The sequence below is a fragment of the Hetaerina americana genome, unplaced genomic scaffold, assembly GCF_022747635.1.
Source record: "Hetaerina americana unplaced genomic scaffold, ioHetAmer1.1.p SCAF_36, whole genome shotgun sequence".
Lineage (NCBI taxonomy): Eukaryota > Metazoa > Arthropoda > Insecta > Odonata > Calopterygidae > Hetaerina > Hetaerina americana.
In genome coordinates, this window is record NW_027286941.1 from 332,917 (window position 1) to 621,274 (window position 288,358).

Genomic DNA, 288,358 nt, shown 5'->3' on the forward strand with positions numbered 1-288,358 from the left:
GGAAGGGGGGGAGGGCCCTAGCGTGGGGCGGGGGCGTTCGCGGGGAGGTGGGAGGGGCGGGCGGAGGGTCCTTCCACGAGTATTTCATTCAGATCTATCAGGCATCTCATTCCCCGGCCCATCCACGGAGCCAGCGGGTGGTCGAAACGTGCGTCGCATACATGTTCGGCTTGTTGCCGGTATTCTGGGAGATCTGAAAGCGACCCCGCGCCACGGGTCGAGCGCCCACTCTCCCGAAACACTCTTCCCCTCGCCACCGGACCCCTCCCACACCTTATCCGCACCTTTCCATGCGGTCCCGGGTTTGTCACACTACCACATGCGGATAAAGTTAAACGGGCTAGGAGATATACACTTGCATACTTCTCCTGAAGGCTAAATTGCTATTCGTGGGGAAATCCTAGTTATCCTAGATACTGTACAATTTAATGCTCAAATGCAATGATTATCTCACGATTTAAAGATGGAAGAAAACATCATACATTAATTGGAATACTAAATCGATTTTTATCATCCACTACTGTACATATTGTGCGAAATTTAAATACCAACGAGGTAGGTATTCCGAATGATAGGACTCGTGGGTTTTAAACGTTAGGAGATAGATTTGGCAGAAAAATGTTTAAAATGCTTAGCAATGCACGTTCGATATTTTGATAAACTGTAATGGAACAAACCAAATATACTTTAAATCATTTTAAAACTCTTGGCCCTAAGTGAACAACGTATGATTTCCTTCGTCAGACGATTATGAAATAGTATTCCCAGATTCGGACATTGATAATGTTCCACTTGTGATATGAAACTGTTGGTAAGAATCTATATTTTTAAAGCAAGCATCCTATTTTCCTTACAAAGGCTTTTAGGATTAAGGGGCTAAATTTATTAAGGGCCTAAGCAGTTAAATAAGTAATTTAATTTCATTAAAAACTGGAAAATACTCGTACGTGCGCAATAATAATTAGCCGAACCAAACTAATTGTGAAAATGTCAATAAATGCAACAAGATGAAATGATTTTTGCGCATATACGTACACCTTGCAAGCATCCGCGAGGGCGTGTGGCAGGCGGTGACCGGCCAGCCCAAAAAGTACTTGTAAATCAAAGATTCTGAGGTCCTATTGTGTCCCCAATTTTCCGCCTCTCCTTCAATTGGCTTGAACTTGTTTCCCATCAAAAATGTGCACTAAACAGAATTTAAAAGTTGCAGGAAATAAAAGTTCCCATTTGAAGAAGATGTGTGGTGCTTAAAGGCGACTCACATAAAATGATTCACCCTTTAAACATGCAAACAGTGTAAAATCACAATGGGTAGATTTATATCACAATATAATTAACTCATAGGTAAAAGTTAGTGCCTATTGCGTCGTAACCATAATAATTTTTTCCTTTAAAATTGATTTCAAATTATAATTTTTAAAAACTTTTGCAAATTTTCGGATTTCTAGCATTGACGGACATCAGGCTGAGAAGTCGTGCTTTGGCAAGCTCTTTGGATTATTCATTACAGATCACAAGTTAAAAGTAAATTTTTCCAAAATTGTCCATTTTAAATAAATTTGAATACTTTCTAAATTGATATCGATCGATTGTTTCATACCACATACTATTTCCGACGAACTGCCATTAGACAGTTCATTCGAATCAATCAAGAAAACCTTGTAAAACTGCTCAATTTCTTCATTCTGTACTGGAATAACTGCAGCAATAAATGCCGATGGTGGTATCCACTACTAAAGAAATATTTATTAATACGATTCCTCTTTCATTTAGAATCACGCTATCATTGAGATATTTAACGATGAAATCTCTGTGGCTAGATCTCGCAAATGTATATGGATAAATTCCACGAAGAACTACCCTGCATTGTCCAGTGAGCGAAGATATAAAGCTACGATTCAGCAGTCTTATCCGTTCCTCACCTTGAACTCAAGCTAACTACAACAATTGCACCCAATAAATAAATCCCAAAACGCAATTTATCTTACGGCTAAAAATTTCAATCGGTGACTCCTCTCTTACAGCTACGAAAAGTTCTCAACTAGTTTAAAAGTCTGCAGGCATTCTTTAAAGGGAACAGTTCGCTGGAGTGAAGCTTAGAGCTTATCGCAGGGGACTACTACAATTCTGACAACTCCATTCCAATATAATCTGATCAAAGATCGCTGGCTGACTCAGCCGATCTAACGAACCAAACTCATGCATAATGCATGTGACCCACATTTTCAATAGAATCATGCTCGAAGCTTGATCCTCAGCGATGACTCTGCCTCGCAGCGGTCGGATCGCGTGCCGAGAATGTTTCATTTGAGGAAGGAACATCGGCGGTATAAGTATGGCGCACCACAAATGAAGTGAAATGCAAAGCGCCCGCGAGTGATCAACGGCACGCCAAAATGATGCTATCCACGGAAGATACGAATATTCCCTTCAGAATAGAGACCACCTTCCCCCCAATGTTACACCCGAAATGCCATCCCTGTGAAGCTTTGGGGGATTTTTTCACTTCAGGGTGTTTTCCAAAAGAGATCGTGGACAGACTCGCACGAAAAGAAAGAAAACCGTATATTTTATTCCTATAAGAAAAATTCTGACAGAGTGATATGAAAGGGAGAGACGAGAATAGATGCTAAATGTGATCAATAGTCCATAGAACGGCGGAGGCATAGCACTTGTGGATCTGTGGCCAGCACCAAATAACCTAAAAATAACTAAATATAAAGACATAATTGGCTACTCATTATGAGAGGTGATGATGCAAAATACTTTTTGTCCGATTGAGACGGTATATAAAAGAGTTTTCCCCGAAGAGTAGATCAAATCCCATTAATTTTCTCACAGGCAAAATATAAAAGTACATCTCAATAAATATGAGTTGGAGAAGACATAGTCTGCCGGAAAAAGATCAACCAAGTTTTAAAGTAATACAAAATAAATATTGGTAGATAATACAAGGGGAGGTAGGAGTTCTAAGCCTAGTAGAGGATACAGCTATTCTGGACAGGAAATCTGTCAAAAATTTCACAATTGAATATCATACTCATAGCACTAGTACCAGGTTATATTTTATTCTCTGGCATAGAGCCTGATTCGCATTTTTTTAACAATTCTATCACACCCGATGTATATGAAAACTGGATCAATCATTTTCATTCAATTGTGTACGTTTCTAGAGAATAGAATATTCATAAATGCATATATTTCATTTTTATATAGAATTAAAGAAGGAAATTTGGGTGTAAATATTGGTTTAATATCTCTAGAAACCACAAACCCTATCAAATAATGAAAAATATAGCTTCCGCATAATATGAATAACATTCCTTCTCTGAAGAGGACTGCCTAGCAATCGAAACACAGTGTGAAACAGTGTCGTTTCTGGGCACCTCCCTTACCTTTCCCAAAGTGTGATTAACAGGACTAACGTCGGAAGAGATTCCACAGAAGAACTGTTTGGGTGAGTGAGATTTGCAAGGGTTAAGGCGTTTACACATTCCCAAGCAAATGAGTGATTGACGGGCCACTGGTGCAGGGAGAAATCTCTCGTGATCCTGGGTGTGTGAGTGCTTGAGACTAGCAAGGATCAATGCTATTTAGTACATCCAAGCTAGAGAGTACGTCATTAATTTTCATTTATTTTATTACGTGTGGTGCTGGCGCAGGGAGAAAATTCTCGCAAGCCCTGTCTGGGCGAGTGCTTGATAAGGGCGAGGGTCAATTCTACCTAGTACACCTTAGCCAGAGCTTTTTTGTTATCATATTTTGGTTTAATCGTTTGTTCTGTTCTAAACCCCTGAATCATTTTTTTATTAATTAATATTGATTTATTTATTTATTTTTCTTTCTAGCTGTAGCTTCCATCAGAAAGTGCCATTTTGGTTCTCAGACAAAAAATAACATTCCTCTAAAATCAAACCTCTAAGAATTAATTAGTCGCGACATTTATAAAGGTTGAACACCGGTGTGGAATGTGACTTAGAATGGAGCGAAAATTCGGTTTTGTAAAAAGAAGATTAGCAAACGATGCACCTTTAATGCATTTGATACGCGGTATTGGACATGGATGGAGAAATAACATTGTATATCGAAGAGTACAAATAAATTCTATAAGAAAATCGGGATGAAATAAACTAGAGAAAGATAACGTAGGAAAACTAAAGGAATCAAAATGAGAGAAAACTTAGGGAAGCACCGAAGTAGGGACAAAGAAAAGTGGATGAAATAAGACAGATAAGGATGGAAATAAAGTGGAGTAAAAAATGTTCTCGATCTGCGGAAGCGCAATTTTATATTGTATTAAAATTGATAGCTTCACTAAATATACCCTCAGCGTTCATATCAAATTTATTTTTGGTTTCCCTCAATTGAAATACCTGAAAGAAAACGAAGGCTATCGCATACTTGCATTAAAAAGAGACATTTTGTATCAATGAAATATAGGATATGTAGAGAAAGAGCAAGTATGATTTATAAGGTTCTCATATTGGTTCTAAAAATTCACATACTTCTATAATTATCCTGCACAAAAATGTATTCAAAATGTTGTATTGCTTTCAGCAACATATTTCATGCATACATTAATTTGACGACGACAGATCAGAATCTTCACGCACTCTGTCATGCACCGGGATTTGTATGATTGAAAGTTTTCTTCAAACAAAGATCCCCTTCAACTCCACCGTTTTACATATGATGGCATTACAATGTTAAGCAATAATTGAGGAGACGTCAGTGACAGCCATGGATAGTAATTAAAAGTTCTCAGGGAAACCAAAGAAAAAATAAGTCAATAAATTTCACAGTATTGTAAATCATTGCATACACATTTTTCTCAAATTTGATTGCAAAGATTCCTGACTTGAGAATAACGTAGATCTGGCAAGTAATTAAGAGGTGGTGGTTTATAAACGAGATAAAACATGGAGAAAAAATCAAAGCAAAAACTCACAATAGAACTTTTAAAGGAAAAGAAAAAAGAGATAAATGTATCCAAGTTAAGTTTAACGAGAAGTAACGAGAGACACAAAGAGGGCTGAGAGGATAGTGCAATGTATTTGCGGAAAGAGCAGGTGAACTATTTCATTCCGTGTTCTTTCAACTGGCAATGCATTATGGATGCATTAAATGTAATATTTTCAAATCGAAACAAAAAGAAACGTGAAAAAAATACAAAAAAATAATTCACGGTATCTTTTCCTCAATCACCATATTCCTGGATGATTTAAGATCTAGCTCGAAATAACATTTATTTCAATTTCGAATCAACAGAAATGTCATACCTTATATAATTTTGCAGTACTTAAAGAAACAATTCACATATACTAACCAAATTTTCGTTTCCTTGCAGTGAATGGAAGATATCAAAATAATCTCTTTTACAAATATTTGAGTAATGTGTACCAATTAATACTAGTTGATATTCGACTGCGTACCTTTTGGGACAACATTTTCAAATTATAAGACTGTTCGTTGGATAATCGTCGACATGATAAAATTTTCACCGGGGTGAATTGCAAAAAAACAGTTTAGGTTTCCCGAGGTGATACTTCTATTTTTTGTTTTGAAACGTTTTTCAGAGAGGAACCACCTTAACATACGTATTCAGGCATGTTAAGGTCAGGGAGTTGGCCAAGGCGGTTAAGCGTGGAATTACGAGACGAGGGAAGAGTAGTCGAAGGTGGCGAAAACATCCGAACTCAGAGCCGTACCTGACATCGCCAACGTCAGCACCGTTTGTACCATTATCCGCCAAGCGGCCCGCGACTCCGGCCCACCACTCATCGCATCGAGGGAGGGAACAGGCCGGAGGAGAGGACGGAGAACAGGAGAAGAAAGAGAAGCCGTAACTCATCTAGGTGGGCCCATCTTTTATGCATTACATAAATAAAGACGGTGGTGGTACTGCTATCCTCTCTCCTCTCTCTCCCCTTCTCCTTCCCTTCTTCTCAACTCCAAATATCTTTCTCAGCACCTCCCCTCCCATATCTTCTTCCTTCCCTTTCCTAAACCTCCCCGTTCGTCCATACTCCACACCCCCCCCTCCCGGTGAATAATGCCCCGAGGCTGGCTGGCAGCCACAAATTCGACTCATAACTCATGCTGGGAATTAACGACCGGGGCGCGTGTGTTTGTGCACTGCGAGGGCGTGTGAGGCAAGGGATGGGGGGGGGGCGGCCGGTGGGCGGAGGAAGGACGGGGTTGAGAAGGGGTGGCGGCGGTGGTGTTCCGGCGGGTTGCGTCGGCGTATGTAATGCGGGGTGCGCGGGGAGGTGCTCTGCCCTTCGGCCGCGGGGGTGGTGAGCTGCACGGGGTCTGAGAGAGAGTGGAGTGTTGGGGGGGAGGGTGTTGTGCGCACTCTGGATGGTGGGGGAGGGATCCGGGGGCGGTTGCACCGCATCTGCAAGGCAAAGCCGCCGCCGCCCCCGGGGAGGGGAAGCGCGGAAGTGGCGGGAGGCTAGCCGCTGTGGCGCCCACTTTGAAGCGAAGGTTGCTCATGTTATCATCAGAAGTCATAATTTATCACTGCGAGTACTATTTGCCGATGAGGAATTTATTCAGAACGCTAATGAACAAAGAAGTGCATTAGTAACGAACAATGATAAAACATGAGCATCAATCGAAGGGAAAATGTATACATACGTGGGGGTATTGTTTTTAAGTAATTATAACTACTAAATAGCCGAGACATGTGGATTTAATTAATTTTACGTATTAATTGACGCCGATGTTTACTTAATTAAAATTCAACTATAACTTTGGATTTGTTTTGTTTCAGTAAGCCTTGGATTGAAGTAAAACGCAATATTGAGAAAAAAAAGGCTCGTGGGGTGATCACGTTTCTTCATTTAAAATGTTACAGTTCTGGACAATCCACGATGAAATGATGGCTGTTAATGGAAATGATAGTCCGTTATATGACACAGTTGTGAGGAGGAAAAGGAATTTTAAAACTGCCAGCATGTCCCCCACAGACGGTCCAAGAATTGGAAGACCATAACTCACGCGAGATGCTGTTACCGTGAAGAAAGTGGAGGACTTTATCCTAATAGACCGAAGAGCAACCATCCAAATGATCATGAGAGAGACTGATCTTAATTACGGCAGGGTTAGAAAAAATATTCACGAAGAGCACGACATGTCAAATGTGTCCTGGGATCCACGACGACTGCCTCCTTTTCACTAGCAAACACGGCGCGACCGGTAGTCAAAACGATTTAGCTTTGAAATGTTGGCGCATCCATCCTAATCGCCCGATATCGCGCAAAAAGACTTTATTATTCCCCGAATTCAAAAAACGATTGCAGGAACCTAAATTGGACAATTCAAATGACGTCACTCGAGAGAAGAAACAATGGTTTTCAACGAAATTTACTGAGTTTTACAGTCACGGCCAACGAAAGGTTAAGAAACGATGTGAGAAATGTAAACCTCTGGATAGTGACCAGGTAGAGAAGTCTTAAGAATATCAAATTAAAATTAAGTTTCTATCTCGACTATCCTTAGGAATAATGAAAGGTTTACGACTTCATCGTACCTACATGAATCCCAATCAGGCATTCATCAGGACACGTTATGCATAGTACTGCAGAGTTGCGAGTTGTTTGAGTGTGCTTTTAAAGTATTATCTTTCTATGTAACTAAACGGGATTTTTTTAACATTTATATTTTGTCAGATTACCAAAACAGAATGAGCATTTAGTTACCACCAACTCTTTATCCATAGTAATCGGATCCAATCGTTGGAATAGAACACAACCACAGATAAGAAAAATTTAGATCTTGACGAAAAGTGAACGCACGATTATGATTTTTCAGTTGATGTCGTAGTAACAACGTTATGCTAAAAATAACTATGGAACAATAATTTTGTCGTGCGTTTAATGGGTTATTAGCGTATAAATACATCTGGACTACTACCGCATTACGACCATCTTGCCGAGAGCGAGGGAGTGAATTTGGTGGGAGTACCCCTTCCCACCCCCGGCCTCGATCTCTCGCTAGCTTCATTTCAAACTCTTTTCCCGTCCGCTGTCAGAGCGGGGAGTTGGGAGCCGTCTGAGGGGGAGAGGGAGGTGAGCGGGAGGATAGAGTCAGAATTTATACGGCGTGAGTGCCTCCCCGCCCCGCATAATGCCCGGCAATGACTTCCACGGGGCGAAGGGAGTCGGGGAGAGAAGTCAGCGGAGGGAAACTCCATAGGACGGGGTGGGTTGGGTGGTGGGGATGGGGAGGGAGCGTGGGATGTTCAAGCGAAGGGTTGCGCGGGTGGGAGAAGGAGGGATATCGTCGGGTTGGTGCTGCTGAGGGAGATGCTCCGAAGTGCTAAGTCCCTCCGTGATCCCGCGACTCCGACGATCAGCGGTCCCCTCTCGCAAAATTGCGAGAGGGGACCGCTCCTAAATGATTAATTATTCAAGACATCTCTTTCTAATTTTTTTCCGTAAACAATCAGAAATAGTAACAGCGGATACTCATTCCCACTGGGGATGAAATAGAATCATCCATCATTACTGATACGTGTGTGTGTGTGTATATATATATATATATATATATATATATATATATATATATATATATATATATATATATATATATATATATATATATATATATATAGATGTGCAGATTTGGCTGGTTTTCGTGTTTGAATGTGTGTGCGTATGCAAGTGTACTTGTATACATGCATGCCTTGGTATATTTGCATATACATATTATACTATATTAACATGCATTTTTGCATCGGTGTGTGCGTGTGTTTTTCTATGCGTACGTATATTTAAAGTGGCCATAACAATACTTAGCAACACACACATCGCACTATTTGAATGATTTTACTGGAAATGGTGGGGATACCATGCACATTCCTCTTCAGTCCGATGAGTGATTAATAGTTAATTGTGTGTCGAAATTTTAGTTGTGTGATTAACAATATGTCTCTTGTATGGTGCGTGACTTTGTCTGTTCGTGTGCTCTGCATGACTGGTGTGGATATTGTTTCACTATACACTTATTCAAAACATATGTATGTTCATTTTTTGTACGTTGATATGTGTATTTATTAATGTAGATTTATTGCAGCTGCTTCATTTAACGTATTATTTCCTTTGAAATTCCGTATTGTCGTTACACTATATATTAGCTACTTTTTTATGATCAAATAACACACTTCACCATACATTGATTATTACATACTGCATCTGCATGGGTGATCTCTCCCATAACTAACTTTCACGAGAGATTTTAATTACACGAAGGCATTTAAGTTGTTTGTAAGGGGTGTAAATAGATCACCACAAAAACCTGATATCAATTCTGTGTTCAAACCTCCTATTTCAGGTAAACTCAAGCTTAGCCTAGCCTGAGATACCGCGATCCTCCCAAATAATCAAGATGGAAGAAAGAGAAAGAAATATTTCAAACGCATGCTAATTGCAGATATTCAACGAGAACCAATTGAAATTACCGAGAATGAAGGTGAGAGGTTTTAAGAACGACATGATAACCATAAAAAGACTCCATATAAGGCTTCAAGGAGCAAAGTCGAGCCTAGTATGTAATTCATCGCTTCCTGCAGGGAACCCCCGCTCCATATTACCCCATATCTTCCTCTTGCTCACTGCGGGGAAACGACCCTTGGGGAGGATGGAATGAAGATATCGCGATGGCGAAGCATTTTGCAGGGGGAGAGAAAGAGAGAGTACCCCACTACTATTCTTCCTCCGGAGAGCAGAAGCAGATGGGTGTGCTGTGCCGTGAAATCACCACGGAAGGCGAAGCGGAAGGGTCGGGAGTGAGGGAAGAAGTGGAGAGGGGGGAGAGAAGGGAGCGGGGGGGGGAGAGGATATAAGAAGTCGGCGCGTGCTATTTGAGGGGTGAGGGAGAGGGGGTGCGGGGCCGCATGATAGGAGGGGGTATGGGGAAGGAGTGTTGCGGGGAGGGGTGGAGAAAGGACAGCGCCGGGGGCCGCGAAGGTGGCATTTGATTGGATCGAGGAGATTGGTGGTCAAGGTGCGAGAGACAAAAGGAGGCCGAGAGGAGGCGGAAGGGTGGGATATGATGAAGGGAGTGAGAGAGAAAACAGTGGGGAGGGCGGAGGGAGGGAGGGGTGGCTATTAAAGCACGGTCTCGGGGTGCGTCCGCGCGTGCGCCCAGAGCGCGAAATGTCTCCTCGGGAAATTGGAATAATTCACTCGGGATCGGCCGGGGGAAGGTGTGGAAGGGGTAGGGTGGAGTGGGGGGGACGGGGAATGAGGAGGAGGGCGCGAGTTATAGCTGCGGGATGAAACAATTTGCGGCTCGAGTTGTAAATCGTGGACGGTGTGAAGTGAATTCGATCGAGAGCGTGCCCCCGAGTGGCGAGTGCTGTGGAGCGGGAGAAGAGGCTTGACTACGCAATGGGCAGCGTTGGTCGATGGTTTTGGGTCATCAATTCCCTCCGGCGGGTGGATAAATTAGAATCAAGAGAAACACACTTGACCAAATTTAACTTTACGATAACGTTAATGCATTTTTAATGCAGCCGTAAAATGAACGAAACTATGGCTGTCTGGCTTTTTCCTCTGAAAAATTATTTTAAAAAATCAAGCCCAGCCATAGTTGGTTCACACTATAATCTTTTCTTATATTTTTCTGAGTTATCCACACTAATGACTCTCTATTTATCTATCGATAAATATTCAATGCCAGCAGACCTAAGCAATAGGTCAACTCCCTATACCTGGCAATTGCAGTCTTTTGACTCAAAATATAATTATGCCCACCTGATTAAGCAGGCGATAATAATAACTTGAAATATTTATGAAACAATGCTGTGTTATCTGTTTTCAGAGAAAATTTGATCGCTCAAATTAGACAGCAGGTCGAAAATGACAACTAACTTTCATTTCAGCTATGATACATACTCTTATCATTCCACTTTGCGTTTCCCGCGCTCACCTCGACAGTGTTCCGGCTTAGCCAACATTTCGCCGGAGGAAAATGATAATAGATACTTATTACAGGCTTATTAGGGATCATGATACACATTTTCAAAGAGGAAGCTGCGCCTAGGAGACATTTTCACCTGAAATTTATCGATAGAGCGACTCTTTCAGTTATCCAGACCTGTTAGACGGTGCAACGATTACATTTGCCATATTAGCAACGATAACTAAAACAAAAACAACCAGCCACTTTTGGTTTTTAAAATGAAAGAAAATCACCTCCGACATTTTTTCAATTCCAGACTTTAACGCACCATTAATTTTAGGAATGAAATTCCTTTACCTCTCTCAGAGATGGTTAAACGTGACTTCACCTTGGAAAAATTTTAGAAGAGACTAATTCATATGTAACATCCATGTAAACAATTAATTGTATTACCGAACATTTAGCAAGACAGCTCTAAAATGATACTATTGAGTATAAGTATTTCGGAAATTGTGAAGAACAATGAAGCCCAACGTGTCTTGAATGCACGAAAAATATAATTCCAACCGTTCCAATTTCACAAAGAGAGACAGAAGCATCTGAAGATTGAGATAACGGGAAAGTCCGTAGAGAATGCAGGGGTTCTCGAGAGCGGAGTTCCTAGTCACCCCGAGTCACTTCGCCTCCCAATGCAAGAATCAATATGGCGGCACTTCCAGTGTATCCCGGGGGAGGATGACCAAGGAGAGGGGGGAATTGGGATTATAGGGGGAGAGGGAGCTGGCTTGAGGAGATGTATGTGATTAAGAATTCAATTCGGGGACTCAAGAAATGACCGCACTCTCCCGCTGAGTTGAGAGATTGCTTAGCCAGTCCCACGGTTTTCTTTCTTTTAATGAATTCGAACACGAAGAAAACTTGATTTAGTGTGCGAGGATATGACAATGCACGGGGTTTTGGATGAGAATGATTCTTCGGTGAGAATCCAATTTTGCGTTTGGGGGTGAGTCGTAGTGTTTAAAACGCCCGCCAGGCTAGCAGATCTACTGCATTCTGCGCATACTTTCCTTTTGCAAAAGAGGGCAAGACGAGTGTCGCGGTTCTACACAGCCGAATTTAAAACTCGCATCGAGCGAGGATCCTGACTGCTGAGAAATAATGATAAAACAATTATACGCAATTTATAATGCCAGCAACGCAAAATATAGGTACCTTGAAAATATCTGAGCGATCCTTAAAAAAAATGAGCTTTCTATTAAAAGATAGTATCAGTGACGTATGAAAAATATTTTAACATCGATTTCCAGATTAAATAATCTAAATTCAAAGTAGTCAACTTAGAGTATCCTCCCTGAAACATCATTTATAATTAAAACATCGAAAATATCAATAATTATCAAAGAAATAAATATTGAAAATTATACATTTTCGTAATGAACTGATGGGTCCTACCAGCGTCGAACTTCGGAATTAAAGACCAAAAACCTCCAAGGAATTACATTTTGACGAATTTGTTCAAGCAAAAAGCCCTTCGCCGACAGCAATTATCCACGTAAGACAGTCACAGTGAATCCTTTAGGTCAATCAGCCAAAAATAAATTCGAATGGGACCTCAGTGTATGGCCAAACCAAAATTAAAATGGTAGAAAGCAGTTGCCGTGTGAGTTTCAAAGTTATTGCTCCACCGCAGAACGGGATACTTCATTTATGAGGCTAATCCAGGAACAGTAAAAGTAAATTGATTACCGAGAAATGGCAATGAAATAAGTCTCTAAAACGACCACGCGGAAATAATTGTGGGTAAACAATCAAAGAAAATGCAAATGCTCATTTGCATAATCACAACGAAGGGTTACGCAATTTCATGGCGATATTTTTCGAGGGGATGGAAGCGACTGGGGGGGCGGGAAGGGTGAAAGGCCGAGGGCGGGGGGAGGTCGGAGGGGCTGGGTGCATTGCGGAATATGGAGGATGCCCCGAGGGAAGGAGGGAGGAGGATCGACACTGGGGGGGGGGGTCGGCAGTGGGTGGGGTTATAGGGAAGCGGGAAGGGGGGGGAGTGGATGGGAGGAAGGGGAAGGCGGCCATTGCGCGCGCATTGGGAAAGTGAGCTGCGAGTGTATTCGTGGGTGTGTGAGCCGATGGAATATCTTGGGGCGGAGGAGAATGGGGGAGGGTGCGGGGAGGGAGGTTGCGGAGCGGGAGGAAGGAGTGTGTCGACCTGGCACAGCGTGGGACCGATGGGTTGAACCCTTGGGGTGGGGAGGTATGGTCGGGGAGGAAGGAGGCTCGCCGTGGTTTCCATTTCTTCTTGTCTCTTCTCTCTCCCCTCCCTCGCCACTCTCGAGAACGGGAAAAATAAGTGAAGTTGGGGAACTTCGGGGAAATGAACGACTGAGAGGGACGAAAATGAAGGGAATGTGAAACCATTTAGTATGCGAACCAAGAAACTTACGAATGATTGGACATCTCCGTATGAAAAATTTGAGTTACGTCAGAAATGAATGAGAACGCGACGTTATACTGCCGACTTTGGATCGATAGGTTTGAATTCATCGAGTAGGAGGGCATAAAGCTTTAGATTTATCTCATACAATCCTACATTGGTTCCATTCAATGGTCACGACGAAATATTAGTCCGATATTATTCCACGATGGGGAAAGCCCACCCAATCAAATGGCTCATCGTTTTAATTTGTGCGCAGTGAATGAAGTACTTTTTCCATGATTTGATTTATCACTCAAAAACATTCTACAAAAATATTACAAAGGTTAGAGATATCGCTGCAATTGCAACCACTTAGAAAGAATATCATTTTTTTATGTAGAAAATTCTGTATGCATAGTAATGTATACAGGTTTATTCTTTTAATACTGGGGTGCTAAACGCGCCATAGTTGAGGAAAAACCCCAAAAAAAACATGTGGCCTGATTAAAAAACGACAAATTTACCAAATGCTATCTTATTCTCGGATGGGTAATGCGGCTGACATCTTCAATCCGAACTTGATATCCTCCATTAATTGTGAGAGGAACTAGCTCGCTAAGGATTCAGAAGACAGAGGAAAAATAACACGAAGAGAGCCACGGGAGGCGGATATGTAGAGAACTATGAAGGAATGGAGAGACTTGCAGAGCATGGGAGAGCTTGAAGACCTTCTGAAAGTCAATATAAGGAATGAATGACGGTACTGATTTGAAGTACACTTTATTCGTCTGGAAAGAGGAACTTGAGATATGGATGGACAGATTTTCAAAGACAACCTTCAAGGTATTTCTTTGCAGAATCTTTTTTCACGGTTGTTTATTATGAGATATCAAACTATGCCCCCGCAAAGAATGCAAATACTTGGGAGTGAAACGCCCCTAATGGCGACGCATCTGGTCCATCTTTGCTAATCTCCATACCTACGATCATCTTTGCTCGAAATGCTTACACTACATATCTAGGTTTATTTGAAAGCTAGTTTCTATTTCACACATAATAGAAAATTACACAGTTATTCCTAATTTTTATTGGATATACATTTTTATTTGGAATACTATCGCACAAAACCAACGGCAGTTTCTCCTTCCCAATTGATTTTAGGTTGAGATGAGCCTATTTGGAAGTTCTGATGAGAATGCTACACACTAATAGAACAGGCATGAGGAAAACACCAGACAACAGTTTTATGAAGAAAAATTGTTAAGTGTATTGACTTAATTTCATGATTCCAACCATAAAAAAAGCTGCCGTTCATTTAATAGCAACCGGTTTAAGTATGTAGGCGTCGCGTGATCGTGATGTTTTCGTGATTTTGGCGAAATGAAGGGAGGGGTGTGGACTGTGTGGACGTTGCTGGAAGAAATCAAATTAAAATGGAAATATGGAGACAGCAGTGGGAGTGGAAGAGGCAGGTGGTGAGGGAGTAAGGGATGCAAATGGGAGCCACGAAGGGCGGATGGAGAACCCACAGCCATTGTTTCGATCGTGATACTGCAGTCACTCACCCCGCAAACTGTATTTTCATAATAACATTTCCATAGCTGATGTTTACTTAAAGAGACTCTTGTTTTAATAGACTAGAGCCAACGAAAAAGAATGATACTTTAGCATGTATAATCAAACGGAGGGAAAAGATCATTTAATAAGTTAATGATTACATACGTAGCGATTTCAATAACCTTTTTATCATTACCACATAAAAATTATGTAACAAGTCGTATTTACGAATTTAAGTGTTGAGGTAAATGGACTGTTCCATTGGATCGTCGAGCCCGACTCTGTTGTTTTGTAACTTTGCTGGGCGATAAGCGGTAAAATTTTATTTCCTTTAAATAGCTTGAAAATTGTAGCTTGGATGTATCTAGGTAGTAAAAATAGTGATCAACAAGAATGGCAATAGGAATGCAATGTTTAACTTCTCCGTAAATAAAATAATTCTTCCATAGACTCCATTCACTTGAGTTCCATGGTGAAAACCACAAAATGTGCATTTTTATGAAGGATTTCTTCTGTAAACAGGTGGAAGTAAAATATAACAAAAATGGTAGGGTGGCACCCTCTGTAATCGGCTGGAAGCACAAACCCCATTTTGCCGTTACAAAATCTGTTAACCAGTGACATCAAGACCGACAAATAGATGAGCCAAATATTTAAGAGCCTGTTTTTTTTAAGCAATACCCTGCGCTAACAAATCAAACAGTCGGAAACGGCCATCACATACGGCTATGTATCAAGTCTACGTCAAGAGGTCATCAATCATCAGATTACTGGTCCGATTGCCCTTGAAAAAACATAATTGCGAGCTTCAATATAGTTCACACAGCGGCAATGTTATTCGTCCCATGCCTGGTGACTTATCTGAAAGTAAATCCAATTTTCATTTCAATTCATATTACAAAATGCAGTATTTTAACCTCTGAACTTAACATCTCACAGGTGATATATTAAATAGGATTAAAATGTCTTGAATGTTCTGATTTCACACAGCAAACACGACGAAGCTATTTTGATACCGCTTTAAAACAAAACAGGCACTCCATGGGCTATTGGCAAAACAATAAAAAGCAGTGTACTCATTGAAAGATTAAAACGGCAAATGAAATTACCTAAATCGCCTGCTCAAAATCAATGGACCCATAAGAAAGACATACGTGTATACTATTTGCAAGTGTGTTGAGGAAAAAAATTGTCCAGTCCTGGATCACCAAACTGCCAAATATTTCCGAAATTAGCCTCATAATTGCATATTGGAAAATGGCTTTGAAGGTAGTGTCCAGATAATGCGACCTGTGTTAATTTTCAAGCGAGTTAACATCATGGGATTAGTCATATGTAGTCACTACAGTAATTTCATATTGCTTTCTGAACGTATCAATTAATAGAAACCGCCTTCATTTTCATTTTAAACTATGAAGTTGTCTTATTTAAGCTTAATTTCCTATGTGAATAATTAACAGGATTATAAAACATGAAAGGCTTACAAAAGTATATACATTATATAACAAAACCACAAGTAAGTCACACCATTACAAGAATAAGAAAATAAATGAAAAAATGTTGGTAATTTTTTTATCCCTCAAAAACCATCATAAACAGTAAATAGAAATCATTTTGATAAGAACACAAAGTGAGTGAAGTGTTGTCAATTAACCGAGGAGAACTAAAGCTATAAGAGAACTGATGATGCCATATCAACAACCTTCGATGTCAACCCGGCCGTATTTTTGTGATGTGAAATTCGACCGAGTTATAGCATTGGGTTGATAGAAAAAGAGTTGAGGTCACATAATGTGAACCTGATACCGATCGTTTGCACAGGATCATCGTGATATTATGCTGAGAGTAGTGTATAAGTATAAGATATATTTGTAATCGTCTTAATTAACGGTGACATTGGAATTTAAACATTGCTTTAAATGCACCATACTTGTATTTTCAGAAGAATCCTCAAATGTATCCTAGGTTTCCAGATGAATACCCTCAATACTCAGCGCTCAGATATGATTAATCGTGGTTTCAAGGAATGAACCATAGTTGACGCTTTCTCCTGTCACTTGCATATTGAGTAATTCAACTAAACAAAAAATATTGACAAAACATTCATTAAATTCTCATTAAATTACGCGTAAGTAGCGCAAAATCATGTCAAACGTAAATGTAACCTACAAGTGCTTAGATGATTTTTTTCATGGATATACGTCGCACTAATTTAAGACAAACTGCTCGAATTGTGCAAAGAAACGTATTTCACGGACTCCCACAAACACAAAATTACTGCAATGAAATCCAGCTGGTAACGAGCACCACGTATCTTTGCGAAACACTTCGTGACCATCTAGAACACAAGTTTTGCACAATCCCCTAAGCCAAATAGTGCCTCCAAGCTTTGATGTAAAAAATTTTGGAAACTCAAGAAAAATAAATGACAAAGATAGTCGTGTTTTTAAAACTGCAGCGCACACGGTTCGGAGTCCAGAGTTTGAAAAAAATGTAAATGCTAGTCACACTTCTCGGAAGGGTTCCGATCTTAGAGGAACGGACACATTCGCGGCGACGAGGGAAGCTCAGAAGATAGCCCCGGGAACTGGAGGAGAAGGGACGCGTGGGACGGAGATGAATCGGAGGCAGCAGGAGGAAGGATGATGAGGCGGCGGAGGGCGGCAGGCAGCCGCTTGGGGTGGCGGCGGGCGCGGCGCCGTGCGACGGCCGCAACCCCGAGCGACGACGGCCGAACTCCTTCTGTTCTAGTTGGCCGATCCGAAAAAAAGACTCCCTCCCGTCCATCGAATGGAGGAAGAGGGAGCGGGGGAGGGCAGGAAAGAGAGAGAGAGAGACGATGAAAAGAGAGAGTGAACGAAGATGTGTGTGTGTGTGTTCCGAGAGGCAGGGAGATAAAAAGAGTTCGAAAGGGATCTTGCACGGAAGGTTCGCGTGCCCGCGGCTCGCCTTCCGTGACCCGCCCGTGTGCAGTCCACGCCAAACCGCGAGTCCTCCGACAACGGCTCCGTGGGCTAAAGCTCCTTCTCCCATTTCTCAGCTCCTTGCTCCTCCCCCCTTCCCCCTCTCACACTCTCGCAACCTTCTCATCTCCTCGGAAGAAAACAAACATGCCGCCAAAGCGGATACAGCTCGCTCCAACACGAGAAAAATAAAACCAAGATTCTCTCTCTTTGGCTTCCTCTATTTTTCCTCTCCCTCGTCCACACCTCTTCCCTCACCTTACCCCCGCCCCCAAGTATCACGGCCCTCTACGCCCCCTCTTGTAGAAAAGGTGTTCCAGTCGACGCCCCGGCCCCTTCTCGCCGATCACAGCGGGAAGGGGGTATCAATCACTCCCGCGTGCAACCCGCGGACAATGGCCGAGTAATGACCTCCTGCCATCTGCCAAACGCTTCAAAGCCGAAGTCACACCCTCCTCACGCTCCGCCACGAAACGCATGGGTGTATTATAAGGAAATTTCATAATTTATATCCACTTATTTCCCATCATAAGGAGAGAAAATTTCGGTTTCGCTGCGAGAAAATTTTAATGCTCTACATTTACGCAGTACCCTGATAGCCGCTCAAGAGGCGTGTGGCAGGCGGTGTAATGTCACCAGCTTTTATAAACTGAATGGATAAGTGTTTAAGGTTAGTGCTTCCCATCTAGTTTCGTAGATCGACGTCATTTCGTCGTTTGGTTCTATTTTTTTATTGATCACAAATCGTAAGATGAAAGAAAAAGTCCAAGAATCTATTGGTGCAGCAGTCTTGATGTAATGAGGGGCATCAGGAATTTTTTCGGTTTCATAAGTTAAATCAAGGGTCAGGTACCTTTCTTATAACCTTAGGGTTGCCTTTTCTCCCTTCGTGCTTGGCGGGAATTCTATCGTAGTTCCCCTATTAACGGTTCTACGCTCACATTCTTATCGTCAATTTTTTTCACAAACCTTTCTTTGCATTTTCCCTCATCTGCTTAATCAACTGCTTCGCCGGCGGGTCTCAAATACTGGCCCAATAATTCTTCGAATAAAGCTACGTTTCTTTAAGGGGGCTTTGTTAATCTTTCGCGAAAGATTAACAGAGCCCCGAACAAAGCTCTGCTTCGCAAAAGGAAGAAAGTTAAAATTGTATTAACCTTTGCGGATGATATAACGACGTCGATAATATGACACCCGTGGTAATTACATTTGAGGAACCATTGAATTGCCAATGGCACGTGTCATTTTCATCGTCAAAAATGTGATAAAACAGTGAAGATTTAGAGTTAATGCCTGAGAGATCAACAGGATTTTGCCATGTTATAATCAAGCTCTACCATCATATTTGCCAGTGGGCGGAAACATGTAGTTTACCATGCCAGCTGAGGCGGAACTAGGGCTCGGTGACTTCTGCCCGGCCAGTTTGAAGGTGAAGTGAAAGGGTTGGGTGGTCGAGCAGAGAACAGGCGACCGCAGATGCAGTTTACTAAGGGGCCTTCTGGCATCGGGTATCGAGTGAACAGAATACAGCAATTAAACACAGCTTTGCCCAAAACGGATTTGATAAAAACGGGGAAATATTCACGAATCCCTAAATTTAAAATATTTTCTTTTATTCACTCGGACCTGTAACGGCTAAACTACTCTAAAAACGACCACCATGTGAGAGATGGCGATTCCACTAATACGGTGGTGCATCTAATGCCAATCATTCTCCTTGTTAAGCCAACAAAACACTGTTTTACTAACGCTGGATATCATTCAGTAACAAGTTTGGTTTTAGACATGTGGACACAGGTACTTATCCTTTCAAAGAGAAATCAAGTCCAAGGTAATTAAATAATACGAAGATGACTCGATAGTTTTTGCTTTGCCTCAGTTGGGCTCACCCAAAAACCTTGGAGACATCCTTATATACAACCGCCCCAGCTGTTGTGTGAACCTAATGAATATACTATTCCCTAAGGGGAAAGCATCACTCTACACGCATTGATCATGTAAGTAAATTATGTATTAATAATACGACAAATGTTTCTATATATTTTTATTTTGCCTCTCGATTGCCTAATCTAAAATTAGACGTCGAGTGGTATTGTGAGTGCCTCGTTCCAAGTTACCATGGTCTTGAAATTCAGAGAACGAAGGGTATGAAGATGATTCATGATGTTGGGTATATGTTATATGTGTTGATTCATTACTACAACTGAATAAATACTATGGAAGTGGAATTCTAAAAATGTTTCTGCTCCACGCAGGTAACAGGGAATAGATTTATTCGAGAATATGGGAAATGTTGGAGGGGGGGGGGAAACGAAACAAATGTGCCTATATTTGGAGTGGATGTTTTCATCCCAATCGATACTGTTACGATTTTAAAAAAATTGTGCGTGCTATTCGTGCTCCATGTTCAATGTCTCGGACGAAGCAAAGGACTTTAACAGAAATGAGTCAATATTAATGCCAATGAAGAAGGTAATGAATTTTAAATGAACATTGAATTTCAGTGCGAACTATATCGTACAGCGCATTTTTATTTTTATATTAAAAATGAAGCCGGCATTAAATGTAAAAACACGTTTGACGGTGGCAAGAAAACGTACAATTCTCAGTCATGGCTCGCTGAGACCAATGTAATATAAAATGAAGTTTTCTCTTTTCCCTTTTAAGTAACTTGCTCTTAATGTACTCGTCGACGTTGATGATACTCTCCTTCATCAGGCCATCTTTCAATTCAAAACGATGCACTACTGCAAACAAAACAAGTTACGCTAATAAATTATTAATCCTATTTACAGTTCATTAAGTAATATACATATATATATATATATATATATATATATATATATATATATAAACAAATACGCTTATATATGAGTCACGCTAGTCCAGGGGTAGAGCGTTGGACTGCTGATCGGAGGGCCTGGGTTCGATTCCCGGGAAAGCCTCTCTAGGCACCTGCAACTCCACCAAAGCTATGTGATCATTCGTGTAACAAATCTTCCTGGGAAACCATAAGCTGCACAGGGGGAGGAAGTAGATCCCCTACCATGATGTGTGAATTTCGCACACCATCGGGCTTAGTACTGGGTAAACTCTACCATCACCGACCAAACCGATCTTCGGGTTGATTATGATGTTGAAAGTGTATGTGTGTGTGTATATATATATGTATATATATATATATGTATATGTCTATATATATATATATATATATGTATATGTATATATATATATATATATATATATATATATATATATATATATATATATATATATATATATATATATATATATATATATACATACGAGGGTCATCCGGAAAGTAGTACCCGTTCGTGCCGCATGAAGTGCTGACGACGCGAGTAGCCGCTGGACGAGGTCAGATAGCTTCAGTGGCTTGTCTGCCTTCTCTGAGCCAAGTTGCGTGACGCTAGCATTGCCTGTGTTGTTTCTGTGATTGTTTACAATGTTTAAAAAAATTGAGAACGCCGCCAGTTGTGAAGTGAGGGCAGTGATTAAATTCCTCAATGCAAGAAACGTTCGCCCATGTGATATTCATCGCCAATTAAAGGAGGTGTATGGAGACAATGTAATGGACGAGTCGTCTGTTCGGCGGTGGTGTCGCAACTTCAACATGGGGAGGGGGAACACCCACGACGATGAGCGTTCGGGGAGACCGTCTGTCATTACAGACCAACTGGTGAGCTCAGTTGACGAATTCGTGAGGAACGATCGGCGCGTCACAATTGATGACATCTGTGAGCATTTTCCCAATGTTTCTCGAACAATTGTTCATGAAATTGTTAAACACCATCTGCATTATGCAAAAATTTGTGCAAGATGGGTCCCTCGCGTATCTCAATGAGCTGGCGGCGAAGGACTATGCAGCAGGAATACAGAAACTTGTCACACGTTATGACAAATGCCTTAATTTGCTTGGAGATTATGTTGAGAAGTAGTTTAAAGTATCCTCTTTCAAATAAAATTTTTTATGTTTGTTAATATTTACTTTTGTGTCTTTATTTCACGAACGGGTACTACTTTCCGGATGACCCTCGTAAAATTTTCCGTGCAAGGAAAAGTATGACATTGCAGATTCCTGTGACCGGCTAATGCGGCGAGAGATAATCCAAAGCCTTCCGCAGGCGTCGGCTCGCATAAAACTCCATGCCTGTTAATTTTCAACGACCAGCTCCCCTTAAGATAAAATTTCAGGAATAATTCAAGCGATATGAATAATATATATATATATATATATATATATATATATATATATATATATATTCATATATACACACACACACACATCTGAGCCCCTTTTCGTAAGAGGACACAGAATCTGCAAACATCCCGACTCCCTTGATAAATTCCTCTCAAATCTACACCATTCCCTCCTCTACCGAGGTTATCCTGAATCCCTCATAAACAAAAGAATCTGAAGACATGCTTACACCCCCAAATCTTCCTCCACTGAAGAAACCCACCCTCTTCCAATTTGTACCACTTACTTCCCTGGCCTAGAATCTCTGAGATTAATCCTAACAAACCTCTACCATATCCCCAAAAACCATAATTCCACCACCAACCTTTTTCCCAAATGCCCCTCCGTTTCTTTGAAACGCCATGCCAACTTATCACATCTCCTCAAATCTATCAATCCACTCCTTAAATTCCTACCCCGTCCAAAAGCCACTCCCATGCCCTGCAATAAACCTAGATGCAAAACATGTCCTCTTTTAAAAACACGAACCCCATCCCTCTCCCACACATTTTTTAACTCTCTCCCACCAATGTCCTACTCCTCATGTACTTCCAGCGATACAGTTAACCTTGTGTTTTACCAGCCATGCCCTGCCTTTTATATTGGACAGTGTACCACACTCCTAAATATTAGAATCAATACCCACCGGGCCTCATGCAAGAATTTTTCCCTAATTGGGATGCTCCCAGTACCAAAACATGCCCCCGAACACAACACTCCCTTTGATAAATGCTAGAGTGTCTCCATTTGAGCATCCCTTTCACCATGCACGAAAAATGAAAACAATAAAGCAGGCATTTATCTGGCTCCTTAACTCCTGGAATGAGCCAGTATTTAATATTAGACATTAATCGGGCCGATATTCACATATTTTTATCCCCCCTCGGCTACCAAAACCTTTCAAATTATTCCCACACTTCTAAAATTCCCCTCCAAACTCTTCCCCTTGCAAACCTTTCTCCACCCTCCCCTTCCATCCAGCGTCTCCGGCCCCATCTACTAAAACCTACTCCTCAGTTCCTTCCTTCTCTACCTTGAGAAAGGTGGCTTGATCACGGAATATTCGAAAACGTGTTTCTTTTATTTTCTGTGTGTTTGTATGTCTTTGTTCGCTAGTGCTAACACCATATATATTATTATTCAAGTTCGTGAGACTTTCACATTAGTTATATATATATATATATATATATATATATATATATATATATATATATATATATATATATACATGTATACACATATATATATATATACATATATATATATATATATATATATATATATATATATATATATATATATATATATATATATATCTATAGAGAGAGTAATACTCAACGTGAGATGCATTGCTCATATGGGATGCGCAGCTGTAACGTGAATGATTTGAGCGAGTTGAAATATAGAACTATAGGAGCCTACAAGCATACCATGAACCGTCTGATTAGAATATTCCCAATTTGCGCCAGAAGTAAGGACAACACCCACATATGGGTATTCTTCCTTTAACGAATGTAATTGAAAAAATATCCCAAAATCCAGGCCCATAAAACTAGAGTTTAATATAAGGAGTGTTCTCTGGCCGGTGGGGGATGATTCGCTGTTTTCGGTGGAACAAAATATTAGAAATGGCATTCCGACGTTGGACTCATATGGGAAACTTTGAAACCACCCCCGGAAAAAAAACTTTGAAACTACACCCGGAGAAGTGGAATGTTGATCAAGGCGGATAGTCGAAGCCCAAGTCCTTGGTATTAGGGCCCATGGTATTCCCTGCCCTTGATGCCAGCCACTCGCTCAATCGACACCGAACTGGACTGAAAAAGGGATGAGATCTTCGTGTGTTATTTCCTCTCCTCGAGAACAAAAGTATTTAGACCCTTCGCGGCACGCGAGACGCGTTTGTTGTTGTTTTCGTTGCCTTCGACCTTCCGAGGCCGGGCTGGAGGGGGGGTCGGGAGGAGGAGGCGGGGAAGGGAGGTCGAGAGAGGGCAGGAGGACGAGGATCTTACGTGAGAGCAAACCTTTTCTATCTTTTCCCCGATTCGCGGCGCGTGCGGACGTCGGGGCAGAGGCCGAGAGGATTGGGGGGGGGACGATCGCTGGGGGGGGGGCGCCCGGGTGCGTGTCCCGGGTCGTAAATCCCTCGCGGCGGCCGCGGAAAGGGGGGCGGGGTGGGCAGAGCGGCCGGCCGGCCGAGGGCCACTCCTCCCACGGGGCATGACTCGATATACGGGGAAGACGACCTGGTCCCCACTTTGGCGGGCTTACGGACATTACCACCGTTTGGAATCCTGAAACTCCCGGGATATTCAAATTCCCGAGTTGGCGCAAAGAATATTGACCATATACTAACAGCGACAGAGATATGAACAGGGACTTCATGGAGATATGTATCTCTGTGACACCTTTCCTTTTGTTTTGACACGTTAGTTGTTTTCGGTACTAACGGATATAAAAATCCCGAAACGTTTGTTCCCATTATGAAATGTTAAGTTACAATTTTTGTTCCGGAAAATTTTAAGCAACTTCATAAGTACAATGCTGAGTCCGAATATGACATCAAGGCCAAATTACTACGAGTCTCTTTTACCGTAATGTAATCTAAGTTGCAATTTTTAAAGAAAAACAAATTGAACGGATGGGGGATATTAATGCAATACAGTGATATTTAAATTAATCTGATTTTTTCAGGGAAAAATGAAATTTTGGGCAAATACTTTTTTTATGGACGTGCTGTCAATGGTTGAGGACAACAAATTGTTTGGAATAAAGCCATTGGGTCGCATTAATTCGTGATAGCAGGTATAGTATGAATTCAGGACCAAATCAGTTGTATCTATAATTTGAAATAATAATATCGAATACAGAAAATAGCAGCTTTAGATAATTTATCAGAAAATTCCAAGGAGAAATTATTTTCTTTTTAAGTAAAGATGTTTGAGACATTAGATGGAAGGAAGGCAGTATCAGGCAATATTAATTATCTAAGGAAGATTATGTACGTGTGTGTGTATATATATATATATATATATATATATATATATACATATATATGCATATATACATATATATACATATATATATATATATATATATATATATATATACATACATACATATGTACGGGATATATACCAAAATAATAGATAATATCATAGGCCAAATGCATTTCTACAAAAACTTTTATAAAAAACCTTAAAAAGGTGTAAAGGAAAAGGAATTGAAATTAGTATAAAGTATAAGTGAGAAAATATCACACTAGAGTGAATTAAGTAAATAAATACCCTGGACCTACTCTACTCATTTATTTATGCATTAATATATTTAATCTTACAAATTGAAAAAAATCGCCTGCTGTTTTTATTATTTTTTAGAAGTGTACTCACAATAAGCCAATAATTACATTCGACTAGCATAGGTGGTGTCTGCATATTCATGATTAAGGAAATTTATCTAGAATACATACTGAGGAATTGAAACGAATGATATTTTTACCGGTGGAATCCAAAGTGGAACCACGCATATTTGAACCAAACGTCATGTATTTAAAATAAATTTACTTGTCACAATTTAGAATATAAAATTCGCTTCAAGTTACTTAATTTCTGCGGAAGCACCCTTGATATGGCAACGCTCTCTCTTGTTCAATAAAAGAATAGCAAACATTCAAATGAAATGCTTTTCCCTCGCATAAAACGAAGTGCGAAGTCCTGACAATGCAAAGAAGAATTCATAATGTCCCAGGCATGGCAACATTTCCTTGCTTGATAACTAGGAATAGAATGAATAATAGCAGGCAAACCCGCATGTGCAAAAGGGCGAAACAGGAGCAACCTAATTACACATGATATCCAAGGCACAGCTATATAATTAAACGTGGTAACCATATGTTTTCAGTCCTCTCACATCTAGTTAGGTGCCATGTGGCCTTCTTCCCTACCTGTGGTCCCTGGAGCGTGAAAAGGAGGGGCATTGGGTCTCGTGTCGATGTGTTTGTGCTATACTAATTTACCGGTTATTGTACCTCAATGCGTAAGGCAATAATGTATGCTTAACATTTGTGTCAGACGTTTACTATATGTCGGAGGGATGCTATGTGGGACTTTCGTGAAATAACATTTGTTCACAAATAAGAATCTGTCAAATAAATTATATAGAATACAAGATTTTAATTCGTCAGTAATAGTTATATCTCAAGTTTAAATATTATATTTAAACATGAAACATTCCTTCGGAGTTTTGGAGATACCCACAAATACGAATTAAACCGGACATGATCCATTTTCCATCTTCGGGGCGTTTTTGCTTTATCATAACACTGTTTCGAAAACATTCCAAATTTTACGTAGATATGCATTTACATATTAAAACAAAACTTTTAACATTTATTCAAAACTAAATTCGTAAAAGTATACGGTTTGCTGTAAAAGGAAGTGAAAACAAAACAAGGGTACGAGACATTATTTTCCACCATAATTATCATTCTATTATCATATAATCATCTGCTGATACCCAAACTATTGAAGAAAAAGCAATTATAAACTCAAATTGTGGAGTTCAAACGATGTCGATGATTAGCACCCCTTTGGATTTTAGGAAACGCTGAAGTACTCAGGGAAGAAAACACAGTAGATTTGCGTCATGGGAGCCCTGGGCAGTTATGACGATCCTTCACCCAAAAATCTTTGCTTAACAGTCGATGAAATTGCCAACCAGACACAATTTGCATGCCAGAATTCTTTGGGTGAGCTCTGCCTGGGCATATGAACTGTAATGATTCCCAGCATTTAGTACTCAGTAGTGAGAACTGTATTCCTGGTGGTATTAAAGATATTGATCGGTGATATTGCAATTTCCCTGTTAACAGATAGACATAGATTTTAGGAGTACCATACTTCTGGCTCGGAACATTTTTTTCGTGATTCGTTCCCATCGTTAATCCTCTCTGTTATTTCTTGCGTGAGTGAGGGCACTGTTGCCGCGTGTCGTTGATGACACGTTGAAATAACGCCATGAACAGCCTACGCCTTATCCTTCGCAGATAATCCTATAGAATGAAGGACCTCAAATAATCAAATTAATTACTTGAAAGTATTTTTACAGCTGTTCATAATGAATGAGGAAGTGGTAGTCCAGTGGGCGCTGGCGCTGGGCTACCTATTGGGAGGCTCGGATTCTATTGCCAGATGTGTCCCTGGATACCTTCAGTTTTATCCAAATTGTGTGATGTTTTGGGTACTAGATCGTACTGGGAAACCATGGGGGGCATAGAGAAAGGAACTGGCCCCCCTTCCCCAATGTATTCATTCCACACTCCAATTGGATTAGTACTAGGTGAACTCTACCCTCAACTATCAATCCAACCTTCGGGTTGATGACTGAAAATGTCACAGTGAATGACCACTCTATGGCTACTAATCTAAGCTATGTCACGATAAATGCCACTAAGAGTGCGCTATTTTATATAGCTAATAAATCTTGTAAACCATTCACGTTACAATATTTGTTGTGTCATAAAGTGAAAGATTAATCAAGAATGAATACTGAAGAATCGATGACTGTTTGAAGGATCGATGACTCTTTCTAAGCCTATTTCATTTCCATAGAATTACGGTCTTGAAAGTAGATAAGGCTAGCCGATCACTTTATCTCCTAGTTTTTCTAGAAAATTAGGAAAGTTACAAAATTTATTTGGCAAGTAAAACATCATAAATAATTCTGTCGATAAAAACTTTCCTATCAATGGGATCAAAGCAGATGGGCTCCTTTCCTTGCTTCGTATAGGGCTTATTCCCGAGAGGTATATTTCGTAAAATGTATGCGATTATCAGTTGGCTACATCTCTATTGCTCCCAGAAAAGCGTATGACCAGGTTAAATGCAAAATGATTGAGATGTGATATCGCCAACAGCGGACGAATCAAAATGATTCCCTGAATCTTCAAAGCCCAACACATTCGGGTGGAGGAACAAAGAACTTGTTGGTCAATAAAGGGACGTGAGTCGAGGTATCAAAGCGTGATAATGGATGGCACAGAGGATGTCCTCGGTTTCCCCCCGAACCTCCCCTACATCCTCTTTCACACCCCCGGGAGCGGCTGTAGTCCACCCACGCACCCCCATCGACACGATTCGCAAAGGCAAACTCATGAACGGGGGGCGTGATATTAATCGGGTGCGTTTGTTAGCCGCGAGTGAATCACCCGATAGCGGTCTGTTTTCATGTTCCGAAACCTCCGCCGACCCTCTTCCCCCCCCCCCCCCACGCTTTCGTCTCCCATCCGACTGTCCACTCAGAGCCCAGTCCGGGGGAGGTGAGGGATAAGGATAATTCGTTCGGCGCCACCTTAACTTCTCTCCCTCATAATCGCACCCATTAGAGACTCCATTAAATAAAAATAACCTTTCGGGGAAAATACTCCGCTCGTCGGAGAGTGTGGGGAACGGGAGTGTCCAACGGGAGTGACAATGAAAAGACTGATAGTTTATTAAGAGAGAAAACTCTAGCAACACTAACAAACATTTCATTCCTGTAGCCTAGCGCACCACGAAAGTCGAATCACTACTACAATGACACAGAAGTTGGAGTACTCTATCAACGCGACAGTATAGTTTCGATAAAAATGAAAAATATATGCTAATCATTTTCCCCACAATACCCATGCCTAGTACGGTATATAACGGTTGTAGTTATAGTTAACAAGTAAAAGCATTTTCTATAAATTTGCGAAAGTAGCTACTCGAAGGTTTTGGCTACGACATAGTTTTTCCAACAACTCTGAACATTACTTCCGTAAAAAAGTTGCAGCTACTGACGTGCTCTTTGGGGTTTCAATTAGGTTACGAAGTCGACCAAACGCGCCCGTGTACAATTTGTAGAACGATTCCATGATCACGGTTGGTAAACGAGTTTAGGAAGTGAAAATAGTTCCACATTAAATGTGTAGTAATCAACCTTTTCTGGGTTTTAAAAATGATACATCTTGAGGCAAGTGTGAGGAAAATCTCCAGCGAAATAATGTTGGTATATGCATGATAACATTCGGGCCTTGTGCATTGTGGGAAATAGGCACTTTTGAGTGGCCTCGATAAGTACCTTCCACCAAAAGAGCCATTTCGTGAGACCATTGGTCGCTGGAGTAAAAAAAAACCAGGTGAGCCATTATTTCCATTACCCAGTCCTATGACAATGTATCTTGCACAGACATAAATATTGTGTTTTATACTTAATTGAAGTGGCAATGGGAAGAAATCTGAGCTCATCAAATTTATAACTAAATGTTGAAAACATTTTCATACTAAGCATATGCGCCTAATGAATGGAGTTACTGACTCTATGGTGCTCTATGGAACTATGGTGACAATCCCCTCCTCTTTCAAATGCGTACCACGTAAATAAATATCAACCACACTATTCTTACTGATTTATATCTAAATTTTATGAAATATTTAAATAATTTTTTTTATCTTCCTTACCCTCTTGCAACACCTTCCAGTGACCCTATGTTAACCCGAAAATCAAGTTGACTATAAAATAATTGGATTTGCCGTAGTGAATATTGCCATCGATACGTAGCACTTCAGCTTTTCAAGATAATTTTTTGTAGCTTTCAGAATAATAAGGATGAAATATTTTAAATTTTTACAGCTGACGATGGAAAATTTAGCTCGTCCTGGAAGGCGGCGCGTGCTTTCCGTGTGCTCTCTACCATCCTACTGGTCGTAGTGAAAAGGGCGTTGGTACCTTACGGTCGTACTCTATTTGTATATAAATGATCTATGATTAGGAAATATGGATTTACGTTTTATTCTATGATAATTCAATTGAATTTGCCGTAACTTTGGCAAAGAGTATCGAATGCTTCATTAAAATTTCTCATTTTTGAAAACTCCATAATGAAAAACATTCTCAGAGATCTCGTTTTTTTGTCTTTAATACTAAAAGAAAAAGCCACAAAAACAAAGAATGAAACCTCATCCAGAGTAAAAATACGGAATTACCCCAGGCTATCCTATTATTTTTTCATCTTAAGGCAACCTCACAGGGTGCCTCCGCAGATCGTGTAGCCGGCGTTTTACGGTTACCGGCTTCACAGCATGAAATCTGTTTGGATCTAAGGATTTTCTACAGAAAGCACTAATGTTTAGTCATTGACTACGGATGGCTTTAACGTTGCGGTGGGAGGTTTCGCGTCGCTCTTCATGCCCTTCCGTGGCGGCCGACTCGGGTTTGGGGGTACTTCAAATGAAAAGCCATCCGTAGTCTATGACTGAACATTAGTGCTTTCTGTAGAAAACTCTTAGATCCAAACAGATTCCATGCTCACCCCTTCGGGTGAGATCCCAACCCCTCCCCCCCGCCCTGGCGTCTATCGCTGAGATGGGACTGCTGCCCACGCCGCCGAAGATTCCTCCCTGATCCGATCGAAGCATCGCCTCGGAAGATGTAGGCACACCGCGGCTACCAGTTCAAACGCGCTGTTCATAGAACTTCAGGGAAAATACGCACACAGGTGAGTCCTATGTGCCATTTTCCGCATCAAATTCCTCTCTTAACATATAAATGACATTTTTTCAATCACCTAGCCGAGAGGTGAATGGAGTTCCACGTTCCATCTTCCGAAGGACTGAGCAGAGGGAATCGCCGAAGGAACCAAAGAGAATAAACCGCTTCGCAAGTCGAACCCACGCCAATTCCTTAGGGCAGGTAAGGGGTACAAAAACACCCCAACATATTGGACTCTGACCATTTTCTTTCTGGGTTAAGGTTCTAAGTGATGGACCGGAGAAGACAGTGACCATGAAAACGCAAAACTGGTGCGCATTTTGCGAATGTAAATGAAATATTCCGGTCGACGCACAACATATCCCCCTCCCCCGGCAGACCCTCTTCTCCCCTCCATCTACCTCCTCCCCCTCGACCCACGCCCAGGTAGAGCTGTCATAACACCGGCGGCCGACCCTCCCCACCCTCCCACAAGCCTCCGGCGGTCTCTCACCTTACCCCGGCGCGGCGGCGAGGGCGAAGCACAAATACACAAGACGTGGCAACAACGTCTCGCTTTAATTGCCACCGGACAACAGCTGTGGACGACGAATGCTCCGAGGGAGGATGTGAGAGAACTTTGGGGGTGCTTGGGGTGTCGGGGGCGGGGGGTAGGCAAGTGGGCGGGAGGTGGGTCTGGGACCGCCGCGGAGTGAGAGGCCCTGAGGGGGGAGGGGTCGGGCGGCGGGAAGAGCAAAGGGTTTTTCCGACATGGGAGTGTGTCGGTGGGTGAACGAAAAAACAATTCCGAAAGGGTGGCGGAAACATAGACGGGGCCTCGACTTTTTTTTTACGCTCTCATTTAGGATCTTTGCTTTTGAGTCGCGTGGAAGTGGCCTCGCTCTTAGCCTCCCGGAGGAGCCAATCTTCCCGCCGAGAGGTCCTGGCGCCCGCCCGGGGTGAGCTGCGGACGCGCAATTTAGATCCAAGGCTATTATTGCATTGACATATTTTGTTCTTCCTTTTGTGTTATCTCATGAATATGTGCAACACCAAGAGGAAGCATTTGTTTATTCAAGGCAGCCATTATCGGCACGAAGCCACTGGAGCTTCAACGAAATTTAATGTAATGCAACAATTTCAAAGTGTAATGCGCATTAGCGGATGATTCCTTTAAAAGTTATTGTCGTGATATTTCCCGCTGTTTCTTTGAATTTGTGAAATTTAATGACATATATTTGTCCACTCCTGTGGAAAACAATTACGACTAAAAAAGGAGCTTCTCTTAACCTAATACACGGTCTCAAATACGGTTATAAAACGCTCTAAATATGTCGTCTTTATTTAGGTATTAACAAAGTACCGACCTGCTGTGAATCATAGAACTAAATTTAACGGAAAACGGTATCACAGACGAAAATAAAAACTAGTGGATAAGTTATGGCAATACTCTGATCTGAAGAGTAAACAAGTTTAACAAGACGGAATAGGAATTATTTTATGACTTTAATAAAAAGTTTCCAATAGTTTTACACAGGTATTGGAAAATGTCAAAACAGAAAATTAAAAATGCAATGAAGTTTTGCCATGAGTTATTTGATTGGGATTGAGCTAAACCTGAGTGATACTAATAAAAAGTGATATTAATAAAGTGTTACTAACACTTGTGAAGAAAGGGCACAAAAGCGAAAATAAATCTTAAATGAAATGCAACCATTTGAGTCATAGACAATTTTAGGAAAGAATTTTGTGCAGAAATGGCATGGTTAAGCAATAATGCTGAAGTGTAATTTATTTATATTTCCTCGAAATCGTACTCCTCAATAATTCCAATGTACAATAAATATAAATAAAAGTTCATATGCCATTTCGATTTCTGAATTATACTAGTATAACAACGACATTACTAAGCTGCTAGTAATTTACAATTGAAACCTTTCTTTACTTAAAACAGATAACTAATTGCAGGATATAGGAAGAAAGCGTTTATACTCCTGCGAGAAAATCGTTAACAAATTGCATTATTAAAGCCCAAACTTTGACTAAATCAAAGTATATGAAGTCACTTAGTTATATTTTAAATCTCCTGAGTCTGTAGTTAGGGTTAATTGTTACTAATCGCATCCGAGTTGAAAAAAGTAATGGTTTCTAATGCATAAGGTATATTTAACGCATAACATGGTGGTTCTTTACGAAGCTTTGCGCATTAATTAGAGCGTTTATGTCACGGCGATGAAAAAAACACAAACGTTTTAGGATCCCCACAACATGGGACACATAATTGATTGTACAATGAACGTAATTCCATCCTTGAAAAACAATATCCTCGGGACCTTATAATTGTAACCGTCAGGCTCTAGCCATTGTGCGGCACACGACTAAGCGCCTTAAAACTTTGGTGTGAGATTTATAGCGTCACTATATCATTTTGACGCGTTCAGTTAGACGCCCATTGAGAACCAGGTGCTGAGAAGAAATTCGATTAAGCAAGTTGATTATATTCAAACTTCCTCACATTTTAAAACACATAGACGAGGTATTGTGTAGTCCTCTTTTTGGATAGAGGACTGGTTGCTCTTTCCCGTTATAGCAGTAGTTTGTCAGTTGAATGAAGTACGATAATATAGCTTGAATGTGGATAAGATATGTTATAATTTAGGTTTCGTCCTATTCCAATATCCAATTAACTTTGTCAACATAGCTAGTTCGATTCTCACATCTCAGTAATGTACAATCTACTCTTGGGTATGCTACTTAACTATATTGCTTAGTTGCAGACCACCCAAGATCATCTGACAAAGGAAGAAATAAAAACTAGAAACATGTTTCCACCAAAGGTATTGGCATTCCTACGGATTTTAGGCATCGTGGGCCCTTTATCTTTCACCATGGCTTTGAATACCATTGCGTGGAAAATAAAATGGGAGTTAAATAACAATTCTGGAATATCATAACAATAAATTACTTTCATTTTCACTAATTAGACAACAAGTAAGTCCAAGGACACTGCCATAATACGCCACTGCTCGGTTATTGATGGAATAATGTAGAATTTACGTTTTGAGAATACCTGCACATTATTAACATTATTGAAAATAGCAATCAGAGTTTAATATCTTTGGTCTACAAATATAGATAGCCTTTTATGGCTCAAAACCCGATACACCGAGCAACAGCTAAAGAGTAGCACAGCGTTTTACTTATTAATGCGCGATAGACTGAATGACTATAGACTTTTTAGAGGAAGAGTCCACATGCGGTTGACGTTTAATTGAACTGTGGCCCAATCCTTTGCTCTAGAGCTAGACAATTAAGTTCTTCAGACTTCACCCTCAGGAATTCAAACCTACAATTTGCGAGCGAATTTTCTTTTCACAATCCATTCAAAATCTTCTTCCAATAACAAAATCTTGACAGTCAACGATGCGGGATTACCTATTCATCGCGGGCGAGTCGACTGCCAAGACTAATATAGTTCATTCTACGCACATCACTGCGGTTTCTCCTTATCCCTTGAGACCATCTCCGCTAACTTAACGCTTAGAAATTCCAACCGGGCACAACAGGGCACAAGGGGTCATCACAGTGGAAGTCTTCGGTCCAGATTAATCCCTCAAGACTTCAGATCTTCCGTCAAGCGTGAAAGGAGCAAGCGGTGAGGGATAGGGATGTGTGGAGGGGTGAATGGCGACGTGGGGGTGGGACTGGGGGGAGAGGGCTGGGAGGAGAAGGGGTTGGTCGACAATGCCAGCCTCACCGTGTCATCCAGGGGTAGGGGACAAAGGCGGCACCTACCCCCGCGGGAGCGCGGATCCTTACACATGCACCTCCTCCCCTCCCCGCACCGCGACCAACCCATTCCCCCGCGCATTCGCCCTCTTATTCACTTACCTGGAGGAACATGTCTCCGTCAAGGAGGCTGTGGTCGTAGGCAGTGGTTAAATCCCGGTTGCGGAAGTGGGGCTCGTGGTGCACTAAGTTCCCAGGACCGCCGGAGACTCCGCCGCCTCCTGCCTCCTCCTTCTCCTTGTGCATCACCACTGCGGGGGAAAGAGAGAGAGGGGGAGCTGAAGAATGCCCGCCATCGGCGACGATGCAACGGACTTCCTCCCGCGCCACCCGCGGGCTGGGAACGACCGGATCGAAAGGCGTTCACGTCCCGCATTAATATGCACATAAACTTCAAGCGCGGCTCGAAGCTTAACTGAAACCTTTTCGCGAGACGCTCGCCGGCTATCGGTATTAATATGTGTTGGACAATCGAATAAAACTCATTCTCTTCCGAGCAATACTTAGCAGAGTATATCATCCGCGAGGTTTTTATGTTTTGCTGTCGTTTGATTGGCGGCATGCAAAATATTTCCAAAAGCTATTATTCAGGAATGTAATGTATTTTAATTGGAGATACTCGAGAAAAGAAAATAGGTTAAAACATTATCGCACATTCCGTATCAAAATCTTAAGTGGATTCAGTGAATTACACTCTATGACCACACATTCAATTAAAATATGCCCATGTCTGTACATAGCCGACGAGAGTTCGTATGAGAAATGCTGTTGGTCACAATCCTTGTTCTTAAGTGCACAGATATCCGTGAGAGAAATTTTTGGAAAGAAAACGACTAGTTAATGAATATTAGACTGGAATCCCTGTAAAACACCCAGCTATGTTGAAAGAAAAAATCTTCCTTTCCAATTGGAGGATAATGAGAAGGTTTTGGAAAATCTTTAACCTTGAGAGCATACTCGTATCAGGAAGCTCGAAAGTGAAGGTCCACTACGAAGAATTAGTAACATAAGATTAGGATTTTTTTATTTTCGATACAATAATATTGTATCTCACAAGAAATAAATCAAAAAATTAAAAAACACTTTTTGTTGCCGAGTAATCTTCTCATTATTGGTTTTTTTTCAGAAAATTCAACATCCGTGGCCATGTGGTTTGGTTTTTCACTGATATAGTTTCAGTGCTGTTAAAAAAAGAATGCAACAAAATGGCAGTTTTAACCCTCAGAAAAATTATTTTACAAAAACAACAATAAATTGATTTATAATTCTTAATATGATTTTTGACTTCTTAAAATCTTCCCTCAAATGTTTGACAATTACTGGCAAGCAACTCTTTCTTATTTCTTCATTTTCATTCCAAGACACATACTGCCGAAATGAAAGAGATAATACCCATCAAGGTGGAAAAAAATTGTACGAGAAATATTGCAACAGATGAGAGGTAATGTTATATGAAAACCAATGTGTGATTGGGTGTATTTTTCATCAATTCTTCCCATAATTGTCGAAAGAAAAATAAATTTCTCAGAGATGAAATGGCAATCCGAGGCCTAGTGGATATCCCCGCTCGAGGTCTCCATAATGCTTCGTGATTGCTTCCTCGACGAAGATTGTGCGTGACACGTGAGCTACGGGAAATGGATGATTCAAAAATGAAGTATTAGATCGCCTACGGATCTTACATTTATGATTTATTTAAAACTCAAGATCTGATTAGACTTTATTCTTAAGGTAGCTCTAGACGCCAAGGCTCGTATTTTTCAGTTATCTTCTAATAGTCTTAATTATACTAAATGTTCCCTTTTACAGTAGCGTGGAGTGATAAAAAATGTGATATACCGGTGAATCTCTGTGAAAAATAAATAATAATTTCTAAATTATCAAATACGGATCATGCCACTATAATTTCATGAATTTTGACTAGTAATAGCACTTAACCACCACGTTTATAGCTACACGATTCCATCAATTGATACTAAATAAATGAATTGGTACTAAAGATTATGCTTATCAGTGTAATCACAGGTGAAATCACAGGTTTCATGACTGTGCTGACACAAAAAATCTCTTTCCACGAGTATCTAAGTAAATGTATCTCACTTAATCAAAAGTAATACATAGAGACATGCCTAATAAGCAGTTGAAATAATTTCTTGAACTTAGCCTTTGATAATAATGTAAGAAAAAGGTTATTTTATGACCGATTGATGCATTTAAACGATTTTGTCATAGGAAAAAGCGACATTCTGATTGATGGACGTTTTTAATTGTACGATTTAAGGTAATTGCAGTTGAATGGAAAGTAATTAGTCCAACGTAATTCCATTGATTATCACGCCCCATTTACAAATAATAAACCTTAAGTTAGAGAATAATATAGCTTAATTTTTTAAAAAGATATTCAAACCCATTATAAACAAATTGCGGTGAAAATATTCTTCCGACAATTCAATTTTATTATGCTGTCAAAATGTCTTCAGCAACATGGCCGAATCAAATTGTTGAATGCCATACTTCGAGCTGTCATAACCCCCCTCTTCGCAATATCATCCAACCACTCACCAAAACCCGGCAGGTGATAAATTAAACAAAGAAAATGTGGTGGCTCGATAAATATTAAGAAGGGTGATAGACTACGTTCCCGCTCATGCGGAGAGCATAAACAGCTTCCTGCACTTTTGACCCTTTTATCGCTGCTCCGCGAAGGGGGCGTGAATGCGTGTGTGTCCGCCTTTTCCCTGCTCCCCACCCCACCGCGTCCGTTTTGGGTGTGGCGCTAAGTAGCCGGGGCGGGGCGGGGAGGAAGGGGGGGGCGCCGGCGGCAGCGATTAGCAAGCTGGCGTTGACGCCGTCCCTAGACAAACAATGAGTAGTTGCACCTGCCAATCAGAGCGACTCGACCCGGTCCCCATATTTGGCCCTCCAAGCCAAGGCACTGTGACTCTCGTTAACTCCTTCCCCATGAGCACACACGCCTGTCATCGATCCCGGCTAACGGCTCAATCCTTTTAGCAGTCCTAATGGCCCGATTAGGCGCAAAAATGGTGACCCTTGCCTGCCCTCCCCCCACTCCCCCATCCCTGCCTCCCAACCTCCCCGGAACTTCTCAACTTCCGACATTTTTGCAGAATCATGGCCACGCTTTATTAAAAAAAATAAAGGGTCGGGACTCAACACACACCCTTCCGTATGTGTAGTCCAAAGACCTTCCTTCAAAGCAAACCCGAAACTTCCCTCGCCTAGGCGCACACACTGGTTTATACTCGTTCCAATCCGCCTCTCCTGAATTCACTTCCTCGTTTCTTTCCACGAGGGGATTCGCCGAGGCGAAGGTGGGAGGGGGACAGAGAGGGGGAGGGATCGTTGGTGCCGAGGGTCTATTTGTGGACTACTACGCACCCCCGTTCGAACCAAACCCCCCCTTGTTAACTCACATCTCCACATCCCAGGGCAACCGAGTCTTATCTGATCCTTCCCATTTCCCTTCCTCGCCGTTGTTGCGTAGCAAATTAATTCTTCAATGTGATTCATTCGGAGGCAGAGCATGTGGTCTCCCATAAGAGGAGGCGGGACCGAAAGGCTAGGCTCATTCAACAATAGAAACCTTTTGTGGCGCATTATGAAGAAGTAAATTTTGGGAAGTAAGGGAGCTTCCATTATCGGGAGAACGCTTTGAAAAAAAAACAATCGGTGATCTTCCTCAAATTATCGTGAAATTATGTAAGCTCAACCGGCTCCTCTCCTTATCACAGGCCGTCGGGAATTCATACGGGAGTGAAACAATGGGAATGCACAATTCATTATCTGGAATTTTGATGGCAAAGTTATCGAAAGGTTAGTTTAAGCGTATTTTTACTTCTATTACTTTTCATAAAATCGCTTCGAAATTACGGTTTTTAAGACACGCGATATACTTTCCGAAACTTCAAAAGGCTAGGCGGGAGTGTTCGCTATACAAGAAGGACATACTATTTCATAAATTAAAAGGTGATAATAAGGGGGGGAGGAATAATTAAAATTCTCATCAAAATGTATATCTGACGCTCCAGATGATATATGTAGATTTATAATAGTCGGCATGATGAACCAAATATCTCAATGACAATGCTTCACTTGCATTTTGCGGTACCTCTAATGATGAAATCGGAAAACTTCACAATTTTTTCCTTGAAACATTCCGTAGTTACTATTTTTTAAGATATCTAAACATTACCAATAAAATGTTTCTCCAATAAGTGAAATTCCAAATTTGATCAAATTTGGGCTGCATCAATCGGGTAAAAAGCAAATTTTCTCTTTAAACATCATGAAATTAGCAGAGATTCAATAGAGAAAAAGATTAATACAAAATAATAAATAGCTCTAAATATAGAAAACCACACTCACCAGGCACAGAATCTGCTGATTCCAAAATTTATGTTACTGTCTATACAATGAAAGAAGTCAAACACCATCAAAAATTTACGAAGGTTCCTCACGCTCTGGAAGTCAATTGACGTGATTCATTTTTGCAAGTGCTAGGGCGAAATCCACTTACCCTTAATATTCTTCGTTATTTTTAACTGTGTTGAAATATTGATGGAATTTAAAGATACGGCTATTTTTTTCCTTTTTAAGGTGAAAAAGTATTTTGAAATGAAATGAAATTATTGACTTTGTAATGCCACACACCTTATTTAAAAACACGACTCCGGTTTCGATGTTGAACGTTATCATCAGGTTCAATGTCGAAACCAGGTCGCGTTTTTAAATAAAGTGTGTGGAATTACAAAGTCAATAATTTCGCTTCGGTATGTTATGCAAATTCTATAAAGTTACGCCGGAGACAACAAATTTTAAAAATTATTTTAGTAAGTGCTGATCATAGCATATTGAGATTTCCTGAAAATTGGAAAGGAACAACACATTGAAAAGCCCTTTTTTATTTACATGTTTTACAGAATAATTTGAAAACTACATGTCATTTAGAATACAAAAATATGCAAAAATATAGCCAACGTCAATAACAAAAGATACAATATGCAATAATAATACACTCCCGGGAAATAATATGTTATTTTTCTCCACCAAATAGCCGTGATAACATTCAAGTCCACATATGTTTGCTGGAAAAGCGAAAAGCAATTACATCATTTGTGCATTAATTACATCATTACCCATTTAGCTTATAGCAATATCGTTTGCATGATACTTTAGATAGAATCTTAGATATTAACGAGGGTTTTACGAAAAAACATTTGACCAAATATTGACAGGACTCTAATTCTCTCACCCGGATGTGAACTCGTGACTTCACCGTTGCACTAAGATTTGAACTAGGTTAACCTGACCAGCAATTGTACATTGTGTCATCATCAACCCTACGCAATAATTTCAATAGAGTCTACAATTATTGAATGATCTAAGTTTCTCATACAAAACTCCGACAGCAGCGATTTCAATGCATTCTAACGCTGCTCACTCTTCTCATGCTCCCTTGACATATGATAGTTCCAACTGGTTTATCATCAAATCAATAGCCACAGTTTATAAAGAGATGCTAAAGAATGAAGTGTAAACATTTGTTTAGACGTGACACTATGTTTGAAGCTCTTCAACTCCATAGTTGTCCAGGAAAACCGATTATATCCCTCGAAATTTGGAATAACCATCTATTTCGTAAGTTCTATCCGTTTGAGTTCTCATGAAATCCTTACCTACCCATGGAATCTGAATATCACATTAGAAAGCTGAGAACGAGGAAGTTGTCATATATGAAGACGAAGAAAGATTGGCACAAGGGTTGAGCAGATTTCGTCGAAAGGTATCAGAGAAAAAGTACCTTGGTCCGTTCCTTGAGTTTAAAGTGAATACTTACTAATAAATTTTTTAATTCAACAAAGGTTAAAGCTTAGGCCATCACGTATGAGGATAAAGAACAGCATTACTTGGACTTCAGAAGAGGACTAATATACAGGAACTTCAACTAATAATGAGTGGAAGAGATCATGGAAGTAGAAAATTTGTGGGATAAAGCCAGAATCCATTGAATAAGTTGCAGCTAATGTGATCAGAACTACCGTTAGTATTTTTATTTTGAGAGTGTTGCAGGAAATTTTTGACTAAGTTACTTTTTGTGGTGAAAATTCATGCTACATGCATGAAAAAAATTGCATGTTAAACGTTACCACCTTTGAGTCATGGGAATGTCGAGGCTGATACTGATTCTAAAAAGGTGACGGATAGAATAATGAAGTGTCGTTTCGCAGGCATCGTCGCGTAAAAAACTCACGGACGCGATATTTTGTCCATCAATCATTTGGCCACATTGTGTCTATATGCGTAGAGAAAAAAAATCATACCGAAGACAATGAGAAGATGTGAGATATTAGAAGATATCAGTATATTGTCCCGGATAGTATGTATAGTTCGTCTTCCGGGTAAGTATTTCTTCAAGACATTTAGCCATTTTGATCCTCACACGGTTTATTAATATCTCCAGTTTCAAAAAACTAAGAGAACGGTTTGTTGCAGACCGCTTCACTTCAGATATCTACGGCCGTAATCATGAACCATTTATTCTACATTGATGTAACCGCTACGCATGAAGAATGCATTCTGGAACACGATTTTGCGATCACGGATGCTGTGAGCAACGCAAATGATTCGTGTTAGCACCAAGATTCCCTCCCTGTTGGGTAACCTTAGTTCAAAACGTGAAAAACGGCGAAGGCGTTTTCTCGGCAAATATAACGCCCACAGGTCATGAAGATTCCTAATCTCCCGTCCCATATGAGACAGACATCATTAGGCACAACCTTCTCGACCCACCAACCCACCGACTGGCGCATTTTCCTCTCCATTCCTACGACTCCTCGCTGGCCGGCGTTGGCGACCACACCTTCCCCATCCATCCACACCGCACCTTCCATCTCCGCCATCCACCCCTGCCCTCCCTCCTCTAATAACTCCCCATACCACTCGAGCCACTCGCTCTACGACCCCACCCACCTAACCGTCACTCTCTTTGGGAAAAAACGTAGTGACGGATGGCAACTGCTGCCTGGCGACTTCCGACAGGAGAGCGCGAGGGAAAGAGACAGAGCGAGGGAGAGATTGGGGCGGGGGTGGGGGTAGGGGGTCGTGAACTGGAGAATACGGGGGGGAGAGAGGAATGAGAATGAAAATGAGGACGGATGGGGAGGGGGTTTCCCCTACTTTCATTCCACCCGGAGGGAATGAAGGGGGGGAAATGGATTGGCACGGGGAGGAGTCGGGAGGGCCGAGGGCGGGTGAGCACACAGGGGAGGGTTAAAGGGAATGAGTGGGGAGAAGGGAACGGGGGGGAAAGGGGTGAAACATAGAAACCAGTATAATAAACCCTTATTCCGAGAATAACTACCCCATAAATTCGTTAAAAACCATCACTGTCTATGCTTAGAGAATAAAATTCCTCGGAAACACCAGAGCGCGTTCCCTGATGAAGTCTCCGGCACCAGAATCGGAGTCCAAAAGAAACATTCAAAACAACACTGGTATGAAACGGAAAAAAACACGAAGAAACTACGCACATTTATGTGCATTAAACTTGAAATTATATCTGAAGTAAATTTAAACAAAAAACAACGCAGCACAGATACGAGCCAGCACAGTGATTTCTTTAAAATATAATCTAGGCAATGATTTCATGATACTGTGTACTTAACAAACTCCATTATTTGTAATGTTTGAATATGAGCCTCTCCTGATATACAAGTGCAATGACTCTGGGATATTTGAGGGGTGGACTACTTTCATACAGGCTTGTATGGCGAAAAAAATAATCCCGAACTTCATATCTGAAGTTATTATTGCAGTTCAGTAACAATATCGAACTAATTAGGTTTTGTGCGCCGTCTGAAAATGTTCCCCACTCCTTTGTGAAATTTTCAAGCGCTTATATCATAATTATAAGAGGTTCTATATTCTTTTTCAACACTTTATGCTTTCAAGCGACACTGATGACGCTCAAAGTACGCATTATTTCCGTATCCCTTGACCGATTTTTATATTTCCTACACATTCGACAACTTTCAACGCTCCAGCACCTCGCCATATCTCTTTCATCAACTTCCTCTTTAACCCTGCTATAAACAGCTCGTCTTAGTTTGTCTCCAAGCAGCTCATTTTCTCCATTCTTTTCTCCAACCTCTAAAGTCCCCTATCAGGCTCATCAGCCTTTCCCAAAGACCAAGGGGTGCGATCACGTATCTTGCGGGCGATCTCCAATGATTCGTGATACTACCAAGAGTCGCATTATGTTGGACTTCGTAGCGTTAAATTTGAATAACGGTTTCTTTAACCGTCATGTGGATGATGATGATGACGCGTGTGAGTTGTGAATATCCACGATCTCTCGCTTCTGTTTACGAAATAATAAGCGTTTTGAAGTAGTTACCATTCTTTGTGTTTATTCTTAAGACCATGGGTTATCAATCCGAGAGTTGGTTTGCAACAGTACTCCTGGAAAGCATGTTCCCTGGCAATCTCTTCGTTCCACCAAACCTTCCTGCGCATACATATTATGTTACCTCATTCATGTAATCCATTCGTTATTTAAGTACTCATCAATGACCATCCCCTTCCAGTGAATACTTCTTTCGTTTACGCAAATTCTTCTTCAAACCTCCTCACCACTACGACCACCTCCCCCAAAACAATGCCTAAATGTATTCACTGCTCCACCGGATACCAATTTTCATTTTTGAATCTGGCGTAAAGATGTATAATCAATTTATTTATGTTTTCTAACACTTATTTCTAAACCATTCGTATGTTCGTATGTACTTTTTAAAATCTCATTCTCTAACATATTCCACATTGCATAGTATAATGTCTTATCGGACTGGCTAACGAAAGCTTCACCAACAACCAGTGTAACTCACTGAATCAGTTTCCCATTTACCTGGGATATCTTACTCGTGCAATTCATAATGGCGAACTCCATGCTAAAAATACTTATGAATGAATTATATTCCATCTCCACGGCATTTGCCTGTATTTGAGTGAGGTGTGTTTAAAAAGATTATAATGTTATCAAATACAACATGGTAACGCTTATAGAGTACGATTATGATATATTTGGCATGGAAGCTGTACAGCAAGGCAATTTTTGCAAGTGTTACCGTTTCAATAAGAAGTAGTATGTTCACCTGGTAAGGTGTTGAACCTCAAGGATTTTTCACACGCATGCAAATGCCTACAGTGCACTTTTAATACTATTATTTAAAATGTGTATGTTCAGACATTGTTAGGTGGGACATAAGCCCCCAGAATCGTGACTGATTTTTCACAGAACAATAAGAAAAACTATCGTTAAGAAATCAAGCATTCACTCAATTATTTAAATAATCAAACCGAAACCCCTAAATGGGTAATCGAAGAAATACCACGCGTGGCCGAGCGTTACACCACGTCCATAATCACGCACTACCCAACATGACACCCCGTCCAAAATCACCAATCGTCAAACATGGCCCACTATATGTAACATTCCAATTTCTCAATCCGTCCACATCACTTACTCACCGACATGGATGCACGCGTCTACTTTCTTCAGGGGAAAACTTATGGTACGCTTTAATGTAAACAAAACTTGCTCCTCAAAACTTCATTGTAAATGCGCTAATATCTGTCGTGGATGCATTAAATAAAGATCTTTACTTGTACAGCGACCCCCACACAAAAAACCCCACCCAACGCACTCGTTTTTCCTACGCTAGTCCAACATAGCTAGGACCTCTATCATCATATATTTTTGGCCGATTTATGTACATTCAGAGAGGGTAGAAAATTAAAACTGACTATATTTATATCCTATTCTTGTCACATAGCGTGGGAATAAGATTTTGATAAGGAACTAATTAGAGCGTATACAATATAGATGAGGGGTAATCGGCGAGGAAAACTAGCAATAAGCTGAGGAATTCACCAGATATGTATTATCCGCTTTGTTATTACTAAAATATTTATTTCCGAGAGTTTACGACTGGGTTTCATTGTTTACGGAACGATTACTCCGAAACCTTACATTTACTTGAATAGTTATTAATTTTCTTAGATATTTTCCAATGTGACAAGTGTTCATCCGCGAAGAATCACAAATATATCAAGATGTGTCCACCTACTGACGGGGTAACTGGACGAATTATAAAATACGTCGGTGGCATAACTACCTCATTCAGCTAATGGAATAATCACTACATGAAAAGGTTGTAACATAAGGCCACCGAAATATTCTAAACTACGTGCGTCATTTGTCTACTCTTTAATTCAATATCACGCCCGTTATTACTTTTCTTTATTTCACTTATTACGAACTTTCAAGGAAGAAAATTATAAATACCTAAGCAAGCTTAGACTGCATTAATGAGTTCCATTGACTGTTAACTGTAGTTCCAACCGCACTTAGAGAAATAAACTGAGACACCGCCGGGCGTGTGATGAGGTATTTGATCTTGACCTCCCCTCACCTCGAAAAGGGAGAAAACTCGATAATAAAATAGGTCACGCACGTTTTTCGCCTCGATTTATCGGGATTCCTTCGCGTCGCCCATTCATTCTCGGATTTCCACGCCTCATTGTGTCCGGGCGCGTGCCGGAGCTCATGCAGTGTGGAGTGCAAAACCTTACGGGCATGAGTGGGTGAATGATCGTCTGTGTGCGTGAGCGCGAGTCGAATGGGGAGGCAGGGGGGAGGTCAACGTGGAGAGGAGGCTCACCTTTCCCACGTTTCATTCATACGTCCGACAATCTGGGGGGGGGAGGAGGGGAGAGGAGTGGAGAGGTGAGGGAAGGAAGGCTTCGACTGATGGGGCAAATGTGGTGGCCTTTGGCCGCCTTCTCTCTCTTCCTCGGCCTCCGGGGCCTTCCGTGCCGCCGTAGGACGCGGTTGCGTGCCGGGCGCCACCGGGGACACGCGTGCCGCTTCGCCCCCCAGACGAAAGACGCCACGAACGCCTTCCGTGCCGGGGTGGTTGTCTCAACGGGAAGTCGATGGGGCCGAAAAAATCGACATTCGCTCGGCATTTTTGTTCGGGGCAAAAAATCAAAATACTTAGCCTTGAAATTGCGCTCTTCAGCGTCTCGAAGACGGCGGAATGGAAGGAAGGATGGCCAGAGAGCGGAGGGAGGGGAAAGGGGCGGTTTTAGTTCCATTTCCAGTCTTCCCAACCTCTCCATAGCTTTCTTTTAGCTGTAGTATTCCTTTTCTTCGATCCAGGAATCGTTCCCACGTCCGTAATAAACACGATATCGGCATTCTCAGGACGTTGGGCAACTGAGAAATTTTTATTGCGAAACAATTGATGTGATGAAAAGGAAACCTTTTCCACAACATTTGCTATTTTAGGGTTCTCAGGGTATTTAGAAACTTTTCTGTGACCTTTTTGTGGGAGTCGCAACTTTATTTTCGGAAAGACAGCGGTTGGAGTTTTTGGGAAACAAAAAGACAATTTCCAGGGATTCATTCGCCATATAATCTGGAACCATGACAGTAAGTCAGATCAGAAAACGTAGTGCTCGAATGAAAAAGCATGGCTATTAAATGGGCACATACCAAAAATCCATTATATTTTCTAACAGGATCTAATTCATTTTCTACACGGGGAAAAGTACGTCAACAAGAAACACAAACAAATAAGCTATGAAAAAACTTGCTTGAAATTCTATGACGTACTAAATAGAGCAATGCGTCATTTCGGCACATATAGAAACAGTTTCATTCGTAATCAATTGAGAAATACGATGTTTTTATCGAGTTTCATCAATTATCAATGTAAATTGTGAAATCTTAGGACCTGTCGGAGCATTCTTCCAATTTTAATGCTTAATATAATACAAAATCAATTTTAAGGGCACGCATGATCAGGTATGACAACCGACCTTAAAATAAAAATAACATTTCCAAACGTTTCTTACAAAAGCCAAAAATCGAGATTAAATTTCAAAGAGAACTATCTTGATTCTCTACCAATTAATGAAGATAACTGATTGTTTCCGAGATTTTGACACTTCTATGTAGATATTTTTGAAATTGAACAATCAAATAAAGATAGAGGAATACCGGCCACGTAATGGTCAGGATTTCCAACAGATGCTGTCATTTTAACTTAAGATCCCCTTCTCCAAAATTGCAAAGGAAAATGAAATACGTGTCCACCAAAGTTCCTCACACATACATTTAATATGCGGAAAAAATTTACGCACACCATTAAATAAAATCACTCTTTGGAATTACTGGACATTGCCTAACAATTTATTCACTTTATCACTCGTTGAACCCCATGAATCAAAAAATCAGCAATGCTTTCACGATGGAAAATGAATGTTCCGTGAAGGTTCGCTAGCACCACCGGTCAACATTTAAAACAAATATCGATCAGGTTCATACAATAATTGAAATATTCTGCGATGCACCTAATCTAAGTCAACCGTTGAAAAGATGACATTAAAGACGTTTTGAAAGGTAAACTTTTGAATGAAGAATGCAGTAAAACCAGTTAAAGTCGACAAATTCTAGTAATAAATAAAATAACATATAAATATCACGTAAGTGGATGGATATTGTGTACTTCGCACCACAAAGTACCCTTCACTCACGATGAAGCGGCATAGTATATGCTAAAACATAAAAGCTTATGGTGAAATATGGTTTTGGTATTAGGTATGTTTCGCCCAAGTCCTCCTGGCATTGGTCACATATGACAGAGAACCTAAATAGTTGAGGGATCGTAGACTTTAACACTGTATGTTTTCCTCACAAGAAGAAAAAAGCTATTTACGAGGTCAGAATTACGTTAATTACAAGAGTTTCACCATCAAATTACTGTACAAATTGAAAAAGTAAGGAAGAGGCGTAACATTTCCAGGGAAATATATGGTATGCGGATACTGGGAGGAAACTCTTTGAATATATTTTGCTTTACTGGCCAAGAGCACTCCATACACCCTTTTTCATAATTAAATTCTTCGGTGTGACAGCATTAATTAATAGGTACGACCTCCCGAGAACCACCCCTGTTTCCCCCGGAATAATATACCCGGACTCCATCAAGCCATTCGTTCACCAAACAATGTTGATGGCGTGCAGGTCTCTAATTTGTCAATCACGTCTTTATGTTTTCATTCATACGGCCTAATTATTAATAAAATGTACTCGAGGCTTAACCTGCAATCGGCTTCCATTTAAAGAACAAAATCTTTCTTCCCCTTTCTAGGTAAATAATTTACTCAGTATTTTGTCCAACTGCGATGCCTTTCGGCTGCCAAGAAAGCAATGTGTATTTCAAGCTGTTGGTTATCGTGGATAAACTCTCACCCCAAAGTTGCTCTAGACACATTTTCATTTAGATAATTGAAAGTTCTTTTAGCAACAAAACAATTATATTTCTAAATAATTATCCTTTATGATTATTTTATAGAATGTAACGAAGTGACCTGAGTGTACAAAGTATAGCAGTAAAAGTATGATTCACTTACTTACCGCAATTATCGATTATTTGAACAATACAAGATTTGTTTTAGCCGTCGAAAGTAAAAGATAAGATTCGTGTAAAATCTATGCCCAAGAGAGTAACTTTTATAAAGTGTCAAATAATCGTATAATTAATTGTAATAGGCACACGAAGATCAAATTAGGATGCTAACAGAGACGTCCAGCAAAATACGCATATGCTTATAACCATCTAGAATTTGCTTGAATGAAATACTTGCAGTACAGAGTTTATGACAAGAGACAAGGATTCAAAATGCACGCATTGAAAGGGCGTACATACTTTTCAATGAGTGATGTAACATCAGGGGCCCCAGTTAGGGCTCCAGGTTATAAATTAACACTTCTCAAGGATCTCCAACTCTGAAGAGAATAGTTCAAGGTTCCGTGATTCCAACGCATATCGATATTTCACTCGAAACGCTCGTTCATTCAGAAACGTTCTAATATCTGAAAAAAATTCTTTTTTAATTTGAATAATTATTGAGCCAATTAAAGTAACTAAAGACGCTACACCGTTAATACCATCAATCTCATTGGGCCAGTGACTAATTGCGACCGGGATAAGACAAGTAACTCCTGCTGAAACCCTCAATTCCCATTTAATGAACCGTTCCAGAGGTAGATAGGCAAATGCCTCCAAAAAGCCACACTTTTTCCATAACGTCTGGTACTTACGTACTTCCGTAGGGATTACAATAATAGTTCCAGCAGACGTGGGAATGCAGGGAATGGACATAAAAAAGAACAGAAAACTATAATCACACTATTCTGGAAAGAATACATCTTTGCACCGAAATTAAGAATTCGGTTCGCGTGTCCTAGCGCAATGAAATTGTTTCATGACTAATAACGTTTGAAGGGGTGAAAAATAACGATAAAAATCTAAAATTTATTATTAATTACTCCACTTAAATACGTCAATATATACTGCGAATGCTATGAGGTTTCATTGGCTGATATTACTGGAATAATTATTACAGGCTGATTTAAAGATGAACCTATAGCGAATTATATAGAAATACATGGTTATATATACGTATATATATGTATATATATATACATATATATACATATATATATATATATATATATATATATATATATATATATATATATATACGATTTAAATTACCACTACAGAAAGGATATATAACAAAACTCCCACTAAAAAAAGAGTTTACTTTGAAGCTCCACATCATTTACATTATTCAAAACTCAAACAGTGTTCCTATTTTTGAATTTGGAAAATTCAGCTTACAAGGATAATTGTGACCCCCACAGTGTTCAGGATACTTAAGACTGTGTAGGAAGACATACACATTTCTAGTTGGTATAATTTGAACAACATGTCTGCTATTATTAATGTATATTTACTTTAAATAATATATATATATATATAAATATATATATATATATAAATATATATATATATATATATATATATATATATATATATATATATATATATATATATATATATATATTTATAATAAAAATATATAAAATTTGAACGGAGAAACGGGATGGCGCCTAGCGAACAACTACACAGACAAGTGAAACTCACATGTATTTCGAATTTTTGGTGGGCAAATCACCCTCCTTTGAGGAAGGAAGGTCCTTCTTAAAAATGTATATGTATATATATATACATACAAACATATATGTATATATATACATACAAACATATATGTATATATATATATACATATATGTACATATATATACATATATATATATATATATATATATATATATATATATATGTGTGTGTGTGTGTGTGTGTGTGTGTGTGTGTGTCTGTGTGTCTGTGTGTGTGTGTGTGTAAAATAAACTAGATGACTTATATATATATAATATAAATATAAGTCATCTAGTTTTATAATATAAAGGCTGGATTAGTTGGATTACATTAACTGCTTGGCATCAAAAAAACATAAAATGACTCTCTAAACCTGGGTATATTTGCAGATGCATGACAAAAGGTGAGACGCACAACGCACAATTAATGTTTCACCATGCATTGCTTAACAAGACTCGATTGATTAAATTTAGTCTAAAATAAAAATAATACTGAGACTTTTAGTTACTAAGTCTTATTCAAGTTTCAGAAAAAAGCGTCGCATAATTTATCTACCAGAGAGTGTGGCAATAACATAACGTGGTGAAAATGAGAAGACATTAATGAATTAAACGTTCAACCAGAGGCAGGTAACGAGATATTTGCTGTATATCCTTATGCTTTGAGACCTCATTCGATGAATCCGACGCGCAAATTATGTGAAAACATGATGGAGTTTAAACCGGAAACTTTATATTAGCAAACGATGTATTCCCCACATCGCTCGGGTCGCAGAATGAAGAAAAATAACTTCAATAACGAATGCCAAACACCAGCTCAATAATTTAAGCTATACTCCAAGAAATTAAAAAGGTAATTTCAATAGGCGATCATCCGGTGAATTCTATCGACCTTTCTTCCTCACACACATACTCAAAATACTGTAGCGAGAGAGAGAGGAAGTGAACAGAATTTATTTCAACCGAAATGGGCGAGAAAAACCTTGGAAGGATGAACACAGCGTAAGGATGTTGGGGAGGAGGGCAAAAGAGACTGTGCCTCCGGTGTTACAGTGCGTACATTTGAGGCGCCCAGCTCACGAGGAGGCGGGGGAGGAGGGGAGGGCGCCTCGCCCACCCTAGACGCCCACTCTCACCTAGGCCTCCTCCATTTGTACATACATACTTAAAGAACACACGCAGAGTCACATACATACGACTCCCACAAGCAACCTCCCCCTTCAAGGCGCCTCCCCCGCCCCGAGGGAGGGTGACGTCACTCTCTCCCTCCACTCGATCCAAACCACCTCCCCCTCCTAAACCCTCTATCCCTCTCTATCCATTTTCCCAAGTCTTTTCCGCATTGCGTGACCGGAATGGTACGCAACAATGAGAGGACAACAATGGCGGACGATGAGGAGTTGGGAATCGGGGAGGAAGGAGATATAAAAGGCTATGAATGGGTCGGGAGGGTAGAGGAGGTGGGGGATCTCGAAGGGGGGAGGGAGCAGGGGAAGGGCAGAGAGAAGGAGGAAGAGAGGCAAGAGATTTACTGCCCGCAATGACCCCCTTTTTCGGGGATACCTCCCCCTTAAGACCGCACTCTCCAACTCACCCAGCTCCTCCCCCACCCATCCACCCTCTCCCAGTGCCGCTCATCCGCTCCCAGCACTCCCGAAAACTCCGAAATTTTGTTCAACCACCCCCCCGGCCGGCCCGCCCGCCCGCCCGCTCCTTCCCGCTCCACGAAAAACTCCCCCGTCCTCCCATCCACCACCTTCGCCTCACCCGAGTTTACACGCCCACGCCGTCCGAAAACAACCACCCCCTCCCCGGGGGTGTGCGGGAGGGGTGGGGACGTGGAGGTGCGGGGGGCGGGGATGGGAAGGCGAGCGGCAGAGACCCTTCATTCGCATACTCTTATCACTTCCTCTCTCGCCTCCCTCTTTATCCCGGACGCCCTCCAACCCCCTCCCCCCTCGCCAACATCACCGGCCCACTTAATTTCTATCTTGATGGCCGTGCTTTTCCTACCTATCTGCCCCCTTCCCCCCTCCCTGCTGACCGCACCACCTTTCCTCGGGGAAAAAATATATAAATCGCCCTCCCACCCTCCGCCGCGCCACTCCCGCGCACCATACACCACGCGCCCACTAATCCTCTCTCTCCCTTGACCCCCCCACCCACCCATCCCCCTTCTCCGGGCCCCACCCACGGCCTCGCAATTTAAACCCTGTCCCATTATTTCTTCTCCTCCCGACCACCCTCGCTTCTCCCCTGTATAATTCACGCCGGCAAAGGGAAAGGGAAGAGAGCGCGTGGTGTCCGCCCCAGTCCTTCCCCGCCCCCTTCGCCCTCCGACCCCCCCGCCCTCACCCGCTCGCCCCTCTGCCCCGGCCCCTCCCACCCATTGCTCAGCAGCCTCACCACTATCACCTCCCCTCCCGCTTCTCTTCTCCCTCGGATCGTTTCCTTGATTACGGAAGAGAGAGTGAAGGGGGTTGTGAGTGGAGAGTACAGCGGGCCGGGAGGTAGGAGGGGGAGAGGGTGGAATTTGGAAAGGGACGGAGCGGGAGGGTTGCGGGGGCTGGAAAAGAGGAGAGCGTTCTTCGACCTCCAACCTCTCCTTCTCTCTCTCTCTCTCTCACACACACACACAAACCCCCTCACCGCTCTACGCACCCTATCTACCGTGGAGATAGCTGCTTACAATCGAGAGGGCAGTTAGCGCGCGGTCTCGTTGCCAAGTGGGAGAAAATATTGCGTAACATTACGCCTACCAATGGTTTTGGAGAGAGAGAGAGAGGGAAAGAGTGCTTATCCGGTTACCTGAACAGACCCTCCCTCATTGAACCAAATAAGGAATGTACATTAGCAAATAGACCCACGTTTTAAGACCTTAACAAACCGCATCTGGACTTCAATGGGCTGAATACAGGCATGCGAAGTAATTAGCTTACACATATGTCGAACAGGTTCAACTGTTCAACCATAATTGACCTGATGAAAAATTTAACATGTACTATTACTTAAAGTTTTATTAAAAATATGAATAATAAACCTACCGATTATCTCATGAGATAGACCAACATGAGCAGCAATAAAACGTATAAAAGAACAAAATTCCCCATAGGTAAGCAGAATTAAAATATTTACAAGCGAGCTTAAGAAAATCAAAAGAGTTCAGGAGGTTGAAAGTTTTTATTTTTAATTTAATATTGTGTTTAGTTTAAAGTTTTGAATAAAGTGTAAGGTAGGGACATTTTTCTTACTGGTATGCCTCTTGATGTAAATAGCGAACGACTGATAATAAAGATAATTTTAGTATCAATATAGAATCAATAAATTAGAAGTCCAGCCATTAATACAATTATTATTTTTTGCAGTATTATATTGTAGGTACGTTTTGTAAGGGCGCAAGCTCAACACACCTTCACATCTTAACCTCGCCAAACAAGACAAACTGAAAATGCATTCTACGTTAAACTGTTCTTCAATTAATTATACGTCCTTCCTCCCTTCATTCTGCCCTAAATGGTATCCTTTTCTTCGCCCTATCCTGTTTTCCTAACGCATAGTCTGCAATATTCTATCGCCGATAAAAATGCTCTGCGTACACCCTCCGTGCCTTCTTTGGATTTTCCCAACAATCCCATCTCCTTCCCACCCCATCATTCACTTTGGTCTCTTTTCCACCATTTTTAGTTTCTGCAACGAAGAACACCCAAGTTCCACATGGGAGTTTTTTTTTAGATTTTCTATAAGTACATCCTAACTCAACGTCTCTGTCAAAAATTTCATGATATTTTTTTTCCTTACATTAAATTTTATCCTATACCATTCACACTGATGTGCCCGATGTGCACTGGGGAAGCATAGGAGGATGGAGAGTGTCTGACATGCTAGAAACGCTGGGCTGGGAACCTCTACAAACTAGAAGGAAATTAAGCAGACTTTGTGGAATGTTCCGCATTATGAAGGGGGAGAAAGCTTGGGCAGATCTTAGGAAAGAGGTGGGGAACCCAAATTTTATAGGGAGAAATGACCACAAATTTAAGATAAAATGCCGGGCACAGAGAACAAATAAAAAAAAAATTCTTTCCTAAATAAAACTATTGTTGATTGGAACACCTTACCTGCAAAAATATTCGAGCCCTTTCCTAACAGAGTGTATACTTTTAAGAATAGATGTAAGGAATATATGTAATAATTTGATTGATGTGTGGTGTATTGTATTATATGTAATAGGTTAATTTTTTTTTTAATTTATCTTTTTTTCTTGCTGATTGACGGAAGTAAATGAGATGGGGATTCGCTTGTTTTGCTAAAGAAATTTGTGTTTTGAAGTCTGATTTTATCTATTATCTTTTGGGATTATTTGGGACTTGTGTGCCACCTGACACTGTCTATCAGCACATGTGCATTTTTAATTAAGAAATAAATAAATAAATCTTATATTGCGCTCACTTATGATTGTAACATCTTAGCTGAATATCTAACACGTCATTATATATTATATTATATTGATACATTATTAAATAATGATAAATTTGTTCGAGAGGTTTGGAGATGCACCATACGAGTACACTGTCCTTCAGATGAGTATTTTAGAGCATAAGATTGATAATAACCTTTAGAACCATCGGTTGGAGTAGATGGGGAGGTGTGATTGGACACATGATTTAAAGTTAATTGCTGGGACAGTTATTTATAACTGCAAATCAAAACCAGATTTTTCAAAAGGATATTTAATGATAAAATTCCTAATATGCACTACCAGTATCTCGTCCGATAAAATATAATAACTTGTCATAATGCTGCATGAAGGATAAAACAAATTTAGTCCAGAGGACCCTGACCAACCTCCATAGAGGCAACTGATCAAAGCCAAGGAGCCGTGGCCCTAATTCATGAAAGGAGCATTTGAATTACATTAAAATAGCCACCTGGGTGGAAGTTTCAGACACAGGTATGTTGGCAGCATATACACTATATTCCTCCAACATGAGTAATATGCAAGCTGGTCATTGTAATCCAAGTCTATTTCCTCTTAGCTACAGCATATCGCATAATATTGCAAATGATGACATATTGTTGATACTTTCTTGCTACTAGTATTCAGCTTTTGGTCTCACGTTCGATTATTCATCCTCGTAGATAAAATTTCTTGCGGGTGTAATAAATTTCCTTTGCAAAGCGGAAGTTCTGCCACCAAATTATTATCAACATTTACTCCGTCTTTGATATTATTTAGATTTAGGCGCAAATGGTGTAATTTAGTGAGTTATTTATCACTTAGGATATCCCGTGCATATTGGAAACTGCTTAATATAATTATGAAAGAAAAATACATTTATACGTTTAGGAAGAAATATCTTGCGAAACAATTCTGCGAGTTAGGTAGTATAATATATATATATATATATATATATATATATATATATATATATATATATATATATATAAGAGTATGTACCTTATATTTATAATATAGTAATATCTCTTACAATGATAAATATTCAATTTCCAAGACATGAAGTCATGCTATCATGTAATCTCTAAGAATGGGATTCGAACCCCTATTGTCCCCGCTAGAAATCCAAACCGATGCTTTTAAAAGTAAGGCTTATAATCCTACCGCTTGTTATTCATTTGAGGGGGAGGTTTTCGGCGCACTTGGATTCTCGTTCGAAGAGAAAGAGTGAGAAGTCTTTGGCGAGTTTATCGCTGTCCGCAGTGCGGTTCTCCCCCTCCATTCCCCGTCTTGGTGAAGGAGAGAGAAAGGGTATTACCCCTAGCTGTTTGTTACCTTCACCTTTCTATGCTCAATTCCCTCCCTCTCTCTCTCGCTTTTAGTACCCCCGTGTAGGTAGGAGTGTGAGTTAGAGATTGGAGAAGTTCTGGATCTATCTGGAACATTAATCCGTTCCGTCGTGAAATGCGCGGGATTTTAAGGGACTTTTCACATTTAGGGATTTTATGAGAGTTGGGAGTTCCTTTGTACAAAATGTGGGAGAGGGCACTATATTTGATAAGCAGAATATTTTATCCACATCCGAGGAACGATAAAATATTAAATTTGAATAAACGATACACTTGGTAAAACTACCAGTCAATGAATTTATTTTATTCCCAAGGTAATTTCGGAAAATCAAAATTTAATGGCGAGAATTTATTATCATAGCGAAAATACACACGAGTTGAAATTTATGTCCTGTCTGGGTGCGAGGGAGTTAGGTGCTAATGTCCAGTCCAAACGTCAAGTTAAATCCATGAAAAATTGAAGAGATGAGATATTGCAATATGAATACAAAAACGATGATAAAAGAGAGCAGAATATATGACGGCCACGGAATCCTCACTTAATCGATGCCAGCGATGTCATTCAGCCAACATGGACATGATACAGGCTGAGTAAAACGAAAAATTAAACTTGTACGTTTGATGGTGGCAATGACATCTGGACCCGTTGGCAATGAAACTGAACCCTTACGCCCTCCAAAAGAATTCAGGGAAAAATTGGGCTTGATTAAGATCCTCATGAATCCAACACAAGTCCTTTTAATTGATACATTTTCGGGCTGACACGACAAGAACTTTTGAGTGGACGAGGAAGGGGAGATTCAGGAGGCGATGGAAGTTCAAGATGGAAGTCTGCGGGGGGGTTGGGGAGAGGAGAATTGGGGAGAGGGTGTGGAAAGTGGAAAGGGAGAGAGGGAGGGAGTGGGGGAAGGGAGAAACACGAATGAAATCACGTCGCAGTGAATTCACGCGAGAGGGTTGTATGTGCCGTGCCCTCCTCCACATGAGAGGCGATAATAAATTAATAATACGAGAACAACAAACGTCTCCTGACGGAGGCAAACGCGGTCGCACGACTACGCTCAGGGAGCACGCGTCTCTTTCAATCTTCTCACCGGAGAGTCCGAAGGAGAAGGGAAACAGAAAAAAAAATATATGACGGAGCGAAAGTAGCGAGGCCCTTAACGGAGGAAGGGTTGGAGGAGGAGTAGAAGGAAGAAGAGGGAGGGTTAGGGAGCCGGAGTTTCTCAACCCTCCCCCCATTCCCCGCCTCAACCTTCCCGCGGAGTGGATTCGTCTTGAAAAATTGAAAATTTCCGATTGTTGCGCGATTAGTCGCACGTGAGCGCGTCGCCCCCGGCCGCCTGAATAACTCGCCGGCGACAGATGACGACGCCTTAGACTGACTCCTTCTCGGGGAGGTTACCGTGTTCATTATCGAAATCCCTCGCAGTCCGTGTCCTTCCACAACAGTCGAGAACGGTCCGCTCATGAGTTGCGTGCGTTTGTCTGTGTGTGGAAATGGGGGTGAGAGAGAGCGTGAACACGGGAAGGGACGGGGAGAACAACAAGAGCGACCGACCCACAGAAGAACTCTCCCTCTCGACTCCTTGGAGAACTGGACTTGAACTGAACGGGAGGGGGGAGAGGGCCGCTGGGTGGTGATGGTGGGAGGAGGGTGTCCTTACTTGGCAACGGTAAAAGGTTCGTCAAATGCGAGCAACAGCTGACGACAACTCAAGTCACTCACTCTTCCGGCTTTAACTCGAATCGTAATGTTGTTCTTATGAAGAGTCACTATCTTCCTTAGCAAAACTGACGATAGGTGGAAATGGAAACAATGACTTAAGATTCAATACTCTGCGGATAAGGAAAAACGAATCGCACTTATTCGAAGTTGTTGAAAAATGATGCTGGATGAAGGATTAGATCTGCATTTATAATCATCTCTCAGGGTCTTCTGGTAATGAGAATACTTAGACCCTTATTATGATCACTTGAGCTCGATGATTATTGTGAGACGATAATTGAAATGGGTAAAAGTGCTGATATAGTTAATATCAAGAGGGTCAATTATTTCAAATTGTCATAATTATAAGCATTTTGCAAAAGTTTTTAGAAAATATTGATGATTAAATGTTTATTATTCATTTGTTCACCTGAAATTATAATGTTTGTAAGTCCAAATTTCTCTGGCAACTCGGTATTGAGGGCAACAATTGTTTTAATAATAAAATTTAATGATGCCGCGTCATTCCTCGTTGATGGTGGTTCCGCGAGGAATTCTCTCTAGTTGTTTGAAAAATGTAGATAACACTCCATAACGCTAAATGTCTGATATTTCATAAACAATTTATTTACCATATGCAGACTTATAAAGTTCAATGAAAAAGAACGGATAACTATACAATTAATGTAAAATATTGGAATAGTTTTATAAGAATATGTTCAAGTGTACTTACTTATGGTTATTGTACAATGGTTTAAAGACCCAGATACCACGTGAAATGACACCAAATCTTGATTTTCATGCAAATACGCCCGCGTCATGTGACAAATGGTGACGTTTCGCCAAAATTATATTTAATATTATCAGATGGAAAGGGATTACAAAATGCCAACTGAAATGCATAACCCCTTGGATATCTTATACTTTCATATCTCAAAGGAATGCCAACAGGTTATGTCCATCAAAGATACTATCTTAAGGTAAATAATATATCTATTCCGTGAAGAAGTCTTACTAAAATAAGTATTTTACGTTCATGAAATTTTAAGAGAAGGTATCCTATCCACCGTGCTCTCTATACGTAAGCTTTGCGTACCCATTAGCACGATTACGTCACCCGCGTTAGTGAAGCTAAAGGTTCTTCCGTGCTCTCTACAATCTCTTGAGAGATGAAAGTTTCGCAACTATTGGCTACTACTGGGTGTAAATGAAGCTTAAAGAGCAACAGTCGACCAAGATGATCCGGTAGGTTGAATGTTTTGTCAACAAACAGAGCTGATGGGCTTAAATCCCGCCCGGTTAATAGGTGTTGCGGTCGTGTAGCTGTCATTGGATTTGCGATTATTTAAGGTTGTAAGAAATGAGAAATGACTATAGGCTGTCTTAGAGAACAATCAAAAATGAAATTATTGAAGAGCAAGTGGTTCTGCGATTCTTTGATCATATTAAAATATTAATGATTTAAAATTTCTTCATAGGCATGGAAAAAACTACGTGTACATTCATTTAAAAGCAATGCCACTAAGAATAAGTATTCGGGATTTTAATTTAATCTGAAACTATGCGGTATGTCGGAAAATTCATTTCCTGAAGTATGAGTTCTCCTATTGGCTGTTTTTGAAGTTTAATATTTGAACTTTGGAAATAATTACTTACTCAATGACACTGACATTCCACATAACGACCAGTGGCTCTTCCCAAGGAATCATTTGAGCTGCTGAATGCTAAGGAAATGGTAAACTCCTAAATTTGCTCTATTGAGTGAATATAATCTAATTTTTAATTGACATCTCGATGATTTTAATGACTTTTCACATTTTTGTGGTTGTGTTAAAATAAAAATAAATAGGTATACGAAAATTAGGCAATATTCTCCTAGTTTTTGTCCCAATTTTGCGTTAAAATGTTCCAACATTTTAATGACACTTCCTAAATATCCTTTAGGGAAGTTTATCTTGAAATGCTCTTACGTTTATTTCCATAATTCTGATAAACTGTTTTTTTTTAAACACACCGATCGAGAGGGTGAATTCAAACTGTACTCAAGAAAAATATAATACTCTTCTCCGTCACCTTAAGCTAGGTAAACTACTTTACCTGGAGGAAACCTTGATCAAAAGTGTTTATCACGCCAAAATTAAGAACGTAAAATACGCAAATTGCGTGAATTATAAGTATAGTTAATTCTACACGAAGGATTTACATAATATTGAAGTTGCTAAAGGACGATGGAACATGTTCTTCAGTGATTATGCCCTGCAATGTAATTTTAATGACGCGGTCTTACGGTCACTTTAACATTTTGTCCACCAGTTCGGGAACAGAGCGACGTTTTTATCAATTTTAATAAAAGCGAAAAATGGTTCATTTTCCCCAAAAAAGGCGTTTCGGAAGGAGGACCACCCCTAATAAATCCAGGAAAAAATATCGTGAAAGCCCTTCCAATCTGAATACGTAATATTTTTCCCAGGGCTACAAACACTCTGGGGGGAAAAATAGTGGAAATTGGAGCAGATAGGATCGTTAAGAGCCTTTTTTTTATTGTTATTATTATTCTCGCGACGTATCCCAAGTAAATCGCGGCCACGTACGGCAGGCAGAGAGACCTTAAAACTAAATAATGACGAAAAAGGAGAAATAAAGCCAGCGATGTGGAAAAAGGACGAGGGAAGGAGAGAGGGAGAGAGAGAGAGTGGTAGGGAGGGAGGCCCTTCTTCCCGCTGGGCTCCCTCTTACTTCTCTCACTCCAGCCCGAAAACTTCCTCCTCCTCCCCCTTCCAACTAAGTCACATGTCCAACTTTTTATCTAACTCCCCAATCTCCCGCTACCCCCGCCCCCATTTCTGGCCACCCGTCGGCTCCCGGCACCCATCCCCCCAATGCCCCTTCCCCTCCGCCATTACTCTCTCACATCAAAATCCCTCCGACCCCTCCGCCAGTAACCCTTACCACCCTATCTTCTCCCTCCTCCCCCCCTGGAACCCCTGGCCACCCCCTAAACCACCGCGTGCCCCCCCTCCCATCCACATCCGAGCCGCAGTCTTCACCCAAAGGGGGGGGGGAGGAGCGGGGAGACCTCTTACCCCGAAGGATACGCCTCATTCGCTGGGCGAGGGCGCATGCCCAGTTAGTTGCGATGCCGCTTGATATCCGACGGGTCCATTATCGACTGGGGGTGGGTGCGTGCGTGGGTGCGTGCCTGCGTGGTGCGGTGGCGCGGCTTGAGGTTGGATCAGAGGCAGGAATAAGCTTTTCGGTCCCACCCCAGTTCCCCCCGTCCTCCTCCGGGCGCCGCGGCTTTGAAGTGCGGGGGCGCCCCTCCCCCAATGGAGAGCCGACGCTTCGGCCCTCCCGGCGGGAGAACGACGATATTTGCGTGCAGAGGGACCCGCGATTGCCACCAGCGGGACGAAACTCGGAGAGTACGCACGGGGAGGGAGGAGGCTGTTAAACCGACTCAAGGAAGCAGTCGAAACCTCCCTCCACGCGGACAATCCACATCGGTATGAAATTTCAAAATGAACTAAGAGCGCAAAGAAGAAAACTGTAACATCCTATGGGATAACTGAAGATCTGAGATACTGACCAGAAGAAATCTGTAAAATAATAATGAAAGCAAATAGCAGTTATATACCCAAAAAAACACAGCCATTTAAAATGGCGGAATACAATACGAGGTAGATGACCAATACTATCAATCCTACGATTCCAAAAATATACGTGAGCCCTTGGTATCATCAATGTTATCCATATCCCAGAGGTAAGGGAAAGAGATAATTAATAGTGTGTCGGAATTGGAAAGAGACCAATTACGTACAACGATGCCAGAATTTAAAAGGAATTATTGGAACCCTTTGAGTTAGTCATGCGAAAAAATTCAAAACTTGCTTGTTTCGCATGGCTATTACATCTACTCACTAGAAACCACCTCAAAAGTATATTTATTCAAACGTATGCATTTTTAAACGTTCTTTCGTTTTCATAATTATATATTCTTTAGAGTCCGATACTTGTTTTCCTTTACTTGTTAAGTAGTTTGCTTGGGAGAGACGCTGAAAACTTATATTTTTGAGGTCATAAGTCGACAATCACAAATCTTCGGGGACCCTTGCATTAGCATATCTGCTACAGTTGAGAGATTATAACGAGCCAGTTTGGGGGCGTGGTCTCCAGTCATTCAGCGATCAACTTCAACGGCGGAGGGCAAGACGTGTAACGTGACATCATGGTAGTTTTGGCTTACATTAGCTGTGGCTTTTTTCACGAAAATCATTGAAAATAGGAAACTTTTACAGTCGCAAGACTAAATGTACTGGTGCATTAAAGTACTAGTGCACTACATAACGATAGGATTTTGATATTTAAACGATTTTCTTCTACTTATTTGAGACGTACGAAAAATGTTCTTTCAAAATCTCTTTCCACTTTTCATTTACGTCCGTTTCATACAATTTCAACAAACGACTAACCACTTCTTACAGATGTGAGGAGAGGTATTCTGCGAAAACTAAAAGTAGCAAAAAATCGTAATAATATATTGCATTGTATTATTAGCGATTTTGGTATCCCCTTCTTAACATTTCCATGCTATCTAAGTTCCGTGGATTCAACGCCAATATAATATAATTTCATCACTCAGATTTTTCTCATCAATTTATTCAATTTCGACTATATTTTCTGAAGTTGGAATTCACCGCAGACATTGATGTTTTGATAGAACTAGCGGGCATAATAGAAGATAAAGGTACATGAGTGTTACATTACAGCCAGACTTAAAAGGAATTATAATTCAGCGATTGATTGCATAAAAATATATCTCAAAGAAATCATGAAAGTGTGTCATTAAGGCTGTACACAGTACTTGTGTAGCTGAATTCGTTGTTAACACTACGCCGACGTCCAATATATATATATATATATATATATATATATATATATATATATATATATATATATATTTCCGGCACCCTCTTCGCACTCTCAGCTCCAACCTAGCTATATGATTTTTCGTTTACCAGATCTTATTGGGAAGCAATAACCGGCACAGCCCCCCCTACCCTGATATGTGAATTTCACACGCCGTATAGAGCTTAGTACTAGGCGAACTCTACCATCATTTACCAAAATGACCTTTGAGTTGATTACTGTCCTTATATTAATACGAAATGTGTGTGTGTATATATATATATATATATATATATATATATATATATATATATATATATATATATATATATATATATATATACTTCTATATCTTCAGAGGAAGACGGATTGTTTCCGTCGAAATATCAAGAAATAACGTGTGAGTGTTCTTCTTTTTTTGTGTTTCTACATTGTGTGTTACTGTGTATTGTACAACTTGCGTTTGATTAAAGTCAGCGCGCAAAATGTACAACTTTCTGCAACGTCTGATATTATGAAGAATCTCCTCATTATTCAGATATTTACTCATGGAGATTAGAACCAGAAAAACATTTAGGGCTTCGGTCGAAGTGATTAAAATATTCCATTAGTACAAATAACATTTAGTATATTTATGACTTATTAATGTAGAAATTGCTGCAATTCAAAAATAGTCTAATAATGGTTCTTTTACCGTCTAATTCCCGTGCAAAAAGTTTGCTGTATTGACGTATATATTCACATCGAGCGGAAGTATAACTAAAGAACTAAACGCCGCGGAGTTCCTCTGGCGAATAATTAGACCTGTTATTTACTTGTATTTTTCAAGTTACATAGCAAAGAGAGAAATAAAACTCTTCGATGGCAAGCTATGATGGACTCAGTGACGTCATTGCCATTTTGATTTGATCAAATGGGAATGAAGAATTTAACGAAATACGACAGAAGCTTGGTATTGATATCATAACCAGCTGAATTACTCCATTAAAAAGGGAAAACTTTGGAAGAAAAGAAACTTGATTGAGGAAAGAACTCTACCCGTTCGTTAATTAGCAAAATGATTTTTAGATTCATTAATAAATTTCAGTACCATACCAACTTTCTGTATCTGTAGCGAAGGATATTTCACATTAAAATAATTCTCCTTCAATTATCCACTTCATCAATTATCTTTTCGATTTTTTACTCATTAATTTTTTAACTGGTATTTCATTCATTTTCCTCCATGAAGTTTTATTTCCATAATTACGGTAAGATGCCAGAGACATCAGAATCCACTACTTCTTTCAGATACGAGTTTGAGTGCTTTCATTCATTTATTTTCTACAAAGTATGATTGATATTAATGAAACAATTATGTTTTGAGTGAAGGAAAACATAAAAATGTATTTACTATACTTTTAATGCCCAATTATTATGAATATTCAGAATTGAACTTTTCTCTGGGGAAAAAGACCGAAAATAATGTATAAGCTTGGCCAAAATCAAACTTAAATATCGTTCTCAATATCTTACACCAAAAAATACGAAACGAAAAATATAAGGGAACTATCAATGGTAAATCCGAGTTCCTAAATTATCTACACGTACATAATACATGGTTTTCCTCACCTGATATCGATTAAAAGGAAATTATCTTCCATAAATAAACGCGATTCGAGTCACAACCGAACCGGAGTTAAAGGAACTGAACGCATTGGCATTTTGGCTGCGCAATTTACGCATCTGGAAAGGAAACGGAATAATGGACTCCTTTCCAAAACTTCGGTTCTTAACGGGATTGAAGGTTCGGCAAGATAACGTTTCAAGCTACATGTATTGACAAAGATTTATCTTAACACCTCATTCTTTTTCGCCGTCCTCTGCGCTATTTTAAGCAAAACATATTTCTATATAACCAAGCTTTCTCCGTCAAACAAATAATATTTCTCGAGACTTTTTATAATGGCTAAATTTTACGATGGAATTTTGAATGCTCAAAGATCGAATGACTTTTTTGGTTGCGTGCTTGGCCAAGAGCTATCTTCTAAAGCAGTGAAAACAACCGCATAGCAATCTAAACCAAACGAATAAATGCAAATAAACTACAAAAAATGAAAGCCTTTCTGCAAAGCCAGTACAAAAAAGCAGATAATATTTTAATCATAATATACGCAGAGCAGGACAACACACTAATTTCAGAGACTGAAAAATTCTTAAAATATTACATTTCAATTAAAAATCAAGAACTGGATTAAGTGGACATTTTTTAATCAGGTAACGTTTATGGGCATTGAAGAAAATCGTAAGTAACGTCGCGACATCTTTTTCATCATACAGCTTTTGCCCCTTAATTCCTTCTCATTGTACATTGTAATGACGTTTTCATTTTTTCGCTTTACAAATCATGACAACGGGGATTGAAACTTTCCTAATCAATCTTTACATGTAGAGTTACAATTAAGCAACATAAGTCCTGGGAAGATCCCATTTTGATAACGATAGTTCCAAGTTTGCCTGAAATGCTAACAAATAATAGGTTACGAACAATGAGTAACGGGTCTTTCCGCACAAGAACGGATTCGCTTTTTCTCTTTTTTTCCACATACACACATTTCATATGGGGACGCTTGGGAAATTATTGCAATTAAGCATAAACTAGTTCCATTTAATGTAACATGCAAAGAAAGCGATCTGAGAGAGGGACTTAGTCACTACATCCCAGCACCCACGTCACAAATATTCGTCGGAAACAAAAATGCCTTGAACCACATGTTAAATTTTGCTACGTTTTGTAACGAACAAAAATCAATATAGGAAACAAATATATATATATATATATATATATCCGTTCGATTCCGCCTTCCCCACCTCTATTGTGTTCGTCCTTTATACGTGTTCCTATCCCTTTTCCTTATATATGTTTCTGTATATACGAGTATTTATTCGCCGTTTGGCGGGATTTCGTGTTTGAATGTGTGTGTATATATATATATATATATATATATATATATATATATATATATATATATATATATATATATATATATATATATATATATATTGCATTCGGAAACATTATGAACACTGACGGCGAAAGCTTTAAATAGCCCTTCACTTTCATTGTTTAGGTATTGCGGTAGCTATTTCCAGCATCGTTTAACCCGTGTGGATGCATGACGCCTGACCTTTGTCCCCCACAAAAGTAGGGGAGCTAGGGGAACGCCATTTGCCAGAGACTGTTTACTTTGAACGCCAAAGTGTCCGCCATTATCCTTCAATACGAAAACATCCCCGAGAGCCTCCGGCACTGCGTGCGCTAACGATCGCTTGAATGGCGGCGCAAATTGTTGCCATTGGGAACTTTCCCCCGTTGTGGGTGCAATTCGCCGCACGATTGGCAGCTCCGAACGAAGACTGGAGCGCAGGTGAGCGGATACATACAAGCCCACACGCCGCCGCCGGTCGACCGGCGGATACGCTCTGCCCCTGGAGGTCAGTGGGCGGTCAGAGGGCGAGAAGGGAGGAAGGGTGTCCGTGGCGGTGGTGTTAGGGGGGGGGGGGGAAGGGAAGGGGAAAGAGGTCCGTCGCTCCGGAAGGGCGGCGCGGCACTGGGTGTAGTGGTATCATCGACCTCACCCGGGAGCAGGCACCCGATTGATCGATGGGCGAGAAATGGAGACGGGCGGAGAGGGCGCACGCGATGCAGGGACGCCACCCTGAGGCGCGTAAATAAATCAGCGCCCTCCATCTCCATCCGCAGTAAACCTCCTCCCTCCCTCGCTCCCCCCCCCACTCCTGCTCGCTTTATACGACTCGGGATCCACTCCCGGACGGAGTGATATCCATGCCATTTTATTGCTCCGCGTTTTCCTCCCTCGGGAGTAAAAGCGAGGGGGAAGGATTAGGGGTGAAAATCTGGATGGCTTGGAACCCGTTCGTCGACGGGCAAGGGGGAACGGCGAAATCCTTCAGGCACGGCGTCTCCAGCGTACAGTTTGGCTTCTACGAGCTGAAACGTAGTCTTCACCGCACGCTCAGAACTTATTTCCTTTAAACTACGGTAAGTCATGCGAGTCATCGTGAAGGAGCGTTTGAGACAAAGTTTCCGAATATCGTACGCAGTTCATGGGAGGCACCGCCTCGCTTCCGTCTGGACGGTGACATCTCACTATTCGTAGGCGAGCACCACTTCATCCCCCTTGGTGAGAACTTGCAGTAGCATCGCCTACATGGCGAAAAGGACAACAAATGGCCTTCCTTGAGAATGAAATTTAACATATTCCATGAAAATAAATACCCGCTTAAGTGTTTAAAAAACTTAATTAAAAATTAAACTCCCTAAACCACTGTAAAACATCAGAATCAATGTGATGATGTCGTCGCTTATTTCTGCCAATTACGATATTTGTATTTATTTACTGTCTGGAAAAACTCTCATTAGAGGCCGCTAGAGATATCTTGGCGTTTGATGCAGTAAACGAAATGAAAAGTATTTAACGTAAGGAAAGTCTCAGCATCATTTCTCATGATTAGAATAAGGAGGTAGGTAAGGACAATCTTAAATTCAGGTTTAATATTTGATTATAATTTGTTTTAGACATTTTTCCATAATGTCACGCTTGGCCAAGCCTGTAAAACCTATCAGAGAGCATGCTTAAAAGCATGAGCTTCCAACACATTCTATTGAAATTTCCAAGGTAAATACATTTTCTCAGATACCATATTCATTTAGTTTGCGAACATCAAATCATAAAAAAGCACTCGTTGGTTGACTATACAAAGTATAGTCAGCCAACGAGTACAATATTTCTTCCACAGCATCTTAAATTTTATTCGCAATTACATGTAAGGATAACCTAATATTAGACTGTGAAATAAATATTAATTACGAGGAAATTCTATTTAAAAGGCCCGATTTTCAATAAGTGGTAGATGATTTATCTAAGAACCTACATCACCTCAAATATATGCTCCATCATTCTATTAGTTACATTCCCAATTCCATAACGATATAAAAATTTTAATAGGAGATTTTTCAGCATTAAAGAACCCACTGGCTCTCAACCTCTCCTCTATCTATTCATTTCTACTCCTACGAATTTCCCAAACGAGATTTTCTCCTCCCCTAATCGCATCTAACCCTCCCTTACCATTCCTCCCCGGAAATTTTCTTCGACTTCCTCCAAACCCATCTTTCCTCATCCTGCAAAACTAGATTACCATATTGCAATTTTAAGTCGTTAGTAATAATTTTTTGTCTTTACCATGGGACACAATCCTTAGTGTCATCCTCTAAAACACGGTCTTTTACTACAGTTACATAAGAAATTTGCACAGAAAGAGAGCGGGGGGGGGGGCTGCGAATAAATTCGTATTAGCCCTTTATGTGTGCTCAGTAAAATTGCACTAATAAAATCACCCAACTTGGTAATGTTCTAAATCACTAGGACGGTGAAGCCCCGCTTAGTAGCAGAACGATCCAACGACTATTTTCTCACAACCCTCTATGCACGAATATATCACCTGAATTAATATTGATACATTAAAGAATAAAACAATCGAAAAATATTTTAATGGTAGTAACAAATAGAGCATTCAATCGCTTTAGAATAAAATTAACAAAGAATTAACCGGGAAAATGATCACTAAAATCTTGTAAAAATGAAAAACTAACGCCTAATCCACATCAAATTATCATCTGTTCTTTAGCATAAAAAACGGGAAAAACTCTCTCTACCTTAGAAAGCAAATTTTAATTAGATAGTTCTATAAGAGTAGCTTTTGAAGCCCTATTTTTTTCAGTATGGAAAAAATTAAACACTTCCTATGTGTCACCTTTGAAAGGGGGTTTTAGAATCATATTCCGCATGAAGATCAAATAAAAGACATTTCTTTTATTCACAAAACTTTCAACCAAACGCCGTGCATCATATATTCGGGAAGCGCCGTGTTGCAGTACCTAATATACACATTGAAGGCAAAAAAAATAAATACGGAGAAAATAATTTCTATGGCCTTTTGGAGTTGGCTTCTGGCTTTATTTCGCCAGCGAAATGACGATGAAAAAAACCCGAGGAAAGCATTAGCGGCGACGTACGGGACCGCATAAATCATTCGAAATGCAGAAAAACAAAGGGCGAAAAAAATTGAACGAGCCTTCAGCGCGCGTTGTCTGGGGACGGAGGAGGGGGAAGAGAGCCGAGGGGAGGAGAGTGAAGGGGGACAGAGACGGATGAAAGACTTGCCAACGAGGCACAGAACCCAGCGAGGGAGGAAATGAGCGACACGGAGGGAAAAGAATAAACAAAGGAGAAGAAAAACAAGGAAGAAGAAACGGTAGCGGAGGCACCACCCACAAAACCGGGGGACTCGTGTATGTGATCGTGTGTACACCAGCGAGTTGCAGTGCGGGGGGTGAGGGAGGGATGAGGTTGTGTGTGTGCGGAGTGGGAATATCTTCTCCGTAGAAGTCGGATTCAAATGCTGCATTGTGGGAGGGTGGGGGGAACGGAAGGGGTGCGAGGGAGGGAGCAGGCAGGATATGGAGGTCAGGGTGGGGAGGGGACCCAAGGGTACCGAGAGAAGGGGAAGGCGGATCCTTCTATGCGCTCCGCCGTCGTTTGGTGCAAGGTAGGAGGACGGTGAGCCGTCGTGGGTGGGGGAAGGTTGGCTTGCTACGTGGCGGAGGAAGGGGTGGGGGTTGAAAGCATTATTGCCAGGATGTGGAGGGCGGGAAGAGGGTATAGGAGAGGGGAATAGGTAAGGGAGGGGCAGGCGGGGTGGACGCAGCGAAGAGAGAGCAGATGTTTCCCATTCCAGGTGGAAATAGGAACGCGTGTATCGCACACATATGGAGAATTCATTAGGAGGCGAGCGAGTGGCTGGCGGGTAAGGGGGGTGGGGGGACTCTGTGGTGAGTCAGCCTGCCCGGGGCCCGGAGGGTGGGGCGGGTCGGTCGCATATACCATTCCGCAGACAGATATATACCTATCTGCCCCCCCACACCCCATTCGTCCACCCTTCTTCGTCTTCTTCTCCGGCAATCCCTTTCGGCGGACTCTCTTCCCCCAATTTACCCCGACCAGGGGGGAGTGGAGGAAGAGGGTTCCACGGCGATGGCCTGCGCACCGCATAGCGCCCCCCTTCTCCCCCTCCATTTCCCGGGGCACGCCATCGAGTTCGATTGACTCCCGGCATCGTTCGCAGGGGGCCGGGAGGGGGGGATGGAAACGCGCCGCCCCGCGCGCCGCGGTGCGTGCTCCACCCGCGGCGAGGAGCGCGCACGACGGGAGACGGGGCAAGTTTGGCTGAATGGAGGAGCATTGAATGCCAAAACAGTTTCCTGTCACGCAGAACGTAAACGGGCTGAAAGCTCCATTCACCACGTTTAGAGTTTATTTCCAAGCAGACTGCGCGGAAAGTTACACGGAGTAGTCCGGAGAAGGGAAAATTTATTCATTCAAACTTTCCCAAAACTTCGCCACCATCCGGATCGAATATTCGACAAAATCTTCTCAAAAACCCCGAGATACCATTTCAAATTGTCCCGAGAAACCATTTCGGCTCGGCCCGAAGGGATATGATCATTACTAGATCACACTTTTTGCAGAGAGGATGACTTTCTCAAGAATTGTATTCCATTTAATTAGGAATCATTTACGGTTTTCAACGAATTGGACTTTTTAAATTTTAGTGCCAATGGATCCGCTCTATAATAAAATACCAATTAGAAGATGCGGATCACGGAAACGCACGTATAAGAACGTTTACGCAGCGGTTCAACAAAGAGAGTTCAAACGCCAAAGTTGGACGTTGCCAATCAAAAGCCTAGTTTGGGTTTTGAGCGCCAGGTATGAGTAACCGGTTTATTTAAAACGTGACGCAGTTAGGCGAAAGAGAAATAATTATGAGCAAAATTTGTTCCCAAGGTGCGAGTTTCTACATACACTCTTTTAAACTCCCAGTCGACCCCTCCCCCCCCATGTCCAACTCTTCCATCCCCCTTCCCCCTGCGGCACGCCGCTCCCCACCTGGTTTTTTTCGGACGACTGATGACTAGATTGGGGAACTGGAGTCAACGGCGGTGGCGGCTGGGGAGCGGGGGGGGGGGAGGCAGGGGTTGGAAGTCAAGTCTGTCGGTGGGCCGCCAGGCGCGACAACCCTCCCCATCCCCCCGCCGACCCAACTCCTCAATACACATATGTATATACATTTGCACCTGCGATACTATCGCTTATCCCCCACGTGATCTGATGCGGTCACAATAATACGGGACGGGAGCTGTCATTATCGATGTAAATTGCCGCTATCGATGACGTACGAGCCCCATACCCATCCCCACTCCACCCCTACGGAGACGCCAACACCGCCAATATTAACTTTTCCGCGGCGACAATCAAAATGCGCTCTATCGCTTCAACTCCACTCCCTCGCTCGGCTGCCCCCCCCCGTTCCCCCGGAGATGTCCCCTCCCCAACCTTGATAAGCTTGCACACTCCCGCCCTCACGAAAGACTCACTATTAATTTGATGTAACTACCTTCGGAATAGCATTCAATGCAAAAAGAGCGCCGTTCATTCAACCGTCCATTCATTCCATTCAATCGTCGGAGGGCCTTGGAATCCGTATTCCATTTCAGTCTTCCTTTCATAGAAGATATTTCTCAATTCTCAGAAAAGCCGTGCATACTACGAACTTCTGGGGAAATAAAATGTACGATTCGATTTGAAAAGAGGCAACAAATTTTGAAGATGCTAATTTTATACACTCCTTAATTGGTCATTTATGCGATATTTAACGAAGGACTCGCCTATTTTCCGAAGCAAATAATTCGTCCCTTATGAGAAAGAAACGAGTTATACAATGATACGGCAAAGATAACCATCGTTTAGGGAAAGAAAGCCAATGATTACGAAAGAGTATCGGCGGCAGCTGCATCTCCTTCATATATTTACAACCACTGCAAGAAATACGTGACCGCGGCGAGGAATGACAGAGTTGGGTGAAACTAACGCAGTTGGGTGAAAAAGACGATCTGTTGAAAACCACTGTGATGTTCTCATTCGTTAAAACCAGTGAGATCTCTTACGTAAATTGGTGCTGATGCATTCATGTAATGGCTGAACTTCATTAGACATCCTCACCGTTTCGAAAGAACGTAGAGTTGTGTGGATATTGTTCTTAAATAAACATTTATTCTTTTGGGCCTTTGTTTTCTTAACAGTGGCTCCTCTCCGATATGCAGCAAACATAGTTCAATAATAGCGTAGAGCTGTATATTTGATATTGTTTAGAGTCATTGTTAAGGAATCATTGTTCAAATTCATTACGACTCCAATCAAATATGTCAAAGGTATACTATTTATAGGTAGTAAGTATATAAAATGTTATACTTATTACGAAAATTGCGTTCAATACGCAAATAATTGGATGGTGGGCATATACATTGCAAATCTTTAGAGAAAGTATATAAAATAAAAAAACGAAGAAATAGGAAAAAGTTGTTTTATAATTAATTTATTGAAATTTATTTCCCAATGTTTTAAGAGGGATCAAACACGTCTGAAATACTCTTAAATAAGCATTTAATGAGGTTAAACTTAAGCTGACAGGTGCTATGATAGCCATCAGGCTATCATAGCACCTTTCAGATGGATATGATAGCTAGAGGGGAAAGAAGTGAATTTAGTGACACTAGATATGTGCGATTGAAGTTATAAATGAATGATCTGCGGTTTAGTGACAGTCATTGGTAACGTGAAGACTTATAGTGAGCTACAATACGATTACATAATAAAAATAAACGTGAATGAGTGAAATCGGACCATATTTATAAAGAAAAAGTTTGGAGGTCCAAGAAAGTTATGAGAATTCTGGTGCAGTAGATTAAAGGTTCGTTTTCTGACTGCAAGTTCTTTTTGATGAAAATAATGTAACACACTATGGTACGGTTTAAAATGTTTAGTTTAACTGAAGGTTAACTTTAACATCCAGTTAAGACCAACACTCAGTGTTATGACCGCTATTTAAGTTCAAAACCGACCATTGAGCAGCTTAATAACTGACAGACAATATTAATACGGAAACAACGTTCAAATTTAATAATGAGTAATCTTATTTGCATATAAAATTTTAATTTTTTGGCAATCTCCAAATTAAGTTAACATTCACATTTACTAACGACGGGATTAAGGATACATTATAAAACCGGGGCTAAGGGACCCATTGCGACCTTAAAGATTCCACAACATTCATGATATGTACCTGACCTTTCTGATTATTGTAAAGAGCTTAGGAATTATAACTTTTTTACCCATTCAACCTGTACGTGTGTTTATAACCTGGCTCTAAGCTCGCATACACTAACCTTATAGTTGAACACAAGTATTACCAAAGTTGATTTCTCCTATTAAAAAATGGCATAGCTCGAAGTTAAAAACGAGCGCGGGCGAGGAATACTGTTTGCAATAGTTTTAACCATTCATTCCCGATTTAGGAAAATATATTTCAAAACCCTTCCTTACATTAAAACTGAATTTTATACGCCCCTATGTAATACTTTGGGAATTATGAAATCACATGCTCGTCACAGTAACCGGCCATTCGGCATTCAACTCGAAAACATAAGGCTTTGACAATGGAAAAACGACACGAGGAATTTCATTGGAATTGATGGGATGTCCGGCCTCCTATTCTTCGTAAAATTACAGAGAAAACAACGTAACCTGATTCGAGAATAGACTCCATTTTTTATGCGCCCATTGAACAAAGTTACGAAAGCGGAAAGATGAAAGAGCGGGGAATATTTCAAAGTCTATATGGCTAAATATTTCCATTAATTCTGAGCTCAAATACTCTATAATTACGTATAAGCTCAACACCAAAATTATTATTTACCCAACTCTTTCCTAAATTTTCATATATAAACGAATAAAATTAATGAAATAGTAACCTTAAATACCTACAAAAGGGGAAAACTGTAACGGCAATGAGCTTCATTGAATCTCTCGGAAATAATGTAGATATAAGGGAAATAATGAGTGGAGTCCTCGTTTGTTGGAAGGAGTCAACTAATGGCTACGCGAGAGTTTGTTTCTCAAACAACGGCGTTAAGTCAGCAGTTTTATTTTACTGCGCAAATTTCTAGTGATAACGGGCAATGATTGACGCGATGAAGTTTTCGCGAGGAAGGAAGGAAGGAAAGAGAAAAGGGGAAGAAGAGTTGAAAAGAGCCTTCCCTCTTATTTGCCATTCCGATCACTCACATCAGTCCCATTTCATCTGAATCACAGTCTCGAGGGAAACAATGAATAGGGAGGCTTGAGTGACCGTCGTCACAATATCCTCGGCTGCACGCGCCCTCTACGACTGCAGCAACCACGAGGGCTCACACCGGAAAATGCTGTCCTGCTGCGGATGTGACATGCCTCCATCTAACCGCGAACGACCGCCCGCAGCGCCACAATGCGGAGCGACGCCCTTGATTGGAAACCCCGACTTTTGCATTACTACAGCTGCCTCTCTTAAGCTGCCGAAATGCCCATTAGACAGACCATCGTGCTATATACATTATCATCCGAAAATAAATTCGCACCTCATCGAAAGAAACTAGGGATGAAACGATCACTGTTATCAGAAGAGGAGATGAGACGAGGTAACACAACTTAAATGAAATATCTAAACTGGAAGATGTGAAATTTCAAATTAAGATACTTTTTGAAATTCTATATTCTTTGACCACCGCTATTAATGAAAGAAAGAGAAGAATCCAGCACGGTCGAGGTAATAGCCGTGTTGGTGCCCCATAGGCGAGCCATTTAGAGAGAAAAGTTTATCACGTACAAACTGCAATGTATCATCAACTCTCCTTCCACCTCAAAGATAGTCTCCTTTCAGGAAGAATAATATACATGTAGAACTGGTAAAACACACAAACATATACATACATGTGCTCATGCACGTGTACGTTTTCATGTACAGAATAAATAGCATACATTTAAGAAGTGAATTGACGAAAATTGCATTTGCAACTAGAATAGAATTTAAGAAAGCTGCGACATGTCAATACGTGTACATAATAAAAATATTAGTAAATATTTAATTATGGACGGAGCACAGTCTACCAGCGCAATATCTTAAAAAGCTGGGCTTTGACGTAAAAGGGTATGAATAGCCTAAACTTGAGTGATGGGTATGGAGAAGCATTGGTTAAAATAATTTGGACGGAGAGAAAGACCTAAGATGAGGAAATAAGTATGATAGAATGGACAAGGAAGTTCCTAGGTAGAATATGATCAAGGTTGGAAAAGAGGGTGCAGGAAATATTGATAGAGAAACGATGTTGAAGACAGAGAAAAGAAGGAAGATGTTAGATAAATACCCTAGTCTTTTTGAAGAATGAGGGAAATGGGCATTATGGAAGAGATGAAGGTAAGAAAGAAGTTAGAGGAATTTATGAAGAACTGAACATAAAATATTACAAAACATGTATTTCATAAAAGTTGTGTTTAACTGCAAAACCCTGTCTTTGATTACCCCTGTGTCTATGATTGACCCTGTGACAATGATACTTAAATGTATACTCGTATGCAGACGTATATATTGAATTAGGTCTGAAAATCTTACTGTTATATTAATAATTGATGACATTTGAAGCAGCTTATGAGAAACTTAATATATTATTTTGCACATTTTTAAGAACATCAAACACTACTCGCGAGGACCAGTAAATGATTAAACACAACTCAACGTACTACCAGTTTGCCAAGGGGGATTTGAAACCGATTTATCGAGTTAATTGAATGTTTTAAGGCCTCAAATTAATTTAATTTTCACATTTTGCGCAAAGATATCATGGAGATAACAATTGAAGAAGAAACAGCAAATGGCAGAAAGAAAATTTGCTTCCTGTTTACGTTTTTCTTAGGATATACCATTTGACTTTTGGTCTATGAATCAGCTTCCTTATGTTTCACATAAAATAAAAAAATCATACTTTCAAGCATTCTATAATAAATAAGCTATCAACATATTTACCTCAGTTCAAGGATCTTTGTGAGATGACATGTATCGGCGAAATTATAATTAAAAAATTTTGGTCGACGTGCACATACTACTTTAGCACGAGAAAATTGATTAATGTTATCTCGAATTTATATTACGACGTTTTTAGATATTTTTAGAAAAATATTTATGGCCAGGCACCGACAAATATCATTTCATCAAATGTAAAAATGTAGTCACACATGGAATTTGACTTGACAATACCGTTTACTTATTTAACAAGAAATACACTCTCATTTATGCAGTTATTTCATGGAAAAAATCCATATGAAAATGTGAACTAAAAACTTACGTTGGACGTATTCTTGGCAGAAAGCATTGGTGTTGGAAAAGAAGCCTGAGGAATTAAAAGAGATAGGCATTTAAGTATTGGTAATGCATCGGGAAAATATTTTTCTATGCTTATGCAAATCAATAAATAAAAAACTCTAATGCATATCAAATCCAAAGGAGTTAAAATAGGTAATAACGCACAAAATATTAATTCTATTCCATGCAACATGTCACAAATTTCGGAATCACTAAGATTTTATTTTAGGGCAACGTAAATGTCAACGGCTTATGCTACATGCATTTTACAAATTCGCCATTGCGTATGCAATACAACCTAATTCAACAGTAGGAAACCTTAAGCATTTCATTCATTCAATCACGTAAACCAATATTATTTTTCACATTCCGAAATCTATGTTGTACAAGAAAAGGCCTTTCGCGAATCAATCTTTCGAACCTTTTCAAGTTCCTTCCCGTGAAATCGTATTGAGTTTCCCGCCACAGAAAATCGCGTGATGTTCTAGTAATAAATCCGTGAATTCCGTGCGAATTTATGAAGGGGCGTTCTTTTTTAACGACGGCTTTCTTGTTCACACTCACACACACACACCCGCCGACAGTGTATCAACCGGCGCTCTGCTTGATGAAGGTTTCACACCATTTCGGCGGACGAATTCAATTGTCCACGGTTCAGGGAGCCATTGTGCTCAAGTCGGGGAGGTGTGGAGTGAGCGAGGGAGAGTCAGACATTTCGGAGATAACGTCTTCATGGTCTGCACGCCCGAAGGTGGAGGACAGAGGGGAGGAGGGGGAGAAGGAGTATAGGGGCGCTCAGAGAGGGGATGCCGGGAGGGTTGAGCGGGTAAACGTACGAAAACGGGAAAGCGATGATGAGACGACGATACGACGATTTTGGGTGAATTTATGGAGAACAGGAGGGAAGGTGTGAGGACGAGAGACGGGGTGGGGGAAGGAAGGAGTGTTAACGAGGGTGGGACGATGGTGGGAGGAGGCTTGACGGAAGTGAGGAAAGGAGAAGAATATGCCACTTTGAGCGTTGGCCATTGAGTGATGGGGTTAACACACTCTGCAGAGCCAACCGAGTGGGAATGGGAAGGGAGAAGAGAAGGTTGGGGAAAGAAAGAGATGGATCGTCAAGTTTGGCATGCGCATTATTAAAATGAAAATATTTCGCATCAAAAACAATTTCTAGCGATTCTTTTCGTATTAATATGAGTTAAGGTTGGAGAAAAATTTAGGTAAACGAATAAAAAAAATATTCCCTCCTTAATGAGAAAGGTGGTGTGTGCTTGCGCTCGGCACAGGCTAGGGGAGGGAATTACTCAAATTAAAAGTTGACGATTTAGCTCACGAAAATAAGAATAAACGATAGCGGCTATACCGCTATACCACCCTTCAACTTATAAGGACATTAATTCCGTAAAGGAGCTATGACGAGCATTTTTTTCGATTTGTTCTATCTCGGAAGCGATATAGAAATTACCCAAAGATGAGGCCTCCAGTTATATTCTACCGTCGCGAATAGTTTCCACAGGCTCTCTTTCATTCAAATAATGCGACACTATTTTCTTAAAAAGAAGAAGAATTAGGCACTAATAATTCATGATTCAAATTAATGCCTTCATTAATTTGTTCATAAGTAATTTGAACTTTCTGTAGAAAAGGATGGAGTAATCTAAATAGGGTAATCTAAAATGGACGTTAATAATACATAAATAAAAGGAAGAAAAGTAAGCTTTCACCAAATATAACTTAAAGGGACCGAAAAATTAAGAGTCATGTCTATGGCATGGTCGCCGTAATTTTTGTTTACAGATTTTTTCCTTCTCCCGATATCAATTACATTTTTACCATCGACAGTAGATATATACATATAATTTCCTTTGCGTAAAGGAATTACTCGTGTCAATTGCATTCATGTTTATCAGGAATTATCATGTTCTCAAAGGGAAAATGTTGGGCAAAAAAAGAGTTATCACAAAGTGTGTATTTCTTCTGGCCGTTCCGAAACCTGAAACAATCATCCTTCTACTTTCTCCCTGCAATTTATAATAGATGTCAAATATTAGGGGTGTTATGCCCTAATAGGTTCAACTATTAGGACGTAACACTTCTTTTTCTGTGCATAGACGTTCCTTTGAAAGACGCATTAGGAATAAAACATGTATACCATTTCCTTTGAAAGACGCATCCTTAATAAAACATGGCTATAAACATTGTCTTGAAAACCCCCTTGAGCATTGTTGGTAATCGTTGCTTAATGGTATCCCTTACACGTTTTCGACGCATTGGTATTCTGCTGCAGCTCTTTGATATCTATCCTGACTGCTTACTGTTTACACATAAACTTAAAGAAGACGATCCTTCTTTAGCAATACCTAATCACCCTACGAGAAAATGATTACAACCCTCTACGCAGAAGCAAGCGGTATAGGGCAAGTACGTAATCTCAAGAACGAAATTATCGAGTCCAACAGCGGCGCTCACACACTTGGCGCATGGAGGGAAGGGAGGAGAGGCGGCGTGGGAAAGACAAACGCCTTCATTAAGGTGAAATAGAGACCATCGGCTTACCCCTCTCACGTTCATCTCACTTGACAGACAAATGGTGCGGTAGAATTCATAGAGCAAAGGGTAGAGCGGCCAGCATGATATAGATTCGGATCGGGAGGAAGAAGGGGAATGAGAAGGGAAACGCCGGCAGTGGCTCAGGCGTCGGACGGGTAGAACAGATAGATAATGGGTATTGGAGAGGGAGTGAAAGGAGGGAGGGAGAGAGTGACGAGGCAAGGGGGAGCGTGAGAGGGCAGATGGGGAGTGGGCGGAGAAGAAGAGCGGTAATTTGAGGTGACAGGGCCGAGGAGGAAGGATTTGAAGAGAGAGGACGGGCGAGGGAGGGGGGGGGGTTGTAGGAAGTAGACAGTGGGGGGGGGGTTGAGTGGGGGAATTCGGAAACGGAAGGGAATTGACGGGGGCATCTTCTGCATATGGTCCACTCGAAAGTGGGGGGAAAACTATTCGGAGGGCTCGGAGGGAATCTGAAAAGTGTAGAAATTAATGGCTATCCTTGGAACTTCGTCCGTTTCTTTGGAACTCCTTTCCGTTAAATGTGTCAGAGAGATTGATACACCGCGCCGGACTTGTGTGACGTTGGCGTCAGGACGCACCCCTCTTGCCGGTCGCGGGCTTAGGAGCGATGCTTCTTGACAGGGAAGAAAGTACGTACTTCCCAAAGGATCATGGAACATTTATTCAAATAACTGACGACTCATAAAGTTTCAGGCTTTCTGATTGTACGCCAAATTTCATTTCCTTATTGAATAAACATGTATGGATAAAAATTATTGTCGAGATGCTGGTCCCTGGCTATAGAAGAAATGGCTAAAAATGAGTATATTCCTAAATCACGTATAATACACTGGTGTTCTACGTTTCTTCACGTGAAAATAACTCGGGGTAAAAAGCAGAAAGAACGTTCGTGACTATTGGCCTGAACACAGATCTGAGTTAGAGATTGTCAAAATATATGGCTGCATTGGCATTGCGGTATTCCTTCCATGAAATTCTCGTCAATTCTAGGCATGGTAAGCTTATATGAACTAACGTATCTAAGTTGCAAATGAAAAGCTCCGCATGCAAGACAGGCTACTAGATCTATCACGTTTAATAACTACTCATTCAATTTCTTTGATAATTGATATACTTAAGCATAAAGTGCGGCAAACTAATCTCAGGATTATTTCCCTTAATGATGAATATTTCAATAGTTCATCAACCGTATGACCTACATTAGGACTTGGGAAAGCGCTGTAGTCAAAGGAAAATAATAGACATTTCCATGGAATTCAGGTGGGTGCAAAATATGCAAAACTAAAGAACGAGTTATTTTAATATTTAAAATGGGGTTTGAAGACATATTAGGCCGTGTCATTCAAGTCTTAGAAATGGAGAATTAAGTTATTTCCTGTTTTATCAAAAACCTACCCTAATCCGATAACATCTGCCGTCAACAATAAAATAAATTTTGATGCTTTGAGCATAAAAAAGATGGAGTGGAATTTATGGCAAATTTTTAAAAAATGGAAATTATTGTACAGCACTGCTGTTCGCAAAGCTACCGTATCTCACAGCTGCAATGGAGTTTTACATAAGAATGAATTCATCACTGGCAAATTAGCCAGCGGAATTTTCAGATTTGTTTTCACGGATAATTTTATTCTATATTTTGACGTGGCTCCTTCCTTAAACACGCATATCCTACAATTACAATTTTTTTTAGTTGGGCGCTCTCCTCAAGCTACCCAAATATTTCCAATCTGCATCATAATTCATCTAAATTTGCTAGGTTCTGACTGAAATGTGACAACCAGTCCTGAATAACCAGCTTAATTTTCTTATATTTTGCAACTGTTCCGACTGTATTTTAGGTCCTTCCCGTACATGCCAAGCGCCCGTTGACACGAGCGATCGCCCATTCCTCCGTTGTTCATAGCCTATGCACACGGCTAGACAAGGCAACGGTGGTAGTTGCAAAACTTGAATCATAAAATTTTATCACTTCGGCACTATTTTCATTTCAAATGAAGCTCTTTCTCACCGATGATCTCTATCATCTTTTCCTGTCTAATTTCCTTTCGCAATTTCGCCTTGAAACACCGAAATAGCATTCATTAGCAATTTCGCTGCAAAATTACCCAAAAATATTAAAGACCTCAAGGCATACATTAGGCCAATGTGCCATTATATGTGCATGCATGAATCCACCGATTTGTAAGACTCCTTTTTACATAAAAATTAATTTTCTTAGTAAATAAAACGATTTTAAACGGTAGATAGCTACATTGTTGATAATTCTGGAGCGCTTTTCGTGTGCAATGTCTATATAACTTTAAGTCGAAGGCGATCTTTGACCTCTTAGCATGGTAATTTCAAAATTAATACTCTCCCGACCTTGAAGTTTGTTTCGTCGCGAACATTTATTATAATCATGGTGGAAAGCACGACATACTCGCTGCTAAGTTTGGCGATACAGGTACCTATTTTGAATTATGATAATGTTCCAATAATCCCATTCAATCTTTGAAAAGTCGTATTACCCATCTCAATAGGATCAAACATGCCTCTGGAAACCATTATACAGGGTCCGCACAATAAGTATCTTGACTGGTTCGCTGTAGCCTCAACGGAGTGGTGGATGGGGATCCGACCAGTCGGCTCGGTGGAGATGTCCCCCACCACTCAGGCGCACTTTAGTGCAGTCGCCTCCGGGCATACCCTGAGTCATGAGGTGAATTTTTGGGACGTGTGATTGTTTGTGGTGTCGTCGCGCCAGCATGGAGCGCACCGTTGAGCAACGCTACGCTGTAAAATTTTTCATTAAACTCGGGAAATCCCTGTCAGAGACCCTTGGACTCATTAAACAGGCTGAATTCATTAACAGGGGATGATGTCTTAAGCCGCACAAGAGTTTTTGAGTGGCACAAAATGTTTAAGGAAGGCCGGGAACTCGTCGAAGATGAGCACCGCGTCGGACGCCCGACGACCGCTTGAACCGATGCTCAGGTGGCCAAAGCGAAACAGTTTTGGACTCTGACGGGCGTTTAACCATCGCCCTCATTAGTGAGGAGGCCGGCCTTTCAGTCGGAACCGTCCACACCATTGTAACAGAGGATCTTGCGATGAGGAAAGTGTGCGTAAAGCTGGTGTCGAAAGTTTTGAGCAAGGAACAAAAACTGTCGCGGGTGGAAATTTCGCAACAAATTTTGGACTGCGTCCAGGAAGATGAAGATTTTCTCGACAACGTTATTACCTCAAAGAATAGCTTAAAAGGAGCTCATAGGATATCGGTTCGACTCCATCGAGGCGGTTCAAGCGGTGACGACAAAGGCTCTCAACAGCATTCCGAAAACCGACTTCCAGCGAGCTTTTGACGAGTGGCAGACGTGCCGAACTAAGTGTATCAATGCAGGACAAACTTTATTTTGAAGATTATTAAGTAATTGTAATGATAACTGCAATACATTTTGATTTTTGGATCCAGCCCCAATACTTATTGCACGGACACTGTAATTGCAGCTGTCTAAATGGAAGAAATAAAATTAGTCCAAATCTTGTTTGTTTCATGGAATGAAGTGAGATAGGTAAACGTTTAAAATTGTAAAAATCTTAAAACATTTAGTCAAATTTTAGTTCCCGTTCGAAGTAGAAGATGCTAAACAGAAATGCTTGTGGGTGATATGGCTCAGTAGTCCAGGAGGTAGAATATTCAGCTACTAACCCGGAGGGTTCTGGAGTCAAATACAGAGCTCTTTTACCAAAATTCATGGTTTCTTGAGTTCTCAACCTACCAGGGAAAACGTAAAGACAAAAGGCAGCCCTACCCTGAATTAACAATTTCGTATTCCGTATGTCTTATCAAGAGATGAGCTAAACACTCACCAATAGATCCACCCTTCGGGTTGGTTATTGTGGTCATTGAAGTCATACCAGCCAATGAAGACATAGAGTTAACGACTAGAGTTATACGCCTAGTTAATAACCGTTATTCAACGATCAAATACATTTTATAACGATCATTACAAAAGTAGCTTTCTCGCTATATAGTGATATTTTTCAGAAGAGACGTAATGGAGAGCAATAGTTCTTAAAAGCAATATCTGCCATTAATTTAATTATTTTTCACTCCATAGCAGAGTAAAACTGTCGCTAACTCTCATGATATACCGGCAGGTAATTTTAAGCGCGAAGAGAGAATAGCTGGGCATTTCCCTCTTGCAAATATCCCTTGAGTGGTTGACGTGACCCGGAAATAAAGGATAGTTGTGAGGAGAAAAGAAGCGGGTTATGCAATAGGAAAAATTATATTTTCACCGCATTCATGATAAGTCGTATTTAATGCATTTTACAACTTCTTAGCCGATGACTTTATGATTAGCCCACATGACCACTCATTTGTCGAACTCATTTGACTCTGCCGAATGCAGCAAGGGGCGGCTAATAAATTCCGACTTTATAGCCTTTTCGTATGTTCCTAACACTTTTGAAACGTAATTACGTGATACTGACAGAATTATATCTGAGAAACCTATTGAGAGACATATCGTAGAGCATTATCTGATTCGCTGGCTCTAAATACGAGCCCCAAATACTCTCGTGCACCACAGAAGTAAATGATGCATTCTTATGAGTTTAATATAAATAGTCAAACGGGTGGGCACTGCGTCTTTTAAGAGAGTGTTATCAACCGGGTGCTCATCAAATCATAAGAGAAAATCAATGATTCTATAAATAACTTTTTAGGTCAAAACTTCTACTTCAAAGCCTCAATTTCGCCACCGCCTTTGGTCGCTTAAGTCACTCCATATGCATTTGTCCTCAAATAGACGGGGAATATGAGCATAATCTATTCCAAATGTCTGCAATCCAAAATAGCTCTCAAGGCCTAACTCCCCAAGTCATTACAATTGATGCATCATAACAATATTTACAGGAAGATGCGGACAGTTTTCCGTTATGGTTTCTGCTCTCAAAACTTTTTTCTCCACATTTCCCCAGCAGTAATCAAAATCATTCGAACGACGGCGCTCAGCTTGAGTCATTATCTTGCGTCATTATCACCGTCTACTATTACGAGATGAATCTTCCTTAGCGAGACTGCATGCACTTCTAAGATAAAAAGAATGCGCTTGGTAGCACTGCGGCAGGAATATAGGACTCTTGCGAATTCTTATATATGATCGCCATTGTTTTGATTTTCCAAGCTCTTTCCAAACATCCACGGAAGCCCTTGGTCATGACGTCTATGATGAAGTCGCGAGATAAAAGTGTCGATATCCAAGGAGTTGAAGGCCCAAGGGGGAGGGGATTACTGAAGGAGAGGCGGGGGGTCGGAAAGGAAGGACAGACTGCGGAGACGGTGCGACGGGAGCTTGCATAATTTGAATTGGCAAGAGGTGACAGCGCGAGGTGAGGAAAGATAGGGAAGAAAATAAATTCTGCCCAAACATCTGAAACCAATGAATTCCCACGCTCTCTCCGGAGGACTTTAGTTATTGAAATAACATTTTTACGGTTTCGTTTTTTCACGCCCAACTTTCCTTTGCTAAAATATTCACCATCTAAAATTATCCACAACGTATCCTGGCAGAATTCAGGCTTGAAATCATTCAAATCTGAAGTAATGTACCATTTGGTTTACTTACTACGAGGGTCATCCGGAAAGTAGTACCCGTTCGTGCCGCATGAAGTGCTGACGACGCGAGTAGCCGCTGGACGAGGTCAGATAGCTTCAGTGGCTTGTCTGCCTTCTCTGAGCCAAGTTGCGTGACGCTAGCATTGCCTGTGTTGTTTCTGTGATTGTTTACAATGTTTAAAAAAATTGAGAACGCCGCCAGTTGTGAAGTGAGGGCAGTGATTAAATTCCTCAATGCAAGAAACGTTCGCCCATGTGATATTCATCGCCAATTAAAGGAGGTGTATGGAGACAATGTAATGGACGAGTCGTCTGTTCGGCGGTGGTGTCGCAACTTCAACATGGGGAGGGGGAACACACACGACGATGAGCGTTCGGAGAGACCGTCTGTCATTACAGACCAACTGGTGAGCTCAGTTGACGAATTCGTGAGGAACGATCGGCGCGTCACAATTGATGACATCTGTGAGCATTTTCCCAATGTTTCTCGAACAATTGTTCATGAAATTGTTAAACACCATCTGCATTATGCAGAAATTTGTGCAAGATGGGTCCCTCGCGTATCTCAATGAGCTGGCGGCGAAGGACTATGCAGCAGGAATACAGAAACTTGTCACACGTTATGACAAATGCCTTAATTTGCTTGGAGATTATGTTGAGAAGTAGTTTAAAGTATCCTCTTTCAAATAAAATTTTTTATGTTTGTTAATATTTACTTTTGTGTCTTTATTTCACGAACGGGTACTACTTTCCGGATGACCCTCGTAGATATGTCCTATATCTTTAGGCTCGAGAGCTGACTTTTTGGAAGGGACTACTCACGAAGGAAGCTTACAGTAACGGTGCTGGAAAATAAATGGCTTGTACCACTCTATCATGGAATATCTGTAAGTACACGAAGACAGTTTCCAGCAAAAAAGTAATAATGATAAAACCTTTACTTTTTCCTTCTAAGCTTGTAGTGAAAGTAGGTGGTAGAGTATTCTTGAAATCAGTTTGATATGAAGATATTAAAATGCTGGTTAACAAATCAGCCAAAAAGTTGCAATCATTAATTAGTAAGTCAGCCAAAAAGTTACAATTATTACTTAGCAAATTGCACATTCAATGTGATAGGTATGGGATAAAATTTTATTACAATAAAACGTCGGTATTTTTCAAAAATATTTGTAGCTAAGACAGATAGAGAGAGTATTCAAAGCTAAAGAAGGAGTTTTTGCAACATGTAAGGGGTGAGAATATATTGTGAATAATATATAAATTATAACTTAGAATACACCAGTGTGTAGTGAGTGCTAGGGTAATCACAAGCCTAACCTAACCGGGTACGCTACTGCCAAAAATAACTTATTTGTTCAATGCAGGCAAATTCATAAGCCCTTCTAGTCATTGAAGTCAAAGGAGAGTCTAAAACATTCATTCCAATTTAATATAACGAAATAAGAATTTATTTTAAATATGTGTGATTTAATAATAGAATCAAATATGTACTCTGCCCTCGATGATGAAAACTTCTAGTGCTCTTATTTTTCCCTCATGAGGGAGGACGAGGAGAATTCAATCGTTCGAATCACACATGCAATTGGCAGAACGCATCAAATCAGAACTGATTTCTTCGTGCAACGAGCGGTATATGCAGTTGAAGAGTGCGTGATTATGGATGGAGTGAAGCGATGGAGGATGCGTTGTGCGATACGTATGGTGTGAACCTAGCCCATGTGTGATGGTAAAGGTGCGGTTGGTAATCTCTAAGTGTCATTGTATACAGGGTTCGTCCGGAAAATAAGTGTACTGATTTTTTCCCGCCGCTCCAGGCGCGCCCAGCACCGCTATGATGGGCTGCGATTGGAGGGGGGTATGTTGGCAAGCGACGCTGAAAAAGGGAGTCGGCTCTGAGCTGTGGTGTAGTGAGGAGCTCTGTTAACGCGAACCTCCACGCTCGACCCACGTCACGGAACGCGATGCCGAAGCAGCGTTATTCCATCAAATTTGCGGTAAAGCTTGGGAAATCGTCTACCGAAACTGTCGGTATGATTAACCAGGCTTACGTGGAGTCAGCCATGTCCAGAAACATGATCTTTCGGTGGCACAAGATGTTCGTGGAGGGCAGAGAAGAGGTCGACGACGAACCACGGCCTGGACGCCCATCAACGACACTCACCGACGAAAATGTGCGAAAAGTTCACGATGTACTGAACTCTGATCGTCGTCTTAGTGTTCAGATGATAGCAGAGCAGTGTAATGTGCCAAAAACAATAGTGCACGAGATTATTAGGGAGCAATTACAGATGCGAAAAATTTGTGCAAAGTTGGTGCCGAAAGTGCTCAGTGATGATCAAAGACTCAATCGTTTGGAAATCGTGACACAACTTGCGGATCACTGCGAAAATGATCCACATTTTTTAGAGAACTGTTCTGTTCCCGAAGATAAAGAGGAGTTTGAAAGGAACGCGATACGGGACTTTGGACGCCGTCAAACAGGCCGTGACGACGTGTCTTCGAGAGGTTCCCGATGATGCCTTCGCGGGAGCGTTCCAGGAATGGGAACGCCGCTGGAACAAGTGTATCGACTCACAAGGGTCCTATTTTGAGGAATATTAGCTTAAGATATGTAAAAGTGTAATAAATGTTTTTCCTGAGCTCAGTACACTTATTTTCCGGACGAACCCTGTATAAGAGCCTTTTGTTTCATACCTGTTCTTCTTGTGTATGTATGTATGTACACTGTAAGAGTGACTGTTGACCAGACTTGACCGTTGTCACCAGGACACTTGCTGATTGCAGCGAGATTTATATAATAATAATAATTTGTCAAAGGATGGAGGTCGGAAAATTACAGTGTTGAGTACAGGGTTGAGTACAGGGTTGACTAAGTACAGGGTTGCGTAGGAGAGGATATTATGAAAAGGTTTTGGACGATTTTAGGGTAACTATAGCCTTATGGGCGTTTTGTTAATCACACAAAAGCAGAATTTAACTGGCATTCATAATTGGGAGGAAAATATAACAATTTGAAACATCACAGCTAAAAATATACGAGTTTATTTTTTTCCAAGAGAGTGCAACTTCGAACTTTTTCTCTCAAAGCACACAGTAATACTTCGACGATTCGAGCTTAAATTGCGTAATTATCTTGGTTTACGCAAAGGTATCAGGAACTTCAAGGCATTCACAGTGATTGCACATGGCTAATCACCAAATGTGAAAGATGATATCAAACAATAAGCCCATGTGCACATCCATGACAATAAGATAAGATTCAAAGAAATTATGACACATTAATTGTATTCTTCCTTGCTCCATCAAAAAGGAGTTAATATAATAAACATCGAAGAGAAATCTAGATTTTTTTTGCCGACATCTTGATGTGAGTCCATTTCTCACATCAACCAACAGATCTAAGCAATCTTTGGCATCGGGAAAATCCTGTGTGTGTTTTCATTATTTATAAAAAAATTATCCCGACGGCAAGAAATCACCATTTTCCTTGGAATATATGTCGTAATTTTCTAGAGTCTAAGAACTAAAACTGATGAAGATGGGAGAGATAACTTGACGAAAGAACTTGACCAATATTTTTTTAACAACCATTCTCCAGAATAAACAAAGCATGCAACTATCTTCATGAGACGAAGATTCCACTTCGTCCACATTTTTATCATCATTAGGTGAATTTTAATTATTTTAGGAAATATGCACAGAAAAGTACTCGCATATTAGCAACTTAAAATGTAAAACTGTTAAACGGTGTCAACAAAACTGTTCACCGCTACACCTCAAACTTTTCGCGGATATGATAAACATATAGTATAACTGTATAAGTCTAAACTACTTCCCAAAATGTTAGAAATTACTACGATTCTAGAACTTGTAGCGCTATTGTCTCATTTTATTTATTTAAAAGGAAAGAATTTCAAATGAACTCGATACCCACAAGGCATCCACTTCGTCTTTTAATTCATTAAGGAACAAACAACGCGGAGCCATTGGAAAAATGTTTCACCTTTCAGAAAATTTCGTCCAGCAACTAACAGAGCTTGGTAATGTTTTCGGAAGATTTTCCATTTGACCAGACCATCGTTCGAAACCCAAAATTTAGCATTAAGGAATTTCTGTCATGTCACGCTAGCGTGACATGGCAAAAATGTTACCCCTATGGAAGTCATAAATGTAATAATGTCATAAAAATCTTGACATTTGCTCATATAGAAGATTCTGACCGTGAGCTTTACTTCGTTTAAGTTGTTAATCATGACAAGTCATTTGGGAAGTGTGGACTCTCCTTTCAATAGGCGATCAACAGGCTTTGAGCCGTCCTTAAAGACGGGCATAAGATGTTCCAAAGGAAAGTGAAAGTTGATTGTCGGATTGCTACGCTCCATTAACTGGCAAAATATCGATGAATATGAGGAAATGTAAAAGAATTAGAAGAGAATTGGAGTAAGAAAGCAATTTAAAAACATCATTTTCTTAATTTAAATCTAGCTAGATATTGCAACCATTATTGTCCCCCAAAGAAAAATTTTGGAATGAACGTACAACCACAAATAAAAGCATGTTTCGAATTCATATTTTCCTAAATAATCACTCCCTCAGCATTTGGCCGAGAATGGTATATTTGTCCATTAAAAAATAGGTTCAAAAATATCCGATTTAATACGATCATGGCTCTAGTTACGGTGGGGTTCGAAAAATTTTCCGCAACACTAAGCGCATGCCTGAAATTAGGGATTGAGGGTAATGAAGGGCAGAGAGAAATCGGATGCGTCAGCATTATCCTCCCCTCAACGAGCCGAGACATGGGATCACTCCATTTAACATCTCATCACCCGAATCAGTTATGAAGCACTACAATCATTGAACAAGTAAATGCAAGGATAACCACGGAAAAGTTTGCTGATGCCAAGAATTAAACCCAGGACGCCTGGAGCATGGGAGGCCCTAGCAACTGAGAACGCTTGGCCCTTCTCTTAGGGAAGGAAGAGAAGAGGAGAAATGATGGAGCTTGCTGGGAGGGGGAGAGGGAGGGAGGGGGCGTAGTGAGGTAGTATGGGGAGGGGGGTTGGGGGGGAGGGGTACCGGAGAGCGGAGAATGGGCGGAGGCGAGCGACCTAGAATGCATTCAGGGTGGCAATGCCACCGGGGAGGGGGGGGGAGAGCGGTGGGGGGTGCCGGGGCAGCTAAGGAGAGAATGGCGCGGGCGACGGAGGGAGCGAACGGGCGCAAAGGAGGCCGGGAGCGACCGCGTGAAACACTACGCCGAGTTCTCACCTGTGTCACACCTCCCTGATTCCCAGGAAACCTCCCCCCCCCCCCCGGCCCCGTCTCCAAGGCTTGTGGATCGCCCACCTCTTGGCCCGCTCGCCCGCCCTCCCCCTCTCCTTTCTGCAACGTCCCTCTCTGCCCATCTTTTCACATGTTAAATTTATCCCCCCCAACCTCCTCCTCTTTCCATCCCTCCACAGAATTTTATCACATTTCAAAGTATCTGAAGATTGATGCGGCGAAGCTCTACCGTTCTGTTTGCTTATCAAGATGTTCTAATATTTTTCAATTTATTATAAGTCAAAATTTACGAGTAACTCATTTAACTAAGATAAATGAAAAGTTCACGCACTGTATCTTTTCGCTATATAGAGGTAAATTTATGGAAATACGCGTTGCAGATAAACGGCAAAAATAAAGGTATTTGATGAAGTGATGCCTCCACATTTGACTGTTTTAATTTGTTAAATATATAATGGATATAGTGGTGGGAGGAAAAAATAATAAAGAAAAAATAAACGTTCAAGCTCAAGGATGCGCTCTTAACGAAATGGCACTTCAAATAAGTCACTGATAAATGTTATCCAGCAGTGATGAGTTTCGAAATTATCGCTGTCAAAGCTACAACTTTTAATACTCAAATTTCATCGTTCGGTAGCATGCACAGGAGAATATTCTTTTATCAAGAGGAAGCCAATATTTAATAGTTTACACATTCTACAGAAAACTGAATACTTTTTAAAGTTGAATAACTTGAAGGGTGAGGGGCTATGGACCCAAATAGTGACTTCTAGTATTCAATCATGTCCATGTTCAACCATGACCATGTTTCGACCTTTTTCCGCCTGGTAAATAAGAGTGCAGAATGAGGAACTCGTGCGTCATTGACGTTAATAAATGGAAAATTACGTTCTCACTGATGGATGATTATATTCACCCTCATATATTTGTTTTTAAGCACAAAAAACTATAATGTTTTGTTCATGCCGTATATTAGTTACGGTAAAACTCTGGCCAGGACTCCGACTTTATGCATGCCTCACTTATTTCCAAATTTCAAGGATTTCTCTCCTGCTGGAAATTACATTTCCCTTCATGAGCAAAGCATCGGTTTTTCTCCGCCACATTCCATTCTCAAGGCTCTCCTTCACCAAAAGCTATCTATTCCACCGGAGTGCTCCCTCCTCACTGTCTCAAACAATCTTTCTACTCTTCCCGAAAACAATTTCTCATGCAGACTATCTGCAATTTATACCCCTCAAGTACTGTAAACTTACCCCTCATTATGTATGATATTTTTTTGTTGATTATTATAAATATGTACGCTATTATTCAACGTTTATTCAGTTCTTTACTATTAGCTCGCGGGTAAAGTTTCATGTCCTGCAATTCTATGAAGATGTCTTTCTGGGGTTGGCTTGCTCATATTAATACCTACCAGAGAAAAGATGATGCCACCGTACCGATGTTGATTAGCTGGTCACCCCGGCCGCTCGGCAGGACTCGGGTAATGGAAATAAGTGGTACTGCTCATGATCTCATGAGATATCCTAAAACTCCACAGATCGAGGACAATGACCCAGAGTCATTCTGCAAGTCACCAAGGTGAAATGTCTTCATTAGGCGTTCATGTACCGTCGAATATTTAAGTGCACGGAGAAAAAAATGGCCACTTAGTAACAATAGGTTGCGGCATGTAATTTGTTAATTAAATCCAGCTGTGTGGTACAATTAGACGTCTATGGCGGGATTAAGTAGAGCATACGCTTTTAAATATAATTATCAGTAATTCAGCACCACTGGTATAGTGCATTCATTCATTACGAAGTGTAAGAGAAAAGTCATGCGTTAAATCTACTCAAAATAAGGGTGAATAGAATATTACCGATTGAAAATTCTTCTTAATTAGAAAAATTCATTAAAGACACCGGTTCTCGCCAATTGCTGCAAACTAACAAGGGGTAACACGTCTTATTTTTAAGTGCACATACAGATACAGGTCCGTATGTGACTGATGTCCACTAACACGTGAAATGGTCATCCAGTGGCAAATTGACATCACCACCAGAATATAAATGCAATTTTGAATTAATGACTTTGGGCAATCAATAGATGTATACATTCATTATTTGCTGTTTTCTCTCTATAACTCGTATGCCAAGGAACGAAAAATGAGCAGTGAAGATAAAGAAGCAAATCATTCAAAAATTACTCTTTCCTTCAAAAATATTTCAACAGAATATTGAATACATACCTGCCCAAATTATTGAGAGATTTAAAAAATGAATTTGCCGCTGTTTTTTGCGCGAATAATGCCTAGTTTATAAGTGCTAAGTCACAAGGGGTCTAGTTTCCTTGTCCTTTCAGCGATTGTGTTCTTTTCCCAGCGACGCTTATCTTTTCATAGAACTTATTAGTTTCCCGATAGTTGACATATTTTTTATTTTTATCATATAGAACATGATTATCATTTCGGAAGTAAAAAAACTTGAATACATCCAGCGTGGTGAAATATAGTATACCAATCGGAACCAAGATGGCTTGAAATAATGTCTAGTTAAACAAGTATTCCGTAATTAGGGTTATACATAATTTAACTCTAAAATATTCTGTGTCTATCATATTAACTCAATATTGGATCGAGATAGTGAGGGGGCTAACGTACTGGCTTCCCACCCTGAGGGCGCGGGTTCAAATCCCGGCGGTGTTGAATATTTTTCAGAGGTATCTCGATCCCTACTTGAGGTGCTTTGTGGAGGGCACTTTGAGTGAGTACGCCGTCCGTCGGATGGGACGTTAAACTGCGGACCCCTTGGCACCTTTCGTAAAGAGCAGGCTAATGCCGACGCTGGGTTTCTCTCCACCCTTCATCCTTTCCTGTCCATCCCCTATGGCGCAAATGACCTTAGCTGCCGGTCGCCTCCCCTTAAAACTACTGCTCAATAATTACTCGAATGTGCTCTCCTCAGTGTCCAACTTTTACTTCAGTACCTAATGCGCGGCCGGTTATTTCGATTAGTTTTTTCGCAGTCCGTAAATCAGTAGTTGGATGGAATCCAAGATTAAGTAATAGGAGTAAAGATTTGCAATCGGCCAAATTAAATCGGGACACACCATTTAATATGGCACAAGTATTGATGCCACTGCTGCTGTTGATGATGCATTAGTATTGGTTTTGATTGGATAAAATTATCAAGATAACATGCGGTTATACTAACGCTCCGACTAATCAATGTTGAAACTCGTTTGGTTTCCCTGAAACCTTAAAGCGCCTGGCGACCCTTTGGCTAGACGGATGAGTTGACTCTTCCAGTTCGTCCTCTCGAAGGCCTCTGGGCGAGGAACACTCTTCGGCGGAGCCCTCGGTCGCCTCTCAATGGCGGCGGTCTGCCGCATCCACACCCTCCTCCCAACATGCCTCTGCCGCCCTCCCATTCCTGGACCGCGACGCCGCCTAACCCTCCTCCCTCCCCTTTCCCTTCCACCCCATACCCCGACCCGTGCATATTTACCGCTCCGCGAAGGAGTGCTTGATGCTCCCCGAGATGAAAAACGTTAGCTCGGGAGACGGGCGCCTCTGGAGGATCGAGTGTTGCGGCTTACGTTTTGCTCGCGGCGGTGGGTGTGGGTGGGTGGGTGTATGGGGGGGGAGGGGCAGCACAGGGAGCGGCCAAGGCAAGAAGGAGGGGAGGGCTGGGACGGGGGAGACGAGGAAGGGAAGGGGGTGGGAGGAGCAGCTTCAGGAGCGCGAGTTTACGGGGTAGGATGAAGAGCGAGGCTGGGGGCGAGAGAGAGAGAGAAAGAGGGGGTGGAAGCAAGAGGGGAGTGTCGGCGAGGGGAAAATTTGAGCGCCGTGACCGTGTGGGGTTACAAGAGCATGAAAGGGGGTGTGGAGTGAAAAGGTAGCATTTTATCCCGAGATGAGGAAGTTTCTGAATGAAACCGCCCGTCACAAAGTTTCTCCACAGTGAAATAACTGCTAGCTGTTCTACTCGAATGCGCAGGCCAAAATCTGAACTCCAGGTTTTAAGAAAAGGGCTTGGACTTGTACGATAAAAAGGTTTTTGTTAACACTGCGACCTTCAATTGAGTTCCGTGTGGGGAACTCTTAAAGTGCTGGATGACGTACTTCGGATAGGACGGTTAACTGAAGTTCCGTTGAAACTCTCGTGAGGAATACACTGAATGAAGTGCATGATCTCAGCAGTCGGTTATCTTACCTTCTATCTAATGCAATTTCTAATTTCAACAAACCTGTGACAGTTTTCATTTGCGATCATGAGGTATCTTGATTTAAATCAAATGAACATAATCGCTTGAGGCTGCGATGAAGAAAGAGAGCTACCGAGAGTGTTGCCATCATGACTGATCTATTACTGTGGAAAGACAAATGGGAAATCTTAGTCCCAAGTCCATCCTGTTGAATGACTTTCTACACGGCAAGTGTACCAGGAGCATAATAATTAAATGAGAATAATTATGTCGCTAAAAATCCAGAAATCCGGAAATCGTGCCCGGGATCTAGGCATGCGAAGTTAAGCACATCGACCATTATCGCAACCGCAGTCCCAACAGCAGTGGAAGCACAAATTTCAACTTCCTTTAAAAGAATAAGGCGAGCAATAAAAATTGTTTGAATAAACGAATAATTTGAAAAGAGTAAATTTTCCTTTTAGGTAAATCATTGGCATTAACGTAGGGAAATGGAACTCTATGCTAACGTGTAATCCGAAAGAAAATGATTTTTAAATCCTCAACCTCAAGCATGAAATGTTTCCTTGCTCCGGAAGAATTTTCGGGACAAATACCATATCGCAACCTGCTTTGCAAAAAAAATGGCGTGTAAGCATTAGACATTATGCGTTAGAATGAACCCATGGCACAGTCAGCCTCGAATCGAGAGGGAGATCGAGATAGGAGACGAAGTGGAAGGATTTTGATGAAATGAGAAAAACGCGAGTGCCGCCTTGGGTCGCCTGCACACCCGGGGGAGCAAGCCGCGGGGGGAGGGCAGAGGGTGGAGAGAGAGAGAGAGTCGGAAGGATAGGATTTGAGTGAAGAGATGGAAGAGATTGTATTTTATGCCTGGTTTTTACGTCCCTTTGACGATGTCATCAGGAATACAATCGGAGCGCGGAGGTGGGGAGGAAGGCGTAGGAGGGAGAAAAAGAGTTTAGGGGGAATCGCGGGGGGGGGGGATTGGGGTAGAAAGAGAGAGAGAGATAAGAGTAACAACAAGCTCACGGACGGGAAATGAAACGAAGGGGTTATAAAATACGAAACGATATATCTTGACCGTAAGAACGCCGCCATTTCTTAAGAATGAAGTTATTGCGCTGATATAAATATGCCTTTTCGCAATATGCTACATGTGTTAATAATGCGAACAGTTATAATTCTATTTTACGTGCAGTTTTATGCTGCCCGACATTTTAAATTCGCTTAGTTTGGTGCACTATAAAAAAACACCATTGTCAGAAGGGTTCTCTTATTTCACCCATTGCACCAACATCAATCTGTAATACGGAATGACACAACTTTAGCATCATTTTTGATAAAATCTTAGGCAAAAATTTACTTGCGAAATCTCACGCAGACATTAAATCCGAAATTAGAGTACTTTGCTTGACTGACAATAAGCAAGGAATAATAAATAGGCAATAAAAAATACTGCAAAGAGTTTTGAAAAGTTTAAGTTGAATAGCATATCTGTGGCCAAGCGTCATTATTTACCTCTTTACAAATGAGTGGTAAATACGCAATCTTATTTCATAACCTGATTTTTCTAATCGGAGTTCCAACAAAACACCACATTTGACGGTAGAAATAATTTTGGATCTGAATTGAAAAAGTTGAAGGATAGTGAGTGGTAAAATACATCCAGCAAATTTGAAATCATCGAAAACAATTATTGAAACGACTTCTTGAACCTTAGACAGTTACTAAGCCATGAGACGTTACTTGGTGAAAGTCTTTCATAGTAAATGAATGAAGACTAACTTTGCAATTTCCATTGGACTTGTTAATTTTCACCACAAAACTTCGTTGCAATACAAAATCATCAGGAGTTGATGATTATGCATCACAATGAAACGATGGCGTGAAAAATAAAGCCCAATGGAAATTGCAAAGTTAGTCTTCATTCATTTACAGCTAGTGAGCTAACTCAAAAGTTGGCTGTTGTACATGACATTTATAAATAGCTGCCAACTGGCGTGATATCAAGGCACGTATATCGTCAGCATAATTTATATTAGCCTTTGAATTGCGGCGCACTGATATGATAATGACCTGGATACATTATCTGAAGAGACTATTGACAAGAGTGAATTCACCAGTGTAGACAGGGAAGGATGGGGTTCTTGGGACTTCACTCCATCTATTCTTTATCATTTTTAACCCATTGGTGTACAAGACACATAATGCCTAAATTATTTTAATGAAATATCCAGTAAAGAAATGAAGAGCGTAAGAATAAAGGCATTGTAGTATTGTAAAGGATTACAATACATTTCCAAATGGTTAATTGCAGGTCGACTGTTTGAATAATTAGACAACTTATCGACGGCCGTTCAATGGGCAGTTCAGAAAAAATAATGCCCCTTAGATCGTACCCTTTGGCGGCAAAAAAGAGAGGTCGAGACCAGTTTGATTTTTTCACGAAAACGGAAATAAAAATCAATCAATTGGTACACTCAGTCACGTTTTGTAAAAGAGAAGATTTCCCCGAGGACTAAATGATTAATATCACTTGGACGAAAACATAGGTAGACTCAAGCCTTACCTCAAGGAACGTTCGAACGCCTAGAGTTAGGACTGTTTGAAGTAATCTCCTAGGTTTCGAGTTCTAAGGCGCTAAAATAAAAAACTAAACAAGGGATCGATTGTTTAAGGGCTCAGCAGAAACATCTGACACGATGAACTAATCCCAGAACTAACAAAGCTCATGTCCGAGGAATGATTCCAATCCGTCATCGCCAGAAAGGAGCGTCACCGACTGGCATCATTCAAATAAGGATTGTAAATTGGAGGTCACATCATGTTATCGCGCATAAATTATGTAATTAAAACAAGAGGAGAGTAACGGTGGGAAGATGAGGATTATTTGGATGCGAATTGGGGTTTTTTCCAATAAAAATGTAATCGTTCGACCTGCGGCTCTCAGTTGTGGCTGGGAGAGGTGAACAATGTACTTCGAGGACATTTTTATTTCGCATTTTCAATTAGAACAAAGAATTGTCGAAGAGAGAGAGTATTGATACAAGTTTGACGAGTTCCGAGAAAAATGCACACTAGTGGACATAAATCTATAAAAATTCAAGGTTAGCTATAGCGTAGAAATTAAAATATAATAAATCAAGATTCAATATGAAGTTGTTACACTTTACACTTTATACATGCATAAAAATTACCTTAATCTTCTCAACAGCAAAATAAAAACATATTTTCTAAGTATGCTTTAACAAAAAGCGAAACTGACAAGCAAATCAGAATTTTAACCATAATTTCACAGTAAAAATTTTAAATATTATTTCGTTTTAGTCGATTATATTCTCTCAAGATATCTATTCATACTTTTTAAATTCAAGTGTGATTCATTTGATTTTTTTGAATGAATTTCTGTGCCGCGATTTTTCTCATGTGACTTCAACATGAGAAATTTAACAGCATTCAGTTCATTACGGTATTGAGATAGTGGTTGCTCATGTTTCCAGTTTCAAAATATCTCCTGAGGAAATTTAGCAATGCTTTATTACTTGAATATTCAGAATAACTTAATGATATATGCCGTTTTAGACTGAGAAGACGAGGCAATAAAAAAGCAGAGTGATCTAGAGGTTATACGAATAATGCTAACAGTTAAAATCAAATTTTGTAACGATGGTTAATAGAAGTGATAACGGTTTTCGAAACAGGCGCTTTATAAAATTCGATTCGGCTTATTACGTTAAGAGAATATTACCCTCTTTATATAAAAACAAATTTTAATGTCGCAGGTCATGTAATTTATAACATGAAATATATTATCTCTGTCCCAAATTATATCTGGATATTCTGCTTGAATTTATGCATCGGTTAATTCCATAGGGAAGTTTGGAGATAAGTAGACATGTATAGTGCTGCCCCATAATTTTCCCGAAGAACGTTTCTTGTAACAATTGATCCATTTTCGTCCTTTGGAGAAATAGATAAGGGCCTCATTTCCGTCCGCAGTTAAGTAAGTCGACAAGACTCAGGAGTACGTGAGGAAAAGAAAACTGTACGAGACAATATCATACTTGATATATTCCAAAGGAGGTTTATTATATTTTACCGGTCGTTGAAGAGAAACAGTCCTGGTATCAGCTATTAAACGGGAAAAAATCACGATAGCAGAGTATATGATTAATCAGAAATAAATGATAAATTAACAAATAGAATAAAAATATGACAACTACGGAAGAATATCTTAAATCGAAGGAATTTTACATTTTAGAAGAGATTGAGCGTCAATCCTGTGACGCCTCAAGAATTACTAGGACGATGACCGGTGATAAAGAATCCAAAGGCAACGATTTCAGTTCACGTAAAAAAAATGCCTATGTTTGGTTGCGCGACCAGGCCGGAAGAAAGGGAGTCACGCCATGAATTCACGAGGTCAGACAACGGACGGCTTGGATTGGACGGACAAACAATATACACAAACATGGGCATCAGAATGAGGTACATGCCACGAAAGCAAAGTGAAAAAGATCATAAAATTCCTTTTTGCCACAAAAGACATCGGGATTAACTTTAATACTAGGGGTTCATGCAGGCATCTTAATTCAATTAATGAGTAATTTTTAACACAAGGGCCTTAACCTTGGTAAGGCCCTTGTAAGCTTTTATAATAAAACTGACCATCAGCAATAAACGCCAGCTCATGATAACGTCTCTAACAATGATGCAGCAAACAACAAACTGAAGCATTTATAATGGTTCAAAGGACATTATCCCTTGTAAAAGAGGATTGGATTGAGGTTTTGTTAATTCGTGTACCGAGACATGAAGGTAGAAACATACGCATATTTCCCTGCCATGTAGAGAGGAATAAGACAATAAGAAATATTTTGACTGACCCGAATTTCCATAATAACTTCAGTGATTGTGTTTGACGCTTACGGAGAGGAAAAGCCCGAATTTAGCAAAATCGGAAGAAATAGTAGCAATAGAAGGAAACCCTTCAGTAGTTTAAGTCCAATTCTGTGTGCCAAATATAAATACTGCGATCTTAGCTTCCGCTTGTAGATTCGATACGTCTAGATTTTTCCAAGATAAACATTGCGATTCCTAAAATAAAAAGGGAAATGCCATTATATTGCAATGAAATATCGTGAGCTTAGTACTTTTTCTGCACACGCTACTATCTTTCACGTCATTGTACCTCGGAGTATGCTCGGTTAAATGGTCCGCATTATTAGAATTCAGGCTAATTTCCGCCAAAATTTAGCCCTATCCTCACATAATTATATCGCCGAGTTTTCTAAACTTTCTTTCAAGAAGGTTTTACATATCTCCATTGTTTCTTACAATCACTTCTCTCTCAGCGGAATACGGCAAAATACTGACCGATGATGGGCAGAGAACAAAGGCTTCCCCCCCTCTCAATTCCTTTCATCGTGCGAACAGTATGAGGTCAATTATATCGTAATATGCCCTATTAATCGCCGGATATGTGGTTTTGAGTCTTTTAAAATTGAAATTTGCAAGGCAATAATTATAAGACCTTCATTTAATCGTGAGCTTTATGGTAAATGAATTGATTCAAGCGGGCCTGAAAATATCCTTTGAGAAAGTGTGGAAAGGTGAGGATCGGTAAAAGAGAATGGAATTGTTCGTGAAATTCCATAGGGAGCCGGTTAAAAAGGATCAGATGGATTAAGAAACGGCCAAGGAATGTAATAGTGCGGTGAAGGGCAACGCTTGAGGGGCTGTGGAGGACGATGGCTCGGAATTAATCATTTGCGGAGATGGAGGTGAAATAGAAGACGCTAGGAGGTGATAAGAATTAAATCTGGGGCAGAGGCTAACTGTCTACTCTGGGCGTATGGGGGAGGAGAATAAAACCAATGCGACATATTAAGGTGCCTGCGTAAACGTAGTTGAATCAGGTAGAAAAGGCGACTGGGCATAAGAAACTACCTTGATAGGAAACTTGAAAAACCGATGGCAAAAGAATGAGTGATCCAGCAGCACGGAAATATAGCAGATGGCATAAATCAATGCACCAGATCCCAGTATCTTGTGCAGTATGGAAAACGATTCGTGAGAAGAGTAAGACACAAGCTCGATATTCGATCCTTTATACCAAGGGCTTTCAAACCCTTGGCTACGATTTAAATTAATTATTAATTATTGGAGATTGAACGCATTTTACAATGATTTCCCAACCATTATAGTTATAACTGTACTACGGATTAAATCCTAAAACTCGGTAATTGCGAATATCCACTGATGGTGTCTCAGAAAATTGAACTCGATTATTCGACGACATGGATGTAAAAGGAAGAACGTACGCTAAACCACCTTTGGCATACGGAAAGGGGGTGAAAGTGTCAAAAAATAACGACAAGGATTTGAAAAACCTCGTCTTATCAACGCGACATTATTTATTCGGCCATTGAATTCACTTTCACTTTAAGTCAGTCGAAAAACATTCGCACCAAAGGTGCGACTGGAGCCATTGAACTCTGAATCATCAGTGGTGTGTTATTTCCACATCCGCAGATATTAGTTCCGATTGCACATGCCTACCTGCCGAATAAGCCCACCTGGCTAATTCGGTTTCTAGGCATGTGCAATAGGAAAGGATTATAAGGGATTATAATAGGAGTGCGGAACTTACGTTTGCTGACTTCCCAAATTATTCGCAGCAATGAGGAGCCCCTAAATCTGACTCGAGATTAAGATCAGCTCTTGGGTCGCCTAGTCAAGTTATTTAATTAGGGATCGATCTGGAACTATCAAACGTGCAATGAATAAAATGTACCTCACAAGTGAATCCACACACTCAATATCTTTTCAATTACTTTGACTAAGCGTACGTTGATCTCTGCGTCCGTATTAATCACATATTTTTTTATCTGATTTCCCTGACCTTTTTAAGTGATAAAATAAACAATGATGAATTTGGGGCGCGTTTTATTTAATATTTGGTGTTGCGTGTAGTCGAATTTAATTTGCTAAATGGCAAATTTCTAAACATATCAACGCGTCATATGCCCCGTCCAAAATCCGTGACTGCGTGAACTTTACGTTCGGGTGCCAAGCAGAATCCGCGGATGCGTAAGTGATGCGGAAACGTATTGATGACAAGTGGGCGTGGCTGCTAAGCGCTCATTAGTTCACTTTAGTCATGAACTCTTTCTTTGAAAGCAAAAATTACTCCGCGTCTGTATTTACAAAACATAATTCCAAAAACTTATTTTTAAAGCTTTTAGAATAGAATTGTATTTTGTTTTTAATCTATATAATGAAATAAACTATACGTAAATACAATGAACTGATTCTTTAACTAATGCGCCACTTAACTTTGATGAAACTAAAATAAAAGCATTTTGTACTCAACACATTGTTTTCGTATTTCAAAGCTTCTGTAGCCATTCAATCTAAACTAGGCATATTGCCAAAAGTTTATCTGGAAATGCAATATGGATCGCTAGAAATTCCAATAATTGCAAAGGGTACCACCGCTTGGTTTCAACCATTTCCGCGGCGCTAAGTTGTGTCCTCTACACTCACTTTGGTACTCACTACCCCTATGTTTGTAAGCACAGAGCCTAAATGTTAATTCACTCCCTAAGCTTCGGAACCAGGCGAAAATCCAAAAAGAAACTTGAGCAATAACGTACAAAATAAATGGCATGTTACGACGGAGTATCGTTTGATATCCCAACCCTCTGATTTTTCTCCCGATTGAATACCTATTGCTAGATGAATAATAAATTCTTGCCTCTAGAGGAGGATTAATTACATAATTTTAATTTTGTTGACCACCAAAGGCTAAAACATGGTAAGGTGTACCACCCTTCAACACGGCGTCTCAATAATTGCTCTGCAATATAACTTTACCGGTGGACATCAATTCAATCTCCTCTACAATATGGCTCACGATGAAATAAACTATGGTCAACACGGCCAAATATGTAAGTACATGGCGAAAGCTGTTCGCAGGTACTCAGTTCAACAAACTCTTTCTCTCGCATATTCCTTGAAATGGTGTGCTTTCCCTTTAGGGGTTGAAAATCAGCAGAAATGCAATAAATACTTCTAGAACCATTCTCAAATATAGGCTCAATAATTAAAAACTGAAATATCCATGAATTTAGATTATGAATCATAGACCGTAGATGTATCACATAAACTATTTTGTCCATTTACGAAAAACTTGAAAGCTGCGTTTCAATGCTCGGTTTTATGTGAACGGTCGACGGAGTAAGTGAGTTGAAGTGAAGAGATGAGGGGCACTATGGAGAACTCAAATGGAGACGAACAATAAAGAGCAAACTCGGGAGAACACTGGGAGCAAACACACATTGCGGTTTCCCCGGCATCGAAGCTGTGAGACTGCTTGCATTTCATGGCTGGGGGGCGAGGAATGGGATGACGGCGATGCGAAATAAAGGAGAGAGGGATGCGGGAGATCTAGGGGTTTTTATTTCTTCGGCTCTCGGGCAAAATAAAAAAAGGCGACCTCAACATCCCTGGAAGCGAATAGGTGGCGTGATAGCAAACATTTGCGTGGCCAGGCTGTTTGTCGGCAATATAATGCGAAGGACTACGAGAGAAAGAAAGGATCGTCCGAGGAGGAGGAGGAGGCAATAAAACGTATTCGGAGAGAGAGAGAGAAAACATCGATACGGCGGAGAGTGCAGGTGAATGGGAATAAGCGGTGAGGGAGACTAATGTAGCAGCGCTTAGAAGAGGAGCTGCAGCTCCCTATGAATGTTTTCCAGTCCTTGGTGGAGGGGGGGGGAGTTTGGGAGAATGAATTCGGTGTTTTTGTGCGAAACGGTTATAGAATACATGTACTATCGTGGAGCTATCTTGACGCAGGATGAGTGACATTCAGCAAGCTGTGAAGTATCTACACGGAAATTGGAAAAAACAATCAGCCTCTCTGGAGCAGTCGACAAAAAAAAGCGAAACGGGTAAGGCGGGGAAAAAATGTAGGCGCAATTTCATATGCGGCATGAAAAATTCTGTAGTTGTACCTCAAAAGCGTACATTTCACACTAATTGAGGCGAGGTGTATTTTGTTATAAATATTCTTACGTGAGATGCAGTGCCATTTAATGTGTTGGAATTGCATGCGTGAGTGGATTTTCAAAAATATGCAACTTCATGGAGAGGATTCCCTCCCATAAGGAGGCGAAGATCACAGCTTGTAAATTAAAGATGTGACGAATAACCTTGGAAATAATTACCTTTTCTTTAAATTTGAAGTAAGGGAGTTATTTCCAGGTACAAATGAACCGAAAACGGTTAGCACCAGCGTGTTTTTAATTTTATGCGCCATGCATTAAGTTCCCTTCACGAAATTAATGTGCTCGTATCTCGGTCACCTCTGCTCAAATTTCACTGAACAGAAACAATAAGCTTTTTAATTCAAAATTATGAACAATTTTTTATAATTTCGCAGAAGACTCCATGCCTGCAACATTACAAAATATTACACAGAAAGGAAGCGTAACGAGAGAGAAGGAAAGGCAAAGCAAGAGTTTGCATCAATGGCAGTTCTTTCGAGTCTCGAGCCACCCCAGGATTGGAAGTCGCCAATCTTCATCCGGGCCGTCGGGAATTGTGTTTCACGCGGGATACTGGTTTTTTTTTAGGAACTCACGGAGGTGAATCCGTCCAGGACGTAATCCTTCACGGATTGAAAGACTCTGTACAGTTATGGGAGATTACGGGTAACTAAATACACATTGTCCCTTCCGGAGGGTAAGAGGGCAGGCAGATTACCGGAGGGGTTGAGAGGTGTTCTGAAAGGTAAAAGAAAAATAGCCACCTCGTAGCTGACTGAAACACACACACACACGTGTGTACGTGCGTGCGTGCTAGTGTGTGTACCCAAGGCGCATGTTTATCATACGCGCCCCGTGCACTCCCATTCCTCCCAAGTGTTTGGGATCCCATGGTTTTAGTGGCCCGACACACGAGATCCGACTAACGAGCTGTCATAAATGTCTAGCGGAGGTGGCTGGCTGTAGGTAGGTGTCTCACCCCCCCTTCCCCTCCCTTCCCCCAAATGGGGTGGCGTATAGGCCGCCGGGGGTGGTCGGTGAGGAGAGCAGGGGGGCGAGGGAGAGAGGGACGAGGCTCCCCGGAGGAGGGCGGGAGAAGAGAGTTCCGCGGGTTATGGCCGCCCCAAACTCGCACCGCCGAGCAGCCGCCGGCGGCAAATACGCGTAATCACGATTTACGAACTGCTGAGGGAGGGCAGGGCCCCGCCAAAGACATCGTCGCCCTCATCTATACTACCCTCTCCGGCTCAACCTTCCCACCCCACTTCACCTCCTCCGCAGACCACCTCTCCCCCCGGGGGATTCTAAACCGCCCATCGCATCCGTTCGCCCCCGCTTGCCCACAACAAACACAACGGGCGCGCCCACCGTCAAACGCACTCGCAGACAATGAGCATACATGTATGGCAGTAGTCTTGAAAAGTCACTGATTATGAACAACGACGCTGCCGATTCTTCCTCGCCTGCTCTAACACAATAAGCTACCAATTACAATCATCACTCTCATACTGAGCATAATTATGTCAACTAGTGCGCGCTTGATAATTTCCCAATTAATGGGTATTACGTCCTAAGAAAATTGCAATAACTCCCATTTGTCTTAATCACGTTTAATTTCCATTCAAACCTATTTATTTGCCGCTTCGAAGGTAAAGATTTGATCCCATAAACACCTCTCTACGATAGAAAATTAAGGAAAGACAAAACAGTGAAATGAGGCATTTTCTGAATCCCCTCTCTACGCGGTTAAGATTGTTTAACATAGCGGCCATTAAGCACACCTCATTAAGCAAGGGAGACGGAAATCCGAAGGGTGCAAGGGAGAGAAACAGAGACTGTGACGCAATTGACAATGGTTGTTCATCGATCAGGCAACGGCCGCACGTCGTTGAGTTCACCTTTCTCGCATGCACGCGTTGAATTAAGAACCCCTTAGCAACTGGTGGCAGTTGATAAACGACACAGAGGAGAGAGGTATGACGAAATCAACGGCCTTCGCGATATCAGGCATTAGTAGACTGAAACAGTTCTAACGGAAGACGGTTATGTCCTCAACAGTGGTGACTGAAAGGAAATTTTCATGCTAATCGCAATTAGTGTATAGGTATTTCAGGAATGAACTATTTCACTATCATAATATAGGAAGAATGGCGAAAATATATCAGAAGATAAAGTGAGAAGGTTATGAAAAAGAAAAAGTGCAAGGATTAGATGGCAAAAAATGGGGGTAAGCACGCGACATTGGGGCGAATAATGTAAAATGACAGGCTATTTAAAAGTAAATAGAAACACGAAGTAACGAATAAATATTCACAAAATACATATGGCATTCCAAAAGAAGTCACTGCAATAATTCTATCAATTTTAGAATAACAAATGATTAATACATTAATGCTACGACACAGCGAACTTAAATAATATCAAAAGATACTACCTCTGGTGGTCAGACAACTTTCTTGCACTTAGGAGCTGCCTATGAATAAATGGTCTTCTCAATATATAATCGGAATTTTTATCGCAAAAATGCACGAGGTGGGTCTGTAATTTCTTGACCAGTTATAGGTCTTATCACAATATGGCCAATGTGAAGGGTAATCAAAACAAAAACATAATTTATAAGCCACATCAAAAATATAGTATCAGTAAAACCTAAATGCAACTTGAGAGATTATTACCGGGTGGCAAAATGTGCGGGGAATAAAGAGTTGAAAAAAAAGAAGATAAAAGAGATTTTATGGCGAATGGCTTAAACGTGCGTGTTGCCGCTCAAGAAACGCAGTGTATGTGCAGCGAGAGTTTGATATGACAAATGTAAACCAGGACATTAGAGAGCAGCGAGATATCAAAAAGTTTGGAACAGCACGGAGAACAGATTTAATTTATTGGAGAACATAACTAGGAACCAATGAAATGACTGAATAAAAAAGCAATTGCTATTTTTAGAATGAAAAAGAACGTGGTTGACTGAATATCAGATTTTGGTTCCTCCGCCGCCTGACTACACGATACACAAACACAGTTCTATATCGAATTCGGTTGGCAAGCAAGCGCTTTAAGTAAGTGAAAAAGTGTCATCATCATTATTTCAATTTTAAGGTTAGTTTACTGTTGTTCTCCATTTTTCTCTATTCAATGTTAATCCCAGCACTCCCTAACAGCTTTTATTTTACGTCCTTCTTAATTTTTCCTACGTACTTATCCTTTGCTTTCCCTCGTAGGATCTTCCCTTCAGTTCGCCATTCTGTTATGTTTATAATGTATTCATTGTGCCTCAAGTTGTGTACAATCCATCTAGTTCTTCTTTACCGTGGAGTTCTCCATATGGCCCTTTCCTCTTCTGCTCCTCAATATAATTTTTTTCTCCCTTCATATCAAAAATGTATTTCGTATAATTATAGCAATTATTTATTACAAATAACAAAATGCGTGTAGATAAAATAAGAAAAATGCATCAAAAATATCGCAAGCGCCAAAAACTTTTTAAGAGATAATGACTGCTAATGTTTCAATATGATGAATTGCCATGAATCACACAGTTGATCCCCAGGATAAGATAATCGAACTCTAGGCTTTTGGATGTGATAAAGTTAAACAAGTTCATGACAAAAACAAGAACGCTAAATAAATGACAACGAAATTAGGATGAATTTTTGTTGTTCGAAATAGCAAAATGTAAAACATTAAATAAAAATGTTGCATACTATAGGAGTGCACTAATGAACACGGACCTTGTTCGAAAGTAATGTTTAAGACATAGAAGGGATTCGATGGCGGGTGCTAAATAAACACGTAGAATGAAAAACGTCAGTGAGGTTATGATATGGATCCTAGTGCTTTTTGAATGGTTTCGAATCCTTATATTGGAGGAAGAGAAATGCAGGAGGGGACGACAGTAAACAGGGTTGGAGGTTTGAAGACATAAAAATAAATCGAGGACATATTGATTGGCACTGAGGTGCTGAAGCTTATGAGGGAAGGAAAATTTTGGATAAAGGTGGGAGAGAGGAGTAATAGAATAGACCTTTTTGAGTGCGTGGAAGGAGGTAGAAAGCATGAGGAAGTGGGAAAGGAAGTATTATACGTAGTGCTAAAGTGCTTAGGCTGCGGAGTAGGTTTTCAGAAGCCCAATTGCCAACAAGCTTTCCCCTCGCATGTCACGCCCTTGCGACATTCTATAGTGGACAAATTTCATCTACATGATGTAACTCACAGGTCACTTTTATTGATTAACCACGGGGGACAAGGATGCCGTCGGTCTTTTCAACGTACTATCGTAATGGCATTTTATCACCCTTCTTGTGGAAGATGGGTATTCTTTCACAGCAAAAAAATCTTCCTTTATGAAACACCAAAAAACGCCCAAAATCATAACAAATTTAACATTACACATTTCACCTTGGAGAAAAAAATCGAATCAAAGAGCTGTATGTACGCATAAACAAAATAATCTAATCCGTGTTGACTCAGAAATCGATTTGTTTCGAGAATAGTAGGATAAACTTGACGAATACATGAGATAATTCACCGTGGCTCTCCTCACATTTTCTTCGGCCTTCATAATCTGAATTAAAAATGAAAGCTGAGAGTCGTTCTAGGGGTTTAGGGGGATAGGGTGAGGTTGGAAGGGTGGGTTGGGAGGGGAAGAAGGGAGGGTCTCTTATGAGAGCAAAGGGAATGCATAAAAAATGGGACTCCTTTTGTTTCCACGCCCTGGGACGACTAATCAAAAGACCCTCATCCCTCAAGGGGTTTTAATTAAAATAACCACTCACCATTAGGATAATACGCGTCACCGAAAGGGAGGAGAGGGTTAAGGAGAGGTGGGAGGAGGGCCTCAAATAAGGCAGGCAGCTATTTCGTATCTCTTTACATACTCTCCCGCCACCCCCCCCCCCCTTATGCTCCGCCACCTCATCCCTCCATTTCTCCCAGAGCCGCCTCAACTCCCTCCACTTCCCCCAACTCCTGAAATTCTCTCCGCTTGCTCTTTTTGTCATACGGGAGGAAAAATTATGAACGCCATCCCGCTTTGCTGTAAAAAAAAGCTCATAAATTTCTCACGGCTCTTCGCCAGTGTAATGATCTCTTGGGCGAGGCTCTGCTTACAGTCCCCGACTGCTGCAGAGCGAATGAAATGGGTTGTTTTTGTAATGCAATTTATCTAAAGGAGTCGTGGTGTTTTCAGTTCATTGAAATGACTCTAAATGCCGGTATTAAACATAAGTAATTGTTTCTTCTCGGTTGATGGCGGTGCAATCGAAACACAAAACGAACTCACTACTGCATGTGGTAGGTAGTTTTAATCAGCCCTGAAAATGTTATAGCCGCACCCAAGTATGTATGCGTAGGGCATTAGTCATGGTGTTACTCGTAAAACGAATATGAGCAGGTTGTGTTGAATCTGGTCAGTGAAGAGGGAGGATGCAATTGAAATTCCACTGTTCAGTAAAACATTTATAAGGAAGTAAAAACTTTGCTCGATTAAATGCAACACAATTCCTAAATATTATGGCGCAGAGCTTTTCGTAAACACTAGGAAAAAAGCTTATTTTCTTTTAACAGTACTTGTGGCTTACTTTTCAATTACCTAATATCGTCAAATGGGTTAATGGAACACATTTTCTTATTTTCATGCTCTGGTAACATATCAAACACGACAGATTTAAGAGCGTGGCATTCGAACAACCATAGGATTGTTGAAAACAGGAAACGCTCTTGGAATAAAAATATCTAGTACAAAAACTGCAAAGTAAGGACTGAAGCTTGAATGGAGCGATTGAAATACTGTTTCACTCGAAAAAGGATCATATAACAATGACTGCTCGACACTAACGTAAGCTATTGTGATCCATCTAAACTTCGTAAATAGTTAGGTTCAAATGAATCCGATCGACTGGAACGTTTACCAATGGTCCGGGGAAGGGTCTGACCGGGGGTTTAAGGACTTCGTCCCCTGAAGGGTGGCCCCCTGTCTCCTACGATCGCCCTATGGAAGGATGATGGGCTCAAGAGCTAGGGACCGGCACGCGAACCAACAAGAGACAAGGAACGAATGGGTGGATGAGAAAAGGAGGAAGGGTCAGCTCCCTCACACTCGTGCTACGTGGGCTTAAGACTTGTCGTCCAGCCTCGTCCCCCACGCCCCTTACCCTATTAAAGACACGAAGGCTAATATATACCCATTACACACCACCATCCACACACGGGCTATTATATAGATGGCAAGCGGATCAATGGATGGCTAAGGGGAGGACGGGTACCGCGCCTCACGTGTGGGCAGAGTGACGCAGCCCGATACACCCTAGAGGCGGAAAGGGGGGGGTCGCTAAATGGGGACGGGATGGGAGCGGTTTGGAGAGGCTTCGACGGGTCATTGGAGGTGTATTAGGCATCCTTCACTTTGGCCTCACGACGGTTGACCCCACGAGTGCGGAAGCAAGCTGTTTCGGGGCGGGCGGGGGGGAAGTGTTATGGATGGAGGCCGTCACCCTCGGTTGCCCACACGGCCGGCCGGCGGAGCGGCTGCCGTTAATCCTCTTCTGCCGGCATCACTCCCTTCTCCCCCCCCCCCGACCCGCCCTCTCACCCAGACCCCCCCGAAAACCCTGCCCGTTCAATTACTCGTATCGACTCCCTTTGTTAGTCGGCTCTGCGCCTGACTTAGAGATACCCGAGATCTGGGAATGTTCCTCGTGCTGGATTCAACCGGCCACCGAGCGATTTCTGTGTCGCAAAATGTGTTGGCCATTCCCTCGACCGAGTGTGAAGTGAGCCTTCGCTCTCGCTCGCTTACTAAGGGGAGAGAGAGAAAGTGTTCCGGGGGTGAATTCGTGGTACTCAGCGGGATCTATATCGAATTTGAGAGAAAAGAATTTGTCCTTTCTCTAAGTTTCTTTTTTCGGTCATTTACTTTTTCACATAACCTCAAGTTGACTTCACATCAGGTACTTTTGTCAACTTCGATATCTTCCGTTAAAAACATGCGCGTTGGCCAATTGATTGAAAATGAAACGCACCAACGGGTATGCAAAGATAAAACAAAAATTCTTAGATGAAATGCAACTCCTTGTGCTTCATAGAATGAATACTGCAAAGAAAAGAGTTTATTTTTGTTCTCATGCACACACGAATGCAACCAAGTCGAAAGAAATAATTTTAATAACAATTTTTGCATGTGACTTTATGTTTTAATTAGCCTGTTCGCCATGTCTAAAAAATGTTAGAAAAAGTAAGCCAAAATCATAATTGGTACATTTTTCAAACCATATTTTGGCGCGCAGAGCCTTTGATACGTAGTTCCTGAAGGCCAATGCTAGCATTACCTAAGCACAAAGGCTAAGTCAATTTCTATCACAAAAGAGAGAGTGAAAAGTATCGGAATAGAACAAATGAAATCCGGCCGCAAAGTGTACAATCCGAGATTTCCTAACCGTATATTATGTGCGTACACACAAGAGCTAATATTACCTTTCTTGGCGTGGCAGGGAAATGCAATAAATATCTCGGGATTTGGGCCACCGGAATCGACCAGAGCAAAAGGGTTGACCAAGCAAGTGACGTGTTCCGAGTAAATGGCAAGACTCACAGGAAGAACGGGATGGAAGGATATATCAGTTAAGAGGATTTGAAAGACTCTTGCTATTGAAGGCGAAGCGTGCTCCGAGGATTTATTATTTCCAGGAGATAAGGAAAAGGGTTAAATGCGGGAGTCTAAGATGAATCAGAGCAGGATATAATATCGAGAGACCTAGGCAGTAACACATACTCCGAGAGATGAAATTACGAAATCATTATTGTAACATCATAACTTCAACCATCGGTAAGAAATTCAAAGTAGAAATTAGAAGATGGTGGTATTTGGGCATAAATGGTAAAAATAATTGTAAATATCACAAATATAAGCTACTAGTCTTTTACCAATTTTGGTAATATTCTATGTAAAATAAATAAATCACCAAAAAAATAATCAGTTAGCAAAGGATATTAGTTTCTTGATTGGATAATACATAATAAATAATCTAATGGCCTCACATTGCTTTAAGTGAATCAACCACGAAATGAAAGGCAATCTAAATGATTAAAGGAATTTAGGTTACGAAGAGTAAAGAGAATAATTGTACTCACGAAAAGTAATTGAGAAGAAATATTTAACCACTATCTGGTTGAAACTTGTTCCAAACAATTGTAAATTGCTATTAAAAACTTTCCTCGATAAATTTATATAAGTTCTAAACATGGATTTTTTATTTTGTCCGAAAATTTAATATAACTGCAGAATGAATTCCCTGATTAAAATACGCAATTTTTTAAAAATATAAGGATTTTTGTATAAAACATATTATTTTATGGTTCATGTTCTATATATTATTTACTTCTTTTTCAGTATTTACTGATATTGAATAATGAATATACAGCCCAGTCATTTCAAATGTGTCTCATTTTTAAGTTTACTGATTAGAAGTACTTACGAATATAAAATAAATATAAATATAATAAAACGAATATAAATGTAGATATATAAAAACGAATATAAATAAAATAATACAATTCCGGTAATATTAAAGTTTCAGTAGTCACGAAAAAAAATTAAATTCAGATCAAGGCACCTCCTATACAAGGCTGTAGGTTACTACCCAAAATCCTTGTTTTGACACAAACAATGAAACAGGAAAAGGAAAATTTTCGAAAAGCAATGTTTCATTACAATAGACATTAGAATATGTGTTGATCTTGATCTTTGGAGGCATATTTCCATTGCTGGGGGCTTCTTAAGTATTTCGGCTCAATCGGAATTCTGTTTTCACCGCATTATTTCCTCTTTCAGGGGTTCATATTTTCGGTTCCGTCCCTTACTCCTCTTTTTCTTCACCTTTCTCCTTGTCTGCCAATGAAAAAATCCTTCAATCGCTTTCACTAGCTTCAATTACCTGAAACACTTCCTTGATTTGACGTGAAGCACTCCATCAGTTATAATTTATGTCCAGATATTTTGATACTCATATTTTCCATTCATTCAAAAAATCATGACTTCCGTTTCTATGATGATTAATCTTCATCTCATACCTATCAGACCGGATACATAATGCACTAAACAATGAATGCAATTTTATGACTGCATATGCTTCACCAGCAGGTTTAACTGATTTAATCACATCCTCATCTCCCAATCCCATTTCTTACCTTATTCATATAACTCTTACCATTTACTCTCCATATAGTAGAAAAGCGGGGGGGATAGAAAACAGTCCGTCTTACCCATATACTTATCAACGCCCATCCCATATTACAATTTTATGAAATTAATTTGCTTAAATTACGTTACCGATTTTTCTTGAAAAATTATAAAATAGGTGCGTTCAATACGTAAGCTCATAGTACGTTCAGCTATTAAAATTTACTAGGCTGACAGGTCTAACACATGAGTTCCCAAAGCCAAGTAAGGCGTGCCAACCAATAATACGTACGACCAAGTAATTTCCCTTCAAAGAAAATTTCTGAGGGATTGTAAATGTTCTTTCTCGCTTACTGTCCAACATGCGGGCTAATGAACGCAATATACTTGAATCTTTCTATTGCATTTCCGTTCAAGGAGTTGTGTTGCTACTGAATATTTATTTTAAAAGCCAAAATTTCTCAATTTTCCCTTTACCCGCCTCGCACACCCTCGGGTTTCGAAATCAGAATTCAAGTTTCCCTTGGAAATACTTTCCGAACCGCACCGAATGATACCGTTATAAAAATCCTTGAAGCCAAGGCGATAAAACTCTAATTGTATGATTTATAAAGCCAGACACATCAGCGGTGGTATTTATTTCAAAAACACCTATAGGCAAAGGTTTAATAAAAAGGATTTTATTTTGAACTGTAGATAAAATTTTTGCTATTGAATTTTTTTGAATTTGAATTACATGGTAGTTTGAACTTGGGCCAGTTACGCCAATACAGTTGGTTTTGGTTGATCGTTCTCCGCAAGTTTTAAGTAACCACCGGGTGAAATGGGATTGGGAAGAGCGTTTGGAAATATTTTTCTGACCCAATTGGATTCAGGTAGACAGGGGGGGGGGGGGCGGTTAGAAGCGTGACGCCGTCGCTCCGAGCGTTCGAATACCCGAACGGAGGGGCGGAGACACGTTTTGCGACAGACATCCACAAACATGCGCTCAAAAGGAAGGGATGCATATGAAAAGCAGGCGTACACATTCCCGAAGGTTCATCCGGTTCCATGCTATGCATGTACGTGCGTATACAACGGCGTACGCAACAGACAATTGCGAATGTTCAGGCGGGGAAGGGGGGTCACGAGAGGGTGAGGGGAGGGAATCTCACACCCCTACACCGCGAAAGTGCTGTTCGCTCATTGTGTGGCCGTCACGGCGACGGGCGCGGGGCGCACTGCGTCGGTGGAAGGGGGTGAAGAATGGGTGGGGGCCCAAGGGGCACCGGAGGTCGCAGTGTCGGTGCTGCCGTGTGCGTGGTGGAGAGGCTGTTGGCGGAGGCATGAGGGCGCCTTCTGGTGACAAGTTGCTAAAGTAAGCGAAAGCTGCAGCATTGTCGCGGCATCACAACGCCGAGATGTGAATCGTAGCGTAGTTGTCATCTGTGGAATAGCACATAATCATTAAACCCGGGAATGTATAAGATAGTTGTAAGTAAACATGATCGTTCAAACGCCGCATTACTCTAGAGAGCAATGCTATTTATGGCGGACGATAGTGGATTCCCCGCAGCTGAAAAATACCAATATATAAAAAAGGCAGACCAGAACGAGCATTTTTTGTACTTGAAAGCTAATCGTATAGTCATGAATTGTCGAAATTGTATTGAATAACCATCAACAAATTCTGTAATGCTGAATGTACGTCATTACTATTGTACGTTCCAACTTAAAAAGAGTTCTGAATATACTTTCCGAGCTATTTATTTATTACAACGTAATATTTCTTCAGTAAATATTGTTTTCGGAAAGAGGACAGTTGGCACTAAAGAAAAGTTAATGTACATCATGATAAGGTATAGAAATCCTCGGTGTTAAAAAAAACATGAAGCAAGAATATCAAATTTCTTGCGGCACAGGGAATTAAAGACTTAAACGAAGGAAAGTTCAAGGAAGATATTCGCTGCAGGAGCAACTGCGGGTTTTTCTTGTGATGACAAAAAATAAGTCCAACGCCGTGATTTGTATGTTGTAGTCCTTTCACACTTTCAGAGAGAAGGCATGAGAAAACAGTCCCCTCATTATGAATCTTTGGAGCTCAAAGGGCAGCCAATGGAGGAAATCCATAAAAATCCCGCCTAGACCTTACCTCATCGCCTGAAAGGTGAGCCGGCGGAGCCCGTGGTGAGCGCTGCCGCGACCCTCACCGCCTCCCGCCCCCGCGTCGCGGCCCCCGTGTGCGAGGAATGGCCCCCGGGTCACCTCTCCACTCGAATCTTGGGACAAGGGCACCGCGAGGCGGCAGCCACCTCCCTCTGGACACGGGATCATCCCAATCGACTGCAGCCCAAGCCATCCACTGAACATAAGGCGTCTAACACAGCCGTGATTGTGTGTGGAGACCCTTATAGAGAGGGAGGGAACCTCTCTCCCCCCCTCCTGCCATCCCCCTCTCCCCCCTCCCCTCCCACTCCCTCCTCAGCTGATAGCAAAGGCCTCCTCCACCCTGCCACTCTCTTGCTTTTTCCCTCCCCCCGACCTCCACGGCTCATCCCCCTCCTCTCCTCAATGTCCTCGACCCGCGTGCCCCACTCCAAAACTCATTCGCCCCATCCACCAGAAACCACCCTCCTCCCCCTCCCATCCCCCGCGCCTCCCACACATTTCGTGCAAACCCTAGTTTTCTCGTGTGTAGCGTGTCAAGACTTTGGCTGAAGAGAGTAGACTGCGTGACGTTGGTGTAGGGGGTGGAGAGGAGGGGTGGTGGGTGTTGAGGAGGGGGCTCTTAAGGAGGTGGCCGAGGAGAAGGACCGATGGTGGAAGACGCGGATAGACACGCGAAGATCTGCGAGAGTGAGAGGGATGAAAGTGAGAGATATTTATATGCAATACGGAGCGAGCGAAAAGCCCGCCGAGACTGCGCTCAGTTTTTGTTTTTCAAATCGGCGTTTTTGGGGGGGAGGGAGGGGCGGGTGGGTTTGGATATTTTTTCTGTCCTCAGGGGGAGACAAGAGGAGGGGAGTCTCGTGAGGTGGGAGGGGGGCGCGGAGGTGTTTCCGAAGGAGAGCGGTGGGGTGTGGGGAGGGGAGGGGAGAGTACCAGGTCTCAAGCCATGCGAGAACGCAAGGATTCCTTTTTCCGACCGGTGTGCATTGTTTTGCTTTCTTTTCGAGCCTTCATAATCAAGACCATAAAATGAAAGATGGCATTCATCCACTTGAGCCATATATTAAAGCGGCGGCGCATTTAAGTTAAGAGGAAAAAAAATACTAGGGTTTTGGCATAGCGTGACCACTAACACGGATACCACAGGAGCCACGACTACCGAAATCACTTACGGCATCGGAACATTTGTCTTGAATGGATTCAGCGTCTTTCTCATTTAATCCCAGATCATCGAGCATCGGCGGCAAAATTCGTACGGGGTGTGGAACGAAGGGTCAAGTTTCCGACCCTAAAGTCCTACAAGAGGTCCTACAAGTTCCTATAAGTCTGGAGGAAATAAATCGCAAATTAAATGTTAGGAACTTATAAGAAATATTGTGAATACTTGATTCAGGGACCTCATAAAGCTCAAGCTCCCAGAGAGATCAACGACAGATGGTATAATGGCACGGATACCGTCTTCAGGTTTTACTTAGTGGGGCACTCCATTAGGAATTTTGCATGTTCTGGGACGTTTCCACAAGTCCTAAATGTGCAGGCCAGCTGTTCAAATCCAGCAGATTTAATTTTACATACACACATATATATACACATACATACACATATATTACATATATATAAATATATTATAAAACTTCCTAATTTCGGAAGACGTAGGTAGAATTTTTCGGTGGTCTTATGATCTACTTCTTAAACATAATGTGCAAAAGAATTTATTCGTAAACTAATGTCGCAGCGCTCCGAATCCGCGACAACAAGGGTTGAGGGTATTAATTAAATAACAAGAGCGGTCTTCGGTACGGGTATTTTTATGTGCGTAACAGAAGGTTTGACAGTATGGCGGTACACAGCTCATGAGACAATGCCGCGAGAGAGTAGGAAGTGAAGGGAAGACTTGGGTAGGTACTTACAGGAGGACAAGAGGATTGACCGGGCTGAAGGGTGACCAGAGGCGTCGTCGGCGTCGAGTCGTCGGAAGGAACCGGCCGGGGGATGGGATGTAGACCGGTAACTCGAGCGAGCTGGTCTGGAGGTATCGGTGAGGAAGGGACCGAACCCTTACGTAGAGAGGCTGGTCCGGGGAAGCGGGGATAGGGAGCGGGCGTGGACCGAATTCCGAGCGGAGCACGGCTGGTCCGAGGTTATCGGCGATCAGGATCACACTGGCGGGCCACCCGTCTGCCGAGGATGGTCACCCTTTTATCGGAGCTCAGGGTACAAAGGGTAGTCTCTCTTGTGACGCACGGCAGGGCCGGGGGAATCACTCGTGACTCCGCTCCTGACTCACAACGTTCTCCCGGTATCAGTCCCCGGACTGATTAGCCGGTGGTCGCGGCGGTGGTTTCCAAGAGTTTGATTGTGCTGACGCATAACCCTTGCAACACCACCCTCGCGGTAAAAGAAAAAGGCTCCGCGGGGTTTAGAATCCTAACTCAGCTTGTCACAAGAGAAAACTCCCAAATAGTACCCTGTCTCAGCGACAGCTCATGAGAACACATAAAATACATATACAACACCTTATACCGGAAAAATGACAGGAATATATATACACATGTGTTAACCCTCGAGTATGAACAATACCTCCACCACTAGCTATATATGACATATAGAAAAAAACAGATATATATCTACGTATATAATTTTAGTAGTCTGTCTGTCTCTGACACACATAAGTTTTTTAAATCACTATCCCAGAGATTATCATCATTCTGGCATTCCTTATCCACAGTTTTACACATTTTACGCATCAGGGAGTTGGGGAAACAAAGGCTCGTTCCTTGAAATATTGTATAGTTGGAGTGTTGGCGTTACAGTGGCCGGGAGGCGCTCAAGTCTGTCTGTAGGGCTGGCTTCACTATTGTCTTCTTTCTTATGGCAGAATCCCCAGAGACGTGGAATCACTACACAACACAACACAATGATTGCACTCGCTACAGTCACTCCAGAATAATTAATAAATTGAATGTTAGAGCTTAAGGGTGATAACATTTTCACATTTCTTGCCATATCGGTTAGGGAAATGGTCGGAACATTGTGCGTATTTAGTTTTTCTACTGAGGTGAATGCTTCGGCCAAACCATCTGCCGCCTTTAGAGCAACAGGCTCACTACTTCTTAAGTCGATATTAATATCCGGCAGAGGTTCTACGGACACATCCCGGTCAAAAGAAAAACTAGTTTCGTACACAACGGACGTGGCTCCCAGAAAAACATGATCAGTGCTAGCTGAACACCCTGGAGGCAAGGTGAGGCTTCCTTGACCGAAGATAGTTATTCGCGAAATTTTCATTGTGCAAGCATTAACCAATGTAATATTTTTACTGACACTGTAATGCCAGATCCCCGGATACTGACTTTTCAAGAAAACTGCGTAATTAGATTGAGTAAGGAGGATCTCGCAATTCTCCCTTATTAGCTTACTTTGATTCCGAAATACCGCAATATTGCACGAGCTGGATAAACTGGTGTGAATAGGATAGGAATATGGACAGATATCTATGCCATTCCGGAAACAATTTCGCCAGTACTCATCTGGGAGCAATACGTATTCCTTGTCATTTGCAGAGACCCCGAGGTAAGTCGAGTCGGGTCAAAGGATGACCGCTCGCTTATGGTTCGAGTCAACCGAAGGGAAGGCGTGCGCCTTATACACCTGGAAAACCGATCCTCGCCGATATAACGGAAATGCCACCAATAATGTGAGGCTCTTCCCTTGTCTTACGATGCGTACGTGGGCGGATTTGTAGACCGAGAGAAGGTCGCTCCCGTACTGGGCGAATTCCGTATCTGGCCGCAGCTTAGAGCGAGCATTTCTAATGATCTCTCTGAGTTGGTCAAGGGGTAGGGTGGAAGGAGTCAGTTTATTAAGCTCGGCCAACATTACTGTATTGCGTATGTAATTGAGATCGCTTAAGAGCCCCGATATGTGACGCGAAATAGCCGAAAAAACTAGATGAAGGATATGAAATAAATTATCTTGATAGCGGCTCTCGGAGAGAGAGTGGGTAACCGAAGCGCTTGTTGTGTAAATTTTATTTTGCAGAAGGCGTAGGATTTTCTCAGTTTGGGAAAGCATTTCATCGTGCCTCTTTAGGGTGCTACTTACATTTTCCAAAAAGGTGAATCTAGCATTGTTTAAATTTTGGGTGTTTTCTGCGACTCGAGATATTTGTTTCTGGAGCTCAACTATTTGATCGTCCGTGGCCGTTCCCGCTAAATAGTGCAGACCATATCCCAACAGATTTAGCATGCCTCTTGTCGCTTTTTTTGGAATCCCTATTGGTAGTAAGAGTGTGATAACCGAGTTGAAGCATTCGCTAAGCCAGTGGTCGGACGGGAATCCGGGAGTACCGGATCGGAATCAAATTTCCGCAGCAGCCTTGGGTCAATATTCCGCCCCGGGGTTGGCGGCCGCTCCATCTCCTCGGAGTCGATTTCTCTTGTGTAGATATATGCCTCGTCTTGGCTCCCTCTGCATGGCACTGGTTGAGGTGCACTCCGGAATGTCCCCAGGTCTATCTCGCAGCCCGGAGTGGGTGGTCGTTCGGGAGTCTTGGGGACGTCCCGGTCGAACTTGGAAGTCGGGATAGACGGCCGCTCGGATAGCATTGTGGTCTGGTGACGGTTCAAGTTGCCAGGAGTGGTAAACTGTAGTGGCTCCAGGGACGGTGACTGGTGGTGTGGGTGCCGTCCTCTTGCTGCCATTCTGGAATATTCTTTGGCTATAACCGTGGTACTCTTCCGGGAAGGGCCCGTAGGTTATAATCATGGGTTTTGGGGATAGGTGGGGGCGGGCTTGCGTTGGAAGGGTTAGAGGGTGGTGTTTCCAGTGAAGGCTCCGTTGGTGTCGTTTTTTCGGCCGGGTTGGGTGAACCTCCGGCATCGTTGTTTAGAAGCACTGGGGGTAAGGGGAACTGCTCTTCGCCGACGAAAAAGTCTGGCGGGAAATTAGGTTCGGGGTCGGGTGGCAAGGGTAGTAGGTTCCTGAGATGAGCTGTGACCAGGCGGCTATTTTGGGTATTCTGAAGGTCGAAGGTAACCGGACTTCTAATTTTGATTACTTTATAGGGTCCTATCCAGCGGGACACTAGTTTCCGCGCCTGACCTTGTCGGAGATTCATGTTACGCAGGAGGACTAATTGCCCGGTGGCAATGGTAGGAAGTGTTAAGCCTCGATTGTATTTCATGTGTTCCCTTCTTGTATTCTCTCTGTTAAATTCAGCCGCCTGTGCGTGCGCTAATTGCAATCTATGTTGAATAACATTCTCATAAGGAGGATCTTCGGCATATGATTTTTTAACAGGCGTTAAAATCGAGTCCCATGGCATCTCTAATTCTCGCCCGTGCATGAGGTATGCGGGAGTGAATCCCGTGATTCTATGCTTGCTGTTTCGGTACACAAATAAAGCAAAGCCAAGCTGCTCGTCCCAATCTGAATGGTCCTGTGACACATAATACGAGATAACATTAGCAAATGATTGATGGGCACGTTCCAGGCGTCCGTTGGCCCCAGGATTATGAGGAGAGGTGAAAATAGATTTGATTTGAAGTTTTTTGCATATGTTTTTCATGAGTTCAGATGTAAAGTTAGCTCCCCTGTCCGTTAATATTTGTTTAGGCACTCCATGTCGGCAAATAAACTTTTCTACAAAAATTTCCGCGATCGTCTGAGCCGACTGATTGGGTATCGCGAAAGCTTCAGGGTATCGCGTAAAGAAATCTTGACAAGTTAGAATGTATCTGTTGCCTCGAGCTGACGTAGTTAGAGGCCCCACTATGTCCAAGGCAACCTTCTCTAATGGGTAAGAGGCTTCCGTGACTGGTTGAATGGGGATTTTTTGCGGTTGCATCTTTCGTTTTTTTACATGCCAGACATTGCTTTATATACTTTACTATATCCGTATAACATCCATCCCAATTGAAGTATCGCTGCACGATTTCTAAGGTTTTATCGATTCCGAGGTGCCCGCCGAGCGGATTGTCGTGGCATTGTTTTAAAATGTAAGCTCGCATGCTCCTGGGGGCACAAATGGTAAATCGGGTTCCCGGTTCCTCCGTGTGAACTTTGTAAAGAACGTCATTCTCATCATAAAACAAATTCGGATAGTGCTTCCTCGCCTGCTCGTGCAAGAGTTTCAGATCTGGGCAAATTAATTGTTCCCTTGAAATTTTATCCTTATCCCACGCGGGTTGATGGGATTCTCCCAACGTATTTACTGTACTGTTACTAGGCGTTAACCTAGACAGGGCATCTACATGGGTTATGCTCTTGCCTGGCTTGTGGATAATTTCAAACGCGTACTCACTCAGTTCCATTATCCATCTTGCCATTCTCGGCTTCGGTTCTGAGAGAGTTAACAGCCATTTTAGAGGCTTATGATCGGTGTGAAGGATGAATTGTCTCCCTAGCAAATAAATGCGAAACTTCTTCACCATCTCTACTACGGCTAAACATTCAAGTTCTGTGGCAGAATAAGATTTTTCGGCTTTATGCAACTGTCTACTTGCACATGCAATAGGATGTTCGCCATCCTCAAAAATTTGGGAGAGTATCCCACCGATGGCTTGTTGGGAAGCGTCCGTCGCAAGGAGGAAAGGTTTGGAAAATTCGGGAAATTTAAGAATAGGTTGGGTCGTAAGACACAACCTCAAGTGTTCGAATGCGTGTTGTTGATCCTCACCCCAGAAAAACACTGCATCTTTTTTCAATAATGGAGTGAGAGCACTGGACTTTTTTGCGAAATTTGGAATGAATTTCCTGTAATATCCGACTAATCCTAGAAAGGATTGTAATTCTGGCACGCTCGTTGGGGGCGAAAAATGCTTTATGACTCCTACTTTGTCTTCATCGGGCTGTAATCCATCTGCGGTAATTAAATGGCCCAAAAATTTGACTTTTTCCTGAAAGAATTGGCATTTCTGGGGTTTGAGTCTTAGGTTTGCTGTCCTTAGCCGACGAAATACTTCCCGAAGACCTGCCACATGTCCTTCAGGAGTGGAATCGTAACGGAGGATATCATCTAGATAGCATACGCAACCACGGTATATCAATCCGTCCAGAATTGTGGTCATTAACCGCATGAAAGTAGACGGAGCGTTCGTCAACCCAAAGCTCATTCTATTACATTCAAAATGTCCATCTGGTGTGCTAAAGGCTGTGTATTCCTTGCTCTTGTCGTCTACCTCGACCTGCCAATAGCCGCTGCAAAGATCCATGGTAGAAAAATATTTCGCGCCCCCTAGCTGGTCAAACGTTTCTTCTATATTTGGCATCGGAAATACTTCCTTTTTTGTGACATTGTTCAATGCGCGGTAATCTATACACGGGCGGTATTGTGTCGGGATTCCGTCTCTACCCTTTTTTTTAACCAAAATAATTGGTGCCGACCAGGGGCTCGTCGAAGGTGATATCACTCCTTGCTGTAACATGTCTTTAATTGCATTGTCTAATACGGATCTCTGTGAATGAGGGACACGATATGGTCGCTTATTGATTGGCGTGGAAAGGCCTATGTCTATGGTGTGTTTTACTACGCTGGTGCAGCCCAGGGGAACGCCGCCGTGCACAAAAATATCTCTGAATTCTTCTAATAGGTCACGTAACGGCTCTCGGGCGTCTTCTGGTACGTTATTTAGGCTGAATTGAACCATGAATTCCCCTTTTTCTCTATCGTTCGGCCATATTTCTGCCTCCTCTGCGACAATTATTTCGTTCACGTAGGAGGCCTTTTCTACGTGCACCCCGGCTGTCGAAAATTCCAAACCCTTCGGAAAGATTTTCTCGCTTTTGTGCATGTTACCCAGTAATATCGGAAGTGTTCCATCGTCCATTACTTTTGCCACTACCGGAATTACGATTACGTCTGTTATGTCCGGTACTTGAAAATTATCTAAGAAAACCTCCTTTCCGGCTAAATTAGTATTCCTTGCTGTTGTTAGAACGTATGATAACGGAGGAATCTTTAATTTTTCCTCTATACGGACCACTTCTGATCCCCTTTCCTCTTGGGTCAAAAAGTAAACAGGCTCCACAATTAGTGGTACTGTGCAGTCTTTGTCTATCTCCTCATCGCTCGTTCTCCCAAAGCTAATCTCCCTTGAACCAAAATCGGGCCTCGAGTTATTTTTATCATTGAAAGAGACTACGGTCTGCCCCAAGTCATCGTCATTGCCCAAAAATTCAAAACGTTTCGCAACTGACGGCACGGCCCAATCATCGCCTGTCTCTCTCTCGTCGCATTTTCCCTCTAAGCGAGTCTCCTCTGAACCGAATACGGACTTAGAATGTTTTTCTGTAGGAAGAGAGACTACGGTCTGCCCCAAGTCATCGTCATTGCCCAAAAATTCAAAACGTTTCGCAACTGACGGCACGGCCCAATCATCGCCTGTCTCTCTCTCGTCGCATTTTCCCTCTAAGCGAGTCTCCTCTGAACCGAATACGGACTTAGAATGTTTTTCTGTAGGAAGAGAGACTACGGTCTGCCCCAAGTCATCGTCATTGCCCAAAAATTCAAAACGTTTCGCAACTGACGGCACGGCCCAATCATCGCCTGTCTCTCTCTCGTCGCATTTTCCCTCTAAGCGAGTCTCCTCTGAACCGAATACGGACTTAGAATGTTTTTCTGTGGGAAGAGAGGCTACGGTCTGCCCCAAGTCATCGTCATTGCCCAAAAATTCAAAACGTTTCGCAACTGACGGCACGGCCCAATCATCGCCTGTCTCTCTCTCGTCGCATTTTCCCTCTAAGCGAGTCTCCTCTGAACCGAATACGGACTTAGAATGTTTTTCTGTAGGAAGAGAGACTACGGTCTGCCCCAAGTCATCGTCATTGCCCAAAAATTCAAAACGTTTCGCAACTGACGGCACGGCCCAATCATCGCCTGTCTCTCTCTCGTCGCATTTTCCCTCTACTCTTCTTGAGGTGTGAGATTCTCCTGAAGAATATGTTGATCTCGTATTTAACTGGTCATTTCCAGGCTCATTGTCACCAAAGGAGATAAGATCTACGTCGGCTGCCGCGGAAGGTCTGGATTCTAATTTTACTTCGTGGTTTTCATTCACCTTCATGGTCTCGTGCGTTAAGGATATGCTACTACCATATTTTTTCATAAAATCTAGCCCGATGATTCCCTCGTACGGAGTTACTCCGAGATCTGCTATTAATGTGTCGTGAGGGTACTGGATTCTGTCCATAACAAATTTTACGCAACTTTGGCCGATTATTGATAGTGCGTGACCGGAAGCACTCCTTACTGGGCGATCGTAGGGTGATATTTCCAACTCGCCAAACGGGAATACCTTCTGATGAATTATTGTGACGGCAGCACCGGTATCCACGAGGAACCAATAGCTTTTGCCCAGTACCTCCACTCGAACCATGATCCCGCTCGCGGGAGAAATGGCCAAAATTACTTCGTCCCCGACCCCTGGGTCGGGGCCGATCCATTTCCCTGACTGGAATTATTGGATTTAGTAGGGCATTCTAGAGGGCGGTGACCCGATTGCTTGCAAAGACCGCAACATAACAGAGGACAATTCCTGGAGGGATGGCCAGTTTCTCCACAGTTGAAGCAATTTCTTTGGTTTGATCTACAATAACGAGCTATGTGGCCCACTCGTCCACAGGAGTAACATTTTCTGTCCGCGTTTGTGACATCGCTACCGCGAGACCATCCTGTGCTGGGAGCGGTGATGGGAGCAGGAGGGTTGCTGGTAGCGGAGCACCGTAGGGAATTGATTTGGTTGGGGCAAGAACAACGACTCGGTTCCCTAAATTCTGTCTGAGATGAATTTTTAATTGTCATCGAAGAGAACCATGGCGGCGCTGCATTATCTTGCGGAATTTGGAGAGAATTGATCATAGATTTACTGGCATAATTCCTAACGTTAGATTCCTCACTTAGTGCAAATTCTTCTGCTTCCAAGATACACTTAGGATTTCGTACCAACACAAAACGTCCTATTTCTTCCCGTAATCCCAGCAAAAATTGCGACAAAAGCCGATTTTCTATCATTGCTCGTGTTCCTTCCAAATTAGGATCCTTGAGTGTTCCCTGCAATTGGCGAGCTATTTTCCTAAGCCTTGTGGCATAGGCCGACACGCCCTCGAGAGGCTGCTGCACGCAGTTGGTGAATGTACGCTCTAATAACAGAGGTGATACCCGAGACGAAAACCTTCGCGTAAGATAAGTTGAGAAATTTTCGAAATTATCAAGGACATGGGGATTGGCGGCAACAAAATCTGCGGCAGATCCATTGAGACGCAAACGAGCGATGCAAAGTGTCTGAGATTCACTCCACGAACAAAGATGACTAGTGAGTTTTACGCATTCTAAAAATTTTTCCACGGAAACATCGTCTTCTCCGCTAAAACAAGGCACGAAGTAAACGTGCGCACCTAAGGCTGGCGGGTGAGGAGTGACTCTTACCTCGTTACAAGAGCCATTTGCGGATGGAGTTATTGTATTAACGCAAGGGTCCATTTCGATTAAAGCTTGATTTACTCGGGGGGACGCTTCCACAGGAGACATAGACGGGAATGGGGGAAAACAGCTCAACCAGGCCATGGCAAGAAATTATATAACGTATAGCACAAAATAAATAATAAAGAGATAACCAATCAAGGCTTCACACAATAGGTTAAGGCAAGATATGAATACTTTGAACAAGTGCTATTGACCGCTCTCGATTAAAGGATTTAATGGCTGTTCAAATGAAAAGGTTTCGGAGCTAAACTTACACCGTCAACCCCACACCTGACACCAGTTGATGTCGCAGCGCTCCGAATCCGCGACAACAAGGGTTGAGGGTATTAATTAAATAACAAGAGCGGTCTTCGGTACGGGTATTTTTATGTGCGTAACAGAAGGTTTGACAGTATGGCGGTACACAGCTCATGAGACAATGCCGCGAGAGAGTAGGAAGTGAAGGGAAGACTTGGGTAGGTACTTACAGGAGGACAAGAGGATTGACCGGGCTGAAGGGTGACCAGAGGCGTCGTCGGCGTCGAGTCGTCGGAAGGAACCGGCCGGGGGATGGGATGTAGACCGGTAACTCGAGCGAGCTGGTCTGGAGGTATCGGTGAGGAAGGGACCGAACCCTTACGTAGAGAGGCTGGTCCGGGGAAGCGGGGATAGGGAGCGGGCGTGGACCGAATTCCGAGCGGAGCACGGCTGGTCCGAGGTTATCGGCGATCAGGATCACACTGGCGGGCCACCCGTCTGCCGAGGATGGTCACCCTTTTATCGGAGCTCAGGGTACAAAGGGTAGTCTCTCTTGTGACGCACGGCAGGGCCGGGGGAATCACTCGTGACTCCGCTCCTGACTCACAACGTTCTCCCGGTATCAGTCCCCGGACTGATTAGCCGGTGGTCGCGGCGGTGGTTTCCAAGAGTTTGATTGTGCTGACGCATAACCCTTGCAACACCAATTCATGGAAATTTTAGTATTTCTATGTTAAATTAGTAAATTATAGTTTCGTTTACCAAGCGAAATCTATAGGGGAAATTAACATTCCTACTTAAAATTGACGTGAGTGATTGAGAGAGTTGATTCCTTATTATCTCCTTCGACTATCTCCTAAGTAGCTCAAAACCATGGGCGCCTGATAAGCATAGTCTACGGAATAATCTAAGCGACTGGGCATTTGACATTTTAAATTTCAACGGCTTCTACATTAATTTTCTCGGTGCTGAGAAATTCACTTCCTTTCAACTTTCCGCGGCGATTGTTTTCACTCACTGAGACTACGTACATGTGAAGGACACAATACCACCTCTCAATGAAAACGGGCTGAATAATGCCTAATTTTGACAGTATTCATCTGAAGGGAGAAAATGTACCGAAAAATGAAACCGACATCTGCCACTGATCGTATGCCACCGGCAACCTCCACCGTTACGGAAAATGAAGCGCGCCAAAACCACAGACAGTAAATTCCACCTTTTTTTGTTTGACATTCTTCAGACTATCCTAAGCCCTTTCGAGTAATTACGCTAATAAAATGTCGGAGAGGGAGTCTTTAAATACGAGAGGAGAGAGGATGAGGAAGAAAGCGCGTGTTTTAGTGCACCCCTCGGATGGCCAATTTGCCGCTCCCACATTCGCCCTCCCCACATTTTTTTCTCCTCTTCATCTCCCCTGAGAGCAATTTCTCACTTTTACACCCATTCATTACAGCCGTGCAATAAACAATGACTGCAGTATCTATAACGAACGGAAGATTACTCATCCCCTCAACGGTCATTTCCAAAATAAAAGCTTTTGGGTCATTATCGTGCACATAGATTTCACCCTTGGGAAGTAAAAGTTTAATCCATTCGCTAACAAAATTCAACTACAACGACGCTAATTAAAAATCTTACAAGGTCTAATTTAAAGAACTAATTCACCACTGGAAATAAGATGTATCTCAATTTAGAAATACATAACATTATTTGCAGATTTAACACGCATGTATATTTGTATGATTCTAGTTACACTGGTATTACAAAGGTGTATTTAGAAAAATCAATTTTGATGATTTCAACCCAAAAACAGGCACGTTTCAGGCACTTGAGTCGACCTTAATTTTATACTTGTTAGCTTTATAGACTATACGAACCGAAAAAACAGATTTCACAGATCGTATCAAATTCTATTCCCGATTAAATTGTCTACTTAACGAGAGAAGACCTCATTATGTCTGTGGCAGACATCAAAGGGGTCGATCTTCGAGAATCAAAGGCCCATGTTGTTTAACCGTTAGAACAATTCTGCGTAAGGTAAAGCTCAAGGAAACACAATTGCCGGAGAGGATGAATAAATGAAGACGATTCGTATGATCTACTGCTTAGAAGGTTTCACCCGCGAGAAAAATTGGCAGGATCACACAAAGAGTTGTTGATGAAGAGTTCGGAAATATTTAAATGTTTTTTTTAGAAGTTGGCAGGACTCATTAAGCTACCGTTAATAGGGATGCGCCAGGGTGAGACATAGAGGGAAAATTTGTTCGTTCTAATGGTCCTTCTTTAAAATATTTGGAAGTCCCCCAATCATAAACAGATTTCATGGGCGATATAAATTACGATGCCATCCGATAGCACTGTTTTAATTTCCAGAAATAAAGTCCCTTGTGAAATGTAACATCCTCCCTAAAAAACAAAAATATTGTATGAGAATTTGTATCTCCATTATAAAATTCAATAAACGTAATTTAATGCAAAGTTTCATATATTTTCCGCATGAGAGAACTTATAAGAAAACAGAATGAAACCCAAAAAGGTGAATAAAAGTTCAGTTAATTTAGAAACTCCAGTAGAACTTGATATTTTCCACTAATGTCTATTAATAATTATCAGCGGATACTTATGTGTAAGCTCAAATTTGTGCAAATATTTAACAAAACTGAGGAAGAATTCGTCATTTCCTAAGGTCAACATTATCAGCAATCATCAACGGGTTAAAAGGAGTGGCTGGGAGTCTCAATCATGTACGCAATTCTCTTTGAGACCCATACGAGCACGCGACAAAAGCAGTCAATGAATTCCAAAGAAGTTAAGCCACAAGAGGCCCACGGTTTGCAGGGACGCGGTCAATAACGCGTGCATTTACCAGAAAATACGACTCCATTATTACCTCACTCGTCACTCCATGACAGCACGGGCATTAGCCAGAGCTCACCCAACCTTGGAGGACAGGAGGATCAAGGGATTGCGGTCAAAAGGACCACTAACGTTAATGCCTTCCTATTTATCCTTCCCACCACACTCGATCCCATCCCCCACTCCACCTTTTCCTTCCTTTAAAAATCCGAAAATCGACCGCACCTACCCCTCACTCCCGTCCACTCACCCTGCCGGGGAGGAAGGCGCCTTTGTCCGGCCGCCCCCTTTCCGGTTCATTCCGCCTCTGAAAGCGGCCGCGCCGGACCGGACACACAAACACACGGACATTGGCATCCAACCCTTATGGATCGGCGTCGGTGGCATTAGGGGAGGGGAGGTGAGCGTGGGGGAGGCGGGTCGGGGAGTGAGCGCGGTCGACGAGGGGTGGGAATGGTGTTTCCAGAGGCGATATGGCGGCTGTGCCTCCAGCGCCCTCCTCCCTCCAGGGCCCCCCTCCCCCGATTTCCTCCCTAGCTCCCCCGCCTTGGCCATCATCATCATCATCATCCTTTCACCCCCATGTAATGGCGGAGGGGTGAAATTGTCGGCGGCGGGCTCATCCACCCCACCGTCTTGAAGGCATTTTTGAGGCAAGGAGTTAGAATGGTTTAGAGGGGTAAAAGGCTACAAAACACAACGGTTTGCGAAAAGTTAACAATAGCCCCGCTTCGTCTCTGAGCCTTTGGGGTGAAAAAAGTTCGACTTCACTCATTGGCGGAAGAAGAAAAGTAGACTAATCTGAAATGCATTCACTGAAGAAAATATAGGTATTTTGTGCCCAATGTTTCCGGTGTTTTTGGAAAATAAGAAAAATCTAACAAAAATCACCATCCATTCGACTATTATTTGGCGATATGAATTTACTTTATAATACAACGATAGTGTATTTTCACAGCTACTCAACTCGATATAGCAAAGCCGAAAAGGTAAAATTTATACCTATTTGTTTGATTAAACTATACTGTCTAATTCCCAGGTAAAATACGTATCGATGGATTATATTTGAAATCGAAAATGCATCATTTTATCAAGAAGTTCAGGCAATAAAGGTGATATTATACATATGACTTATCGAATTATTAACACAACCTAAGTGGTTGGAAAAGGAAATAGGAAGTAAGTTGAAAACTAAATGAAGGCTACAGAGGAACTTTAATGAGAAATTGTTAATCTGCAATGCAAAATAGGAATCTAGTCCAGGTAAAGACGGCTGTAAACGGAATGGTATGAAGGAAAGCGGATTCATGCTCAAAGGAGAACAAAAACTGAAACGAAAGCGATGATAACGGTGGTAGGAGAATTTAAAAGAACCTATACGAAGGGATGAAGTGTGAAAGCAGGAGTGTATGCGACATCCGGCTGACTCCTTAAGAAACGCTATTACCAGTCGGAGAAGAAAATTCGAGAAAGGATTGAAGATAGAGGAGATGACTCACACATGCCGGGTGCCAGTGATAATCATGGGTGGTCAGAAAAAATGGAAGACCAAGCTATTTCCAGGTGTCCACCTTGCGTGGGAGTTATGCGTGGCTGCTAAAGAGAACTTCACAGCAATGAAAATTTTAATCGATGAATTTAATCGTCGAAGAGATTTTAACGATAGAAATTCATATAGCAGCATCTAGGGCTCTGATGCTTGTGTCAAACGTTGGAGATGTTTTCAACCCTAATGAATAAACACAAGTTCTCAGCGTAGAGATGGGCTGGTCTTACAAATTAATTTATTTAATACTTACTTTTGTTTTTTCTCGTAGTCGCCATTCTTCAGCCGCTTTCTTTTTAGATGTTATTTAACAAATAGACAATGAAAAGGACAAAGTATATGATACACGTGAACCATTGGCGACGTGGTAGCCCTTTGGATAGAGCCCACGGATCTGAGGACTCCGAATTCAAATCCAGGAGATTTCTTTGCGCCTTTCACCCGAGTTTTATGTTTTCTGCGCACCAGATCTTCCTGGGAAACAGCAGGCGGTAGAGGAAAAAGAACCGGCCTCATTTCTCAGAACGGTGAATGCCACACGCAGAGTATGAAAGGATTAGTACACGTATGATATAAGCTATGCCATTGCTATTCTATCAAACCTTAGAGTTGATTTATTTGGTTGAAGCGAATTATTGATGGCGTAACTTTCCGTGGATTAGCATGTGAAAGAATCGTGCCTTATATAAGCATTCCCTTTTTGATAACCGACATTTTTATTTTTGGTATGCAAATATTTGGATAACAGAACATTTAAATTGGCAGGAGGATGATTAAAATTTTGAACTTCTTACATGTGGATGTGAAATTTCATTTTTCTAATGTAAAATGCTGGCCATGCCAATGATAATCCTCCCTAAAAAGTACTAATTCTATTCCGCATGGATAAAAATCCGAATCAAAACTGTGGGTAAGAGTTAATGGACACGCATATCAAATTTATTCTAAATAAACTCCTCTCTTGAAATGAGAGGAGTTTATTTATCTCTGCTATTTGGTGCATTCGCAAAGCATCGTCCCATTCTCTGTCTTCCTGAGGGGCGTTAGTTCACGATGTGCTCATGAATGCATAAAGTGCTCCTAGAAACGTTTCTTACGTGGGTCATCTATAAGCAATAAAACATTCCATGAACAAATCATTCTGATGTCGAAGGTACCCACTCACTATAATTCTATTTAATGCACTCAAAAAACTCTTTTAAAATTCTTGTAAGGTCATTATTTCGCGGGCTGTAAAATTCTTCATTTCAAAACGAATGATGCCTGACCATTAGGTGCAGAAATTAAGATCTTGATGTCCAACTGAATATTTGATATTGCTGAGTGTTTCAATAGTAATGAACAGTACACTTTAACAAAAGTTAAGTCACGGCTGTGGTCTCTGGAACAACTGTTCCTTTAATAAGGAATTTCAATCTTTTCCCCTGTATTTTTGACATTTTAAGGTCTGGGGTAACCTGGGGTCATACTGAATGTGACGGAACACACCAAAGCAGTGTGTCCCTACTTGGGACGTAGGTTCCAATGAGGGGGAAATCCGAATATTTGGGGGCAATTTTGTCATGATTTCGCCTTACTCTCCTTGTGCTAGTAAAATCTGTTAATTGAGGAAAGTCAAGTTGATAAAATGTTAACCTGTATTCCTTTACATTTGAAGTCCTATTTCAAATAATACGTCTATAGAACTTAATTGGCGATTACGCTAGAGGGGGCATCAACATCTTTGATGCGTTTGTGCAATCGTATCTCAAATCTAGAAGCCAGTTCCATTTGTAGTGATTTACTCTACGGATTGTGTAGACTGTAATAAATGGTACAGCACTTGTTAATTTTCCACGTTACACATTGTACACATTTCAAACTTTTATGTTTAACTTCTTTAGACTGCATTCAATTGCTTCTTAAGGGACCGGCAACTTTGAGAAACGGTCCCCATGGTCATAAACAAAGCTTGGAGACAATGCCTTATGAGCTTAGCCTATCAGGAGATGGGTATTGAGTGAAGTGAGGTATGGGGAGTACGCTAAGTATGTTTGGTGTCGTGGATCCGGGAATGGGAGCCGAGAGAGGCCGCAACCGAGGGGAAGCGGAGGACAGTGGAGGAGGGGGATGTGAGGGGTGGCACGTGTTGAGAGATTGCGCCGCGCCATGGGTACGCAGGCACGCACGCACACGCCCCACGACACGGCAGGGGGAGGGGTGGAGGAGAAAGGATTCGGACTGGAGGATGAAGAGGGCGAGGCAAGGAACGGAGCAGGGGTGGGGGACGAGAGGAAAGAGCGCTGGCTTTGGGACTCGAGCGGAGAAAAATGCGTCCAGGTTTTGCCACCGGCGGCGCATTTCCTTATCTTTTTCTCCCTCGCCTCTGCGGACGTTCTGTCAAAGTGACACAACCAAAAACGCGGAGAGGTTGCGGACGGGGGCGAGCCGGAAGCGGTACTCCCTCATCATTAACCGCACAATATTTTCCCATCTTCCGACTCGCGGTGGCTTTCTCACCACCTGGGGAAACTGCTTTTTGACCGCTACTGTGTACCCATAGAGAAGTTGGTCATTATTGGCCACTAATATCTAGAAATGTATCTAGGGCAATTGAGATAGCGTTGTGCGTACGTTCTTATCTTGCCAGCAGCTTTCAAATTAAGTAATACTCTCGAGGAGACACTCAAAAAGCAAACGACTTCTGTGGACAGAACTTGAAGGAGAGATAATGACGTCGGTAGAATATGAGGGTAAAGCTACCAAGTACGATGATGAAGCCATTTAAGTCATTATGTATCTCTATCACTTTGCATACATTTCCACCCAGAAAGGTCATGACAGTGGGATTTGAAAATATCGCCGATCTAATGAATACCCTTTCATCTTCTCAGTCATACAAATAGATACATACACATATGTAATGGTATATATAAATAAATATTTGAGCATATATAAATACATGCATATATGTTAAAATGTATCTTGAAAATTAGTCGCTCCTATAAGTTATTGATTACGACTGCACTGAGAGGGAACTGCGAGAGAAGTATGTTAGAATGCTAATTACAGACGTCATTGTAATTCACTTTTCTGCAAAACATTATTACCTGATTAATATTTTAAATTGTGATCCGGATATTAATACGCAATCTACATTATGATTGATTCTACATAAGAATATAAAATTAGGACATTTTCTCTCCGCATGAAGGTCGAAGAAGCCATTTAAATTTCAAGACCTAATTTAGCATCCCATTACAACAGTAAATCCGCGTTTGTGATCAAAATTATTCAGAAAACTAATCCGAGATTATTTACACACGTCACCATATCTACTTCATTAAGAATTTCAGCAGTAAATTTCTTGTGCCCAGTATTGTAATCAAGGAAGGAGGGACCAGGTATTTGATAAAATAAAAAGAATTTAAGAGTACTTAAGAAATTTTGACCGAGTAAAAGAAAAGCCAACCCCCTCCCCCCCTCTCGCCCCCTCAACACACTCCCCCGGGCCGCTTTCATTCGAACGCATCCATACGTTGGCTGTCATGCGGGGCACTTTATCTAAGAAAACGTCGGAAATAAAAAATATCCTTTTCGGAACTCCTGCCAAACTTTCAGCCGAAGAAGAAAGAGAGGGAGGGACTCGAGGAGTATAGCGGTAGTCTCTGCGGAGGCGAGGGTCGATAGGGCAAAGGAGAAAACGGAGAGTATGGTGGGGGGGGGAAGGGGAGGGAATAAGGCAGGCACGAGGACGAGGGGGGGACTGGGTGTCGGCCGAGCCGGGATCAATATGGAGGGGCTACACTCCACTCTCCCCACATCCCCCACCCACCAAATGCTACCTTTATCTGAGTACTCCTCAACTATTTCACCTCCTTTCCTCATCCTCTGCAAAGCTCTTTATTTTTATTATTTATCAAACAAAACCAAACTACAACAATTATATATCCGTTTTGGTAGAGAGTCTCGTGCCATATGCCGTTTCTCGCGCAGCCCGAGATTTCCCGGAAAGATCAGTCTATGTTTCTGAATGACCAGAGGCGTCACCTTGATTCGAACCCAAGCCTTCTCGTCAGTAGCCGAACGTCCTATCAACTAGACTACGCAGCCACACCATCTTTATCCATATCTGTGATACTTTTTAATACTTGTGCTGTATATTATGACGTTTGGGAAAGTGAAAGTGTCATTCTACGTCACAATTTCGCCAGAATAATTCCTTAATTAATCAATCAACCTCCTAGGAATATATTTCTTCACAACTAATCAAGATAAAACACCTAAAGTTAATCTAAATGCGTGCGACAGATAAAATCAGCGATGCGAAGCAACAGCAAACAAATATCCATTGGTACTCTTTTCAAAGGACTCCTCTTTCCTTCCCTACCCACTCTTTCTTTTCGAAATTATAATTTCGAGAACAATCTTTACCTATACTCTGTTGCTGTATGCTTTAGCTCTGTTCGAACCTCAATTCAGACTTTGGGAGCTCGCTTCATGAAGGCAAGGTGGATGAGATAGCACCCACTCGCACAGACACACCGGTTCCATTAATCTTGATCCTACTCCTGTCAGCATGCGCAAGGCCAGCGAGGGAGTGGAAGAAGTTCGCGGATAAAGATGTTTGCGAATGGCCACTCTTAAATGTCTGAGAAAGCAGCGGGGATTAATTGGTTGGGATTAACATCAATATTATTATTAATAGGAAATTTTAATTCATGACTTGCTTAGAGTTGGTTCAATTTTGTTCCGCGTTCAAGTAGAAAACTATTCACCATACAAGCAAAATAAATGAAATAACTAGAGCAAGAATGGAAATATCCGAAAACATGTGATAAAAATATCTTAGCTTGAGGATACATCCCCAAAACTTTAGAAATACAGGGTTTCAAATATTTAAATTATCATACGTAATCCTAGCGAAATAAATGATTTCATACATTTCATATAATTTTGGCATTCTCAGCAACTCCAGAGTAATATTTAAATATATAACCAATGAAAATATGTCTCATGGTATTAAAATAACTTGAAAATAAAATGTGATACTCCCGGTTAGCCGGGAATATGGAGTGCTTAGACCGAGAGGACCCAGAAAAGCCATTGCCATGTTTAATTTTATTTCATATTACTCTTCTTATGCGTAAATGCGAAAATGAAAGTAATTAAATTCTCCATTCCACCTGGGCTAATAAATAGAAGGGAGGTATGCGTTCCTCACTACTTACAACACAAGTTACTTACGGATGTTAGTTAACGTACCTAAAGCTAAGTGGAATGCCGAATGCATCGAATGCCTTACTCTTAAGGGAAATTTAGGGGAAAAAATTACACTAATTTGGATAATAATGTGTCAGAATTATATTGCTTATTTTTCAAGCACAATCATGTTCCAACTCTGACTCCACTTATATAATTTGCTCAACAGTGTGTCGCTTAATTCAGCGATGAATGTCATTAATTCAAGGGATTACACACAAAAACGTCACTCGACACTATATAAGTGTAGTATTCCATAACGGAGTGTTAAACAAGAGGGTAAATCGTTCAGATACTGACCAGTGAATCTCGTGTTCAAATCTCGGGTTCCTCTTTGGACACCTCAATAAAAAATTCAAGCCGTGTAAACTTGCAGGTACCAGATTAGAAAGATCTGGGAAACCATACGAGAGACAGAAAAGTTAACTCAAAAAAAAAACATACTCCATGATCCCATTGTTGAATTTATCAGCCGTATAGGATTTAGTAAGAAGCAAGCTAAAGTTTGAATTATAATAATCTTCAGATTGAATTGTTGCTTAGGAAATCATCCGTTACCTTACGAAGGGATTTGATCTTCAAAACTTATTGAAATAATTAGAATGCTGACTGCTATAGAGAATCCAGCGTTGCGGTAAATTCAGATAAATTTTCAAATGAAGGAATTTATTATGGAGTCGGATGATTCGGCACTGTTGCAAATTACAAATAAATAATTTCGCCCTTCACTTTCCTCGACCGAAGATAATCGTCAAGCCGGCCATAGATTAGTAGATGAGTCAACCAGCTCGTGGACAAGGCCCAACAGTCACTGAATCGAGTCTCGGACTCGAATTCGAAAGAGCAGAGGAAATCCCTATTGCTCCACTCATATCTCAAATTTGCGAATGGGATTTTCCTATGCGTACATTTCTCTAACATTTATGATCAGGTTGTCCGTCGAAAGCAGTGTAAACGCATTAAATTTTCGGAATAATCAATGCCAGTTTGAACGATTCCACCCTGCAGACACAGGTCTGGGGGAACAGAGGGAAGGGTGGAGTGGAGGTTCCCTGAAGGGGGGGGTGGGCAGTGTCAGGGGGTTGGTGTGGGGACGGGGGAAAGGGGTTAGACGCAAATCGCGTAGTCGAGCGCGAAAAATGAAAAACGTTAACTTCGGGAAATGGCCGAGAGGAGCACCGAGCGGCGCAGCGTTCGTCCCGCCGGAGTTACCCGTCCCCACCGCCACGAACTCCCTCTTCCTCCCCCTTCATTACCCGTAATGCCCATTTGCCTTTCCTCATTCCACAAACCTTTCTCGGGGAACTAAAGTGGATGGGGGAGGGTGAAAAGATGGGCCCCGTGGAGGTGGGCAACGGAGGAGGGCAGAGAAAGGGGAGGCGAGAGGTACGTTTGGGAGGGCACAAAGGAGCTGAGGGGAGAATAATGAATTATACCGTTCCGGAAACGGTAACCTATCTGAGCAACTTCCAGGGTAACGAAAGAATAAAACGTCACCACAAGAAATTAAAAATTAATTGCGCTTGTGATCTGCTCTGTTCTACCTTCCCCACCTCTCCTGTGTTCGTCCTTTATATGTGTTCCTATCCCTTTTCCTCATATCTATTTATAAATATAAATATATATATATATATAAATATAAATATATATATATATATATATAGTCTTTCTTGAAGAAGGTCTCGGAGGAGGCCGAAAGCGTGAGTGTCCTTTTAACTGTTATCTCTGTTATTTATTTTCTATTGTGCCGTCCGAATATTATAATGCTCGTGCGAGTGTTTCTATATAATTTATATATATATATATATATATATATATATATATATATATATATATATATATGTGTGTGTGTGTGTGTGTGTGTGTGTGTGTATATATACACGCACATAAAAACGTATAGTCATGTTTGCGCGCGCGTGTGTGAATTCAGATTAAAAACATGCACGGAAGCACAAAAATCAGGACATAATATGAAACACAAAAAAATAGAAAGATAATACAATAATTGCAGCCAATTTAGCCCTCTTGAACATGGAAAGTTAACATTACGTGATACCTCAAAAATGTTCAGACAAATTCTTCCGAACAAATTTTCTGAAAGGTTGAAATAACTTATACTTCGGGCAAGACAGGGAAGGGGGAAAAGTAAGAGAGAGGGGGGACTTGAGAGAGAAGAAGGGTGGAAGAGAGAGAGGCTTTCCCTCCCATTCACGTCGTCCTGCGCCGCGGGGGCGGATGGCTCTCCCTCCCCGCGGCGATGGGGGACTCGCCCCTCGGCAGTGGATTTGACTGCGAGCCGGGAACTCGGGGCGGCGGTGAGAGGGGAGTGGGACGGTGGGGAAGGCGCAGGCGCGAGAGTGGGAACGTCATTTCCTGGGGGAACCCTACCTGGACTAAGATTGGGTTATAAATTGTGGAGCCGGCGTGGCGGGCGGAGTGGAGGGAGGGTCGGTGGAGAGTGGAGATGGGGGAGGGAGGGGGGTGGCGTGGGGATGTTAAGAAAGCGAGCGGGGAGCGGATGGGGGCTCTCGGAGGAATGGCCACGGGGGAGGGAAGGATGACAAAGGAGGAGAGGAAACGAGAAGGAGGACATATATTTAACCGTTGGGGTAAAGTTGGTTTGGAAGAAGATAGAGAGGAGATAGAGTGTGCACAAGAAATTGAAGGAGAGGGTTAGTGGTTATAGATACATGTAGGAAAAGGGTCCCCATAAAAGGGTCTACTGCGAGCTGGGAAGAGATATTAATGAGATTATTTCTCGATAGGTATTTATCCAGGCTTCTCATCCTAATTATGATTCTTTTATCTTGGCTTCTTTCGTGGAGAGTTTTTTTTTATGTTCGGGGAGATCTTCCCGGGCACTTTTATAGCCAATTAATTATATCATCTATTTTTCATGAGAACATAAGCAATTTTCTGAAGATAGCGATTTTTAGTGCATTAAATTCTATGCTTGAAATATGGCAGTTGTTTATTTTAATAAAATTTTACTGGGACTGCCTAATCTGTTGTCATCTTTTTTAACGGTTTCAAGGAGCTTCTTAACGATTCATATGTCCCATTAAATAGTAGAAGTCTTGGGAAAAATAATTATCGTTAACTTCTATAATTTAATGATAAAGAGATTGAGAATGATTCAAGGAGCTTCTTAACGATTCATATGTCCCATTAAATAGTAGAAGTCTTGGGAAAAATAATTATCGTTAACTTCTATAATTTAATGATAAACAGAAAAGGAAGACGAAAATGATATTAAAAGTAATATCATTTATAAGGGAGAAAACAACATGTGTCACATGAGCATGCGTATTATATAGTATATCGTATTTGAAATGGAATCCAATGACTGGTCTAGCAAACGATTACCTAAGTGTGTACGAAACAAAAAGGCACCTTTATACTCGTACAACAATCGACGACAATCTTGGTTACTGTATGCAATTTATAATTGAGAAATATGTGAATCCTCTTGCTGGAAAAATGAAATTACTCAAATGTTGGACATTTTGAAATCAAAACCTATTCAATTCCCGTGGGACTTGGACTTAGACGTAAAGGAAAAATATATTTTAAGAGTTCAATCCTAGCCCTGTATTTTCAAGCTCTTACAGGAGTTCAGTCTGGGCCCTTAACCGCTACGATGTTTGCCTCCACGAGGGCGGACCTTCTTGCGCCAGCAAATCGGACAACCCAACAAATGTGCCCCCATGGTGGAAGCAAGTAGTGGAACACTGAGAGTACCAAACAGCTGCGTTGCAGTAGGAATGATTAGTTGCTTAAGCACTTTTAGGATATTACCCTATCCTAATGAACTGTTATTCATATTGTACTGGATTACTAGTACAAAATCCGTTATTAAGCACATGTAATTAAGATTGCGTAAGTAATGGTATGTAACACAATATGAATGCGAGATTTAGTCGGATATTGATCAAAGCCTAATAGTTTATACGTATTCCAACAAAAAAACAGGACCATCAGACAAAATACTTGATGATGATGATGAACGGAAGAAAATTGGAAATACAATAATAAAACGAAAATATGATAAATACCCAAAATAATCGACTGCTTCAGGATTTCGACGCAGAAATTATAAAAATTAAAAAAAAACCTACAGGTATATACTATGCACGAATGTGATGGCTCAGTTTACATGTATTTCTTGAAATTTTTAAATTGAATTAGGACGATAATTTAATGCCCTTTCTTGTATTAGGGAATTAGGTTTCACAGTTTACAACGCTGCATCATTTAAGATCTTCGGGAATCTCACGAGCATTCCCACATTTCGGATCGAAGACCGACCTCCGGAACCAACTCCTCGCCGTGAGACCAGGAGTCGTGCGACAGGTCGCAGAATGGCCGACCCCGCCCTCGCCTCCTCATACAGTACGCCCCCGCATCGCCCCGACACCCGCAACCGGCTGCACTACCGCCCCACACGCGCTCATCCCACCTTCCCGGGCGTACGCATGCCAAGTGCAAGGAGGCAGAGCAGGCGCATAGGAGAGAACAGCCCGCACGCCCATCTGCCGCGAGTGCAACGGGAAGTGGGATTTCACACACACGGCGGAGAAGAGGGCCACTCCCCTTGACGCGGGCGGGACGGGTTGCGTGATTTACGAGGTGATGGTCCCTCCCCATGCCCCCCCCCCAATCCACCCGCCCTCGAAACCTCTCGTCTCCCCACGTTTCCCATCTTTCTCCGCTTGGTCCTCTCTCCCGCCGCCACCCCCTTTACTCACCTCCCGCCACGCTCTCACCCCTTCCCGCCCCTCCGCAATTACGCCCGCGGGTGATGAGAGCGAGGGTCGGAGGGAAAGCGAAACCGTTTTTATTCATTTCAGACGCGGCGGAAGCAAACGTGACGTTTACAATTTTCGCGGGGCGGAAAGTCGATATTGTCATAACAATGGGTGCCTGATGCAACCACAACTCATCGAGTCTGTTTCCAACGCTTTGCACGCACAGTCAAGGGCGTATCACCTGAAGGAATAGATTTGGGGTGGGGGGGGGGGTTAGAAGAAATGACATCAGTAGTTTCGTCACAACTTTCGTTAGAATGAGTTTCACGGTCGCTTTCGGCAAGTTTGGTGCAAATTATCGACCCGTTTTTCTTTAAAATGCTTATCGTATAGGTAAAATTGCTTTACAACACAGCGTTCTACATATTTTTTATATTAGTTCCAATTAAATAATAACCTTTTAACATTAACTATGTATTGACGTGAAAAATAAAAAAATGTAAATATACTTGTCAGAGTTTCACATTTTACTTTCAAAGCAAGAGCAGATTTTGATTAATTCTTAATCAAAATGGACACAATAGTACATGAGATCAAAAGGAAAATTAGGATGAAGGGAAATAAGATAATTGACGCTCATAATGTTTGAGGAAGAACAGGAAGATAGTTATCGTTCCCATAAATTGGTAACGAATCTTTATACTGACATGTGGCCTGCCAGCGATAGGCAGTCGAGCATATCGGCAAAGTGGAAGAGGTTCAAAACATATTTATTTGAATGAAACAATGACTTCTATCGTATTCTTGAATAAAATTTAATTTTCTCCCAATTTCAAATAGTATACTGAAAATTATTAGTAAATGCAGTATAGGACTAGCACATTCATTTATATTTCCATTTCTCTCTAAAGATGTCGGAGAACCACATGGATTTTGATACCAATAACATGACAATAACTAATAATAAGATACTAAAACTTTCGATTTCATGAATTCAACACAGCAATTTCATTTTTATTGGAAAATATTAGTTTATCATTGGCTTTTTTTCCATCAATATCAATTTCGGTTGCACATAAGGGGGCTAACTAGAACGTCATAAGTTGCAATGCTAACAATAACCGTGGATTTTTATGGCTCAAATCAACGGTCGTTTTAGACTGCAATAGATAATGTACCTATTGAAAGGTGCTTTATTGATATTACATGGACAATCATGCATTATTTCCACCATTAGAATTGACATAAATGAAAATGATTCTATTCTATGCGCACAAAAAAATGGAAATTTTTAATTTTCGTCATCGTTGTGCAAGACTCTCATCAAAAAGAGCCTACTTTAATGCAAAAATTAGTCAATTTTAATTCAAATTCTCAGATAATGAAGGTACGGGAGGGGAGGACAATGAAAGGACAGAGGTTTCAGGAATAAAGGATGAGTTAGAAGGCTAAAGCCAAATTCGCAGCGAAGAAGTAATGGCTCGGTGCTTTGGGCGGTGACTTCAGATTTGAAGCATTTCCCATGCAAATTAAACTGATGATTCGAGTACAGAGGGGGTGCGAGCTAAGTGACCAATAAGAGAGCTTCGGAACCGCAGGTGCGGTGTACGGTCGGAAGAGAGAAGAAGGGTGAGGTGCCCAGAGTGGGAGATGGGGGAAGATTCGGTAAGAGGTATGTGCATACTAACCTTCGGCTCTGGATCAAGGACGCGAGAATGGGACTCCTAATATCAAATAAGCCACTTACTCACACACACATCTGCTCAGCGAGGAAGTATCCCGAAAGTTTTTTAGAACAGTCGAACGCTGCGTTTCCTCAAAAAATTCATCATACTTCATATGGGATATATAATTTTTAATTCACACGTTTTAATTTACAAAATTTATGGTACTAAACGGAAAAATATAAGTTCACTCTCCCACTTCAATTTTTGACGACGAGTTCACCCAATACGGTCGTGATTTACATATTGTTCTATGACACACAACATTTCATACACTTAATGCCACGGCTATCTCCCAAACTGAACGGTTATTATACCTTCTCTCGAGAAAAAATTGAGATAAAAATCAATGTATATGGGTTGCACATGCAGAAGGCGTAAAAACTTGAGATTATTAAACACTTTATGGAATAGCTTACAGATTGCTTCAGAAAGCGATAGGTACATCACAAGGTCAGATGGGAAAATCATACTAAAATACAACAGCCAATCAAATAATTATTATTATTATTAAAATCCTACAAGTCGTCTCTATTCAAGGTAGTTGCATATGCGGTAATTTACATACAAACAGATTAGTTGCACACAAATGTCATTTGTACATCTCACACAATAAGGCTAAAATTACCAAATTCAACAAAGTTTCAAAGAAATTTCACGCATCTTCATCAATATTAGATTAAATACTCCTAATAAAAAATACCTACTAACTACCTACGCCAATGGCCGTTGAAATTACGCATAAAATGTGAAGGCCAACTCTCCGAACAGCTATCATTATAGATCTCTAGTACCCAAAAAGTTTGCCGCTAACCAGTTCCAAGATCACCAGCCATGATTGCTCTAATCTCCTTAGATGTGCGTATTATATAAACCTGTTTTACACCCATGTCGTGGAAAACTCATTCGCATCAAGCCTGCGTCACGCTTGCTATTAATTCGTGTGAACCTCATAAATTCTTGACGATATGCGTTGCAAATCAAAAAATTAAATGCAAAAGCCCACTTTGTTCAAAGGCATGTTGGAATTATTTTAATTTAGCCAATGTTTGCCTAACTCTGTCGACGACCGAGACTATTTGACATCTTAATACCTCCTATCCAGCGAACCTTTGTCTCACTCTATCACAATTCAAAGACGATGCGACGTGAAACCCAAACATGAAATGGTTTAACTATTCAACTATAAGTACCCTCCCATTGTAAGTACAAAAATAAACATTCATCCAGATCAGAAAAAGATAAATTTAATATTTAGATATAAACATTACATCAATTAAACATCTAAATCTATTCAATTAAATGAATTTACCTTACTAAATATTTTTTACATAATTGAATTTCTTATTCCTAATTGAAATTATTTATTCTATCATCAGCGGAAACTAGATTTTTTGCATTTAATAAATGCATGATCGTACCTACAACTTTCATTTCGCGACAGATTTAATGCTCTTTAATGAAAATGATGTGTTCTGGAAACCGATGAATAGCTTTTACCCATACGGTATACTTATTTATTAATTCAAAAAGCATAATTTAAGGAAGAAAATTTAGATGCCTGCCGCTCATTGTTGAATTAAAGGAAAATTAGTTTCACGCAAGGTTTTCATATCAAACAAGGACTTGTTGATCTAAGGTTAACTCCGACAAAAGCTTAACTTCCATTCCCAGTCGTCTTCAGGATCCGATGAAAAACGCGGCGACTGGTCTTCGAAGAAAAGAGAGAAAAATCTCCTCTAAGGGAGAGGGAGGGAAAAAAATAAAAGAGGGCGACAGACAGTGGAGGAGAGCCGGTTCTCTCTCCGTTACCCTAACAGCGAGCGCCCACGTCTCCCACCCTCCCCAAGCGGGAGAGGGAGACAACGGGAGTTGAGTTGTAACTTGTCACCAGAATAAGAGCGAGGGAGAGGGAGGGAAGGAGGGAGAGAGACGGAGGTTTACAGAGGGATGGGACGGCGGGGAAGGGGAGGTGGTTCGAGGTGAAGGAGGGGCAAGCGGGGAAGACGACGTCTCGGGAGAAGGACCGCAGCAGAGGGTGAGTTCTTGCGATGGTGAGCGAGAGGACTTCGGACCGCGGGAGAGGCGACCCCATCAATCGGACCCACACTCCGTCTCCCCTTTCCCACTCCTCCCACGCCATCTCCCCCTCCCTCGGTCTCCTCCCTCACGTCCAATCCACTCCGCGGGGCTCCATTCGATGTTGCCCCGGCAGAGAAACGGCGATCGCTACTCCGTAAAGTTCCCCCGCCCCCGCGACATCGCCCACCTCCCCTTCTTTCACCTACTCTCCCCCCCTCCAAACTCACCCGCCCCTTCCAATAAACTTCTTGCATCGTCTATACTTCACCCTTAATCGTTTTTCTCCCCGATGCCTAATTACCATAAAAAATCGCTTCGTGAGCTCTCCTCCCGAGAGAGATGGAGAAAGAGAGACGAATCTTTAATTGATTGCGGTGTATTGGGATCGAGGAAACATTTATATGCCGCTCTGCATCCATCCATCTCTCCCGCTACAGAGTCCCCTTCACCCCCTCGCCACTCTCCTTAATTCTCGTTTCGGGTGCTCAACCAAAAAAAAAGATCGCGATCTCGTCGCCGAGGATTGATTTCTTTGGTAGCGGCACAAACAGGGATTTCTCAACTATTTTTCAAAATGAATTACACTGCACTATTTATCAGTATCTGCTTTCGTATTCATTTCATGGCCACGAAGAAATGGAACGTCGCTGAAAATAATCGAAATTTAGCGGAGTGAAGTTCAGGAAAAGTGTTGTGGATAGCAATAGTCAGCGAGAAAGAAAGATTAGGAGGAGAAGAAACTATGTACAGTTCACGATCTAAGGAGATTAAAAATAACCCATACCAGTGCTACGAAGGGGTGCTATTTTTTACTAGGGTTACATTTTTTTATTCGGGAAACCGTTTCAAAAAATATCGAAAATAAATAAGGATGTACGATAAAGTGTTCACATCAGTATCTCGTTCGAATTCTTATTCACAATATTGAAAGGTGAATAATCTTATTGCAATATAGCATGAAGTCGTCTCAGTAAATTTATATGCAGTATATTACGAAATTTTCGAAACACAGCACGAATTTAAAAAAAATATTATGAGTATTGTCGACCAGAGATTGCACAGGCTTATCAAAAGTAACTCCATTTAATGAATATATTTTTAAAAAATTTTTAAGTATACGGCCATTAAATAGTTAGAGTTTTAAAGGAATCCCCGCAAAGTCTTTTGGATTACAACTCATCAGGTTAGTTAATACGTTCTCTAAACTCGTTCACCCTAGTTCAGAGAGCAATTCTATCAATAAAAGCGAATGGAAAAAATGATAGTCACTCAATGGCGTCACTCTCCGCAACTGGGAGCGAAACCTGTTCTTTTTGTAAATCACAGCGTGGTGACCACCATTTTGCAATCAATGAGCCAACGACACGGCTCTTAACTCATAAACTCGTTCGAGTACTTCTTTAAGCACCGTTGCTTAACAACTACTCTCTCAATGACACATTGCTACCACCTATGTGAAGGGATATATCGACTTGTTTCCGGGATTTGTGTCCTGAATTTCATTATGTGACGCGCATAAGCCATTAGCAGCATTGAAATACTATTCCCGAATGTCCTTTGCGCTTGCGTGGAGCAGGTCTCGCACTAGTCCGTGCCGCAGCTATTCGTCCGCAGGTCGGGAATCAAGAGTGCAGTCTGGTCGTAAGTTATGTTGTTCATTTCGGAGACACTTTTTAATGATTTTATGAATGCAGTATCTGAAATATTTTCAGTTAATAGGAAAAGCATAATTGGAAATTACACAGAGCAGGAGGAAGAATTAAATATCGATTTCATTCATTCAAGGTGCAATTTTTCTAGCTAATCTTCTTTTATTTTCTAATGAAATGTATTTTAAAATAAATCACACACCTTCCATACCATATTTTAAAAATAATTTTTGTTTACACGCAATGGACCGGCGTTTCGCCGATGTTATATGTGTAGGTTTTATCGTATATTTATTTATGTGTATGACTCTTTAATTTATTTCTTTTCATTTCTTTACTTCTTTAGCTATTAAAAATGAAAAATCAAATTAAGACCCTACGGAGTTTTATTGGAGAGAGAAGTTGAATGAACAAACCTTTGGCACAATGCTTTTCGGTTATGTAGAAGACATTTCACCTTTAAGAAGACAATTGATGGTCAAATCTGATAAAATCCGTAAATCTGATGTAATTGGTATTATACTAGGTTATTTTGAATGCATACATGCAAAGCTGCTACCTGTAATTTCGAATAGTTTTGAATTCAGCATTTCTCCAATGTAATTTGGCAGTCTTAGTATTAATATTACTACGTACTGATGTTAAGGATGAGGCCATGGCTTTACGCGGGCGTCAGAGAAAAGTTATGGCGTGAATGATTAAAAATATGAATAGAAATATTTTTAGTTTTTGGGACGCATCATTAGTTTTCAATCTGAAGTAAACCCATCTTTCTAATATGTCCGTTTTTTAATCATTTATTCCATCATACTCTTCTTTTTATATCATCCCTCCTCAATCCTTCAAGCCCTTTGATTTTGTCTGTTTTTTTTACCTTTAAGCTCTTTACTATTTCAGTGCACACTCGTATTTCGCAGTGGAACACATCCGTTCATTTTACATAAAAATATCACGTAAACACTTCGGATTCCATGCGAAAAACTATTTGAAATCAACATCAACCATAGGCGTACTAATTCAAGCAACTTGTCAGGGATCATTTATAATGTGTGAATTAGCATTTCACTGAATTCAACCTCTTACCACTTTATTTTATTTAACATTTTCCGAGGAATGGAATTATATTGGTGGTTCTTACCTGCGTCGCGAACGGTGAATACTAAAAGAGAATTTGAACTTGACATGATAATATACAGTCTACCACAAACAATATTTATGCTTGTCTTTAATTGTGTAACAATATCGAAAAAAATGGAAAAAATGCATTTTCAATAAAAATAATAATAGCTGGAAAGAAGGTATGCATGAAAAATGATGAAACCTACAAGGAAATGGTCAAGCCTTCGAGGGAAAAAAATATTTCACCATAACTTGTTGTGAAGACAAGGAGAATAAGAGAATGGGTCTTATGAAACGACTGCTAAAATGTGTCGTTTTGACAATCTGAGCATAAATGCGCAGCCAAAAGCAAAAACGAATGGTGAGATACCCAATTAGGTGGTGGGAGGTTCTAAAGCAGTAACCCGTCTGCGTAAAATTCTTAACGATTCCTTCTAAAAGTCGAAAAAATCACGTATGCTGGAGTTCCAAATAAGCACTTAACCTCCTGAAGAAAAAAGTGAAGAAAAATGAAGGCCTCTAGCAGTGCAAGTGGCCTTTTAACAAGGCAGCTCCTAGCCGTTTAGCAGCCGGATGAGAACAGATGAACCAGCATAAATACAAGCAGCAATACAGCAATCCTTGTATATGAACCATTTAATAATAATTTTCAAATTTCCTTTCCGCGTCAAAATGAAACTCGTGAGTGCTATCGGGTAGCCCTTAAGGTCATGAACAGATTCCGAAGGCTATAAGATATCATTAATACAAATAATTAGTAAATCTTTCGCACCAACAATGTCAGACTCAGGTGCAAATACACGGGATCAAGATAGGGAATTCCACTTTGAAAACCCATCTATTTTATGCATAATGACTCCATATTTCTAAACTAGGGAACGGGAAAAACTACGGAGATTTAATCATTTCCTTCAAACAATGAAGACAGATGAAAAAGACTTTGTGGAACTTTAAAACATTATCAAATTAAATATTCACGTAAGACTAGGAGCCATCTATTAACTGCAACAAGGTTATCCACTTTAACACTAATCCCAATTGTTCCATGATTAAATATGGACTGCAGATGCAGCTTTTGTGGTTCCCACAATTAAATTATAAAAAACTATGAAGAGCTAATTGAGCAGAGCGGTCTCGAGAATTAATTGGGAGGAAGAATGTTGGACGTCAAGGAATTTAATAAAACAAGAAACCAATGGCACGCGTTTTTCGACAGAAGTCTTTTGCGGGTAAATTGACACCGCCATCCATACTAACGTCTTTGAATTTCACGCACTGCGGTCACGGAATTCATTTCCCTCACGCAACGCAGCTCTTCTTCTTTCCTCATGTCATCCATTTTTTCAATCTCTTTCATCGCTCCATGTTCCACTTCCTCGTTTGTTATTATAGAAATCAACGGGGTGCCAAAGGCTGACAAAGCCAAAACAATGCGACATTTTGCCATGAACAACCAGTGAACATGGTACATCTCAATGAACAACATTACAATGATAACAAGCGTCGCATCATTTTTCGTTTTTGCTTTTTTTGTGATTGCTGTCTCACTTACGACTCCATAATTATTTTAGTATACTTTATTTATAGTGTTGCTTAATTACAATCGCAGGTATTACAGTGGAGTAATAGCTTTCATGTAGCGGCAAAATAGCAATTATGAGCAATAATCCAAAAATGCTCAATAGTACTATATGCTGAAAAATACCAGCTGTTAACAGGATATATTTATTTTAATAAGGTAAAGTTTGACCGGGCTTTCTTAATTCGCTCGCTGGACCGCTCGCAAGTTGCTCTATTTGACGGGTAACTTATGCCGCAAATCATTACCACAGTCTTTAATACACTTGACAAACACAACACCCTGTTAACTATATATATATATATATATATATATATATATATATATATATATATATATATATATATATATATATATATATAACACTTTTTGAAAGTCTCACGGACGTGAATAATAATGTATAACTGAGTTCTGTCCCTCTCTTCCTTGCTAAAGGTGGCAACGACCACCGAAAATTCGAAAAATAGTGAGTCTCTTTTTTGTGTGTTTCTGTGTTTTTGTCTGTGTCCACTAGTGCTAAGTGTTATACATTATATATATATATATATATATATATATATATATATATATATATATATATATATATATATATATATATATATGTTTATACTATAAACACAGTAATCAACGCGAAGGTTGGTTTGGTAGGTGATAGTAGAGTTCACCCAGTGCTAAGCCCGACGGCGTGTGAAATTCACACATCAGGGTAGGGGGGCCAGTTCCTTTCCCGGTGTCGGTTATGATTTTCCAGGAATATCTGGTACCCTCATATAAATCTCATAGCTTGGGTGGAGCTGCAGGTGCCCAGAGACTTGCCCGGGAATCGAACCCGGGAACCTCCGGTCAGTAGTTCAACGCTCTACCCCCTGGACTACCGCGACCCGCGCATATATATATATATTAGTGTTTTTGACACCGTGGAAGGGAGAATGAGGAGGTGGATTGGGAGGAAGAATGTGATATTACTTAGCTCAACTTGCATCAGCAATTGCACAAACCGGCACAGAATGGGTGCCCAGCTATTATCTACAAGAGCTAAGTATTGCGTAAGTAGAAAAGAAGCAAACGTGCCAAAATGATTCCTTTGAAACTTGATTGTAGTGAGCAATTGGGAAAATATGTGATCATGCGGGGCCTAGCATGAAGAATTACATTCGATTACAATCGCCGAGCAGTAATTATTGGACTTCACGAAGGTCTATTTGGTAGGAAAATGAAAAATGTCGAAAAGTGAAAAATCGCATAGCTTGGGTCGAGTTGCAGTGTCCAGAAACTTACCCGGTAATCAAACCCGGAACCTCCGAGTCAGTAGTCAAACGCTCTACCCCTGGACTGACATGACCCACTATATACATATATATTATTATTATATATATACAATTATAAATATTATATGTATACAATTATATATATAACTGAGGTATATATTAATTGATAAAATGCATTAAAATAATATATATATATATATATATATAGTACAATACACATTAAAATAATATATATATATATATATATATATATATATATATATATATATATATATATATATATATATATATATATATATATATATATAGTACAATACACAGTAACACACAATATAGAAACACAAAAAAAGAGAACACTCACACGTATTTTCTTGATATTTCGACGGAAACAATCCGTCTTCCTCTGAAGATATAGAAGTAATGATTACTTTATATTATAATCATTACTGATTGATGAATGATTATAATCATTACTTCTATATCTTCAGAGGAAGACGGATTGTTTCCGTCGAAATATCAAGAAAATACGTGTGAGTGTTCTCTTTTTTTGTGTTTCTATATTGTGTGTTACTGTGTATTGTACTATTCGGCACTTCCGTGTTACGTCTATGAAAGCATATATATATATATATATATATATATATATATATATATATATATATATATATATATATATATATATATATATATATATATATATATACTCATATATACAGAAACAGATATAAGGAAAAGGGATAGGAACACATATAAAGGACGAACACAATAGAGGTGGGGAAGGCGGAATCGAACGGATCACAAGAGTAAAAATATTTCCTCAACCGGGACTCGAACACCGGATCTTTCCACTTGCCGGGCGGATGCTCTTAACCACTTGAGCTATCGAGGATAGTCAATTTACCCTGAGATCCGTGGGTCTAATATGTCGCCAAGCGCCCCGATTCTTTCAGCCAAGAGATGGCGTCAGGGGGCTGTTTCACCCACCAAAGGAGAAATAGACAATACACAAGGAAAGGAAAGGACAGTGGGTTAGAATTCATACAACATCATACAGGAAAGGAACAGTGCGTTTCGTGGCACGCATAGCCAGAAGAAAGAGATGAGCCACATTGGCCAAATACACATTCAAACACATTCAATCACATTCATTCCTTTCCTTGTGTATTGTCTATTTCTCCTTTGGTGGGTGAAACAGCCCCCTGACGCCATCTCTTGGCTGAAAGAATCGGGGCGCTTGGCGACATATTAGACCCACGGATCTCAGGGTAAATTGACTATCCTCGATAGCTCAAGTGGTTAAGAGCATCCGCCCGGCAAGTGGAAAGATCCGGTGTTCGAGTCCCGGTTGAGGAAATATTTTTACTCTTGTGATCCGTTCGATTCCGCCTTCCCCACCTCTATTGTGTTCGTCCTTTATATGTGTTCCTATCCCTTTTCCTTATATCTGTTTCTGTATATATGAGTATTTATTCGCCGTTTGGCGGGATTTCGTGTTTGAATGTGTATTTGGCCAATGTGGCTCATCTCTTTCTTCTGGCTATGCGTGCCACGAAACGCACTGTTCCTTTCCTGTATGATGTTGTATGAATTCTAACCCACTGTCCTTTCCTTTCCTTGTGTATTGTCTATTTCTCCTTTGGTGGGTGAAACAGCCCCCTGACGCCATCTCTTGGCTGAAAGAATCGGGGCGCTTGGCGACATATTAGACCCACGGATCTCAGGGTAAATTGACTATCCTCGATAGCTCAAGTGGTTAAGAGCATCCGCCCGGCAAGTGGAAAGATCCGGTGTTCGAGTCCCGGTTGAGGAAATATTTTTACTCTTGTGATCCGTTCGATTCCGCCTTCCCCACCTCTATTGTGTTCGTCCTTTATATGTGTTCCTATCCCTTTTCCTTATATCTGTTTCTGTATATATGAGTATTTATTCGCCGTTTGGCGGGATTTCGTGTTTGAATGTATATATATATATATATATATATATATATATATATATATGCATATATATATATATATATATATATATATGCATTAAATTATAGCCAATATAAAAAGGAATAACCAGAACGAAAACTATTCACTTCAATACTTCAGTCATAACCACTTGCACCAGGGTAGCGCTTTATATTCAGAGACTACTTGTACCTGTAAGTCGGATAGGACCACCGAAAAATTAAAGTGAGTTGTTTTCCTTTTGGTTAATCTTTTTATTTTTATTTTGACTGTAATTTCATTTTTGTGCATCAAGCATTAGTGATCGCTATTTTGGTGCTATATGTACTTATTTTGAATTGATTTATTTATTATAATAAGAATAATTGCATGGCAAGATAGGTAAACATAGTAAAAAAAAGCAATAAAAACTAAATTTGTTGTCTCAAAAAATGGAGAAGGACAATAGCTATTTCCATTAAGAGGAGCCGTTCGCAAGATATTCTGAAAATGTAAGATATTTTAATTAAGAACGTATTTATATGTAAAATATGAAGCCCCATTATTGCGCGCTTAGAGTTAATCTTAAATAATGCATACGTGACATCTGTACATTGAAACATTGATTTTCCAATATTGTAAAAATTCCAATGTTTTAAAATTCAATCTCAATAAGTGAGTACTCCCTATTGATGCTTAAATTTTTATTTCCACCTTTGTCCGATTTTACTTTTCTTAATAGTCGCGAATTAAGCTGATTTAATTAAACATCTGAGAGGACATATCACAGGCCCGAATGAGTACACCAACTTATATATGTATGCACGCAGAAATATTATTCTTACAATGGGTACACGATAAAATCAATAAAAATATATTATATAAAGGATGGGGCTCGTTTGTAGAAAATTGTAGAAAAATGTGCGCATTTCCACTGTACTATATAAATTAAATATAAACGCAATGAACCTCAGCAACTTCCCAAAGGTGCGCTAATGCACACTAATGAAACAAAATATGTGAAATTAGCGGTACCTTATTATGTTAAATGTTTTCCCACATGTCCAACCAATCATTCTTTAGGGCAGATGTTATTCAGAGGAAAAGTTAGAATTGATCCAATTTTGCGGAAAGATTTCAATTTATGAGCGATATGCGTGAGTAAAAATGATTCCTTTTTCAAGAGAATATTTATGCAACAGTTTTTAAAAATGTAGACTGATTATATTTATAGCTTTTGATTTTAATGAAATAATAATGCAGGACTTCTTCGAGTGATGCTTAGGAAGTTACGAGCGATGGAAGTGAAGACGTTATCGATGCATTCACCAAAATTGCTCGCGGCTGGACATGAAAGTGAATGCGTGAGGGGAGAGTGATCGAAGCGAACGCACAACTCGAGTCAGCGGCTGCGGCTGTCCATAAAGACCTGCCGAGTCACCGAGCGCTTCTTGTAACTCCTCCGCTCGTCGCTGATAGCCCTCGGCGGTGGAGATGAAGTCGTCACGCCCCCGAGGGCGATAGAGCGTCACCCCGTGCTGCGCTTTCTAAGAGAGCAGGAGAGCGAGCGGATATTACCCCTTGGACCGGATTGACGCCGACGTCGATTCGTCGACCAAAGTTAGGGAAGCAAACGAAGAGAAAATGGACTCATTGAAAAAAAAGGAAAGAGGGCACAAGGAGCGTGGATCATCGGGGACGGGATGAGGACGAGGGGCGAGGGAGGGGAGCTGGATCTGCAAGAAATGGGCGACGGGGGGAGGGTAGTAGCGAAAGGAATACGCGCGAGGGGAGGGGAATAAGCCAAGGCGTGTTCGTGTGTGTTATATATGTGTGTGTGTGCGTGGGCGGGAGGGAGAGGGGAGGCAGGGCAGGTGATCCCGTCCCCCTTTCTCATGATCAATCATCCTGTCCCGCGGACTGCCGTATCTTCATCAAGAGAGCCCTTCCGCCGGAGCCACCCCACTCACCCCTCCCCCGGCACCGGCCGATCGCACCACTTCCCGCGCCTCTTCCGCACCCTCCCCCGCCCCACACCACTAGACACTACGACCTCTAGGCGCCTGCCCGTCCATTCTTTCGGTATGGTGCGGCCCCCGCTCCCACAGCGGACGAAAAGCAATTTAAAACGATTACGACGCGCATTGTTCGCCGGCGAGCTCGCCTTTGGGTTTACCGTGCGGGGCGCGCGCGCGTGTGTACGTGGGTGTACGAAACGTTGCCGCGGTGATATTCGCTAAGAGAGAGAAATGTTATAGCGATTAAAAAAAGAAGAATTACACGCGATTTCTTTCATCCTATAAAGTCCGCACGCTATCGCGGAGGGATTGCATTTTTCCTTTGGTCGTTTGGAATTAGAGATTATTAAAAATATGTTGCTCGGCTCCGAGCGGATAAAATGCAGGAGATATTCTTTTTCGCATTTAAACATTTAGTAGCTCCCGTGCATAACTCTTTGAAGTGGTGGGGGACGAGATTTCTCGGAATTTGAATTCTCTAGAAGAATTTTATGCAGTAACTGCAGTATGCGACCAGAATATTTCCTATACTTTTCCATGACTTCATATAAAAAATCTCCCTTTTCTTAATACTCTTACTAACCTATTCAGACAATTAAAGGATTGCTAATAAAATATTAAAAGTTTAATTAATTAAAGCAAACATATTATTCGATATTGACATTCTAAAGAAGTATGTATTGCAAAAAGTTTAAAATAATGTAGCATTTACCTATATTGTCTCACATCATGGGATAGCCACAGTGTTTGCTTTAATCTACCTACCTATTTAGAATAATGGTAAAATAAGCTATGGGTAAGTAACAACATGACCCCTGATATTTTATTTAAAACATATATAGAACCCCTGTAAAATTTTCATCGCCATTATTTTGATGGGAATTCATCAAAAAATGACTTGTTTTTGACCTTGAAATAATAACCCTACCCAAGATAAATATTTCCATCTCCCTGCACTGCAGACGTTGAAGTGCATTTTCTCATTTTAAGTCAGCCATTGTCAACTGCCCGTAAGGTTATGTTTTATAATATAGGCCCGATCTCAGATAGGCGTGGGTGGTAGTACCTTGACACCGTTGGATTAGGATAAGAAAAGGACGTATTACAAGCCCATGCTGCGGTGTTGAATAATTGAACCAGGAAAAACAGAGTGAAGTTAATTCCCACACATTAGTGCTAGTCCAAAACATAAAATAACTCAAACCTCCGCTTGAAATTGCAGGTGCCCGCTTCCGAGGTAAGGTGGGGAAGGCATTAAATGAGTTCCCTCCCCGTAATCGGCATCGAGTACTCCGTGACGTGCCCTCCTTTCCTCCTCTCACTCACCATCCCCTCCTCCTTCCATCCCCCATCCCATCCCGACCACCGGGCGATACACCTTCGGCCGGCAACGAGCGCCCTTTATCTCACGTGTTTCACTTGTTCCATCGCGACACAACACACGGGGAGGGCTCGACGCCGCCCCATCCCTCACCCGCTGATCGGCTCGCCTGATGCGCTGCTGATAGGCATGCTGCGTCTGACTCAGTCCACCCACGGCGACCGTGAATGCCCGGGCTATTAAGAAATGAGAGGGGCCGCCTTATCGCCACCAGACTCGTTTACAGCATCGAACGAGTGGATGACACTTGGGAGATAATTTATTGGAAGGTTACGGATACTTTACGTCGTCGGGCGCTCTCGAATCAATCAAGGAGTGATCCCACACGAAGTCTGACACGGCAACGCAAAGGATTTGAAAATCTCAGGCTTCACACCGTTTGAGGATCCGGTTTGTTCAAGGCTTCAGTACGATAAATAACAAAGTTAGACAAAAGAGTGACACTATAGCGAGCTGGACAAATTATAGGCAAGGTAAGATAAATTATATAGTAATCGTATTTCGAATGAGAAATTACAGGTAGCTATTCAAATAGAGAACAAATGCATCAGGCCCGCATTAGTCTGCTATTTTCTATGTCTGTCCAAAACACTAGGTAAGAAAGATCACTATCATTTCAATGCTAACAAGACAATACATAGGGCTTTTCCAGTAATTCCCACCAAACTAAATTACTACTTTGTCTTAATAAGCTTATTTTCCTTGGAATTTCCCTTCAGAATATGTAAATACTTACTGTTTGAGGTAACAGGAATATTGTTAGGGTTTTTTTTAAATTTAATATTAATTAAGATTAAAATTATTAGCAAATACTCCTTCGAAGTACATGATAAAGAAACTCATTCGTCTCAAAGCGTTCGCCATTCATGAAGATATTACGGTTGACAGGAGTTAATGACCATATGATTAATGATTCATTCCTTCAGGTGTAATTGCACCAAGAAGCCATCCGATTCGGTTTCCATTCCAGTGGTATCCCTTGATATATGTAATGATAATTATGATGAATTAGGTACTGTATTGATAATGTTTTTACGATATGAGCGAATTCTTATAAAGTAATAGTTAGGTATTGCATATCTTTGCCCAACGACACAGCATTTGTGGCTTCAAAACCACCAGCCATGGGTAGTCACCCCGATCAAACACTGCGGCATGGCATAAGAAAGTGAGGGATGCGTTCATCATATAGCGCATTTCACCTAATTTTAAGAGTTAACTTCCTTTTTGCAAACATGTAGCACATTGATTTATACATTAAAGATAACATCAATTACTACACTCAAACATTATTATTTACACAAGAAGGAACGGAACTAATACACAAAAACTTGAATGTATTCATAAGCATGCGAATTACTTAAAAGAGAGTTTCCGGGAGTTCTTCGCATATTTTCCCTGCGCTCCCCACACAATGACTATCTGATTTCAATGCAGCAGAAACGAGGTTAACATTCCAGAAAAATTCACGCCCATTTCTGAGATAAATAAAAAAATACTACTGCGGAGTCAATAGAAGTGACTTTGGGGAAAGCATTACATTTCTTTGACTTGCTGAGTCATAAAAACAGTTCTAATATCACCATCTGGAATATGAAATTGAAATAATATGAACAAATAATTACCGCCGCCTCCAACATTTCAATTTGCCTTTATGACCAGAGCTGGCGTTCATTGTATTGTAATAAATATATTTCTCTAGGCTGAAAAATAAACGGTTATATTAATATTTTGCATGAGAGCTAAGCTGTGGAATGAAAGTTAAATTTTAAATTTATTTTATTTCCAATTATAATTCAAAGGAAATGTTTACTTAAATTCTCTATTATTTTCTGCATGGCAGATGACGTTACTAAGCCAGTGAAATATATGAAATCTATAGTTTATCATAGGAATTGTTTTCGTATTTTTTTCCTACCCTCGTAAAAAAAGGAAACATTGGGAAAAACTTAAAATACGCTCACTCGGGAAAATATGCTATCTATGTACTTAATATAGTCAAACTTTTTTCCAAACATAAACTTAATTAATTTCTAATCATATTCAATCTTTGCTATTTGCGCCACTCACTCACATCCGTTCATACGTTTTAAAATGTTCATGGGCGTGGAAAATAACCTCGAACACATTATCAATCCCCCAGAAGTACGGATCTCAAGACTGGATAGCAATTAATACGGCGAGAGGGGGAAAAAATATGTCCCGCGGTGCGTAACCGAGATATTTTAGGGGACGCGGATTTTGGAGTGTGTTTCATTCCCTTCTGGTCCGACAAGTGGCCTCTCGGATAAACTAAAAGACCCTCTCCGACGATCGCGTTTAAACGAAAAGTGGAGATATGAAGGAGGAGTGAGTCGGGAGAAGCGAGATTATTGGCTGGGATGAGGGGGGGGAGAGAAACTGGAAGGAAGTTGGGGTGGGGGGAGGGAGAGATCGAAACACAACAAGGTAGGAACGGCGAAGCATAAGGCTCACAGTCGGTCATTAACGGCTCCCCACTCTTGCTGATACATGCACGGCAACGTTCGCCCCAAATCTCATTGTCCCATCTCGCCACCAAATCCCCCGAGAGTATAATAAGGGGGTGGGGCGGCGTGTGGGGGGAGGGGCGGAGGAGGGGAGCCTTCAAACCGCCATCGCTCTGCCCTCGCCCTCCAACTCTCTCTACCTCGACACCCTCGACACTACAACACCCCATCTACGTGGCGCGGGAATCTTAAGCTCGATATTAATGGCGAGGTTGCATGTTTTCAGCGGAATAATTTCTGGAGAAATCACTCTCTTCCTTCGACCCCACACCCCTTCCCTGTCTACCATCCTTTGAACCTATTTCTTCCCGATTCCCCTGCTCCTCCCCCCACCCCATTCATGTACCGTAAGCGGGTCCGAAGACACCCCATACTCCGTCGAGATATCTCTTTTTCCGCCGAAGAATGGAAGCCTCTCGAAAGTGGAGCAATAAAAAAATAGCCCGAGTCGAAAGAAAGATGCAAAGAGAAATTGAACGTCGGACTGCGATCGAATGATTTTTCCAACCCTCCTGTTAGACTCTCAACCCCTCTCCACCCATCCATTCTCCAGCTGCATCAAAATCGCGGCTACCACAACTTACCAACCCTTTTCGAAGCGGCGAAGTTTTCATGTCTGTCGCAGCAATTTAAAAGGAGGGAAAAGGCGGGAGTAGAACATAGGAAACGGGGAAACCGCGGTAAGCCTTCCGGAATTACCGATGATAACGGCTTAGAGAAGTGTGTCGAATAAAAGGAGGCAAGGAAACACTGGCACCTCAGTGCTTTGATACTAAAATTTTTCCTGCGTTCTTTCTGCGCACTTAACTTTGTGAACTTTCTAGAGAAAGGTCAGTGAACAAATCATCAAAGAGAATGGCGTTGAATGAAAAAGTGGAATTCAAAGCGGTCCTGCAGCCTTGAGCAATCGCTTTTTATCGACTCTTGTCTCGTTATGATGAAGCATTAACCCGGTCCGCGAGATACGGCGTTTTCATTATGGTCAAGGGTTTCAGCAACCCTCCTCTTCACTACGATTTTCGTTGGTTATAATGAGTTAATTTTAAAAATTCATTTCTGCAGCTAGTTGCCCGGTCTTGAAGCTGATCCACAAACAGAAGCGAAAGCATACTGCTACAATTACCTAAACATGCCAGCAAGAAGAAGATTCGTTTCACTTATCCTTTCCTCACCCACTATACAGGAGTATCTCCAAAACCAGTGAATAAAGAACTAACTAAATATCAATTTCACTATTGAAGAGACTTTAGTTTTATTCCTAATTCTTTCTAGAGAATTTAAGAATTTGAGAAAAAATAAGTTTTGCAAAGAGTTTCCCTCGTACTAGATATTTCATTACATTTTAAATACTCGTCTGAACGCCCATAAAAGAGATCAGTTTGACCGAACAAACATAAATACGTACTTGAGGTTGAGATATCGCCAACAAACCAATAACAAAGACCGTTTGGTCAAGATCTCACATAACTTAAATTAAAAGCCTTTAAGTCGGAAATCTGGTGGAATAGAATTTGGAAGACATTCCTAGGTAGAGAGGCTAGTTTAAACAACGTTAACGTATTCTAACGCACGCGGCATGAACCACGGATATGTAAATATTGAACAAGGTCACCCGACTTATATAAGATGCTTAAAGAAGTTGATTCCAGATATTATTCCTGACCTATCAGGACATAGGCGTTGTTCGCGGGAATCTGAATTACAAAATCAGCCATTCAATTTATGGAATTAGCTCAAATAATATGGTTTGATAACGATCCGAAGTTCTATTGGCTCCAAGTCTATTATAAAATCAATTTCACCTTATTCCATTCCTATGGGAAGCATTCGAGTCGAAATTGATTTAAATCTAAAACCAATTCTTTCCCATACTTTCGAAATAGTCATAATGAAAATTTAACAATAAGTTTAATCTCTAAAAAAGCAGATACATGTTAGTTACCGTCTAATTTGATTGCGAAACAGACTTAGCATCTTACATAATGGACAAGATTTAGACTCTCAACGTATACAAGCAAATCATATTTCACATAATCTTACGGTAACCACAGTGACATTTAATTGCGCAGTGACTCCATCAACAAACCATTCTTGGCAACAATACTTTTAGGCAAAGACTGCATCGAGGAACAATCACTCTTAGGCAAGAAATTTAATAGGAATGATTAATGAATAAATGCTTTTTTCCGAAAAGATGAAACTCGAATCGTGTAAGATAACGATACAAAAGACCTTTAATTCCTACAGTAGAATATTGTTTATCCGATTTGATGGCAAATTCTGGCAAATATAAATATTGGATCCCTCACATGGGATGCTCTCGGTGAGGAGTTCTGCCAAACAGTGGAGTGGAACCAAATTGGAAATAGCCTTCATAAATTACAATTCATATGAATAAGAAATGGAGAGCTTGCATTGGGGTTTATCAGAGGTTCATATGCCAGCTTAAGTTACTTCCAAACATTGTTTTTATTGTGGTTTAAACATTTGAGAAAAATTACTCTTAAACTTCGTTCCCGCTAATCGTTTAAGTGTTAAAATCGAGGAAGAAATAACTAATGTACTTAATACTACACTGCTTCAATCTTAAATTTAGAATTTAAACACATAACAACGACCAAATGTATCACAAATTAACATCATCGCCATTATTTCCAGTTTAAATTCTGGCCTAAGGTATTTAGAAGTATCCATTACTCATGATAATTTTCACTACTTAAAACGATTGATTTTTACAAAAATTTAATTTCTTCTAGAACAAATTTCTAGGAAGTGTAAGGAAACAAGTACTCTATAGATGTTTATATTTACCGATATAATAAATTAAAATATTTACTGAAATGAATGTGAATTTGTGATGGTTGACCACCCATAGGAGTCGATTTTCATCACCAATTGTTTCGTTCATATTATAACGTGTCGAATGCCAATTAAAGCTGCTAGTTTAATATATAATTTCAAACACCTACAGATTTCTGTTAGTTCAGCTGAAGCTTTAAGCAGAAGAGTTTTATCATTTCGGAAGGAGAAACACTAGTGCAAAACTAAAAGATTATTTAGAAGAATAGTACAATACAGATGACGTTCTTTAAGGAAGAGCTGCTAACAATACAATACTTAGGCAGCAAATCGACAAGACATAGACATGTAGCGTAATTCTCGATGGACCACAAGAAGAAAGTATACACGTATCAAGCAATGGAAATATAGTACCACAGTAAAAATAACGAAAATCGATAGGGAAACTTAGTGACCAGCGATGAATTTCTATTAACCCTAAATGAAGAGAGAATTCTATGGAAAATATTAAGAAGATAAAGGCATATTAAATAATCAGATTTTTAGCAAGAGTAGTTCGTTGTAGGCATTTGTAGAGAAAACAGTCTCATGTAAGAACAGCAGACCACGTTATTTATGAACACATCATGAGAGTCGTCCGTAGGAGGACCAATTGGAGAGCTATGTCAATATCCAGCACTGTTGGCAATTGATTGGAGTTCACTTATCCTTTTATTAGTACCAGATAAATCAAATTATTTTCGTGGAAGCCAACACAGGTGCGTGAGGCAGGGAGTGGTCTCATATTGGCGGATTGAATATGCATCCCAGTCTTATTGAACGTTGATGCATGAAGGATGTAGACACATGCAGGGAATAAGTAAACGGTTTCAGTCACACGTGCAGGTAGTCATTAGGTATATGAAAATTATATGAGAGTCAAAAGTACATTTTAATACGGTTCGGGTGACTGGAGAATACCGTGCATTTTTTTCTAAACTGCTGTCATTTCACGACGCCACATGCGTTTTCATGAATGATAATTAGGAGTAACTGAAGGTTTTAATAACTCTTAGAAGGACAAAACACGACCAAATTAATTTAATACCAAAAGGATTTTAAAAAATAATACCATACTTCTGAGGCTTTAGAGCATCTAAATTTTAGAAAAAAATATCTGGAGATAAGGTTTATCCTGTTTCACTGACTAATTAATTAATTTATTCCACGCTTAACTAAAACCAAAATAGTCGAAAACAGAGACTCCCGCACTCAGGATAAAATTAAAAAATAAATAAATCATATATATTGACTAATATGATCATCCATGTACCATTTGAAATACTTAAGGCAATATAATCTAGTTTCTAATCACAGCTTTGGCCGTCTAGAAAACAATCAAAATATACTTATTATTAGTGGGAGCCTCGTTGGTGAGGGTGGAAGCAGTAGATACTGGGCAACAGAGTTTAGTTTGCTTACTGGAGAGGTCAACTTAGAGAGGGGGGACGTGAGTCGTGCTCACTCAAGGGTCCGAGGAGGGCGGGACGGATGCCGCTTACCTTGGAAGTAGCTTTTGGTGCGAAGATAGCTGACGGAGAGGCGGAGGATGGACAGGCGATCCAGTTTGGAGAGGATGTTGTGCTCGTAGGGGAGGAGGGAGGCGAGCGTGTCCAGCTCGGCGTTGAGCCGCTCCCGATGCCTCTTGCTCGGGTTGCTCTTGGCCACCGTCGCCCCGGCCGCCGCGCTCGCGCCGCCCCCGGTTGCCCCGGAGGCTCCGCCGCCGCCCACCGACGACGCATCCTTTGGAGGCGGCTTCACGCTGCAACGAGGGAACACAATGGGCTCGTCAGCGAACGCGCTGCGGAATATGGACTCGGCCGAGAGCTGAAAATTTCCCGGGAGTTAGGCTGAAAAGTTAAGACTTCGACGGCTAGCATCTAGGTAGGCTCGCACGGTGGGTAACGACCAGAATTTTACATTAAATACAAATAACACCTAGACTCAAACAAGAAGATACATTGAATGTACTGACCGATGAAATAGGAAACGAGATATACCATTTCGCCTCGGCACGGTCTCACCTGGAAGAGACTTATTGCGTTCCGACGTAAATGATCTTGAGATACAGACTTGATCCGGCATTTACATATCTGATTTTCTCAAAAATTTTACGGTTAACGACTTGATACCTCAAAATCTAGATAAATTGTAAATTGAAATGGGGCACTTAGGAGAAGTACACGAGCTGGACAAAAACTCTTACGACAAAGTGTTTAGTCCATTAAGCGATTACTTACGTCCTACGTCCCAAATAAAAGGAAAGAACGCTACCCCCTCGAATAGCTTCCCGTTTCATTTATAATTTATTTAAGTATAACAATGCGACGTGGATTTCCTCCACTTTAGTTTCTGCTTCCTGCCTTGCAATATTCAACGAATTCGCTCAACGTTTTGGCTTTCCGTTGAAAGGGTTTACCTTGTTTGTGCATTTGGCTGCGGGATAGCATATCGATTCTTCCATTGGAGGGCATTATAAGAACTCGGTAAAAAAAGGTTTTATCACATGAATGCTTTGAAGGATTTGAACAAAATAAAGGCATTTCGGTGCGTAAATGCCGTGACGCTGAAGAATAGATCTTAGCGATGAAGTTAGCATGGGAAGCGCTTCGTCGCTACGTTAAAATTTCACGGACGTAGTCCGAGTGAATTGACGCAATAAAAGAGACTAGCAAACACTTATTCCTCTACACTCAGCGGCAACAACAGCAATAATCTTATCTTAGCATGTTTGTTCCAATAGGTACACTGAGGGTTGGCTTAGCCGTTGCTTCGCTGCGATTTAAGAGCTGCTTTCGCGATAAGACTAGAGTTATCAACGATGGATGGTTAACGAATTGCTAGCATTTAGAGTATCCTGTATCATTTGTAGAATAAACGGGAAAATACAAAATGAACATTTACAAATCACAAATAAGGGACACAAGCAGTATGTATCGTATATACCCTATACTAGTAAATGGTTAATTGAATTCTGTAAAATTGTTTTTTTTCTGACAGACATAGTATTAGATAGTAATGACGATGGAAATTTTACCTGTAGTCTTAAATATCGGCTTTCGGTCTAGTCGCAACTAGGTAACTAGATTTCCGACAGCGAATGAGCAAACAACGATGCCTAATAAACTATTTTAGCGTCGAATTCATTTTACTTTCAGAGGGAAACTGAAAATTTCAAATTTGTTAAGGAATCATAATTAAAAATGCCAAGTTAGTGAAACCCTGCCTTAGTAGATGATTTCAGTGTCCTAACTAATACAAAATTTCGTTCGTTTATCTGCAAGCATATTTCCAAATAAGTATGAGGCTCAAAACTATCAGATGGAAAATGAATATTTTCCTACTCCATCGCCTTACATAATAACCACACTGCATATCAAGTGTACGAATACATGGGCAACATTAGAGATTTCACTCCTTCGTCTCTGGAGCTTCAGTTCTTATATCGAGGAGAGCTGACTGCTTTATACTGTTATGATAAAATATACTCCTTATTCTATATTAAATTATAATGTAATGAAAAGGACATCAAAAGACCTCAACGAAATATAGGAAAAGGACAAGAAAACCATGGGTTACAGGCCAGACATTTAGGAAGACAGATGAGGGAAAGAAGTGGAAGAATGTAATTATAGAGTTAGGTGAAAGGACGTGCACATAGATAAATAATAAATTGAGACGGAGAGCTAATATGGTGAAAGAAGCGTGATGAAATATGCAGCGCGAGGATAAGTCGACTAAGGACGAGGGAAGTCAGTGCGCAGTTCAGGAAGGTGAAATAATTGTCAGGAAATAAGAAGGGAAAATCCATACACTCTATTAATGACACGCCAGAAAAATTATTAATTGAACCAGGAAAGATTCGAGAAAGATAGAGAAAATGCATAAAGGATCTTTACGGTTGAGATATTATGCCGGCAAGTTTAGAAATTGAAAGAGAAAATGACGTGAATCGGGATAGCTTATGTCCAGGTAGTCTTTATTGAGGGATGTAAAGTGCATTGATTTGGTTGCGAAATAATTCAGTTACGTTTGTGGATGATCAAGCTTTAGTTAGACAGTCGGCCAAGTGGTTACAAGCGTTGCTGAGCATGCTAAAAAGCCGGTGTGAAATGCATGGGATGAGAAGTAATGTAAAACATACGACGTTTATGAGGTTTTCGAGGTTAATGAAGTCTTAACTTGACCTTCCTTTTTAAAAAAAGGAAGGTTAAGTTAAACAGGAAGGCATAAACTAGAGCAGGTGGTGCTGTTTCCCGTGAAAACACTCGGGTGTTTTCGGCAACGCCGACGTTAATTGCAAACGCGTGTCTAAGCTGCACTGAATTTTCGAGAGTTAGGGTTGGAGAGTTACTTTTATAGGCGTTTCCCCTATCACATCTAATTTTTTGGGAGTTGTATTGCAAACCAATACTTTGACTCTCCGAGAATTAACCTCCCTCCTTGAATTAAATTGCTATTCAGAAACACAACACTAAATTTCTGCTAATTGACTCTATTCAAAACAAACCCAATGCACTCTCCTAAATAATACCGAGCTCTGTGTAACAAGTTATGAAGTATGAAAATATAAGATAACCTAACGATTGAGTGATGATCGTAAAATAAAAAATATAAGGGCTACATTTAAGAAAATTCACGCGCAAAAGGCATCATTAAATTTGTCAATGCAATTAAAGATTAATTACTTGCAATTGCATAAAATAGATCCTGTTCAATTAATCGTACGATCCAGGAATCTTTCATTGTTCGATTAATGCGATTGTTTCATGGAATTCATAATTTAGTGGGCAGACGGTTGGGAGGAGGGATCAAGGCTGGGAAAAGCCCTTAAACGAGTAGACGCAGACACAACGAGAATGAGACTTGAGACCTGAAGGACGAAGGAAGAAAAGGAGGAACTTAGGGAAAAAGTGCGAAAATGTCCAAGTCCTGAGTTATTATGAGTGGAAATGAAAACGAAGGCGAAAAAAGAGGATAAAGTGAGGTTTCTCACGTCTGGTGGTAGACAGTGACCAGATGCCTCCACCGAGGGTGACATTTACGGTCCAAAGTTAAACGCGTTTTTACGGTCTGCCTGGGGAATGCACGAGATCCCCCTCCACTGTGCTGACTAAAAGCCAGCGCAAGAAATGAGACAGCGTTCACTTTTTAGCAAAATTGCAGATGGAGGCGCCTTACTGCACTGGTACTGGTTTTCCTGTACAATACAGTGTGCATTGCCCGATGATCATTTCTTTGTAATGTTTGAAGGCCGGATGTGCATAATTTGTGGCATAATAAAAATTCAACCTAGAAATGGGTGCATAAACTATATATGTTTTTACTTTTGAAACTAATGGTTTATTTTTTTAAGGGGTCAATGGGAAATGGGACGAGTCCAGCCATTCACCAGAAATGCTGGTGCATTTACTTAGGGATAAATAACTTCCGATAAACAAATAAATGAATGTCTTGTACCAAAAATAACCGGAAAACTCCTATATAATTAGTTTATAATGCTCGAATCGAGAGGAACATATTTCAAACTATTGGAAGCCCGTGTAATTTCGAAATGTGAACATTAAATATTTTTCATACAGATGTTAGCGCTAGATTAAAAAAAAATAAGTTAGTTGCATTTACCTAATGTCAGTATATTTTCGGAAGTGATACGTTTATCATATGCTCAAAATGAAAAAAAAGTTTTCTTGTACTCTACTGAGGTTTAATATGTTATTATTTTTACCTTTTCATCACGAGAATGCAGTCACAAATGCTGAAAGAAAGGGAATAGCTTTATTTATATTCTCGTGGTAAGGTCCTGAGCACAGAATGAAACGGTAATCGCTCCGTGCCATGGCGCTTCTGAAACGTCTGGATGCAGTCCCTTAGAGTCGATTCCTCCATAAAAAATAACGCCTCCGGTCAGAACGGCGCCACCCTTCAAGACCAATCAACGCCCACCCCCCGCCCGAAACTCATATGCACATCTCTCTTATACGTACGGTTAAGATGGATTCCTTCCCAATTCGAAGCAATAGCCATCTCTGTTTAGGGACGAAAGAGGTATAAAGGATAAAAAGGGGCCCAGGGACCAGGTTGCCTCCCACCATTTAATTCTCACAGACGAAAAAATACACCCCTTTTCCTCGTTGAATATGGGTTTCGAAAGCGATCGCAGGCTGAAAGGGGGAATGGCACCAAATATGAGTTATCAAGAGGGGAAGGGGAGGGAGTGATCTGGTGCTTTCCGGGACTTGATGGGCTATTTTTCAGGAGGATTGGAGGGAGGAGGGATTCCTGGAATCCGATGCGGACGCGGAGGAGAAGAGGGGCGTCCGTCAGATCTTCAGTAGGGAAGAGAGTTGTTGAGAGGAAGGGGGGGGGGGGTTTCAATGTGCAGAGGGAAGGCGGGGATTATATGCGGGGAGGGGGGACGGGAGAGACCTCGGCAGCGCATACGGATGCTAATGAAGGGAGGAGGAAAAGGAGGCCATTTGCGTTTATTTCCGGACTCGCCCCGACTCTGGAATGCCCCCACGCACACACCGATCAAATTTGAATGAGGAAAGACCGTGATCACTGCTCGCCCTCCCTCGTCGCCTTTAAAACTGATCTCGGGGGTCTGTCATTAGGCGAGGGATGGATTGGGGGTGGAAGGGGAGGCTGTGGATCCTACCTCCCCCTCGCCCTCGACGAGGGACGGACACACCGTAGAGGGGAACTAAATTTCGGGTGTCTGTTCTCCTTGGAGACGGCTAAGCGAGTTGGCGGCTGGCCGAGGACGACGATTGAAAGGGAAAGGGAACAGAGAAGAGCATGGGAGGCGAACAGCTTGCAGGGAATAGCGGGAATTTTTCGAGAGGAATCATTAAACGGGCAGAAAACGTGAACTGGGGCAAGAGATCTTTCTCGAGTTGGCAGCAGATACGAAGAAGATACGCACCAAAAATCTATAACTTCAAAATCATGAGCGTGCCTACTACGGGAGAAGAGAACGTCAAAATAAAATGTGAGTTTTTCGAGTTCCGGGTAGAATAAGGCATTTAATAGCACCGAAAAAATTATCATTTCTGTATTGAGAGGATTTTATCGTTGACAGAAAGTCGACGTTCATAGAAGATAAAAAGCATCGCGTCAGGGTTTTAGGCTTGACCTATAAATCCTACATCAATTGCAGCTGTCCTGAAGCAACTAAGAATTTTGTTCGGACTGATATTACATTTAACGCCTAACAAAAATGTTTTTTGGTATAATTATGGAAATAATTTAAAAATAAATAATAAATTTCTTTCGGCATAGTTACGGAAAATTTCCGATATTTACTCACAATATTAATTAACACTGAATTACCGACGTCTTCGATCAGATGCATATTCACAATTTTCACAGTCCGCATTCACAGTGTATGCAGAGGTTATTATGGCAATAACAATAATATTCAACAGATTCAGGCGAGATGTAGTGGAAGTTCATCATTATGATAAAACAAAATTAGCACTTTTCCACAGATTTATTTGTAACGTACAACGCGTTTCAATTCATCGAAGTTTCGATTAAACTGAAACGCGTTGTACGTTACTGTAGAAAAGTGCAAATTTTATTTTCCTCAATATTAATAATAATGAAACATCTTTGTTGGTACGAGATTGAGACTAGATAGTCCCTCTCTCACCTAACCCGTAACTATAATTACATGGTAGAAGTTTTTAGTTGGACATTGTTCTCGTCTTTTCTGATAATATCTAATAATAAATGTTTCATGTTTTCAATCCTCATTTTGAGGTCATAACCCGCTAAATGTTTCGCAGCGACCTCGAAACCTACGTAAATATTAGGTTCATGCTTCGGCAATTATTTTCGCAGAAACAAAAGCAAACTCCGCAAAGAATTATCCAACTCTAGAGATGAACAGAGATTCCATGATCACGGGAATCCCGGAGGTTCTTCAACAAAAATGCTGAGTCAGAAGAAGCAGAGAGAGATAGGGCAGCCAACAATGTCGAGGGAGAGGTCAGGTGCGTGAATGCCTACTCGGTAATAAAAGGGAAGATATCATTCACAAATTATCAGACATTTCGACCGTAAATGGAAGGCCAGAGATATAATGACATCTACAAATCGAAAATAAGCCTTTAGCAGTTTTTTTTTATCATTTCCGTAAATTAAGGCCACTTTCCAAAGAGGCCAGGATCCAACGGGAGCAGAATTGAAATCCGAGAAATGTGATCGCCGATGAAAGGGCGTCGGAGGTTGCAGCGTAATAACAGGGGGCAAGTTTCGGGAATTATTACCCCAAAAAAAAGACATTTTATGAAAATAGTTGCTATAAAACGGTAAGCATTCATTTAAGAAAGTCTGTGCGCATGTTTATTGAGTACATATACATTATTTCGTCTGTCAAGAGAAAATACACGGAAAAAAATATTCCTTACCACGTTTTTCACGAATATTCAATCTTCCTTTCCGCTTTGATAGTCATCTTTCTCTATCAATCCTCTCAATCCTCCTGGTTTACTTCACTTCTTAATTCCTTTTCTCTTATCGAATTCCATCAAGTCCTGCTCGAGAAATCAAGGTTTTCAGCTCGGACAATGTAAGATTTTATCGTGATTACCCTGAATGGTCTGAGTATTGTTGGCGGGGTCGAAGAAACGGATTATTATATCATCCATCAAGAAAAGAATAGAAACATCAATTCACGTGATTAAAATCCCTTCACTTCATTAGAAAATTTGGAAAATGGAGGCTTAATAAATAATGCTTCGCAAGAGAAATATTATCCACGTATTTTAGTACGAAATTTTCTACTATTCTACATTTGCATGATAACCTACGAGCCAATTCTGCAATAAGTGGAAGTGAATAATCACACAACGAATAAATGAACTATCCACATTAAGTACAGCTACATATCGAGAATTTATTTATATTTATTTATAAACGTAGCTATTTAATTCATATTATGAAAATAAACGTTGTTACAAAATACCGACCTGGTGCTTAGTAGATTGAATGGATTCCGGATTGAACTATTATTTTAAGCTTTTGAGATATCTTCTGGTTTCCTATCATTCGAGAATCCATGTAATATTAATCCTGCTCCATCTTGACTTTGTTAGCATCGATCTTTCAGCATTCCACTAACCTTGATTGTAACCATTAAGAATTTCAAAAGTATATGAATGTCATTTACTCACAACATATTTTAAGTGATATATAACAGATGAAAAAACATCGCTCCCTGACCATTTATTTATATTTTCCATCACTATCGAAACAAATTTTCAGTGACTCTATTCCTATGCATGTCATATACTGTTACCACAAGAAAGCTCTTGACTTAAATAATCTAACTGTAGAATTAGTACATTAAACACACGCTACTTTGGCTGTGTTCGTAATTAAATCATCTGGAACATAGCTACTGTTATAGTTTAAAAACTGAATTTCTACGACTCTTTTCCAATTTAATACAAACTGCCAAGCGTCGCACCAATGACGAATTGCATCATTATCTCGCAAAACCAAGCTTTCATGACAGTAGGGAAATAACTCTGTCCACCCATGCGTCGTCAGAAAATAATCAGAGCTAACTATTGACTGAGGTAATGATATCAGAAAAATAACAAGAGAGGCCCGATGATATTACCCTGTGTAATACTCGGGTAACTTAAACTTAAAAGAGTATTGCCTGGATTAACTCGACCGCTTCCTCCGTTTGAAATTTTCGAAGACAAAGAAAACGAGGAGGCTTTTCCGCCATTATACAAGCACTGGAGCAAATTGTGAAGAAATAAGTCCCGAGGGTGCTCGGAGTACGATAGAAGATAGCTTGAGGAAGGGAGGGAAGGGTAACCGGAGGAAGGAGTGGGTGTGGGCTAGGCCTTTCACGACGATGAAGGGGTGGGGGCTGGCGGAGGAGGAGGGAAAGGGGGTCCTCCACGGCGTCAGGGGTATAGGCAGTGTGGAGAAGTGAAAAAAAATGCCTTCAGAGTAGAAGGAAAAGTGGGAAGGCATTACCAAGCCCCGAAATTTCTTTATAATTTGCGTCATGGCGTCGGCAATCTTATCCAGCCTCAGATGAAAAAAAATGGAAGAGGAGTGGAGGCGGTTAGAGGAGAGACGGCGGTTGGCGATGAAGGAGATATTGGGATGGAGTAAAAGTGGTCGTATTAAAGGAGGAATAAATGACAACGGGGAAGGGTTGGCAGCTAATCCGGTAAGAGTATACGTACTATTCAACTGAGGATGGAACGATGCCTACTGCGCCTCAAAGGGAGAAACATTACCAATGAATTATCCGTTTTTCTCCAAAATCAAACATTCAATTTTAGCGATAACAGCAGGTTTTCGATTTAAAAATATCAATTCATTATTATAATACATTCACATCGACTTTACGACTGCACACGCAAATCACGTTCCCAAAAGTCATAACAATTTCCACTGATATTAATATAACTGAGAGTTCTGGAAAGCTTTTCTTTACATTTAGTAATTTAGAGCAGTGATTTGAATGGCAGCCGGGGAAATCAAATAGCATACTGCATTCATTTCAAGACTTAAATGTCCATTCAAAGAAAACCGCTATCACACGTTAAGGTGTCCACTCTAAGCGAGTAATTGGAAAAAATATGTGCTCTCGGGTAACTGAAAGGCGTGTTGCCAAGAAAATTAGAAAACAATGTTCACTCGGTTAGAGGTAAAAATAATCCGAAATAAACAAATTACATTTTAAAATACCTTAATCTATCACAGAGAAACCTTCCTAGCAATCCTGCCATTGGAATTTATCAAAACATTTACCCGGATCACGACCTTAAAGAGGAATAATAACTATGCATGTAAGGCATTGCTAGTGAAGAAATAAGTGAAGGCAGTGCATTATTCAAAATTGCTTTTGAATACCATATAATGAACATAACATTATTCATCAAATTTCCGCAAAATGTAGAATGAGACTTCATTGTCGACTTGTGTTGTGAAGTCCCGTGGCGGCCGGTAGTTGCCAGCGTAAAAATAATATACGAAGGAATTCAAGTTGGAGGGAATATTGTCAAGGCTGCTGAAGTATTCCAATCATTGGATCAGAAAATAACCAGGGTCCTCCTCTTAGAGGTGAAGGTCGTAATCTGACGAGGTATTAAAATTTGAATACGGAATAACATAGCGAGAATCTTTTGGCGTTCGGTAGTATTGGGGCAAGCGTGGAGGAGGGGTAGATTGGGGTGTATCTAGAGACGCTCAAGATTACGGGGTGCGGATGGGAACTAAGAGAGCCCAAATATTTTTCATAAGTCTTTTCATAATTGAGGAGATCGGAACAAGGTGGTTTCAAAGATACGAAAGGCCCATGCCCCGATCCATTCAGCCCTGAGTATCGCCTGGCGTTCTTATTGTTGCCACATTAAATGTAGTTGACATGGCATGAACTGTGTGTGATGTTATTCAAAGGTGTACCCTTCAATTTGGATGCTAATCACAAACAATGAATTCAAATTGATTCAAAGTCACAGAAGTTCAGTCGTTTCTCGAAATTGATCGGATTCTGTTTTGAGGTAGTCCTCTCCCAAGGCGTCAAAGGCGGATAGACATTTTAATAATAACATAATAGAGGCATTAACTATTATTTCGTAAGCTACGTACAAATATTTTTCGAAAATTTAGTCCAACGGTTGATTTGTACCAATCTTGGTGCCGGAATTCGTTTAAAAGCGGCCCTTTTAGTCGATGCACTGTTTGATGCTTAATGAAGGAGCGATAGAAATAGTAGCTTTATTCAGTTAACTTCCTTTTTTATCATGCGGATCGATGATGTGTCATTCATTGTAATATTCCTTTTCTAAAGTGACAGTAATTGTAAATATCCAGGCATGAATATAGTTTGATAAAAAATATTAAAACACATAACTAACGGATAGTCTTCAATATTTTGCAGGGCAGTTCTAGTACAAATATTATAAATATTGCCCTAACACCTACAAATACTTTTAAATCCCTTTCAAAATTAGAAACACTAAAGAAAACAGGGGAGATTTGAATTTAAAAGTATTAATAGATGGACGTGACAAGTAACCGAAAGAAAATCCCATTGAGCGGAACGGCTTAACTTTAGGACTTCAGTTTTCAGTTCTCTCCTCCCATCAATAAAAGAAATAAAAGGTTCGCTCCATTCCTTGTGCTGGGTAACTACGGAGGAGTATACGCCTTACTGACTCAATTACGCATTCAAAATATTTTTTTCATTTTAAAACAGTTTTAATAACAGAACGGCACCGCAGCGGGTAAATATAATGCTTAGGAAGATAAAACTCTTTTATCAGATTTATAAACAAATTATTCACGTGAAACGAAAAGTAGAAGCATGGACATATAGTGGCAGGAATTAATAGCCTGACTTCTTAGGAATTACATGTATTTACAGTGTATGGTAATCAAATCAGCTCAATGTCGTGAGTTTTAGTGAAAAATTTACGTGGAGATCTAATTAAAATTGCAAGTAATTAGGAGAGGTTTTGTCTTTGGAAAAATATCAATATATTCATTTATTAAAGTCAAATTTCTGAGTATGTGGTACTATACTTCTCTTTGTACTGCAATCATATAGCCTGAATGGAAAATAATTTAAAATAAATACTTAATTGAGATTTTGATCCATTTATTTCCCTTTGTGTTGCTCACTATTCTAACTATAGTTAACGTTATTTATAGACTAGGCACATGGAAGGAACGAATATCATCTCAGACGGTTAAAGTTAAATATTTTGCCTAAATACAGCCCAAGGTAAGTAGCTTTTTCTCTAAAGCCGAGAACATATAATAACCTAGTTAAGATTTTAACATATACATATGGAGAGTTCCATTACCTGAGAAATGTTCGTTTTGGAAAAGAATGTCACTATATAAATTAAGATGGAGCAACAATTACCCTTTACTTTAGGAAGTTTTTTGATCTTCCCTCACTTTTAATACTTCGTAAAGACCGATTTTGTAATTTCATTCCTTTGGCTGTTCGCACAAAAATACATTTCTCCATAATACGATTAAATGGAGGGTCTATTGTCTTTTTGGGAGATGATATTTCATACAGGGAATGGCCTTTAGGAGATAGGATTGGGACCTCGAAGCTCTCTGAATAATTCAACTAGCCTCCTCGGAATTTCCGACAATCGATAATCCAGCTATGGCGCCTCCCCGTCTTCCGTGACGCCCAGCGAGGGCCGGCAGGGAGTGCATCCCCACGGGTGCCGTGGGCAGGGCCAGACGCCATTTCGTGGGCCCGGAGTTGGAGGCAGCGTGGGAGGAGTGAGAGAGCCGGAGGCCGAGGAGGAGAAAGGGGAGGATGCGGGTTTGGGGGTGGAGGCAAGGGGTAGCCGGGGTGGGAGGGCGGAGGCATCAACTCCCATTGCCGAGGCTTTCGTTGTCCGCTCTCCCGGCTCACAGCCCGGGGGGCTCCGAAGCCAATTTTCTGCGTTTCTTACACGTGTAATCCCTTAAATTCGTTTGCAGTGACCCAACATTGAATCTTCGGTGAGCTTACACTGCAGCGGGTAATTGTGAGGCACGAAGTTGGGTGGCGCTCGGCCTTTCACCACACGAGGCTTAACGTTAAGGAAGAAGCGAGAGCTCCCGCCATGAGGAGGAGTTCGACCACTGAAAAGGCATCACTAATCTTTCTGTTTACGTCACGTACGAGCCACGGGGATGATTCGTGGCCATAATGGAAGGTAAAGCATGGATAGAGATGTGAGCCAAATGCATCTCCAGCCTGAAACTCTTGTCATCTTAACATGAATAGACCACTCAATGATATTAAGGATAAAAGTTAATGAAGCATTAAAATGTTATGAGCTCTAATTTGAAGTAATCTCGCTTGAAGTGACAAAGATTGAAGAAAAGTGAAAAATTAAATGTATTTCAATAACTTGAAGTATGATGCACTAGCGTAAAATTATATTTACTCACAGTCACAGCCTGTACATTCTGATACGAAAGTTTAGCATCAGGATCTACAGGTGTTTCTTCAAAAAAGAGATTAAGACGTTGAAACGTCATTCCCCAGCGAACATTCACAGTAAACCTATCCCACCAATTGCACCGAATTAACTTACATGTGATATAATCAACCTAACAGGGAATGCTCTTCGCCACAAATACGTTGGCAGGTGTGCTTACAAAATGCTCGAGTACTCGGAAGCATTATTTATGTCGATCGACAAATGGACACATAACTACTGACGATTCCTCACAACCTGGCTGATTCTCAGCGTGTGTATGTCTGACCTCTCGGAAAACATTGAAATACACTTCCTCGTTCTAAAAACTCCTCTAGCCTCGCTTCTAAAGGGCTTATCCGCCTCCTAATCGCTAGCCGCTGTGAAAGTGGACTTCTGAAGGTCAAGGTATTGCAGCCTGACAGTACTCCAGCACATCTGCTTCACTCTCTTTCTCTTTAGGTCATTAAAGAGCAAATGAGTGGCTTTAACTTATGAAGAAGCGACTTCGCGTTTATTTATTCAGAGGGATAATATCCTGTATGTATGTAATATATCATATGATTCATAATTTATTCGACACAGAAATATAAAAAAACAAGATGTGTACAGAAAAACTATTAACTTACATGTGATATTAATCAACCTAACAGAGAACCAGTCTCTTTTCATAATGTGAAAAAGATGTCTGCATGGAATGTCCATGGTACATCGAGGAGAATTCCTACCTTGTAACTTAATCAATAGGTTAAATAATAGTTAATAGTTGCATTAGTGCACTTAGAATTTCTGTCGATGACTTAAAAATTCCTGCGAGTTAAAACGTATAATTTAATAACTTAATTAACCTTCGACAATAGAAGAGCTTTAAATAAATTATTAAAAGATCATATCGGACCCATTGTACAAGCATTTTCATCACTTAGACATTTTTTGTATCAGATTTGAATTTATTATCAGAAGATTTAGAGTCATTAAACGCAGAATATAAAGTGTTAGAGTTACAGAGAAAGGAAACTAACTTCCAGGATGCTGACTTGGTTTTATGAAACTCAACTTACGGTAAACGAATTTCTCATAGATTAATGACCCCAGCACCTTTTATTCTGAGCCTGCGGTTTCCCAAAAAACTCTGATGCCCAGCAAACCAAAATTTGGGTTTAAATGATGTTTCAAAAAGATTCTTCAAGGGTTTTGAATTCTTTGGTAGAGGGCACCCTCCGGGCAGTTGGAAGATTCTAGGCACTCATATGTAGTCACCGGGTTAAATGTCTCGATATGAAAATACGTATACGAACATGTTTTATCTTGCAACGGCCGGCTACGACACATATCAGTAGTCAATCAAATCGGGGAAACATGGCCTCCATTTACAATACACATTAAGCTAATGATATGAGATAAAGATGAATTTTTGCTGAATTAACTATGCGAATAAAAAAATATTATTCTTCATTAATCATTCCTCGTCTTTAATGACTTACAACCATCCTCGTTACCCTAGAGGACTCAAGAGAATTCTAAGTTTTTTCTTAAACCAATCAGATCACCTTTTTACCTCAGCGGATGAGTTTGAAGTTCAGCAGAAATATGACAGGAAAAGAGTACAGGAAAATGTCGTGTTTCCTCAAAAGTAACCGTAGGATTATTTCACCGTTTGAAAATTCTGAAGATTCACGATCCCAGCAATAATTCAATGAACCCGTGATGGTGTCTCCGCGGTACCGGCGCCAGCCTCCCCCGCCGCGCGCGCCTCCCTCGGATCCCACCCGCGGTAACGGCGGCGGCGGGGTGGGGAAAGAGGGACTCGGCCGGAGTGGGGGGGGGCGGAAGTGGGGATTTTTCTCGAGAACGCGCTGACTCGCCCCCCTCGCCATCTCTCGCTCGAGCAGTTCACATGACTAGCCGGCGGCTGCAAATCGCATCGCATGATAAGGCCAAGGGCACGCCACCCCCGGGGGAGGGAGCGGGGCCGCGGGGGACTGTTGGAAGGGTGGGGGCGGGCCATGGAGGAGGAATTCGGGTAGTCTCTCTCTCTCGAGCGAGAGAGAAAGAGGGAGGGAGGAAAGGGGCGAAGGGTGGGCGTTGCATCATCGGCTGCACGCAGCAGCCCCCGTCACGTGACTTCTTTGATCCAGGTCATGGTTCCGATTGGTGCGAGATCATCAGACGGCGGAGGTCTCATAAAAAAAAAAGAGAGAGAGAGAGAAGGTGCGGGGGAAGAGAGGGGGCCGGAAGACGAAGGGGGGGGACGAGATTGGTGTGGGTGCGTGAGAGGGAGTCCGTCTGTGCATGCAGGCGGGAAGGGGGGAGAGGGTTGACGGGGCAAAGAACTCCGCCCGCGGAGGATTCAAAGGAGGTGTGGCATTTTTTGAAACGTCACTGGGGCATCGGCTGTGGAGGTGATGGTATTTTCAATCAGTTCCTTCCCGGACAATTCAAAATTATTTTGCTGGTGAGAAATAAATAGTGATTTAACCTGAATATGAGGAGGACATCTACATCTACATCAATACCCTGCGAGCCACCAAAAAGGTGTGTGACTGGGGGTTCAGCACCAAGAGGAAATGGTGAGGGATGAGGGGGTTAGGGGTTTTCAAATGGATGGGGAAAGGTAAGGGGAACCTGCAAAAAATATATATAAATATTACCGTATAACCATATGTAGTCGCTACCTTGTAGGTTAATACTTGTTCTGTCGAACCGACTAGAGGGGGATTCCGATTACAAGCATTTGGTATTTTATTGTTCTTGGAAAAAATGACCATTTAAACCTCAGTCTTGCAGTCAATCTCTCTAATCTTATATTCGTGATCCCTCCGTCCGTAATACGCTGGGGTTCGTATTATGTTATTGATGTCATCGGAAAAGGACCCATCTTTAAATGTTTTTAATAAGTTTAATCTAAATTGTAAACGCCGCTGTTTAAGGAAATCCCAGCCTGAATTTTCTGGCAAAGTAGTTACGCTACCGCGTTGGTCATAACATTTTTTGACAAATCTAGCCCCCCTCTGCTGAACTTGATCTAATTCCGAAATCAAATTTATCTCTTGAGGATCCCATATACTGGCAGCATACTCTAGGTGGGGCCTGACTAGGGCAAGAAAACATCGTTCCTTCACTTTTTCGTCACATTTACCCAGCACTATTCTTACAAATCCCAAATTTTTATTAGCACGACCGCATATTTCCCGTATGTGCTTTCCCCAGGACAGATCGTGAGTAATCGTTACACCAAAGTATTTAAAGGAATCTACCCTCGCGATTTCTGTTTGCTTCACTTTGTAACTAATAGGAGGGAATTACTCCTTTGCCAAAAATATATTACTACGCATTTTTTCAAATTTAATTCCAATTGCCATGTATCGCATCAAGTCTGGATTGCATTTATTGGATTGGTTTACGTCATCCTTGAGAGAATAGGCAGGTTTTAAGATTAATATACATATTCGATAACCGCAAGTAGGCACGTATAAAACGTATTAAATGAAAATTGTCCATAAAAGCATGATTTATTCTGACCTTCATATATCTCTTTTAAATAGTTATAACATCCTTGTCACACTTTGGTTCACCATCCTTTCATGACCGTTTTCGATAGAGTTAAAAAATTAAAATTTCGGTATTTTCCTCTCCTTCAAATCATTGCCTACTTTCAAACAACCACAGTAGTAGTAGTTTTTTTTTAGGGGAGGCGACCGACAGCTAAGGTCATTTGCGCCATAGGGGATGGACAGGAAAGGAAGAAGGGTGGAGAGAAACCCGGCGTCGGCATTAGCCTGCTCTTTACGAAAGGCGCCAAGGGGTCCGCAGCTTAACGTCCCATCCGACGGACGGCGTACTCACCCAAAGTGCCCTCCACAAAGCACCTCAAATAGGGATCGAGATACCTCTGAAAAATATTCAACACCGCCGTCAAACAACCACGTAGCGAAACATCGTATCGCCTATCTTGAGGATTAAAATTGGCAGGCCGTTGTTTCCTGCATCAAGGCTATCTATATAGCTGTAGCCTTCAGCTGCTCAACGTATCGTCGCGACGCGGCGTTGGGTAAATTTTCCATTCGCCTTTCTACCCCACACATATCATGATGATGTAATACTCAACACCGAAGGTATGTTAAACTTTTGATATTTTGTTTTGGTCATAGAAAATTACTGATTTGAAAAAAAACTTAAATTTTACAAAGACATTGATTCTTTCCATATCCCTTGAACATCAAGAGGTATTTTGAGCAGGAGTGATCGACCAAGAGTGCGTGACAATGTTTCCTCCTTTCTTTTATTAATTAGTTAAAAATTCTTTCTTGGTAAATAATTTCAATGAAAAATTACTTACATTACATATACCAGTTCATGAAAGTTTTATTAACACGCTCGCATGAGAATATTTGAATAAGAAAATGAGTTAAGACCACAATACTAGAAATTTTCCACTTCGGTCAACGCTACGATTCAGTTGCTGCACCGCAATGAAAAGATTCGGATGAAATATACTCGATCAAATTTCACTGACAACCTGGTAGTTCAGGGGTAGAACGTTGGACTGCTGACCAGAGGGCCTAGGTTCGATTCCGAGAACGCCTTTCTTGGCACCCTTAGCTCCACAAATACATGATTTTTCGGGTACCAGAACTTCCCTGGAAACCATAGGCGGCACAGGGAGAAGTTCAGGCCTCCCTAAATTTATGCGTAAATTTAGCAGGCTCGCAATCTCGTTGGGTGAATTCTATCGACGCCTACCAAACTAGCCTTTGGGTTGTTCACTGGGTTTATAGTTTTTATGGAATTAAAGGCATTACCTGGGAAGCTGGAAGTTGGTGAGCGACTATTTGCAAATAGAGTTGAATGAAAATAAGTCATAATTTATTGCTTTACAAATAAGTATGCGACAAAATACATAATTTCCTTATGGCATAATATCTTACGATTGTCACGTAGAATATATCCGAAACTGTGGATTACATACTATTTTATGTGCCACTCACTACGTGACGAGAAGATTCCCAGGTGTGCTTCTCATGCTTTGGAAGAGTGATTTTATTATATTTTGGTTATTAAACACCTTGACTCTGTAATGCTATTCCCTCTAATAAAGCATTTCTGTTGGCAGGATAAAGAATTCATTTTCAGCCGTTTTAAATCACATCCAATGGCATCAATCGTGGCTGTGGACAGTGAAGCTTTATTTTATACACTGAGCCTTTTCTTTTAACTTAAGTCCTTCTCTTTTTAAAGGTTCCTAAAGTACATGACACAGGAGGTGGCCAACGGAGGTGCAATTTACGGTCAATAACTACAGTATCTCTTGAAAGCGAGCGCTTGGGGGATGGGAATCTTTTCCCCAGCTCAGGAATGCTCGGACGAGGCAAATGAGCTCACTGGGTGTGCCGCTACTCTGATAATTTGCTAGATAAAATTTACGCATTCTTTAAAAGGATAGGGTCAATATTAAAATATTTTCAAACCGCGTTAAAAACGGTCCTCAGTCGGCACCTTGGAAAACATTGCAATCCGTTCCTGGCTTTCTGATCGTATTGCAGAGCGAAAGATAGGTTCTATAAATTCTCTCCACACGGTCCGAATGTATGAACCATGAATATTTGAAGAAATACACAAAAACCAATTGAGCATCATGCGAAGACTTGACTCATGACTTAGCTCATTTTAACCCCTCAGAGATAAGTCATAATCATCTGTATTGGCAGTAATCCCGATTACAAAGTTGGTTAAACTCGGAACGAAGTTAGCCGACTTCTACTCAGAACAATTCTTTCAGCTCCAGCTAATTCGCGTTTTACGAAGCGTTTTAAGCACCTCTTTTATGACTGCTAACTCTTGCAACAACCCTTCTGACCCAAACGAGGGTCACGCCTTAGTCGTCACATAAATCTTAAGGAATGTATTTAATAACCTCAAACTTCAGGTGTGAGGCATTAATTTATACGGTTAGATAGATGGAAAAAGCTCACAATCACCCAACACAAAATCAAACAACCCAAAACAACGTTCGTTCCTTCGGACCCAATCGGCCTTTTACACAAAAAGAAGCCCAGAAAGAAACAAAATGAGGAAAGGGCAAAAAAAAGAAAGAGGAATCGTCGCGGATACTCCGTGCCTAGCTGGGCATTACCCCACGACGGAGATATTATTCTCATCGCCCGATTCGGACCGAATCTCCCTGCGGTGAGGGACAGATCGTGTGATATATCGCCCGGCCGTAATTAGTGGATGCGAGTGATAGAGCCCTTTGGGATTGGTTTTTTCCCTCCCGGGATGAAAAACATGTGAATAGCGCACCGCGGGGAACTCGCCCTCCCGGGTCCGCGATGCCCCCGGAGAGTGACCTACCCCCGCTCTCCCCGCCCCAACTCCACGCACTTCCGTCTCCACCCAGGCCCCACCAAACACACACACACAAACCCAATCAATGCAAAGGCCCCTCGCATCCCTCCTCTCCCGCCCGGCGCACCATCTTCTCCTCCCCACCACCCCCCCGGCCTCCTCCGCCGCCGCCCTGACCCATGCGCGATGACAATGGACGATAAATCGCCCGATCCAGGAGGCCCCCCGCCCACTCTTCCCCGAGTTCACGCCCTGCCCGCCTCCCGGCTGCCGAGAGAGCACCATCCACACCCTCCGGTCTCCGGAGCCATCGTCGACGACGCCGGTGACCCTTTGGGCACTGAGGTCACCTCGATCCGACGCTCGTTAGATCCTGCTCCCTCCATAAAAGTAGTTTGCCACCAATGGAGTACAACACTCAGCCCTTTAGAGAGAGTAAACTCCTCTGGCACTGCGCTCGATAAAGGAACTCATTTTTGGGACAGTTCAAGCACATTAAGCAAGTACTCTTAAGTAGGGATCCTAGCAAAAATTTCAAGCCTTTAGAATCCGGAATTTACTCAAATATTCTAACCAAATATTTGTTGACTACATATTTCAAGAGTGCAACAGGCAGACGCATAGAAACGTATACGCTGCAGTCAAAGTCCTGTTAAGTAGTTTTCTGGAATCTCTTAGCAAAAGGAATGGAATAATGTTTCATATCTTCCCGGGACTAAGCTATTTTACTATAGAGACCAGGAAAACTTAAGAAAAACGTAAGATGAATCAAAATGCAACCGATGGTACACATTTGTATATTCATCCGTATTGCACAATTTTTATAGCAGATAGCTCTAATAAACCTTCGGAGGTCAATATAAAGTTTTGGCCAGCCATTTAGTGCTGAAAGTCAGCTACCATTCTTAAGGTACGTATTAATGGTACGCATCTTACAGGGTTCGTCCGGAAAATAAGTGTACTGACTACTGATTTTTTCCCGCCGCTCCAGGCGCGCCCAGCACCGCTCTGACGGGCTGCGATTGGAGGGGGGTATGTTGGCAAGCGACGCTGAAAAAGGCAGTCGGCTCTGAGCTGTGGTGTAGTGAGGAGCTCTGTTAACGCGGACCTCCACGCTCGACCAACGTCACGGAACGCGATGCCGAAGTTTTTGGAGCAGCGTTATTCCATCAAATTTGCGGTAAAGCTTGGGAAACCGTCTACCGAAACTGTCGGTATGATTAACCAGGCTTACGGGGAGTCAGCCATGTCCAGAAACATGATCTTTCGGTGGCACAAGATGTTCGTGGAGGGCAGAGAAGAGGTCGACGACGAGTCTTCGAGAGGTTCCCGATGATGCCTTCGCGGGAGCGTTCCAGGAATGGGAACGCCGCTGGAACAAGTTTATCGACTCACAAGGGTCCTATTTTGAGGAATATTAGCTTAAGATATGTAAAAGTGTAATAAATTTTTTTCCTGAGCTCAGTACACTTATTTTCCGGACGAACCCTGTATATTGACCGCTGAGACAACACTGAATTCAAATAAATAGAATTTATACCACATAAACAGTAAATGTTAAGTTAACAATATAACATTATGTAACTGAACAATAGCTTTAGGGAATAAAATATATGATCACTCTATATTGAACAGCAGTCGTGCTTCACATAAAAAAATTGTCAAATTTTGAATGACTAAATACTAACCGTATTAAAAATTGATTTTTTTCAAAGGAGCACTAATATGAAAAAAAAGACGAGAAGGAAGTTATAAGGAGATCATTGATGGCACGCGTCTCCTTGAGGAAGGACAGCTCTTTGTTTTGCCTTGGCTTTCTGTGTGCCGAATCCACAGACGTGCGAATCCGCCGCCGGCTAGGATGGGCGTGGCCACATTTTATGTCAAGTCATGACACGCACGGGAGGAGATGAAAGCGAAAAGTCCTTATCGCGAAATAATTTACGTCCTACAGTTAGACGAAAACACTTGTTGATAACGATTATCATAGACATGCTACACGTGATGCATTCAACTAGTTTCAATTAAGTAAACACACCTCAATATTTCGAGACCATATGAGTAATACGCAGAATCTTCACTCGAACCCAACTGAGGGTTACTTGAAGCAACAAGCACGCCAGTGCTGTATCATCGCGAATTTCTAAAAATTATGTTTAAATAAAAGCGTGCTTTTGAACCTTTATACGATTTACAAAGGGACAACCGTGTTATTGTAAAAAGATTACGCATTGATTAAACCAAAATCAGTGGATGTCATATATTTGGAAAATCTAACAAGTATATACTAAAGTGACGCTAGTAATAATACACAGCTGCAAACGAAAAATTCAAAAAATGAATTTCTAGTTGCCCAAACATTATAATATTATCGATTTACACAGATAAACCTCACATTAAAATATTTTAATATCCATAATTAAAAACACTTGAATGGTAGGTAAAGTCTTGCCTATGACTCCTAAAATTTTAAAACCTCAAATAAAACCGGACTGAAATTTAACTTAAAAAGTATATTGTTATCGCAATACAAAAAACGTACACAGGGAGCATTCGGAAAGGTGAGGTTTAAGGTGGCCGAGATTTGTAAAATTTTGTCGAGACTGATGAAGAATTAGAGCAATCTGCGGAAATATCAACATTAACCATCCGTTTGGCGTTGAATGTTCGAAATGAAAATCTCCTAAATTTCCTCAAGCCTTTTAAAAAGAGCCTTCCTCTCCGGCCGAACTCATCAACGGCGTAAAACTCGGGAATCCGAGGATTTGATTACTCACGACCATAAAAATCGCACCTGAGAGTTTCCCTCCGCCGAAAGACAAATCGGCCCCTCGGAAAGAATTCCCCGGCCTCGTCTCCCCTCTTAATTCACGCATGTCAGGCGGGATGGTCGGGAGGAAGGGTGGCGGGAGTAAAAATATGTTTAAAAAGGAATATCAAGAAGGAAGGTGAGAGATGTAGTGAGAGAGAGAGAGGGAAGGCGGGAGAGAGGTGGAGGTGGGGGCCTATAGGAGAGGAAGCAAACGCTCCGTTTGGCTCGGAAAGCAGGCGAAGGAGTGGCTGAGAGAGTTTTCTTGGAGGAGGGGGGGAGGAGGAAGAGACCTCCAGCTCTCACTCTCTCACACACACACACACACAAATATATACACATATACAAGGCACGGCCAAGGGGTTATGGGGTGAAGGGTGGGAATGGAGAGGATGGGAGGGAGGAAGGCCGTGGCGGATACCCAATCCGATGTAATAGCTTTAATGCTCAATTTCGTTCGCATAACGTTGTGAAATAAAACTCGGAAAGGAGAGCTCCCTGCGGAGAAGGGCAAGAAGTTGTCCGAACGCGCGCTTGTCACTGACAGCGACTGGTGCTGCGCTCCGAGCATATATACAATACTTCTTCAAGACCCTCTTACTCGTAAACTTCTTCCCTAACCCGCGAGCCGCCCTCGGCCCCTCACTCTCCGTCCCATCGCCCACCGCGGCCACCGCCCGCCCGCCTCCTCCCGCGGGGGCGGCGGGAGGAGGCGGGCGGGCGGTCTGGGGGTGCACACGTATGCAGCGCGTCCTCTCTCGATCCAAAACCCACGTCCCGCTCACCGCACTCCATGAATCTATCATACACATACTTATACCTGTATATAAATACGGCCACCCGCCGCTCACACCCCCGCCTCTCCCCCTCCCTCCTCCCGCCGCCCCACGGCTCCCCGCTCGAACCGAAGCCTCGTCTATCTGCCCCGACCCTCACCCAACTCCGACCCCACCCCCTCGCGGAGACTCCCTCCTCAACTTCCAGCGGTGTGACTAACTACCTGGAACGGCCTAACGATGGCTTGAGGAGAGAAAGGGAGAGAGAGTGAAGGAGAGAGAGAGGGGCAGAGGTAGCGAGGGAGATTTGGCAACGCCGAGGAGACTTAAAAGTCATCAGCGGAAGGAATAGTCAGTCTCAGTCTCTTTCTCCACGGAATGGGAAGAAGCTGGAAACGAGTGAGAGAGCCGGAGGAAATGATAGTAAAAGAAGGCAAAGGGGGTGTGAGGGGACGGAGGGATCGGGGGTGGGGAAGGGGACGCTGAGCAGTGTGTAATAATATGAGGTCAGACGGTTTGTATGGAGGTTACGGAGTGGATTTTTTTCCGGATCACAAAAAAAGGGACTTAGAGGAGTTAATGGTTGGTGGAAATTTTCGTTAGAAATATGGGGTTTCGTATTGCCGAGTTTCTCGAAACTATCCTCTTGACTTTTCTGGTGGAAAATCTTATTTTAACTGCGGACTGAGACGAACGAATGAGGGGTCGGGGACGATCAGGATGAGATTTCACCAAATGTAAAAATATTTGAAAGATTATTGGTGCATCCTAATGATCATTCATATTTATGCGGAGCGCAACAATCGATTAGATTTTAAATTGCTTCTTTCCACGAATATCATTGTAAAAGGATTCTGACTTCAGAGTAATTTAAAATGTTAAGAAAGGGTATGACACAATGCTCCACGGTATTGATGGATTTGCCATCAGTAATCGATTCCTACCACATTTCGATTAATTATGCGAAATGGAGAAATATTCATCGTGAAAATATTGAGAGGTAACACCATTACAGGCTGCTCACATCAGAAAGTCACTCATTATGACATAAGGCAAAAATATATGCTAAAACATTTCAGGAATAGACATAAACTTTGTAGTTACGTGGCTTATCCTAAGGAAGTTTACTTCGTCTCACAGTTCTAAGAAGTAGGACCAAGAAGACTAAACCAACTATTAAGCTGTTTACACGTAATTCAGTGCAAGAAACATAGAATAGAGAAAGAGAGCAAACTACTCGTAATAAGACAATGAAAGTAAGGATAGACAAATAAATAGAGTTTCCAAATGAATATGAGCATTCATTGCTTGTAAAATAATTCAAAAGATACTAGAGCCGCTAAAAAAACAAATTGAATGAATACTCTATCAATGAAAGAAATCAATAGTCTTGCAATCCAATGCGCGGATTCATTTAAAATAACTACGGCACTGAACTCGAAAAGATCTCCTTGTCCCAATGAACTTCATTGCGTCTTTGATTGTATCATGAAATGCGCATCATTTCACTGAGGGAATAATAATTGTTTTAATTAATGTTAATAGAAGACAGCAGTCGTTAACAGAGTCGAATTAAAAGGTTGTAAAGAGGAAGCAAAATAACTCAAGATTAAAAGATTCTAGTACATTAGGCCAACTCATGCCAATTTTTCACGTCTTATCTTTATATGAATGCACAATGGTAAGGCAGTTTAGTCACCTGATATCTTGGAAATCCTCGATTTCATTAAAAAAAGTTATTTTCGCCACGGGAACCCAAAGAAACGAAAGGGAAAAATATTAAGCATCCGTGAAAAGCAACTGAAAGTGATAGAGGGAATGCTTCCTTGAAGGGCCTAAAAGATAACACCTCGACTTTTACATGCAAAAGATAGCCTATGGTTTTTGTTGGCGTATCGACTACTTGGATGCAGCACCATCAGTTAGCATGAGAATAGACCACCCATGTTGGTTCCAAGAAAAATCGTGTACAAGATAAAATTTGGTGATAATTGTCAAAATGAGTTACTTAAAAGACCATTTTTTCGCAACCATCCACGACTATGCTCTTACATGATAAATTGCAGTCCCTATTTGCCGTCCGTGTGTAGGGAACAGAGACAAATGGAGCAGGGAAAAACAGGAATAGTTGGATGCGGCAGACACAATGCAAGAAAAACTCGAGAGAGAGGGAGACAGATAGAGAAAGAAGATGAAAATAAAGTCCTGCGCAAGAGCAGTGAATACATTCGAAAGAGCTGTGGGGAGTGGAAGAGAGAGTGAAGGAACATAAACAATATGTGGAAAGTATGAGAATTATGGGCTGAGAAGTGTGAGAAAATACACGTGGACTGCGGTGAAAAATAATTATCTTTATTTATGAACCGAGAACGGGATGGGGTACGCTGAAGTGGGGCTAAAAAGGAAAAGGGATCCAAGAAATTTACTCTCCCTTTTAAATGACTTCGGAGGAGAAAATTCTTCTTCGATTGTCCTAACGCTCTGTCAGTGCTCACACAGGAATAGATCAAACAAAAAAGACGGATCAGTCACCGAGCCCGGGGAGGAAACCTCTTGTATTTTTGGTTTTCATTTCATTTAGACTACTAGCAATCCGATAAGCGAACGGATAATATAAAATACACGTCATGCATAATGCGTCAATTGAATAAATTAGTTTCGTCTCTTGTTAAAATAGCGCGTATTTAAATTTTCATATTTAAATTTAATTTTTTTATTTAAATAAAGTTTATTTAAATAAATACATTTATTTCTCAAATATTATAGACTCGCAACTTATCAAGAAAAATTATTTCAACGAAAAATGCCAAGAATAACGAATGTAAAACAAAGTTTACATGACCTACCCAATGGTTAACCGGCGCATATCTTCATTAATGCATACTCAGGTTTTCGTTTCGAGCAATAATTTGCTGCTGAGGAAAGGCCAATTGTTCATCAAACTAAGTACGATTCTTAAGTAATTTAAGCCTTTTCTCATGGGTACTATGATGAATAATAATCGTTTATAAAAATGGACTTTTGGGATAGATCTCAATCAAACGTATTTTTTAGGCCTCCGATTAAGAGCTCCCGACTAATATCCCAGCAATTGACTCCAGTAACAACATACGATAAACACCCGCTCTATGACAGATCGTTCATCATATATATTCATCCATTTTCTCGTACGTATATGGTACTCACTGCATGACAAGCTTTATGTTATGTAATCCCTTTAGTATAGAACTAAGGGTTGCTCTTCCCTTTCCTATGTCTCTATGATAAAGACGAAAGTTGCCTCACGCACTTAATAATGAGAAACAATGAAGATGGAGACTTTTACCTTCGGCTATGACACATCGTACATTTAATCCACACAGTTTACGTGCGAATTCAGCGTGGCACACATCTATTAATAGATAATTCTATGAAGACTGCGGAAAAGTAAAATACATTTGAAGTCTGGAAAGCTTACCCCGTACTCATGTTTCCTTATATAGAATCATACGTCCTTCGAAATCCAGGTGCGGAATAAGGAAGACCACGAAAATCTGAAAAAGCTAGTCATTGTTTATGGGTGGTGGATAATGACGGTTCATTTGCGGAGGAATGAAAATCCGCATGGAGGAACATTTATAAGTCGTGAATACATTGCTTTCTCAGGGTCCTGTCGTATAATTGAAGAATGATTCATACTTATGTATTTTCCTCATGTTATTATCCTCATGATACGCTCACTATTTTCGAAAATTTTCCTTCGCCCAGTATTTTAGAGAGAAAATTATCTTCATAAAATACCAATCTCTAAATTCACAAATTTCATAGACGAACCGGGATGATGTGGCCATTTGCAAACGGAGTCTGAGAAAATGTGAAATATCATAGCTGTCGGTGACCTGTAATGGCTCTCGTCGTTATTAAGCAGTCGGGAAGGAGTTTCCCGTTATTAACCTCACTTTTCACGAAGGAGCTCACATTAAAGGGAGCGGAAGGGGAATATAAAAGGGAAGAGTGGAAATGCGAAAGAGGAGCGAAATTCATTCTCACTTTTTGGTCGAGATGGAGAGAGCGTTCGGAGTCGTACGCTGATACATAGAGCGTAGCTAACTAAAATTAAAACATTCTGTGAGACTCAAAGCTTAAGTCATCACTTGGAAATGGACATTCTTATTGACTTTATACACTTGATACTCATTATTGAGGTAATGTTTTTTTTGTAAATGAAGAATGACGATTTTAAAAAAGACTCCTTTTCAATTCTCGAACAACTTTCCATAGCCAAGTTGAATATTTTGCAATTTTTTAAGAGATATTATTTTAAATTCCCAGCATTTTGAATACAATCACGTCAAAATTGAGTCAATTACTCACCTATTCATGGTCGGATCATTCAATGTTATTTCGAATATTTTCAGGATAACGGGCGACATTATCCAGTTACAACAAGCACAATAATTTCGGAAAAAAAGACTCTACTCTGTCGGTAAGATTTTGTTTCACAAAATTTTCCATGCAGAAGTTGATACTCGTGACAGCAAAGCGCGGTGAAGTCTTTCACCAAAGGATGCGTAAGAAAACCTACAAAGCCGAAGTTCCGAGTCTGATGTGATGAGCGGGAGGCGGGAAGGCGAGAAAATGGGAAGCAAAAAATGAAAGGTGAAGGAGGGATAAAGGGAGAGAGAGAGAAAGAGGGCGGGCAGGGGCGCTGGAGTGACCACTCAGCCCCATAACACGGCTCGCGCGCCATAAAACGCGATTGATTCTTGTTTCGGGCGGCGGTGGAGGTGTGTTGGCCGCGGCCGCCTGTCTCCCAGGGTCCCGTGCCTTTTGTTTGCTCATCGGTGGACTTTATGACGTGGAACATCGGGATGGGAGGCAAAATGGGAGAGATAAAACAAACACGGGGTGTCGCTGGAGGCGGGGTAAGCCTTCAGAGGGCCAAAGAGAGCGAAGGGGGGTCGAGCGAGTCCATTGATACCGACGTGTGAGTGCAGCAGGGAGGGAATTGCGGGAGGCCGGAGGGAGGCATCGAGCGAACTCAAGTCGGATCACGCGATTCCATATCACGGTGCCTTTGGGTAGCAAAAGGCATAAAAGAGGAACCATTCCACGACCCATGAGTATTGCACGTTTCAATGTGCCATTAAGTGCCTTCCCACGCACCAATGCCTGATCAGGAGCGGATCAATTCGTGGGAGAAGGCGTACTTTGCACCTTCTCTTATTCATAGTGACCTCCTTCAATTACTATTCATCCCCATTCCACCTCTTCTTATTCATGGTTCTCCTTTCCATAAAATTCTTAAAAAGTTACGGCTGCTATCATATTCCCGCCATCGTCGCCGAGGCAACTACAGGACATTGCCCCATTCCCATAGCGATCGATGAACTAAGCGAGCCTATTCGGGTGCACCACATAAATTTAAATTATCGATAGAGGAATCCGTGCGCTAATTTACGGATTGAGTCGACGATCAAATCGTACTTACATGGCAACGCAAAAAGAGAAAATATAGACGATTACATTCCATATTCATTCAACTTTTTTAATCAACATTAAATTGTTTTAGGCTATGCATAATTTATTGCAAATATTATAAAGATCAAGCAGGCTCATTTTTAAATAAAACGACATTTACGTAGAGCTACAGATACATACTTGATACATCGGCCTCCATAAAAATTCTTATTTCGGCAAACTTGCCAGTTCCAGACATTTGGAATTTACTCGCCCCCTTTTCATATTTAACTTCACAGAAGACCAAATCTACTGCTGGTTATTTCCGGCGAATTTTTTCCGGCACAGCTTACATAAGAGGCTATCTCGATCTAGCTCCAAACTATTAACTACAGAAGTGGTGAATAACCAAATTTAGCGGATATAATAATTAAATAAAGAGAATACCAAGAACTAGATCTAACATAATTGCTCGAATTAAAAAAAAACCCAATTTTCATTCGGCATCAAATATAAAAAAGAATATAACGCCTGATTTTGGCTTTAAATGTTAATTCACTATAAAAAATATTTGTGGGAATCCAACCATCGTGGAGTAATACAATGGAAAACGGTAATGACCTATCTCTGAACCATGGATTCATCTATATTGCAGGTGATTTTAGCTAAATATAGCATAAGTATAATTAAACAGGTCTGTTGGAAAATTACCGGTAAATTGTTATAGTTAGATCAGAATAAGGTTTCCGGAATTCTTTCGATAAGTATACCGAAGTAATATAGAGGTTGAATTGAAACATGCATTTGAAAATACCATACCCCATGCGAATAAATTCTCAAGCTCACTAATTACATAGGTTGGAAAAATACTTTTTTCACAATTTAGTTGCAGTAATTTAATTTATTCCTGGAATGCTTTTATTTAATGAATATATAACTCACATCATGAACGTGAGCTTATAAGATTTTATCAAAAACTCATAAGACCGAGTCTTTGATTTCATTTTAAATTCCCTATGCTCAAGGATTATACAGAATAATAACAAATTGAATTTTCTATCGCCATAAAAGTGAATGTTAACGAGAATAATCTCAAGAATCTAACAGCATAGATTAATAATCAGCACGGGAAAACGAGAGCGGAAATCATTCCTAAAAATGGATTTTTGAGTAAAAGGTAGAGAGAGCCTCAGATAGCAGAAATAAATTACGGAAAACACAGGACACTATAAATATCATATTCCTACATTTATTTTAATAAGAAACCGTTTCTCCGGGATCTCAACCCTCAGTGCCATTACTTTGATAGCATCAACGACCGGAAACAAAACAACTTCGTTTCACACCCTTGAGTCCATCTTGACGACGCAGAACGTAATTCGCTCGTTCATACAGAATCCCACCAGGAATGAGCAGAAATAAAATATCAGTTAATACGCCGAGAGAGATAAAGATAAAGGCTAAGGGAGCCCTAATATAAAACTGTCCTTTTCTTTAACAATGAAGGAGCATCGGGCGAATCCAAACCCTTACCCTCCGGAAGTTCTCTGGGGCTTAACGCGCCCTCCCTCCGACTTCCCCGGGAGTTTAGAAAAGATTCCAATCTCCGACTCCATTTCACTCAGAGAACTAGAGTGGAGGATATTTCCGCGTTGGGATATTCAGCTCATCCTTTCGTCCTAGTTGGACGTATATTTCGTGGGAACCTAGCAAATAATTCATCACCATCATAGCCTTAAGTGCAGCATCGTTGCAAGTAGGCCTGCGGACTGATCTCGAAAGAGGTTTTCGAATCCGGATAGGCATACGTATTTGGTACTCAGGCTGCACATATGCCACTTTAAGGATAGAATGTGTGTGTCAATTTAGTATTCCAGAAGTCACAACTGCACACTTGTCGAATTAAATAGCAAGACCATAAGATGCTGTGAAATATTACCTCTAACATGAATTTTACATAAATTGCCATCCATATTATATTTACATGATTATATTAACAATTGTTTTTCAATTCTCAACACTTTAAAACGAAATTAATCAGTATGCCTTGGATATTTGTTCAAAAATGATTGAATAGGACGATTGACCGAGGATTTAAAAGGCATAAACGCATTTTCCTGGAAACTTTCTTCGCGGCGAAGAATTTTCAAAGCATGCTAATCCATAAGATAGTCATTACCTCTATTACTTGGCATTCCGGAAGTTTTTTCTCAATGCTAAGGAGCTCATTTGTCTTGAATATCTTAATTTCGTAAATTAAACTGAGATTTATTCATCATGCAATGATTTAATGAAACAAAGCAAATAATTATTACAGAGTTTCACCATACCATACATGGTTTTGATAGGCATTATTAGTGACAGGCATTTGTAAGTTGAAAATTTTAATCACTTCCATAAATGATGTCTGCCACTAGTATTTATGAGCTATGAGGAATGTTCTATGCGTATAAACATTAACGATAGTAAACAGCGTATTATCGCTTAGTGTGTTTCAGCAAAGAAGAATTTTTCGGACTTCCTTCTATTCATTCAGGTCAGAATTCTCGCGCCAGAATAGGCATTTCTTCCCGTAGCAAATTATTATCACAGAGTAGATGTATTCTTGTGATTGTTTTACAAAGATTGTGTATTATTTTATGTCTCTTGTAGTTGGCCTGCAGTAAATTAGCATGAGCATCACATACTTTTCGTATTATTTAATGAATTCCCACTAACCAGTGGTCATCCCTACAGTGTAAAATAAAATGCCTACATTCTTTCAAAATGACTATTCTTGAGGGAGCGAACAAGCTTATATCTGAATATCAATAGATATCCGATTACGGTTATTATCGATCAGGATTGCAAAAATGTATGAAAAAAACGATTTGAACTAATTTAATAAGGCACCGTGCAGATCACCAGTACTAAGTATGATTCCACATACGGCATATATAACACATATAGGACTCATAAACTATCAAAGGCAAAAGTTTCATGAAGCTGGAGATTTTAATTCTTGGCACATACGTTTTGGTATCCTTTTTAAGTAACTATTACTAGGAAATAACCGAGATATCTGGATTAAATTTGTTCTGCATATTACTTGATCCTTCTGTAAAAATGTGGAGTAACTCACACCGTAAAGAAGATAAAGGCTCGCAGTGTAATTAAGTCTTTTCATTTGAAAGTATACCATTCCCGGCAAATCCATGATGAAATTATGACCGTTTATGGAAATCATAGCCATTGTATGACACAGTTGTGAGGTGGAAAAGGAATTTTCAAACTGCCAGCACGTCCCTCACAGACGATCCAAGAAGTGGAAGACCACCACTCACGGACGAGGCTGCCATCGCGAAGAAAGTGGATGACTTTATCGAGCAACCATCCTAATGATCATGAATGAAACAGAACGTATGCACGCCAGTCTGTGGAAAATTATTCACGAAAAACTGTACATGTCAAAGGTGTCAGCACGCTGGGTTCCACGACTACCGACTTCTTTTCAGAAGCAAACACTGCCCGGCCTGCAATTGTGATTAAGGCGCGACCAGCAATCAAAGCCACGGGGCTTTTAAATGTTTCCACATCCACCCTATTCTACCGATCTCACCCCCAGCGACTTTTTCTTATTCCCAGAACTCCGAAAACCATTGCGGGGTCGGAGATTTGGCAAAACAAATGACGTAATTCAAGAGGTGAGACAATGGTTTCAAAAGAGGTGGTTTTCGACGCAATCTGCTGAGTTCTACCATGAGGACCTTCGAAAGGTCAAGAAACTCCGGGGGAAATGAATAACTCTAGGTAGTGACCATGTTGAAAAGGCTTGAGAATTATCAATAAAAATTAAGTTTCTATTTTAATTATTATAAAGTAATAATTAAAACTTTACGATTCTATCTCGCACCCTCGAAGCATTTTTTCCACATTGCACGCTTCCCACAGCGATCAACATACAGCAGCTAATATTTGCTGTAGTGGACCCGATTCTTGAAATAAACCAACCCCATAATAGATTGCTTTTACTTTCAGCTGGCATCGCGTATTAAGTGAGACCTGAAAAGTGAAAGAGAATCCGGATATGTATCCGAATAATTATTAGCCGGCAACCCGCAGCCCTAATTCTAAAACGGCTATCCCACCGAGGATCCATGTCCGCCTCCCTCCAATATCCTTCCTTCTGCCTCCCCCCTCCCTTCCCTTCAGACCCTGTCTTCCCCTCCCCCATCCTTCCTTCCTCCCTCTCACCCACCCACCCCCTCGCTCTATCATTTACAACACAGCAACCCATCCGCTCGCCTCGGAGGGAGTGGAGCAGGGGAGAGAGGGAGGGACAGGAGCATGGGATGATGAATGAGTGAGAACTACCAGAAAATGCCACTCAGAAACTAAGTGGATATCGCAGTGGCCGGGTGTGGACAGCACGAGATTTAGTGGCTTTAGAGAAAAGGTGAAGCCCTCTCATGTTGGTCCCACTGTTTCCCGAAGACACCGAATGGTACACGGGGAGTGAGAGATCCTAACGACTCTCGGATAGGTTTTTTCAAGACCTTGAGTAGCGGGAGGGTTTCGGGGCAGGGGTGGGGGGGGGTGGAGAAGGGGTGTGAGGGGAGGAGGAGGGAATGGTGAAAGCGGCTGAGGAGTGGGTGGGATGGCAAACGGGGGTGAATGGGGTGGAAGTGGAAGAGTGGCACGGGCATGAGAAATTTACACTCCATTTAAAAATATAATGCTATCTCCGGCTCAGCATCTTTATGTCCTACATTATATATCCTCCCGAAAATACCTTGAACAAATCTTAGATTTCCGCGTAATTATTCCCGAGGATATCTGAAATATGTCTCCGCGTCAAAAGGTGGATTCGAATCTGAAAAATGGCTGGGGAATCTAAAAAAAAATCTACCATAATTCACGAGCATAGCAGCAAGAGGTACAATCGTTGAGCGATGAAGAATAGCCTGACGTCATTGCTTCATTTCCCGGCAACTCGCTGCTTTGGATGGGAGTTGTACCTTGTCACCTGGATTTTAACTAGAAGAACCTCTCGTCCACTCAACTTTTCCTGCACTTCACCATCTATATAAAAGATGAAGAATATCCTCGTGAAATCAGTACGTTAAACAACATGAGTGATCTGAAAACGTCCAGCACATTATCAAAACCAAAAATGAAAGTGACTGATAACCTTGGTCTTCACTTTTGAACAGTACTCACATGGAGGATCTATTTTCATGAAATTTTCCATGAATTCCATTCTACATTACAACGAAAACACTAAGGACAAATGCATTTATATTTTGCAAACATTTAATGAACTGTGGCCTCTAAAAAACTACTGGTTCTCAATCAAGCGTGCATTACAAATATGTATATCATTTTTAAATCCAGAAAAAATGGATAAGGGGGACACACGTTTGCAGAACCTAATGGAAAATTAGATCCATGGCATTTGGACGGAAAATTATGAATTTGCCAGCATCAGGTGTCGGATCGTCAGCGAACTTTATTATAACCATAGAACATAATGAAGACATTTGTGAGACTTTGGTCGTAAAATGATCAATTTGAATAGGAATCAAACAAAAATAATTAAGCACAGTTCAAAAAGCAGGAATGAAATAGCATCTAGTAATTAGAAATCAGTAATACGATTGTTTCGTCACGTGCCGTTTTTTGCTACACATTTAGTATTAACTGGAGATACAGAGCAACAAATTCATAACCTTTGAATAAGGAAGACAGATCCTCGAAATTAATTAACACGGTTTATTATTTTTACACACCTAATCTTCAATGCTGACCAAGTATCGTACAAATTTACATTTGTTTGTACAATTTGTCGTTGGTTCATTTCGAAAACACGTAAACCTTCCACTTACCAACCCCGAATCAATTCATTACAAAAAAGATGGATGTATAGCAGAGCCTATTCGAAGTGTTAAAAACTATCATATGGAGAACTCATAATTTTTAAAGTCGTAACCGTTGATTCATTTTATACCACAATGAACAACAAAACTAATGAGAAAAAAAATCCCTACCATATTTCCAGCCAGATATGGCTTTCGAATTAATTTGGACTAGGAAACTGAATCCAAGAAAAAAGCGAGTTACTTATGATCGTTGATCGAGCGGCGAATGAAGAGGGCACCACGGCGACGAGCAGGGCAGAGAACGCGGGACCCGAGGAGTCCCTCAGCCCACCCCTCTCACTTCATCCCCCACTCCCCAAACACTCCACTGGAGCGACGGCGAGCATTTTAGCCGCTCAACATTTGTGGCTACAAAAAAGCATAAAGGTAGGGCTCCATAATGTGAGGTTGAGAGTTTACCGAGAATCACTTTATGCAGCCAGAAATACCTACCCTTTCGTGTTTTTCACCGAGCCCTCCCAGACATGCCGAGAGGGGAACCAATTTCAACATAGTATTCCTTGATAGCCGCAAGGACCCTCAAGTGAGGTAATAAGTTACTTCAAAAACCAATTAATGCTACCCTAAAAGATAGATTGAAACATTTTTTACGAAACACGATTGCCAAAATAACTTAAGAATTAGAGGTAAGGCTTCATGAGAGGCCACTGTTTTCCTCCAAGCTATATGAAACGTGGTCTATATTAATGGAAGTAATTTAGCCCAACTGGATACTACTTGTAAATAAATAGAAATAAATTATTCCTCAATGAACTCTAATAATAAAATAACACTCGTGATCGAAATTCTCAAATTAACCATTCTCTTCCAAACACAAGTGCTGAAAATATTAGCTACTGCCAAATTGTGATTTATTTCACAGATTAAGATAAACTATTTCATTACAATCCTTCCAACTTTAATACAGGAGAAAATAACGGGGTAAGGAAGACTATAACCCATGTTCTTATTCCTATATGGGGCGGCAGGGAATCAATTATCAACATCTCTCATGTTCATTTAAGCTTAGTACATTTAAGGCAAAACTTAGAAATGTTTTCTTATATATCCAACCGGGTCACTCTCACAATACCAGGACCGCGACGGTTTTACATTGGAGAGTGACATCGCTTGACAGCAAGTATCTTCACGAAAACCGCAAGGTAAAACATCCATTTTTAAGAAATGGACCACTACCATCAACGCCAAGAGCTTGCGGGCACCCAGGTTACTCGGGTGTGGAGGCGAGGGACGGCGGGGGGACCGAAACAGAGGGATGGATGGGGAGAAGAGGGGCGGGAAGGGGGTTGAGGGAAGACGAGGGGGAGGGGAAAGAGAGGAGGAGAGAGGATAAGAGCCAGGAAAGGGGAAAAAAGAGGCACGAAATTTTGAGGTGCCGTGTCGGCGCTCTCGCATCATGACGAGCGATGACAACCTGCGTTTAAGTAGCTAATGCCAGTTTCCGACTGGCATTGCATCTCTTCTCAGCTAAGGAAAGATGTTGTCTTGTTTCCTGCTAATTAAAAATGGAAATAGAGATGATTTACATCAAGAAGACGTTACTTTAAATATTACTGAGCAGTGAATAAAAACGAAACGGAGGAAGAAAGATCTTGGTGTAAATGCCCGAGCGTGGCCTTAGTGTTTGCTAGCTCTCGCAAAAACATGATCGAGTGAGAATAGTTCTCCTTAAAACTGGACATTAGGAGAAACATTAATGATCTTTATCAAAAGTATTAATTTTTTAATCAAACGGGACCCGTCATTTACATCCTCCTGAACGATTAAAGTCAGGCTACCTTCATCAAATGGGAAATAACAGTAAGCTAATTTAATCAGTGTTCTAAACTTGGTTCAAGTTTTATTTTAATAACAAAAATTCTTTGCATTATCACTCAGGAAGAAGGCTAGTCACACTATGAAGCACTATCTACTTGAAAATACTATAGGGTTTTCTTTAAAATAGTAGTTAAATACTATTACAGAGGATTTTAGTGAAGTTTTCCGAATTTTTCCAACGTAAACTCGACATTCTGTGAATTGCCTGCAAACAAAATGAGGATTATCTATTTCATATGCATTGCTGGATGATTGGGGACCAAAACTACAAAAAGCACATAGTTCTCTACGGAGAAAATTGATTTATGCAGAGCTCCGTATGAGCGACTAAATACCAAACGTGGTTACTGTGAAATAATGAGGTGCCTCTCTGCAGAAGATCGCAGTACTGTGGCCGGGAGGAGACGTTTTGCAAGAAGATAAAATATGAAGGGATGAAGGGAAGGTTTTTGGAGATTTTCCCATGCTCACGTTGTTAGGATTGGAGGAATAATTCTTCATTTCATGATCGTAAGTGGTGTGCTGAAAGGACAGAGAATGCTATATAATGGCAATGCGGTAAATGGCTCGGTATTTTCTCAGCAGCTAAAGTGGTGAAAATACTGCCTGAATTATTTCTTCAATTCGAATTCTCGAGTAATTTACTTACCGAACTTTACGAGGTAGTACTCACGCGAGATACTCGACGAAGAAAGGAGTCTCTAATCTTAGGGAAAGATTATTTATGCCATAAAACTACACTAACACGTGAGATCGTGAAAATAACCGTAACTTTTAATGGCCCCATACTACTGACACCATTAAATTTACTCCTGCCAGATTCTGACTATGCATTAGCATGTGATAGCAGTTTCACTTGATTTTACTTATAAACAACGAGAGTAAAGCGATAAAACGTCCAGAGTTGGCATCCAGAGTTACTTACTGAATATTTTTATTGGGTTGAACATGGTTTTAATGAATTTATTCAGTACCACATATATTATACCAATTAGTTTTCTTTGTCAAATTTTATAGAGTGAATTCAGGTGCTAATACATATATTTCAACGGATTGAGGTTTTTCGTGAATCATACTCCAGAAAGATGTAACCACTTATTAAAAATGGTTTGAAATTCGTCAAGCAATATGCATTTTTTGATACAATAGCAATGCATTCGCTGGTATTTGCTTATTCGGATTATGCACACATTATATTCATATCTGTTTACATGACCGAGTTTTGCTTACATAACATTTATCCTAGTAATCACTCTCGAGCTCCCTCATGCTAGGCGTTGCACTTGATACTGATGCAATCACATTATTCGGAAAGGAAATTTCCTCAAAGCTCGCGATGTTGCAAGTGCCACATTTTTCGGCATCACCTAAGCCACCGAAAGCGGCTGACAGAAGAAACTCGTGCATACGAGTTGGAAGGAGGCGCTGAAGGGGATTGGCATTCTCTCTCATTCCCAGCTTGTCCGTCCTTGGCTGGGAGGGCGTAAATAATGAAAGGGAAGGGAGAGAAGGGGGAAGGAGGTAGGTGTGTGTCGGTGCGCCAGGGTGCGGATGGGCGGACTCGGAGAAAGTGAGCGTTCACGCAAGGGAGCATGACGACAATTCTCCCATAGTCCCTCCTTACTTCTTCCCTCGCGCATGCCTTTCCCTTTCACCAAGATTAAAAGGGCAAGAGCGGGGAGGGGAATCCCGTAAATGGCTCAGGTCTATGCCACTGTGGAAATTGCCCCAGAAAATGAACAAAAATAGGCATATCCTCCTTTCAAGTACAATGCATTACTATAGCGAATTCCAGAATTCATCGAAGTAAGAGTGGGATGTGGACATACACTTACTTATGAACATATATATATATATATATATATGTACATATTGTATATACTGAGTACACACACACACACACACACACACATATATATATATATATATATATATATATATATATATATATATATATATATATATATATATATATATATATATATTACCGTGTGAGTGTCCTTTTAAATGTTGCTATTCTATTCTATTTTTGTTATATTGTGTCAGCCCATTATACATATATTTAATATATATATATATATATATATATATAATTTTTTTCCTGGCTAAATTTACTCTTCGTATTCTGATGACGCTGTCTTGGACCACCGAAATATTGAAATCTTAAGTAAGGGTGATTTTTTATCATATTTTGTATCCGTTTTATTTGTTTCTACATGAGAGTTTGTGTGTATTTGACGAATTTCATTGACTATACGCATATGTGTGTGTATGACGAAAAAATGAATATTCATGTATAAAGTATATACAAATATTATTATATATATACACACAGACACATAAATCATCATCATTGAATTCATCAAAGAGAAATTAGGTGTTTCATACGAATTACAAAAGAAGAAACGCGTGTGACCTCAAGAAAGTGCGTTCTTGCCCGAAAGACAACTTAGCACAAGAATATTTGTCGTTCAGATAGGGGTTCGAATATATAATTCATTGTCTTTGGGTCAAAACTGCTTTTGCGAATTCTTTCAAATTATTTATTTTTTCTCGCTATATCATATTGCCGCCAGAAATTCCGACAAAACACGCTACATCAAATTTATACCGTTTCCTCTAACAGGAAAATACATTAAAATCCGGGAGACAATTATGGAAGGAGTAATATATGCTTCTAAAAGGGTGCCCCGTCTTTGAAAAAATGTAACGTGATTTGAACGCACGGAACAATAGTAATTGGTGAGTGACTCTTTACCGTAAGATTTCTGGACGAATTAATTGATGAGCCGAATTACCCACCCATGGAAATTCGTTTGGGAAGAAAAATATTCCATCCATTATTTCGTTATCTCCTGGCCTGAAATTCGTAGCACAGACCTAAGTCTTCGAGACAGATACCGGGTATCCTACACAGAAACATGGAGCGCTACACGTTCCACACTCTGGACATCATCCCACTCACACTTGCCCTCCGCTCCTATCCCGTCCCATCCGCCCCCCCAACCCCCCAGCGTATCGTTCCCCCACATCCCAACGCCGACACCCCGCCTCTCCTCCCCGAATGCTCCCCTCTCCAATTTCCCTCTCCACCTCCCTTCTGGTTTCCAGCCCGCCGTGTCACCCCTTCGCTTCCCTCCCTCCTTAGCCCTTCAACTCCCTCCCCCCAGACCCCGCCACATCCTCCCGCTCATCCACGACCCCCTCACACTACATCTCTTGTCTTCTCGCCCGTAGGAAAAATAGCAATCATGGAAGCCGATAGGGTTGGAATAGTGTCGTAGCGTGTTTGCCACCCTCCGATCCGGGGGCCATGGAGACGAATTCCGCGGTGTTCGTAGCCGTGAGGCGAGACTCACGTGACCGTTTAGTTGGCTATTAAATGGGAGAGGGGTTGTCAAAGGAAAGAATTAACCTAGACAGGGAAGCGAGCCATGGGCTTATGAGTTTCCCGGCCAATTAGCCGACCACTGCTCAAAGCCAAGCTCGATTACCTCCGCCCCAAGGAGCTACCACAATTCCTCATTCCACGACGGTCAGAATTGAAAGGAACAAGATTTGAGACATTTTAGGATATTTTGGACTCAATGAAAAGTTTGATAAAAAGTTTGTTCACGACGCAGATAAAGTTAAAATACGTACTTGAATCAGTACTTTGTTAAATTTGAGATTTTAAAAGGACTGTAAAATAAAATAAATAAAAAAAGAAATGTTACACAGTGAATTCTATTCACCACAGCAAATAAGACCTCCGACGATGACTATATTCGCATTGGCAACTAAGATGCACCCTAAATGCCAAACAAATGACCCAAGGGTTAAAAACCACTCAACACTGCTATTTTCCCCGAAGGAGGAAGAAATATAACTACTTAAGGTGACTGCCTTAAAAAAAGACATTGGAGAAAAGATAGTCTAATAGTTTATACTCAACATCATCCTTCTAGCAACTAAAACTAAATGGAGAAAAGAAAGCGCTCGGTATGACATACGCTTTCAAATTTACTTCAATTAAATTTTATTTTCAAAAATCCAACTGTTTTGTCATATAAATGATGCATCTACGTTATTTTTTGTCAGATGTTTTCTCATTATTTCATTTCGCGTCTATGAGGTCCTTTCTCCCCCCCATTATAGCCACGACACGTGACATTTTTCACGCGCCAAGCCAATAATTCGTTCTCTTAGCCCCAGATATAGTTAGTTCTGTCGTCACATATTTCCCCTCGAAGTTTAACCCTACCCTTTGATCATTACTCCACTGTGAAATTTCTGGCGCGGGCGTTTTCAAATAGTTGGAAAATCAAAGACTAGCAGCAGTTCCTTGCTGATTTTTTTCCCTTTGTCATGATCACGGTACGGACTGTTATCCTTTATTGACCTAACGCTACTCGTCTCCGTTTACTGATGAATCTCAATGATTAAACAACGAAGAATTTAACGTGAGATTGGATCCGTTGGTCTCAATTCCGCCCTAGATATAATAGGGGCGGTCATCTCCTCCCCACTCCACGCTTCCTCCCTCACACCCTCTCCCGGTTTTCCCTCCGCAGAATCGCGTGCGAAGACATAAAAATGTCGTGCCACCCTTTCTCGACCCGAGAAGGGTCTCCCCCTTCTCCCACCACAACGGCTCCCTCCTCCTTTCCCCCTACGTCCAACAAACCCCCCTTTTGCCCCCCCTCCCCGCCGCACACACACCCGCCGTCCCTCACGGTGAACACCAAACACTTCATATCCCCCCCTTCTCCACCCCGCTCCCGCCATCCTCACCGGCGTCGCTCGGAAAAAAGTATCGCCTTCTCCTCTGCTCCCCTTCAACGTCCGTCCACTCCCTCGCCCCTGCTTCCTTCTGTCCGCGGGGGGACAGGCTGGGGGAGAGGGAGGGAGACAGAGAGATAGAGAGAGGTAGAGAGCGAAAGGAGAAACGGTTCATCCAATCTTCTCCCTCCTTCCAGCCCGTTCACCCCTTTCCTTTCTCTCGTTCTTGCTTGCCTGCCCGCCACCTCTCAACTTCATCCGCCATAGCTCACACTCCGACTCGTGCGAATCCATTCCTTGGGTCCAACCATCGTCCGGCTCCACAACTAATCTCGCTAAGTTTCTCGCAAAAGATTCGGCTCTCATTTTTCGAACGTGACAGTGCTTAACTCCCAGTATAGAATTGCGGCCGAGAAATGCTTTCCAGGAATGATGCCTCCAGTCTATACTCGAAGCAGCGGCACATACATGACAGGGAAGAAATCAAAAAAACGTACTGTTTTCGAGTCATAGGTAATGGGTGCAAATGTGGAGAACTATGTAGTCTTCAAATGATTTTTTATCATAAGCTGAAGTAATAACGCACGAAGAAATATGGTGACATCTTAATTCCTAGATGATACACGTTAAAAAAATTATGGTCAGAATGCAAGATAGTTGATATTTATATAACTTAGTTATTCATCACAGACTTTGCCTTTCTAAGCTCTGGTGAATTCTACGGTAAATATCACGAAATTTCTGTTGGCCCCTACGAATATATCCGAAAATCAAATCTTATAAAAATTTAATTGTCCGTATGCATGTATATCCGCCAAAGATGCCAGTGTGTTCTCCCCAAAACTAAACTTACTAGAGCCATGAAACTTATAACAATCGATTCGAAATAAGGTTCCATTTCATAATATGCTATAATGTTCCCGCTAACTATTGATTACAGGCCCAAAATAAGAAAGTTTCACGATTTATTCGTCATGCTTGTAAGTTTTTTTTTCGATTTTTGCGCTCTCGAGACGGATCAATGGAAACATTAAAAAATCTAGTGACGAGATCGACTAAATGGTCATTGAACTGCATCATTAAGTGCTCGAATATACAGCGAGAATCATATAAAACATATTTGTGCGCCGATTGACAAAGAAACTCCGATTTCAAATGGCTCGCTTTCACACTACTGTGAAGAGTTAGAGCCTGACCCACCCGGAAGTCAACAGAGCTAACAATTCTCTATTAAATCACTAATATATAATGTTTTTATGGTCTCAATTCATAAGTTGGCTAAAAAGTGGAATCCACATGGGATCCTCTGAGTCGGAAATACATAGCTGTAATTAAATTATCTTGGGAAATTCCAAGATCCAATTACATTCGGAAAAGCTTCCAAAATTATAAGTGAATCGAATAATTGTCACTTTGACATTATATACGTGCAATAGATTTAATAAATGATTTTTTTAACACACTTATCCTGCGAAACACCGTAGCTACCTTTGGTGGGTGCTTGTGCAAACACCCATGACATACTTAAAGTAAGGTAATTTCGTAAACAGCAGACGGTTTGACGATCGTCTAATGATTTGAGTTAAAAGCGATAGAAATTTGTAATCATCGGGATGATTTAATCTGCTAATGAAATGTATTTGATAACACTCAAAATGCATTTAAAAATCAGTGGAAAATATAATAATAACGGAATGGATTTGAAAATGGTACTTCACAGTGTGAAAGGAAAATGAGTTGCAAAATCAACGTGTCCAAATCCCTGGTAAAAGGGTTTAACGACTGACCCACTAGACCTTTCTAGAGATACAGGCGAAATATCTACACGGAAAATTTCTTCGAGGTTTTTTCCAGATGCTCTTTCAAACTTGGGAAACCTGACTCCAAAACTGAGTTAAAATATCTATTCGAATTAGTCGGCTTCTTTCCCAGCCCGATAAGCCCTTTTCAAACAAAAACTCTGTTCCGACTGGTTTAACTAGCCTGTTTATCGTATAAAGATTTTAAAAAATACCTTGTGCTCACGTGTCTATGAACAATCAGAGGCGACAGTTACATGGGTAACAATAAGGAGGACAAGGACAGGTTGAAACAAAGGTTTGGTATCATCGACGTACATGACTGAATGGAGTTATTTTATGAAAAAACCTAAGAAGAGCACATAAATTAATATAACAACTCGAGACTTAAATGATTGAACAAAAAAAAGTAAAGTCAGTTTTTTAGAGAGTACGCACGAGGAAAAACGTCATCAATGGACGCTTTCGTCACCACAGCGCGACCAAGCGGAGCATCCAATGAACACACAGAAACAAAAGACTCACGCCACCCGTCAAAATGCCGAGGGCGTGGCATGAGATGGCATGAGTTAAGGACGGTGGGTGGTGGGAGGATGGGAGCTGGGAAGGTGTTGAGGAAGGGACAGGGAGGGAGAGGAAGGGAGAGAGGTAAGGTGGGCTCGGGGCTGAAGGGTGGCAGAGGGAGGAGAGGACGGAGGCTTCTGTCACATTACGTTTGATGTTCAATCGACCGTGAAAGTGTGACTGCTACTGTTGCAAAACGAGATGCAGGGGGATTTGCCACCGGGTGTAATTAGAGCCAAAAAACGTCTGCGCTCTGGCATTCCACTTTTTTACATATCCAAGACCGCCACCGCTTCTCACCCAACCATTATTTCAAGATTACCAATGCCTCTGACAGAGAGGTGAAGAAATTCTACGGCAGGTTTTTTTTTTCATGCCAAGAGAACTGCGATGCGTTCCACCTTAAGGTTTCGTGAGGAAAGGTCGTGCGGGGGAAGGAGACCACCTGACCGCGGTTAGCGAAATCGTCGAGAAAAAAATCACCTTATGGATAGTGATACAAACTTGAGTATTTCGCGAATCATGCGAATCATTTGCTACCCATAAAGAGAGAAACAATTCTTATCTTAGAATTAAAGGTGACTTTCAAATTGCAAATTTTCTGAAAAACCACTTCTTTTTCTTGAAATTCATTGTAATATTATGACTTTTGCAAAGAAAAAGCATTAATGATGGAGTACACTAGGAATAATTTTTTGTATTTGGAATTTTAATTTCTTAATTCCCTAAAGGATTTAGACGTGGGAGCTCAATGACACTGCTGGACTACTAGCTCGAGGGCTAGGGCTCAATTCCCGTGGACACCTCTGGGCACCTTCAGCTTCACCGATGCTGTGTTTCTTGGGGTACTAGGTGTTTTTGGTAGACCACAGGCGGTTCAACCTACATAAAATATAAAGAACTGGCCCTCGTACCCTGGTGTTCGAATTTCAAATGTCATTGGCATAGTACTAGGTGATCTCTACCTTCACCTATCAAACCTATCTTTTAATTGATGAAAGTGACTTTTTTTGGATAATATATAGGAAACAACTCAACAACAATATTAAAACAGAAATGCATGCAGAAATTTCTCAAATTAAAAAAATCTGTGGCGCAGATATGGAGAAGCATAGCCAAAAGAGAATCTCTGTACGGAATTAAGGCATACCAGAGGAAAAATATTATGTAACACGTAAGAAGGTTGATAAATTTAAGGTTAGTGCTACCAAGTATTTGATGGGGGACTGGCTTCTTGGTAAAAGCTAATTATTAAATAACCAAAATTCTACTAGTAAGCAGTCAAGAGCTCACGCAGGAATATCAAATGCATCCAAATGAAATGCTAGTGATAAGAAGCGAGGGAGAACAGCATAAAACCTATTAACTAAGTTCAATTATTAATTTTTCAATATTTAAAGTCAATGTGTAATAGCTAATTCACGATCCAGTAATTCTGTCGATCCAGAGTTAAAATAGGAGAAGAGAAATAAAATGTTCATCTCTCTAATGCTGAAATAACAATACATTGAAATACCTTTCTTGAAGAGTATTTTCCAATTCAAGGGATCTTACACAAATTGATGAATATTGTATGAGACAAATTCACTACTTTCTGAGACATAAGAAATACTTATTTGTATTATGCACCGATTTTTTTAGTATAATATTGGGCCTTGGGTCTTAAACTGTCTGGCATGTATTATGCTTTAACAATAATTAAATAATTAACACTACATTTGACTGAATGTGAAGTTAAATTTAGTCAAATGTAACTTTAATGTTTTTTTGGAATAAGTCAATGTAATTATATCACGACATCTTCTATAGGAGCCCACTCGCCACTGTCGTAGCTTCATAGTTATTCGATGGGCAATTAGAGGATTTGTTTCATGGCAAGTTAAATATTTTCACGGGGGATATCCTCTTGAACGTGCACTGATTCAAACATAAATATTTTATTCTTTCCTTTTCTGTCTTCAATGATACAATGGAAGTAGTTCGTTTGCAGTTTTGTTCACAAAATAATAATAATTCAGAGACTGAACTTTGAACATAGATTAAGTTCCTGTTTCAGAGTAGTCGATTATTTACCGAGAACCCGTGATCTTTTATTCAGAGAATATGATAGGGAAAAGCGGGCTACACATGGGGTTAGTCCCACACCCAAACCAAGCGGAGATAATGGGATTACCACTCCTCATGTGAATCACTGATTAATACTATTTTCTTCCCTTTTCGCTTTTCACTGGATTCTATTTTGTCTTTCGGGAGAGCGAAAACACTTCGTGAGCCCTTAGTAATCTCCCAGTACGCCCATCGCTTGTTTGTGTGGACGAGATATGCGAATGTGTAGGAGTATGTTCACGTGTATGTGATCACGTGTGATCACGGAGGGGAGTTTTTCGCGAAAGCGATAGGGAAGAATCCTTTTGGTCGGAATTCTTCTCCTGTTTATCCACAAAGCAAGTCAAGCCTGAAAAGTTACCAACTTTGCAAAAAAAAGGCCACCGTATTTCATTGTAATTCATACGGATAGGGTGACGCAAAAGCCGAATATAAAGGCGTGCTTATAAAGAAAACACCAAATGACCCACAACCAACCTACTGTGGTAAGTCGCAGATAAGGAGACTATCTACGTCTTCAAGAGCAAACTAATGTCATAAATGGGGAGGTGAAGCCTCTATCACTGTAAATAAAATATGTAGGCCAAGAGCCTAAACAGAGAAGATGAAAATTTAACAAAAATGCAATACCTATATTGCGGCAATGACACGATCATAAATATTCTCCACATCATAAAAATATTTTTTTGGCATGCATTATGAATCGTAATTTAAGAACGAATTAAATAGAAGAAAGCGGAAGGACGACTATTCTTTTGACTTTAACTTCCTGGAGAAACTTATTGCACTTCAATCGAAAAGAATTTACAGTAATTACTTAGGGTTAAATATATTTAGGGATTCATATAAGCATAGTGTAGACACTACACCAAAAATTGTGCTTTCTGCCTTAATTTACAGAGTAGATATATTAAAAAAATGAAATCTACGAGGTAAGTATGAAATTTTTATGAAAAATGATAATTATTTTTTCAAGAGAGTTATTAATCTATAGTTATTTTACCTTTTTAGATAGCTAAGCCGCTCCTTGACCTTGGCATTCAGGATACTGACGAGAGAAACGGAATAGTTTATATTAGTAGGTATGTATAAATAGGCCAACAACTATAGTGCGACGAAAATTATCAATTTTTCATCCATTGTGAAATTTTAAGGGATAATATTAAACCAACTCAACGCACATGTTAGCATATAATCAATAGCTATAATAGTCTAAACATGACTCAATTATGATATTTCCTCGAGCATTAAGCAAACAAAGTATCACCGTTCATAAGTAATTTCTTCAGGCTTGATTTTGTGGAAGAGCGTGATACCCATTGCTGGCAAATAATCACTTTTCACTCTCACACAGTTTTTATTTTTCGGTACAATTCGACGTCGCAGAGCCATCATCAATGGACAATTATCCAGCGTAATTTCACTTTGAAAATGTTACTGCGAAATCGAAATCGTACGGAATAATAAAAAATATGTCGATAATTACAGTATCTAATTACCAACAATGGGTATAACGTTCGTGCTCAAATAAAACAGAAATAATGCTTTGCTAAAAATATACACTAAGGTAAAGATTTTTTTTTAAATCGTTGCATGTTAAAAATGTCTCGATTATTGCAGCTGTTCTGACATTTCAATCAAACTTTTTACTTTCTGGCAAATTAAAATCAGTGGTTATCTTCAACAATAAAATTACAGTATTTTCCTACTCTCAATTGATAAATATAGTTTCGTTATAGAAATGGCGGTTCAGATGACTTCAGCAAAAACACGGAACTTTCCTAGGCACGTATATCCATTTATTATTAAGTAATTGAAAAGCGTTACTTTAAGCACGAAAAGACTCCCTAGCGAAAACCTACTTGCTGTTCTGCAGTTCAAATTAAATTTCCATTTTAAGTAATTTCAAGCTGAGTGAGGATTCTATGGCGCGCCAGTAATTCATTTCGGACGAAACTGGCAGGGTTCTTACTAATTGGCACCTAATATAGAAGAAAGAAAGGGACCCATGATACGCCTACAGTCCAGTATTTCTTTTCAACTATTTTACAGGCATTCTCTTAGTGAAAAACGAGATATGATGGTGATTAGAAGAGGCGTATGAAGGACGGATGCATTGGGTGTTTAATATGTCAGTCCATTCGCAATAAAAAAAAATAAAAAAAGGCGGAAGAGTTTCACCTGTGGGATCATACCTAGCGGAAGAAATCAATTAAAAGCTTTTCAAAAGAAGGCCACTAGCTAATTAAGACGGTACTAAATGCTCTTTTTTACGGTTACCATATTTACTTGACGGTATAATTCGCATTAATAAGTGGGCGTTAACTAAGTGAACACGCTTGGAGGATGATGTCTGCACCGGTTGAGGAAGCATTAGAGTCCTCGCACAATTACTACGCCGGTTCACTTACCATGGAAATTACGAATAATTTAATATTAAGCTTGAAATTGTGGACATCATTAATCAACGTAACATGGTTCTTCCTCTTCAAAATGAAAACAGATGAGAACTCATTCTACATGCTATTCATTTAAGAGTTATGGTTTCGAGAACGGTTCGATGATACACATTCCTGCGACATCAACTGGAAAATATTACTTACCAAGTTTGCCCTTAAGTTACAAAAATAGTTGCTGTCTTTATTTTAGGTACTGCGTTTGATTCCTTTTCAACGATGACATCCCAAAAAATGGAACACGGCAGCCTCGTATTTTAATAAATGATCACCCGAAAACTTGGCCTTGATTATTTTACTACAAAGCTGACATGTACTTCGTATGCACATGCCACAAGTAAACCTCGTGATATATTTTTCTAAAAGCACCAAATATGATTAATTACATCCTTAAAATTCTGAAATTATTTCATGGCGACTTGTATTACAAAAATGTGATTATCTATTTTTCAAAGGTCATTTATAGAATAAGCATTAGTAAAAAAAACTCGCTAGTGTCGGAGTATAAAATTTGACTATGTGTGAAAAATTAGAAATTACGAGTACTAAAGTGGAATGGAAACGTGATCACCTAGACAAGCAAATTAGGAGTGATAATGTCAGAATGAATCCAGTAGAATAATAGGGATGAAATGTGCACGAAGCACCCAGCGGTCGGAGAAGGCAGGGATGATACACTCATGTATCACGGCGCAAATATCCCATCCTTTTCCAAGATGGATGGGAGGAACAAATAGAAATTTTCGCTTATGCTTATGGTTGGAATGAAACGCTGATTCAGTAACATGAACTTGAACTAAATAATTCAACACTTCTTTGGCAGTGTTTCGTTTACATTACGCTATTAGTTATTTCAGTCTAAAATACCGTAATTCTCTCACGGGAATAGTTTCATTGGCTCGACGTCGATAACTTAATATACATACATATAGTTCGCCGATTCGAATCTTACTCCGGATAGAAACATTTCCTTTACCGGAGGATAAAATGTTTGGTTTAAATTACGTAGCCGAATGCATGCCTAAAAACAGTAATCGATTATTATTTAATTGCCTGGGAAAAAATTATGAAACGTCACAGTTTATCTTTACACCGATCACGCAAGCAGCCGCAAGTATAATGTGGGTTGATTTTCACATTAATTACACTCAAATGTTTCATCGAATTTATTGGTTCCCCTCCCTAAGGTTACCGCCTACCCCTTAGTCCGAACAGACCTGTATGCAGATATGCACTGCGCCAGTTCAAAACGTTCCTCTCGATACTCTCAATTTTGACCGCACCATTGCTTGTATCCCATCGACCGGTATATATAAGCGCGCTCAACGCAGTCGCCAGAGAACCAGTCGACTGCATTGCACGTCCAGCGGACGACTAGGAATGATGGAATACATCTTAAGTAAGGCGCTCCTTTACTGCAGAGAACTTGGCCCCAAATGAATAGGCGTATGTTGACGTATTGGAACGGACGCGTGAGCAGTGACATGCACCTTCTATTTTCCTCTTATTAAAAGATAGTTCCGATAGATTTGGCCCAATTAGGCAGGTAACAGGCATAGCCAAACATTTTGGAGATACCTTTAAAAAATGAACTATCCAGTTAGGGGAAAGAAACATAACATCTACAAATATTTTATGCGAGTATATATTACATGGACGAGATCGTATTTTTGGGAGAGACCAGAAATCGAGCTGTAATAACCTGGGAAATTTTCCTTTTTTTGCTAAGACTCATAGTAGGAATTTATGGAAGAAATATAACTTCATGCTTGATCAATAGAACACAGTTAAAGGAGGATTACTTAAAGAAAAACCGATAAGTTTATCATGAAAAACTTACCGTTTTTAAGATTGATAGGATTATTAAGCGTAATCAATATTTTATAGCAATATGGATTTACATACGACAACATGTCCATATAAAATAAGAAACCCGCTGGTCAACCCCATGCAGGGTTACTGGGCACTTGAGAAAGGAGGCGACTAATGCGAGAGACTACGGCTTCCGAATTCGGCCCAGACGAAATACTTTTGGTGTCGATAAATACTGCGGGAGGATGGAGAGGGAAAAAAAGATCTATTGGTTCGAATGAAACGAAAAATAAACCACGAGGAAATGACGGGACTGGGTCGTGTGAGGACAATAAAACGACGATTTGGGCAAAAAAGGATCCTTTCCGAGGACGGGGGATCTTCGGGGAGCGACGGGAGTGGGGAAGGGTTTGAGGCGGTGGAAAGGGGATAAAAGGGGGCAGAGGGGAAGGAGGTGGGCCGGAGAGCCCGTGCCAGGCACCCTGGGGGCTCGCTACCCCCCCCCCCCCAATCCCCTCCCCATCCCACCCGTGTGGTGTATTGAGGGGAAGCCCAGGTGGAATTCGTGTGTTTGTGTTGGTGGGACACTGAAAGGGGGTGAGGTGGCCGGGGGAAGGAGGGCGGGGCGGTGTTGAACGCGGAGAGGGATGGGGCGAGCGGGAATCGGAAGGACGCAGGGGGACGGGGAGGACGGCGGAGAGCCAAGTAGCCCAGCCGGCGCCCTTTCTCAACTTCTAGTGGCATGTCCCTCCTCATCCTCCTCCCCTCATCAAATCCTTTCCCCGACGCACCCAACTCCACCCGCCGCCCCACCAACCGAAAACCCCGCCAATCGACCCCGGCCTTGAGGGGAAAAGGACCCGAAGCGAGATTTTGTTAGTATGGGAAATGAGTCTTAAAAAAGACGCGAAGGATACGAGAGAGGCGAAAGAAAGAGGAGCGAATTTGAAAGTACATAAGGGGAGCGGGGAGGGCTAGATATCAAGGGAGAGGGGCAGACAGATCTATTGCCATCAACCTCCTCCTCCCCGCAGCCGAGGCCCTGCAACCGCCCGAATAACTGCGTCTCACTAAGGGCAGCATATGAGTTTTTTAACAGCTGATTGTTAACTGCACACCGTGGGCGAGGGAGAGAGATCAAGAGGTGAGGGGGGGGAGGTGCGGGGGAGGGTGGGTGGCGAGAGGGAATGGAATGAGGGTCATAAAGGTTGTGGGACGAGGAATGGAAGGGGGAAAATGGGATCATTAAAAAAAAGGAACGGGCACGATTAGGGTGACGTTTGGCGTTCCTTTTTTGTTTTATTGTACAATAGAGCAGGTTCCGTGACCTGAAATGCTCCTTCCCTTGTTTTTTCGGAAATTTCTCCTTAATCTCGCTGCGATGCGACCGACTCATTTTTTTGGACCCTTTCATCTCTTCGGAGCCGGTGGCTTATGTTTAAAAAAAAATTTCAGGCTCCTGCGATTTTTCGGACCTGATATTCAAATTTTTGACTTCGAGGGCATATCAAAAGCTTTAATAACAAAAATTACGAAATCTCGGGATCAGGCCCGTGGTGACGCGGCGCGCATGTCAACTCGTGGCTTTTTGGAAAAAAAATGAATTTCTTGAGCGCCAAAACTTAATAACTAAGAAGATTATTGCAGATAAAGCCGAAAACTCCAGACTATTTCGATGCATGTTTTGTCTACAAGCATAAAAATGGGTTTTTCCGCTCAACCGGGGATTTTTCTTCCAACTGCACATTAATGACATGCCTTTATAACATTCCTACATTAACCCTCGATTGTGTGTTCGATTTCTTAAATGAAAATACGAATTTTGCTAGTATTTACTTCGTAGTAGTATTAGTATTTATGGGAGGCGACCGACAGCTGAGGTCATTTGCGCCATACGGATGGACAGGAAAGGATGAAGGGTGGAGAGAAACCCGGCGTCGGCATTAGCCTACTCTGAACGAAAGGCGCCAAGGGGTCCGCAGCTTAATGTCCCATCCGACGGACGGCGTACTCACTCAAAGTGCCCTCCACAAAGCACCTCAAGTAGGGATCGAGATACCGCTGAAAAAATATTCAACACCGCCGGGATTTGAACCCGGGCCCTCAGGTTGGGAAGCCTATTTACTTCGCTTATTTTACACGGCTGAACAATCAAAGCTGGATAACTTCCTGCAGAACTATCCTCAAAGTTTTCACCAGACGTAAATTTGAAGAAAGGCACTATGGCGTTTCCTTATGACGAGGGCCATAGGGACTGCTAGAACCAAATTCTCAACCGGAGTCGTTAAGAGGGCTTTCATGGCTATGCACTCCAAAGAAGTAGACACCCAAACCAATGGCAGTGAAGGGACACTAGCTTACTTCGAACTACTCGTACATGGGCTCTCTTTGGCATACACATGTAACGCGGACATTACGGTTTTATCCGTTCGTTGAGTTTTTCATGAGATTCGCTCCGAATTCGCTTTGATAACTGACGACCCAAATACTTCTCCTCGAAAGATTTAAATGAGCGGCCATGGAAACGATAATGGTAAAAAAGCTTGGGTAACAACTACTCATTATTTTATGAACTTTCGCGCATACCGCTCAATAAAAAACCATCTAACTATTATTTTTGCAAGGTCGGCCTGGTTGCTTTCGTATCTAAAGGTTCATGGGATAAAGTTTTTTCCAGCATAATGATGATATATTTTACTGATGCTGTTTTCTTAGATGAAAAAAACAAATAATCATTACTGTCGGAGTGCTACAGTAAATGGTATTAGTAGCGAATATATGTTTGACAGATTCCCAAGGACGAGGGTGTGCATTAAACGACGCCACCTCAATTATTATCCGAATGGGATTTCAATAGGCCTACTCGAAGAAGTCAGAGTGATGGACGTAGAGACAACACACATCCTGCAAGGGTTGTAAATGTTCAAGTAAACTCAAGTAAACATGAGAAGTAAAGACAGAGGTACAGTAAAAAAAGAAAAACCGAGTTCGAGATAATTCGCTACAGTCTCGAGGAGGTAAAAATAGCGGAGTCGGCCAGCATTTAGCACTTCACTTGCTCAGTGTCGCAGGCATTGGAACGAGGAGAGAGTGAAGGCGGAGTGTTGGAGCGGGGAAAAGAGAAGCAGGGAGAAAGAGGTCGAATAAAAGGAAGCGAAGCCAGCGGCGACCCTTAAGAAAACGAACAGACTCGACAGAGTGAAACAAAAAAAAACGCAGACGGGCGAGGAAGAGACTGGGAGGGGCTGTTAGGGAGAAGAGGACGCTCTTGTTTCATCTTGTTTTGTTTTCCACGGACTCAAAACTCTTCGTACAGACACATCAAAAATATTTTTTTTATACGGCCTCTCATTCTTCCCTTGCCGCCTCACCCAGTGTTCAACACAGCCAAAACCTACTCACGTTCCTTTCTTCCTTCCCTGCGCCCACCACCGCCTGCCACCGACTCCCCTCCGCCCCCCCGAGACCCCACTCTCCGAGCCCGAATCTCACATTCTCCCGAATCCCCGAGGAGCCACCATGGTCAGCCTTCAAATAAAAAGGCATCGGCGACATCCGTCTATCGGTGAGTTACGTGATCGTGTCAACATCTGTGAATAAATGGCCCTTCCAAAGTATCCATCAGGAGCATTCGTGCCAGAGTAATAGTGTCTAACCCGCCGCACAAGTCGATAGGAAAAAGGGCTGAAAATAATGTGGGCAAATGAAACTTTTGATTAATATGCGAGTGAGTCAAATTTATCACATGATTCAATTGAGTGACTCCAGGCGCATTACTTAACAACGATATTATCTGAACGAAAAGTAAACAACTATCTAAATAAAAACTTCACTGAGGCTTCGTCCCAGTTCATGTAGACTCCAAACCGTAAGGACGACACCAAGCATCGCATCCTTCGAAATGCAACATCCAGCGTCTATTTTTTAAGCCGATAATCTGCTGTTCGGATCCCTGTAACATAAGAAAGGGAACGAAAGAGCGAGATTTCTTTGCCATATTTTTCCACGCAGTAGGGATGGAAGAATTTTTCCCATAATGACGGAGAGGGAAATCGTTTGATCCCGAGGAAAAACGTTTCATTATCACGCAATCGGTTTTTAAGGCTACTTGAGGGAAGGGAGGGGAGGAGGTCGGGTAGAGAGGGAGAGGACGTAGTAATGAAACCGAGTAGTAAAATTCAGAGCAGTGTGACCAATCGCTGGGGCGCTAAAGCGAGGACTGACTGGGTTTCAGGATTGAGGAGGACACGCAAGCACGCCACGTCTCCCCCTCCCCCTTGCTTCCCCTCCCATTATTTATCATTTTCCTTTTACTCTTCGACTCATCTCTCAATTTCACACCTCGGGTCCTTCCGCCGACAGCGCCCGCCTTGTTTTACCGTTCCCCAACCGCTCCACAACACCCCTTCCTTCGAGGAAAGGAGAACAGACAGCTGGAGTGTGCACTCCTCCTTCCAATCCTCATTTTGCACGACATGCGGAACGAGGAGACATCCGTTCCCGCCGACCTTCCGCTGCAGCCAAACGAAGCGATTTTAGCGCAAAATGCATAACGCTCCGCATTCGAAAAACAAATGTGTGACCTCGAAATGTGGTGCACGACCATTTGAAGCTGGGAATTCACTCACAAACAATCAGCGCCTATTTACCTCGCTCGGTCGGTATTCCAGGGATAAAAATGTCCACGAAAGTGTTTTCGGCGTCCTCACATCATTAAACAGTCAGCCAAAAAAACAGATTATTCAAATTATGTCATTAAATGATTTAACACGACTACTGAGGGCCATATGGCTGCTGTGCTCGAAGATGCTTCCAAGGATTTCAGCGTTCGAAAACCATATTCGGCATGGAACATATTACTTCAACTTTTCAATCAAAGAAATACTAAAATTCAACTGACGAATACATGTCAACTATGAATAAAGTTTACAATATGTCATAGGGACTCGACAAACCATTCGAACAACAAATAGTCTTTTTGGAAAAACGAAATATTAATGAACTTTCCATTGGATATTGTACGTTCACATATGCGTTGATTGAAAAGACTACTAAAATGAAATAGCTAGATAATAGAAGATAGATGCCTCCTATTCAGTGAAAAAGGTCTCCTACATATCTTTCTAAGAAATAAAATACACAATTGATTGAATGATGCCATTGCCCAGGAAAAAGAGCTTTCTTTCAGAGAGTTCTTAGGGCATTACGAAAGAATGTAACATAGATATATAACACTTATGTGAAAGCCTCACGGATGTGAAAAATAGTGAATTTGAAGTTAGCTCTGGTGGACTAAGGCAAACACACAGCAACACACAAAAAAGAAAGGAAACGCACTAGTTTTTGAATATATATATATATATATATATATATATATATATATATATATATATATATATATATATATATATATATATATAATACACAGTAACACACAATATAGAAACACAAAAAAAAAGAAGAACACTCACACGTTATTTCTTGATATTTCGACGGAAACAATTCGTCTTCCTCTGAAGATATAGAAGTAATGACGTCATTACTTCTATATCTTCAGAGGAAGATGGATTGTTTCCGTCGAAATATCAAGAAATAACGTGTGAGTGTTCTTCTTTTTTTTTTGTGTTTCTATATTGTGTGTTACTGTGTATTGTACTATTCGGCACTTCCGTGTTACGTCTACGAAAGCATATATATATGTATATATGTATATATATATATATATATGTATATAATTATATGTATATATATATATTATATAATTATATGTATATATATATATATATATATATATATTCAAAAACTAGTGCGTTTCCTTTCTTTTTTGTGTGTTGCTGTGTGTTTGCCTTAGTCCACCAGAGCTAACTTCAAATTCACTATTTTTCACATCCGTGAGGCTTTCACATAAGTGTTATATATCTATGTTACATTCTAGAAACGCACTAGTTTTTGAATATATATATATATATATATATATATATATATATATATATATATATATATATATATATATATATATATATATATATATATATATGTATATATATATATATATATATATATGTATATATGTATATATATATATATACATATATATATAACACTTTTTGAAAGTCTCACGGACGTGAGTAATAATGTATAACACTTAGCACTAGTGGACACAGACAAAAACACAGAAACACACAAAAAAGAGACTCACTATTTTTCGAATTTTCGGTGGTCGTTGCCACCTTTATCAAGGAAGAGAGGGACAGAACTGAAGGGAATACGAGGGCTGGAATCAGAGGGATAGTATCAGAAGTACATATATATATATATATATATATATATATATATATATACTTCTGATACTTTACTTCTATATCTTCCGATGAAGACGGAGCCGAATTTTGTCGAAATGATCAAGTAATAACGTGGTAGTGATATTTTCATGGGTTTCCATATTGTTTGTTGCTGTCCCATTTATTATTCAACACTTCCGTGTTACGTCGGCGAAATAATCTATATATATATATATATATATATATATATATATATATATATATATATATATATATATATGTGTGTGTGTGTGTGTGTGTGTATAAATATACATATACGAGAAATATACAGGTATATACATATATATTTATATAATTATGAGGTAATCTACCGGTTAAGGTAGGTTTTGGATGGACACAACTCTCAAATATATATTGTGTCACACTCCCAGCAAAACACAACAGCATCTTCATGTCTATGTACTTCCTTCCCCCCTTCATCCCCTCCAACATCCCAATCCTGTTCCTTCTCTTTCCACGTTTGTCTAACATTCCCCCTTCATTGCCGTCTTCAACATCCCGCTGCCGATCAATAAGCCCTTCATCCATTTTTCCTTCCTACTTAAGATTTCTCCCAACACACCCCTCACCTCGCTCACCATACCAAGTGCCTCCCTCTCATCAACTCCCTCCTCTTTGTGAAAGCCTCTTTGCCCAATGCAATTTTTCTCCTTACGTCCCTGCTACTTTGACCGTGTTGGTCCAAAACACTTCCGAGATACGTAAACTGTTCTACCTGCTCTAGTTTTCACCCTCGTATTTTAATGTTTAGCTTAGCCTTTTTCTTTCTAGAGAATTGCATAACCTTTGTTTTTTATATTGATTCTCATCCCATATCTGCTGCACTGAATTTCCAATTCACTCAGCAATGCTTGCAACCCCTTGGCTGACTGATAAACTAAAGCTTGGTCATCAGCGAATCTAACTGATTTTATGAATCCCCCTCCGACTTTCAATACTACCCCCAGTTCTTCGAATGCCTCTTTAATCATTTTCTCCACATATACGTTGAACAGCACCGGTGATAAGGGCAACCCTACCTTACACCTCTTCCTAACACTGTCCATCCGGACTCTCCGTTCCCCACTCGTACCTGAGCAGTCGGAGACATGTACTGGTTGCGGATTAACCTCCTGTCCCTTCCACTCTATTCATATTGTCTGCAATACATTCATTAGTTTTTCCCAATTTACTCTATCAAATGCCTATCCCAAATATACGAAACAGGTCAATGCGTCCAGGTTGTATTCTATATTTCTCTCGATTAGTGATTTCATTACTGCAATGGCATCACGCGTGTCTCTCCCCTTCCTAAACCCAAACATCCCCTAAGTAATTATTTTCCCTATTCTCTATCCTTTTGTTGATTATTCTGAGAACAAATTTTGCTGCGTGGGATGTTAAACTAATTGTTCTGTAGTCCTCACATGATGTAGCCTTTATCTTTTTCGGAATAGGAACTAACACTTATCTCACAAAGGGTTCTGGCCAGATTCTTTCCTCATAGATACTATGAATCAGTCCATATAGACTCTTCCTCCCACATTTGCCTAAACATTTCAGTCGTTTCGGAAGAATATTGTCTACCCCACGGCCTTATTTGATTTCATCTCCCTTGATGTCCTTTCTATATCATCATCGATAATGCCTGGACCTATGCAATCTCCATCTACGACATATTCCTTTTCTATGACTAACCTTGTTGGCCTAAGTTCTTTACCATACAGTTCTTCTATATGTTCTCTCTTGGATCTTTACTGTGTCAACTATTATCTTACCCGACATTTCTAACTGTTAGCACATATCTTCCCTTCTTACTTCCCGATAGTGATTTAACCTTGATGTATAGCGCACCAGTTTCACCCTTCCTCTGCAAACTTTCCATACCCTCGCACTGCGTCTCCCACCATGCTTCTTTTGCTTTATCTGTTGACCGTCTCAATTGATTATTTAACTAAATAAAGCCTTAGCTTGCCTATTCTAACTAAATTGGTCTTCTTTTTCAACGTCTTCTGTCCTGCTGCTGTCGGTTTTCTATACTTATATGTACACATAAAAATGTATGTATGTATATATACACATAAAAACATACTTCTAGCTATCGAATCAAATAATCATAGTATTTAGTGTTGATAAATATGATAAGGTTCAAAAATTTTTAATAAGAATTTTTTTGGAGTGTTCATAAGAAGCAACACCTATTTTTCACAACATTCCGAAATTTGGAATGAGAAAACGTTGAAGAATATCTGAAAAAGGGGAAGAACAAAGTTGAGGCCTTGTATGTGCCCTATAAAAATAGCGTGAAATAAATAGCTACACACAAGATAAAATTTTCATTAAACTAGGTAGTATGTTGATATGCCAACTCTCATTAGCGCTCGCATGAATTCTTCGGATACTTCGAATGGATCGGGAGTTGAAAGGCAATGGAAAAAAAAGGAAGGGGTAAATAAAATGAAATGAAGGGGAGAAATGAAAGACTACGACACTCTCCCAACGTACGTTTGAGGCTATAGCGTTACCTCGATGGCTATGCACAACTCCTCTCATTTACATGAAGAACTTTTCAGAGAAGGACATTCGAAAAGAATGTGAAAAGTATCTCTGCCATTAAGAGAAAGGTAACGACCCATGATACCCGCCTAAGGAAAGAAAAAAGGGATAATTTTTTATAAAACTACCATGGCGTACAATTTAATGTAGGCCCACAACGATCATTCTCCCCCACTACCGTCCCCCGCCTTGTCCCTTCGGACTCAGCTTACTCTCTCTCTCGGTTCAACAACTTTCCTCGTAAAGCTTTATAGACCCTCCCACATTACCCTTATCTAACTATCTTGCTGCCCCCGCAACCCTCCGGTCATCCGAAAACTCCGCCTAATTTCGCTTATTTCTTCATCTAATTCCACCTTAACTTGCCTTTTATCCCTTCATCTCCTCCTCCTACTTACCCATTCGCAATCCATTCCTAAAATGTGTCCACTCCACCCCTTCGTTCGTGCCTCTTTCCCCTACCCTCGTCATTTTAATCGCCACCCTTTTCCACTCATTATTATTCTCTTCTTCTTAGGCACAAAGTTCGTTTTAATGGAAGGATACGACGATTCAAATCTTGTTTCTTTGAGATTTATTTGGGCAAAAGAAAATTAAGTGCTTTATCATAAAACCAAAAAATCAGGAAATCTGAAGTTATTATACGTGCATAGTTATTTTAGGTATAATTATTATACGTGTATAGTAACAATTTCTTCGAACGTTAATTTGATTTACCAGTGGAGGAATAAATGATTTTCTGCCAAATAAAAGTGTTCATTGTTAATCGAAAAGACTATGACGCATGGTATTGTGCACGCTCATTCACTGTAACGAAAACGTTAAGTTAAAATTGTTCATGCTAATAGTTGCCCTTCGGATAATAGATTATTTTGTCCGCTTCATTACCATGTAAGGATTACTACCCACGCCTTCCTCTCGACATCTGAGAGCATGCCTATCAATTGCATCAGAACTTTAATTTAATGAACGAGGAATCAAGATGATACCACTGGATCAAACGAGAGTTTTGCATAAAGGCAAGACAAAGCGGTGAGAAAGATGTGGCCACTGGGTAATTTGGGATACGCGTCCTGACTTTGGAAAAGATAGAGCCCTTAAAAACTGTTTACAAAATAGAGCCAAACCGATGATCGAAATCGTCGCAAAAAAATTGACGATTCGCCATTGATTTCACCGCACCTGCTTCGAAAACCTGGGATTCAGATTGAGCGCTATCTCTCACATAAGACAAGTAGCAACTCCAAAGATCTTAACCATGTGATTCATCCGAGGCTATTTCAAGAAGCAAGAATCGCCCACCAACCGCCCTCCCTCTCTTCATTTTCCAACCGGTTCCCCATTTCTCTTCCTCTCGTAATCAAAGGTTTTCTTCCACCGAGCCCTCTTTCTCCTCCCCCTTCTCCCAAACCGATCCCTGAGTCTCCCCCTTCCCCCACCAACCACTTCCCTCACCTCCAGAATAGTCCCTGTTTTACATTACAGATCAATGAAAGACGCTCGCGCCTGATTACTAGAATCAGCGCTCATGCCGACCCCACTTGGGATTTCTCGTTCTCCTCCCTCCCCGGCGGCCCTCCCCCTTATCATTGCGCTTAATATCTCACCCAAGTAGCCTGCACCCCACCGATCCTTCCTCCCATCATCCCCATCCCCTCCCGATGGGAACCTCAAATGTGGTATCCGCCGCCGTCGAGCGGCCAGACCGTGGTGTTTAAGGGAAACGTATGATTTTCGATTTCATTCTCCATGGAATACTAAATTCAAATCGGGGGGAATCCTTCCTTTACAAGAATGCGGACCCGGGCGGGGGAGCGCTCGAGCGGACGAGCCTATTCCTGGGAGACCCTGCCCCGGCCCTGGACAATGCTTCCACCCCATTCGGAGCGGTAACTTAAAACTTCGCAGGGGAGAGAGGGCACGGGAGTAATCTGCGACGGGTCTTAACGGACAACCGATCCACCGGGCCGTCCGAATCAGAAGAGCAGCGATGCTAATTTCGAATGGAGTAATTGCAGGGCTCTGGATAATTGCTGTTTTTGAGCGGATTCCCTCCCTTTCGGCAGCTTCCTCCAACCGGCCTCAACCTCCTGCGTCGCCTCGTTCCTCGGACATCGCTTGCACAACCCCTTCCTCTCCCTTCACCGTCTTTCCTTACTGCTCCCGTCGAAATCCCTGACACCACTCAACAAGAGCGAGCGATCAACGCTGGGTGCGCAAAGGAAAGTGAATAATTACCGTTTTTACAAATGTCCTCGGGCGGAATCAACCGGGTTAGCGGTCGCCATCCTTAATTTTCGAATCTACTGCCAGGCTTAAAATAATCTGTTGGAAAGAGGGATGGGAGTCCATATGTTTAAAAAATATTGTGGACATAAAGCATTGTGGGCAACGAGAGCTTTTAAAAGAAGGAGAATCGCAAAAATAGCATTTTATACAAATTTTTCGAACGTTTCTTCTGTCGCCATGCTCCATGTTGTTTACTGATAAAAATTAATCTAACATTATTGGGTATCGTTTCATTGCTACCACACAATAACGATTGTATGAACAGCATCTAATATCCTTTCAAAGTAATTTTCTATCAATCAATCTTTTTCAGATCCTTTCGCTAATTTCTTCTCTTTGGTTCTCACGTTCAGTCATCTACAGTTGTTTTTCTATGCATAATAATATTTTTGCCGTCTGGCTCTAAAGTAAACTATTTTTCCTCAGAATGAGAACAATCAATTCTTTCAGGTTGTGGTATGGGATAAGTCTTTTTGATATACATATTATTCATTCCCATCGTAGTAAAAGGTACAGCAACATAACTTGCTGATTTGAATTCAAAGTCAATTCAAATCAGCCAGCTATGCTGGCACACCCTGTATTCAGTACGTGGGCGACCTCTGCTTGTCTTTCAGTATTGTGCCATATCGAGACTTCTTCCTCATAATTATCCTAGGCATCCCCTCCCTCAAGGATTTCCGAATCCAATTTGTTTGTGCCATAAAGTTTTGTGACCGAGGAAAAATTGGTTGAAAGCCAACATGAGCCCCATGGCGCGAAGATTCACGTTATTATTTTGCAAAAAAGGCGATTCGACCGAATTAACAGGAGAGCGTTTTTCGAAAGGAAATCCAAAGGGCAAATTTCAATAGAGGATGAGTGGCCGCCACCTAGCTGGGAGTGGATTCATAGGGTGGCTTAAGCTCACCGGAGCGTGATGAGTTGGAATTTATCGGTGAGGGAGAGCGGCAGGCAGTGGAGTCCCGTCATCAGGCGCATCAGAAAAGAAAGGAAGCCGTTGGGTGGCACGGCCGCCGCATTCATTCCCTTCCCCCTCTTAATCCCACAAGAACTCCAAACCCCCCCCCCCCCACGCGGTCCACCGCCATCCCGGCCAACACAAACCAACCTTCTCCACTCCCGCCCAATCATCTCCCTCGACAACCCAAGACCACCGGGCCTCTCCGCGCACCTACACCGCCTCACGCGTAATCTAATTTCTACGCCTAAATCACGCGCTCCTCGATTCTCCAATGACATTACTACTGACAATTAATGACTCTATGAAAAGTAACCGTGACAACTGCATCAAAACTGATGATTTAGCTTCAACTTCTTCAATTCGAAGCATTTATGAAAGGAATTTATATTAAACATACGGGGAAATTGAAACAAGGGGACATGGTCGCATCTTAAAGAGGAAAAACCTGAGGGGCGCAAGGCAGTGACGTAAAGGAAAGACCGATGTAAAAGTTGATGTGAGATGGAGCAATTAATGTATGGCTCTGGAAACCGAATATGCAGGAAGGAAGACGAACGCAGAAGGAATAATTTTGTGATGCCGATTTTAAGAAAGGGAAAGATATTTAAAATGCAAGCATTTTCACAGTAGAAAAAATCATTCGCCTAGGCTGGGAGACAAACCTTGATCCCTCGAATTCTGACCAAGTGCTTTTTACCAATTGGTGTAAGAATATTAAAAATGTTCAGGTGTGTGTGAATATATGTATTTTTATAATTTCTAATAAATAAATATATTCATGCATACACATATTTGTACGAGAGTATTCGTCGATTATTTTCAATAGGAAATACTTCAATACTATAAATACCATATGTTCTTACCAAAACCTACGTTGTCATTGCCTAATGCGTTACGTTTTTTTCAGTAATCCATAGGAGGCAGGTTCTAGTCCATATGAGTAATTATAGAGTGCTGGTTTGTAATAGATTATTGATTTTTATTGACAGTTTGAAAAACAAAAACTACTGCCCTTAAAAGATAGTATTTTTTAGCTTACTCCCCTTGGCTCTTTTTAGATAATTCTTGCTTAACCAATTTCACAACATACAATGTTTTAATATTCAGGTAAACAGACCATCTCAGATCGGAAGAAGATCGATCACTGGTAAAATGAAAAAAATGCTTAAGAAAACAGATTGAAAATAAAATAAAGCAAAACTATTACAAAAATTGTTATCACAAAAGAACAATTGAGCAGAAAAAATACAGAAAATACAAACCGCTGATCATACAGGGGCATGTTTAGAAGAACTGAAGGCCTCATATTTTATCTATTGAGTATATTATACAAAAAAATATAACTATTTTATAATTCATAGAGTCATTAATACTAATTTAATGTTCAATTAATATTATATTTAAACAAAAGAAATGAATTTCAGTATTTATATGTACAAAAAAGCAAAAAAGAGAGAAAACCTTTTTCAAAGTAAATTTATTAAAAGTAGGGAATATACCCAAGAATCGCTTTTGATGAATATTTCTACCTACTCCCCACCATACTGGGACGATATGACATTAGTTCAAAGTCTGCCCTATACTTTATGGCAACGGCATGCATTGATTGAAAACCAATTACCCTCCCCTCTCAAATAGCTTCATGATATTATTCGTTAATGCTTCGAGGTATCCAACCCGATCTACCGAGGAAATGTTTCTCCCTCAAATTATTTTATCTCGATCAGCATTCATAAATTATACATTCACTTTCCATCCTTTTTTTCATTTTGCTTGATTTCCGTACATTACCACGCTCCTGTGTGGCTTCCGAGTTAACATGCATACAGTTTCTCCAGCGCATGATATGAAAATAAGCGTATGCAATTGGCTTTAACGCATCGGTGAGGCTTTCTCTGTCCTAATGCCACTCATCAACCGTCCTCGCTTCGCGCTCTCCCTCTCTCCCTCCGTCCTCCCCCCCCCCTCGGCCTCGACCCGCCTTCCCCTGCCGCCCAAAACCCTCGCCCCTCTTCGCCAATCGTCTTCCCGAACGGAGTTGGCGAAGCGAGAGACGTTAAGTCGCCACCGAAAGATGCTGCGAAGGACGGAAAAGAGTGGGAGGGGGAGAGGGGGAGTGGAGGGGGGAGAAAGAGCAGGGGCCGATGGGGGAGTGAGGCCGGCCTGTCCGGCGACAAACTCTCCCGGGCTTCCTTTTTTACATTCGCATTCCCTTTCGCCCGCCCGCCCTCCACCCCCTCCCCCCACACCTCCCTTTACCCCGTACCCGGGCCTCCCGCACCCTACTCGCCCTCTTCTACTCAAACGGCGCGTCCAGACTGCATTGACGGTGAGTGGAGGAGACATGTTGCCGAAAGTTGGTCCGCCGTGGTAATGGCGGGGTGGGGCGAGGCGAGTGGATTAGGGAGGGGTCGGGGAAGGCTCGCTTGGGTGGCTCTGGGGGCGGGCGAAGAGAGGGAGGGAGGAAGGACGAGCGAGATCGGGAAGAGTGGATTAAGTGAAACAGTGGGCGGTGTGTAGAGAGGACCTTCGCGGCCTCAGTAAGCATCAGAGAATAGTGCTCCTTGAACGATTATTTTCAGCAAGCGTTCCGAAATCCACTTCTTAACCTGGTTATCAATTTACCTATGAAGAACCTTCAAGTATTATTTAGTAGGTTCAGCCCCATAACTATGATTCAATTATATGATGAGATATAATAAAACTATAGGTTGGATTTTCTTGTTAGATGGTCATGATATCAATCTCGAAATGGGTTTGATGTTTGATTTCCTATTGGAATATGCTAGCATGTTTTATTCCGTAGGTAAAATTATTACAAATTCAGCTGCCACATAAGAAAAATAAAGAAAGACATAACCTTTGATTGTATTTACTGCTACTAGCTAGTGAGGATATTCATAAATTTAGTCATTAGTTTATAGAATGCAGAAGAAACTTTAATGGCCATTGTATATTGGAAACATCAGCGAATTTAATACAGCAAGTTCTTGACACAACGGTTTTTTATTCTAAAACCACTATGCTTGCATTTAGGGACGTATTACTAGCAATATCGGTCCAATTGGTAAAAATTAAGGCTTATATCAATTAAACGGAGAAGTAAATACTAAAGGAGAAGGATCTTACAGCCGCAAGTCATCGAATTAAATTCCGAAATCGAAATATATAATATGTATGCATGGCATAAACATGCGTATTATCAAATTCACTATCTAACGAAATATAATATTTTCAAACCGCAAACGACAGAATGTATAAACTGGTTTTCAAAGACAGATTAGTCCTTTGCCAAATGATTTAAATCATAAAAAAATGTGGAGTAGTATTTTATGGAGGAATATGTCTTCAAATTACTTCCAGTTGATTTTATATTGTGAAAAAAGCAACAAAGAGAGCTGGGTTCAAAATTCGTCAAAGGTAGAGGAAAACGGGCGTTTTATTATTCAGAGACTAGCAAGGGAAAAGAAAGAGGGTACCTCTCCCCATACTTTAAAAAATAAGTGCCGAAAGGAAATTCAACGCTGGCGAGTAAGTGGGCAGGTTTAAAAACCGTCAAAGATTAAGTTCTCCCAAACAGCACGCCTGATCGACCCCCTCCCGGATGTTCGACGGGAAAAAGTTACTGGTCCAATGTAACAAGGCCAAAAAATAGAAAAAAAGAAAGTTCTCACTCTGCAACCTGCAGAGGTGCAACAATGCACTTGGAAGAGGGAATTTAAGGCGGCAGTGGTCAATCGAGGGTGGGGATGTGCTGCTGCACACTGATGGTGGTGCGGGATGGGCACCCGAGGGCGTGTGCATCTGGCCGATGGGGCATGAAAAAAATAAACTCGTAGGGCGCTCGTGGGGGGAGAAAGAGAGAGAGAGAGAGAGAGAAAGGGTAGGGGGGGGGCACTTCTAAATCGCTTGCCGAACCGTGCGAAAGATGACGTGCACGAGAAATGACGCTGACATGAGGACAAAGTGACACTGTGACAATATAGATGACTAGTGAGCTAAAGGCGTGAAAAATGAGTGAAAAAAGTAAGGCTATGATGGCGAGGAAAATCCTAGAATGTGGTGGGGGATATTCTCGAAGCACCAAATTCCCAGGATCATATCATCTTCAAATATATTTGCTTGTTATTATTATTTTTGAAGCGCTATGTTCAGTAAAGATTTTCTGGAAAATAGTTCTCGAAAATCTTTTTTTCTTTATGCTAAATACAATTATTGGTAGTTTTTGAACTATATTTAGCATTAGCAGAGTGCTATTGATTTAATAGGATAACATTCGATTTATTGTTGTGTTTATTTAAATATAAATCTGCACTATCAATTACAACATGCAAGAGTATGTACTGAGATGCAATTTAATCGATGAGTAATTACTTAAGGGTGCTTTGAAGTAATTTATTCTTCAAAGCGAATACACGATTATTCTTTCCTAGCAGTATTATAACTGAATAAATTAGCACAGATATGCAATTCATTGGATTTAAAGTCATTGAAATAAGGTAATTTAAATACTTGGTGTGTAATATTAAGGCAACAAAAGGATCCACTAGTTTATTTTTTAATCTTTTGAGCTCAAAAGATCCTCCATTTTTAAATATTCCAAAGATAAATAACGAAATAACGTGGCGTTGAATCTGAGGGGTAATTAACTGATCGTGAAAAAAATACAAGCAATTATTCAATTTTTGTATGCAAAGAATACCGTACTTTCGCCTACCACCCAACCCGCACTACCCGTGACGATGATTACCATATCTCTCAAGTTCCTTCAATTGACGTAAGTTTACAGTTTGAAAACACGCAGCACCCTGCAGTTTCACGCTTTTTGCTTTCGACCTCTTTCCTCTAGGATTTACCCATCCACAAATTTTGCAGAGCAGAGAAGGAGCAGGATAGCAAGCTGCAATACTGAACGAATGATTACTGCAAGCACGACACGAAATGAAATTCTCGTTCCTTTCCCGTTCCTTCCGTGGCCGAGGGAGAACCACGGCAATAAAAGAAACAACAAGGCATTTTACGATGATGCAATTAGAATTCTGTGTATGATGCATATAAATTACAAACTCGATAACAATAATAGGAGACGGAATATCCGTCTAAAGTTCTGTGAAAATTACTTTTGGGTGCCTAATACTCATCAGAAAGAAACTTCTTCCCGTCTAGTTATCTGCGGGAAGGGCGGCGAGGGACAAAACTTTTTTTAATGTACCAAATTTCATTTTTTTGCGCACAAAAATATTCTTCTATTTCACGTAACTCATACCGTGGCACGTCGAAATTTTGGCATTACCTCAACACACTCAAAAGAAAGCATAAGTTAATACTTCATCTAAAGACACGAATTTTACAAATTAAGTCATTAGCCGCGGTGTCGGAAGCGCACCAAAGATTACCCTAGGCAACCCAAACTGAAACCTCTATTGATGCAGTAAAGTGATGCCTTCGGAGAGGCATATCGGATTTCATAGATGCAACTGAGATGGATGGGGACACGGTCTATCATAGACAACTACAAGGACGGGGCCATTTGCCCGCATGCTTGAGAAGGGGCCACGGGAGGCGGGAGGTGCAGCGTTTCCTCCCGCCCGCCCACAGTCTCCCGCCCCCGACCCAATCGGAGCCGCTGCAGTGGTCGTTGCAGGGGCGAAAAAAAGAGAAGAGCGCTGCGCCAAGGCGCAAGGTGATGCGTTCGATGACAGAACGGGGATGAGTGCACACACACTCGTAGACGGTGTTTGTGTGTGCGACGGAGGCGTGGGCTCCTCCCTTTTTGACTGCGCCGGTGGCGTGGGGTTGCAGCGGTGGCGGCCGTGCACGCACGCACCAGGAGAATGCAAGGGGAAGGGGGAGCGCGCGCATATGGTGCAGGCAACCTCTCCCGCGTCCCTCCCCAACCACCCCCGAATTTCACCCCCTCCACGACCATGTGCATGGGTGGAACACAATCCAGGCGACGACGGCTAATAATGGAGACCCCGGACGCGTGAGGTGAGAGTGCATGGAGTCCTCGGGGAAGGGTTGCATGAGGGGGAGGATGTGGGAGTGAGATGACAGAGGAGGCGAGGCTCAAAGGCCTTTTAGAGTCCTGCATAGATCGGGCCTATGCACCCGGGTAAGTAATTAAGTTCCGGCCGGGTCACGCTCTTAAGCTGAATGCCTTTATGTCGATGCTTGGCATAGACGAAGGAGGCAAATTAATTCACTATCGAGTTTCTGAACGTCCAAACACTTCATTCGCCGTCAGTTTTATCACAAAGCTTCAATTCCTCGAGCCAATGCGGTAAAGCAGAAAACGGATTCCAATCCATATAGCCAATAGCTCACAAGCTGTAGCATATTTAAGTGCTTGAATTAATGCAAACAGGCATTTCGGATTTGAAATATTTTGTGTAAACTTTCATTAACTAGGAGAGATCAATATGAAAAATTACATTACTGGCGAAAATTGCCAAAAAGAAAATTATAATTTTCTCTCGGTACACTAAATGATTTAATTCAACCACTAAACAACATTCGGTTTCGGGCCGCAGTCGATACCTGGGGAAATAAAAAACTCCTATAAAACACGTTGCTCTACCGCACCTAGGTTTGGTGAATCACGTAGTTGTATATATTTCAAATTCTAGGATTAAAAACATAAATTATTGCTCTTGCGAGCACATTTCAAATCAATCAGTTAGCAATCAACTATATCGTAATTCGCAACTCCGAGAAAATAGGAGTATAAGGTTTTTAAGGAAATTCATGATATAATTAAGATTTAGGATAATAATAAGAATTAAAGGAAGTACTTCAGGGAGAGAACATTTTGACCGTATATAGCGGCTATTCTAAGCCAGGAAAATTTACTAGTTAAATGATGTAGAAGAGAGCTGATCATATGGGTTCAAATATGTAAATTACACATTTCAGTTAAAGGTTAAATTACAAAAAATCAATACAACCTATTGGAATTGTAAAACCTGAGGCACAACTTGGCCTGAAATATTTTAACAGCGTTTACAAGTATTTTAATAAAATTTATATTTTAATGACTTTATATTTATTTATTCAAGTTCCTAAATGAGTAAAAAATGAAAAATGTGCTGTACTATCGAATTCTAAAACTACGTGATTGAGTTTCTATTTAATGTTGCTTAAGGTTTACATTTTGTGATTAGTTCCCTTGTTTAAAAATAATAGAAGTGTATTTATAAGAATGAAATAAACAAAACAAAACTCTAAGCCCGCGTTTTATACGAAAACATATAATGTAGCATCATTGACATATAATATCATGGAGTGATTCTCGTTAGCAATATTAAAAATATAATAATTCAAAAAGAGAACTCACGAAATCGTCGGATAACGGAGTGTCTATTATGAATGAGGCAAGAGCCGAGAGAGAATATATGAACACGTTGTGCCGGAGGATACATTTGAATTTAAAGTTAGCAGGCTGTCAACGTGATTTCAAATCCAAATCACTCATTATCTTGAGCATTACTTGGGGGAAATTCAAACCCAAAACCTTTGGGTTAGCCGACATGTCTGTATACAACGATCCAACCATGGTGAAGTGGTTGACGAAATTACTGCTATAGATAAAATAAGCATGTGACTCAAAAGGAGTAGCAAAGGCTGGTTCTATCGTTACTCAAAGGAAATATTTTTATTCCCGCACTTGGAGATAAACTTTGGAGAATCCCGTCCTTGAGACAGTGGGTATTAATAAATTAAACGAGCCATTACCGTATCGGGCCCATCCATTATTCTCAAATGTATAAATGCGAGAAGTTAGCGTATCAAAATTAATTATGATTAAAACCCACGAAGCAATAGGATCGGAAGAAATTTACGTTTCTGCACTTAATAGCCTTGTTTAATTTAATCATGATCACGTAACACATATTGAATGCGTTCAGAATAATTAAAATAAATGTGTAGAGAGAAATAATTACGGCAATCAAGAAATTCTAGACGCTAATCGGAAGTGATGAGGGTGGAGGAGGTTAAGTATAATAGAGAAGCTTATGGAAATTGAATGCGAGTACGAGTGGTACGGAATAGTAAGGCGAGAAAGAATAATTCATGAGTTTTAGCTAAGAACCTTTCTGAGAAGCGGTAGTAGACGAAGAGGAAATGGCAGCGAGGGGAACTCTTTTAAAACGCCTTAGTAACAATGAACCTAAGGATAAACAGTGCGGAGAATAAGCTCTGATAAAATTCGCTTTCAATTCAAGAACAATTAAAAGATAAATCGTGTCTAATTCCATCTTAGGAAATTTACTCGTTTTGAAACTTTAAGCATTATCCGAACAGAACTTTTAATTTTATGCAAAAATAAAGTCCTAATTTATTCGAATGGCAAAACTTCTTTAACATGAACGATGGATTTAAAATATCTTAAATATGATTATGTTACTTAGAGTCTTCGTTATAAGCTCGTTTATAAATATCTACTTTTTAAACCTGATTAAATAATATAATGCCTTATATTCATTCATGTTTTCCGTGATATTAAGCATACATAGGTATAATTTTATGGAAAACTTTTATTTTTCTTTTCTAAATTTTTGAGCATATGACGCTCAAGAGAAATAGTTATAGTCACTCTGTACAAATAAAAAGTTAAATGGAAAAGTCTATTTACCGTTCATTTACTACGTCAAATTTAACTCGCTCGTATTATATTGTTAAAAATTGAGTGGTTTGTTAAGATATGTACCCCCACAACCATGCACTGGAAGGATTAGGAATAATAACATAAAAACCATCGTGGGATATATAGGTATATTTGAACGAGAAATGTGAAGTAAATTAAGTAATTTTTCCGTGAGAAAGTTTCGCAATAACCTTCGAGGCCATCAGTTTATTTGCAGATAAACGTGTGAAAAAGTGATTTAAGTTTATATTATTTTGGAGAACTGAAATGTTTTCATGGAGAATTAATTAATAATAATACGCTTATTTGCTAAATATTTGTACAGCGAAAAGAGCTGGTTCACGTTTTTATTTCTAACGATAATTGCTTGAGTTTTTCAAAGATGACATGCAGTCAGAATAGTTTAGATACTCCAAACATTCCTGGAAAATGAAGACATTACAGAGGGGCCCTAAAAACTTGTCAAAATCACTGAAAGCAATAAAGATCGAGGCGATTCAGTTATCGAGATTGAAAGTTGAGAAAATGTATAGTCTGTATAAAGCAAGGCTTGACCTATACGAAATCTTTTCAATGGACGTTACGGCCCCTGATTCCGGAGAAACGAGTTGTGGGAAATAATCATGATAAAGTATGCTAATACATGCAATTCATTTTTCTCGGGTTGCGGATAATTACAAGTACACGTTTATGATGCGCTATCGTGAGTTTTAATTGCATTTATTCTCGCAGCCAGCTTATTTTTTTTGCGGCCATAGAAGCTTTTCTCGTGCAAATGCGTCTGTTACGCTGGAAGCTACAATTCACTGGCAAGCATAAGGATGATGCAGAAAAAGTTGATTTACAATATCTCGAAATAGTTAAAGAATTTTATATTAATATCTTTCTTTGTTCCGACATTATACTCTCATCTCACCGATTTATTTGCATTTTTTTGCCAATACTTCTATTGCCCTTTCTTGCTGACAAAGGCTAAGGTTATTTATAAAATACAGTGGAAATAATGAATGATAACATAAGAACAGAGGAGGATCTATAACAAACGATAAGTGATAGTAACGTAGAATAACTGACGCTATGTAAAAGAAAAAGGTAGAAGGTAATGGAAGGGAGGTGCTATTTAATTTGAGACGAATCTCTTTCAATACAATTTTCAGACTTGAGGAGCCAACCAATAAGAACGTTAAACCCATTTTAAAAATAAAAACATCGATCCAGTTAATAGCAAACAATATTCAGAAATATGCTTCAAGTTCCTTGGCGTGGTACACATCATGAATTCTGCCAACTATTATCCCACGACTTTTCCCGTTTATAATCCACACTGATGGAACTCACACATCTTACACTTTTTCAATTGCGATTTTTGGAAAAATAAAAGTACTCTTCCAGTCCAGCCAAACCAATAAATCAAGTTCTCGTACACTTTGGTTTCCAAACAAATAAAAAACCCATGTTATTAAAAAAATTATGGTATTCAAGAGCAACAATAAATACAAATGCCACGCACACGCATGGGCTGGATCACTCACACTGCTTCACACTACCTAGCCATTCATGGCGACATTTTCAGGTTGTGCACTCCAAATGTATTTATTCAGTTGATGAAAATTGGAAAAACATATTTCAAAACACTATATTCCCCACGGTGAATTTTAAATCATTTCCCGGAAAAAAATATACAATGCATACGCTTCATTTGTGGTCCTGAGCATTGATTGAATCTGGGTTTGCCCTGAATCAGATTTTCTCCAATAATCATGATGAAGTCTGCAGTCACCCAACTTATTAAAAATGGGACTTCCTTAAACAGAGCTAATGGAAAGAGAATTAATCAAATGCAATACTATTATTGACTGCCGTTATTGGGTAAGATATAAAAAAAAAACAAATATATATTTTTGAAATGACAAGACCACAGATATTTGGGCGTTTAAGTCATTGTCGACGTGAATACGCAATTCATTTACTCATACCAACATATTTTAGAAAAGCTTCCTTTCCCGCAGAGAAGTAAACTTCCCCGATTTTCCTAACACCAGAGAAATGATATCTCTCGCCGTCTATCTCTTGGGTTCGATTTAAATGTGAATCACTCTTCAACGTAGCTAGAAGAGACACCATTTGAACGTCGGAATAAGACTGCCAAGAGCGACTGTGCATAAAACTCATCCTTGAACAGTATTTTTAATGCCTAAGAACAGTATTCATTGCTATGTACTTATCAATAAATACTGATAGATCTAAATACTTAATAGATCTATGCTTCGTAAATATTTATGCGAAATATTAGGGGTATTGTTCAGTGATCATGTTTTTATTGATTTACTTATACATAGTACTATTTTATAAAATCTTATTTATTTACTTACATACTATCCTATTCTACCGCATACTTAATTTATGACATATCGTGGGTGTACACATATATTTTTTTCGATGTGGAAATCTGTGCATTATGTATGTCTGTCTCTCTATATGTATTTATGTGTATGTATGGAAAAATTATAAATTTTATGCCTAATATAGTATGTATACGACGATGGGTTAAATGAAAGAAGGGACCATTTGGTCGCAATTTCGCCCAAATAAAGACCTCTATCTATTTATCTATCCTATGTGACTTGAACTTTGGTTTTCCCTGTAATTATATGAATGGGTAAACATCGGAACAACGGATAGATGAATAATTTCAACGGAATCTCCGCTGTTGGACACTACTCCGTATCCCGAAAGCGCGCGTTCGGAGATGTCCCCGGACCCGCTTTGGTCGCTTCCGCGCCAGGGGTCTTGAGGCGGCCGGCGCGGCAGAGGGGCGCACGCCCGGCCACGGCACGCCGCCGCTGCAGCCTCTACCCCCCCCCCTCCAGAGCCGGGTGGCGTCCCCAGGGGAGACAAGGTGCGGCGGCGCGTGCACTCACCCGAGCATCATCTCACGCCCTCGGACTCCGAGTCGGAAACCAATTAACGGAAATTGCGATAAGGTAATGCCCGGCGGGGAAGCGAGCGAGTGGAAGAGGAAACGGTGACCTGATGAAAGCCTGACTTCTTCTCAAAGCAAGAGAAATGAGGAAAGCACTAATGCCGGCTTTCTGCCCAGGCGATAGGCGGGGAAGGTCATTGCAATACTGAGCGCTCGTTCTCAAAGCTAGGAGACGAAGTCCTATTCTACTCACACGGAGAACATTCTGATTGCAATAAAAGCGTTCCAACATTTACCACCTCGATATTCCAAGGGCTCTGGAAAACAAAAATGATGGGAAGGAAGGGAGCATTAAACAATTCAAAATAATCAAGCACACCTAAAAGGTGCACTCTTGTTTCCTGACGACCTTTTTGACTTTCTTTTTAGAATTTTATTCACCTTTACCGACTGTGGCATTCGTAGTCTCACGCTGTTTGCTGAAATTTGTTACAATGAGTGCGATGCGGTTACACACCAAAAGAAAAACTTACCAGCTCGCCAGGAATAAACATTTCTCTCAATAGTTTCAGCCTCAACTTTGTGGAAGTTCATTTTAATAAATGAAAAAGAAAAACTTTGTTCCAATGCACCTCTTTATTTCAGGTACGACTAGTTTCGACGCTACTGCGTCATCCTCAGTCACCTGAGGATGACGCCGTAGCGTCGAAACTAGTCGTACCTGAAATAAAGTGGTGGATTGGAACAAAGTTTTTCTTTTTCACTTATAAACATTTCTGCTAGAAAAGCTCACCTTTGATCCAATTTTTAAATACAATTGAGGCTAAAAATTATTGGCAGAAATCGGGGAGATTCGGATCACCATTACTTATCTTGATGGAAAAGTGTAAAGTAGCTGACATGGTAGCCGCCCACGCCGGACGGGCTAATCGAGTGGGAGGGCGAACGGATGCCTGAAGCCCGGGGGTCGCGGGTGAGAGCCCCGCCTCGTGCACGGGCGTTTTTTGGTGCTCCAGCCAAACCATTGGGATATCTAATGACTGTCCAAGAACGGATCGACGAATCCTTGGTGCTTAACGGTTCACCTTAGGCATCAAGAGAGGAAAATAATTTTAAAAAGATTGTCCTCCGCATCCTAATTATCGTGTCTCACCAGAATGCAGTAGCCAGGTAGCTCTAACAAAAGAAACATATTCAAAATTTGCATTTAAACGGAATTAATTTATTTGCAGACTTTGGAGGATGCAATATCAACAATTGAATGTAATATTAGATGATACTTATTAATTAAGCATCCTAATGGATCTGAGAGCTCTTTTATAATTAGATAAGTAAATATTCCGACTTAATTTTCTATAGAGAATGTTCAATAACTCAGGCCAAGCGACGAGTAATGCTTCACACTAAAAATCTGGTTGCCTTTTTGTCGTTGTGAATCACAAAAATCAAGTGGCAATCCACAAAATTCCAGTGACTGTTCATTAAATAGCTAATTGACTATTGAGTTATTTCGCAAGCAAGTTAACATTATAATATTTCCGGGTAGGTTACGCTTTCACTGTATCGTGTCACACGCTTTATCAGCGACAAACTGGGGATGCATGGGTTGGTTGAATGGCCTGGATAAAACCAACCCTCGCCCAATACGAAATTCGCCTCGCTCGTCAGAACACTGTCACCTTTCAACCGATTAACTAGTCTTACAACTTTGTCTCTAAGCACGTATCTCAAGTTCAGATCCGGATGCGATCCCCAAAATCTCGTTTTTCCTCCCGGCGCGATAACGCCCGTTCGCATCTCGCACGAATGCGTCAAAACACGCGCCGAACAGTCACGCCTCTCTGCCCACCCTTTTGTTTTCTTCATGTTTCGCCCTACCCCGAATCTCAGCAGCCATTTTGTTGAAAGGGAGTGGGGGAAAGATAGGTAAAGAGAGTGGGTAGGGCGGCAGATGAAAAGATAAAGCCGCACTGAAGTTCGGACGGAGGAGGAACGCGATTTGATTAATGATTAGCGACATTAACATGTTTACACTGTGAGAGTGGTGGATAGGAGGGACGGGAGAGGCGTGGGAGGAGGAAGGAGGATAGTCAATGATGGGAGAAAGACTGAGGGTGCACAAATCAAGCGATCAAATCCACGCGGAGCGCCCTCCCTCGCCTTCGGTTCGGAGGACTATATAAAATTTTACTCAGTGGCATTCCAAAATTTCCCTAAGATGCCGAACATTTCTGGAAATAATATGATTCCAAATAATTTCAACGTCCAGTTAATAACATTGAGAAAACGTTGGGCGGGACATATTACCACGCAGCTAGAACTTTCTCGTTGAAATATCGCGATTGGTTGGAACACGAAAAATTAATTGCTTGTCCAATCAGGGGAAAATCTTTCTAAAGCTCGGCATTTTCTCAATAGAAAATTTCAAATAATTTTTCCAGGGAAAAATTGCGGACGTGCATTCTTGTCCTAGCATCACTTAATTATTGACAATTAACAACGGATTAGTAAGAAATTAGACATTAAAAGGAATAATGGTTTTTTCCATACATGAAACACCAAACGACCAAAGCACCAAATAAGCACCATCAATAAAATCATTCTTTGATTTAACAGCTAATAGTAGAATATTGCGGCGTTATTTGAAATGAAGAGTGAAATAATATATACCTAGAAACCATGACTATAGTTCAATGAATTCATAAGTCTCAGGTAATTATTTGATGCGAATTATAACAGTTTTTAAATGACATAAAACGCAACTGGATTGAACGCGTGGCAGAAGAAATGCGGCGATGGCATTAATTAGAAAACGGTAGCGGCCACTAAAGCGCGTTACTGTATTCTTTCATACCTCAAGTTTGCTGCATGCACCTAAATGTCAAATTGAAAAAAATCTACTTACAACATATAATAGAAATACAGAAGGAATTTAAACATATTTTTCGAGGAGAATAAGGTGATTGAATTCAAGGTCTCCGATGGTGGAAGGCATGAATGCTTGAAGTTATGAATCACCGACTAGCTACATGAAATTCCAAGGTGTGAAGTGCTATATGTCGTGATCGGACTCATCAATCTAGCTAATTATATCCTTACATTTAGTTAGCAAGCAGCACTTTTTCACTAGAAGTATCCATCAAATAATGTAAATTTCGAATACATGTTGGAAGAGAGCATTTATTCGCACGTAAGAATAATGAGAAAAGCACATTTCAGATGAATAAATCAGAAATCCGGAGAAAAGGAATGAAGTTTATCCAAGGAGGTTGATGCAATTGACGCAAATCAACCAACAATTAGAATAAGGGATACTTATACATAATATTTCATAATTCCGAATCAAGAAAAGCTTAAATTAATGAAAAACGGGATATTTCACATAAATAAATAACGTTCAAATTCAAAAAAAACAAAGAAAATTCAGAAGACAATCAACCCTATCTACTTATTTCTAATGCAAGGTATCCAGTCCAAGCATACGGAGTCGACTTGGAACACTTAACTCAAAGAAGGTAGAAGATAATAATATCTCTGTCCATTAGAACAACTAATGTAATAAACGACTTGAAAAAGATGGTGCTCCACATTTACGGTCCACCTGTAACATCAAGAGTAGGTACATATCAGTCGCAGTGGAGTGCACACACATTAGCATTTATCTTGAAAATAAGCGACATTTCCATCGCGTCGTAGGCTACTAAGTTGCAGGCTCGCATTAACTTCCGAGATACGCGCTCACGGGAAGACATCCAAAACAGATAAGGGTGTGGGTGCGTAATGGGCCATTGTTAAGAGCGGGCGTTTGCTTCGCCTGAGGTGGGAAAAATAGGGAATTATGAAAAACTCCCTCGGGAAATATTCGTCACCTCGTAAATTTCATCAGAAAAGTCCTTTACAGTAGGATTGGGCTAAAAACAGAGGAGAGGATAATCGTGGAAGATTACCACACCGACCATGCGAAAGCAATCTCGGATACATAAAAAATATTTTTATTCAAACATGAAGAGAAAATATTTCCTTTGGACTCCGGGAACCAATTAGATGCAAAGAAACTGGAGATGCGAAAATGCAAGAAAGAGCAATGTTGATGGAATTTTTTTTTATGCCGATGTCAATGTCATTCCGCGGTGTTTATCAAAGTAAACTGCAGAAAAAAAATTCATACCTCCAATCCACAAGGAAAAAAGTAGCTTAAGTTAAATATCATTTCACAATCATACAATCCGACGTTCTTTGTCTTTTTTCTTTGCAAACTAAAATATTTTAAAACTCTAAAATTGGCCAACAATCAGTCATTGGATTGCTTGGAGTGCAAATATTTTCCATCAAACTTTCACTGAAAGGTTAATTAGAGATAAATAACAGAATAAATATTTTTTCCGTATTTATATATGCCATATTTCCTTGGGAACGCACATCTTATTGGCAAATCTTTATCAATAACTAGGTAAATTTTGCATTTTTTTTCACAATAAATTACACTACTACCAGTGTCGACGAATAGGCGACATCATTAGGTATGAAAATCGTCATCAGGGAGACATATTGAGGTCGGGAGACATCGCCAGATGATGATGAGGTCGTCATCATCTGATGATGTCGTATATGCGTTGCTACTGATCGTAGTGTAATCAAGTTTAGTGCGAAGAAATAAAAAGTGTGCTTATTCAGTGAAATCTCACAAAGTAGAGCTTTAAACCATCGGATTTGGAAAATTTATATATAGGTACTCAAACTTCAAGCAGTCTTAAAAAGGATACCACATGATTTTTTTTACCTTAATATGCTACTTAGTTTGATGACAGGGGCGTTGAGTAAGGATATTAAGAAAAGACTCGTAAAAACTTTGATATGGAGCGTAGCTATGTACGGTGCGGAAACGTGGTCATTGAAGCAGGAGGATAGACGTAGACTGGAGGCTTTTGAAATGTGGGTGTGGAGAAGGATGGAGAAGGTGAAATGGACAGAGAAGAAAACAAATGAAGAAGTACTTGGTATGGTGGGCGAAGAGAGGGGTTTGTTGGGAGAAATCCAATGGAGGCAGGAAAAGTGGATGAAGCGGGTATTGACCGGCAGTGGGATGTTGAAGACTGTGATAGAGGGGAGAATGTTGGGTAAACGAGGAAAGGGAAGGAACAGGATAGGGATGTTGGACGGGATGAAGGGAGGAAGAATGTGCTCAGAGATGAAGAGGGGCCTGATGTAGAGTAGGATGTGTGTTTTGCTAGGAGTCACAAAGTATTTATCAGGAGCTGTGTCCATCCAAAAACCTGCCTTAAACGGTAGATTATCTAATAATAATAATAATGCTACTTAGTATTTAATACTGCCTGCTTCCATCTCACAAGTTGACCCTTCCAATTACTCCATACTACCAACACATTGATTTTAAGTGCAGGTAAGAGTTTTCCTCTGTTCGCTAATTTGGTAAATCTGGTTGGTAATAACTCTTTCTCTAATGGTAGATGAATGAGGAAAAAAGTTATGCTTATTTTATAAAAGGTGATAAGTTACAGTTTTATTTAATTTAATTTGTACTGACATATCATGCATCGTTAGCACATGTACGATTCGTAATTTATCTTCTCGACTAAACATAACTAGTTCCATAGCATTAATCAACGCTACTAAAGAGCACGTTGAAACTACGTCGTCCAAAGCTGATGAATGCAGGGAGAGAATAGAAACGGGAAAAAGAAGGAGGGAATATAAAAATGTAAAATGCTCATTAAGTATATCATAAGGAGGAATAAAAAGCAAAAATTGGGACTACACTGTTCGTAAATTGTATGGAAGGAACCATCTATGTAGGGCCGCTTACAACATAAAGCTTAGGTCAGACACAGGCGTGAGAGAATGCGATATGAAGTCGAAACACTCCTTCACTCGAAATTGGACATCGGCATTAATGCGGTCTACAGTCTAATATTTTAAATCTATATAAAATATATTCAAATTTATCACAGTAAATTTGCTTAAATTAAGTTTGCATAAATACGAGAAATCTAGAAAAGGGGAACCTATGGAAAGCATTAAGTCACTAAGCCAACTGATTAAAAGTGCAGCGTACTTAAAAAAGGTATAAATAGTTACGGAAATAACTATACGAGTACACATGAAAAATTCAAATCAGTGAAAAATTAGTCATTGATACACGTAAAGTCACCTAACTTTTAATATAAATAATTAAACTAAAATATAACGACAAATAGAGTATATGATACCAACACCATATTCTTCATAGCAAATTTCCTTTAAGCAAATTTTAAGAAATTATGAAATAGAAGAAAATGCTTTGAATCGGTAAGAACAATTCCTAGTTTGAGGAAAAATGTAGAGTGTCGAATTATTTTTCCCGAGCAGATAATTATGTCTCAGCAAAGTATCCCAACTATAACGGTGCGTGCACAAACCCTTCTGGGAAAGGGCTAATGAGAACAAGACAGGAGTATCAAACCGTGATATATCTTGAAAAATAATCGAACACTTGGCTAATGGAAAGCAGGCGAGCACCGGAAGAGACTGATTTTCTCAGAAGACGCAGAAAGGACTTTTTAGCAGGAGTTCACACTCATGGATTTACATTTTTGGCATCACTTTCTTACGCCAAGAGCTCACAATATTAATTAATTAAGCAACCGTAACGACCCACGAATAGAGTGATTATCCTGAATAAAGGGCGAATGCATATGAATACAGGTTGAAAGTGGATTGAAACATGAGTCCACAGACGCGGCTAAAATACTGTTCTATTCTCCGCCACTCTTAAGATTGGAAAATGTATACTAAATGGGGAAATTTTCAATGCCTTTTTTTCCAATTTCCCATCAAATTGCAAAGTGCAAATTGACTAATTGGCTAATAAAACTTTCATTTCTAAGACTTGGCCCTTTATTCTACATTTAAGCAGCCCCAATCCTGCATACACCCCTAATCATAATACACCTCTTAATCTCCCCTAATCAGCGATTATTTTTTAATGCTCTGAATGCTGTCATGCCTAACTTAATTCCCCTAGGACTTTCTCGTAAGCCCTTTGGAAAGTTTCTAGTATATCTTCAGTCCTAATCCATCTTTTAATTATTTTCCGCATGGTTTTCCATGTGGTATTTTCCTCTTCTTTCCCCTCTGTGCTCCCTCGCTCGGTCCAAACTATCTTATTCATCTTCAGAATTCATTTCCAGCACCAGCTTTCGAAGGTAAATCATTCGTTCACCCTGGTCTGGATTTCTGATGGCCCATGTCTTTGATCTATAGTTTGGCAAACTCCTATTGAATACTTTCGCGAACTTTTTTGTGACTTGTGACAATATTTCTGTTCAACAGCACAATAAGATGTTTAGCATAAACATTCAACTATTGAGTAGCTATATCTTAATGCTAAATAGCACATTAGCCTTATTGAAATCTGCATTTCATCCCAGTCAAAATTCTAAAATATTACGCTGCTTTTGAAGCAGGGTAAAGGTTCCACAATTTTCTTTCTTCAAAAGGCATATCTGTCAGTCTTCATAGTCTTCCTTCCATAAACTTAGTTTTTCGCTTGCATTCAAATATATTTTCAAGTTGAAACCATGACTCTCTTCGATTTCCACACTAATTTACTTACACGTGTGTTCACTTGGATTCATTTTTCTAACTTTTACTAGAATTATATTAAAAGGTACTAAAATAACAAAGAGATTGGCTATTCAAAGGACTTTATTTGAATAATAAACAACAACTACTTGGAAATCCCTAGCAAGACATTATGCGCACTTCAAGAGTCCGACGTGCGATAGTGATAATAGTATGTTGTTTTCTAATAGAGTAAAACTAATCACAGTGTGTTCTCTTAGGGTAAAATAATTCCTTTAAAGTAATGTTTATTTTCATCCATCATCAGACCTTTCAAGATTATGCAAAATATTGGTGAGTTCCACATTAGGACTATGAGTCCAATACACCCTATAATAATAATTATGGTGACGAGTTTTTACAACGTAATCAAACCCAAAAGCTGACAATTCAACTCTATAGGATAATGATTTCTAAATAAATTACCACAAAGCTCACGATTTTAATCCAAAGTCAAATTATCCTCACATTTTGCAATAATTACCTAGCATTTAAGAGAAGTAAAGTAATTTCAGCATGCTACCCGATCAATAAAGCCATACATTCTGTAAAGTAGCAGATTATGAAATTTCACAAACGCCTCGTGCGTTACGAATTTTTCAGCTTGCCACATTCTTCCCTTCGCGATATTTGTTGTAATCTCAATTTAATAGAAAACCTGCATTAAACGTAGAAAGAAATGCGTAAAATGATGCAATTCCACCAAACCTGAATTTTATCTGCAGGCGACGCCATACAATCACGCAATCCATCACGGACTGCAAAGTAGAAAAGATTCATCTAAGCATGGCTTAGCGCATTCAACCTATCATCGCAGCTTCCAGTAATGTGGAACAACAATAACTCAAAGGCGGAAGCAGATAGTTTAAGGGGAAGAATTACCGAGTAACATCCATCATTCTCCACGCTGTAAAGAATGATTAATTACTCCAGGACACAGCGAGCGACTTTGCGGAATGTTGACAAATGGAAAATCGGATCGATTTATACGAGGTCAGGGAAGAGAAACAATTCGTATATCGGCGAGGAGGCAAAATTGGGTGGGGCTGGGTAGCAGAGCCGCGAGGAATGCGCGATTGGGGCCTCCCCCCCCCCCCCCCCCGCTTGCTCCCCCACACGCAACGTGTAGAGAGTGCATTTCGTGCAAGAATTCACGACAGAGCAGAGTGGAGGGAGCAATGAAGGGAGCAATGTGATTAGGAGTGAAGGGCGATAGGGAAATCAAAGAAAGAGATATGACTCGGCATAGGAAACATGCTGACCGAAAATTACTTCAATTTAAGGAAAGCCATTGCCGAAAGTGAAATCCGCAGATATCCGCGAAATTAATTCATTTGTAAAGTTAAAATAAGGCATCATGATAAAATATCAATGATATGAGGGGGCTGTAGCACTCATAACAAGCGTGGCCTAAGGGATATTAGATTGATTGACCAAATTGATTGTACAGAACTATCGAAACGACCATTGAGCAAATGCTTCCATCAGGGTTAATTAAAGAAATAATTGTCAAGCGTAATTTCTCATTACATCAAAATTAACTTCAACGATTTGTAGATAATTTCATCTTGATATTATTTTAATATGCCTAGCATAAAGTTAGCTGGTGTAAGGACGTTCAAGGAAATAAATTACCGGCGAATGAACCAGCGGTCATTAGAGTGATACAAAAGCCAGGAAATTGAATGTAAATGGCCATTCTCTCTTAAATTACTCAATTATTATTCAGAAAGAGATATTTTCCTGGTCATTAATCTTTATTAGCAACCACCACCAATTCTCCCCATTGTAAATATTAATTAATCACGATGCACATTTACTTTTTAAATTAGCATTTGCCCTCGCGATAACGAAACTTACTTTCAGTTATATTACTTATACTGAAGACTCGAAAATTCATTACTCTATCTTCACTAATAATTTTACGGCTTGGTTGGTTCTCCTTTCGCCTTTCTTTTCTAATATGTGATAGGAAGGGAATATTCAGCTATACCTGGGAAAAATATTCATTAAAAATCAATATCTAATACGGATTTGTTTATGCTACATTTAAATTAAAAAAATAAAATGTAAGACGCTTATCGCAATTTTTTAAATTTTAATTAATGATAATTGCCACATTTGATAGATTATCTAGACATTATTAATTAGCAGTCGAGTCGTGATGAAGGGTGAAATAAAATAAAAACCTCTAGGAGAGAACATACTAAAATATTCAAAAATAGATACTTTGGATATTTACAAATTGGCGCCTCGCACACTCTATAGAAAAAATCGAAGGCTCACTCGAAAGGGGAAGAACTTTATGCTAGCCGAAACGGGAGAAAGAAATGGTAAAGAAATAGGTAAAACTTGGTCCATGATCCAGGTCCATGAAGTATCACAAATATTTAGTTCTAAACTTGAAAATAGATAATAATAACACCTAAGTACACCTGAACAGGAATCTTAAATGTTCGAAGGCTGAAAATAATTTAATAGTTTAAATTGCGAGTAAAATAAAAATGAGCTTGGTATGCGCCACCACGAACAACACAAATTAGTAAAAGGTTCATGGGCTTCTAACAGATTCATTTAGTCTATTGATGTTTTTATTAACTCTGGATATGAAGACGCTGGATACCACTAGACGCGTTTACGGGCGACAATAAATGGAAGAGTTAAATGAATGCTATGGAAAATGAATCGTTCATCAGCTCGTCTTGTTCGGCGGGAACTGAAAGGAGATTTATCATCCCTTGGTTATATACCTATGGGTGAGTTCTGAGTAGTATCTTAAAGAGGGTAAAAAACAATTGCCCGGAGGTGTCTCCTTAAGAACGTGTATTCACACATAAACATATTTAGGATGTGCAAGTTATCGTCATACCCACCTCCAAATACTTTTTAAACCTAGCATGTGTGGCCGTTAAGAAATAGATAATGAACCACCCCTTATCTACTTTCTTTTTTCCTGTTTGACCAACAAGGCAGGTTGACAAAAAATGTAGAGTACAAAATGAAAGAAAATGAATACTCTAGAAGAATGACGGAGGCAATGATGCCCGGGCCATTGTCCACATTATAGGTAAGTGAGATAGGATCAATGCGATATACTTTCAATATGTAAGCATTGGAGTCTCTCAAGTTCGTTCGAATAAACATTGAACCCTCAATTTATACCTTTGGGAATCACACAATTTCCTTTATAAGAGTATCAAAGAAATTGATTTATCAATATCAACTTTAATATACTTATTACCATGTACAGAGGGATTTACATCAGTATTGGATACACGAAACAATATGCCTCAAACAATATTGCTAAATTCTAGTCCACTATACCACTCATGTTAGAGTAACTTTAACAGCATTGTGGATGTAGAAACTCATTTTCACGTTACACTACAATGAAGAACCTTGAGGCAGACATGAACTCAAGAATTAGACCTTGGAAAAAGCCAACTATAAGGTAGTTTTGGGATGAATTTCATTGCGGATCTAATTCTTCTATTGCAAAGAAAAAATACATTTAAATATATTTCATCTCGGCAAAATCGAAGTTTTACTATCAATATACTTAGAAAATTAATAATAGGCAAGATTTAACTTTAACAGGACATTTGAGAGCTATAATACGTTCAGAGATAACTTCACCTATCCTAGATGAATACCACGCAGATCCCCGAGTTTGAGCAAGTGAAGAATCCAGGGTTGTATACTAAGAAAGGGGTCATCTCAAGGAGATGACTGCATATTAAACAGACGTCTTCCATTATAAATATGAATAAAATTTAACTCAATAAGCACGCCCATCGCAGCACCGTACTTCTCGACTACAGGGAAGCAGAGGCAACATGGTTCTAATTATTCCAGTTAACTACACATTCAAATACTTCATCTACCATTTAATTTCGAAAAGAGTACTTATGGTCATATCAGCTGAAAAAATCATTTACATTCTACACCTGTTACCGTCCAATATCCATCCTGCTTCCTGATAATGTATATTCTATTGGCAAGTTTATTTTATTTTCAACATTCTTTTCAAAAACACATTTCCATTGCTTCTAATCTTCTTTCATCAATTGCTTCCATTGTCAATGTCACCTGCTCTAGAAAAATGGGAAAATCCGCAACAAATGACTTATGTTTAAGCTGTGAAACTCCTATATTTAGGTGAAGTCAGTCTTTAAGTTTTACTAGAGCTGTACGATTCTTGGGTACCAGATCTTCCTAGGTAACCATAAGTGTCCCTGTGAAGAGAACCCAAGCTGTGTGATTTATGGGATACCAGATCAGATTGGGAACCTAGGGAAAGGAGCGGCACAGGGAAAGGAGCTAGCTCCCCTATCCGGATGAGTGAATTATGCACGCCATTGCTCTACGTGAGCTCTACAGTCACCTATTGAACCAACCTTCGGGTTGATGAAAGTAGTTCATCACCAATAATACAAACGGAATTAAAGGGGAAAATATAACGTTATGTATATTACAGGGTAGGCTCTAGAAGAAATGGCATTCTTCAATGCAGAAAATCTAGAGAAATATAAACTTTTACGAAAATTATTAATAATTATTCAACAAAATGAGTGCTTCTTGATACGAAATGCTTACCACAAAAGAAATAATTCTGAAAATGCATTTCAATGCCATTAATTTAAACGGAATCTTTATCCGGATTTACTTAGTGATATCTGATAAATAATATGGTCCATGGATAAATCTCACAAATATTTTCATGAGTCGAGTTCTGCTCCAAATTGTAATGAAACTATCACAAAACATTTTAATTTGACCATTTTCTCTCATAATACTTTCGTTCTGTGTACAATACAAGTGCAAGTCCATTTCCCAAAGTCATCATCATAACATTTAAGGTTCGAGTTATAAATCAAATGTCATTTCTAATAAAATGAATGAGAATCTTTAATGGTATTCATAATCATAAATGTTAATACGGGAGATCAAAAGAGGTTATTAAAAATACTGTAATTGATTTATGGCTTACAATAAATCATAGATTTATTGAGACGGTTCAGAACCATAAAAAATTTGAGGAAAATGAAAGCAAAGAAAAGGGGAAAAACCTTTAGAACCTAAACTTAAGTAAATATTTCCAAATGTATCACGCAGTGAGAAAAGAAATACCTACCCAGTACCCTGCTAGCTTAGCTGTTCTACTAAATTCCACACCGAAACAATGCGAGAACCTTGAATACTGGTCCAAGGCAGTCAGGCATTTTATTAATAAGCTGTCACTATAGTAATTCGGATAGTGCCTACGCCAGTTTGTCCACGCAAACAGCTTCGTCGTTCGTGAGGGAAATCCATATTGCCTCCCCGAATGCAGCACGAAAGCGCAGTGATCGGGGGAGCTGCCGCGCGGGGTGACACTGGCGCCGGGGTGCGCGGAGGACGCCGATCGGTACGGCGCTTCCAAAGATAAGGAAGGCATGTCGAGTGAAATATGAATGTGCAATTGCGTCCCGCTGCCTCCCTACCTGCTCCCACTCCCCAGATACCCCCCCCCCCGCCAAGATATCCTAATCCTAATATTTGCGTGTATCCTTTGAACGATTAAGTGGAGAATAAACATGCAACCTGTCTCGACGAAGGCCTAATCGTCCGGACGGCGATCTTTAATATGCTCGCGATTGCTTCGATTTCCTCCTTTATCAGCGAGAACTTATTTAAAAAAACAGCCGTACACACTTCCACGCAATCTTCATTCGCAACTCTCATTAATAATCAATGATAGATTCTATCGATGTTTTTCGCCAACTTGAGATAACGTATCTAGAGTAATAAAATTTAACGAACTCATAAGACCAATTAAGGGGCTCCGTTATGATTGGATGGGCAAATCGAGATTGTCGCTTTTCTCCAAATGTTGAGGACTTATGACTGAAGAGGATTTTTTTTAAGGTTCCGTTTGATGGAAATTTAACTTGAAAATACCATATAATATCGTCACAAGATTAAATAGACAAGCAAACGTATCGCAGAAAAACATTTCCTTGATTATTTCGTCAAGTCAGATAGCAGGCATTTATCATTTAAGTTATACATCAATGGATTTCTTTATTCAGTAGCGAAATAGTTCTAATAATTCTACACCCTTTGTATTACAGCATTAAATTGTACAACGTCATCGTTTAGAGAAGCTAGCATTTAAAATTGGGAGTTAAACAGAGCAATGAAAACGACGAAATGCATGATTGATGAAGGAATTAGATCATTGTCGGTTTTAAAATATAATCAGGAAGTTATCAAAATTGATTAATAATGAGGATGAATAACCAAAACTATTTATGCCGTTAACACTACGATATAGCATTTTAATTTAATAATACAAAGATATCTCCAGGTAAAACGTAAAATGCGTCCGTCTTGATAAAATACAAATGACAAAGTAAATTAGAAAAATCCCTATTTTAAAATAGAAAGCATGTTTCAATAAAATGCGTATTAGTACGTTTAATTAAGACAGTACTGATCCTAAGTTTGTTGGAAGGCGGAGAAAGTTTAATTCAGGTCACGCCATCAAAAGAATTAATGGCCACTGAAAGAAAGATTTACGTGTTTCATTTCTTCTAGGATGTCGCAAAATCAAGTTATGCAATAGCCCCCTTGCAGTCAACTTGTTACAATGGGCACTTGCTTAACCTACCATTAGGAAAGCCACACCATTGATGTCACCTAGCTACCTGATGGTTACCTTTTAAAGGGAGCATAAGCAGGTGTTTCCTGCCTAAAGTCAGGGCTGTTAGGTTCGAAGATGGCCTCCGCGAGTTTTCGTAGCAGTAGAAGGTACACTTCCGCCCTTCCCTCTCCTTAAAGTGCGATCACCTCGATTTATCCAATTCGATCTCGAAAATCAGATATCAATCTTCTTCCTGATTGTTCGCCAAACTGATATCAGTCGTTAAAGGCATCAAGTGTGAAGCCTGGAGACCTCTATTTAGTTCTCCCATCACATTCACGGGAATAGAGGCGAGAAAAATAGCTAGGAAATGTTGCACACTTGCAAGGACTCAGACTTTCAATTATCTCTCTCATTTGCCATGTTTGTTGGGTGTTTTGAGAGAAACGTGCGGTTCCTGAGGCCAGATGTCATACGAATCAGGCGCTTTACACAATGTACGAGTCGGGGAATGTGGATAAGACAGGAAAGAAGACCAGCGTTGCTATTAGCCTTATCTCAATGAAAGCGCTATTGGATATCGAATGCGACAAACGAAGTGTGCTCAAAACGTAGGTCGGTGTCGTAATGCTATCGAGAATATGCTTCCCCTGGGAACTGCGTCCGCGTCAATGGAGTAAGATATAATATCCACTACGATCCATAGTCATCGATCCTTCAAAAACGATGATCCACGCTGTTCCGAGAGGTAGGAAATAAATGGCGGAGGTTTTGGAGATTTTACTCTAAGTTTTTCTGATAGGTAGTACTCGCAATCTTGTTTGTTACGCAAAACTTTGATGTTAAGCTTCTTACTGCATAAACTTATGCGTTGAAATGAACTTGCAAATATTAAGCAAGAATATCCTGATGAATAAGAGAGCTCAATAAAATGAGTCAAACGTGCAAAATAATTTTTTAGATGCAATGATAATGAGGTGACGATATTTAGGAGCTGAGCAGTCGACTATCTATAATTATGCACGATCGTTGAACCTAAGCATTATTTTAACAAAATATAGAATAAATAAAAGAGAGGAATACGAAAATAAAATATTCTAAGGTGCGACGTAATAACAATATCCTTAAAAATATAAGAATATAAAAACAGAACTGGAAATCATATCATTTTCACTAAAGGACATGGAAGGAAACGTTTCCAGGTTTGGGAATTTTTTTTTTCAAGCCAACTGAGTACAAATAAAAAACTCATTTCTACCCGGCGTCAACCATTTTGAAATGCATTTCGTTTCATTAATCTTTGAAAATAATCAAATCACTCAATATGGAAGTTCGAAAAAGGGGTCAATATCTTTGGAAGAACATTCACTCAGCTCAGGAAATATTAAATGGAAGAAGAGGATAAATAAAAGCCAGTCGGCACAGGCAATATTCCTAATTTGGAGTTTTATTATTAGTCTATAATTCCCAATCAGTTGCACCGTGGAGAGAAGATTTTTGCATCAGTCTCCCTAAATTTTGAGCGTTTTCTGGCGTGCTGGACATGAAAATACATGCTGAAAATGCAGGTAAAACAGGAGACGGCCGTACGCTGACCTCAACTCGGGAGCTCAATAGGCAGCAGTTGGCAGTCATTCATTTCCTCACACCAAAAGTCAAACTATCCAGAAATAGATACGGCCACTTGTTCATACGCCTATCGAATGTTAATAATTTAAAATACACTTTTAAGCTCGAGTTTCGCGTGGCTAGATTCCTTGATGATAGCTAGGATGTCATTCAATACGGCCATGGATGAGGCTCGCGTGATCTAGAATGGGACATAGGCACGAGAGAGAGTGAGATGGAAGAGCGAGGGAGGGTGGAACGGGGAGGGTAGAGGTGAAGAAGGGTGCAGACAATGAGAGAGATCGTGGAGAGGGTGGAGTGGAAGTGATGGCGTACTTAATGGAATGTAGGTGATTATGGAAGGATCGTTTTCACCGCACCGTTTGAGGATTAGGAGGAAGGGTTGGAGATTAGGAGGTTGAAGATATTCCTACAAAGCGCCCATCTTAACGCTTATCAAACGGAGATGAAGGGACTACTTGGACTACAACGGACCATCACAAACAGAAATTCCGAGCATAACGCTCCAATAAAAATGCCTATGTTAATGTTAATGCGTAGTCTTGTAGAGTACCATTTTAAATCAATAGAAACAGTGGCAATATCAATGGCGTGCAAGGAAATGCTCCCTCACGGTTAGAAAATTTGACAAACACATGGGATCATAAATAAAACATTTTCAATTAACCTTAAAATTCCGGTGACTGACGAGGGGTCTTTACATCTAAAGCCCTAAATATAGAAAGCTGTGATATCAAAATTTTAAAAATAATTGTTAAGGCCCATGTACCCATCAATGTATAAATTTCATGAAGAGAAAAAACGTTCCTTACAAAATTCTAAGGAGATTAAATAGATTAAAATTCAATTAAATCGCCGCGTTAGACAAGAGCATAAAATATTTATTTTTTGCATTACACGTAACGTAACACCATACGTAAGTGTACGCTGATTTCTGGTTTCATTGCATACGTGAGACATTCAGGCACCTATACTCGCATAAGTGATGAAACCGTTTGTACCGCAAAATATGTAATGTTTGGCAAAATCTATAGTTTTTTCAAGTTCCTAGAGATGCGATTTCACGAAGTTGATTCTGATTCATGATTGGAAAGTACGTCCAAAAAAATTCAATACGATCCATGTTCCATAATCTATTATTTGAATATAATTAAAATCAGCCAACGAAAATAAAACAAGAATGTTTAAATATTACGGAAAAAGGAATGGTTCTCTCGTAATTAAATGACAAAATACAATGTCACTGGTAAGTATATTCAAATTCAAAACGCCGACAAGATTACTGAATCAATCTGAACATATCAGCAATAATTTTATAGACTCTACACCAGTCTATGCGTTATGTCAAAAAGGTTACGCAATCTATATTGCTGTTGTGCGTTCTTTATTATACCAGTGTAGAGTCACACGTTTCAGTGACTTATACACAGACTTTCAATTTGCATCATAAACAATATGTTCGCTCATAGCCTGTAAGATGAGGTTTGGTACACAGGTGAGTTTCCTCAGGCCTCAAACTGTTGGTGCCGAATGATATAATATACTTGGTTAAAAAACAACGTAAAATATTTTACTAGATAAATTTAAAAGGAATATAATGAGGGTTTAAAAATGAGTAAAATTCGTAACTTGAAATATTTTAGAAGCATTGCGTAGGAGAAGACACAAGCTCCCTAGTCAAGCACTAGTGCATTGCCATAGAAGGATAACATCCTCCCAAGGGAACAAATAGAAGGAAAAATGGTTGGGATGGGTAAAAGAGGAATACCAAGAACAGAATCAATCAACAGTTCATGAGAAATGTTTATATTGAGAGTCACGGAGAAATGACGACACTTGACGAGAAGAGGAGAGCTTGGAGAAGTAGAGCAAGTCATTATTCATTACAATACAGGGTTCGTCCGAAAAATAAGTGTACTGAGCTCAGGAAAAAAAATTTATTACACTTTTACATATCTTAAGCTAATATTCCTCAAAATAGGACCCTTGTGAGTCGATACACTTGTTCCAGCGGCGTTCCCATTCCTGGAACGCTCCCGCGAAGGCATCATCGGGAACCTCTCGAAGACACGTCGTCACGGCCTCTTTGACGGCGTCCAAAGTCCCGTATCGCGTTCCTTTCAAACTCCTCTTTATCTTCGGGAACAGAAAGAAGTCCGGTGGTGCCAAGTCCGGGCTGTAGGGCGGGTGCGGCAGCGTTGCCACGCCGTGCTTGGCCAAGAAATCCGACACGACAAGCGCGGTGTGAGACGGCGCATTGTCGTGATGCAGCCGCCAGATGTTTTTGATCGCTGGCCGGACGCGGGCGACTCGTTTTCGAAGCCTGTCGAGCACTTGGACGTAAAATGCAGCATTTACAGTTTGTCGTTCAGGTACAAATTCGTAGTGGACGACTCCCCTTTTGGCAAAAAAGACAATGAGCATCGCCTTGATCCGAGATTTGCTCATGCGAGCTTTCTTTTGACGGGGTGATGATGGGGTGTGCCACTCCGCACTTTGTCTCTTCGACTCCGGGTCGTACTCAAAGATCCACGTCTCGTCACCCGAAACAACGTTCTCTAAAAAATGTGGATCATTTTTGCAGTGATCCGCAAGTTGTGTCGCGATTTCCAAACGATTGAGTCTTTGATCATCACTGAGCACTTTCGGCACCAACTTTGCACAAATTTTTCGCATCTGTAATTGCTCCCTAATAATCTCGTTTACTATTGTTTTTGGCACATTACACTGCTCTGCTATCATCCGAACACTAAGACGACGATCAGAGTTCAGTACATCGCGAACTTTTCGCACATTTTCGTCGGTGAGTGTCGTTGATGGGCGTCCAGGCCGTGGTTCGTCGTCGACCTCTTCTCTGCCCTCCACGAACATCTTGTGCCACCGAAAGATCATGTTTCTGGACATGGCTGACTCCCCGTAAGCCTGGTTAATCATACCGACAGTTTCGGTAGACGATTTCCCAAGCTTTACCGCAAATTTGATGGAATAACGCTGCTCCAAAAACTTCGGCATCGCGTTCCGTGACGTTGGTCGAGCGTGGAGGTCCGCGTTAACAGAGCTCCTCACTACACCACAGCTCAGAGCCTACTGCCTTTTTCAGCGTCGCTTGCCAACATACCCCCCTCCAATCGCAGCCCGTCAGAGCGGTGCTGGGCGCGCCTGGAGCGGCGGGAAAAAATCAGTACACTTATTTTCCGGACGAACCCTGTATAACCCGAAAAAAGTAACACATTGATTTCTACTCCATGATTAACGGTTTTCTAAATGCGATACAACTAAACAAATTCGCCCCGGACGGAACTTAGTCAGATGCTCACCTGTAGCACAAACAAAAATTTAAGAGTAAAATTTTACTATTTTTCGAGAGGTCTACTCCAATGACATATCCCATGAATTGAAATTCATACACCAATGAAATAGATGCGGGTCATGGGGTACACAGTAACACTATGATAAACTCTCCCCACTGCTGCGGATGCAAATTAGAAGTAGTTCAAACGACTCTTTATTACCCAAAGGCCTCAAAACACAGACCCTTTCAAACCATTTATTTTCTTCGCATAGTCTTCATTTTTATCTCAGATTTTTCTATCTGATAACGACAAATCTTAATCTAGGCTTCAATGAAATCGGAAATGGAAACAGCGCCCCGAGATAAATGCCCAAGGACGATTTCAAAGTGAGCGGCCGAGAGACGAGTGTTTATTTTGGCCGGGGCATAGGGCCCCGGCCAACACCCTCGAGGGCAGCGATACGGGAAGCCGGAGATCTCCGTTCGACATTCGCTCTCGAGCACTCCGCCCGAGGAATGAAGGCGCGGGGGAGACAGACAGAGTGGGGCGGGAGGGATGCAAATGCGAGCAGATGGGGTGAAAGATGGGTGTGGGGTGGGTGGGGGTGGAGAGGTGGAACGAAGGAGCGGGCACTGGGAGGGGAGGATGGGGGCGTTTGGGAAGGATCCCGGCGCGGGGAAGGGGACGGGGGAGCGATGGGCGGTGAGAAGTACCTTTTGAGGTCTCATCTCGAGATTTTCTTTTCCATTCCGAGTGCTGGTAGCTTCGATCCCGAAGGACGAAGCGATAAATGAGGAAATGATGGGTTAGACGCATGGCAGAGTATGGAAGGAGGGAGCCAGAGGAGGGAACCAGGGAAATGACAGGATATGATAATAAAAGGGAATTGAGAAGGGGAGGAGTCAAATGAGAGGGGGTGAAAGGAGACGGCGGGGATATGGATGGAAGTCTTAAGAGAAGGGCGGTACCAAAGAAGCAACAGGCAGTTCAGTACGTACCATTCGCCCAGGGCCAGTGTGTGCTGCGGCTGTTGTATCCGAGGCTGTACTTAAAAAGAACTTTTCGGCCGTACCTATAAGGCATTCCTATAAGAAACCCTAATCTTCCAGATAAGATTGAGACCATCACAAATATCGAATGAGAATTAATGGAATTTGAATAATAGTACCAAAAAATATTTGATTCGTTCACTAAATATATAGCATCAGGTATATTTTTGAAAGGGAGCTCCTGATTTTGCTTCATGTTTGTAACACTTAAAGTGCCACAAATATGTACAACCCAATCGATATTTTTGAATATTTGCAGGATAAATACTTGGAGCTAAATTATTTTCAAAATCGCGTTGGAATTCTTAGGAAACTCGTATCCACCAAACAATTTATTCTACAAATTTTTAGTTTCTTCAATTAAAAACACTTAAAGCAATGCATGAAAAAAATTATGAATTTAAATTCACTTTGACTACAAATTAGTCTCCAAGTTTTGACTATGACAACGTCAAGGGTACATAATCTTTTTAATACCTTGTAAGTAACATCAAATGAGATGGTGTTGTACAGATTAAATTAGATGCAGGATTGGAAAAGGAAAAGCAGAATTTGCAAAGAAAACGAAGCCCTAGACAGCAAGGAATATCCGCAGTGAACTAAGAAAAAGATAAGCGAAATATTAAATATGGAGGTGTATCGCAGAGAATATGGCGGATCGTTTTAAAAGAGAATATTAGTGGGAAGAAAGGGAAATGAGGAAGAATATTTGGCATGTCGATGGATATCAAGAGAGGAATTAAATTACAAGAAATAAAGAAACAGCCACAAATTCAAAAAGCCTGACGACACAAATTCCATTAAAAACCAGTGCGAAGACAAAAAGACATTTCCAGATGAAGTTTTCACGTAACTTGTACTGGTCAGTCGTGGCTCTCGGTCGCTACCGCTTAAGAAACAATGTTGCTCCAGAATTGGCGTTCCAGGTCACAAGCTCAGGAAATAATTAAAGGTGTGATTCACTTCGTTCAATCGTTAATTAGGTATTTCTTCTTAATTAGTATGTCACAATTAGCTTTGGAAGCCATACCTGACAGATGTCGGAAGGGAGTCTTGCTCAGCGTCTATGTCAATTGCATCCTCTTCTAGTCTCGCATTTTGTCAACATTTTTAATCATTCCATACAATATTACGCAACACTTCCTTTTAACCCTTCCTGATTTCTTTCAAATGTTAGTTTATTGTAACCATCGCACGGTGCGGATCCTTTCCCACGCTGATTAACCAAAATTACTGACATCAGCTTATCGTGAAAAATTCACGTGAAGTCCGAGTGACGGCAAACTTCCTGTTCTTTTTCCTCTCTCCATTCCAAACTTGTCCTGAGCCTTCAACCCCACCTCCATTATGGCAATGTCGTACATGGTACAGTCCTTTATGAATTGATATCCTCAGTGCTTTCTTAAGTCTTCAACTGCCTTTAGCGAATTTTTACAGCCGAGTGTTCCCATGACAGGAGCTCGTGAGTTCTATTGCAAAGTTCTTATCAACCATCAAGGAATAAATTATTCTGATTTTAAATGCAGAGATGATTCGCAGGTAGCAATTGGAAAGCGTTTCAGCTAGAATGAAAAGCTAATGCGATTAATCCTCATATATTACGCCTAGAATAAATAATGACTAAGGGAAATTACGGCTAATGGAAAGCTTTCCTTTCCGGTCAATGCCTTATATTAATGAATACTTATCACTGAATTCGATCTAATTCGGTAAGAAATGATATTATAATTTAATTATGCGAATAAGCGTGCTTTAACGAAATGATGATGTGCATTTAACACTTAAGACATTATTCATAGCCTAACTAAGCAATATAAAAACACATTATAAATAGATGTGTCATTAATAGAAAGAAGAAAAGGGTCGAATAAAAGATACCCGTCGCAGGAGAGCTATGATTATTGCCTGAGTCACAGAAGCTTGTGTCTTTAATAATTTACGGTCATCATAGCCTAATTATATGACAATTTTAGGAATAAAGGCAGGAATTAATTTAAATAAGTCCTTATGGTATTTCAGATATTGCTACGCCCTTTAAACTCAGAATCAACTCAGATAGTACATTGACATATCGTCTATGTTCTACGCCCCCCGTAATCAGGATAATAGCTATAAATCTTGTACGCGAGATTTAATTCCTCTGATACAACTACATTAATGACAAATTTGAAAGTGAAAGCATTATATATATTTTTGACGATGGCTATCCTACAGTGTAACGAAGTACGCTGTAGCATGGGCCTCTGATAGCAAAGATGTCGAAATCACAAAGTTGTTTTTTAATAATGGATATCCATAGTTTTCGTGAAGTCTATTAAGTTAATTTTCCTGGCGCCAATGTTTCACGTATCTCTTCCAGCCTACAGGACTACCTGTACACGTCTTGAGGGCTTGAATGTAAAATCCCTCTCGTTTTGACTAGAACAGTTGCTTCCTGAGGAAGATTAACGAAAGGTTTTCAGACCGACCAAGCTTGCGAATTCTTTGGGTTCACTGCCGTTGGTGAGTATCTGATTTACTTATATAGAAAAACATGATAAGACGAATCACACTTTGACGTCAAGCGCAAAAGTACGTGTAAAATAACCCATGTAGCACTAATTCCTCAGCGCAAACACAAAAACAAACCACCGCAAAGGCAAAATCAACACGGAGGAGACTAGGCACGCGCCTAGTAACACTACCGGGCAACAGCCGGGTTCGGTAAAATCCTTCGGCCGGGCTTTATGGCTCTCCCCCCCCCCCCCCAAAGTCTGAAGAGGAAATCTTTCAGGGACAATACCGAAGAGAACATTACGAACTACAAAAAAGCAGGAAGTGACCAAATCTAGATTTAGAAGATGATCTAGTTTCTTCAACCGGGAGGACAGCTAAAGAGGCAGCCAGAGGCTTTCGGAGGCTAATTTATAAAAAGCGGTAGTAAATAAGGAGGGAGAGGAATCGACGCGAAAATGTTATTGAAGTTTTAGTGAGGATAAAATGGTGTCGAGGAGGAGTCGGAGGCGGAAGGGTTACTGGAGGCGGGATAGGCGGAGGAGGTTGGTAGTTGAGGTGGGGATTAAGGGGGAGGAGTGGGTCGGAGGCAAGGAGAGAGAGAGAGGGTGAGCGGAGAAGCAGATGGGTGGTAAAGGGGGTGGGGGGTTGGTTTTCGAGAGGCAGATACGTGAGAAGGTGAAACCAAAAACCAGAAGCTGGCGGAGGGAGGGGAACGGAAAGTCAAGGGAGAAGGGGAGGAAGAGCGGGGGATCGCGCCGGGATTCCAGAGAGGAGGGCTGGGGCGGGGGAGGGGGAGGCTGGTGCGGAAGTGGGGAGGGAAAGTGTGAGTGGGAGGGGTCGGGTAAAGGGGTTCAGGGGCGGAGGAAGGGGGTAAGGCGAGATATGGTCAAGGCGAGGAACCGCGGGGGCGGGAGGAGTGCGTTTTGGGGAGGGGACGGCAGAGCGGGGGCAGGAAGAAGGGTTTTGCCTTGGGTTTGGACGGGGAGGGAGTAACTCGGTAGCGAGGAAAGCTCCCACTCGCTTTCTTTTTTTTTAATTGGAGCGACAGAGGGAGATATCGGGACGGTATGGGAGTGGGAGGGTTTTGGGGTTGACGGAACAAAAGCAGGTGGGATAAGGGAAGGGCGTGGGTGGCGAAGGGTGGCGGCGGGTCGACGTTGACGGTGTCCGAAAAAGAGGGAAACAGCCTGGTGGGGCCGGCAAATGTTTAGCCGTCACCTCCGGACCTCCGCGGCCGCTGTTCTCGGCACTCGGGTTTTGGTCAACCTGCCTCCCCACCTCCCCTCCCCACACAACATTCTCCCTCACCTCTTTCCCCTGTAGCCAGCACCGCCTCCATGCCGCTTCGCCGTTCCCTGGCATCGCACCCCACTAGCCTATCTAACGGGTCTCGTCCTCCCGGGCGTTCCGGCGCGCCCACTGGTAGACTATTCGGAAGGCTTCCGCTGGACGAAAGACAGCGGGTCCCGGCTTTTGGATTACTGATTCACGGCTGTATCCACAGCCATAGAATTGGCCAGAGCAGTGCATACCTTAAATCATTGCATGATTCAATGAAGATAGTTTTCAATCGCAAGAAGGATCCGAGAGCAAGAAATGCAATGCGCTAGCATTTTAAGTTTTGACACCGCTCCTTAAACACCCTTAACATACGAAAGATACCAACGGGTCATTATAATAACCTAAATATTTTGACTAAGCAAATGTAGACAGATAAATTACATTGTAACACAATTGAATTTTAAGATTTACCTCAGTAATGGACTAAAAATATTGGAGAGAGGTAGCTCGGGAAGCTTTCTAACTGGACGAAGCATGGCCTATGGCAGCCCAGATCCTGCCATTGCAGATAAGGGCCTCGCCTCATAAAGGAAACATGCTACGTAGATGAATGATGATGTTACTAAACACATCTCATTCAATTCTAGATGCCCTTCCCAGTAAGGCGCAACCCCAAGGTCCGCATCTACTTTTTCAAAGACGCTTATGTCTTTCAGTGATGTATCTAATCACCCTAAACCCAATAATATATACACAGAAAAAGAAACCGGTTAACATAAAATATCCGTACTCCAGAAGGGGTAAAAAAAATATAGTTCTTCAACGCGAGATAGGCGATCACGAGCAAATATTTATTAATGTTCATTGACATTTACAATTTGTAGAGAATTATTTTCGTTTTGATTTCATTTCCATCTCTCTTCTAGAGTCCCAAATGTGTTATGATTTGAATCTCTACAAGATTAGGTACGTAAAGATCTTAGCCAAACAACCTCGTAGTGCCACGAGGATTGTACCATACTAAACCCATCGTATGGAAAGTAAAAGAAATCATTTGCTCGCCTCATCACAAAACATGCTTTTTAAAAAGGACAGCATTCAGCAGAAAAAAACGTTCCCCTTCTTCGTCCTAATGTTAGCATTAATGGAAGGAATTAGTTCACCATCTTTTTCCGTAAAATATCAAAACGACCGCATTGAATAAATGATTTGGGAACAAAAATGAACATTTTTTGGCAATTTGTAGCTCAATGTTATAGTATCCGAGAGATGGAGATGATCTGCATAACATTCGATGTTCTAAAATTATTTCTCTTAAAAGCCACTACGCCATTAATATTTGATGAGCGTTGTAATTACACCTTTGTAAAAGAAATTCCATTCAGAGCCTTCATTTAAGAGGTGTTGATGTGGAGAGGAATTGGCATGAATTACCATTTACATCCAGTCTTCTTCTCAGCAATTACTGACTTAATTACATTGTAGCTGTAGCCTTGTTTTGTACGAATGATAAAGTTAACCCTAGTCGAGCTGAATAAATTGAGCCCCTGCATAATTACATTATAAGTGAATATGAGGATACAAACCGCACAGAGATTTGTAAACTGATAAGCTGCTGACTCTTGACAGAAAGCATCTAGTAATCAACCAAGAGAAACCACCACAAATTAATTAGAATTATGCCAAACGAGGTTTGCTAAAAAGCACATAAATTTAACATGAAAATGACGTAGATGTGAGCTTCGGGTAAAAGAACTCTGTAATAAGAGCAAATGAAATTTCCTGGACGGGACTAGGAAAGTTTTCGAGGAGAAGATGACCGTTGCCTTTTCAGTTACTTTCTCGGATTCATTCGAGGAGCAAGCACATTAAAGCACCACCAAGACGATACTCGGGCGTTTAAACAAGGTGGCAGAGGAGCACTCTGTGCAATGGGCCTCGTCCATTTCTGGGTTTTGTTCGAGCGGCGGGTGGTCGTGAAGGAGAAGGGGTGGGGGTGGAAAACTAAAGGCGAGGAGCAGGGTGGGGGGGTGGGAAGAGAGTCACCGAGAGGGAGGGAGGCACGCGAGGCGACAGCACACGTGATACTCAGATAGCTATCTCGCACGCCGCCGTAGAAAGTCAAATTAATTGCCACGTACGTTTTCCAAGTGCCAATTGTCACGCTATGTTGATGATTCTTCCCTTTGCAAAAAAAAGGGGTAAGTTGAATGCGCCACGGATCGCCAATTTCCCCCTCCCGGATCCCTCGATGGGTTCGATTAGATTATTAATGCCATTTGGAATACGTATGCTCGGAAGAGGGAGGCTCACGCTTGCTTTTCATTTGAACCCTGTGGCTTAATGGTTCGAGAAATTATTCGCTGAGCGATGGCTAAGCGATAATAACTAGTTTTTAGTCATAAAATTCAAGGAAAGACATTAACGTATCATTCCATTGGGAGCGCATAAGCCATGCTTACAATTTACGACAAACCGCAATCAATTTTTGAAATCCATGTTTATCAAAAAGGAATGTGTGGAGGGAATGCGAGATATTCCTGATGATTCCCAGTTTAAACTATTACCCGTAACTTAAAGATATTGACTGATTTGGAATGGTAACCAGCATTTTTTTTAACTTTATCCATATGGTAAAATTTTTAAAACCACAAAGTAATGAAATAGTTTAGATGATAAGCATACTACGCCATTAAGTCATTTTTGGGCACCACGATATTAATAATAATACTCGTGGGAGCTCACAAGTAATGCCAAAAGGTAAATATTTCAAATGTACTGGCTCGGAGGAGTGAAGGATACGTGAGTTATAAATGCTAAAAACCACCCACTGTGAATCTCACATTTCTATTACATTCCTACAAAAATATTTATCGGCTTGTCAATTACAATGAGAATGAAATGAACTGTATATGAATTCAGATATTTGAATCAACTCCGTTCTCTCGAGATAAAAAACCTCGAAGTACAGTGCGAACTTCCTAGATGACAACATTCACCATCCCTTGCATTGTATTTTCAGCCCAATTCCAGCGACCTTATTTCTGCAGCCTCTACCTTCGCTGACCTTTCCCGCCCGTGACAAATGTGACCTCCTCCAGTGTCCCAGGAGGAATTGCCTTTTAATTTGAAGATCTTTGGCCGCCTTGCCAGGAACTCCCACAGTTCCTCTTCAACCCTTTGTCTCCATGAATGTTAGGAGAATCGGACTCCATTGTTTCAAAAATCTCTTTCATAAAGCTAAGAATGCGAAAAAATACAAACACGAAAATTTTCAGGGCATTTATGACGCAATGAATTTGCCGTTTATAGAACCTCGATTCGTTGAAATGGAGCATGCGAAGCCAAATACATTCGATGGCGCAGTATCCAAATGGAACGCAAGAATCAGACGCCTGCTTAAACCTCGTCCGAGATGAGTTGGAATCTGACAAACTTGAAAATCCTACAGGATGATTACAAATTATGCGTCTGCTTTGGACACTGCAAATATAATTTCCTGGATTTGACCTTTCAAAGGCGTTCAACCTACGATAATATCTACCAAAATCTAACCTGTTTGCTATGCGTACACGCTAACCATCTACAAATTGTAAAAATTACAGATTTTGTTTGGAGATATCACCCACACGAAGATTCGCAAGGTTTAGGGATGGAAAAGACATCCCTATGAATTTTAAATTGTTATCCTGTGGGATAAATGTTGGCAACACACGGGCCAAATTCTAAAACCATGAAGGGATGCAGGTGATGAACTTAATTCTACATACTTGCACATTCTCATGCAGACAGGAGCCAAATCCAGAAAGGGAACCAAGTTTCGCTATTTAGTGAATTAAGGATAAAGTGTTTCGTGTGTAGAGAATATATTGAAAAATAATGATAAGCACGTTTTATTAATAATAATTTCTCTTGAATGCACCACAACGTGATGAAAATGATGTAAAAACTTATTTAAAGGCTTTATGAGTTCCCTATGCCATTAGATTTAACAGTCCATTTAGTGTATGAACATCCTTCTTCAAGCAAGTATTATAAGCAACATATTGCCAGGTATTGGAAGAGACCGAAAAACTTAATGCATAAGTAGGCATTATATATCTATCATATATTGCAATCAAAACACATAATAGATTTGGTAGGTTCACTTATTATAAGCTAGTCGAATGTATGCACAACATGGATGTGAGTTTACTGTATTCCAAAACATTCGTCATTAGGAAAGATATTTTTCAAATTATTCTGATCGGGCGAATAACTTAATCACATCACCCTAATGCCACACATTGTGCCTTGGGAAGGTCACAATATATACTCATGGCAAAAGAACGTTCACGAATGATTTCTTTATTCTTCAGATATTTACATTTGAGAAAAATATCATACAATGAAAAATACACATATTATAAGTAGGAAAGGCAGTGAAACGAAGAGGACTGCATATATAAATATTCTTACACCCAATAACTAATAGTTTAAAGCTGAATGAAAGAATAAATACACTAAACTGGCCCGTACACATTTTACCTCGGTGCGAAACCCATGTTGGGTATGTTGCCATTTCTTTTCGTTATAGTTTAATAGTATTTATTTCCCGACATGTCAGTTGATCCAAATCTTGTCAAATATTATTTCTAAGTAGATCATTAGAGGCTCTTAAGAGCGTAAACTTCTTTCGAATCATGCAATAGACGCACGCCTCGACTTTTGACGAGCTTGATTAGGCGTATGACTGATCCAACTTGTTATATCAACATATTAAGGGAAGGTTAAAATAAGAGTCCATTCACCCCAAAAAAACCACATAATCGGTTTGGTATGCTAACCGTATTGAAATGTTTATCTAGGATGCAAATTTTAAAAGAACTTTAATCAGGTGTATTACTTTACCGCTTATCTTCAGGTTACACAGTGTGCTTTGGGAAGGTTCACAATAAATTAGTTTTGAAGCTAATAACCTGCATCAATTTCAAAGTGTGAAAACCATTCCCCTAGACCAGGCTTTCAAGCTGATTTCTTCTAAATAGGGCGAAAATAGCGTCTATTAAGTTTATGAAGAAGAAAGGCCCCAAAAGAAATTAGTGACAGGAATAAAAAAAGGATATATGTTGCAGGAATTGTGCAATTTTTCTCCATCAATGCGGTTAGCATGAAAACTCTACCAAAGTACCATTCCTTTACTGCCTACAGGTATATACGAGTATTGTACATTTAAAAGAAAACAATTTTCCGTTACTCTGATTGTCAAGCAAAATAAATCTCTGCTTCTCATGCAGTGAGCCACAATAGACTAAACTCAAAGGCTTTATGAACCCAAACAAAGAATGAAATTGCCCTACGAAATTATTACATAGATAACAAATTTTAACAGCGAGAGAAAGAAAGCATCAATGCAGATTTTACAGCATGATTTTGCGAGAAAAGGATGGACGTAAATGTATATTCTGGAGCAAGTACTATACGGAGGGTAAACAATTTTAATCATATTATTTTTAAGTTATAAAGTACATATATGAATACCGTTACAGATAATAACGCATCTGATGCTGTATTTCGAAAATTGTGCCATTCGAGGAGCTATCAAAAGTTAAATTTTTGGCTTGAGAGCCTTTTAAAATAGTTACCATTTTGAATCACCAAAAGAGAGAAAAGAGTTGCGTTGGAGTTCCTTCAAAAACTGTTCGATACATTTTCGATATGCTTATAGTCATTGCATGAGTTCCAACGTGTTGTAAAACATACATAATAATATCTCTTTTTCATATTTTTTCGATTCATGAGCAAGTGGTGTTCACAAAGTTCTCACTCGTGTACGCGGTGACTCGGCAAGCAGCCTCATTGAATAGAATTGTGAATTTCAGCTAGTTCCAACGCAAGCGCACTGGCAAAGGACAAATGGCGACCTGCCAAAAAAACTAGAGACTTTCCGGACTGCCACGGACCATTTATCTTTCGTGAAGCAAAGAAAAGAGCAATTCCTCTTTCCGGTGTTTTAGCGAATCACTCGAGAAAGAAATGCATGTGACTATTAAAAAATAATAAGAGGATTCACTTCCCTTCTGAATAAAAAGTAGATTACCACTGCTTGGAATGCAGGTTGGCTTTGATACCTGGTGCAGCTTGCGAGTCTATTAGCAGTTCCTTAGTCCGAAGGCCGACAAAACCCGTTCATTTTCATTTAGATTTAGAAACATTAGATGTAGATGAATGACAACGGATAGATAAATATTTGTACCATACATTCACCCAGATTAAATATACGTATCGTCTTCTGTTGTCACATCCACACTCAAAACACAACGCGATATTTTTGATCATACATAAATCGTTTCTGAAGTTGATCTCTGACGATAACCTAATACTGATGTGATTACTTCACATTTTCAAGAAATTTATTCTCCTTAACGGACATAATTATAAAAATATTCCTCAATACATTTACAACATTTCAAATTTGGCACTCGCACTTGAGCAAAAAGATGACGCAGATCAAGCTTGCCATGCTTAAATTGATGCAAAAATGCCATTCGTTAAAAAATTTAATACTGAGCAATTCAATAAATAAATTTGGTTTTCACTGGAAAAACTTACTGATAGTAGGTGAGAAGTAATTTTGGCGTTTCGGTTTAGTAAATGGATTTTTAGATTAACTTTTTAGCGGTTTCAAGTGCAGAGTAAAAGGTAAGTGATTCTTAAGGAAACTTCTATATGTGAGATTCTTCCTTCCTTTTATTAGAGGAAACTTCCATAAGAAGAGATTCTATCGTTAGCTTAAATAATTAATAATTAATAACCTTTTTCGGTGAAAAACTTAGAAATACGGAATAGAAACCCCAAGAAATGAGTTGAATCTGCCAAGTTTCATTATCCTCCACTCTTTGGATTTTAAATTTCGCACGGTTGCCACCTGTTCTGTTTCCATAACTGTGAAAGGGCCCATGAGAGATTTATGAGATAAAGGGTGGTGGAAATAGGAGTGTTCTACATTTCCAAATGCTATTGTCTCGTTGCTTTGTCTCTTTCTTCCATTACATCATGCGCGCCCATACAGCCTGAAAACGAGGCGAACATCCGAGAAGTTTTCCGCTCAAAATTATTTGTACAACCTCGGAAAGAATGAATCCTTGATTGTGAGGCCATTCGAAAGAGAGAAGGGTGTTTGTTACGCGATGGGCTTGTGCGAAAGGGGTGTTTAAGGGAGGGTAATTAGAGAGGGAAGGAGAGAGAGAGAGGAAGAGCATGGAGCAAATGGGCGGGGCGTAACTGAAGATAAGTGGCGGAGGGTCTTACGAAAGAAAGAGAAGAGGAAGATTAGAGCACCTTGAAGTAGTGGGAGGGAGCGCGAGTGAGAAAACTGAAAAAAAAATATAAAAGGGTAAGATTCTGGGGTTATTGTTTCGTGGCGATTTTTTCGTCTCTTGAGTTTTTCGGAGCTTAACGACCACTCTGCCGGACTGATTTGATCTAATGAGAACGATGGAATTAGAGCTGAGATGAATGATAATAATCCTCCGATAATAATACTCCGATGATGGGGATTTTCCTCCGCACACCTAGTGCGTTGCACTCCAGTACTCGGGAAACTTGGACCGACCGTATAAAAGTGAGCGCAACAAAATAGTAAATGTCAGCACCTGTCCCGACGATTGCCAAGGGAAAACGCTACACTTAAAGTCACTCCCTGTTTCGACTCATTATGCACTCCACTGAGAACGACACTAATTAAGCTTAGAGCAGGGAAAGCATTCCTCGGTAGATACTCTTATGAATTAATTCATAATAAGACTTCACCTGGTTTTTTTCACCAGGTTTTTATCAGATATCAAGTAGCTATTGTTATGCTTAGGTAAAATTATCTGATTATGTTGCATGTCAGCGTTATCCGGATGGTAACAAATAAAAATGCAGTGTAAAAAAATAAAGTGGTCTAATTATGAAGAAATAGAACTAAGTGTTACCTGATGCCTTTTGATTTCATAATTTAACACCTAGAAATAAAATAAGAGATAAGAATACTGTATTTCCTCCTTATCTTTTGGGTTCATGAAATATTGAAAGGAATGTTCTTACATTTGGGCACTAACCAGTGGCTAAATGAAATTAAAGATTCTTATATATTGCCAATCTAGGCGTCCTTACGATACGGCAACACGAAATGTTTTGCAGGGTGTCTATCATTATGGGAATTCTTGTCTAAGACGGTGCCAGTGGAACGCCAATCACTATTTTCGCAATTCTCATCCGTCGATTTTCACATGCTTCTCGATATAAATGCAAAGGAATGAGAAGTTGAACAATCCTTTTACCCGAAGCTAATCGATTGAAATATGGATCGAAAAGCACCATAGGTATGAGTTACAAGCCAATATTTTCATTCAATTCTCATCACTCAAAAATAATGAACTTGAGTCGTAAACTATTAACTAATTTTTCCGGCTTACAATGTTTGTGATTCAAAAAAGAAAGTGCGTATTTATCAAAAAATTCATCATGACTAACAACGGATTGCCTCAATACGATAGCCGCAAAAGAAAATGTAAATGCATCCTTGTCGTAATGATCATATTAACGTTATCAATAGTCATAATGTTCATATGAAATGAGCAAAATTTGCAACACCAAGTGAAACTTAGTAATAGTAGTACATTGGAGTATTTAGACAATCACTTTTGTGCAGGCATCAAAAATAACATACCAGAGGTAATTTTACTGCATGCACGTACGAAAATGTGGACAACTCACGGGTGTAAACACGCAATGACGGATTTTATTGATTACAGTGTAGTGGCATTCCTTCTCCCAGAAGAGGTATACAAGAGGTATACACTTCAATGCAACAATTTCAGAGTGTAAAAATCATTCACTGCTACTACGTGAACAGTTGTTCTCAACAAGGAAATCTACTTCATGCTTCAAATTACTTAAAACCAATTAAATGTTATATTTAGCATTTTTCTGCTAAGAGATGTAAAAAAAGCCCTACAATTTGTAAGAAATGCTTAGAAAAAGCTGGAATATCCAGATAAAATGCTTTCCGTTTTTACTTATTTTGAATTTAATAATTGCGACTATTTACATAACGCTAAGATAAAATTTGATGGCACATGGTATATTAATTTTGCGGAAAAAAATCTCATTTTTTTAATGATATCCGAAATGAAATTTTTTCAAAAGTTAACCAAACCATAAACTGTATTGGCTATACCATGGTATTTTGTTTGTTCAATCCGTAATACGAGATTTAACTACCGTCCTCGTAGAATACCAAAATCCACAGCGAAAAATACTTGAAAACCGGCAACAATACTATAGCCTGTGCAATCTGTATGAATGCATACAATAAAACAAAAAGTTGACCTTAAATAAGTAGTTTTCAGAGAGATAATAAGTCTTCAAATAAAAGCAGCATAATGCTAATTTACATAAATGGAATGAGCATACAAGTGAACATTAGACTCTAATGATTTCATCTCATCCTGAAGATACAATTAAAGAAAGGTTTATTATCTCAAGAAATACCAATTCACAGGATTTTTATATTAAAATTCAAGCTGCATTAAGTAAATTTACAAGAATAGTAAGAAAAATAACTTATGATAATCCATGTCATTATTGAAAAAGATGATTTAGTTTTAAGGAGTTCCTACACTGTGCGGGTAGGTTTCTCTGTTTGGTACATAAAACACACCTTACAAGATAATCATAAACAAAAAAACATAAGAACCGGGTTTTACCTCTCATGCAATCCCCCTGCCTTTGACATAACGCAAGAGTAAATAATACCATTGGCTTATCGGTACTGGTTCCTAATATCATAGCCTTCTATTGACGAGTACTTCCGGAGGAGAAAACTCAAAACCGTGTATTAAGTGTGCCTTTAATGCACCGTAATTTAACATCCAGACTTAGATAAGTAATCCGCCATGGAATAGCCTACTGATGATAGGAAGAGGTATTCGGACACGAAACTACCGAATATATATTATCTCTTGGACAGAACTGAAGGTCAGCACATGTTTCCGCGAAATAAGGAACAATTAAATGGCAAATATTTGAGTATTTTAATTGTTAGAAACTGGTACTTTTGCTGCGCTTAAGATACACCAACCATAAACTCAACAGTTGTTATGTCATTATAGTAATTCAAAACCATTGCCGACGCTGTGTAATACAGGTAATTCCATAACTTACTACGATAGTAGGTATCAGTAAAGCTTCAATGAATTCTATTGAATTAAACAATAATCAAAAATGTACAGCTTCAAGCTGATATTAAATATAAAACTCTTAATCGAATAAGTTAAAACAGTCCTCACTAAAAGGTCCACTATTATCAACTTCAGTACGAAATACTCCAAGTATACGGCCACACAGTCATATTCTAGCGTACAAACATGAAAACATTTCTAACGTGGTCGTACTATAGCTTTTATTATTATGTTTGTGCTCAGCTCACTATTACTATTGGGTTTTTAAAAATACGCATTACTTTATACCAATTTACAATCACCATTAGCTACATTAAAACTTAATTTATTGAAACTGCCAGTTCTAATGCGCATTTAGTTAAAGGGAAAAAAGTTCAATAATTAAAAGAATATAAAAAATAATGATGCACGTAAGCTATCAGCAAAAGCAAAAAAAATACAGAATATCGTGCTGGCTAAACACATATTTACCAAAAAATTTAATTTCATCATATAAAAGCAATTACAATTGCCAAAAGGGAACATAACTACGAATATTGATATTCACCCGGAAATTCGCAAATATTTTAAAGTACAATAACCCTAATTTGTAATATTACGATTTGGTTATTATTTGATTTCCTAACACAATATTTCCTTTCTTTTTGGAATGCAAGTTCTTTATCAACCAATATTACTTGGAAAAGAATTTAATGAACAATTTCACAGAAAATGCATATGATGATGAAAAATGTTAGTAATCTTAATTACTCCTAATCTATTTAAGCACACGAATACAAGTTTTGTTTAGTAAAGAATAGCGTGCCTCCACTACATTAGCTGAGAGGAGGTACGGGCAAACAAAACTCGTCCATTTATGTTGAAAAATTCAGACACCTCTCATTCTAACGTAAATATGCAGCAAGCCATTTAAAATACATGTATATATGAGATAATTACATTAAGATCCCGATAAATAGATAGTAACTGAAAAACTCACCATTACGGGAGAATATTGCTTATTTTTCATGAATGCTTGACCATTCATCTCTACACTTAAAAATTGTGAAAACCCAACTCCTTGGAGCTATTTCAACAAGGAAGGGAGTTCGAGGAAAGTTTGACGAGAGGTGTGGCATGGCCTTGGGCTGGATCGTTGAAAATTGGTGGATTTGGAGCAGCAGGGAAGACGGATGCTCTGCTTCCGAACTGTATCGGTCAAACAGAAGAAAGATCTTCCACCATGCAACCGGTCGTTTAAAACGGCGATAAGGCATCGTTCCCCTTCGTTCTCTTTCGCCCTCAAGCCTCTCAATGATTCTCTTGGTTTGATTAATAGCGGAGGATTATTGAATTGGTCAGCAAACGAGCAGGAACGCCTCCTTAAAAATTGCTGAGTGACTCATGTTCGAACCACAGCACCGTAAAATTACCAATCACATGAGTGATAGAAGTAGTTTTGGAAATGTTAAAGGTTCGAGCAATTTTTCAGTTAGAAGAAGTAAAAAGACAAGGAAATAAACGAAGAAAAACATCCGGAATGTATTTCAATGCAACAATTTTAGAGTGTGAAAATATTTCGCCTTGACCATTCATTTTACACTCTGAAATTATTGTATTGAAATGCATATTAGCGGATGACTCCGTTAAATGTTACTGCTGCGGCATCTCCCTCAGTTTCTTTGAATTTATCAGGAATGTAGTCATTTCGTTTAAAAGGTAATATTTTAAAAAGATCAGGTTATATAATTATGGTAATCATGTGTCTGATTTTAAGGCAAGTATAAGAAAAATCAGGACGATAATAAATTACTATTGACTTGCTTCCATTGAACCACATCACAGATCATCAAGTTATTTATTTATATTTAATTCAGTTGGTATCATATTTAGACCATGAGTTGGTATGATAAACATTTTTTAACGTATTCACATAAAATATATTAAAACATTTTGCTCATGACCCCTATGCGGCTCGGGGAAATGAGACGATTATTTATTCCATGAGGATATGTTTTTTTTTGACTCAGCAAAACAAATTAGATTAAATTTTTCAATCCCAAACTCAAAATTATAACTTCTTGGTAAAGGTGAATTTGTCAAAATTGTCAAAAAAATTAAATTTAGACGCAAAGCTTAGTCGCAGAAGTGCCGCATTCGAAAGTGTAAAATAAAACTGCCACTATCCTCCAAATAATATTGGCCAGAAAATGTAAAACTCACCTTAATGACTGCAAAGCCTAAGCTGCTTTAAGGACAGAAAATTTTTCTAACCACTTGATCTGAATGGAAGAGATTTACTAATAATCATTCAGTAGTATTTACACTGCTCTTGATTCTTACTCTTAATGAGAATTTTTATTCGATTTGCCATTACATGGTTTACTCGTTCCAATGGCATGAGTTCACGGTAATAGGACAACTTCATCATTACGAGCCACCTTTATCGAAATACAACTGAAAGCGATTCAAAGAATGCTTTATATCAATGGGCAGTAACCTTTGATTAATATTTAATATCATAATGATAGGTGGTTCAATGTAAACAAAAGAATTTCTCTGATAATTTCACCATTAAACACACATGAAAGTAATTAAGTAAGGTGAGGTTAGACGTAGTCTCTGAAAAGGTTGAAAACATTTCCTTTCAAAAATATAGACCAGATTCCTCTTGGAAAGAAATTAAATTAAAAAAGAAATTAGAATATATAGTCAAAATAAAACTAATATTATTAATTTATATTTTTCTATACTTTCTCTCAAGTATAGAAACGGTTGAGGGATCAGCATACAACGACCAAGTGAACAAGACATATATCAGCTTCTGGGAAACAATCGATATCAAAAAAGGAACATTCAAATTGATGCATTTTAAATTCTTTGTTTTAATAGTTAATGATCAAATTACCATAAAAGCATGAAATAAAATATGTTATGGTTAAATATACGGTCACATATTTTATTTATTATTATTAAGTGATCTACCGGTTGAGGTAGGTTTTGGATGGACACAAGAACCAAATAAATATTTTGTTACTCCTAACAAAACACAAAATCCATCATCCTACTCTACATCAGGTCCCTCTTTATCTCTGTGTACTTCCTTCCTCCCTTCCTCATGTCCAAAATCTCTATCCTGTTCCTGCCCTTTCCTCGTTTGCCTAACGTTCTCCCCTCTATTACAGTCTCCAACATCCCACTGCCGATCCATAAGCCCTTCATCCATTTTTTCTGCCTCCTTCGGATTTCTCCCATCAAACCCCTCTCCTGACCCACCATATCTAGTACTTCCTCATTTGTTTTCCTTTCGGTCCATTTCACCTCCATCCATCTCCACACCCACATTGCAAAAGCCTCCAATCTACGCCTATCCTCCTGTTTCAGTGACCACGTTTCCGAGCAGTACATAACTACGCTCCATATCAAAGTTTTTACGAGTATTTTCTCAACATCCTTACTCAACGTCCCTGTCATCAACTCCCTCCTCCTTGTGAAAGCCTCTTTGCCTAACGCAATTCTTCTCCTTACGTCCCTACTACTTTGACCGTGTTGGTCCAAAACACTTCCGAGATAAGTAAACTGTTCCACCTACTCTATTTTTTGCCCTCCTATTGCAATGTTTAGCTTAGCCGGTCTTAACGGTCATAATTACGATGACAGCATTAGGTGGCAACTCAAGGAGACCAAGTCAAGCGATAACACTAATATGCAAAAGAAGAACACGAAATCCTTCGAATTGTGAGTAAACTGCGAAGGCTCGGAAACAATATTAATACATTTTGGTGATTGCAGGTCACATGGTGCTACAAGAACTACTCAATGGCCTATTCTTACTTTATTGCAGTAATATCTAAAGTAAACATGGAAAACAAATTTGTTCCAATAAATTCATTTTGATTCCAATAGGTATGCAAATAAAAAATAGCTTTGATAGAAATAAATTCTTTGACTGATGATTAAATTTGTCTTCCAGTTGCACAAGGTTTTGTCAAATTGAGATTTCTCAGATGCAACATTTAGGATAAGAAATCAAGTCTGTGGATCTCATTCAGTCGTAGCGATAGGAAAATTGTAAGTTGGAAATGGCAAGATGTGGAAACGGAAAAGTGCTGGTGCAAAAACCTCCGAGCATCCGCCAACGTGCGCGTCTTCATACTGCCCACTTTAGATCATCAATTAGAACAAACTAATTACGGATAAGTTATTATTGATACACATAGCAAGCAAGAAAAATAATGGCTCAGCAAAGATATCAGGTATAAAACATAAATGTGTAAACTGATGAAGCATAAGTGAGGAAGAGAAGCATAAACATAAGGGGGGACTTGTGGATACCCGAAAGATACGGTAAGCGCCATTCAATAGCTCCCTTCAAGACGATCCCTCGCATATTTCCCTTTAAGTTTAATTCTCAAATTCCTCTTTGCTGCCAGTAAGTCATCCACCCCGGTAATTAGTCTGTCATACGATTGTTCAAGAGCAACCTCCACCGTGTATTTTTCCTTATCTATGAAAACAATGGCAGGGATCAGTCAGCATGAAAATGTGGGAAGGGAGAGAGAAGGGAGGAGAGGGGAGGGGGCTTGAGGAGGGGAGGGCGGAGGGAGAGGCGGACGCGGGTGAACAAGGATGAGGCAAAAACTATATATGCACATTTGAGGGAGGGGAAGGAGGCATAGCCGAGTGACTTCGTCCTGATGCGTATATTAACTACGGCAGCGTTTGGCTAATAACACACGGGGCCCGAATAGGTCCTTCCGGTCTTGAGGGCAACGGTCAAAGTGGTAAGCCGAAGAGGCGAGCAGAGTGATGGGAGGAAGTTGGGTTGGTATGCTGATGCGGGGAGGGGTGCGCGGAGTGAGCAGTCTTTTGTTTAATCCGCGTCGTATCTGTCCATCTAGATTCGAACCAAGGTTAGACGTTATATGAGTGAGGTGATGGCTTCCGCTCTGACAAATTAGGTGAAAATAGGAATGCTATAAGTTGTTGATTACTTTTAGGAATTAACGGAATAACAGCCCTCACGGAATAATGCCTGATGTGTATCTAGTTTCAACCAGAATTAAAATACGTAGGAAATGCATGACTCTAAGTAAAAAAAAATTAGCTAAAAAAGTGCCAAGTTAAATACCCGAAAAGGTGAAGAAAAGCCCAAGTTTAACAGGCAAAAAAGTATATCTTTGCTGGATCATCTTTGGATAAAATTCGCTCGTTTTCCGTGCCAGCGAGCCCTTTCACATGCATAAATGATGCATAGTAACCCACACTAATTCCAAAAAAGGAGAAGCTATTACAAGTCTCATGCTTTCAGGGAGAGAGCAGATAAAATAATGGCAGAGATTCTGTTGACAGATATCGCATTCGTGAGGGAATGAATGAATGAAACTTCTATCGGCATGGATATCATAAATATTATTACGCAAAAATTCAAAAGTTTCTTGTCTCAGGCGGGAAGTGAAACCACGAACTTCAGGTTTGGCAGCAAGCGAGGAATCTGAAGTGAATAGACCTTCCAGTTTTTTGGAATAAGGGAAGTGAACGCAAAAGACATGCTCTTCAACTGAAGGATTACCTTATCTACGAGCTATGCCCCAAAAGTTGTAGGACTGAGTGGATTAAAAATAATTACTCTCAGAATTGATAAATTCACACGAGTCTTCGAAGTAGCTCCCTTGTGCGTCCACACACCACTGCCAGTGGGTTTTCCACAACTCGCACGCCTTATGGAAGGCCGCGCCCAGAATGCTGCAAAACTCCCTCATTACGGCCTGTTGTAACGCTTCCACCGAGCCGTGGTGGCGTCCCTTCACCACGGAATTTTTAGTTGGGCGAAGAGGAAGAAGTCTGGTGGGGCAACGTCAGGGCTTTGGGGTGGCTGAGGCAGGGTAGAGAACCTCTTGGCAGATCCGTGAGCGAGTTTTCTTTTGTTCGCCCTAAAGCACTCGCGGCACGAACTTCGTATGTATACGACTTTTTCATGCCCATGTTTCCAGTGACATGCCCATGCTCATCACTTTTAGGGATGCCAAGTTCATCAGAAACCATGCAAACTCTCATTTTCCTATCCCTGTCCAACAAAGCCTTCATCCTAGCAAGATTTTCGTCACTTATTGAGGTCAAAGGGCATCCTGAACATTCGGCGCCTTCAACATCTTTCCCACCCTCCCGAAACAACTAGTGCCACTCAAAAATACCCGATCTACCAATGGAATTATCACCATAGACTGCCTTGAGCACGTCATGAGTCTCTATCCCGGTTTTTCCCAGTTTCACGCAAAATTTGAGGGCGTAGCGCTGTTCCAATAACCGTTTCATGACGGAGCCTAACGAGGTCGCGTTATAGAGGTTTCGCAAAGGAACGATTCACACTCCGCATAGCCTGGGAGCCAACTGTCACCGACCTCCAGCCTTTCCTGAGACTCCCCTCTCTCGAACCAAGCAAGAGAAATCGTCGCCCGTCCGTCCGCCTATCCGGGAAAAAATAACTCCTAATACTTTTGGGACAGACCTTGTATATAAGAGAAAGTATAGATTAAATGTCGAATAAAGGAACAAAATTTGCACCTTAAATTATGAGCCACTTTGTGAATCTGATGTGCATATTCGCTAGATTCGCAAATTCATAAGGTTACAATAGAATTTGTTGTCTCAGGCGTAACTTTATGGAATTTGCATAACATATTGAAATGTAATGAAATAATTGACTTTGTAATTCCGCACACTTTATTTTTTAAAAACACGACCCAGGTTTCGACGTTGAACGTCAGATGACGTTCAACGTCGAAACCTGGGTGGTGTTTTTTTTAAATAAAGTGTGTGGAATTACAAAGTCAATTATTTCATTACATTTCAATTGTAATAGAAGTTAAATTTTTGATAGTGAAAATTTACGTGGTAGTTACCGCATCAAGCGATATTTTCAAGTGGCTGTAATGACTCGTTTATATAAATTGTTATACTTATTTTTCGAAAAATTAGTTGTACCAAACAATAAGAAAAATTCAATAAATACACTATGGTATCGTGGAAGGAAAGTAGGATGAACGATGATATTTATAGAGCAGTTAACCTTTTGATTAAAATAGAGAAATTATTCGGTAAAACCTTAACTACACGAGTACGGAGAGTAACAGTAGCCATTAACCGTGAAGCACAATGTGGCTTAATGCCTAGAAGATGATGTACAGATCATCTTTTTTGACTTTAACACTTGAGATAGACTAATGTGCGAAGAAAGTTGACGTTGAATTAGTTGATAATTCGTTTGAGCAAACTGTGCATTTATAACAGGTTATGGCGTAAATAAACATTTTCTTAAGCTATAAAAACACTCTATGGTTCAGTAAGGGTGAATGGAACCTCGACGGATGGTTTGTCAATACAGGAAGGTGCGAAAAAAGGATTTTTAATGTCACTACGGCTGTCTAATATTTTTGTAGAGTATGAAAGACATGCATCTATAGATAAGAGTGAGGTGTTCATTGGAGACGTTCATTGGTAACTGAATCCGTTCCTTCATACGTCGATACTATATCACCAGTCATTCAAATAGAACGATAGAAAGCTCCAAAGAGTAACAAAGAGGCTGAAATAAAGGTCAAGCGGGAAAGGGAAAAGGAAAGCTGTGACTGATAAGGTGAATAAAAATAAAAATTTTACACGCATTCCAAACGGCTAAATAATTGTATGTGATTTTATTGAACCGTAAGTGTGTATAAAAACCCAGTTTTAGAATTGTAAAGAATTGTTAAATAAAATGCCAAGGTAAATTGTGATAAAAATGCTTCTAAAACGAAAGTAGGCATATTCCTTAAGGAGAATTTAAATAATAATCACCAATTTAGTGCACACGGCGAAACAATAGAATGAACGATTGATTTTGTATAACTCTGCAAAATAATTCCGAAGGCTGGTAGGTTGGACGAAGGCATTAAAAGATGAGCAAATATGAAAAAAAGAGCTTTTGGCACGTACAGCATGAAAAAAGATGAATTTTTGTCTAAGACAGAAAAAATACAAGTGCATAAATGTCTCCCGACCTTATTGCATGGGATTAAGCTGGACCAATGTCACAAATCTCTCTCTCTCTCTCTCGCTTAAGAAAATTGTCACCTTCCCAACACTTCCCTCATGTGTGCGCACCCGCTTGGAGAGCGACTACCAACGTCAAGAAACATCTCGAACCATATCAAAGATTCCGTCGGCGAATGGCGAATCGGCGAGCGACGCCCGAGAAATGTCGTTCGTCCCTTATCAACTCGAGAGCGCGAGGACCGCGAAGCTCACAAAATTCCGTCGGTGGGCGAGTCCGCGGAGGTGCAATCGGTGGGAGGGGTGCGGGGGCGGGAGGGGCACTGGGGAAAGGGGAGAGATGGCTCTCGCGTGATAGGCCGTACTTAAAGGAGTGGGAAAAAGGAGGGGGGCGCGCGTGCACTTGCGTGTGTGTGTACGCGCCGAGGGGAGAGAGTGAGAGAGGCGATGAATGGGAGGAACCCGATTGGGAACGGAGGGGGAGGGGCGCGCAATGAGTGACGGTTTGCGGGAGGGGGGGAGGGGAGAGGGGAAGGATCACTGCCCGAATTCTTGGACGGGACAGCAAAGAAGTAAAACTAAACGCAGGTATCGGAATAGATTGTTGCTTGCTGTTTGTAAGCACCAATTCCCACCGTTCAAAAATATAGCTGAACACATCTGGAAAAATGGTGGAACCCCTTGAGGATCGCTAGCATGTGAAAGAGAAATTTACTGAAAAGTAGGACTGGTGAGGACTTTTCCAAAAATACCGAGCAAAAGATGACATGCTGAAATAAAAAAATAAAATTCAATAAAAATATAAAATCTCCGAACACATCGGTTTTTATTCTTTGTTCAAATTCAGCAAACCTATGTTTTCGTCTTTTAATGAACAAAATAAAATTAAGCTGCAAAGAACGATATCACGGCCATGTTATACATGGGAAACGTAAACGTAAATTTGAATTCTACATTTAAGAAAAATTGTTTGACAGGACACCTTCCCCAATCAATACTTGGGCTAAAATAGGACATATGGGAATTTTTAGCATCGAAACCAGGAGACGGACAATTGTGATCACATTTTTTCTTCGGGTTTCTCACAGGATTCTGCGAAAATTTCTAACATGCAACTATTCCAGAAATAGTAGAGTTATGTATCGGTCTTTGAAGAAGTGGGGTACAATCATGCCTAGGAATTATAGTCGATGTATTGCATTCAGGTGTTTCCCAAAAACGGTTGGACAGGATCTACATTGCTAATAGTTTTCAACTTCTTCTAGTTGGAATTATAATATGTTGCCATCTGAAAAAGCAGAAATCTGAATACGGGAGCTCAAATAAGTTCATTGAAAAATAAGGTGTGGGCCATACCAGAGTAGTTACAGAATGGAGAATAACTGGTACGCTGCAATATTGCAAGTAATATAAAAGGAAACAATGAAACCTCCAAGAAATTCCATAGAAACGGCGTCATGCTACAAGAAGATTGCCTTAGGTTATCGTCCATCAAGAAAGCATCTTAGAATAATAACGACATAGGTAGATTTTATACGTTTTTGTTGATAAGAAGATTCAGTCAAACACCTTACAGGCATCATTCAATTTTTAATTATTTTTGATATAATCTGTTGCAGAAATAAATAAAAATATCTTAATAAACTTAAAAAACAGTAGCATATATTCATCTCTGTTGGAAAGCGAGAATCGTCCGCAGTTACAGCGACATATCATCTCGAAGAGAGCTAAAAATTCATTTAAATACGAAGACAATGAGAATGCATCATTCTTAGTTTGTGACCGAAACCCGAGAGGTCATCACCGGCAGAATCCCTCGCTGCTTTCCGATACGAACTTGTCTCGTCGTATTAGCCATCGTCTTAATACTTGATATAGCTCTTCACTTCGGAAGCATTTAGAGCCGCCAACATTTGAAAAAATTGCGTTTTAATAAGAAAGTTTTGAGAATGGAATTTTCCACACTCCAATGCCTGAGAATACGAGTGTCTCACCATTTTCGGAAAACGGATTATGAAATACTAATTGTCCGATGAGGATTTTGTGCATCAGACTACACACTCATAGTGCTCATAACCATCTCGGGTAAAAGCGTCTGCTTCTGAAGGTCCACAATGGCTCAATAATTTCTTGGCAACATGTTTATATTTCTAACTATGACTTCGGTCATAAAATGTTAATTCTCATTTGTTCCATTCCTTGAATTCAGGTAGTAGTCGAGGGAATGAACTGGTACTTAGGCAACCGGGTTGCAAAACGAAAAAGGTCGGTCAAAAGAACCATTATCAATGATACCTGATCGAAAAAAAAAGATATTTCATTACTCAATGAGTTGGTGATATTTCTACTGATCAGTTTTCAATATTTATGGCCATTAGTTTTGTTATCATTCATTTTCAGAGATACTAAGCTAATCGAATATATGGCAGTCTTTTAAACGCTTTCATTCCATAAAATGTGAGCACCATGAATATTTAAGCGAGTTGTAATAAGATAAATATCATAAGAACTCAATATATACCATATTAGACACTCTTCGCATTGCTAGAGAAAAAATGGAAAAATAATTTCTTTTCTTTCTCCTTTTCCTGTAGCACTTATTGCATAACTCGAAAAATCATAAAAATTAAAATAATCAGCATAGCTAGCAAGTCGAAAAATGAAAGCAGAGTCAAAGATTTTTAGACCACTTGCAGAATATTCGGAGAAAATTTATAACAACAAAAATTAAATTCCTGGTGAAGAATAACACCTTTTGTCATAATCATTTTTGTGTCAAAAGACTCTTCTCCTGATTATTCTTTGCATTTTAAAGCGTTATCAGCTATACACTTGACAGAGTAAAAATTACACTTATTAATGCAGAAAGAATTGTCTAATAATCTAGTCATGTCCATATGATAATTTAAATAATATTTACTAAATTACTCTCCCAATACTTGAGCTAAGTTGTTGCACCATTATGCTCCTATATTCTATGAAAGTACTTCATTGCTGAAGCTTCAAGTTCAATAGCTTGAGAAAGTCTATTGCTGAATAATGCATTCCTATTCCGCACGTAAATTCTAGATTTACCCTCCTTATTAACGTTACCAAAATTCTATCATTTCGGTCCCCTCTTATGTGCTGGTTATTACCGAAGACGGAAAATGTCAACAATTATGCTAAACACTTCTGTGTCGATAAACTTTACTTCCAACTACGCGAGCACCCCGGAAGTCTACTTGAGGACTGCCAGGAAATGGCCTCGTTCCTGCCGCGGGCGAAAACATTTGGCATTCGGGACAGGTGTAATATAATCAAAGGCTTTTGCAGCGGGTACTCACGTTTTTCCGTTCCTCCTCCGCCTCTTGGTGGCGTAAACCGTGCCCAACTGGTTCATGGTGGACGCCGTGGTGGTCGCCGAGGAAGGTGCCACACCCGGCGGGGGAAGGAGGTTGGGGGTGGCTAGGGCCACGGGTCCGCCGATTAAGAGGACTCCGCCGCCGCCGCCCCCGGGGGCAGCTGAGAGGCCACCCCCGCTAACCACGTCGCCTCCCGCGCCCCCCGCCGACACTTCACCTCCATAGGGCACCACGGAGCATAGGCTGGGGGGCACGAGGCATCTGCCGCCGAAATCCGTCTTGAGACCCCTTCCCGCCAAGCCCTCGGTACCCTCTCTCTCCCTCGCCGCCCCCGGGCCGCGCTCCTCTTTAGGGGTTGGGGACGGAGGAAGACGGGCTGACTTTCCTCTCTTCTCCCGGCCGGGGGAGGACTCTCACTACGCTTCAACGTCCACGCATGGGTCGGGTCGAGTTTCGGAGGGTCGCCTCCCTCGAGAAATGCGAAATCGCCTTCCGTTCGCGCGACCAAGGGCCGGTCCCTTGATATCACCGCCCTCGGGACGAAACGTCGACCCCCAGCGGCACGGCGTTTGCTTCTCGTCGGAGGAGAGACGAGATCCGGGGGTGCGGTTCGGGGTCGGCGACTCAGTTCCGCCGGGGCAACATCGCCAGGTCACCTCGAGATGCGCCCGCTTTCCTTCTCCTCTCTTCTTAGATGGACGTGGATGGATCACGCACCGAAGAGGGCAATGCGACCAAATCCATCACCTGAAGGAATCAGAAAGATATTTGGATTAGAAAATTGAGAACTCCGCAAAGACGGAAAGATGCTTTTCTGGGGGAAATGATTCACGGTTTTTGTCGTAGATGAGATGAGTTTTCCAAAACGAATACCCAAGAACTTAGAAACGTCCAAAAATCTTAATATTTATACTATTTATTTTGCGAATGGCTCTATAAACAATTACAATTTATAATTTCCGTCGAAGAGAATAGAAATTAAAAGAAATCATATTCTTGTTATTAGCTTTGTTAGCTGAATGTTCTTGAGTATACACACCGCACAGAATTTCTAAATTAATTAATTGAAGATGGATCACGACGAGAACGACATGTGTAGATTATTGGGTAAGATGTGTGTCCTTTGCGAAATCACATGATTTTGATAACACTACCCGAGTTGAATCCCTACCCTAGTTGAGACTACATCTCAATTTAAATAATTTTCAAGAGCAATTTAACAAGGTGTTTTTATAATTCTGGTTAAGATTCTTCGACAGTGTTTTGATTAAAAATTAATATCTAAGAATGATACTCGCAAAACTACATTTGATTTTTAGTAGAAGCGAGTCAAGTGATTTCGTCCCATATTCCCATATTTAAAGGAGACTATGATATTTAAAGGAGAGTATATGACGGGAGAACCTAATTACAAAGCATGGCTGAGGGGAAATGCGATGATTTGAACATTCCCCCATCGCGGACTCGATATATTTGCGGGAAGAGTGGTTACGAATTCGTTAAGGGACTCATTTTTTGACTGGTACTAAGCCTGTAAATAGCCTCCGGCTTTGGTTGGCCATATGTATCGGACTATATGCATAAGTACATCTAATGAAGGGCATCAGGCCAAAAACTAAATAGAGCTATTTGAGGAGATTTTCCAAGCTTTGGTCACCAATTATATAGTGACGAAATGCTTGAAAGTACCACTCTATTAAAGCATTCACGATAAATGGCCATAGAATGTGGTGGGAAAAAATTGAATCACGTCGAAGAGACAAAACTTCGAGAAAACAATACAATACCCCCACAAGAGAACAACGCAACTAGTTCGTATTCTATCACGTCATCAGGCCGTCAGTAACTGACAAATGAAGACAGGATAAACAATCAGACCTGAAGATTGCTGTTTGTACCCGCAATTCACAAAATGCGCTTTATAATCAAAAGGTATCATTTTGCATGCCACAGTGAAATTATACCTGAAGGGAAAATCTCATACAGCAAACCATACACTGATATTTAAAGCGTGATATGATCCATTTTCTTCCATGAATTTAGAAAATATTTCTTAAAAATCCCTCATAATTCTTGCGTAGCCTACTCTCAAGGAATTATACATGATTTGACAGATTTCTGGCACATAACGATTTTTTTCTATTTACTTGCCGACACTTCCAACAGCCACAAATCCCCAGAAGTCCCGGTAAACAGCTTTATAACTAGTTTTCCCTGGAAACAAACCACCAAGAATCTTTCACCCACCAGAATAACGTTAATCACTGAAATAATCACTAAAGAAAATTCATCGTAAATAAACGTCAGAGGTATGTAAAGAGTGATAATCATAACATGCAGTGCAATGAAACAGGTTGGCTTCTCAATTTGTCGGCAAATTATTGTCACAGAAAGATTAAATTGAGCACTCCGCGTCATTCTTGACATTTAAAAGGGAATATCACCATGGTAAGTGCATTGGCCGGTAACTAGCGTCAGGGCAAAAGTTATCAACCAGTAGAAAAGCAATTTGATGACGACACGACTACTTCATTCATTTGAATTTTTTAATGTGTCCAATTTAACTGGCAGAGAAAAATTATGTCTCCCATTTTTCCATTAAAATTAGCTCTAATGAGTATAGCTGAGGTATATGGAGTTTTATTTTGTTAATTCGGTAGCTACGATCATTTCCGCTTACATATAAAAACCTTTAAAGTTACAGTGGGCGCCGCTGCCAGCCCAATAATATGGCACAATCCATATGATACTCTTCCGAAGGTGGGTATGGCAGGTGATGATAGAGTTCACCCAGTACTAAGCCCGACGGCATGTGAAATTCACACATCACGGTAGGGGAGCCAGTCCCTTTCCCTGTGTCAGTTATGGTTTCCTAGGAAGATCTGGTACCCAAAAAATCAAAGCTTGAGCGGAGTTGCAGGTGCCCATAGAGGCTTTCCCGGGAATCGAACCCGGGCACTGCTGTCTGTAGTCCAACGCTCTATCTCTGGACCACCGCGACCCTTGTTATCATGAAATATACAGCCTAACAAAAATTGGAAAGATGGTGAGAAGTTAGTAGAATCTAGAAGATGGGCTTTTCACATCTTCTTTATAGTTTATATAAAGAAGATGTGAAGTTTCTATATTTTGCCCGTAAACTAATAATTCAAGTGGTATTGAAAATCCACATCTTGCTAAAATAATCTGTTGGTCACTGAACCAATACAGATCAAATAGTCACCTATCCTTGGCAAAACCCACGATAGTGGCAAAATGAGCCAAAATAATTCTCCAGATCGCGATAGAAAGAAAGTAAAGAGAAACTCTTTCCTTCAACTCAACTTCATCAGGGAAATCTGGCGATAACGTTTCATAATTATATCAACATATTTTCAATCCAAGCCCATCTATGATGCCAGGCCTAAAGAGTTGATTGCCGCTCCTGGTAGGTTTTGGATGGACAGAGACGGAACACCGCTACATTTATAGTCCTCGCCTTACAAGACAACCTGACATCCTATACAGATATCGTAACTAGTATATTACTTAAGGTTACAAGAAAATCTGTCTTCTCGATTAGGAAAGGTTTTATAAACGTAAAATAATTATAAGAACCGCAGTATTGAGCGTGAATTGGCGAGGATAGAGGTCGTCGAATGACATAAGTTGACCCCTGCGGTGCGTGAAATTCAAACATCTGCCTTGAGGACTTCTGTGCAGCCCGCGATACTTAATGAAGATCTGACGATTAGAAAACCATGCAGCTGGTGATATGCAGAGACACTACAGTCTGGGACCCAATGGTTCGTAGTCAAAAGCACAACCCACTAGGATACCAAGGTTCTTCAGGCAAATAGTCCTTTCCTTTTCATGACTTTCGCACATGAGACTTAAATTGCACCGATATTACTCCAGAAAAAAGTATTAATACCAAAGAAAGAGGGTGGAAGACAGCATTTTAAGAAGCAGACACGTTATTCTCATTAAACGAGCTCTACATCAGACTCGTTAGTCAGAATTCGTTATTTGTACAGCATTTCAGTTAAAGATATCGCATAAAAGCCATTAATCTAGGGAATGGAAATCATGCTGATTATTTTTTCAAACACCAAGTATCTGAAAGATGGTCACAACATTAGTCTTTCATTAAGGACCAAAAACAGCTTCAAAGCATTATACAGCGAAGAAAGCGCTCCCTTATTACCTGTCGGGGAAATATGTATTTGAACTAAGAGACAAAAACAAGGGAGTCGTTAACTCTGATAAAATATTCGAAATCAAATATTTCAACAATTAGACAAGTGATCAATTCAACAAAAAAAATGTTATCACTGGAAATATCTACATGTGAACACTACAAATAGTTGTCTTTCAGGACTACGACCGTCGAGAGGGGCCTTGATATTACAGACAATATGAAATACTTTATCTACCGGAGAGAGGAATCCGAGATTTTAATAAAACGCATAAGTTGGAATAGTTTAGTATAAATGTCTGCTAGAATAATCTTAAAACTTTAATGAAAGTTTTAAGATTATAGAATATAATAAGAATAGTTTTTCTCTTAAACCTGAACCCTAGTTCCTCGGCCTATTAGAATCAAACCTTACTGAATTACCAGAACTTAAGTGTTATGTGCTGCAAAGCTGATTCCTATGCCGATATAGTGATAGGGTATAATATGGAAAAACTATGAACGCCAGATTCGGTGCCGATTTTGTGGAAGACAGGAATTTATAGCGCTGTAAAACACCACGCGTGGAAATTTGTGAATCAAAAGTGGTGCAAATATAAATCGGAAGAGTAAAAATATATCATCATATACCATACCCCCCCTCGACAGAAATTTGTGGATCCGAATGCAAAAGACAATAAAGCGAACGGTTTTCACCACTGGACATTCTTTTAGTGTTTGTTTCCCATTCTGAGTAATGGGTAGAACTAACAGTGTTGTGAAAAGGGCTCCTGTCTATAGTGGAATGAGTGCAATCAAAGATCGGCAATTAAATTCAAATAGGACTGATAGCTACTGAATTTTATCGAGTATGTGTACGTTATAAAGCGACTACTTTCATAACAGTCACCAGATGTAACGCCATGCAATTAAGCGCTTTGTGGAAACACATTTATGCGTGGAAATTCACAGCTCCGTTGGCAAAATTTTGAATTATAGTGGGAAATATCCATGAGGTTAAAATTACCCGTTAAAATGATTCATAATTGAGGACGAAATATAAGACGAGTTATCCTTTTAATCTGCTCAGAACCGAAAAGACTTGGGGATCACTCAGAAGAATAGTGCTGGGAAACACGCAATCCGGATCTCGGATGATGCTCATGAGTAAAAAAATATACACACCGGTTAAGTACTTCAGCCTGTAGATATATCTGGCCGTTTCATGCCGATGGAATTTAGCAGTATCATGTCATTTAGGAAATTGCATCGTTAAGCACAACGCATACAGATTCTGCCTAATGAAAAAACTACTTGACGATGACGAATAGAAGTACTCATGCTACAGAGTCTTACGAAAGTTTACTCATGTATAGATAGAATACGTTAAACTAAGCAAATAAACGATAGAACGGATCGTAGCAATAGTTAGATGTTCCATTGTTTCGAACTTTTTGCTTTGAAAACGCATGATTATTGAAGCAAAACCGGCCATCAGTCAGGAATAAGAAGCGATTACACTGACTAAGATGCGGAAATCACCCTTAAATTTTTTTTTTCAAGAACCAGACTGCGTTCATTTCTTCACCGGAACTATTAGAATATAGTACTTGAGGAGTTCTTGCTTGCATTCCAGTTCAGTTGCCATGTTATCGTTAGCGAATCAAAAAATTTATCATTAGAATGAACGACGTCAAATTTACTATTGATGTAAATACTTTTTAGTCCTGCCCTCGTGGCCACTACAAGTATGCTCTCTGGTAAAAATGACACTATGGACGGGGAGGGAAAACCCGGTGCAGGCTATCTGGTTTTCAACACGAAAGGCGACAGGGTGCTTCATATTCTTAGGGCCTTCCACTGCGCATTCGATTTTTTTCCATATCAAGCCCAAATGAGAATCCAAACTCATGCTCAAAATATTCGATCCAAGGGCTCATTAATATGCAAAAAAATATACAAACCATCAATTACCTCGGAGATCTAACGGCAGCTTGTTATTCATCGCGAAAATTAGATGTTGAATTACAGAGATATTAAAAAAAACATGTATTGACTACGTAGATGGTTATCAGGGGCCGAAATCGGGGTGCATTAAAAGAAAATCATAGAATAATGAGAGGCTTGTAAAATTTTAGAATGGTGTTATCGATTCGTAAGAATCGACATTAGTTCCCAGAATGCAGAGCGGCCAGTTTGCTGGATTGCGGAGGTATTCTTGACTTTATTTGACGGGTGGAAAGGGCTGCGTGAAAACGGGTACAGAATGAATTGTATGTTAAAAAGTTGAAATCTAGAAGATCAGGCCCAGGTAACCTTAGGAAATGGCCTGAATATCTCCAGTTTGGGCGAGTGGACACATCTAAATTCAGACATGGAAAATTCTATTGACCAACCGAGTTAGAATTTGTTCGGAAACAACGATAGCGCACTTGAGGAGTTTGATGAAGTGGGATTCCCAAAGGGACTCTAACGTCAAATCATCGGCCTATTTGATGAGTCACACCACCTTTCCACAGAAGAAAAAAATTATACCGAAAATTACTCGTGTACACCATTAACATCAAGTTATTATAAATTTAAAGAAAGATTAAAGCAACAGAGTTACGATTTAATATAGGAGTATTAATGAGAATGAAGTTAACAATCGTAAATCAATAAGAGCCGAAATTGCTAATAAATTTAATAACTATGTGCATAGAGACACATGAAAAATTGTCATTAGATTAATAAGTATAAACTTATATGAAACATAATAAACTGGTCCTCTTTAAATTATACTTCAAATTCAGGTATAAAAATCAAGAATTATTAAAATAATGATTCCATATTGATGTAATGAAATACGAGTCTTTCAAACAAATTCATTTATAAGACTTTTTCCCGACTGCTAGAATCCGAAAGGTATCAAGAGTGAACGCATAGTTTTGACTTAACGCCAAAATTTAGGTATCTTAATTGTTTTCCGACTTGTAATGCCATAGCTACTAATTTTTTCGCCTCTTTAGCAATTCATAGTAAGTAAATTTGATTGTCGATATCTCAGCTTACCAACATATTTGGCAGTTTGAGCCTAACATGCATTTGATAATTGTTCATGATATCTTTCTTTTATCAGAAATTCCCTCACACATACTATATACTCTCATAGCTTGCAATGCGGCTCACTTTTTTCAGCGGACATTGTAACAGTTCTTGGGGCGAAGAGGAGGAGGTATAATGAACAATACTCATCGAAAAGATTTAAAAGACTCCTCTGCTACGAGGTGATAAATCTAGAGGGGTGTTCAAGGAATGAACTATAATTAATAATTTGTGAAAAGGCAGCCTATTATGAATCACGCTGACATTAGAAACCATAGATAATGATTTTTAGAGACATTATGCACTCTTATCTCTTAATGATAAAATGAATGCCTCCAATGACCACTATCTGTGGTTTACAATCCTGACATTAACAAAACGCGGTTTAATCCAGGAATCTTACGCATGAATGCCTCCTCTTTGTCTTCATATTTAGTTGCCTTTGCCGAAAAATCCTATGTCCCAATTATAACTGGATAAAGTTCGATTTATGACTGCTACTATCACAAAAAGATTCCAATAGGGTTATCTTTTTTATACATTATAGTTACATTATTTATACACATCAAGCGTGGTTATGTACGGAGCGGTAACATTGTCACTGAAGCAGGAGGATAGACGTATATTGAAGGCTTTTGAAATATGGGTATGGAGAAGGATGGAGGCGAAATGAACCGAAAGGAAAACAAATGAGGAAGTACTTGGTATGGTGTGGGCGAAGAGAGGGGTTTGTTGAGAGAAATCCTAAGGAGACAGGAAAAGTGGATGAACGGCGCATTGATCGGCTATGGGATGTTGAAGGCTGTAATAGAGGGGAGAATTTTAGGCAAACGAGGAAAGGGCTGTAATACAATAGCGATGTTGGACGGGATGAAGGAAGGAAGGAAGTACTTAGAGATGAAGAGAGACCTGATGTAAAGTACGTTGTTGGATTGTGTTTTGTTATGAGTCACAGAATATTTATTTGGTAATGCCGCCCATCCAAAACCTACCTTAACCGGTAGATTACCAATTATAATAATAATTATTTTGATGCAGATTACCAGGCAATACAACTATATTAGTGAAATAACTGATCAGTACCCACAAATGTCAAATTGATTGCGATTCATTCACATTTCATTCATTAAAAATTATTTTGAAAGCATGAGGTTATCAACTCTTTATGAAGCTACATCTATTCGCTGTTTTTCTTGAAGTTAGAAAAAATAATAACCGATAAAAATATCTAAAATAATATTATTTAAGCTAGAAAAAGTGAATAAGCTTCACTCGTACATTAAAAGTCACTCTTCTGATCATCGAAAAATTAAAAAATGTAGCCAATTATTAGGTTGGTATAAACAGTACCATTTTCCTGACGCGTGTGTGAAGTACTGAATTCAGACCGTCAGTTATGTGGGCGCATGACTGCCGATCGTATTGGCATTGATAAGATGACACTGCACAATATTATCCCTGAAAAATTTGTGGTGCCAACGATCTGCGCTAAACTGTTCTCGAAGGTCTTAACAGACGACCAAGAGCAGAGTCGAGTGTCTGCTTCCGAAGACCCGCAAGGCGACGATTCTCCAATCTCCTTTTAGTCCCGACTTGGCCCCAGCAGACTATTTCCTTTTCCCAAAAGTGTAACCCTCCCTCAAAGGACGCCACCATGGAATTATAAGCGCCGTCAAAGAAGCTTGCACGCGCGCCCTTAAGGACCTTCCGGAACCCACCAACCAGGGAGCCTTCGAGTCGTGGTAGAGCCGTCGGCTAAAAGTGCGCCGACACTTAAGGGATGTACTTTGAAGAATTTTGAAACATTGTAGTCATAACTGAAATAAATCTATTTTTCCTAAACTTTTATACAAACCATGCATTTAAAAAGTAGGTACACAATTGGGGGAAGTTTACGAACGCTGTGCCGAAAAGTATTTGGAAACTAAATTCTGAGAGATCTCTCAGTCTCCGAACAGTTGAAAACTCTTAAAATCTCCAGTATATATATATATATATATATATATATATATATATATATATATATATATATTATATATATATTATATATATATTATATATATATTATATATAATATATATATAATATATATATATATATAATATATATATAATATATATAGATGCATTTGATCTCATAAATGTAAAATAATTTCTATATTTTTGCCATTAATTAGTTCATTATAGATATGAGAACGCACTTTTTGAATGTTAATAAAACCAGAGCAACTGTCATATAAAAAAGGATGACCTGCACACACTTCAGACTCACTCTACTTCATTCTAGTTAAGTTTTATCTGCTACATGCGACTTGAGAAATACAATTAGAGAAAGAAAACCAAGGTCCGGTTTCGTAATATCTCGTTAAATGCAATCGTTATTTAATGCCAATTTTAATTTAGCGCGGAGTTGACCAACAAATCTAGTTTTATGAACAAAGAAGATTGCTTGTTATTGAATGTGAACATAGTAACCAATGATAAAAAAGCCTGTCAGTACTGAAATTTTAAGTAATCGGTTTTGAAGTTAACTAGCACGTAAAACTGAACTTTGGCATTAACCGGAGCTTTAAGTAAACCTTCAGTCTAACGAGATATTATAAAACCTAATCTGAATACTGTTCCAATCGCCACAAATAACATACCCATGGTTTACAAATCCCTAAGAAAAATAAAATAGTTCCAAATGACAGTAACCTGCAAGCCACCACTAGGTTGTGCGACAGGGGGCGATTCCATGCTGGGCATGGAAACTTCTAACGTGTACTTGG